Source organism: Miniopterus schreibersii (genome assembly GCF_964146895.1).
Source record: "Miniopterus schreibersii genome assembly, chromosome: 17".
NCBI lineage: Eukaryota > Metazoa > Chordata > Mammalia > Chiroptera > Miniopteridae > Miniopterus > Miniopterus schreibersii.
Window position 1 is genome coordinate 6,869,663 of NC_138117.1, and position 224,986 is coordinate 7,094,648.

At 45.6% G+C, this 224,986-nt stretch overlaps 1 protein-coding gene and 1 pseudogene across 9 annotated transcripts; one reads left to right on the forward strand and one right to left on the reverse strand.

Moving 5' to 3' along the window:
- Positions 1-1,321: 1,321 nt before the first annotated feature.
- Positions 1,322-205,357, reverse strand: NCALD (neurocalcin delta). 8 transcript variants are annotated; one of them, XM_081116999.1, is made up of 7 exons: positions 205,279-205,357; positions 105,411-105,459; positions 97,179-97,264; positions 46,793-46,939; positions 16,490-16,886; positions 6,602-6,707; positions 1,322-3,906 (listed from the first exon to the last, which is right to left on the reverse strand). In XM_081116999.1, the coding sequence occupies exons 5-7, from the start codon at positions 16,865-16,867 to the stop codon at positions 3,809-3,811; spliced, it is 582 nt and encodes a 193-aa protein (XP_080973125.1). In that variant the 5' UTR covers positions 16,868-16,886; positions 46,793-46,939; positions 97,179-97,264; positions 105,411-105,459; positions 205,279-205,357; the 3' UTR covers positions 1,322-3,808. The 8 variants fall into 8 exon arrangements, with proteins under 8 accessions (XP_080973125.1, XP_080973127.1, XP_080973128.1 ...); XM_081117001.1 differs by lacking the exon at positions 46,793-46,939 and having other exon boundaries at positions 205,279-205,310; XM_081117002.1 differs by lacking the exons at positions 46,793-46,939; positions 97,179-97,264; positions 205,279-205,357 and adding an exon at positions 150,145-150,224.
- A 15,073-nt stretch (positions 205,358-220,430) lies between these two features.
- LOC308547166 (large ribosomal subunit protein eL34 pseudogene) lies at positions 220,431-220,792 on the forward strand (annotated as a pseudogene). Its single transcript has one exon. The product of its transcript is annotated as a large ribosomal subunit protein eL34 pseudogene (transcript).
- The last annotated feature ends 4,194 nt before the right edge of the window (positions 220,793-224,986 follow it).

A 224,986-nucleotide genomic window follows, 5' to 3' on the forward strand; every position in this document is an offset into this window, starting at 1 on the left:
GGCGCTTCTCTGCTCTCCCACCGCCCACCCCCGCTCCCCGTTTGCCTTCCAGTCCTCGTGGGAAACGTGCCTTGAGGGCGCCTTCTCCGGCCGCACCCAGCGCGTCCCCAGCAGCCTCTGTGCCTGGACCAGGGGCAGAGAAGAGGCGCTCCAGAGAAGTGCTTGCTGAGGCTTCTGGAGAGATCGTGGGGTCAGAAATGGGCCCCGGGGACTCTGCCGTGAACCACGCTCCCCGTCTAAGTAGGGAGTCTGAATCCAGTCCCCCTGGCCTAAGCAGGCCCTTCTCAGGGTGCAGCTGGCCTCCGCACCTGCCCCGAGGCAGCACCTCGGGGTACTGGGACAATGCCCTGGGAATAGGAGCCTCAGGCTTGGAAATTGCTGGAAATTGCCAGGTTGGCCCACAATAAGTGTGGGACTGCAGGTTCCTAATAGCTGGAGGCTCCCAGCCACCTTCTCACCATCACTGCCACGAATGACACGCTGCTATCCATGCTCAGTACTCACGGGTGTCAGGGCCATCGCTGGTTCATAAAGAGAAACAGGGTAAAGCGGGAAAGGACTCCGCCGCAGGCCGGCTCAGCCTCTCCGTGAGGCCTAGTTGGCCCTGAGGCCCTGCTACAGCCGACACTCAGCCCTGCTTCATTTCCCACGTTATCGGCCTGTGCTGGACACGGCCAATGATACCAACACAAAAACCAACACACAGTTGATCCGAAACGGTTTTGAGGGTGTGGGCTCCGTACCGTGTCATCTTTTCTCCTGACTCCCCTCCACACTGAGAGGTGCAGAGAGGGGAGAGGATACTAATTTCCACTGAAGAGGAGGTTGCCTGTTTCTCCTTCCATTGCACCTAATGTTAGAACTAGACTTTGCATCTCCAGCTGTGAGCAAGGAGAGGAGGTGAGAAAGTGAAGGCCATGAGTGGACCAAGGAAGCCCAAGTGTAGACCAAGGATGCTTTTGGATGGGGCTTGGGGCTCAGCAGCCTCTCCCATCCCCCCTTTCACAAACCCTGGTTCCTTGTGTCTCTCGAGGGCAGAAACCATACCCAGGAGGAGGCCAGAACTGGCACCCGGACCCTCACACAGGCACAGATTCGGTGGGGCATGGAAACCTCTGTCCTAAACAATACTAAACACTCAGCATGCTTGACTGGCTTGACTGCCAAGCTAGAGCGACACAAAGTCAACCAATTTAGGGTCCACGCCGTATGATGGGATCTGTAAGGACGAATATTATTAAGTCCACCTGTGGGACCGCACCCTCGGCACCCCTCCCCCACCCTAACCAAGGATATGAACAGTCAACCACTCTGTATCTCATCAGTTTAGAAGCCACTTTATTCCAGTCCCTTGAACATCACAGGCTGGCTTGATTGCAGACAGAGCAGAATCCATTTCCAGAGGTCCCTCAACACAGCAGTGACAATGTACAGCCCAGCAAGGATTGACATCAACCTTTAGGCATCCAGCTTTCTGTGTTCTGCGGAGTCCCTTGGCCCCAAACGAATGCATTGCCTTAGACATACACAGGCCTTCCCGGGAAGGGGGCGAAGCAAAACAGCCCTCCAGGAATCACAGACAGGGTCGAGGGCAGGCCGGGATGCGGGCTATTTCCGAGCATCCCAGCGTGTCGGCGTCCATTTGTTTGGCTCTTGTTTTCTTTCCGAAACAGCTGGAGACCCTCTTCCCTGCTCCTCACTCCAGCTCTAGGTTCTGGGGAAAAAGTGAGTCTGGCTCAACAAGATATCACGACCAAGGGCAGAGCCCAGGTGGCTTTCCCAAACATTAACTCACTCCGCCCTCTAAGGAGAAGTAACAGGAGGAACTCGGTCTTCAGTCAAATTCGGAGAAGGCGAGGTGTGCCTCCTGAACACTCTCGGTAGAGGTGCTCAGGTCCCCACCCACACTGTCCTCCATGAATTAGGTTCATTCTCTATTTTTCAAAACTAGATTTGACCACTTGGGCCATGGAGGAACTTGGCAAGTCTCAGTATAAAACCACTATGAGAAACTGACACTCAGAGGAGATTAAAATTATTTTACTGAGTCCAGGTCTCAAAATTTCATCCTGCAAAATTGGTTCATTTTGGTCAACCATACAAATTTGGATTTTTGCTACCTGTTAAAATGGATTCAAGTAATACATGAGAATCCTGAGGTTAGAATGGGCTCAGCATGATCTTCCTGGTGGTTATGACGTCTACCTTTCTGTGGTCCTCGGTCTACAGGAAGTCACGTGGCAGCAGACAGACCCACTGGGGACCCCTCTGCCTTTTCTTGGGGCAGGTCCTGCCCATCTACACCCTTGAGTGTTTGGGTTTCCTGCTGCCTACTGCTTACTGAAATATGACTCCCCTATGACCAGCAATTTTTACTCTTTCAACTCAAATTACTGTGTACGAGGTCACCAGACCAAACAGCAACTCAAATTTGTGCTGACACTTCTGGAAAAAGAAATCTGCATTCAAAGAACACAGGGACAGAAAAACCTTTGGATTCTCCATAGTGGGCCTTGGAAATCACAGACGCACGTGCCCATGCCTTCTCCACGATGAATCAGATGACTGGCCCACCCCTGACTGTCCGTGGGGCCAGCTGGGGCGTGGAAAGTCACCCTCCCAGAGACGGCTCCCTAACCAGATTTGCGTGGATTAAACCGTTGGGAGGTCCCGAGAATTTATACTATTATTTTTCCAAGTCTACAGAATTTTGACCTGCTCAGACAACACCACACCTCCAATGTGATGCTACCAATGAGCTGCTGGGCTGGTGGGCAATCGGTGACCTCACACCCCTCATAGGATTAACCTTCTGGTGCCCCCATAGATGTTTCCCACCTCAACCTGCCCTGCTTCTGTTCTCCAGGCACTGCTCCTCTGGGAAAACATTCAGAATTAAGTTTGGGCTAGTCATGAGTACTTTGTACTTTTCTGGAATATATAAAATATACCTGTTGATTGGTGCATTTGTGCAAAGACAGATATGACTTTAAAACAAGACACAGACATTCATTATAGTTGGCTTACTCCACAATAAGCTACCAGAAACAGTCCTCTGTAATAAGATTGGATTAGTGCTCACTAAACATGCATTTCATTTATACAAGGCAAAAACACTTAATTTGGTCTGCAATACCCAATATTTTATATACAGCATTCTTTTTTTTTTTTTTTTTTTTTTCTTTTAAATCACAAGAGGCAACAAGATGGGTCTGGTCTTGGAATATAAGTTACCATTTGTGATTAATTTCCAAAGAAACTCATATTAGCTCAACTAGTGTAAACCTGTGAAAAAATAGCCGAGCCGTCTTTTTCTCTCCACTATTAATTTATCCTGAAATGTTCACAGCTTAGAGACGACAGCCTGCTGGGAGGGGGCGGGAGGGCCCGCGGGGGGCATGCCCCAGCCCCTTCCATAGCCCGGCCCCGGGACCTTCCTCATGTTGGGGATCCCAACGTCTGGTGCCATCACCCTGTGGGCATGTGTGACAACAGATCCAGGGGGGAGCTTTGAACAGAGACATCGGAATCAAGAGAAAATAACAACGATGACACATCGTCGGAACAACAAACACCACAAAGTCCGCGGCGACGGCACTGTCCATGCTGCACGAGGCGCTGGGGCTCCGGGCGCTCCCCCGAAGCGTCCAGGACAAAAGAAGCCGGAGGCGCACAGGAAGGTGCGTCTGACCGCACGGGGACGGCGTCACCGTCAGTGTTGTTTGGCAAAAAAAAAAAAAAAAAAAAAAAAAAATTGGAAAAGAAACATCGAGGGGAACACAAGCAGCTCTGCACTCGCGGGCGCAGCTCAGAACTGGCCGGCGCTGCTGGGGTCGCACTGCAGGAGGCGCACTATGGACGGGTCGCTCTTGGCCCCTCGGATGAACTCTTCCAGCGAGAGTTTGCCTGGAAAGCAAGGGGAAGGGGCGCGGGTGAGTGGCGGCAGGGGCGGCTGGGGAGCCGACGCTCGTCCCACCGCACCCTGGGGGCGGCGCTGGCTCCCCTCGCCCCTGCGGCCCAACACCTGCCGCGAGGCCCACCCTCTCCTCCAGCGCCAGGCTGGGCACGCGTCCCCCCGAGGGCAGGGCCCCCTGCGTGCTGCCCTGGGCGGGGGGGGGGGCCCTGACGCGCCCGCTGTCCTCCTGGCCTCTCCAGCTGCAGGGCTCACGCAGCATGTGTGGGAGGAACGGTCCCAAGTCTTCATGAGACTGAGCTGGGCGCTCCGGGCACCAAGGCCATGCCCCCCATGTCACTGGGAGCCGCTGGGCTCCTTCAGGTCCCTCGGGTGGGCAGAGGGGCCGCGCTGATACCTGAGGGAGGCCCCTTTTGGACAGCGCACCTCCGTCCGAGGTGGGGAAAATAAAGGGGGGTGCAAGGCAGAGGGGTGCCCGGGGACCCTCCCGTCGTCCAGGCGCTTTCCTCCCACCCCGCTGGCTGGAGAACAACTCGGCCACCGGGATCTCGCTCCTACCCCGGTGGCTTCCAGAAGGCCCCTCTGTCAGGCTGTGGGGGGGAGGCAAAGCTTCTCCCCCATTCCTGGCGCTTCCAGAAGGGCTCCTCCCGGGAGGAGCTGCTGCGCCTTCTGCCCAGCTCTGCCCTCCTCCTTCTCTTGGCAGGACTTGCCCCCGCTGCCCTCCACGGACTGGTGTCAGGCTGCCTGCTCCCTGCTGCCGTGGGCTTGGTCCTTCCATGAAGCTCGGCCCTCTCACCTTTATTATTGCTCTTTATTTCTCACCTAATTCCAATTCCAGGCAGGAGGGGTGCCGTCCACTGGAGCCCGCAACCTCCAGCCCAGCAAAATACGCCTTCCCCTGAGCCACAGCCCCTCCCCCAGGTCCCAGTTCTTGGTCAGCCACAGCCACCTAATCCACATGAAGGGGAAAGGCGGGGATTTATCTGTCTATTTACTTTCCAAGTGTAGAGCAGGCCCCCTCTAAGCTTTGTGTCCTGGACGTGTTTGGGAGCTATGCCCGGGCTCGCGCAGTGGTTGAAACAGGGGCAGCCTCCTCGGGTGTGAAGGCTGGTGGGAGAGAAAGAAGGTGGGAGTGGTCCCTTGAGGTGGGAGTGGATCCCCCAAGGAAGAGGTGGCAGAGCCAGCCCTGCCTTCCAGGTACACACGCAGGTCTCTGTCACTACCTGGTGCCTCGGAGGTGTCGCAGGCTAACCTGCCTGTAGGCCCAGGGGTTAGATGCAAAGAGCTCCTACCAAGAAGAATCTAACGGCAGGAGACTCTGGCTGAGGCCTCTGCCCCAGGCAGGGCTGGACTCGGCCTTGGGTCCAGAAGCAAAGCTCTGAGCTGTAGTAAGTGTCCTGGTGCTCTGTGACCCACAGTGAGCCCCCAGGGCAGCCAGTGCCCACCTGCAATCAACACGCAGAGGGGACTTCATCCTGCTATCTGGGTCTTCTGCCCTCCTCGAGCCCCACTCTAAAGAGGTGGCTGGGCCTGGGGCAGGACACAAGCCCACCTGTGCTCCCTGGGGCCCGAGCAAACGTGCAGTTTAACATCAGCAAGTTCATTAACTATTAAAATAATCCCGTGGTGGTTTAGATTTTGCAAAAACAATCAAGCTGTTTGCTGTGAATCAGGTGCCTGGGGGACAATAAGATGTCCCTGGATGTCATGGCGTTTTTTGTGGAGGGAACAAAGCAAGCAGATTGGCCTGCGTCCCGCAAACCCCGATTCTCAGGCACCGGTGCCCCAGCAGGTGTGGGGTTAGGAAGAGAGGCTGGCTCCTCCGCACAGCCTTCTGTCGGTCTGTCCATCAGCTCACCACTGACGAGAATTGCAGGGGACATCCAGCAGAGCAGGGGAGCCGGTGGTAACAGCAAGAGCTACAGGTGACTCCAGCTCATTCTGGCCCAGGCTCGGGACTTAGCCCTTTAAACCCAGGCATTACCTCTAGGTAGGGTCACCAGATTTGGCAAATAAAATACAGGATGCCCAGTTAACTTTGGATTTCAAATAAACAACACTTTTTCCCCCATGTAAAAATGTTCCAAATATTGTATAGGGCCTACTTGTATGAAAAAAATCATGTGTTGTTTATCCAAAATTCAAAGTTGGTTGGGCCTCCTGTATCTATCCTGCAACCCAACACCTAAAATCTTCTCTTGTGGAGTTTGATAATCCAACCTACCTTTTCACTTTGGTTTGCTTTTGCGTCCCCTTGTTGGGTTTGAATTGTGAGGGACACCCTCGGGGTGGAACCTGCTGGCCACCTCCCTTCCTTCTCACCCGAACCCACCCGCTGGCTGTGGGAACCCACTTGGCTCCAGGAAACCCAACACAGAGCATGCATAGGGGAGCCCACTAAGCCCCTGGCCAGCTGAAGTGAAAGCTCCTGGGGTACAGGTAGAATGACACCAAGCCCCTCCCTGCAGGGACCCAGCCTGCTACGGCCTGGGTCTGTCCCCACCCTGGTCCTCCTCTGTCCTGCATGGCCAGGGAGCAGGCAGGATGAGCCACTTTCACAAAGAAAGGGCCATGAGCCAGATCCTGTGGCCCATATCTTGTCCTCCAGCGGCATTTCCCTGCCTGAAGGCCTCCAGCCCCTCCAGCAGCCCCAACTCCGAGCAGAGCAAAGCAGCCTCGGCCTCCTACCATCTCTGTTGGTGTCCATTTGGCGGAAGATCTTCTCGGTTCTTTTCTCTGGGGTTGACTCATCCTCAGGCATTTTCATCACGGAGGAAACCATCTTATAGATGGCCTGGGGACAGAGACAGCACAGTGGGAAGGCAGAAACGTAAGTTGGGATTGACACACGGCAGCCCTGTCATCAAACCTCCCGAACACGTGGGGGAAGGGAAGGGAAGTCCTCCTGTCACCCCGGAGCCAGCCCTGTGCCCGCTGACCTGCTGTGGAAAACAGATGCACAGTCCCTGAGGGGAGAAGCCAGGCCACAGAGCTCGCTCCAGCCCTGAGAACCTTTGGGAGTGACACCTGGCGGGAAGACCCACGGACCCTGTGCGTCACACTTCCACGTGCATACAAATGCCCTGGGACTTGTGAAAATGCAGATCTGACTGAGGAGGGTGGGCTGGGAGATGGGGGCCCGAGGCTCTGCATTTCTAACAATCTCCCATGTGATGCGGATGCTGCTGTTCTGAGGACCCCACTTCTAGGAGAAGACTGCAGATGGCATTTCTCAGGCCAGAGGGACAGGCTGGTGTCTGCCCTGGTCTCCAGCGAGGTCCTTCAGGATGACAAACACCTGACAGTCTGCAAGTGTGTGCTCTGCTGTTCTCCCAGGCAGACGTCACCCGTCCATCCAACGCTCTTCCCCTTGTATGGGCAATCGTCTGGTCTCGCATTCCTTCTCAGCAAGCTCCCAAATATCCCCCAAATGGAAACAATCTAACAATCTGCCGTCCAAGTTTTGGATTAAATAATTATGCAGCCTCCGGCTTGAGATAAACTGGGTGCATCTGAAACCTGATGAGCAAAAGAGGGTTCTACGGAAAGAGTTTTGTAAGCGGGACTGAGACTATCCCCCTCAACACTTGTGCACCTCCCACCCCTGCCAGGGAGCTCGCGCAGGGCCTCAGCTCTCAGACGCTGCCCTGAGGAGTGATGGCTGAGCAAAGAGGTGAAGGGAACGCGGAGCTTAAAGAGGTAAGGACAGGGGGAAACATATGTAGACAGACACCCGAGGTAGGAGGAACGGTAAGAAGGCCGAGAGAGCGTGCAGGGGAGTGTGGCCAAGGTGTGGCTCCAGTGTGGGTGAGACAGACCATGTTCAGGTATTTGTATTTCTCTAATGAACAACAAAAAGATGGAACTGCTAATAAATTTGAAATTTCTATCTACACCTACCTCCCAAATCCACCTCTATTCCCTTATTTGCAGGCAATGGCATTGAGAGAACTAAAAATGATTATTCCTAATTTAACAATGATTTATTGAGTATCTACTATGTGCTAGGTGATGGGGATTCAATGATCAACAAGGCTAATAGGCTCTTTCTTATTTTACATCTCACCAGTCCCCTGGCACGGGGCTTGGGAGCCACCAAATTGAAGACCAGGAGCGCTCCTATTTTAGGAGCACCACAGAGGTGGGCAGAGTGGTTCTAGTAGTGTCTTAATAACCGTTACGAAAGTCCTCACCTACACTGTGTCTGGGCCCCATGGTGGTGAGTAAAACCCACCGGCCTGAAGCCGTCCTTGTAACTCTAAGCCTCTAAGAGTTGGGGCTCATAAAATGATGATAAGGGGATTCTGATGGGAAGTCAGCTGTGTAACAATCTAGAGATGATTCCCTAAGACTCGTGGTTGAACAAATGAGTGAAAGACCAAGGAAACAGCTGAACTTGTGTTAGAGAACGAGGCTCTTACACTCAACAGAAAGTCTCTGAGAGTTGGAGTCTTTCCTGACGAGGCGAAAGGAGTGGGGTTGAGACAGAGAAATGAGGACAGGTTAATGCAAAACAAAACAAAACAAAACAAAACAACAAAGAAAGTCAGATGTCCTTACTTGAATATATGTTGCAAATGGGGCTCTGGCAAGGAGCGCGAGGCTGATGTCCGAGGACACCGCGGGGCTGAGAGGGAAGCGAGTGCTTCCTTGGGGGGCTCACACTCACAGATGACTCTCATGTGCATCAACCCACAGACAGGAACTACACAAAACCAGCTCTACGATGACATGGGTCCTGGAGCAGTGAGCAAAGAGCTGAGGTGACGAGTCCCAGGGGTCCCCAGAGTGAGTAAGTGGATGACAGCCTGGCAGAATCACAGTTAAGGAACAGGGCGTCCCTTTACTCCCTTCCCACGGCATCAACAACCCAGAGCTGATTGCATTAGAACTTCCAAATCTAGGACTCCACAGCACGGGGAGGGAAAAGACAACTCCAGACAGCAATCTGAAACAAATCATGCCTTTTATTAGCTCCAATTCCACCCCTACCCCCAACCCCCAAACTTAATGGGATTAAACCAGAGGAGGCCAGGCTATTTCCCTGCTTTATTTTTAGCAACATCAATGAGAGGCCCAGCAGGGACATCCTGTTTTTAATTAAACTTCAAGGACCCTATTCTTGTCTCTGGGTAAATGCAGAGCTATGGGGGGCCCAGGAGCCCAGCTCTGGCTCTGCCCTTCGGAGGCCCTGTGGCCAGGGGTCTTACCCGTTCCTCATGGCCTGTATTTGTCTTTCTTTTCCCCTCTTGGAATGTTGGAAAGGAAGGACTCACATCCTAACCCATAAATTTTGTTGGGGGTGTGGGGGGTAGGCACAATTCCAGGAGTTAAAGCTCAACCCTCTCTCTGAAGGAAACCAGACTGATTCTTCTCATCAGAAGATGTAGGGTCTTCTAACAGGAAGGACATCCAAGGCCCCACGACAACCATCCCAGGGCAGGAGAAGCTAAGCAGCACAGGGCTGTTTAGATTGCGGGTGAAACACAGCACCCTGCCTGCTGCGAAGGCTGCTCCATACTGGAAAAGGAGGGTGGAGGGGAGCCGCGAGGATCTTCCTTGGAAACACTTATAAAATCGGGTGAATACCTATGTACCTGGGAAGCTGTAAGCACTTTCTTATTTAGAGCTAGAAGACCGTGTTAAATAAGTAACTTGCCTAACGTTCTGCCGAGGGCTTTAGGCACGTTCACAGGTGGAAATACGGTAAGGGGGAAATACAGGCCTGACCCCTTTTCAACCGAAGCAGCTTCATTCTTAATTAGGAGTCCTTAAGAGAAAATTTAGATACACACACCTGAAGATGGAAGCAGCGACCAGAGGATGCACCTGCAAGCCAAAAATCGCCAAGGATTGCCAGCCACCACCAGAAGCGAGGAAAGAGGCATGGAGCACGCACCCCTCAGGAGTCTCCAGAAGGAACCCACACCTTGATTTTGGACTGTGACGGAATAAATGTCTGTTGTTCTAAACCCCCCAGCTTACTGTATTTGTTACAACCACCTTAGGAAACGAATACAACGTGGACAGCACCCCTGACTATGCCTAGCCTGTAACGTGCACTGAGAAGAGGGGACCTCCCGGGGGAATGGGAGGAGTACAGTGCTGTGGTTGGAACTCCGCTTGGGAATATCCGTGTTTAGGGAGCAGGAGAGGGAATGGGGGTCCACAGAGGAGACTGGGAGGGGACACTCATGTTGCCAGGTGGCATACTCGATGCTAAGAGTTAAACTCTTAAACTGCAGCGTGGCTTGTCGTGATAAGATCGATCCCCTAAGAAGAGAGGGAAAAGCCAAACCCAGTGCATTAAGCAAGCTCTGGGTTGGTTCTGAGAGAAAGCCACTGCTAGTGTAAGCAATTGCTCCCCAGAGCTTCCTTCAGGAAAGAAGTCTAAGTTGCATTCCAGAGTGACATCTGTGGTCCACATTCATAACTGAGAATTAGGCAAGAGTGTGGAGCTGAATTCCCAGGGGTCACATCACGATGGACTCGAGGCTCTCTCCACTCCAATTTCCCCCCTCCCAGAATCAGAAGAGCACAGTGTTTCAGGTCTCCAAGGATTATATGAAAAGTGACATAGTGTCTATGACGACAACTTAGAAAAATCACTGGGAGAAAAAACTCACATGCCACGCAGGAAGCGGTTCTAAAGAGCATGCACAGAAGCCTCCCTGGCCTTTACTTCGGTTCTTTGCGGCGCAGATATTCGCAAGCCGGTCGCCTGAAATGGTCCCAGGCGGTGCTCTGGCGACCAGGCGGGATTCATCTGCGAGTCTGTTGGATGCTCCTGCAGGGCAAACCTCTGCACGGCCACCACCATCGCCTGGCTTCCCCCTCATCTGGCTGCTGTACAGATGTGATGCCTCATTCATCACAGGAGTGCATAAGAAAAAATATTTCCCCCACAGTGCTAAAATAAATAAAACTGAAATCTTCCGTGATGGGTCGCCAGTGGACACCCAACTCTTTCCTTCAGGTTTCATTCATACAAAAGGTGTGAAAAGGTAAACACAAGGTCCACCCCATCTCCATCAGAAGTGGCAGTTAGCCCAGAATTACAATTAGGAGGGAAAGTCTGATTCTGAAACAACAGCTATTTGAACACAAAGTACTTTTAAAGCAACCGTCAACATCCAAATCATGAATATGCTAATTAGAAATGATTCCCACCTGGTCTTTAAAGTAAATTTCCTGGGAACTGCTATGGGTTAGACTCTATACTATGTCAGACTGTATAGTCCTTTCGGAGAGTCTCTGACTTGAACTTGAGAACAAATCCAGACAGGCCTCCCCCAGACAGGCCACCCCCAAACAGCCCCGATGAATGACATGCACCTGTGGGCTCAAGTCCACAGGACGGATTTGGGGAACTCCTGATGCCAACCACCTTCTCTCCCAGAAAGGTGATTTCTTCCATCTGAGTCCTGTGAACATCAGAGCAGCCCGCAAGTGTTAGCTTCTTCCCAGACGGGCCGGGTTTAGCGGGAACGATGACAGGTAAAGAAGGCTGGGAACCCCTGACGTCACCTGTACAAGAATCTCTGTGAGTTCCACCAACTGGACGCTTAGTTGGGTTACCTCCCGTTTCATTGTGAACATACGTTTTATGACGAGGTAAGTTTAACTTAAAACTTAAGGAAGATTCTACCTATTGCCTTGTTCTTTGAATGAGAAATGACCTCTTTTTATTTTGCAGGAAAACACCCTGTCGCAGCTCTGGAAGCTTCTATAGAATACTAGCAGCCAACATTTATTGAGTGAAACCCCACGATGGGTACTATTCTAGGTGCGCTACTTGTAATAACTGTTTAACCCTTACAATGACCCGTGGCGCAGGTGCTGTAACTAGTTCCAGTTCGCAAATTACGAAAACAGTGCACGGGAAGGTCAAGTAACTTGCCCAAGAAAGAGAAGGAGAAGGGAGACTGAAACGGAGGGAGGGAAGGTGAGTCAGCTCCCACACCCCAGTTCGTCCCGTGGCTCCCACTTTTTCCTTTTGGACACAGGGGATCACCCCTAACCAATGGCAGCCCTGTCACGAAAACCTTCTTCCAGGGGCCTCCGCGCTTTCTGAGAACAGAAGGGGGGACAGTTGAACTCTGCGTCCTTCCTGCATCCCCTCCCTGGGGTGCTGTGGTCCCACTGATGGATCCCTAAGTTCAGTGTCCCCTCACCCCCAAGGTCCCAGAGAGCACCTGAGCCTTCATGGCCCTACTGGCAGTGGCACCCATGTGCTCCTTGGCCCTTCCTCAGACACGGCCTGCGCTGGGATGGGTGTGGGTACCCGGACCTGCCTGCCCCCCCGGGCTGAAGGTCGGGGAGCTGCTAGGGCAGAAGGAGCTCCCCTTCCTTGCAGGGGTGGGCTGACCCCCGCCCTCACCCGTGGGGGAGGATCTGCCGAAACCTGGGGACGGGTGGGAGCTGTTATCTGGCTTAAGGCTCCTGAGAGGAGGTTTTGCTGCAATAATAAAATATTGAGCCTAAGTCATGTTCCTAAATTTGTCACTTGAAAAAACAAACAAACACATGAATGTAAAAATGTTCGTTTAAGACTAAAAATAAATCTGCATATGGTTTTGCTTGTTCATCAGATGTCCATAAAGCACAAAATTTTTTTTTAAAAGGAACATAACTGCATTTTGGCCTATGCGGTAGACTGAACAATGGTCTCCCAAAATGTGTACATCCTAATCCCTGGGACCTATGAATATTCAGGACTCGCAGAGGAAAAGGGATTTTGCAGATGTGATTAAGTTAAGGATCTTGAGATGTGGAGATTATTCTGGATTATCCCAATGTAATACAAGCATCTCTATGAGTGGGAGCGAGAAACCGAATGAGCTACCCACAGGAACAGCAGCATCAGGACTCAGTCAACCTGCTGTTGCTAGACAAGGAATATTCCAGAAACTAGGAGAAACAAGGAAACAGACTCTCCTAAAACCTCCAGAAGGAACACAACCTGTGGTGCCTTGATTTTTAGCCCATTGAATTGATTTCAGACCCCTGACCCTGAGAACTGTAAGATAATAACTTTGTGTTATTTTAAGTTTCTAAGTTTATGGTAATTTGTTATAGCAGCAAGTGGGAACTGATACAGTGTGTTTCAGCATTACAGGGTCTACACAGAGTCCTTCCTACCAACGCCAGCAAGTACAAAGGATGTCAGCTTGTTGCCATAAACAGTATTCTGTAGACACCAAAGCTAAACTCCAGGAAGCAACTTCAAGAAGGAAAAACTAGAAAACATATGGAGTGTGGGCTTCCAAAGGGTGAGGGCAGGGGGTGGGAATAGAAAACGAAGTTCCAGAATATCCTACAGTAAATTCCAATTCACCCAGAATCACTGAAAACTGGGGATTAGCATAAGAATGAAACAGAATCCATGAATCGTGAGTTTGCAAAGCAGCAGAAGAGAATCGCATAGCCCTTAATAGGAAAATGGCTCTAAATTTAATTTAATCTCATTGGCAATTTGGAAGTCACATCACGACGCTGCAATATTTTCTCTCTACCGTCATGAATATTAATCATCAGGGTGCAGTGCTGTAGAAGACAATCCAGGAAATCTGAGCTTTCCGTTTGCAGGCTTCTTAAAAACTCTGAGTATGTCAGTGTTTACTGAGGTGTCTGTGCCCTTCCAGTTATGAGCTGGACACTTCCTGTGGGCCTGCGAGTGGACCGAGGTACTTTACAGAGGAGGGGACGCCTTGTCAGGCCGAATCTCCTTCGATTCTATGATCTCTCTGTACATTGCGAGGGGCACGTGGAGGAAATCGGAAAGGGTTCACTCGGCAAGTGCTCACTGGCACGTGCTCTGCGCAGTTCCCACTCTCCCCTGCAAGCAGGATTCCCCAGCCTGGGGATGGGGAGACTCTATTTCCCGCCCTACACTATTGATTCCCTTGCCGGCCACTTAGTAGGTGCTTCGCTCCAGGTGCGGAATGGATGCCCGAATGCTGTGCTTTCTATAAGCCCACATGGTCTGGAAGGTCCTCCCTGCCTGGGGGCCAACATCTTCATCAATCCTGGCCACCAAACCACCGTGTGAAAATGCTAAACGGAAGATGACACAGTGGCGGTGTCTCTTCTTAGATCCCCATCAGGAAGCCGTTCTCTCCAGAAGAATGCCCTTGTCCCCCTCACCCGGGGCACGAGGCTCTCCAGGACAAAAAGAAGGGGCGAAAATAGAGCGATTAGAATGACTCGCCTTTTAAATTTAAATTTTTGTTTAATTAGCAAAGATTACGAAAAATCTGGAAAGCGCAAGGATATGGGGCACCTTCCCTCACTCGGGGAGGACATTTGGAAAAACAATTTGGCAGAGCGATCAAAAGCCGCAGAAATAAATGCTCATTCCCTTCAGCCCAGTAATTGCACTGCTGGGAATTTATTCTAAGGGGATAATCCTAAATATAGAAGTTTCATGCGCAAGAATGATTTGTTACTTTATTTTTAAAAGTTACAGTATTATATGTAATAATGCAAACTGGAAACAACCTAAATATCCAACAATAAGGGAAAATCAAGTATATTGTATAGTAGGTGACTATTATGCCACCTTTAAAATATCTTTATGAAAAGTATTTTATAAAATGAGAAATGTTTGTGTTATTATGTTAAATGAAGTGGCAAGATACAAAATTTGATGTACATTATGAAACTGACATTTTTAAATGCACGGAAACAGGACGCGGGGGATACATTAGAAAATTACTAGCAGTGATTCTCTGTGTGGGTAGAGTGGGATTCTGGAGAATTTTCTCTTTTTCTTTTGTATTTTCCTATACTGTCCATATTTTTACAGTGGACGTTATATTTTTCATACATTTATCCTTGGAGGAGGGGAGAAATCCTTTGTTTTTGTTTAAGATCCCTGTGTCTGAGGGGTCAGTTTAACACAACTTACTCAGACAGTTGCTGCTCGGGGTGAAGGAAAAGCCACTGAGGCCCAAGCAGAAGGCAACCAGTGGCGGATCTTGGGGAGTTTCCTAATAAGGGAGGTCACGTGGACTCCTGCTCCCGCATCCCTGCACTATGGGCAGTTGTCACTCTAACTGCCTGTGTGGCCCAGGAGCAGACCCCGGCCTCGGCCACAAGGCTCAATAACAAGTCAGCGTCCCGGACCTCTTCCCGGCCCCGCCCGTAGTTTCTGCGAGCAGGTCTCCTCGGTTCCTCAAAAGCCAGGGCCACACCCCCACCCTCACCCCCACCCTCACCCTCACCCGCACCCTCACCCTCACCCTCACCCTCACCCCCACCCCCACCCCCACCCTCACCCTCACCCTCACCCTCACCCGCACCCTCACCCCCACCCCCACCCTCACCCCCACCCCCACCCGCACCCTCACCAGCAGCTGTACCGTTTCTGTCTCCTCCTGTCAGTCCAGCCCCTGCCCTCCCAGAGCCTTTCTCCCCTCCTCCACCACCCCAGGGCCTGCATTGCTACCTCTGAACCCAAATGTCCTGGCATGAGTGTTGGCCTCTGGGAAGCCAAATGCCCACTCTCTTGGACCTGCTCTCTGCGGCCAGATGCTTCCCTATTGTGCCCACTCGTCTGCCAAGATAAGATGGTGAGCAGCTGCCAGCCTCCCTGGTGCCACCCGCCCACCGGGTCCTTCTGACGGCCTGCAGCTGAGGCTCTCCTGGTCCTCTCCGTGCCCCGGTCTCCTTAGGTTTGTCTCTGGGCCCCACTCACTGCTGACCAAGCCGTCACTGCCACGCCCATGGCTTCTATGTGCCTTTTCCACCTCCCCTCTGGGGTGCCACAAGAAAATGTGGCCAACACCAGGGTCCCTTCTCCTGCCCTGTTCAGGAAATTTACTCTGGGTGAATGACCTGGGGAAATAAAACGGAGTGCCTCCTGCCTCCCACTGACACGATGGAGGCCTCCACTCTACGTCTGTATCTCTGACGAGGCAGAACCTAGACCAGAGGTTCCTCCCTTTCCTCCAGAGTCCAGTGAATGAACGGTGGTGATGCTGCTGAGCTTTTCTAATGGCTGGTACTGTGCTAAGCATTGAACATGGAGAGTCAGATCGAATCTTAACCCCACAGCATGGGCGGGCACTGCTGGCAGGTCCCTCTTACAGATGAGGACCCTGAAGCTCACTTAGGTGAACTAGGCCAAAGTCACAGAGGTGGTGACTGAAAGAGGCCAAATTCGAACGCAGGCCACAGATTGATCATTCAATGACCACTGCAGGAGATACAGCCTCATAGGCAGGTCATCGCAACGAGAAAGGACAGAGGTGCCATGGCGAGCGTGACCAACTGAAGGCTGCATGCCCATCTGTAAGGAAGCAGCCACCGCAAAGCCCCAGGTGACTTACGACAGGCAAGAACGGGGGCCCAGAGTGGTCAGACCTCCTGAGATTTCTAGAGACGCCAACCAATCCGCATTTGTATGCGCAGCCTCCCTGTTGAGTAAGGTGACCTCAACACGCTGAAAAGCACTGGGAGGCCGAGTCAGCGCCCAGGTGGGTGGGCCGCGGGCGTGTAACCCTCGCATTGAGCCCCACCGTGCACCGTCCAGTGCTCCCCTGTGACCCACGCTCCCCTCTCGGGGCCACGTACCTGCACGATCTCCAGCATTTCCGCCTTGCTGATATAGCCGTTTCCGTCCAGGTCGTACATGCTGAAGGCCCACTTCAGCTTCTGCTCCAGCTTGCCCCTCGATGTCACACTCAGGGCGATGATGAACTCCCTAAAGTCTATTGTCCCATCTCCATTGGCATCGAAGGTGCGGAAGACGTGCTCTGCGAACTTGGACGCGTCCCCGTAAGGGAAGAAGTTCCCGTAAATTCTCTTGAACTCCTCCATCGACAGGTGCCCACTGGGGCAGTCCCTCAGGAAGCCCTTGTACCACTCCTGGATCTCGTGCTCCGTGAAGTCCGTGCTCTCCAGCAGGTCCTGCATGACCTCCGGGCGCAGCTTGCTGTTCTGTTTGCCCATCCTGGCAGCAAGAGGTCAGCTGTAGGTAGAAAAGAACATGAATAACTTTTAGGCTTGGCCTTCAGAGGCCCATCTTATAATCTGTGATAGTTCCTTTGGGAAACAGAAATAAGCTCTATTTTAGTCTAATAACATTGTCTAGGTTTTCCAACACTGCAGCCAGCCAAACAAAACGACAGAAAGACAAGCAGGCAGACGATGCGGAGCATAAATATCACGGGCCAGAAACTGCTATTTCCTTGACACAGAGCCAACCTGAAAACAAGGGCTGTGTGAGAGGCAGAGAGAGAGGAGAGAGGATGAGAGGGGGTGAGTGTCACGCTGAGTGAAGTCAGTCAGTCAGAGAAAGACAAAAACCCCACGATTTCATTTATATGCGGAATCGAACAAAATAAACAAACAAAACTGAGAGACTCATAGACCCAGAGAGCAGACTGGTGGTTGCCAGAGGGGAGGGGGTCGGGGGACTGGGTGAAAAAGGTGAAGGGACTGAGAAGTACAGATCAGTGGTTACCAAATAGTGACACGGATGAAAAGTACAGCACAGGAGATACAGTCGACAATATTGCGGTAACTATGTATGGCGCCAGGCAGGTGGTGGAAACATCAGGGGAGACGCTTTGTAAGTATATAATTGTCTGACCATTATCCTGTACAACTGAAACCAATACAAAATAATATTGAAAGTAATCTGTAATTGAAAAATGAAAATGAAAAAAAAAAAACACATAAAAAAATCTACCTGGTAGTTAAGACTTGGTCTTGGGATCCCTTCTCCCACCCCGGTTTTTATTGAGACATAATTGTATCAGTTTCAGGTGTAAAACATAATGACCCAATCTATATGTATATACTGTGAAATGATCATCACCATAGGTTTAGTTAATATCCATCACCACACAGGTACGAATTTCTTTTTTCTTGTGATAGAAACGTTTAAGATCTACAAGAGTATTGTTAACTATAGTCACCGCGCTGTACATTACATTCCCAGAATTTATTCATCTTATAACTGAAGGTGCACCTTGTGACCACCTTCCCCCGCCTCCCACCCTTGGGGTCTCTCAGACTGAGTTGCCTGTATACCCCCCCCCCCCCCCCCCCCCCCGTCCGCTGCTCCCTCCACAGACAGATTCCTGGAGGGCAGCGTGTGCGTCGCACACTGCTCAGTCTTCTTGTATAACACCCACAGTTCAGGAAACGACAAGCAATCCTTACTGACAGCCGAGGGGACTGATCTGTCCACGGAGCTCCGCACTCAGGCAGCCCCGGGCCCACTCCGGCCCCCGGGCCTGCCTCTCCGAGGGGCGAGGGGAACACAGCCCCCTCTAGGGCAGGACCGACGGGACGGCCGCAAGAAGGAGCTTCCGGCAGAGGGCCCTCTGCACGGGCGTCAGGCAAACATCGGATTACGCAAGAGCAAGATTCAGCTGCGGCCCCAAAGGCAGCAGCAACACGATTTCTAAATCGAACCTTCCAATAACTTTCACCCCCTCCTGTGCTCTTTTTTTTTTTTTTTTTTCCTGAAGGAATAAAAGCAAAGTCAGAGAGGCTGGTTTTTATTAGAATTTTCAAACTGTCATTTAGTTGCTAAGCTGGCAATTTGCCCGAGGCAAGAATTCAGAAACATGAGGTAATGCATGATACGTGGGCTTACAGAGCCGTGAAACACTGGCTGGAATCTAGAGGCCGTTCGGAGCTCTCCTTTTGGGGACTTCTTTGGGATATGGTTCTTCGGCGTGGAGTTCAATCAAATCACCACTATTGTGCTTTTCATTACGCCGTGGTTCTGTGCACGTCCCCGCGGGCCGGGCCTCGGGGAGAAAGTCCGTTCCAGTAGTTAAATCCACTCCTTCAAGAACGATTTACTTCCCTAAATATACAAAATGCTGTTTCTTCAGAACCAGACGTAAGCTCCTGTCCCAGTGTTTGAAAAGCACTTCTCATTTATGAGCTGGTTTTGCACGAGGTACCAATGGCCTCGACGTTTTGGCTAAGTCTCCCACGGAGACTGATCTGTGTGCAGCTATTTTTCGGTAAACAGTCCTTAAGCCACATTAACAAATTCGTTAGCACAGAAAGGACATAACACAAACCAGGGAGAGGAGCAGCAGTGAGTTCCTTGGGAAGCGGGTATTTGCGATTTTAGTCTAGAACTTGTCCCCGTCGATAACTACACATACTTGGCGACCCACGATGTCTGGGCGCGAAAACCATCTGGACTTGGTTAGGCTGTGCAACAAGAACCCCAGGGGACGTGGGACAGTTTCATTCCTCGGGGGAGGAGAGGGAAGACAGGGGCACGCCTGACCATACCTTTTTCTTTCAAAAGACAGGACCTTCTGCCTGTTTGAGCTGAGGAGGGGAAAATAACGCCAGGGAAATGCCACATTCATTCGCGGTCAAGAAAAAAATAGCCTGGAGACCAAAGTCACACCTCTGGTAAAATCTTTTTCATGACTCCAGTCGTTAGATCACGTATTTTGGGCCAATACAACATAATGGGGGGAATCTCAGGCCGCTGAACAAATACGCTTGGGTCCCAATAAGCCTGGCTCTGTTGTTGCCTAGCTCGTGGGTAACTCACGTAACTTCTTGGTGCACCTGTTTTCTCTTCTTTAACGTGGATTCGGCAGTGTGGCTCCATATCTCATTGCTGTGATGTGAGAATGAGATGAGACAGTCGTACATGTAAAGCTCCGGCATTCGCCCAGGGCCAGACTCCACGGAAAATGAAAAACACGTCTTATTCTCGACGGTCCTTCATCTAGCATTACACTACACCCTTCCAGCCATCCTGAGTGAGAGCGGGAAGGCTTTCTACAGTTTATAAGCAAATGAACACGCAGAGAGGCTAAGGGACTTGTCCCAGGTCACACAGCTTGTGAATGAGAGAGCCAAGCGGCAAGCTCGAGTTGTACCTGGCTGTGCACCGGTTTGGGCTGCTCTGCCCAACTAGCTCCGTGAATAAAGGACACACGGACACTGAGACAACAGTCCCATAAAAAGTCAGAAAGAAGTAGTGGGGGGAGAGAGACAACTCCCGACCGGGACTCATTTATTCCACACGTAGTGCCAAGTGCCCCCTAGGAGTGAGACATAGTTCCAGGCATTGGGGGTTCAGCAGGAAACCAACAGGCAAAAAAAAAAAATCCCTGCTCCCGTGGAGCTCACAGTGTGGTGCAGGAGACATACAAGAAATAAGTAAGTGAAATGTTAGATGGACCTGTGCCATGGATAAAAGGAAGAAAGAAGGGGGTCAGGAAATACCAGGGTGGGGGCGGGTGCTGAATTTTAGGTAAGAAGCCAGGGAAAGCCCCACTAGGAAAGTAACATCTGAAAAAGACCAGAGGAAGTGAAGGCAGAAGCCATGGAGATATCTGGGAAAGGACTGTTCCAGGCAGAAAACAACATCAAATGAGAAGGGTCGAGAAGAGGAACGTGCTGAGCAGGCTGAAGGACGGGCGGACTGGGGGGCGGGAGATGGGATCAGGAGAGTAATCGGAGCCGGCGGATGTGGGACCTGGGGCGACCCGGGAGACGCTGGCTTTCGGTCCGAGTGAGACGAAGCCCCTGCGCGGCTTTAGCAGAGAGGCGACGGGCGTGATTTATATTCTACCAGGACCGCTCTGGTAGAAGGGTGAGGGCAGAGGTGGGGAGACCCGTTAGGCGGCCACTGCAGTGACCCGGGCAAGAGATGAGGGCTGCTGGCAGGGCAGGGGACAGTTGGTTGGATTCGGGACCTGGCTTTTAGCAGTCAGCAGGACTGGTCAGATGTAGGGCGTGGAAAAGAGAGGAGCCCAGCGCAGCCCCAAGGCGCTGGCCTAGCAACTCTCAGGATGGCCGGAGCCCGGCGGAAGCGGGCCGAGGGCGGAGAAGCGGGTGGGCCTGTGGCAGGCAGGGCACCGGCCAGAGCTCCGCTGGGCCCTGGCAGCGCTGGGACGCCTCCTGCACATCCCACGGGAGGCGCGGAGCAGGTGCTGGACGTGTACGTCTGGAATTCGAGGAAGAGGTCCAGGGAGGCGCGATCAATTGGGGGGTCGTGAGTGTGTCGATGTATCGACAGCCGAAGCCTGGAGGACAGCACCCAGGAAGTGATCGTGCCTCGGGAGGAAGGGGGCGAGGGCCGCGCCTCGGCCGCTGACGTTCACACCAGTGAAGGGGAGCGAGAGGGACAGGCGGCCACGGGGGGCCGGCACCGATGGCCTCTTCAGCGCTGCGCCCTTCCTGCCCCGCTCAAGGTGGCACAGCAGAGGGCTCAGTCCAATGGGGCAATGAGAAGGGGGGCTCTTGGTTTCCTCTCTGAGCCTGGGGCTCTCCTCACCACAACCTGCCCCATCTCCGTACAGGACACCGTCTGCTACCCAATTACTCACCCAAACCCGGGACTCATCTGTGCATATACACATATATAATATACAGCATGTATCGCCTATATCACATCTATTAATTTTTGCTGACCCTGTACTGCCTTCCAGTAAGTGCAATGCACAGCTAGTCTATTAGCATCAGCATCCTGCTATTCAGTAATTCGCTCTGACAAGGGTAATGTGGGATTTCCCAGCTTATTTTGGGTCACATCCAGCCTCCCCAAAAATAAATCTGGGGTTAATATTGACCACAGATGAAAAAGGAAAATATATAAGAGAAGACATCAAACCACCAACAAAGAACCATGACCAAGAATCCAAAATATGAAGTTAACTTTCTATTTAAAAAGAAGAAAAAAGGGCATCGTTCCTAAAAATGATGCCACGGGAAAAGGAACTGGCGGCCGGTGAACAGTCCTTGTTACGCGTGTGCGCCCTTCTTTGTTTTTTTCGTGTTTGTGGAGAGAAAGATCGGCAGCATTTCATTTCTGCAATCCCTCGGAAGGTTCTAAACACTCCGGGAGTTAACTCCTCAGAGCCCAGAGTTAGATTTTCCAGGGAAAAGTCCACAACTTACCCTGGGCTGAGGTCCCCTAACGTGGAATTTACGAGATGAGAGCAGCTAACGTCAAGTTCAGCTACAACAAAGGACACAGAGCCCACCGGGGTTTCCGAAAGAGATCAGGGCAATTAAAAATGTCTGCCTGTTTGGGACGGGTAACCTTGTCCTCTAATTTCTAACCAGTGCAACATCTAAATTATAAAAACATAACGAGAAAAAGGTTTCTAGAATATAGGGAGGACATGATCAGAGGTATAGATGAAGGGCAGCAAGCGCTCATTTACAGCGATTTGGACATCAGGTATTTTAGGCACCTGGGTTTTACAGGTGGCTAAAATCCGGCAGCTTCATTTCTAGGTCATTTGTCTTTGATTCTCACTGAAAAAAAAAAAAAAGACTAAATGATGTCTGAAGAGCACATTGCTTCAGAAATTTCTCTTCAGTGGGACTTGCCACTCAAGTGGAAATTTGAAAGGAGACCATATATCTAAACGGACATATTTATGTACAATGGGCAAATTAGGAAATAAAACACAGTGGTGCATAAAAAGGGAAAACGTAAAATATTAAAGAGGAACAACTGAAGTTATGGAACAATCCCTAACTTCGTTTTATCTTGCCCGAAGCCTCTGGTAAGATCAACTGCTGTAAGGAAACCAGACCTATTTCCTACAACCTCCACTGGAGCACAGAGTGGCTTTGCCCGGGTTGCCGGACGCTCGGCAAGAAGCGTCTGCTTGCAGGGAGGCCTCCGCCCCTACGAGCATGGGCACGGGGCCTGCGTCTCCCGGTGGAGGGGCACACCTGTGACTCTGGGTCACACACCCGGCTCTCACTCCCCTGCAGAGAGGTGACAGAGTTTGAGATGAGAACTGAACTGGTACAAAATACTTAGTGAGCAGGAAGCTCAGAAGAAACTAGTTGGCTCTTCCTTCCGCCTCCCGCATGCTGAGATCAAGCCCAGAAATGCATCTGCTCCTCTCAGGTGAGCGGGGCTCACCTGAAATACCGGGGCTCTTGGCCACAGAGCCTGCCTCTCAGAGTGCAGGGGGCCTGGCCGTGGGCTCTTTTCCAGAGCAACCACATCACTGCCAACAAAACATACTTCTGTTGAGAATCGGAATAGAACATTATCTAACAACAACCCTTTGCCTCTCCCCTGAAAACAGGAATATCATTTTTGGTTTTGCTGCTTATCAAAGCATTATACCATTACATAAATAATAAAGGGATGTGGAATTGAGAACATGAACACCCTTGCTCTGATCCAACACCACTCCATAGAAGATAACCGCTGTTGCCGGTGTCCTTTGCATATGTCCTCTTAGACACTGAAATGCATAGATATGAAATCTGTTCACTCTTAACAATAAATGGGATCATACTATACTCCCCTGTAATCTTCATTTTATTTAAAAGTATATTGTGGATATTCTTCCATGTTATACATACGGATGTATCTCATCCTTTTAAATTGCAGAATTTTCAATGATTCAGCACAGCATTGAGCACTGACCTAGTGCCCAGCGTTGCATTAGGCCGGTGGCTGGCAACGAGAGGCTTACAGCATTCCGCTGCATGAACTTTATTGAACAAATCTCCCTTGATGGACACTGAGGTTGCTTCCACATTTCTTTTACTCCCTTGGCACTCACTTTAGTCCTGGCTCCCAGATTCTTCGGGGAGTACTTATTGCAAAGAGATTCTTGATATGGTCTCCAGCCCTTTGTTATAAATTCTCCAACAAGCCATTTCCTCTAGAGCCTTTACACCCTAGCTATGCATGCTTAGCTTGCACACCAGCTAAGATTAGAATTGAACTGGAATTGAAATTGGGTTTGGGATTCCACCCAGCCCCTCTGGCCCGCCTGCGTTACTGTTACAGGCATACGCAGGCAAGTTTGCCATGTGCTACCTCTAGCACCTAGCAGGGCACGCCCACCTTGTTGTTTAAAGAGTACACTATTGTCTCCACATAAATGCCTCCTCTCTCTTCTCAGCCTAAAGAGATATTTTACCCAAAGAGCACCCTAAGTTCTCTATTACCTGACCCTCCTCTCCCTGCTACTTCAAGTCTAGCTGATGGCTGACTCCCCCACCACTTCCTCCTATAGTGCCAGCAACTGGAGGTGAATTTAGACATGCTTACAGGATCCCTAATTAACAGCCAGATCTGCAGAAACTACAGAGCTGTCCCAAAGAAAGAAATCATTGGAGTGCCTGAAGTCAAGGGCTTCAGAGGAGGTGCACATGTCCCCTCGCTATCAGACCACCGCATCAGAGGTGCGTGTCTGGGCCTTGGGGACAGAGGCCAGGTCAGTGCCGGCTGCAAGGAGGGAAAGAGTGGGGAGCTCTGGGTCCTTCAACAGTCTCCCAGGGCTGCTGCAGGCTAAGACCCTACCTAAGTTGGCTGAGTCTTGTGAAATCCAATTGCAATAAATATCTGTCTAGCTAAAGGTACTAAATATCCTCTTGTTTAAGAGACAGGAATGATCACTTTGGGTTTTGATAAAACCATGAAGCAGAACAGTGAGCTGTCACAGACCAAGAAGGGCAAATAGATCAGCTGTGGGCATCCAGGCCTCATCCCCTAACTAGCAGCCAGAGGGACATGAGCAGCCCAAGTCCCCATTTTTAGACATCCTCTAGGGGCCACAAATGCTTAGTTAATTGATACATGCAGAGCCTAAGAATAGTTCATCATTTTTTAAATTTATTCAGCAAACATGTGTTTAACATCTACTGTTTCCTGCCTTGGAATGAATATTCTTATAAAAATAGCATCCGACATGGGCTAGGGAAAGAAGGGAATCTGGGATTCTGGTTGCAGCTCCGAGCATTTTCACTATTTTATTCTCATAACATCACTGTAGAGTCGGTAGAGGGATATGATATCTTTGTTTTATTCCAAGGATGAGGCGCTTAGAGAAGCCGACTGTCATGACAAAGCCATGCCACTTGTGGCCCCAGGGGAGCAGGATCAGAATCACTTTCCCCACTGCCACACCCTCCGTATCTTCAGCTCAGTCACCTGCGGTGTCTGGGTGGCTGCATCTGTGGGAATGTACTGACCGACCACTCCCGACCCTGGCCAACCCGGCGGAAACATTCATGTTTGTTCAGCAGCCGTGGGTACAAGGAAGAAGTTCATTAACTAACAAGAAGAGACTATAAAGAAACTGCTTTTACGCTCACCCGAAAAGTGGGCTTTGTGAGGATCAACGAGATAATGCAACAGGGGCTGCAGGAGTGAGCACTCAACCGAATCTTCATCTTCATTCCCTCCACTTCGGCTTCCCGGGCCTTCTTTCCCAAACCCGCCGGGCATGCTCCCTTCTTAGGGCCTTGCACAGGCTGTTCCCTTGGCCTTGAATGTCTCTGTTCACTCCTATCTTCATGGCTCAAACCCCCCTGCCCCACCCCCCATATCCTCATGGCTCAAACCCCCCCTGCCCCACACCCCATATCCTCATGGCTCAAACCCTCCCTGCCCCACACCCCATATCCTCATGGCTCAAACCCTCCCTGCCCCACACCCCATATCCTCAGGGCTCACTCCTCAGCTCCTTCAAGTCTATTCCAATGTCACCGTCGAGGTGGCGGCCCTCCTCACTACCCCTTTCTCTACTTTGCCTCAACACTTATAACTTCTAATATACCAGCAACTTTATTTTCCTTATTGTCCATCTTCCCCTCACTAAAACAGGCTTCTCCATCTTCCCCTCACTAAAACAGGCTTCTCGAGGTCCCGGGGTTTGGCCTGTTTTGCTCATTGCGCTAACCTCAGTGCCTAGAATAAGGCCTTACCCATGACAGCTGCTCAGTAAAACTGTGTTGACTGAATGAATGAACGATTACATCTTGTTTGGTCTCAGTTCTAATTTACCCTATTTGCCCTTTGCTCCTAATCTCACCACACAGATGATAAAAGTTTTAACTAAGACAGAGGCCCCTGCATTTGGAATCACGTGCAGCTTCTCTTTCAACCCACTCATTCTTGCTACTAATATTTAGAGCGCTGCAGAGTCTGCAGGGCCCTGCACCAGCTGCCCAGGCCACAGCGGAGCAAGCGCGGCCTCTCCCTGCGCGAGTTGACGGGGGCCACGTCAGCAGATCCTCGACGTGCGAGAAAAGGGGCAGCATTAACTACTCCTCTAGAAAGAAATTCAGGGTGACGCTGTCCGGGTGTTCCCAAGGTCACATGGCTGACAAGTTCCAAAGGCGGAGGCAAGAACAAGCCTTCAGGGTCCGTCCACTCAGCGCAACGCCTTAGGGTAGGAGACAGAGCCCAGCTGGGGAGGGTGCGGCGGGAGCCCGGCCTGTGAGAAAAGACGCCCTGTCCAGCTGCCCACGCTGTCGCTAGTTCCATTTCTCGGTAAGAGAAAAGAAAATGGAAGTTAATCCGAAGAAAGGGAAGGTGAAACTATATCCACAAAATGCAAAACAAATCCAAAGGATCCCCACCACCTCTGAAAAGGAGGGGGTGCAGCTCTGTGGACAGGCTTCGTGTCCAACTAGGCAGGTGGCCTCTTTTACTAGACCGTGCGCCTGGGGGGGGTCTTCTCACCTATCATCCTGCACCCCCCTTCCCAGCAGTAACCACCTAACATTTTCCCTACTGCCCCCAATTCTAACAGCAGCGGTCCACTCCTATTGAGCTACCTTAGTTTCTCCAGACCTTGCATTACAACAAGCACTGTGAAAAAAAAAAATACTTCAGGATCAGCGTAAAAAAAAAGAATAGAAGTTCCCCAAATATCCTAAATTTGTTCAAAAATGCTTGTAGCGTTTTCCTGGCATGTCACTGCCTGGGTGAGGGTCAGCCTGGGCAGTGCCAGGTAGAGCCTGTGCCCTGTGACTGTGGCGAGGTCAAGCAGAGGAGGCGTCCTGTGTTCTGTCCCTGTGCACACACACGCGGGAACCCACCTCAGGGGACCCACCTCCTGAACCATAAAATGCACCAAGTTCCTTAGAAGAAATGTACAGACAATTAGATTCCGACTTTTCCCAAACAACAGGACTTCTGGCCTTTGTTATTTAATCTCGCAGAACCAAAGGGCTCATTAGCACACATAGCTTAGTCTTCTGGTGTCAGCAAAGACAGCCACAGTGTGGAGCTGCAGGGATGAGAAGAGGAGAGGGCGTTTCAGGCCATGCACTGGTCATGCAAACTAGTGAACGCCTTCAGTGTATGCAACAGGCATACAGTGTGTGCTCAGAAGCACCAGTGCAAGCATACCACAAATGGCTAGAACTGACAACCGAAATCTTTCTCACCGACGACAGCCCCGGAGACTCAAATACGCGCACTCCTACATTAAACCAGACTTTATGGGTGGGGTTGGGACAAAATGATCCCAGTAAAAAAATAATGACAATCTAAAATGTATCCAAATAATTTTATTGAAGGAGAAAGCCATGAAGGAGGAGTATTGTTTTACATGTAACTATTCTATTTGAAGATAAATTTGGCAGCACCCTTTCCCGTCATTAATGAATTGTGATGTGCGACAGTGTGTAAATAATACAGGGCACCATCCCAATCTTCTGAGCAAGTCATTTGTTTTCTTAAGAGCAGCATTTTCCATTATTAGAAAATTACGCAAAAATGGAATTTGATTATATTCACACAGAAAGTGATAATACGCCCTGCCGGTGTGGCTCGGTTGGTTGGGCGTCATCCTGTGCGCTGAAAGGTTGCTGGTTCGATTCCTCAGGTCCTCCCCAAGAGCTCCAGCCCGGCCCCCTCCTCCATCCAGCCTTCTCCACGCCGTCTTCACCCCACCGGGGCTCCCCTGTTGGAGGCGGTGTAGCACAGCAGCGGGGAGCTCAGTCTATTGGGACAGATCTGGATTGGAACCCGAGCTCTGCCTTGCCAACTGAATAGCCTCAACAAGACCTCTTCCCAAAACAAAACAAAACAAAACAAAACAAAAACACAACTTCTTGAAACTAGAGCATTTTAGAGATCGCCATTTCCAAAGGAAATCCTGGCTTTACGTTGTGCGGTTTTCATACTCAAAGAAACAGCTCCGAAGTAGTGGAGAGTCTCCATATCTGGCAAGACAGGTGCAGCTTGCAGAACTTTTTGAAAAGTTTCTCCCTATCAAGTTTTAAAAATCTCAGGGTTGGGGTTCCAGGCTGGGTGGGGATCCTGTTTCACTACTGGCTTACCTACCCGTCTTCACTGTCAAGGTTAAGCTTCGTCAGAAAATCACCTGTGAGAATTTCTACTAACCATGTGTTCCCCCGCAGCAGCAGGGCACGACCTGGCCTTGTATACCTCTTGGCACACGCAGAAGATGTCACTATCTGCGCAGCACCCTGGGTAGGCAGATGAGGGTGCTGGAGGCTCTAGGAGGCCTTGAGGGGTCCTGTCACCCGAAAGGCCAAGGGATCGATACCACTCCATTCACAACTCACCAATAGGCCCCACACCTGGGCTGAGAAATCCTGACTCAATGACCAAAATAAAATATAGCAACTGTAGGAAAGAGAAAATCTCACACTCTGTTACGAACACTCACCACCAATTCATAACGCAATCGCTTTGCTTTTGATTACGTCCACTCCACCATTTCTGCTGGCGGCCCCCACGGCATGACATGCACATGGATCCGACTTGCGGCGCTCACTCGTCCTGCTCTAGCCAACACAGTTTCAATTATGTAGAAATAAGCGTTGAGACTCAGTCACTGAAATTCAGGGCAAGAAACTCAGTCCACAGAATATTTGCTTTTCATCTCACAGCCTCACTGATACTGGGTCAAATTTTCTTTCGACAGACACATCCGACGTCCTGCACCAGGGATCCAGCCCAGCCGTCGTCTTAACACTGGACTGGCTGGAGTTCATCAGAACCTTTTCTCAATGGGACTCGGTTACAACAGTACTTTTGGGAGAAAAGGTTTTTTTCTGGTGCCTGTCACACATTTGCCCACTTTCTGTTTTGCAAAGAAAGAGGTGTTTAATCGTGAACAATTTCTTTCCCACGGAGGAATGCCACAACGGCCACCCTAAGACAGCTGCAGAACAGTAGCTGGAGTGGACTGAATGGCAAAGGGATGGCACAGGGCAGTTAGCCAGTAGGTGCTGTGTCCACAAATCTGTTCTCTCCTTGCTATTTGGCGTTATCACAAGCACCTGCTATGTGGTGTCTCTAACTCATCAGGGCCTCTCGTCCCCAAGCCCAATGATCACCCCCACTACATTATTGGTCTCATGCCAGCAGTCTGCTAAATGTTTTCCGTACATTATCTCACTTAATCTCTGCAACAACCCTCTGAGGGAAGTACAACTCACCCATTTCACAGATGAGGCCACTGAGGTTTAGGGAGATTACATAATGTCTCCAAGATCAGACAGACAGTAAATGGAGGAGCCAGATTTGAATCCAGCGGCACCAGACTCCAAGTATCCGTTATCAAAATGCAGTTCGGTAGCATGTTTAAAGGCGGGTGGCTGAAAATGGAGACCCCACTTGTTGTTACGTCACAGTTTGGCAAAGCGCTGTCACATTCATCATTTTATTTAATTTTCCACAGTAACTCTGCAGACTAGTCACCCCCACTTTACAGTAAGGAAGTTAAGGTTCAGAGAGGGAAAGCCATGGAGCAAAAAATTCAGAGAAACTTCAGGTCTCCACTATAAAGATGAAATTCGGAAGCATAGTCATGCAATAGGCTACACAGTGATAAGAAATGAACATGGACTTCGAGGTCAAAGATTTGAACTGGAGTTTCTGTTCTGTCAATTACTGGTTAAGTGACCCTGAGCAAGTCATTTCACCCACTGGGCCTCAGTTTTGCATGCGTAAAATGGGCATGAAATGACAATCATACCTTAAAAGGTATGGATCTCGGCTTCTGCCAGGCTAGGAGGCAGGCTGCCTCTCCTGGGAGGTGTCTGCAGTTGGCCCTGGGAGGTATGAATTGTAAAGAGGTTTCCACTTAATGACATCCTTCCACACAGCGGGCTCTCATGTTCAGCAGGAAAGTCAGACTTTTTTAGGGTGATAACATCTGGGTTTCTTTTTTTCCCATCAGAAATAGATCCAAATGCAGAAATGACCAGAGTGTCATTAACTGTTTTCATGCTCTATTGAAAACCACACGTAGCCAAAACAATGCGAGTGTCCTTCAACAGACCAATAGATAAGCAAAACGGTGTATACACATACAATGGAATATTATTCAATCTTAAAAAGAAATGAAATTCTGACACATGCTACAATGCAAATGAACCTTGAAGGCATTATGCTAAGTGAAATAAGCCAGACATAAAAGCACAAATAATGGCATGATTCCACTTACATCAGGTACCTAGAATAGGCAAATTCACAGACAGAAAGTGGAACAGAGGTTACCGGGGCTGGGGAAAGGGGGTGAGCGAAGGGTGAGTGTTATTTGGTAGAGTTTCCGTTTGGGGTGATGACTAATGCAAGTTACACAACCTGGTGAATGTACTTGATGCTGCTGAGCTGTGCACCTAAAACCAGTCAATGGTATATATGTTGTGATGTATATTTTATCATAATTTCAAAAAAAGAAAAAAGAGAGAAAGGACCACCCAGCAGCCCTGGGATGACGACTCCATGAACAAGGAGGGTCCCCGAATTCCCCCTGGCTTCCTGGCTTCCACATGTCACTGGGGCAGAGCTTTTCTGAGTGACCGAGAAAAGATCAAAGCCAAAGGAAACAATGCTCTTCCCAAGAGCTGGCAAAGAGCACTTATTAAAGCAGCCCACTGCCAAAATGATGGACTCCTCGATTGTTCCCGTTCAGTCGGGGACAGCAGGCCCCGCGGCCGGGAGGGGCAGGGAGTGCCCTGCTCCCAAAGGCTGCTGGGCCCTTGGACCAGATGGCAACCACACAAGCCTGTTGTTGTCTCCAGCGAATGACTTATGGCCACGGATGTTATTTATTTCCAAGTTCAAACTATAATTCTTCAGACATTTCTGAAAAAAAAATGATTCCCCTCAAACAATGGCATTTTTTGGCTACTGCAATAAAACTTAATTCCTTCATTTCTGCTCATGAAATATAAAAAAAAAATTTTTTTTATTTTATTGTGCCATTATAAACAGATTTTCTCTGAACTGTTTTCTACAATATGTTAATTTCCTGGGTCTTCTAAGTAATCCTGGCTAAAAATGCAATAAATGGTTTTTTAAAAGTATAGATGTAATTCTTTTACCGATGAAAAAAAGTAGTAACTGCCAGCTGCAATTCAACAGAGCTGAACGGAAAGAGCATAATTTACGTCTACTTCTTTATTCCTAATAACAACTGTAAAAATAACTAAAAATTCCAGGGGTTGTAGTCATGGAGACACCGCTACCTTTAAAGTGTAAAATACAATTTGTCGAGGAGTGTCTGGCAAGACAGAATGAAAACTAACAAACAAACTTAATCAAAATCTTTACAGTCTCAGCTTCCGCTTTCAATGTGGATTATTTCATAACAACCAGTGCCTGGAGGTAGCCACGCACACGAAGGCCGATTTCCAAACGTGGGAAACTTAAACAGAAGCGCGGGAGGCCCCGCGGCACTTGACCCCCGGGGGGCCGGAGCGGGCCCAGTGCTGCCGGCGGGCGGGGAAGGGCCCGCCAAGGAACAGCGGGGATGAGAGGCGCCCACCCTGCGGGGAGCAACCCAGCGCACCCACAGCAATGCGAGCTGCAAACGCGAGCCACGGAGGTCATTTTAAAGAGTCTAGTCAGCACATTAAAAATTAAAAGGAGCCTGGCTGGTTTGGCCCAGTGGTTAGAGCATCGGCCCATGGACTAAAGGGTCCGGGTTTGATTCTGGCCCTGGGGGGGGATGCATGTGGGAGGCAACCAATCGTGTCTCTCTCACATCAATGTTTCTCTCTCTCTGTTCCTTCTACTCTCTCTGAAAAGCAATGGAAGAAACATCCTCCAGTGAGGATTAAACAAAAATTAGAAACAGGTGAAATGAATTTTAATAATATATTATATTTAACCAAAATGTCTCCAAACATTATCATTTCAACATATAATCAATTTTAAAATTATTAATGAAACATTTTTTATTTTTTGGGGTTCTAAATCTTTGAAAGACCAAGTGCCTTTTTTCACTTAACAACACATCTCAGTTTGGAACAGCCCCGCTTCAGGTGTTCAGTAGCCACACGGAGCCAAGGCTACCCTGTTGGACCAAGAAGGCAGCAGGAGGCATAGAAAATATGCAAATCCCTCAACAGCAAGACTGTCCCTTATCAGGGCTATAAAAGAGCCATAATAAAACAGCTGGGGCATCTTCAAAGAGGTGGTTGCATCTGAGCTGAGTCTTGAGAGTCTTTAAGTTAGGACATGGTAAACTCAGGCTTGTATTATATAAAAAGCTGACTGGAGGCTGAAGGGAAGATCCGACGGCTGGGACAGTGATAAAAGGAATCAAGAGTCCAGGCAAGTGATGTTGGGAACCTGCGCAAAGGCCGGGGTGAATTTAAGAGCTATTTTGGAGGTGGAATTAGGAGATGTAGTGACTGACTAGAGAGAAAGTAGAAGACACTGTGCATGGGTACCCTGCAACCATTTCTCTTTCTTTTCCCATTAACAGAAAACCGATTTTGTTCAAGTGTCTGCATCTTCTGCAACGCCTTGTGTGGGGGAAGGTGAAACAATTCCCAGCCCCAGGAGGGTGGATCTTGATGAACATGAACCAATTATAGTAGCTGCATCTTATCAACGACTTGCTTAGGAAGAGAAATGGAATCCAATTTTGGCCACGGAGACCTACAGGTCTCAAGGGTGGGGATGGGATTCTGAGAAGGGCTTTCTTAGATCTTAAGGAAAGACACAAGGAAGAGACCGTCTCTGCGTTGGTGCGTGCGGGGTGCCGAGGATGTGCTGTCTAGAACGACTGCAGCCAATGTCATCCCGAGGTGAGTCAACCAACGTCTGAGAATGGCAGTGGAAAGACGGACTCTGGATGACATCATTAAACCACAGGAACAGCCAACCCTGGAAACATTTCACCTCTGGACTTCTTGTTTTGTGAGAGAATGCATGTGTGGAGTATTTAAGACACATGGGGTTATCTCTTATTTGCAGGTTCTCTTATTTCCATCCTAACAGGAAAAGGGAAGTCTAGACAGTGCCCGGCCACGGACAGCAGCCCTGTCTTTCCTTTGTTCCACACGCTCTATAGTGTGTGAAGCTCTTTTGCCTCCTGGCCTCCTGGAATCCTCCTGACAGCCGGGGAGGTGTTCAGGCAGACCCTGTTGTCTGCTTGTGTCTGCACAGTGTCCCTCCCCCTTCTTTGCATTCCCAGCAACTAGTACAGTACCTAGAATAACAATAATCACAACCATTTCTTAAGCTTTTCCTATGTGTCAGAAACGGTTCAATGTTTTATATACGAAATCTCTTTATTTCCTCATTTACAATAGCTTCCAACAGCTCCATGAGTTGGGTTTTATTATCACCAGTTAACAGATGAGGAAACTGAAGCTCAGAGAGGTTAAATAAATTCAAGGTCTCAGAGTTAGTGACGGAGCTGCAACTTGACCCAGGTATGTCTCTCTGTGAAGGTTATGTCCTTTACCACCATGATGCAATGGCACAGAGCAAGTCCATATGTTTACTGGATGAATGCATGGATCAATTAAACCAGTAAATGGGCGCTCAGAGATGAAGTACCTTGCATAAGGTCTCCCAGCTGGAGACAGATTCATGGCTTGACACAGGTCTTCTAACCCCAAGGCCACTGGCTTTCCTATCATATCTTATGACACTTCCAGCTTCATTGAGGTATAACTGACAACCCGTGACTGATATTTACCTGGCACTTGGTCAGATACCACCTTGAACGTTTCCTGGCAATTTCTTTGTGTATGAGTCTTTTCTGTACAACCAGATTGTCCATTCTTTGAGGTGGCACATGTTTTTGGAGTTCCCAAGCAATCAGAACAATGGATTCTTTACAGTTAAGAGCTCAATTTTTAAATATAGTGTCTTCAAAATACAAGGCTATCAAGGTTCGAATGGCCATAACTTCTGGTTTGCCTGCCATGGTCCTGGTTTTTGCCTGTTGCTCTGGCTTTATGATCAATAGAGTAATATTAATACTCTCAAAAGTATTCCTGTTTGAACAGTAAATTATATGGTCACCTTAATCATGAGCTCAGCTGGGCTGTTCGGCTATGCCTTGTCAACCAGCACTGCTACTTTTGGATAAGGTTGGATCCAATAGCCATGAAGATTCATACTCAACACCAAGAGCTTTTGTGCACAGAGCCTACCACACCTCACCACCTCCTGTCCACCATTCATCCCATATTCTCCTTTCTCTCAAAGTCTCTTCTCTGAATCCCGAGTTTCCCTTCCAGCAGCCTCTTTCCAGCCTGCCTCTCACATCCTAAGGCTTTCCAGCAGAAATGGGGTGATAGGTTTTGAAAAGCCAGGGAAACGCATTGTAACACTGCTGTTGCTGTGTAGCTGCCATTCTTGGCTGCAATCCTTTTAGACTAAAGACAACAACACCCCTTTGTACACAGCCAAATAGGAGAAAGCAAACCTTTCGTGGCTAACCATTCACCTTTTGGCCCCTATGTCCTATACGATATGTGTATGTCTTGGGAATGTGGGCCATGTGGAAAAGCAGAGTATTCTTTTACCAACAAAAACATTTAGTGCTGGAGGAGAGTCCCAACAGGTTAATACCATATGAGCTCAGCTTGAACTACTTTGGGTTCTGGAATTATGGCTGATGTGAAGAAAATAAGCAGTAAGATAATGCCTAAACACACTCACATACAGAGCTATCTTAGCTTAGGGGACCTACCAGAAACTACATTTTTGTCCCTCCACCCTTTTCGTATTAAGACAAATGGCAAAAATCCAATCAGAAGCAGCCTCATGTATGATTACACATGCAGGGCTAGTGGGCCCACTGTCTACAGGGAGAAATGTTTCAAGACCCTTTATTCTGATGATCTAACAGAGAAGCTGGTCCATTGTCTGGGTGAAGGACCTTGGGGAAAAAGATTCCACAGGAGGCAGATGCTTAAGAGGCCTTGACTCAGCACAGTTGGGTCTGACCTATGCCCTGAGAAGTGGATGTATAGGTGAACCCCCTTGGTTGGGACATTCCCTTGGCCTGGGTGGTCAGTAGGACCAGCTAGGATTCCCTGCAGTGATGGACAAGCAACGACTGTCAGACCGCAGAGGGCCAGTGTTCAACATCACCACTGTGTGACAGTGAGAAGCAAGTACAGGTGGACCAATGGCACCTCAGCAATCTAGGCAAGGCATGTGGAAGCCAAGGGCCATTTTCTAACTGAATAAGCCCTGGAGATTGCTAAACAGTGAAGGGGAGGGATCAGATCAAAGGAGATACATTGGCTTTCCTGCTAATAGGGTATATGGGAGCTGTGGATATTTAACTAAAAAATAGGAAGGATGCAACGTCGCTTGTACCCCGGTGTGTGGAATAATAGCTCTCACTAGTTACAAATGCATCTGATAAAAGAATCTGGCTGGGTGAGATTATCCTGGTAAGAATCTTGCTCAGACACACACTGTACATTGTGTGTTTTCTTTCATGATTGTTGAGTTCATCCTCTTAGCATCTCTACTATGCAACAGGTAAGTTACTGACTCCTAGTCACCCCTGGCAATAAGTTATGCCACAGTACCCATGCCATCTTTCCAACAAGGGTGCGCCTGATACCTCCTGGAAGGAGTAACACGGTCAAAGACAGAGGGGCTCCTTCCTCCGTCTCATGTATCTCTGTCTTTTTAAAAAGATTTTATGACTCCTTCATGCACCTCTTTCCAGTAAGCAAAACCCATCTCCCACTGTCATCCCTCTTCCTCTCATTTCTCTTGGGTTCCAGGCCAGTATCTACACATCACCACTCACCCCGACTGTTGGCCTAAGATGGCCTTGGGATCCCGTCCTCAACCTCTCATTCAACAGCCTCACATTTTCCATTATTTAACATCATCTCTCATAACATTTCCACTTTGACAGGAAAACAACTTTCCAAAGTCAACGGATATTTCTCTTTCAAAAAGAGAGTTGGTTGAGCATCAGGGCACCAGGCGAGCCGCGAGAACACTGTCCGAAATGTCTCACCCGTCACTCCGTCTTCACGACCCCCCTGAAGCTGGTACAGAGCCCGGCCGCTCTCAGAAGGCCGTGGGCCAGCGGCCCGGAGGGGACCAGCCTTCGCTACCCCTGTGACTTCTTTCCCAAAGCACAGGAGGGAGGGGGGAGGCAAAAAGAGAAGCGGCCGCCTCTCTTTCCCAGCCCTGACCGAGTATTTTGAATTCCAGTGGTGCAAAAGATCTCATCTTCCCATGAAATTACTTTTCACTTGCCTTTCTCCAGCAGCCTGCTTCCAGAGAGCACTCATTTTCTGACTCGTCTCCCATCCAGACAGCTCCATTTTCTTGCTAGGCCACCTGCTTGCTTGCAAATGCCAATAACGCCCCACTGTTGTCAAAGTCAAGTCTGATCTCTCAGTCTGATGTTACAAATTGCTTCTCGATCTGTCTTTTCTAACGCTCTTCACCCTCTCTCCACTCACTCCTGCCCCAACCACATCGAGGGGCAGGCTCTTCTTAAACAGCCATGAGCTCTCGCCTCTTCACAGGTCCCCCTCCTGCTGAGGTCTCGGTCTCCAGTACCCTCCTGTGCTGCCCAGACTTCTACCAAATAAAGCCTGAATCAGTTGCTTACTCATCAGTTGCAAACGATCACTCAATGAGCATGTTCTAGGTGTCAAACCCTGTCTTGAGCACTTTATATTCCAGTATTTCTTTTAATCCCAATTAATAATGGCAGATCCAGATTTAACCCCATACATCTGCCATCGAAGACCAGGTGCTCTTGACCCCATCCCCCTGCCCTGTGTCTCTAGCATATATCTTTCCTACAGTGCTCACCGCATTACAAGAGAGTTGCTGTTGACAGATGGGAGTTCCCTGGAGGGGTTACAAACACCTCGACAGCAAGGCTGGTTCTTATATAGCTGATTATCTCTAGCGCTAGCACACAGGGCGTGCAGAACACTTTTTTTGTGTGTAATTGAATTTCAATCTATGCATCCGCTAATAAGAAAAAACTCAAACCCAACTAAATCAGAGAGTTGAGCCACGCGTAGATCTCATGGCTCTTTTATGTAGAGAAAATAAATCCAGAGGCTCAGATGGATAATAAAGCAGCTGTCTCTCCACTTCCAACTCCAACTTACTTCATAAATTACTATTTTTAACTCACCTGTAGGAACCTGGCATTGTACTATTCACGGCAACCATCTGCAACTCCACTGCCAAGCACACAAGCAGATGCCTCCTGCATTTTCAATAACAGTATTGCTTAATCCGAAATTCGTTTGGAAGACAAAGAAGCATTCATAAAACGAAACAGTGGTGAGTGTCCATAATAAGGAAGTCTTACAGCAAAGCGTCCCACTGACTTATACAATGCTTCCATGCCGATGGCTGGAAGAAACCTTTACAAAGATTCTCTCTCCGAAGCCTAGGCAACGTGCCAGGAAGGTTGTCAGTGTCTGCAAAGACAAGGAAACTGAGGGAGAAGGGAAGAGGGGAAGGGACTGCCTTTAATTCCCTGGTACACTGGGGAAATTGCAAGCAGTAAAATAAAGACAATATGCTTTTTTTTTTTTTTTCTTTTTCTGGAAGGAGCTCGCATCTGAATTCCAGGTAGGTCTTGAGAAGGTCCCAGGGAACAGCCTACTCTCAAGGCCAGGACAGGAGAGCAACGTTCCTTTCCTACTCGTATTTCAATTCAGCTACACAACAAAAGAGGTCTGGAGTAAGGCGCAGGGAGCCATAAAGCTAGACATTAGTCCCCAAATAAGATGAGAAAAAGCCATCGAAGTTTCAGGTTATCCGACTGAATTTTCAGGAGCTATTGCCACTATTGTTTCCTTCCCTTGTGTGGAGAAAATGGGAGAATGTACAACCACCCCCAAAGCTCGGCTTGGGCAGCAAGGTCTGATGCTCAGAGCGTGTCATCAGTAGGGCACATCGGAGGAGACGCCAACCTGGCCCCTGATTAAGCACAAATACTTATTGTTCCTTAGTAAGTCCATAAAAGGCAACCAGTCCTGTATTCTGACGCTGCGTTCCCAAGGCTGTACCAGACCCCAAAAGATTAGTGAAGATGGAGGTCAGTAAACAAGCTGACCCAAGGTCATGGGTCCTGTCCTATTAGCCTGGTTCTGACATGATCTCCAAGAGCTACCGACTGATAAGACACAGAGGAAGCCTGGTTAGAGAAAGGGCATCCCCTTCCTCGCAGTAAAACACCTTACATACCCACAATTTGTCATGCCAAGAACACAGAGCCTGGGCTTGGCTGGCCTGGCTAGCAACGGACTTTATTTTTACAACACGTATCGCTGCCCCTTTACCTCCAGGCCAGTGGGCTCTGAGCAGCTGGAAACCAGAGCCGGCTGGAGGCCCAGCTGAGCTGCCAGCTCCTGGGAGCCGTCCACACTAGGAGAAAGGACTGGCCCCAGGCCAGACTGCTAAACAGTCACCCGAAAACAACCCAGGCTGATATCTGGATTGGGGTAGCCAGGTTCCCGGAGAGCGTCTGCCTGTCTTAATCAGATTCAGCAAACTCCTGGCTAATTCAGATAAACGAGGAAAGGCCGGCGCGCGTGGGTGAAGTTCCAAACCAGAAAGCAGAGGCCTTCCTTCAAGGCTCCAGGGCAAGCCGGCTTTACCTTCCCCGACGCTTCAGGCTGAGGCGGGGCTGGGCCCTCTGCTATCGAATCCGTATCTCATCTGGCATTAGCAGCGGTCCTGTAAATTCAGCAGCTCATGACGCTGGGTTCTGCAAGGGCTCGCTCTCGGGAGTATGACAAACAGCCCTTCTACTCCTGTTGACCATATTTATTGACCCAGCTTGGCCTCTCTTCAAAGGCATCGAGGAGATAAACCCAGGGCAGCTGAGGTCAGAGGATCGTAACTCGCCAGGTAGCAGAGTGCCAGCGGGTGAGGGTTTTCTTTACAGATCCAAGCCAGGGCTCTGTCCCCTTGTCGTGGGAGCTGCGAAGAGTTTGAACAGATGTTCGGATTCAGGGGAGGGCCGCTTCGCTGCTGCTCTGTTTACTTCCTCCAGCGCGATCCATGTTCATTTCCTCATGGGCTGCAGAAAACAATTCGAGCAGCCTAACTGCTGCCTGGGGGCAGGGAGGCCGCCCGGGTCCGCGGGGGATGGTGAATTCGGAAAGGAATGCAGTGTGTATGCCACCCAGGCACCCGAACCCCGGGCTTTATTGGGCTTTATTTTCCAGAATTGGGTCTGCAAATTTGCCGGAGCGGTAGCTTGGTCTCGGGGGCATCAATGAAGCTGCTGATCCGCTGGAGCAGAACCATCCCCCCCCCCAGTCTACCTTCTGCACCTGTTTTGCCGTAGGCGGCCTCTCTCGGTTAGCACGAAGGGGTGTGTAAGTGTACGGAGAACCCATCTGCGACCACGTGTCCTTTGACATTTATTTTCCTGAAGTATTTACCCTGGGATTGAACAGTGTTTGTTTGGGGCATTAGGAATAAAAACCCTCCACAAAATCTCTTGGGTGAAAGTACATTAATCAGATCAATCATCCAATCAACAAATATTTATTGAACACTCAGTGTGCAAGGTGTTGAGAAGGTGAGGTGCAGCCCTGTCCTTTTAAGACCTTTTCAGCTGGAACAACAGAAACCTTCGTAGATGTGGCCGAGCAGGGACTTTTATTTGCCTCCCAGTCAATCACTCCTTCCTTCTAGTTACAGAACTGCCCGAGCTGGGCACGTGGCTGCCCTGCGCACTAGGCTTCTTGTCTGCAGTATGGTCATGTGACTGCGTTCTGTCCAATGGGATATGAGTAAAAGTGAGCCAGGCAACTTCCAGATCACATCCTTCAAAGGAAGCCACCTGTTCACCTTCCTCCCCCTTCCCGGGGCCCAGGACAACCTGTGGGAGAGTGAGCCAAACCCTGCCTCCGTGAGAACAGCACGGCAGAGGATGTTTAGAAGGTAAACAGGATTTTCTGACAGGTTGGATGTGAGATGTGAGAGGAAGAGACCAGTTGAGGATGGCTCCAAGGTCTTTGGCTTGGGCCAAACTGGAAGAATCTGTTGCCAACCCATGACAAGGGAAGGTGTAGATAGAGTAACTTTCATCCAAAAGATCAGGAGTCCAATTTTTGGAAGGAGTTGGGCCCCAGAGGACCTCAGGGGACAATTTCCTCTCCCTTGATTTCTTATCAGCTGGGGAGAGGGAGAGAAAGATACCTTCTATTTTGTTTAAGGCACTGTTATTTAATCTCTGCAAAAGCAGCTGAATTAATATCCCCACTAATATATTTCCTATTAGACCAGGAGTTTCTGGAAGCCTCTTTATTACTCCCACCCCATCACCAAGCCCACATAGAGAAAGTGCTCACCTCATATTTGTGGATGATTATACAAAGATATAGTTAATAAAAAATCCCTTTTGCTCTTATAAAATAATTTAATGACATCGTAAGTGTTATAAGAAGATAAAAGGATTAACTTATATGGAAAGCTCCAAAGTGATATCTGGCTTGGCTTCTAACCAAGCTTAAGAGCTTAAGAAAAGGCAAGGGGAACATAACATTAATACATCAGTTTCTGAAAGTTGAAAATATTTCAAGACCAGGGGATTTTTATCAGATGACTGAAACACACAGAGATAAGATTAAGAGAATAAACCTTTGCTATGGTCATCTACAACTGTGTAAATTAGCACTGGTCTGCACACACTGCTATGTGGGTAAGGTCTATTTTTAATTTTTTAAAAAAAGATGGAAAATATTTTCCCAACAACAGTACTGCAGCATGTCCCTAACATCAGCGCTTCTTGCCTGTGACTGTTAAGCACTGCTTTAGAATAGCTTCACTCTTACTAATGTGTTACCCTGGCCAACTGCTTAATGGCTGTAACCCTGTTTTCTCATCTCTACAACAGCAATGCATCCAACAAAAATTTATGGCTCGTATACTACATAGCAGTAGCATTCTAAGCATTCTACCCAAGGCAGACAGAAAAATGCCAATCAGGATAAATAAGGAAATTATGTGGAATATAAAAGGTAAGAAGTACTTATGGATAAAACGAAAACAAAGGAGGACAGGAGTACTGGTAGCAGCAATTTTAAATATGTGAGCACAATAGGTCTCCATGAGCAACGCTGTGGCCCAAGTTAGGGCAGTAGCAATGCAAGTGGCAAGCGGTGGTTCAATTCTGGGGATGTTTTGATGGTAAACAGGATTTTCTGACAGGTCGTATGTGAAATGTGAGACGAAGGGACCAGTAAAGGATGACTCCAAGGTCTTTGGCTTGAGCCAAACTGGAAGAATCCATTGCCAACCAATGATATGGGAAGGTGTAGGTAGAGTAACTTTTGTCCCAAAGATCAAGAGTCCAATTTTTGGACATGCTGTATGTGATGGTTAATTTTATATGTCAATTTGACTGGCCCACAGGGTGCCCAGCTATCTGGTCAAAGATTATTCTGAGTATTCTGTGCTTTGGGGCAAAATTAACATCTGACTAGGTAGAAGAGGTAAAGCAGATTGCCCTCCCTGAAGTGTGTGGGCCTCATATAATCAGTTGAAGGCCTGAATACAAGCAGGCTGACACTCCCTGAGTGAAAGAGAATTCTTCCTGCTTCGCTGCCTTCAAACTGGAACATTGGCTTTTTTCTTGCCTTTAGACTCAAACTGAAACATGGGCTCTTCTTGACCATCAGCTCTCCTGGTCCTCAGGCCTTTGGGTTCAGACTGGAACCCAAGTTGGGCCTCCAGTGTACTGATTTGCCTAGCAGATTTGGGACTTGCCAGTATCCATAATCTTTATAATAAATATATGCATACATATATACATACATATATCCTACTGGCTCTGTTTCTCTGGTGAGCCCTGACTAACTCATGGTGCTTGAGATGCCTACTAGATATTCAAGTGGACAGTCCAGTGGACAGTTGGATATGAGTCTGGAATTTGGGACTTAGTTTAGGGCTAGTAACATATATTTGGGAATCCCTGGCAAAGATGGTATTTTCAGCCAAAAGACTGGGCAGGATCATTGTGGGAATAAATATTGACAGAAAGGAAGAACTGTCACTGAGTCCTGGGTCCCTTCAATGTCTAAAGATCAGGGACTTTAGCCACAAAGACCGAGAAGGAGCAGCCATTGGGACAGGAGGATACCAAGGAAGTGTGTTGTCCTGAAGCCAAAGGGAAATAACATCAAGGGGGAGGAGTAATCCCGCCTATCAGATGCTGCCGATTAGTTGCTGCCATTGATAAATGTCATTGCATTCAGCAATGCAGTGGCCACTGGTGACCGTGACAAAGAAAAGTAGCATTGGAAAGGTGAGGCCAAAGCCCACTGGAGTGGGTTTAGGAGCTAAGGCGAGGAGGGAAGATGGAGACCGTGAGTATGGGCTCTCTTTGGAAGAGCTTCGTTAAAAAGGAGTGCAAGAAGAAAGGACCCCAGTTGGCAGAGAAAGGGGGGTTCGAAGAAAGATGTTTTAAAATGGGAGAGAGCTAACAGCAGGTTACTAATACCATCAGCTGCCCTTTACGGAGCTCCTCACTGCACTTCTAGGTGCTCACACGTGGCAACCCATTCAATCCTCTAAATGGTTTTGCCGTGTAGGTATTAACACCTCTGCCTTTCATGCAAGGGAACAGATGTTAAGAGAAAGTGGGGAACTTTACAAAACCAAATCCGTAAGTGGCTGTGCCAGGACTGAAACCCAAGTTGAAAGCAGGGACTCTTGACGACATTGCACTCGTTGCCTCTATAACAGAGCCGGCTACTCATAGAACCTGCCTCCCGCAGGGAGATCAGACCTGCGATGGCACCGGGCAAATGTTAACTGTCAGGCCTCTCATCACAGCGTGCAGGACGCTCTGATCTTGCAGGGCAGTGTGCAAAGAGATTGGGATCCTTCTGGGTCCCAGCCTTCAGGAAGGAGGTGTCTAAAACGACATCCCTACAATCGCTTCTATACACAGCACTCCATGCAAACAGCACTTACATCACGTCCAGGAAGAACAACCAAGAGTGTGCGGCCTATTTTCAGACTGGGCAGCTCAGTGGGGAGCAGGCCCGCCCTTTCTCACCTACCACACTGGTGGGGATCCAAGGAGTTCCAGAAACACTCGCTGCTCCTGCAGCTGCTGCGTGAGCCTGAGGGGGCGCTGTTCTGGAGGTGGGCTGCGGTGGGAAGAGGCTCACTGCAGTCCTTGGCAATGAGAGCTCCTGGGGTCTCCAGCTATCATCAAACCCCAACTGGTACAGAAATCCAATATGCCAAGATGAAATCAGGCTGCAGTATTACAGATGCCTTTTTAAAAATACATGATTTTTTTTCTCAGTGAAAAGTAAGTTGCTCCTGGAGTCCTTGTTTTGGCTCAGAATACAATTTCCTTCTAAAGCTGGATGGAAATTCCCTGCACCGAAGAGACCAGGGATGTATAGGTCGGGGAGGGGTGGGAACGAGGCGAGAAAGCTTCTTCCAAACCCAACCTTACTATGTGAGATGATGATCCTGACATCTCAACTCAGGAGACAGCAAAGGAGATGCCTCCCTCAGGTAGGACAGGGCGCCCGGGGAACAGCCATTTCAATTAGCGCCAGACTGGCTGGAAATGAGGATTACGACGTCATTTTCAACGAGAGCCCGAGGATAATTTGCTTAGCATATGGACTTACTACAGGAGACTTGACGTCTTCCCTCTGCAATGCAGCATTCACCTCACTCAGGTTCAGTTCTTACAGAGCACATATCAAAGGCCCTTTCCATTCTCACCTAAGGATCACCACGGAAAGGCCCTGCACAAGCCTCCTTCACAGTGGACACTGATCATGCACCCAGAAAATGCTAGTTACGGTCCCTCCAGCCTCCCACCCCCAACACACCTTATTCTCAGTCATTCTTAACTTTTAGGGAAAGCTGCTTTTTGCACAAAATAGCCCATATTGAGTGCATGCACAAAGGCGTTCTTTAAATTTTTTCAGAGGTCTGTCCGTCACCTCTGGGTTATGACTTAGGAGAAACACTAGAAGACTGGTCATCAGGAAAAAAATAAACAGTAAGTTCCATTTTAAATTGGAAACAATTGGACTTCATTTATAAGCTGAATTTTTTTTTCTTCATTAAAGAAATAATACATGCTCACTGAAAATAAATTCAACCAATACAAAATGACATAAAGGGTAATGTGAAAAATATCTTACACTCTCATTCCTCCAAGATCATAATGAACAACTTGCTGTATATCCTTCCAGCTTTTTCTTTGCGTGTAACATGTATGTGTGAGAGATCCCTAACATGAACTGCTTGAAGTTGTGTGTGAAGTTTTGTATGCACATATGCACATGCATTTTAAAGGAAAAGGAACCATAACTTTCATCAGTTTTCAAAAAAGTTTAAAATAAATATTACTATATATGTAACAACATAAAGTATAACATATATATAACTACATATACATTCCTATTTAGTTTGCAAAAATCTAATCATAATCTACATATAATTCTGAAATTCATTTTCATCCATTTATGGGCATTTTTCTATTTTAGAAGTAATTTTTGTTGCTCCTGGTATTTTTTATTATCACTTAGTTTTTCCCCCTTTAAGTGCCAGAATCTGGGGCTTGGAGACAGAGAGGTCTGGATTGGACTCTGGGCTGGACCCCTTACAAGTTCTGTAAGTTTGGCAAGTTACTCAGATTTCTGAAGTCTCGGTTTTGTCATCTGTAAAACCAATTAGAATTATAATAGAATCATTGCAAGGCATAAATAGTAAAATGTATTTTAGGCAGTTGGCACATGCAACGACTGGCATAGAGTGAATATTCAATAAACACTAGTGCTTTTGTAGGTAGAATTCACTTGGTCCAAAATCCTATATATACCATCTGGAGAAGGCTTTTAAAATCAGGATTTAGGATGACAACCAAGTGGATTATTAAGAATAAAGCTGAAACCACAGTCTGGGATAAAATAGTACTATCCGTTACTTAAGAGTAAGTCAGCAAGCAAATGATGATTTATACAGCTGTAAATGTTACACAGAATCAGGTGTCAGTCCTAACCAGCATGGAAGACAACTGCCATGGAGTGAGCTGATCAGGGCTCTCCCCTCTCTAGGATATGGAGAAGGCCACATCCTACACCATTCCAGGCTGGGGCTGGCCTTCCCATTCTGGGTTTTATTACTCAGGTCTCAGATTCTGCGTGCACAAATGCTGCAAGTTCAATGGAAGGGCAGAATTCCATTTTGTTTGCACGGCGCTGGTGCTCTGCCTCATTTATGAACACAGAGATGGCTTTGGTCTTCAGCGAGGCCTGCAGCTCTCTCCACTCCCAGTACCTCTGCCCTGCGGTGTCCACTCTACTTCTGGCCTGCCGGGCAGCCCAGGGCAAGGGCAGGCCTGGTGGAAGGCCCTGCCGTGACCACTACTTATCGGGCAGCAACTAAATTCCAGGCATGTGCTAAGCACTTTGCATGTTTTCTTTTCTAATCTCACAGCAATTCTGGAAGCTGTCATCTCTGTTTTGCAGATACAGAACTTGAGGCTTAATGAAAACAAGGAAGCTGGGTAACATCACAGACTTAGCAAGGGACAGAGTGGGAATCTGAATCTCTCTATTCCAGACCCAGGAGCCCACGGATGCTACCTCTAAGCTTTTGCCTCTGTGTGGTGGCCGCATGTGACACTTGCAAGGCTGGTGGAGAAGGAGAACACGTCAGTTTGGTGTCCACTGGAGGCTTCCCTTGGACGGAGCAGGTCTGAAGCACAACAGGCCTCCCCCTCGGAGGGGGTCTTTCTGCAGGGTGGCCCTTTCAAACTCAGTCCGCACCTGCGATCGGAGCTGGAATGAACTCCTTCAGCTTTGCAGGAAGACCAGTGAGAAAACCGATCAGAGAGGGTAAGTGAAGTTATCTGCCGCTGGCAGAATCACGGGCTGCAAAGATGCCCACATCCAAATCCCCGAAGCCTGTGAACATGTCACCTTGTGCAGCAAATGAGACTGCAGCTGTAACTAAGAATCTTGAGAGGGAAGGTTCTCCTGGACTGCCCAGGTGGGCCCGATGTTGTCACAAGGGCCCTGATAAGAGGGAGGCAGGAGCGTGAGAGTCAGAGGAGAAGATGTGGCAACAGAAGCAGAGGTCGGGGGATGCCGGTGCCTCTAGAAGCTGGAAAAGGCAAGGAAAACAGGTCCCTCCCCAGCGTCTCCAGAAAGGAACCCTGCCCCGCTGACCCATTTTAGGCTCTGAGAACTGGCAGAGAATAAATCTGTTGTTTCGGGCACTAAATTTGTGGTGACTTGTTACAGCAGCCATAGGAAACCAAAACAATGTCCATATCCCAAGTATCTTATAACAACACTGTTCATATTCAACTCAAAGTCCTATACTCAATTTATTTAAATCTTAAGACAAATGTCTCTTGGTATTTCCTATAGTCCATTAGTGATGTTCTGATGGGCCCACTTCTCCCTCTTCATAAAGAAAATGAATTAAAAGATATCTGTTAACTTTTAAGTGAACATTGCACCGAATACTCCAGATATTTCCAAAACCTAAGAGAGGCCGGCATTTCCCCTCCCCCTGGGAGCTGAGTAGGCGCACGATCCTCCAACTGACACACGTTCACGCGCCGACCCACAGCTTTACAGTCTGAGCCAGGCAGGCCTGACGGGAGGTGAATGCAAACTCTCATTTTTGCTGAGATACTTGTGAACATTTTCAACACCCACTACAACAGCAACTTTCATCAGCTCAGCTGTAGGAAAGTTAAAAACTCTTCCTAGTTTTGATTCTAATAGATGACTTGGAGAGAAGCGTGTGTCAGTTTACATACATAAATTTAGAAGCACTGTGAAATCTCAAACAAAATTAGCCACCAGGGAGGGGGGCAAAGCTCAGGTAACTTCATTAACCCGGGCGGAGCCACTTACATGCGCAGGACTCGGGATAACGCTGGCCAGCGGACTGAAGGGGGCGCAGCGGAGCAGTGGCGGAAGACCCAGCAGCCCGGGAACAGAGTTCCAGCAACAGGAGCGAAGACCGTTGGCAGATCCACGAGGCTTTTGTTGTTCTTGTCGCTGAGAATGAAGAAGAGTCCTGTGGTTGGAAGGTTCCTAACATTATCACTGTTAATTGAATAATCCAGGAAACAGAGCCCAGACATGCATCCTTTGTGGCCCATACACTTCAGAGAGAAAGCTTTGGTTTTCGGGAAACCTGCTCTGTGTCCCTGTGCCCTCCAGCTGGACACTGCAATCACCCATGTTTCTGTGCAGAGGCTGGACAGCTTCGGAATCGCCAAAGAGCACCAGCTGGTTCTCTTGTATGAATCGTTTCTCCAACCAGCTGAACACGCCTGGCATTCCCGACTAACCCTCTTAAACAAAACCTCATCTAGAGCTGGCATTATAATCATTAGCCAAAAGTATTGTAATTATTATTTTTTTATTTTCCCCGTTACCTACAATCTCTTTGTAAACAGGCTGCTTCTTACTCTGATAGTAACAATTTACATAGAAAAAATGATTTAAGATGCCAGATTTCCTATGCAAACGCCTTGCTGCCTTCCTGCAAAGAAGCAGGCTGGCAAATAGGTGCTACTTCTTTACCAGGAAAAAGTAAAGCGAGAGGAAGTGACTGGTCTGTGTGTGCCAGCTGTCATCTGGGACAGCAGGGACTCTCGACCCACTTGGCAAACAGCAGGAACTTCCAAGTCTCTTTTTCTCCCCCAGGGCACAGGGCAGAGTTAGCCACAGTCCAGCTCTCCCTAAAGGCCTGATTTCCAATAATTTTATTATCAACACAGTGATCTGTTTAATCTAACACTAAATGTGGCTTAATCCTTATGGTTGAACACTGTTCATATAAATGTTTAAAAAAATAGATAAAATCTTTTGACTATGTTATAATTCAAGGTTAAGAAAATACGGTCACTATACATTTATACATTATCAAGTGTAAGTAATAAGGTTTAAATTGAATCCCCCAAAACGATGACAGCCTGCCTGCTATTAAAACACTCTAGGTACTTCTTACCTGAGCCTAGAGACGAACTCGTTTCCTAAGCCCAGGCCTAGCTGTGTAAATGGAAACCCCTTTTCTAAGTTTCGTCTTTGTATCCCATGGAGACTGGTGAAAGATGACAAACGTGCTTACTCGGAGAAGGAAAGAGCTTAGTAGTCATGGACCCAGCTTGGATGCCATGGCTCTGATGGCCACGTGCTCTTGGGCCAGATTCAGCTTCTTTGGGCTTCGGTTTTCTCACCCAGTAATGAGGAATTAATACTAATTAACCTTAAAGGTGGGTAATGAGAAATGACTATTCCAGATGGCCATGGGGTATTTCTTGGGCAAAGTTAGAATGCTTCCATGATGAGCAAGGGGGTTTGAGTGGTTTGACTCTTAAACACTGCCAAGAGAGCCCCAATAATGATCCCTAAAGCGCCGGAGTGGAATGCAACGAAACAGCCAACAGGCTCGCTAATTACCATTAATAATGGTACTCTTCCCTCCTGCTCCTATCTGCCCTCTGGATAGCAACTTGGGAAAATGAACGGAAAAGAACACAGCACCTGGAAGATTCTTGGGCACACTCCTGCCACGCCAATGTTATCTTATTAGCAAACCATTTCCTGGAAACAGGTGTGCCCTGACTTAAAAAAAAAAAGGGGGACCCACAGTGAGAGAAATAACCAAACAAAGTGTTCTTTCATTTTACAAGCTTCCTTGAAATAGCAGCTTCCCTTGTGCATAGTTCATTAACTTATTACCCTTGGGAAAAAAAAGAAAAGCATCCAGATAGAGATGTAACTCTGAAATGATCATGTTAAGCAGCGGGGAAATGTGGTTTAATTTACAAAATCTTCACAGTAACTCGTGACATTTGAAGTGAGGTTTGCGCCCATGAAGCTAGAAAGAACTCTAAGAGAAAGAGACATATTTCGGTTGTAAGAACAATTTTCAGGCCCTGCCATCACCATCTCATGTCACAAGTGATGGAGACCATGGGCAGTGAGTCAGGGTGGAGGACTCATGGCCATGGATATGAGGTCTACCCGTGGCCTGTGGGCTCTGCCAGCCAGGCTCTCCCCTCCTTCATCTCCCACGGGGCGGGCCCCGAGGTCAGCCTCCTCTGAATAAGAACCGTTTAAAATCAACTCCCAACATATCCGTTATACCCTGAGTGCCAGCCAGGCCTTCTAAGGAAGGTGGAGGTAATAAGGCATGCCCCTGCCCCCTATCCTTGCCAACTGATGGTGACCAGCTATCCAAATCTAACAGCCCAGATCTTTTGGAAAATGTCCATAAATAGGAGTAGGGACTCATTTTAAAAAACAACTAGTTGTCAGGAGCAAGCCAGCTTTCAATTCACCAGCAGACTTCCTTCTGACAACTAGTTGCTTTTTATTAAGTTACCAAAAATAAGAGGCGAGGCACTCGTTCAGAGGTCTGAGTGATGGGACCACATCTGCCTGGTGAGCAAATCAGGGACAACTGGGGGAACCTTACCAGTCCTTGGACACAAAAGAAATCTTTTCGTAGGTGCTTAACTCCAGGGCTCGCTATGAACACTGAAAGAATACACGAAATAACAAACAAACCCATCAGCCTTCTAAAGGGGAGGCGGGAAGACCACCAGGAGGGGGTGGCGTCTGAGGAAGTGAGCAGAAAGTCAGGGCTACTGGTTTCTCAGCAGCAGAAGAGCAGAGATGCCTCCTTGAGCGAGGGCACAAGGACAACATTTCCGAGGATTCCGCGTGCTGGGTTTGACCAACATATGGAGCCGCGAGCCAGCTGGACAGATGCCATTTTGGCAGCTCCGTCAAGAGGAAAAAGACTTTGCTGAATGAGCTGAATCTTACCTGCCCGAGAGGAATTCCCTAGCTTTACTATAAACTGGGGGGGGGGGGGGGGGGCGGTTTAGAAGCATTGGAAATGGGACAAAAGAGAGTGTCAAGGAGACTGCAGGATCTAACAAGAGAAAACGAGGCAGCAGACTCGACAGAACAGACGTGAGAGAGGGAGACGAGAAAGAGGGCTACGCAGTGGCCAAGGGAAAGTGGCACAAGTGCTGCCATCCGCGATGGACTGTCCTGCAGAGAGGGCCCCAGCCCGCAGGAGGCAACGAGGAAGGTTCACTAAGCGTGTGGCCCAAGTCTCCCGGGGCCAGCGACAGCGTTAATAGGTAAGACGCTGTTCCAGCTTTACAAACAGACGTGCACGTAAAGCCTGTCTGCAATCTGAATGTTTGAGCTGAAGGTCAGGCAAACAAAAGTCAAATGGCCACAGCGTCCTTTGGGCTCCAGATACACCGCCCAAGGATCAGACGAGGGAGGGGACAACAGAGCCAACTCTAAGGCTGCGGACGCAGGAGCCAGTTAATGGGTACTTGCGGACGGAGCGATGTCACCTCGCGCTGCACCCGATTTATGGGAAGACGTGGGAAGGCGTAGGATGGGATTGCTTGTGGGATGCTATTTTTTATTTTATCGCCAAAGATGTTGTAAATACGGTCGTCACAATTTCGGTTGTGGTTTTCGATGTATGAATCACATGAAAGTCTGTGGGAGTCAGCTGAGCAGACAGCCAAATATTATAACACTCTTCCTGACATTTACTCTAATGGGTAAGGTTTAAAGTCATAAAAGTAAAGACGATATATAGAGTCCTCCTGTAAAAAAATTCATCTTTCATACACTGCCTTTAGTTTTCCTGCAGTCACTGGGACAGGGTTCAGAAAATATGGACAATCCCACCATTGGGACAAGCAACAGCTGGGATATCTTTCAGGCTAGAGATTTCTTTCCTGCAAATCAAATCTAGAACTTTAACGTTCGCTGAGCATACTATGTTTTATATTAGTGTAAACTCAATTTTAAAAGGATGCCGTGTCTCTAATTAAACGCATTTATAGAAAGATATCCAAAAAAAACTAAAGCTCAGCGCAGATAAAAAGAACACACTGTCTTTAGTTTGGAGATCGTGGCTCCACTGAATTTAAATATTTATCATATAATTTTTATATCTGGATCTTAATGAGCAGCAACTTTTATGGCATCACTTCTGGAAACAATAAAAAATGACATATTTTGGAATGCTAGTTCTAGTTGGATATCCATCACAGGGCGCCATTTAAATAACAGTTGCTTTCATAAAAAAATAATGGCACATTCCTTTCTGAACTTAAACTTTCAAACACCTGCCATCAAAGAAGCAAACAGGAGAGCCTGGAGTCAGAGAGTTTAGACTCTTTCCAATTTCTTCATCAAAGCCCCCAAAGCAGGTGTTCTTTTCGAGTCCAAAGAGTAAGAAATGTTTGAGAAAATCCTTTTTTGTAATTTCCCAGGGAACACATGAGGAAAAATCGCTAAGCTCTCATTTCAAACGGTAGGGATTTGGATTGAGTTTAAACAACAGCTTATGCAAAAAGTCATAGCTCCAGTTCTCTCACGCTGAGAAATGACGGCTTTGGACACTAGAAACTCGGGTTAGAAAGACAAAGCTACGTGACATCAGCCAACCAATGGCAAAGTTACCTGATTGGCTGGAGAGAAAAATGAAGCATTATCTTAGTCCCACTAAACAATATTAATACCACCTGTATTGCTCTTAAATATCCAGTAAGTCAAGTAAGAGTCTGAGCCTCCTGAGCGCCCCCTACTGGGGATCGAGCCCGCAACCCGGGCATGTGCCCTGACCAGGGATCAAACCGTGACCTCCTGGCTCATAGGTCGACACTCAACCACTGAGCCACACCAGCCGGGCTTCCCCCTTGATTTTGAATGTTTTTTTTCTGGGGACCTCTGGCAGATAGACCTGCAAGCTCTATCATGACTAACTGGAATGAACATTACGGTTTATCAATCACGCATGTGCTTTTACACTAAACTTGGAAGTTACATAAGCTCTTTAGTGCACGTTTCCAATGTTGTGCACAAGGTACCTTCTAGAGTATTCCTTCAGCTATGATCTCATATAACATCCTGCATTCTTCATCTAAGCACTACGTGCTTATTTTCTCTGAGTGGATAAAGGTCCCTTTGTCAATAGCTATAGTCTTACTTCGGTGGTCCATGGTTTTAACTTGCATAACTTGCATTAACACTCTGAGTTTTTCCTCTTAACCCCTCTCTAACCAGGTAAGAGTTCCTCAGTCCAAGTCCCATATCCTTATGGGTTTCAAGGAGGAAAATAGAAAAAAGTTATAGTTTGGTAGCTATACGGGTATATCATCCCTTTCACACAGAAATCAGAAGATTGTGGGAAATTCACACTCGCAGAGAATAAAATCAGAATGTGGTGGGACTGAGTGCGGAAATGGTGATGTGGAGTTTGTTTAATGCCATCTATGACCTTTTGGCATCGCTAGCTCACGTTTCATTAAACTCAGGGATAGATGGAATTCAAGGGGATTCAGGAAGTTGGATGGAAAAAATATATCTGTAGTTTCACTCACCTCAAACTGGAATATTTTATTTCTTTTCATTAAAATGGAGGTCACAAACCACAGTACCTGTGATTCTGTTGCTGAGAAAAATTGCAGATATTCTCATATATACATTATAATCATTACAGACATCTTGAAATACCTTCTACCCTCATCACTACTTCAAATTATGGTACTATTTAATAAAGCACATGTCACAATTTTTAAAAAATTGGTTAATATATTTCAAAAAACGTGGTTTCCTTTGTAATCTTGCATATCTTATCTTATGCATTTAAAAAACAGCGTTCTGAGAAGAGTCTAGTGGCTTCACCAGGCTGCCAAAGAGGCCATGGCACCCAAAAGGTTAAAAATCCCTGAAACTACACAAACACTTAATAACGGGACAGGCAGGTTTCTAGAGCAAATCATGCTTTGCTAGTATCTTTTGAAGCTGAAACAAACTTGACCTTGAAGTCAGCACAGTCTCATTGTTGTAAATGGATGATTCTGATGAGAGTCATTTCCCCGCCTATTCTGCCATAAGAAAAGACCTGTAGATTCTAAAGCACCTCTGCTATGGTAGCCTAGGTTGTTTTCTTCTAACGGTAAACTTTGTCACTGACATTTTGCCATCAACACTGAATTATTCTCAGATTTCATACCACTGAAATCCAGTCTATTTTATAAGAGCATTGAATACAATCATTTTATAACCTTACTTTAAAACATCACAGAGCATCCAGAAAGCTACTTGGAAAAGTATAATGCTAATTCTTTATTTTGAGTAAAAAAAAAAAAGTAAACATCAAAGTACCCCACCAAAGACAGTGCTTTTTAAATAACAGTACTCCTGGTCCTATCCATGCTCATTTGAAATGTTGTAAATCAATTAGCATATTTCTATGGGTATTAAGAATATGACCTCTGAGTTATAATTATGAGATAAATTAAATGATGAGAAGATGTCTCAGTAGATGTGCCTTGAGTATAAGCACATTAGACTTTTTGGAAAATCCTCCATGGAGACTCTGATAAAAAATAGACATATCTAATGCCAGCAAATTAAATGAATATTCACTCATTGAAAGCTACTGAGAAATTATTGATGCACCCGCAATTATTCACTTATCACTGAAGCTAAATATTGTTCAAAATGCTCATTTCCAGAGTAAAATAAATGCAATCGGAATTCAGAAACTAATAAAGAACATCAAAAATAAGAACAATATATTCTTGCATTAAATTGAGATATAGGTGACATACCATAAAATATATTTTTTCATATACATAGTTAAACTATTATTTTCTATTCATCAAAACAGTAGGTATATTACAGGTGCTGCTCTTAAATATGCCTTTTTCTCCCTGTCAAATTTGTGTGATTTAGAAACCTGTTATACATCTAGGCTTTGATTAACTTCAATACCAGAGGTTTTCTATGAATTATAAGCCACACAACGATCCAACTCGTCTACAATGATAGAAAATTCAAAATTACTAAACTTGGGAAGAAAATGAACTACGATAAGGAGAATAAACCCATCTGCATTTTATCACATTATAGGAGTAAAGAAATAAATGGCCTTCCTAATCAGTTATCCAATTACTCACTCAAGACCTGGAGCAAATTTTTAGTGACTCTTTATACCTGTGTTCAAATTAAAGTAGACCTGCCCATGATAATTCAGTTTTAGGACTGCTGTTTCCTCTAAAGGGATTATTTCCATTTTTAAATATAAAAACAGCTTATGTGGCTCCTTCGTGACCCTCCAACGGTACTCTCTTCACAGCTGAATTTTCAAGAGGAAGATGCTGGACCCGTGCACTCTGCTCCAACAGCCGAAAATCGGCCGCGCGCACAGAGGCGCGGGGCTCCCGCCGGCTTCCCCGCGCGGCCCAGATATTTCCGCTGGACGGGGAGCTGCTGACAGTCTCCCCTGGCGCTTCCAGAACACCCTACTCCCCAGGAAAGCCCCGGCTTCTGCTTCAGAGCGAACGCTGCAGACGAGACAGAAACCCAGCTCCGAGCCGGAGGAGCAGCCAGGTTAGCAACGTCTCGCAACGGGGCTCGGGCTGCGACCCGAAGCCGCGCAGAGGGCGGCTCCGGGGCTCCGGGGGAGGCTCGGCTCCCGCCGCACGATCCCTGCCTCTCAGGACTGTCAAGTTGGCCAGTGCCGAGCAAGAAAGGCGACTGGGCTGTAACCTCCTTCCAGAGCGTGAATCCGCGCGGACCCGGATTCCAGACCCTGCACGCGGTTTGCAGCCAGAAGCGCTTCCCGGTGCCCCCGGGGCAGCAGGAGCTGCTCGTGCAAAGTTGTGGGAGGTGAGAGCGCAGGGAGCCCCGCAGTGATCTACAAAACGCCTGTCTGTGCGCGAAGGAAACGAATTACCTCTCGGGGCGGCAGCGCGGGATTTAACAGCCCATGCTCGCAGCCCCTGGCGGCGGCGGCGGGAGCAGCGGCGGGAGCCCGGCGGCAGCAGCCCGGCAGCGGCGGCGGGAGCCCGGCGGCAGCAGCAGCCCCGGCAGCGGCGGGAACCAGCATCCACCAGGTTCTCACAGGCCTCTGACTGTGTGGACTCAGCCGCAGACTCTGCCTCCGGCTGACGTCAAAGCCCCTGTCACATGGCCAGAGGAAAGCCAAGAGAGCATTGGTTGTCGTGGCAACCACAGAACAGCTCTGAAATGATTTCAATAGGTCATCTGTCACTGTGATGTGTGTGCGTGTGAGTGTGTGCGCGCACACTCGCGCACACTCACACACGCACCCTGCACCCATCACGGACAGCTCCCGCAGCCCCCACGTGGTGACTCAAGGGTGCCTCCAACTTTCCTCCTTGTTAAGACTCGGGCGCCTGCTCTGGGTCGTTATTTGCGGGGAACTGCGTGCCACGCTGACGTGCCCCTTGGTCTCCCTGTTACCAGCATGGAGCCTGTGTCTCTATAGAACAGAAGGAAAGAAACTGAAAAATTCTGGGGGTAGTTTTCTGGGCTAATTAAATCTATTTGGAAGCAAAGGGATAAAAGCAGAAGCTCAAGGAGAGTTGGAAAAAAAAAAATTTTTAACACTATATGAGGACCCGATCGCTGTACTGAGCCATGCTGGTGATAGAGAGAGAAACAAGAAATGGGGGGTGCTGGCCCAGAGTCAGACGAGAAAATCTGATCATCCTGACACCACCTAGGACAGGAAATGGGGTGAGACGGCTTCACAATTCCTGCATGTAAAGCGTCTATGCAAGAATGAAGGCCAAAGAGTTTCAAACCAGTGCTACTTTAAAACAACCTTGACAGCATGTTCATAACTTTTTTGGACCTTTGCTTTGGGGTCACCACACAGGTTCCAAATCCTCTCCTCCTAAATGCTCTCATCCATACCCCTTTGGGGCTCAGCCCTGGACGTTTTCTAACTCCAGCTTCACTTCCTTTAGGACCAGCTAGCTTACTTCTAGCACCACGCGCATGCTTATTTCTCCGTATAACAGAAAGCCAGTTAAACAAAATGGAATAAAATCCCCAGGAAGGTGCTCTGAAAAATATATACAAAAAAACACATACTCCCTCAAAGGGCACAGGGGAGCCAAGGCAGGGTTGAGGAGGTCCCTCTGAAAACCCTAAGCCCCTTCCCATGCTAGCATTACCAGGATTCCTATCCTGGAAGCTTTTTAAAGAAACGAGTCTCTCTGGGTGTTGCAAAATATAAATGGAAACTAAGCCAGCTGGGCAGATTACATTTTTGTCCCTCTAAAAGAATACAATTTCTTCCAGTCAGAAATTGCTTCTTGAACAATAGACTAATGTCCAAACTGTTTGGCCGCAGAATCTTCCCGGTGCACCTTCCTCTCATTTTACTTCTGTCCCAGCTCCACTGGGGAGGAAAACGTAGTTTCATTGGAAAAGTTATTTTCCTGATGTTATCAGCTGTAGCAGCCCTAAAGCAAAACCTAACTGTGATGTTTCCCCTTTAATTTCAGATGAAGGACAACAGGGAGTTGACCTGTTTGCACAGGGACAATTGGCTCATTGAATTCAACGTCTATCTAAATGGGTCAGGATGTCTCACTGGGGGGCAGATTTCAGTAACGGTCGCAATTCACAAACTTGCAATTTGTTCCAATTAGAGTTCTGATTTTTTTGTTCCCCGATGCAATCCTAGGAAGGAGGGGGATGGGATAGAGCGGAGAGAACATCTCCTTCTAGGCTTTCAGGGCCCCACGTCCCTGAGCCGCCTGCTCCATCACCTCTGACTGCAACCCCCTGGCTGCCTGGACGCGGCCTCTCCCCGCTGACGGCCCCCGAGTGAAACTGCAGTACCGCCCTCCGCCAGTAGGGGATGTCCTTGAAACCAGAAGCTCTCACTTTGAAAAATTCCTGAAATTCATGGCTTTAATTAGTTTAACATTTAGCAAAAACTAACACTTTTAAGTTTTTCCTATTATTGTTAAGATTAAATAACCAGCGGACTGACCTTCCATACGCAAAGTGGACGCAAGCTTCCAACCTGCCATCGCGTACTTTCCTTTGCAAACTACAGAGGATTAGAGATTCTTCTAACAGCTGAGGAAGCTACCGGTCTCCTGTAGGGTTGAAATCGTCATGGGGGTCTCTTCGGAGCTCAGGTTCCTATCGGTTTGGCTCATTAATCCCAACATAGCTTGAAAATATCACAGGAAATACACACTAGGGCCTTTTCCAATTACAGCCCACAACATTGAAGGAATATGTGTCACTTTGCTTTTTAAATGACAACTCACTTTTTTAGGTGAAAATGATTCACTGAATTTAAAAATACCCATTCAAAAATACTGTCTGCACCACAGCTTTGACTTGCTGTCTGAATGTCAAGGCTGCGTATTATTAGTCTGACCACTTTGCCGGAAATAACTGGTAAATGCCACTAGACCAGTCTGACTCGGGTTCACACACCTGAACTAACAGGTGGTTTGGGTCATAAGCAGATGACTATAATCAGCCTTTTATTTGATGTTTCTACGTAGAAATGTTTCTGTGTCCCTGACCTAACATAGGGGGAAGGCTGTGGACATATTTTTTGGAGGCACCGGGTTCAGATCTCATCTGGGCAAGTTACTTGTCCTCTGAGTTTCCGTGCCTGCGGGCCAGGGTTGTTGTGAGGATTATAAAGTTAATGTATTCTGAAATTCTCACAGCCTGCCACAGGTAGGTGGCTCAATGTGGATGTCATTTCTTGCTTATCTGTCTGATTCTGATAAGTCTTAAAACAACTTCAGGGAAAGAATGGAGTCTCACTCATCTCCACAACTCTACAGTTAGGACACGGCCTGGAACATAATAAGTGCTCCATAAATGTTGAGTGACTCGAATATTGGGAAATAAACGCTGAGCAACAGAAAGAAATGGTTCTTGTGTCTTCCTAGTAACAGAGAAGAGAAAGCCTTCCCTCAGCCCCCATCCCCCCAAAAATGCAAAGGAAGAAAAAAGGAAAACCAAAAAAATTTCGATCTATCACAAAATTTTCTAGCAATGGGTGAGTCCGAGTCAATTTACCAAGGAAATCAAACTTATCTCTACTAAATCATCAATAGTTATTATGAGTGTACGTAAGTTATATGCTGATGTATTTTATGGCTATTGCTGTTGACGTTGGGTTCTTTCACGTTAATTGAGCACTTACTATATGTGGAGCATTGTTCTAAATACCACAGACATATGAAATCTTTGACTGTAATACCCTATGCGGCAGGTACCAATCTTTTTCACATTTCACAACGGGAGAAACTTAAGCATAGAAAGATTTAGTAACTTGCCTACCTTGTGCCTGGCAGAGCAGGACCTACACCCCGGAAACCTGGTTCCATATATTTTTGGAAGTAACTTACATTTTATATATGTTTAGAAAGACTTGAATTATTTCTTATGTTTATTTTATACTTGAGGGTTGTTTTTAATTTCTTATGAGGAGGAGAAAGCCAACTTATCTTTTCTGCATCTGGGAACTGTAATTATCTTTATCTAGCTTAGGCCTAAGGAGTGATACGGCAAGAAAAATCTAATCAGGACGAATTGAATCAGGGAAACGGGCAAAGTAAAGTAGTGAAAATATCCTGAATAAAACTGTGCCCAAATTATTATAGTCTTAACTGAAGCAAATATTTAGATTGCACAGGCTTGGGTAACTTCTGTTTCCCACTATGATAGAGTTTCATATGTTCAAATCAATACTCTCACTGAGATAATAATAGCTGGATTTTTTTTTTTTTTAATGGTTGGAAGGCTTGAAAGAGTAGCAAAGGCAGAAAAATCTTTAAGTGCCAAGATCTCAGATAAAAGGAAAATATATTGATGTTAGCCCAACATTCCTCACATTACCTCTGCTTTTCTCCTCAAATTATTGGATAATTCTTAAGTGGTGTGGGGCTTGTGGCATTCTCAGAGACTGGAGAGACAAAAAATGGAGTAAAAATATTCAAAGCTTCCAGGAATGTAGGGATAAAAATTCTTTTTTTTCCAAAGGAATCACAGAGCAGAAGTGACCCCAGCATCCCGAACAGTTTTTCCCTTGGAGCATCTGCCAGTTCCTAAGGGGTGTTCTGTAAGAGAATTAGAAGTAAAGCATAAAAATACATCAAAGACGATAAAAACATAAAGAGAGAGTTTAGGAGTCTGAAAAAAGCAATATAAGGGCTCCCTGTGGTGATGGAAATGCTCTGTGTCTTGACTGTGTCACTGTAAGTATCCTGGTTGTAATATTGAATTACAGTTTTGCAAAATGTTACCTTTAGGGGAAAGTGTAATATGCGTTTTCTCTGTGTTGTTTCCTCAACGGCATGTGAATCTCTATAATCTCAAAATAAAAGTTTAGTTAAAAATTTTTGAATGAAGGTGACATGAGACATTTTCAGTCAAAAAATGAGGGATTTGTTCCAACAGAATTCTACCAAATTTCTAAAGCACTGTTTAGGCAGAAGAAAATGATCCGAGATGAAAGGGATTCAGAAAGGGCAAATATATAGATAAATCTAAATGAATATCGATTTTATAAAATGATAATGTCTTGTGGGGTTTAAAATATGGGTAGACCCAAAATATAGGGCAACATTAGCACAAAACATAAGAGAAAATGGATAGAATTCAAGTGTCCTAAGGTTCTTGTATCCTTGTAAAAGTACTAATTAATAACAGTCTCTCCTAAGGTGAGGGCACACAATGTAATCCTTGCAGTATCCACCAAGACAATAGGGAAATAATGTGTAGCCAATAAACTAATAGAGAAGGAAATAATTTTTTAAATTATGTGATTCCCAAAAGAAGCAAGAAAGGAGGAAAAGGGGGGGGAAGGGTAGGGTAAATGTGAAGGAATAGTAAGATGCGAGATTTCATTTCAAACGTCAATAATTACCATAACATAGGGACTGACTAAATAGCCCAATTAAAAGGTAAACATTAGATTGTATTAATATGCAAGGTATAGCTCTTCACTGCATTCAAGAGACACACTTGGAAACTGGGGGCACAGAAAGGCTAAAAGTAAACAGATGGGAAGCGATATGCAAACTACCTGGCGAGAGCTGGTATAACGCTATTACTACCAAGAAGTAGCATTTGATGGCAAGATAAGAAAAGATGCTACTAGAGATACAGAGGAGGGCTTCTCGATCACCTTTCTAAATATGCATGCACCTAGCAAAATATCATCAAGATAAAAAGAAAACTTCACAAGAGTGGCATTGATTTAACATATGTCTCTCTGTAACTTAGAGAACAAATAGCAAAAAAAGAAGTAGAGATACAGAATATTTCAATGACAAAATTACCCAACCTGATGTAATTACCATATGAAAAATGATGATGTAAACAACTGCAAAAGACATATTTTTTCTTAAATGTATTTAACAATACTGATTACCTGCTGGGCCGTAGGAGTGTCTCAACACATTATAAATAATTAAAATCACAAGCATGCTCTTTGTACAGTGTAGAACAACGCTAGAAATCAATATTAAAAAGACAAACAGAAAAATCCCTAAATGGAAACTAAGCAATACAAGCTAAATAACCCAGGCATTAAAAAGATTTCCATTGCAATTTAGAAATATTTTAACTGAACGACAAAAATATAATGTGTCAAAACGTGCATGCACCTAAAGCACTATTTAATGAACATGCACACGCGTGTTAAACACACGCACACCGAGGTTCCCCTTTGACATGGCACTTTGAGGAGCTCCATGGACCGGTTCCCCAGTGAAACAAGCATAACTGATGAAAAACATTTTTAAAATATCATATAAAGTCTCTGAAACTTGTCCTTAGGGCATACGGCCCAATGAAGAAACATTTCTTTAAAAAAAAAACAAACATACTAAAACTTGGGAAGAACATTGAGAGTCTGTGGCACCTGAATCTGACCCACTGCGCCCCAGCCCTCAGCTCAGCTCACAGGAGCTTCATTCCTGAAAGGCCTGGCCGGTAAGGCTGGGCCCTCGGCCGAGGGCTCGGGAGCCACGGGGAAGGCAAGCCCTGGCCTCTCCACTCTGCTGGTAAATCCCCGGGGAGTACAGCCACCAGGAGAAAGGGAGAGAAAGTTCTATCTCACTTAAGGCACGATTGTTCTACGTCAAATCTATTCCCCAAAAGTTTCCGCCGTCACAGAAAAATTGGGAACTTCGTACAAGTGAGACGTCACATGTTAAATAAGCTAATAGACTGTCACGAAATCCCCAGGAGTCCCTGCAGCAGGAGGCGCACTGCCTTCCAAAGCACCGCGGGGGAGGCAGAGAAAGCAGCCCCTCACCTCCCTGAGCCATTAAATTAGCAGCCTCTACCTGATATTTGGAAAATGCCCATTCAAAGACCTTTCAAAGTCTTTCTGGACACTGAGGAGTGTCCAGAAAAAGGAGGGAAGAGACAACGAAATCACCCAAGGAATCAAGGCGGCCTCTCCTTTCACCCTGCCCGCCCTTTCACAGGCTGACGGGACATACACCCTTTTCTCTAAGACAGGATTTCCCACACGAATCTAAGGCTGTCGCTTTGTAGGAAAATGGCCCATGAATCATCTCTTTATAGTTGATCTCCCCTACAAAAGGAACGCGGCAAAATGTCCCTTTTCCAACAGCAACATCCAGTATAATTAGAGCAAATATTGTAATAGGATCTTTGTTTTTGCTGTTTTGTAAAAGACTGTTGCAGAGCCATCGCTGTCTCTGCTGTGACCCTGCCACTGCTGCGTGTGTATAACCCTAACCTCCGCCCATCCTCCGGGGTCCTATCCCTTCCTACCGCCAAGGGAAAAAGACAGGCCTGAGGAGTCTGGGTGCTTTCCTTGTCCCCGTATCAGAAGGGCAACTCCTACAAACAAGCAGGGAGGGTGAACCCCGAAATTCATCTCCAGCTCAAAGTCATGCGCCTTGTTGAGTTTCTGTGCGAAATGCTGGCATCAAGGATTCTTGCTGTGTTATAATGTAAAGAATATAAACTTTGGAGTTGGGTACACTCGGATTTAAATGTGGGCTCCCCAAATGTGACTTTTCATCTCTGTGACTTTGGACAATTGATTTTTCACCTCTCTGAGCCTGGATTTTATTACCTTGCAGGGTGATTTTAAGGAGTGCTGCTCAATTTAGTAGTGCATCTGGTGCAGTGAAAGAGACAGAACTAACTAGGCTTCGTCATTAGGGAGAGTAATTCAGAAATGTGACAGTTAGGGTCCAGCTTACCCTAAAGTATGCTTCCTAAAAAATGAATTTATTTGAATGTGATTTTCTGTTTTCATTGAATTCCTTAGCAAGTAAATTATAATTGCTCTTTTTATCAGGAGAACTATAAATTTATATTTTCATTGCCTACATTTCCATTTAATACCAGTCAAAAGCACAGCACAGAATTATATTTACCCTATTAAATTATTTCTTTTATAAAACAGGGAAATAGAACATTAGTTCATTAATTTGCTGATATTAACTTCTCTTCTAAAAAAACCCATCCCTAAAAAAGCACATACCACATGCTCTAAGAACTGCAAATGCCCAGTTATTTTTAATGCAAAACCTTTTCCATAGTAACCCTTCACAGATTTCTATGAAACATATTTTCTAACCCTGTCCAAGGTGTACATCCTGCTTCAGTAAAATCAAATGTATATAAATCCTAATGTAGAAAAAAAAAATTAATTAGGACCTTTAAGGTACAACTACCTCCTGTGGTGAATACAAAATACAATTTAAATTACAAAAAATAAATGATTTCTTACAGCTTTTCAGAAAGACAATTGACGGAAGGAGGTGGCCACAGTCCTGACTACTGTTCTGATAGACTGCTGATTTCAGTTGCTGTTTGGGTGATGCTACAGGTAGACTAGTGCTCTCCTTCCCCACCACCCCCTCCTCCTGAGATGGTATTTTGCATGTCAAAGGTGAATTAAGGTCACCAATCAGCTGATTTTAAAATTCGGAGCTTATGCTGATGAACCCAAAGTAATCGTAAGGGTTCTTAAAAGTGGGAGAGGGAGGCAGAAAGATGGAAGCAGGTCGTCTTCCAGGCAAGGTGGCAGTGTGGGCAGATGTGATCCTCGCCTCCTCCCTCAACCACATCAAAATTACAACTAAACTACAGAGGACCCATCATTGAGAGCCTCCTGAAATCTAGCTGAACAGAACTCCTATAACTAAGGATATAAAGAAGAAGCCACATCGAGACTGGTAGGAGGGGTGGAAACAATGAACAGCCTGGTCCCACACCCACATGTGGCAGCTAAAAATCGGGAGGGATATCTCGGCTCGAAAGGCACCAGGGACCTACGGCAGGACTCAATCATGTGGCATCAGGGCAAGAGCTGGAGTGGCAGGTTTCTGCCAGACAAAACAGCTGGCAGAGGGCATTGTTCCTTTTCTGAGACCCCCGTGTCCTGGACAGAGCTAGCAGGCAGCCCCATGTCAGAGTCTCCACCAACCTGGCTCAAACTGTTCCCCCAGCCCTGCTGATTCCCCGACACCCCACATAATTTACAGGCCCACCCAACCTGTTTCCGGTGGCTTTTCCATATGAATGGCCTGTCCTGGCGCATGCTTCAGACTTTCCTAAAATCTCTCAAAGCAGCATCTGGCCCCAGTTGATGGCATTTTTGTCACAGCAGCCTGAATGGACTAAGATGGAAGTGGACCCTCTCCTAGAGCTTGCAGAAGGGAACACAGCCCTGACTACACTTTGAGTATAGCCTAGGGAGACCCATTCAGATTTCTGACCTCCAGAAATGTTAGATGATAAATTTGTGTTGTTTTAAGTCATTGAGATTGGGATAATTTGTTATAGCAGCAACTGGAAACTAACACAGGTTGTGTTACTGTTTTTGTCTTCTTAGCAAAACTTTACAGAGGAAATACAGATGAATTCAGCCTCAAGGAGCTGGCAGGACAGAGTAGGAAAGAAACCAAGTATCCCTGGAGATGCACAGCAAAGTGTGACAGAGCCTCAGGGAAGGGTGGTATCCCTCCCAGCTGGAAGCAAGCCCACTATTGAAAGACTACTGCAGTGTCTACAGTAGGCCTCCCAGAACGCAAAGTGCTGCCCTGGTTGACCTCTGGTAGCTCTACCAAGTTCTCTGATTCTGGAATTTCTATTTACAAAAAGATTTCAATTGCAATAACAATATTCTCAAGAATGGCCTGATTACGGCTCAGGCCAGAGAACATGCTAAACAGCAAGCAAGAAAGAAACCAAGGGACCATGCCGCTCTCTTGCTATCATCTGCAATTAAGATCTGACCCAGCACTGCAGGAAAGGGCGTCTTCTCAGACTGGCTGGAACAGGATGGTTCATACCCAAAGCTATGCTGGAGGTACGTCCTATCAAACCTGCCTTCAAGCTATTTTAATTTCCTGTAATCGTATCTGTGGAAAGCCACAATATTTTTTATATTGGTATCTCAACCAAAGAACCAAAATGTAATTTCTCTCTGAAGGGGCTCTGTGACCGCTCAGCATCGTATCAATCATTTCTCTTTTTGCCCAGCCAGCTCGAGTGGGCTTCCCATCACTTGAAAGCAAATGAGCTCTAAGACAAACACAATCGGCGTATCTTGGTGCTTCACTAAATTAGTGTCATTGATTCCTCAGAACTGGGAAAGACCTTGGAGGTTACCTAGCTCAGTTCGTTAGTCCATCCATCCATCCATCCATCCATCCATCCATCCATCCATCCACTCATTTACTCACTTAAAAATCTTCAGTGAGTACCTACTGTGTACTCACTTAGGTCAGACACTTAGGAACACTTAGGACTTGGCCTCATGGAGTTTGTAGTTATTGAAAAATTACAACATTAAGTAAATAGTGAGTGATATAGAAGGAGCGCTGCCCGGTGTCAGCCCGGGAGGGCCTAACTCAGTCTGAGATCTCAGGGGAAAGCTCCCTGGAGACAGGACCCCTGCGTGAAGGAGGAGGAGCAGTGAGCCAGCTGGGGAGGTGGGAAATGAGCGGAGCGGAGAAAACAGTGGGTTTAAAACCTCAGGGAGGAGAAGCAGCAGGGATTGTGAGAGAGGGGCCAGGGCGGCAGAATCCTAAGAATAAGTGGCACTGGATGCACGAGGCCGTCGTCGGCAGCCTGCGGAGGGTTTTGTAAACCAGTGTAACAAGGCAGGCGAGCCACCTGCTCAAGCGCGTACAGCTAGCAGGTGGCAGGTTGGACCCTACTCACCTGAGCTCTAACATAAAGACCAATTCATATTTTTAAAGTGATGTTCCTTTAAAAGTTCTTTTCTGATTCCAAAGGTAACACAAGCTGATTACAGAGCAAACACATCTCCTTTGGCACAAAGCCCACGATGCAAATGGCCCCAGGTGTGCATGACATGCAGCGTCACGTGACCACCCTCGGCAAATCCATTCTCCCAGGCGCTAGGCATCCTTAGAATGACGGTGATTATAGGATTGGTCCGGCTGAGCCATAGAAAAGTCTCAGGATTAGGGTTCATGGAAAATCTGTCCGTTACACAAAGGACCCCGTGCCCTTCCCCGGGTGTCAGCTGCTTGCTGTTTTTACTGCATAAAACTGCAGACCTGAAGGTCATCTAGGGATTATACTCGGAAAAGTATCTCTGAAAAATTCTATTTGCCCATCCCCTGTTCTCTTTATGGCTTGGTCTTCAGAAAGTTTCGAACCATTTTAAAATCAGAAGATGGTGTTTTCATCACTCAACCACAGAAGCCATTTAGGATGTCGCTGCCTCTCTCCCCACTGCGGGCAGATCCAACCCCTCGTCACACCCAGCCTGGGCCCGCGTGCTAAGGAGGCGAGGGCCGGAGTGGGAGCCTGTTCTCCCTCCTGGGCAGGGGCCCTGCAGGCCCAATGGAGCCCACATTTCCCTCCCAGTTAGTCCGTGGCAAGCAGACAAGTCCTGGGACTCCTGGAGCCGATAAAGCACCTGATTAAAATGCCATCCTCTCCACAGTTAATTGGCAGACCATTTTTTTAAGAGTTCATGCCTTAGAATTTGTTCTTTCCGGATTGTCATTTTATTTTCCCGCCACCCACATGAAAAGAAAGTCTCTTTTGCCTGTCCTTGCGGTTCCCAAGACAAATAATAATCACGGTTTCAGCCTCTTTCCTTGGGTTTCTGACAGCATAAATAATGCAGGTGCACAGAAATAAAATACAGCTCCAAAAAAAAAGTAAAGAGACTGAAGTGATAGAAAGATGCATTTGACTGTCCAGCTGCCAGGAGGGCACTGCGACAGCGAGGGTTTCGGAACAATAGGCCCACAGAGAGGCGGCTGAGAGCGTCCCATTCAGCCGCAGGCCGCCTGAAAGCCGCATTGTTCCCGGCAGGTCGGCTGGAAGACCCCTCCCGTGAATGCAGCTTTCGGGGGAGGCGCTAAGCCATCCGTTTTTAAGACACCCCGACACCAGAAATTGCAAGCATGATTTGGTTCCCAGGGGGTGACAGTAGAGCCTCACAGGTGTGAGATAATGAGGCCCCGAGAGCAGCAGCTTCTCCGGGGACAGCTGGGCGGGCTGCAGGGCCCGGGGAGGGGTCTCACAGGAGGACTTTGCCCTGGGAGCCTTCAGGAGTATACTCTCCAAAATGCCAACCGATGAGACATTAGGGAGTGAAATGCTCAAAAATCAAATATTCACCATTCCCTTATCCTATGCAAAACCTCTCCCCCATTTTTTTTTGACTCAGGCTCTCTTCTACACTTTAATTTGAAAGAAAAAAATAAATATAGTTACAGCAATCATGTTTGGTATGATTCCTTTTTGGCTTGTTTTGCACAGGACACTGGGCTGCTGCTTCGGGTGAAGTCGCTCATAGCCCCACATGGTAAATAACATTACTGCAGACAGGAGAGAGCTGGGTTTTAGCAGCGCGACCATCACTTGTCTGAGACGCCTGATTTAATTTGTGACGTTAGATGGTTCGTGCGAGAGCTGGCATCAAATCAGCAGCTAAAGATTTTAGAAGGGAGAAAAAATTTTCCCTTTCCTCGCCACTCGACGTGGGCTAATGACTACCTTCTACAAGCCTTCAAGGCCTCCACGTTTACCCTTTTCAGTTGCTACGGAAATTCCTGCGTGGCCCTGATTGCCGAGGGTTCAGAATCTAGCAACATACAAACATCTTTATACGTTTACTTTTTTTCTTTAAGTTGTTTACTTGGGGAAAAGGCTAATGAGAGTGAGTCATAAGTATGAAGATTGTTGTGCCTGCTGACACTTCTCTTCAGACCTTTAAATAAACTACTTTTTTTATTGCCGCTAGCAAGAATCGAATGTACTATTTCTCCGTGGGCATGTCAGCACTGCGTCAGATATATATGTATATACACATATTTATAATACTAGCAACCATATGTATTATTTATTGATTTTTCTTAGTTTAATAAGTGCCAAACAACAACCTGTCATCACTTGGATTTTTATTTCTTAACCTGCTGGAGAGGTTGAACATTTCTTCATAGGTTTGCTTTCCATTTGTATTTCATATGTATTTCATATGTTTGTTTGCCATTTGTATTTCATATGTATTTCATATGTTTGCTTGCCATTTGCATTTCCTAAATCGTATTTAGGACCTCTGCTCCTTTATTCACCGAGGCCCAGATCTCAATTCTAGAGATCACTTAGCTTTAACACTGTAAAGCCAGGGACTCTGACTCTTCTGTTCAGTTTGTATTCACAGCGTTGAGCAGCACCTGGCCCATGGCAAGTGCTCAGAATGTATTTGTTCAATGAATGAATGAATGGATGGATAGGTGACTGAATAATCATTAATTTTTTAGGGTAAAAACTCCCCCAAAGAGAGACAGACGTATGATCTGAATTTAGAGAACTAACTCAGGTGTGGTTTCTTCAACTTGGACTAGGGTTTAAGAATGTGAGAAATAAAGGAAAACCAGTGATTATCAGTTCAGAGTTTTCTGAAGATCGATATCCAGTTTCTAGTTTTTGCCAGAGCAATACGTGCCCCAGTCAAGAAGGAATCTCTGCTGAAGAGCGGGAACAGGCTCGAAAGGCGTTCTGGCTAAGTCGCGATGCGTGAAAAGGCTAATCTCAAATTAGCTTTTCCGGGTTAAACCAAAGCTATAAATGTTGGGATATGCTGACATTTGACCCTTGACCCTCAACCTCTCCCAAACAATACACTTGACAATATGCAGCCAGTGTTTGCACTACCCACATTGGCACCAGCCTTCTAGCGCTTTTACTGCAGGAAATGGCAAATTGCCAGCAGCTGGGAAAGCAACAGGGGAGCAAGACCAAATGGGGACATTTTTACCATCAAGTAATATAAAAGACCCACGGTAAGGAAATCTGCATGTGCAATTCCAAAGAATAGCTTTGCAGAGGAAGTGAACACCAAGACCACCGTGTGTGCAAGTACGTGCACGCACACACACACACATACACACACCCGTGATGTGATTTATCCACTACTACAGACTGAATGTTTGTGTCCCCTTGAAATTCATACTGTGTTGAAATTCTAGCCTCCCATGTGATGGTAGGAGGAGGCGGGGCCGGTGGGAGTGAGCAGATCATAGGACAGAACCTTCGTGAACAGGGTTTGGGGCCCTAATAAAGGCGGCCCCAGAGAGCTCCCTCGCCTCCCACCGTGTGAGGGCACAGAAAGAAGATGCCACTGTGAACCAGGAGGTGGGCCCTCGCCTGACACTGAATATGCCAGCACCTTGACCCTGGACTTCCCGGCCTGCAGGCTGTGAGAAGCAAACGCAGGCTGTTTCTAAGTCACCCCGTGTGGCACTGTTACGGCAGCCCAGGCAAACTAAGACACCTACACTTGCGCTTGAAACTCAGATTGTTTCAAATTCAACCAGTTGCTTCCCTCCCCAGAGAGCTTCCAGATACTGAACATATAAAAAGGTAAACTTGTATATATGTATATGATTTCTCACTTAAAAAAAAAAAATCTTTTTAAACCACTTAACGCATTGTTTATTGAGTCCTGATCAAATTGATTTTTATGTTTGTGAATTTCAGTAAAAATGATATAACGTAAACTAATACCTATTAAGCATTTAGCATATTCTAGCTACAGTGCCAAGAAATTTATATACATTAACCAACGTATTCTTACAATGGCCCTTGAGGGGTAAGTATTATCTTCATTTTCTGGACTAGATTACAGAAAAATTAATAACCTTCCCAAGGTCACACAGCCAGTAAAGAATAAAGACAGAATTTGAGCCGAGTTGCCTCTGAGGGTCATGGCTCCTGTGCTCTGGTCCTGGGTGGCCCATGAAGGAGGCGGGCCTTCCAACACCGGCAGCTCACCAGCCACACATCCCTCGAGCGCCTCCTAAGTGCTAGCCCTCTGCCAGGCCCTGTGTGGGGGCCAGGGGTGAACAGGGCCGCCACTGCCGCCCCCCAGGTGCTTACAGTCTGTTGGGAGGAAATGACAGAGAAGCAACTTAATACGATGAAAGACACACTGAGAAGCTTCAAGCAAAGAGCTCTGGAAGTTCAAGGTGGGCGCCCCTACGCAGTGGAGTGCGCATCGCTGCTTTGAGCTCACAGCAGCATCACAGTGGGGAAAAACACCTTGGCAACCTATTCATGAATCCTGTTCTCCCCATATCCAGGTATCTCTTGGGCCGCAAGTAAAAAATTGCAATTTCCCCCCTAGAGCATAAAGCCACCACGTGCTGGCTGGAAAATGCTAAGCAGAGTTCTTGTCCCTGCTCTATAAATGAAGAGCTAGGAGGCCTTTTTGGAGACACTGCTTTCTCGGGAAATAAAAGTCGTCCCTGCCTGATAAAGTTGCTGTGAGCATTAAGTGAGAACTATTTGTGTATCGCCTAGCATCCGTGTAAAAGCACAACCCCACGTCAGCTGACTTCCTCCAAAGCTTTCTAAAGAAACAAAGTACAAGAGAGAAACCAGAGAATAACACGTGTTGCTTGATGTTTTCTCAGTCACAGTTCATCCTTAAATATCAAATAAATGGAACCTACTTAAAATTTAAAATATTTTGGAAAATGAAGAGACACCCACGTGAACATTGATTCATTCATGAAGCTGGAAAGGGGGTGTGACATGTGACACATGGCATTGTTCCACGTCAGGTTCCTCTAGAGCACCTTTCACCCGTTTGAAGGAGAGACATGAGCTGGTCATCTGTCTGTCTGCTCTCAATTCCACTCCTTCCCTTCCATGCTTAGCTCTGTTTTGCAGGGAGCTGGACCCTGCAAGCTGCCTCCCCCAGCATCCTGCCAACTGGCTTCCAATGAGATGCAAGCGGTGGGAGACACTGGCAGAGAAGCCACTGCTCTTCCTCTCTCTGCTGCCAGCTGCGCAGTGACAATCGGCTCTGGCGGCGGTGGCAGCAGGCGGTTCTGGGCTCCAGGGGCCTCTGCAGCAGCATCAGGAGGTTGAGAGCAGATGCAGACCCCAACAGTTTGGGGGGCACAGCCTCGCACGGCGTCCCCTCTGCCCCGTGGTCCTCCCAGTGGCAGCAGCTTTACAGCCTGATCTCTGAGCTATCCCACTCCCCCTGTTTATTTCTTCAGTCCTTACTTTTAGAAATAGTCCCGTTTTTACCCTCTTTTGTTTCACATACTTAACACGTTTTCTGTTTTCCTGATTAAACCCTCACTGATATAATTCATCAAGAGAGAAAAAAAGAAAGAATGAGCAGTCCCTTTCTGATGACCAGAATCATACTCAACCAGAACAAAGCCCATAAAATGCAGCCTAATTGCTTTTACAAGCCTTTTAGGATATAAAACTGTCCTTTGATATTTTGCACTTAGGTAGAGTTCAAAAGTTTTCTGATGGCAAATGGAAGCTCCTCATAGAATGCCAGGATTGTTTTGGCAAGTAGTCACAGTTTTAGGAAATTAAAAATATAGTCAGCATGTAGAATGTGAATCCTCCCTCCTTCTGTGGTTAGCAAAACCATGAAATTTTCCACTTAATCAAAAAGAAAAGGCAAAGAAAGATCTTAGCACTGGCTAAAAAACCAGGTCCTGGAGCCTCTGTTGAAAAGGCTGCAATTCTAAGAGGCACACACACGAAAGACACGGATGCTTCAATGCTTTTCCTTCAGGTCTAAGCTTCCATCTATAAGGTCTCCCCATTGGTGAACATCACTCCAACCGACATCCTGCGTTTGGCCTGCCTTGGAATTTCACAGAGCTCTTCAGGACAAAGGTATTAAAACAATAATTTTGGCCACTTCTGACAAGACTTTGAGCACAAAAGGAAAGGTCACCATTCTCCAGGTTTCTTAACGTCAACAGCACAGAGAAAAAAATCATTTCTAGAGAGAGGGAAGGAGACAGGTCTGATGGGTTCTTTTTCCCCCATTTATAATTTATATTTATTTTTCAATTACACTTGGCCTACATTATTATATTAGTTTCAGGTGTACACCCTTGTGATTGGACATTTCATAACCTACTAAGTGATCATCCTGACAAATCTGGTACCCTTCTGACACCACACATAGTTATTAGAATATTACTGACTATATTCCCTATGCTGTGCTTTACATCCCCATGACTACTCTGTAACTGCCCATCTGTACTTTTTAATCCCTTCACCTTTTTCATCCAGTCCCCCAACCTCCCTCCCATCCGGCAACTGTCAAAATGTTCTCTGTATCTGTGAGTCTGTTTCTGTTCTGCTTGTTCATTTATTTTGTTTTTTAGATTCAGTTCTTGATAGATATGTAATTATTGCCATTGTATTGTCCATATCTTTTATCTTTCTTTTTTCATCTTCTTACAGAAGACCCTTTAACATTTCACATAATACTGGTTTGGTGGTGATGAATTCCTTTAGCTTTTTCTCGTCTGTAAAGCTCTTTATATATGTCCTTCAATTCTAAATTCTTTTTCGTGTAGAGTAATCTTAGTTGTAGGTCCTTGGCTTCTCATCACTTTGAATATTTCCTGCTACCTGTGCTGGGCTTAGAGGCGCCCAGCGAGGCCAAGCTTCAAACCAAGGCCGGCTGTAGCTAGTGCAGGGCCTGGGGCCATTTAGCAAAAGGTATGGGGCGAGATGCTGCTTGTTTGAGAGATTTTAGGAAAAATCTAAAGCATGAGCCAAGACAGGTCATTCCTATGGAAAAGCCACTGGAAACCACCTGGGTGGGCCTGAAATTTGGGTGGGGCGGGGTCTCGGGGAATTACCAGGGTGGGGTGAACAGTGTGAGTCAGGTTGATGGAGTCTCAGATATGGCTCTGTGGGGGGAGGGGCTCATCAAAGGAATTGATGGGTTCTTGAAATACTAGAAAATTCAATACTGTTCTTAGAATGTGCTGTTCTTTAACTAGTGTTTAACATCACAATGGAGAAAAGCCCTAGAGAGAAGCTATAATATCCTGAGTGTTTGGAAGATGACAACCCACGGGCTGTGCCAGTGAAGGAATTATATATGGCAGCATCAACTGAGTCAAGCAAAAAAGAAAATTCTGGAGAGATCCCTCAGTTTGCTTTCCAAAGTTCTAGGAAGCAAATTAGACGCAGCAGCTTATTATTGATCTGCATGGGGCAGTTTGCCTTATAAATTTTCATTTCCTTTTGATCAACTGTCAAAGGGAAACAATGTAAATCCTACAATTATCTTGAACAAAATGTCATTTAATTTTCACAAAATTTCTACATCCAGTCAATTGTTTCTTTGTTCTGATTTCAAAGAATAAGGGAAGAAAGAAAAAATACTTTCTGTAAGTAGAGCATGGAACCTATGCTCTGTTCTGTCACCTTGGCCTATTCCCAACCTCTGTGCAGAAGCTGGAATATGTTATTATTACTGGCAGGATTTGTTACTGCTCAGCGCCAACCTCCCTATGTATTGAGCCCTCTCAGTTTCCACTGGCCTTTTGTACCATGGTCCTGATGGGGGCCAAAGCTGTATCCATAAACAAAACATTATTGTTGCTGTTCTCACTGGGTGACAACAGCTTCCAAATGACAAATAATAAGAGCACCATTCAGGCATGCAAATATGCACAGGCCCTGCTTCCCTTAATAACCCACTATAGATCTATCCTCTTACTTTAGATTAAACCCTACAATCTAATTTTTTTGGCTGAACCACTGCTCCTACCACCTCATTAAATGCAGTTCTCTCCTGTGAATTTTGTTAACTCAACAATAAGGCCAATAGAAAAGGGCAGAGAATAGAGTGATTACTATTTGCCTGGCAGCATGGAAGTCTTTTATATTAACTCTTTTACTTAATCCTGACATGAATGCTGTGAGTCAAAAGTACTGTCCCCATCTTATAGGTGATAAAACTGGAGATAAACTGGCTCATGTGGAAAAGGTAGAATGAGATGAACCTGAGATCTGAACCCAGATCTGTTTGACTTGAAAATCTACACGTTTTTTGAGGGTGTCACACTATGACGGTCACCTTTCTGCACAAATGAATAATAAATCACAGGACAATGCGGAAGAATCTGGACGTTCTTATCTGCCAGGGTCATTCTATAGTGGACTTGGTTTCTGAAATGTGAGAGGGAATCTTTTCCATGAGGCAATTATGTAGGCATCCTTTCCTCTCCTCTCCTTTCTTTGTGAAGTATCCCAGAGTGGATTGTGCCCACAACTGAGCCAGTTTGCAGAACTGGATAGTCACATCTTGCCCTGCAGGGGCTCCTCCGGGCCTCAAGGTCACCACTCTCTTCCCCAATGGCAAGCTCAAGACCACCTGCATGCGTGCGTTGTCATCCTTGGAGTGGAAGGCTGGCTCTCCCTAGGAAATCAGCACAGTATGCCAGCGATCACTGTCTGGGGGTTTGTCCTTGAGGGTCTATCCGTCTAGCTCATCCTCACGGAGGGCTTCAGGGAGTGTGAGAAAACCTGTAAGGAGAGAGGGAGGCAGCCTCCCCTGAAAGGTCCTTGAGCAATCTCGCTGGATCTGGGCCACCTCAGATGTGGATAAATGGAGACTAAGACAATCCTGAGGACGTGTGTTTCTACCACCCCTGCAATAGCTCAAGAAAGAGGCTAAGGGTCCATCTGAACCAGACGCAAATCATGCTAGGGCCTCCGAGCTAATCCAGACTCCCCGGTTCCTCTGGAACTAAGTGGCAGTGTATCCTGCGCCAGGGTAAGGCGCCAAGTCATTAATTTCGGTTCTGTCCTCTCCACTCTCCCACCTCTCTTAAAAGACAGGCTCTGAGTTTCCTTGACTTAGAGCATGGGTCTGAAAACCTAGGCATGGGTCTGGAGACTTTTTCTGTACAGGCCAGACAGTACTATCTTAGGCTTTGCAGGTCATACTATCTCTGTTCCAAGTATTTCACTCTACTGTTATGGAAAAACAAACAAAAACAGCCCAGCCTTAGACAATAAATAAACAAATGGTCATGGCTGTGCTCCAATAAAACTTTATTTATAAAACAAACAAATAGGAGGCAGGCTGAATTTGGTAACTGGTCATAGTTTTCTGCGTCCTCACTTAGAGGATTTAGATATCAAGGCTGAAGGATGTTAACTGAAGACTGTCTCCCTTAGGCTTTTGTTTCCAGGAATTAAAGCTCGTTGAAGAGGCTGCCCATTCTAGAGGCCTCTGGCCTAGTGGAAGGCATCCTAGCCTTAGAGGGACGTTCCCCCTAAGATTGCCTTGAGGACCACATGAGAATGGTGTATAAACGGGAAAGCCACACCAGTGTAAGAAGTGATTATTGCTGCTCAAGATCTACCTGTGCCTGGTAGATTATCTTAACCTAAGTCCTTGCCTGCACCACTCCCAAACCTGCCTCCAGTTCCTCGGCAAATCAGAGGTGTCATGATCTGACAGATGAAACCTATCAAAGATATTTGAAACACTAAGGAGATCTGGCCCCCGCCCATTTTTATACCTATATATTTCCCTTTAAAGAGAAACAGGGATGCTTTGGACAGACTTGCTCTCCCCTTAAAGGTTGTTTGCTTTGTGGGCTCACCTTGTCTTTCCCCGGAACCCTGAGAATCCCCCCTGAGGTGCTCCACCTGCACCCTCAGCATCTTCTGCCTAAAGAGTCCCAGCGCGGCCGCTGTGGACCCCCTCGGACCTCATCCAGAATCTTCCAGATCTAGATGGCCAACCGTAAATCACAGGGGGGCTCCGCTCTCATCATTTCAAGCTGACCCCACAGGTCCTGAGTCCTTGCTGGGAAATGCCCATTTCTCGTGACCCCAGAGCGTGGAGATCCTGCATCTGCTGCTATGTTCTCACAAAGCAGCTGTGATTCACACAGCAGTTCTTTTCTTAGCAACAATGGAAACAGTCGCCTTTATGTTTTGCCAGGACAGATAAGTTCTCCTGGGCAAACCCAATCTACCTCTGGGTGTTGCCTAGACCGTGTCCTGCATGTGTCTTTCCACAGGAAACAGAGGAGAGAGTGAGACTAGAGCACATACTGAATGGCTCCTACATGCCAGACTCCTGCAGACTGGTCTGCAGCCAGCCCTCAGGAACAAAGGAAGCAAATCTTCCTTTCTCTGCCTCCTCCAGAGGACAAATCCACCCCTCTGCTCTCCTTTCTCCTTCCCTCCCTCTCTCCAGGCCCACAAACCCCGGGACCTCCTGTCTCAGGCCTCTAAGGCCTGACCTGTGCCCAAGGCAGAGAGTTTAGACCTACCCACGCGACAGGGCATTTAATTTCTCCCTCTGCAATCGGAAATACATGGCATTTTAGTCTTTCCATCTTGGCTTCTAGAATAATTGCTTTCATTGCTTCCCAGCACATAGCAAGGTTGACAATCAGAAATGATTTCTACTCTATAATAACAGCAAAACATTAGAATCTATACATGGGTGACCAGTTCTATTGAATTTATAGCCCTACTTAAAGCAAAAACAAAAGCTAACATAGCCTCAAAGAACAAGGCTGCCTTTAGGCAGTAATTGCATCAAACCCGAAATATGAGAAACAGGTTATGTTTATTATTTTAAACGAACACCTGATTTCAGGGGCCTGCTCAACAACAGACAAGTTCGGGATGAATGAGGACATTTCCTCATATAAACAGTGAAAACTCCAACGTAAATATTGTGGGTTCTGACCTCCAGCTTCTTCGTAAACAACTGTGCTCCCGCCACCCCTGGGAAAGTGTTCACGGCGGGGTCTGGACAGACGTGACTCATCCCTCACGGGCCAGGTCTGATCCGTGCGTCAGCCCGTATCTGTCCCACCTGGGTTAGTCTTTCGTTATGTTTAGACGAGTGCCCACCGTGGAGGCAGCCCTAGAACATCCTCTTATTTAGAGGTCAAGGTCAAGCATGGTCGGAAGCAGACATCACCGTTTCCAGCACCCGCTGAGCCTGCATCTAGAGAGACTAGGAGTCAAGGCAGCTCGCCTGTCCGATGCAGCCCTTCCTGAGCCAGGGCTTTCCTCTGAGCACCTGCCTGGGCCTCAGTTTCCTCCTGTGTCAGGTGAACGAGCCGGACTAGACAAGTGCAGCTCAGATTCTAACGTGTACACAAACCACCCGGACATCCTGTTCAACTGCAGGCTCCACTCAGTAGGTCTGGGGTGGGGCCTGAAGCTCTGCATTTGCAGCAAGCTCCCTGGGTGCCCACGCTGCGTGCGGGTCGGTCCACGGGCACACTCCACGCAGCGAGGAGCTAGATGACTTCCAAAGAGAGATTTAGTGCTGCATTTCTTCCTGTTCAAAATGATGCCAAAAGGTTAGCATCAAATGCTGCAACATGATATAGAAAAGCCGAGTATCTAAAAGCTGAGGACTCTTAACTTGGCTTGTCACACTGTCCAAACTGCTTTGGCCTGACTGTCAAAGCACATAGGGCCCCAAATGTCTACATATTTCTCTACTGTTTTTCCAACAAACAATTAAGATGACTTTTTTTAAAATGCTGTGGGCCCAGGACAATTCAACAATTAACCCCCAGCTCAGACATCCCGAGGCCAAAGTTTACTTCTGAGAACTGCCTTTCAAACTGGAAAAAAAATAGAGAAGGGCTTAAAACTGGCGAATATTCTCCTTTAAAATACAATTTGTCATTCTCAGAGAGTGAGGATAATCGCTCCCCTTCTCCCAACTCCAGCACTGGCTGGAGAGAAACGCCAGCAGCAGAGAAAAGCAGCTGATCTGGGCGAGTCTGGCAGTGGTAAGGCGGACACCCAGCCTCCTCAGTGGGTGGGAGCCTGGCTTCTGCTACTCGTGAGAATTCTTAGAAACTGACCACCCGGGACGGGTGATCACTGTTGTGTAATAACTTCAGGGAAGCAAGTTAAGTCCTTTTTTCCCTCCACAATTGGCCAGAAAGGGACCGAATAATGGGGATCTTCTGGGGGCATTTGTAAATCGAGGAGTGGGAGCAGGGCCCATGTTCAGAACTGGCTGGGGGTGGGGGAAGGGAACATGGAGTAGAGGGTATAAAATGTGTGTGCCTTCTCCACACTCCACCCATCTGATCTGTGAGGAGGTGCCAGGGCCTCCATGCTGCCCCACCTAGATGCCCCAGGAATGTCTGTAAGCTCCGCATGCCCAGCGCCTGAGCCCGTGACAGCCAGGCTTCAAGTTTGGCTGGAAACATCTTTTCCACTAGAGATGGGGCTTTTTCCTCACTGGGTGCACACACCAGGCGTGGCCAGGCCACCTGTCAGGCCTTTGTTTCCCTGATTCCCCAGGCCTCTCCTCATCCTGATTGGAACTCCATGCTGGCCCTGCTTTGGGGACTGACCTGGCCCAGGCCATTTTAACAGACTCCCTGTTGTTCTGGGCTGGTGGGCTAATCTAATAAAGGGATCTAAGCTGATGGGTAGCACATATAATAGCATATCCCTCCTAGGAATAGCTTGCATTTTAACATTTGAATATCGAGGCCGTGACGTTCGCCCAAATGCTGACTCAGGTGATATAACACAATGAACAGGGAGAAGAAACACAATGGGAAGATGGACTGAAGGTACTTTACCCACCACCCATCCTACCTGCAGGACTAGACAGACACCAGCCCAAGTTTTGGCCAAGCTAAGTTGTACCAGGTTTTTGAGACAGTGCTACTTTTCAATGTGGCTGGTTTCACCATGTCCGTCTGTTGCTGCCTGGAGGGACCAGAGGTTGGTGACTTCAGGCTAAGGCTCTGGACGCAGCCTCTGGAGGCCTGAGGCCTGGGCCTGCCTCTGCAACGCACTAACTGTGTGATTTGAACAAGTCACCTCACTTCTCCGTACCCGGTCCCCATCTGTAAAGCCAAGAGGCTGAACTGAGTCAAAAGTTTCCAAAGGTTTGGTTCATGTCACTCTTTTTGAGGGAAACCCTTTCTTTAAAAGAAATTTTATACAGAAGTCCACTTTGCAAAGCAGATCAAGGTAGTATGTTTGGTTAGGTATCACCAGGTCCTGTAGCAAACAACCCTGGAATTTTCCATAGCTTAATAATCCAACACAGTAGTTACTGGTTGGCTTTCTGTCCCATACTCCTTGCATCTTGTAGCTCGGAAATACTCCGGGCGGTGGTTCTCAACCAGGCATCATTTGTCCATACTCTTACCCCAAACCAGGGGACATCTGGCAATTTCTGCATACATTTTTGGTTGCTACAACCAGGGGGAGGTGCTACTGGCACCGAGTGAGTAGAGCTAGGGATGCAGCTAAGCATCCCACAATGCACAGGATAGGCTCTCACAACCAGCAGTTACTCAGCCCTTACATAAAATGGCCTAGACATTGCATGTAGTCAGCTCCCAACTATATCCACGGATTCCCAAGAGTAGATCAAAAATACTGTTTTCCGTCCCTGGTTGGTTGAATCCACAGATGTGAAACCTAGGGATACGAAGGACCAACTGTAAATTTATTGAAAAAAAATCCACGTATAAGTGGACCTGTGCAGTTCAAACTTGTGTCATTCAATGGTCAACTGTATTAATGTCTTTTAAATATTCAAAGACATTAATTCTACACAGTGACTAAGACATTCCATACTCAGAGCTGGTGAAATTTAGTGACTAGAGTGACAGGGCACCATATTTTTATATATTAGTTCTATTTATGTGTCAGACTGCAGTCTCACAGGATCTAAATAGGCATACTTACGTTTATTCCCAAATCAACATTTGTTTTCCCCTTTCTAAGTTTAATCCACACAGATCTTTCTGATTCATCTGGGTCTCTGACACACAGTTGTGGACTGAGGTCTGGCTGCCTAATATAATCAGATCAGCTTCCATCACTCAGAGTGCTGTAGCCTGAAGCCAGCTAGACTTACAGGGAGGCGTTACACATAGAGCCCCATCCATGGCAGACACTGCTTGTTGCCTTCCAAGTTCCACCCCTCTTCCTTCCTTCTAGCACAGGGTTCCTCAAACTCGACACTATTGATATTTGGGCTGGATACTTCTTTGTTGGGGGGACTGTCCTGTGATTTGTAGGATGCTCAGCAGCATCCCTGGCCTCTACCATTAAATACCACTAGCAATTCTCTCCCCCCCAGGTGTGATGACCAAAACTATCTTCAGACATTACCAAATGCTCCTTGAGTTGAGAGCAGGGGGCAAAATCATCCATGGACAATAACCACTTTTCTCACAGAACCCTGCTTATGATCCTGCCCTGTCATCCTGTGAGCATCTCTGAGCTGTAAGGGAGGCAGCTGCCAACCCCAGACAAAGAGGATGAGTCTTGACTAGTCTAGAGCAATTACGTGGTCTCATTCTCCTTGTCGGCTATTGCTTTACACAAGGGCAACACACACACACACACACACACACACCCCTAAACAATCTCTGGCCTTCATCATTTTAGGGCCATGATTATTTTATTTACTGCAGTTTCTCTTCTGTGTTACACTGATCACCTGAAGACAATATTCTAAGGTTCTTGTTTAAATTTCTTAAATGTTAAATTATGAAACATTAAAACATAAAGCACGGAGAAACCCACGTACACAGTCTCGGGGTTTAACAAATGCTGACACTTGCCACGGCAGCTTGCACACCCTTGTAAGACTGCCAGGCCCAGCACCGCTCTCTCCCATCTTTCCAGCCCTCGGGCAGCTCGGCCCTGTTTCTCAGCACCCTGACCTTTTCCTGCAGCTTCCTAAATCTCCAGGCTAAGGCCGCAAGCCCAGGATGGGAGCGCAGATCCTCCCCGGGCTCCTAGTTAATCGCGATTCTCATCATGTGAAGGTCACCACCCCTCCACCGAGGCTCCGATGATACGCCCGAGCCTGGCTTCGCGCTCAGGAGGGAGGGCGGGAGTGAACCGAACTGTCGACACCAGCTTCTCGATCAGAAGGCAACTTCAGATGCTTTCCCCCTCCTGAGGTTCAAGGACAATGGTCTTTTGCACAAATCCCACCCCAGAGAGAAAGAATGAACCAAATCCAGCTGGTGGCGGGATGCCGGGAGCAGGGAGTTCTAATCCTGGCAGCACTGGGCCGCCTGCCGGTCCCCTTTGAAACGGAATACCCCCTGGTCCTCAAGTGCAGTTAGGGCTATAAAGTACTTCCACACGCCTCCCTCCCTCCTGGATGCTGCCACCCGACGGCAACGATATCCTCGCAGACTGTCCTGTCGCCCACTGTGTCCCCAGCAGCCAGCACAGCTCCTGGTATACCGCAGGCCCAACCAGAAGTTTGCTAAAGAAATGAAGGAGAGAGGGGTGCCGGCAGTGACAGGTGGGAATCCGAAGGCAGGGCTGGGTGGGAGCCATGGGAGCAGCTTCTCAAAGGAGCTGGTCTGCAAACTGTTTCTTTCTTTCCTACACTGATTTCTTCTTTAGAATGTCAGGATGAAAAAAAAAGTCTGCTGAACTGAAGAGTGAGCTTAGTAAAGGACTTGATGTAAATATGTTTTTATTGATTTCAGAGAGAGGAAGGGAGAGGGAGAGGGAGAGAGAGAAACATCAGTGATGAGAGTCATTGATCGGCTGCCTCCTGCACGCCCCCTGCTGGGGATCGAGCCCACAACCCGCGCATGTGCCCTGACCGGGAATCGAACCGTGAGCCTCAGCTTGTGGGATGAAAGCTGAATAGACTCCTCTCTTCTCAAGAGACAATTATCTGCATCTGTTTAAACCTCCCCAGGGACCCCGACATCCCATCTAACCTCCTTTCCACCAACCCAGTGTGAAGTTAAGAAAACCAAACCCACTTGAAACACAAGCCCTTCCACATCAGAAGTCATGGGAGAGCCCGGCTGACCTGTGTCACCGCAGGAGACACCGAGAAGCAAAAAGGGACTTTTAGGAACAACTGCTGTTTCTAGGATTATAAGTCAGACTTAATGTCTGCGTGGTCCCAAGAGCCAGCTTGAGCCCCACAAGGTGAGGGATATAAAGTCCATTAAAAAATAAAACCTTTAATTCTACATGCTGTTGAGTGAGAAAGATGAAAGCATTCCCTGGGCGAAAGAGTCTGAATGGTTTGAAATGGGGTAGCCGGCCCTGCTTGGGGCCCCTCGGAGGGTCTGGATATGGAGCGGACAGACACCAGCTACCGGTGACAAGTGTGCGCACTGAGGACAAACAGCTTCTTTAAACAGATCAAATGATTCTCATGGTGACAGGACTGGAGACTCTCTTCTTCCAATATGGTTTCAAACAATTTGGTCACCTCTAACCTAGGACACGGGACAGTGTCTTGGGGGAGAGCTGGGACTCAGGCAGCTCCCACACTTACTTTCCTGCTGCCCGGATACTTTTTGTCCCCGCTCACTGCCTCCCCACGCCCCTCACATCCTGCACTTTGTCAGGCGACCTTCTGATTTCCCTGGTCTCTCCAGCAAGCCTTTTCATATTCTTGATTTGCATTCCTTCTAGCGTAAGACCAGCAATTGCTCAATAGTTTATTTATGCTTAAACGCAGGGCTAGCACAGCTATGACCCTGGAGTAGAACAACATGTTTTGATACAACGTCATCTGGCTTTTGTTTTAATTTCATAAGATATAGGTTAAGGCTGGGCCCATGAATCAATTATTAGGTAATAAGTGATTATAAATTCTTTGAAGGCTTCGTGACATAGGAAGGGAGGTGAGAAAATTAGTGTTCACCTAAAGGAGGTGCCTTGTCCCCAGCAAGTTAGTTGTCAAGGCCGCATGTGTGCTCAGGTCTTCGCTTTATGTCCAGGCACTATTTACTTATTCACTGTAGGGTACTGTGGTAGATGGAAGATACAATCTTTGTCCTCAAGAATTTACAATCACTTATTATCTCATAACTGTAGAGCTGTCATTACCCAAAAAATCCTTAAATTTGCAAAGGGATTTATCCCCAGGCTGCTCTGAAATAGTAAACAAGACGGTTACATTTCCTGACAACACCCAGTAATCATTCACAGGTTTTTATCTACCGCATTTGACACAGAATTAGAAGTTACTGTAAATTAAAATCATACAGAAACAAGGGTGATGTTTTATAGATATTATAATGTAAGTTAATGGGGGAAATGAATCAAATTATAAAAATTTGTTTTAGGTACAGTTGGTCAGAAACACAGTTATTATATAAATTAAAGTATATCTATACCATAATTAAAGTATGTTTATAAGTAATTATACAGTGTACTGTATCTATAAAGCATATCTATATAGTAATTATAAATTAGAGTGTATCTATACAGTAATTAATTATGACATTTCCTGGGACTTAGTGGATTTCCCTTAACCAAATTATCCCTAGAATTTGGGAGCTGGTTTCAAATGAATAGTGTTTTCTTAATTATGACCCAGGAAGCTTTTCTTAGGTTTTGATCTTTCTAAGTCTTGGGCAAAAGTTTGAAAATGTTTAGCATGTGCTTCACTTTACTGTGCTTTTTCTAAAAGTAAACTATTCAAATTACAAGCAAACATTAACTAGTGGTTAATTTCTAATAGCAAACTAAAGAAGGAACACCATTTTGATTAACATTTTTTAAAATGATAAATACCCAAGTACAGCTTTGCACATTTCTCACTAATTTGGTTATGTCACTTAGTATTTAATCTAACACTAATTTTTTCTAACAGGGACAAATAGAAGACTCTTTAAGCATTTTGGGAAGAGTCAACATCTGGTCACATGTCTTGCTCCTGGCTCCTTGAGAGTAAGGCCATGCGACTAAAACAAAACGTTTTCTCGCTTTCTCTGGCAGTTTGCACTTTTAAAGAAGGAATTAATAATCATAGATGTTTATTAAGCAAGTACTCTGCTCCAAACTTTCCCATGTTATTTTATTTCATCTTCACAATGACCTGATGAGGCAGGCGCCCCTGTTCCTCTCACACACAGGGGAGAAAGCGAAGGCCCAGGAAGGGAAGTCGAGTCTGCCAGTCCTCACAGCTGCTCAGCGGTGGTGCTGAGGCCAAATCCCAGCAGGCTGACCCCGGAGCCTCCTCAGAAGCCCACCAAGCTCCCCAGGCCCCACTCACTCCAGAGCCTTCTCACTGCCTCCCAGCAGGGTGGCCTGGGAGAAGGGAGCAGGTATATCGCTTGTGACTGCTTTTTCTCAACTGGGAGGTTTTCTTTGAACAGCTGGATTTATTTACTCAATCTGGATAGTGGTCTGTGACTGCAGAAGGAGGTTTCTTTCCATTTGTCAGCGTGGCCTCTGCCAAAGACTAGCTTTCAATTTTTAAAAAGATTGGATCTCTTTCCCTCACTTTTTGGAATGTCTTTAAAATCATGTTTCTCACTTAAAAAAACACACACAAGAAAACCAGGCTTCCTCTATCATCTGCTTTTCTCACCAGCCAGGAGGATCTGGGCTAGCATTCCTGCAGCAGTTATTCTTAGAGTCATAAAGGACTGCAAATTCAGGGATGATGCCTTGGGAGGACAGGTCCTCATTCCTCCATGGAAAACTCAGCTCCTTATCAATCCGCATATATTAATATGTCAGGTAGCCAGCAAGGGCTCTGAAAAGCACACAAGCATACTGAGAAGACAGAGGGGATGCCAGTGGAGGGCAGAGAACTGAAATTTATCGATCGCCGCCTTATAATCAGATTAGATACTTTTGAAAGCTTTTCCACATATGGTATACAATCTCCATTAGCCTCGATCAAGCTTATAAAACACATGAAGCAAGTTTACTTACTGCCATATGGTGGTTCTGGAAACAGTTTCAAGAAGCCTTTTGCTTCAAGGCCCTTGTGAAGGCAACTCTAAGCTCCGGTGCCTTTCTAGAGGCCAACGCAGTGAGTGAAAAGGTACCTACTCATATTCAGGAATATCAGCAACCAAGGAACAAGACTATGACCAAGAAGAGGCCTGGGCGTGCTGGGGTCCTGGGGTGACAGCACTGCCTAGGGTCAGTGGGTTACTTATGAACATTTGCAAGGAAGACTGGACTCTCAAACGCTGGTGAGGGAAGGGAGCACCAAGGCGAGAGGTGCAAGCGAGCTAGACATGTTAACGTGACAAGAAACAGCACCTATATAAAGATTTGACAGGAAAAGCTACATCGTGTGTGACTTGGTAGGACTGTTCTAACTTCCTAGAAGGACAAAGAATACTTGCAATCTCTATCTACCTTGAAGGCAAGGCTCAAAATAGGATCGTTAATGGGTTAGTCATCAAGACAGGTTAGAGAGACGTAAGCCAGTGGCTCCCAGCAGCAGGTGGGACCCAAGAACTCAGAAACGAGAAGCCAAGCTCCCCCCCCGATCAACGACAGACCTGCAGAGGGGTACACCTCAGACTGTGCACGTACAACCTGACTCTACATCCAGGCCTTGGCTTTCCAGAATAGGAGAGATTTCAAACAATGAAAACTCACTTGATCTTCACTTCATTTTAACCAATGAAATCTTATCATTGTTGCCACTCAGATTTATACCCAAGAATCGACCGAAGAAAACAGATTGAACTTCCTTCCCCGCTGTGTTTGTTGGGGGTTGCGGTGCTCCTCTGACTTGTGTGTCTACGTGAGCATTCCTGGGGGGCCGGGGGCATTCCCGGCCTCTCTCCTCCCTTCCTCCCTGATTAGGGAGAAGCAGTGTTTTCTTGAATCGGTGCTTGGGGATAGGGCTTCCATCTAGACGCTTGTTTGGGGCAGCCTCAACTATTAATCCCTAAGCGTATAGGCTCAAAAGATACTGTTTCAATGAAAGACTTATACCAAAGTTCACACGTATATTTTCATTTTTACATGTCAGGTTTGTGCAGTGGCCAAAGGCCAGGTACTCTTAGCACGACAGTATTTAAGAAATCCACCCACTCATGTGTTAGTTACCAAATGATTCAGGAGCGGGCCACAGGGATGATTTCGTGAAATCACGACAAACCAGACAGATGTAGGGGAAAACAACATCTTACTGGGGCTCGATGCCATGCATCTCTTTTGACAAGCTTCAAACCAAATTTCCCTGTATCAGATTTCTTAAATATTTACTTGTGTCTTATGTTCCCAGGAAACAGACATCATACTATGTTATTCTACAGTTCAAAAATTGAGGAAATTAAAAACAGAAAATACGCCAGGCTGTTAGTACGGGCACACTGCTAACCCACCAGGATGAGGAAGGACCAATTAGACACCCTGATATTTTCAACTCAGCCTCCACCCCCCACCCCCAATTCATATACTTAGAGAAAAAGTCCCCATCGGAAACATGATTGGCTCAGTGGGTTAGACCTATAGAACAATGCCTCTCTTCCTAAGGAGACAACAGTGCTAAAGCTGGCTGTTGGGGAGGAAGGCAGAAGAAATACCGACTAAGAAAATATTTTCCCACAGTTTCTACTTTAACTTAGGGGATTTTCTTACATTTCGACTTGGTTGTATATATACTTACCACAAGTCACTTTGTTCACATAAAGTTCACAGGAAACAAACAAACTAGAATCAAAATCACATGAAAGAACCTGTTTTATCTTTTTCCTTCTTTCTCTCTTTCTGGTCCAATGATCTGAGTTGTTGCTGTACTTGATTCATTCCGGGAACCAGCCCAGGACAGCGAGCTGAGCTGTCAGATGCACACGGACGCAGTGGCCCGCGCGGTGCGGTGACCGCTCTCCTGGAGAGGCCATCTCACCGTGGCTGCTGCCGAGATCCACGGACTCCACACGAAGGCTGGTTTTTTAAATTTTTTATGTGTTTTTAAAAATAGTTTATAGATTTTTAGAGAGAGAGGAAGGGGGAGGGGGAGAGAGATAGAAACATCAATGAGAGAGAAACATCATGGATCGGCAGCCTCTGCACCGCCCCCACTGAGGATCGAACCTGCAGTCTGAGTATGTGTCATGAGCAGGAATCGAACCAGTGACCTCTTGGTTCCTGGGTCAGTATCAACCGCTGAGCCACACCGGGTGGACTACACAAAGGTTTGACTTGGTCAAAGTCTTGACATGGTCTTGAAGATTCTGAAAAGTCAAGACATATGCAAAAGTGGTCTCTCTCTCTCTCTCTCCCTCCCTCTCAGGGGGAAGACCTGGAGAAATAAGATTTTGTCCACAGATCTGCCTCTAAAGAGAGACAAAGATAAAATGGAGAAGTAAATAGAGAAAGGGGTAAGGGGGCCTTCAAGGGACAATGCTCTGACCAAACAAAGAAAAAAGAATTAAAACATCTTCATAAGTTATCTAAAGAACATCTGGTAGAAATTGACCTGAAGATGTAATTTCAAACGAGTGTTTTCTCAAACCTGGAAAGAAACCAAAACCTTATAAATATTCTAGTTGAGGTTTTGGAAGAGCAGTAGATGAGACTGCATTTCATGTGCTTTGAGTGCAATTTAATTCTTGGGATTTTCCTAAATTCATCTCAGGAAAGGGTCATCAATAGCATTCTTGGCAAAGCTTGACAAAGAGCTTCTTGTCGTTTGGCTCACTCTGTGCTCTTGGATGTATGGACCATGCCCAGTCTTCTCAGAGCCTCCCAAGTCCTGTCCTCTTTTGGGAAGGATGGAAATCATATCAGCACTCTCTCTGAGCACTATATTGAAACAGAAAGATCTGGAAAAATACAAAACAACATGGAAATTTTTCCTCATTGGCCTTGGTGCAGCTGACTTGGCTCCTAATATTCCCCCATCCCAAGCCCAATGCTGTGGTACTAGGGCTCATCAGCGTCTACAGAAGACCAGCGCCATGCATGCTGGACCCATCTGCAGGCACTTACTCAGGTGTGTGCCAGGGGAGATGTTCCTAAACAGAGATATTTTAATCCTCTGGAATTCAGATTTTTATTTTAAAAAATGTATTCTTTAACTGTGACTGACCCTTGCACATATGTGGGTTTGAATCATTCGGGTCTGCATTATGATAAAGGCGAAAGCCATCCCCTTTCTTTATTAAATGTGCAAAGATGCGAGAGAAAACCTAAACTCTTTTCTGTCTGATAGTATTAAATCCGTCTTTGGTGCCAAAGCCATATGTCATGAAGAAGCTACCTTGTTGAGAGCATGATCCCATTAGCAGGAAGTTTATCAGAGAATCCATCCCTCGGGTGACCCTCGGGTGTATCCAATCAGTTCTCACACCAGGAATGAGAGACCAGAAGTCAAAAAAGAGCAGGAAGCCACCTCTGCGGAGTCTCTTACCTTTCACTGAATGCTGTTTATTTGAGCAGCTGTATTTCCCTCCAGTATTTCCCTTCCACACTCTTGTTTTCCTGCCCCTTTTCTCACACCAGTTAACTGCTCTTTCTTTCCAGCCCTTTCCTCTGCTGCTGACTCCTATTTTTTAAGCCAGCTGTTTCCATCTCCCTTTGGGCCTTTCCCTCAGAGGAAGGCTTAGACATGTCTGTACTTTATTCCAAACCAGAATGAAGTGAACAACCCCCAATGCGTTAGCACAGGATCTCCAATATTTTCATCGAGAGGAATGGCTTTTTATTTCTTCCCAAGCTCCGAGATCCCCGGGTGAGAGGCACAGATGGCAGTGAAATCTGCAGGGCTCTGCCCCTCACCTTTGCAGAGGTGTTTCTCAAAGCAGGGAGAGCACACCACCAATGTTCCTGGAGACAACTTTAGGTTGTGCATAGTTATGGCGGATTTGAGTTGGGTAGTGATTGTAATGTGCATTAGAAAAAATACAGCTGGCACACCAAATCTGCAATTGCACAGCTCTTACTGCTTAAAGTGAAAATATAGAGGGGGAGTGGCTGAAAGAAAGATATTAAGTAAAAAGGAGTACAGCTAGAAGGTGGATATGGTAAAGATCAGGAAGATGGGACATGAGTACTAAAGCTCGGGAAACACCCTTTGATGGAAATGACTGGAACGCAGAAGAATGGGACATGATGTCAGCCCCGGCCACACGCCCTCAGACTTAGGGCAGAGGGCGGGAAAGCAGCTGTCACACAGGCTGAGACTCAGATTTCACACCAGGGACCAAAACACGCAGAAATGCTTCTGAAGGGATGAATCAAAGAAATATCCTGCCGTAACCAAGGATAACACTGCCATTAAATCTACAGTTAGAAGCACCGTGGTATAAACCATTTAGAGGCTAAAAAGCCTCTAGTTTGGGTTTGTCTGATATTTTCTCACGATTAGACTGAGATTAGGGATTTGGGGAAGCATACCACCCAGGGGAATAGCCCTTCTCGTTGCATCATATCAGGGGGTAGATGCTATCAGTATGACTTATCTGTAGTGATATTAGCCTGGACCCCTTGTTTAAGTCAGTGTCTGTGAGGTAGATCAACTAAAAAGTTCCTCTCTCTATTGTTTTTATACTCTACTTGTTACACACATGAGTCCAGCCTACACCCAAAGAAAATTAAGCTTTATTTCCTACATAAAGAATAATTAAAGAATCCGTGACATACGTTAAAACTACATATTTGGGGAGTAATTAGTAATTATTTGGGGAGAGACGCTTTGAGACTATGCAAATATCTCTCTTCTCCTTAAAGGGTGCCCACTAATCTTAGGATTCACCGGTGGATCTCATCTCTCATCTGCAGCAATTGTTGCTCTGATGTTCGAATGATGATATTCTGTTGCCCTATTTCTTTCTCATTCATAGTTTGCAAATCTTATATAAGAAATATTCGCTCTTTCTCTCATCTTATTGTTTATTTATTTGCTCTGTTATTTATTTATATAAGGATGGACTCACTTATATTTATTTCAATCTTTCCGTGATAACCTAATATTATCATTACTTACTTTTGGGGCTCAAATTGTTCCAGCATTGTCTATAGGAAACTTTCGGGTTGACCCTACCGTCCCTCCAACCAATATTCACTGGACACATACCACGCATGTAGCGTGGTTCTAGACACTAGAGAATTAGCAATGAAGAAAAGACGCCATGTCCTTGATGTCTTGGAGGTTTACACTCTAATGGGGAAGAAAACTCTAGAATCTGACATTGCAAACCACCGATGTCTAAATGTCAGCTGAGTGGCGGTGCAGGATGCTAGACGGCACGCCGGGAGCGGTTTCCAGCGGGGAGGCCAGCTGTGGTCCTGTGGCTTCCTGCCCAACAGCCAGGCCCCAGCTGAACAGCTGGACTTTCCTTATGCAATTTTTAAATTCCTCTCCCCTTCCTGAGAAGAAGAGGGAAGGGAGGAGGGGAAGGAGGGGAGAAAGCAAATGAGCCAGAAAGAAAGCGAGGAAGGACTGGGAGGAATGATTCCCCTACCGCATATTTAAACGCCAACCCTTCCTGAGCTGTGCCAGGGTAACTGCTTGCCTATGTTAATAGCTTTATTACTATTACATCGTTACGTTGACAACATAACTGCATAATCATAATGGCAGGCCAGCACCCAGAGTGGCACATGCCAGGAAGGGGCTAGACACCAACTGGATCCCACTGTCTCCTCAATTCCGTGAGACAAGCACTATTGTTTTGCATTTCACAGGTGAAGAGCTGGATGCTCACAGAGCTAGTCATTCGCTCCAAGTCCCACAGTTAGTAAGTAACAGAGCCCAGGCACAGATGTTCGTGGTTTGGACCCCAAAGTCCTGGCCCTTCTCCCTGCTTTCAGGGAGCCCCTTTCCCCCAAAGGAAGCACCAGCTGGCTAGGGCTGCCCAGGCCATGCAGCCTTCAGACAAGATTTCCTTCCACAGCAGTAGACCTTCTTGCTGACCCTATCCCTTTTATTACTTCATTGTGAGTATTTTTTCTCTGCCTCTCCCCCCCCCCCCCCAGTGGTCTGTATCCCCTGGTTACTAGGATAACAGATAGTTGAGTGATATTTGCTGGACTCCCAGTCTCGCTATCTTTCCCAGCACCTCTCAGCCTTTTAATTCTCTCCTCATTATTTAAGCCAGCATGGAGCAATTTTCTAAGACATCCAATTAGCAAGTGCACAGAAAGGACTGGGTCCATAATTAATTAGGGATCTAGGACACAACAAAGCAAAAGCAAAGCCAAGGATGGGAAAGGCACGGGAAACCGACCCTGCAGGAGTAAGATGCGCACAGTCTAGGATCCTTCCTCAAGAGAGACAAAGAATCCAACAGTCCACTCGCTGGTTCAAATCCCCAAAGCTCCTCCACATGTGCTGGGATTGAAGAGACATCAATCGTTGGGTGACGATCGAAAGTGGAACATCGCCCCCTCCGGGATGAATGGCTGCCTTTGTTCTAGCGCTGAACTGATTCTTTCCCCATTGTTTTCATGTGGGGAAGGTTGGCCTCTCTTTCCTTCCTCAATTGTTCCAGCCTCTTTAGAGACAGTCTTTCCTACAAGGTGGCCCCAACCCCTAGGATTTCTTGCTTTTCATTAAAGCAGAAGTCAAGTTAGAACACCAGGATTTAAGAGGCCGATCTAGGGTGACTGTGGAGGCAGAGAAAGGGGAGATGGTAGAATGCCAGGATTCTCAGAGGTACAGCCACTGTTCTTACTTGGAGAAGGTAGGAGGGCTTGGGTGGAAGTCCATCCAGATCAAATTCACCCCCAACACCAGCTTGTCCTCCAACAGCCATGGTGAAGTTTAAATGACAGGGGAGTGCGAGCACTGTTATTAGTGAAAGCGTTACCTTTTCATTAGGGGGAAATAGAAATGATGTTCACCTTTGGTTATTATGGACTCTAGTCACTGCTGAAAGACCAGAGCCAGAAAAAGAAGCAGTCTGAAAGGTATTACAGCAAGTTCCCACATCTCACAGGGGTGACACAGCCACCATCACATACTTGGCAGCAGTGAAAATTAGAAGCCTTATGTAGAACATTAGAGTTCAAGGAACCTTTTCCTACTTTTCCTTACCTGCAGCTGGATTTCCTTTTGGCTCTAGATTGGGCGAAGGCCAGCTTTCAGGGCTGGTCTCCGTACTTAAGGAGCATATCTCCACCCACCCACCCACCACCGGCTAAGCACTCTGCTCATTACCATGGCAATGGATCTAAGCAATGCCAGATGAAAGCGAAGGAAAAGGCAGATACCCACCAGGACATTTCTAAGACACGCTAGTTGGTGCTGCTGCTCAAAAGAGTAAATGCTGTGATGCATGTTGCTAAGCAATGTTGCATTTTCAGTCCTTAATAACTCCATTAGCGACACAGGATGGGACAGGCTACGTTTTGAGAATGATAAGATGATTTGCTTACTTCTGTGAGCCTCAGCAACCAGGGCTTCCACACAAAGCAGAAGCGATTGTCCTTTGTGCCCTGGTGGGGATGCGCATTAGAACTCAGTGGCGACTGTCCTGCCAGGAGGTCTAAGGGCTCTCTGCCGGCCCACTCCCCACAGTGCCCTCGAGGCTTAAAAAACAAATGGATTAATACATAAGCACGCATTCTTCCCATGAAATGTCTCCTCTCCACTCTTGCATTTGTATATGTAGAAGTGCTAGAAAATTGTGAATTTTAAATGCACTTAAAGATTTGGAGTGAAATGAGTCTACAAGTGTTTACCCTTCTGATTCAAAGATAACACTGGTTTGGGGGATCGTGTGTGAGGGTGGCTGCTCTGTAGGCCAGTTCCAAATCCTGCATTGATGACGACGGTCCTTCAGCTTATAGATACTAGAAAGTTGCTCAGATTTAGCTGCCAACTAGTGGCTTCTGCCTCCTTTTCCCAGTATCCCCTGGTTACCCAAAATTCTCAGTTACCCAGAAGTCACAGTATCCAGTATTCCCCACATACTCAGTATTTTCCAGCTACTGCATAAGTCTTAGGCAGAAGTAATTTGCAAAAAATATAACCTTTTCAGCAGGATTCTAACAATGGAACTCTGGAACTTTTCATCTCCTTAGACAAGCAACGCTGCACAAAAGACACTACTGTGTAAAAGTTAGAGCACAGAGTCAGGGCGGAGTCAGACTCCCGAGGGGGAGTCTCAATGACACAATTTCCCATAGAAGTGACTTTGGGCAAATTAATGTCTTCGTGCCCCCATTTCTCACCTGCTATTGCAATGGTTAAATAAGTTGATTTAAATAAGTTGATTTGTGTAAAGCGCTTAAAACAGTGCCTCCTTCTGGTACTTTCTGGCTCTGGGGCAAAGCAACATAAGTATTTGCAAGTCTTCAACGACCAACCCCCCCCCCCAATTAAAATAAGCAAATACCACAGTTTGTAAACAGAAAGAAAGCTGACTCCAGAATGCACCCGTAGGATCTGTATTTACTGCTTTTATATTTCAGAGGAAGCCAATGATCTAATGAAACTAGAAATAGCCAAATTTTGAATTCCTATAACATCAAACTGTTACTAATTACGGTTCTGGTCATCAGCCATATGTTTCCCAGAAATAAAAGATGTTCCATGGAAAAGTAAGTAGCTAATAAGGATAGGAAAAACATATATAGTAAACGGCCTTGTTTTTCTTGGCTGCTAACTTTAATGTAATGAAATATCCAATGAAAAAACATGAACGTTGAACTGCAGCTACTTCTACACGTCGGAAAGACTCTTGAATGATTGAAAGTTAGAGAATTATGTTCAAACAGCATTGTCAAGTAATTTCTTTTGAATCCGCTACATTTTAAATTTTGAAAAATGTTCCTCAGGTCTCAGGTGTTTTTCCCAGTAGAAATTACAGTGGTAGATGTTAAACTAACTCCATGTGATTCTCATTTCAGAAAAGCCATTTTGGACTGCTTAAGCGTGTCAATGTATCCCCTCGAGTCGCATTAAAAAAAAAGCCATTTCAGATTTAAATATAGCTTTTTTGTGTGGGTTGCTTTTTTTTTTTTTTCCTACTAGGGAATACATTCTCTGAGACAATTTCTCAATATTGCTATTTAACAGGCTAAGTGTTTTAGATTTTTAAAAATCTCCCTTTGTTTCACTTAAATCTGATTTAAGTGGATTTTTGCAACTAGCTGGTGAAAGAAAATTAAATTATTGATCAAGTGATCTTCATTTATAAAGGCCATACCAGCACGAGGAAGCTGGAGGTATGTTTTACTTCAGTACATTTTATACTAAAGAGCATGTATTTTTTTAAAAAATCAGTCTGATATTCTCATTCATTCCTACTTTCTGAGGCAGATAAGGCACGCTGATCGTGTAGGTGCTAAAAAGTGATCAAGGTCTGATCCAAGCTACTTTGGAGACAGGTGCTGTTATCTGTAGTGTGATAGCACCACTTATAATAAGTGTGCTTACGATGTGACAGGCAATGACAGGTGCCAGGATTATAGTGATGAAAATAGCAGACCTAGGCCCTGTCCTCATGGAGCTTAGAGTCTAGGGCGGTGCTGCTTCAAGTGTGGCCTGTGGACCAGCACTACCCCCAGAACTATCTCTTATCAGACTGCAAGAGGAAGTACAGGTATTGCAAGTAATCCGTCGGACACTTTTACAGCAGCTGGGCATTGTTACAACAGCCAACGTGCGACCGAGTGGAAGGTGTGGTCAGGTGGACTCACCTCGCCTCACTGAATGATCGTCACTCTTGCATATGAATTTCACATGGTGGGATCTAAGGACTGGTCATGGACAGGAGGACACATATTGGCCATTGATAAACTGGAAATTAAAAAAAAATCTATTCCTTCCAATAGACAGTTTGAGAAGCACTAGTCTAGTGCATTATAGGAAAGACAGTGGGGGGAGAGAGAGAGAGAGGGAAGGGAGGGGGAAAGAGAGCTTAATTCCAACTGAGAAAATCTGAGAAACGTTTCGTGGGAAAAATTATTCTTTTTTTAATGTTAGGTTTCTTGGAATTTCAATATATATTACCAACTGCTTTGAAGAAAGTCCAACAAAGAAAAAAGGCTTATGCTACTGATCAATAGAATGGAAGGGACTTGATTTTCCTTTGTCTCTTCTGTTTTCCAAGAATTGAACGAGTAATCGAAGAAAGATTAAAAAATGAAGATCCGATAAAGAGGGAAAAACAAAGTCAAGATAATCCAAATTTCAGTTCCGCCCCTGCGTTAGTGAGCATGGGCCATATTTCTTTTTTTCCTTTTTTTTAATCGAATGTATTGGGGTGACATTGGTTGATAAAATTATACAGGTTTCAAGGGTACAACTCTCACATCGATGTTCCTCCCCCCCTTCCCTTCCACTCTCTCTAAAAATCAGTGGGGGGAAAAATATCCTCACGCCTTAAGTGAGGATTAAAAATAAATAAATAAGTAAATAAAATAAATGAGTGAGTGAGTGAATGAACGAATGAAATCTCCCACACAGCAGAGTCATTAGACAACTGCAGACGTCCTTTATCTTCACGCTCATGACAGGAGGCAACAGGACTCACTGTGTGTCACTAGCTATCCATATCCACTCCTTCATTCTCTAGGTCTTTCATGATCGGCCCCGGCCACCTTTCCGGCGTCCCTCACGCCAGGCCCCCCTGCTCCCCAGCAACACTGGCCTTGGTTCAGTTCCCAGAAAGCTCCATGCTCTCTTCTGTCTCAGAGCCTCTGCCCAGAACCCCCTCCTCTCCTTCCCCAGCCCCCCAGATTTCTTCAGGAAGGCCTCCCTGATCACCACTTACACTAGGTGTATGCCTGTATTTTATAGTTTCATGGCTTCTCGTGTTTGGTTTGGTTTGGCTTTCACCAGAGGGCTTATTACATTTGTGAAATATATTTGTGTAATTATTTGATTCATGTCTCTCCCCGCCCCGTACCACTCGGCTGTGGGCAGAAGCCATGTCTGTCTCGCTTCCCTTCCCATTAATGTCATCATCACTTGGCGCAGTGCCTGTCAGACAGCAAGCGCTCAACCAATATTTATTGAGTGAATAAGTGAATTGTGTTTCTAGGGGTATAATCCGTTTCCAAGTCTATGAGTCCATGTTCCACTGTATCATTCTTCTTTGGGCTCAAGTTAAGTTCTTAATTGACACTTTTTGGTTAATTGAAATCATCATTTATCTACTGCAAACTACAGTCTCTGAAGCCTATGGCATGAAAAGGACTTGTTAAAACTGCTGAGAAATCACTGCTTTTTATTCTTTTTTCTACATACTAATAAACAAGCAGTTTGCTTTTCCCCCCCACTTAATTTGTTGGCTGTTTGGGCATTAAGAACATAACGGGATGGGAAAGGGCGGCCAGGAAATCAGTTATTTGGCTAGTGAGTATTTGTTTCTATGTCTGTATCTGAAAACATCTGGAGGCATATCCTAATTATCATCTGGATATCTGGAGTCTTGTGCCCTCAGCCTCAGAGATAATTTAGCCCCATTACTGTTCCTGAACGAAAGATACTCTGTTGACAAAATAGGTGTTTTCGATAGAGGAGAATTTATGGAATATTAAAAATAAAGAGCAGTGAACTCCTAGACTAAGAGGATTAGATAGTATTCCTTTAAAGACGGGGAGCAAGAAAGAGGTCTTTAATGCAGAGAACTGTAGGAAAATATAATTCCATATAATATCCCATAACTAAGAAGTTAGTCACATAGGAAACCTTGGAAAAAGTATGAGATTCTTGGGGATCCAGACAAAATGATTCCAGCCTAAGGGAGCTAAAGAGAGACACCTAGACAACAGGAAAGCAGAAATAACTGTAAACTTGAAATTTATTTATATGCTTCACTTTAAAGTAGTTAACACAGATATCTCCCCTACCTCCTGTTATCAGGACCTCTGTCACTAGGCCATTTTTATTCGAGCGTGTGGATCTCTTAAACACAACTCCAGAAATCCCTGGACGCTTGAGGGGAAGCAGAAACGACCGGAGGCCCAGAGCGGACACGCTGCTTCTCTCCCCCTCCAGGTCCGGGGGGAGGTTCTCATGCTGAACCACACTCAAGCTTTATTCCCTTCCGGCATTTTCTTACTATTCTATAGTTTGATGTTAAGAAAGATCCAAGGAACTGATGCCATGGCTACTGCCACATTTAGGGGTGCGATAGCCACATGCAGTTCAACCAGAGAATCACAAGAAGTAACAGCCCCTCGGGCTGCCTGATCCCTTCCAACTAAACTGCACAATTCTATCTTGGCCTCCAGGAGAAATGCACTGGGGTGGAGACTTACTTCTGCATGTCACGAGGAGAGGAAAAAACCACAGAACCTTAGATTTTGCTTAGCACAACTTCAAATATTTCTTTACTGCTCTATAGATCTCACTGAGAGGACTGGACTACCAAATTTGGAATAAAGACTTTGCACTTTCACTTTCTGTGACCTTCAGATGAGCCATGTTGCTCACCTAATAATAAACCAGAGACTTGATGGGGTTAAAGAAGGTGGGATGATCAAATACAGTTATGTTTCATTTTACATCAACTTCTCTCCCTCCCCTGCAATAGCAATAAAATACAAAATAAGAATTGGTTCTTGCCCACATTTATTTTCTTTTTATCCTTTGCTCCTCAGATAAAACTATTTGGCCAAGTAAATATTAGATTAATATTCATGCCTTGTTTACAAACAGCCACACACAAAAAGTATTTCCAGGGCCTAAGCCCTATCACTTTGCTTCCAAATCCTGGCTGGCTCTCATTAGGGGCCACAAGCATATTTTGAAAAATATCCATAAAATTAATATACCAGATTTCCTTTCTGAGAAGCCAATTTCCTAAATATTCAACAAGATGGCTTCTGAGACCCACAACAACACATTAGGAAAGCAATGATGTTCCTGTCTTAATAGGAAATTCACTATTGTGGTTGCTGCTATAATGATTTCACTACAGGAGAATTTCAGAAGAATCCTTTCTGAATTAGAAAACATCCCATCCTCCTGGTGCACAGTATCCTCTTAAAGTTTTCATGCCAAATGAGGAGATTTGGGAAGAAGGGAGGGGCACAGACATATTGCCTTTTTTTCCCAGGAAGCAAGACAGATTTTTACTTCATTTTCAGTTATCCTGCTTTGTTCTGACTTTTAAGTAAATTTCTTACACTTAAATAAAGTTTCTATTTAATCAGAGTCACCAGAGAAGAGAATTTTTAAAAAAATTAGAATGGGTACATATTTTCTTTTCCGTAACATAAATTTACCGAGAGTTAAAAATGGAAATGTATACCCCATGACGAAGCCTTAATGACACATATAAGCTAGCATTTTCCATTTACCAAACGCCAAAACATATAGACACACAACAACCTAACTAGGATGCAATAACTGCATTGTGAATCTTCATTGGCACAATTGAAAACTCAGGCATTCAGAGAGGTTAAGAAAGTAACTCACAATACGCAGCCTCGCAGAGCCTGAGTCCCGGAGCCTCCCACGGTATCACGGCAGAGCTGACCACCAGCAGTTCTGTGGCCCTGCAACTGAGATCACTCATAGTTAATGACTACTTCACTTGAAGAGTTGACAGCTCAGAAAAGCGGTTTATGTGAGGCTCTTTTAATTCTTCTGAAGCTGCCTTTGCCAACAGGAAACAGGAAACATACCTACAAGAACACTGACATATTTCAGCCTATGGGTCTTTGTGGCTCAAAGTACTCAGGGGTGAATCTTGTATTACAGGGGGTGATAGGTACAGTCCTCAGAAGAGCAGGACTCATGTCCTGGCATTTCACGGTCTAAAGTCCTTTGGACAGATGCTATGCAGGTAATTTTTTATTGGGAGAAACAAGCATTCTTAGTAACATTCAGGCCTTATGGCCTTAATCCTGGAAGGACTATAAACTTTAGAATAAATTCATGTATATATACACATATGTATGTATTTTTTATATATATGTATATATATACACACACACATAACAATGTAATATATTAAGTAATATATTATTTTAAATATATACATTATTTAAAGTAATAAATAACATGTAAAATAATATATATAATTTTTTCCTGAAATATATGGAGAAACTATCATTCAGCAATCTTCTGGATGTAAGTAACAGAAAACCCAACTCAAACTCACTTATACAAATAAACAACAAAACCAAAAGACTTTGGTTCATTGAACTGGGGGGAAAGCCAGACGGAGGGCTGGTTTTGGGAAACCGGAGGCTCATCACATCATCTGATCTCTGCAGTTCTCTGGGCACAGGTGTTCTCTGCAGACTGACGGGAGCTTCCAGCTGCCCCCCCTCACGGTACAAACATAATCGCTGCAGCAGCTGAAGACCACGCGTCCATTCCCAAGAGGGCAGGGCGAGCGTGCTGGCTGTCCCAGTTCCGATGGAGGTCGCTCAGATGGCCCATTCCTGAACCAGTCCCCATGCCGTGCTGAGTGGCTTTAAATTAGGCAAGGTTTATCCCTGGAGGCGAGGGTAGATCACTCCACCCACCTCCTGTTACTGCAGCCCTTCAGCTCGCTCAGATCCCAGAGACTTGCATGGATTTTTTTTCTCTCTCTCCTCTGGTATCTGCTTCTTCTGGTTTCTGCTTGTTCGCTTGGCCTCCAAATCATTTTGCCTGTATTATGACATGTGTGCATGAGCGAGTTCTCTAGCCCAGCTCCTTGACCAGGGCCCTTGACCTAACTAAACACCACCTGGACATTTTAAAGGGCGCACTTTCACCAACACTTCCTCCCTCCAAAGCTAACAGAATGCAGACCTTTCTTCTCTCCAAACGGGGGGTGGGGAGATTGATTTTAAAGGTCCACAGTCTCCTCTCTCTAGGAGGTGTTTGTATGAAGCCACCAGCTGCTGGTTACACATGCCCCTTCCACCCCAAGCCCAGCACAGAGGCAGGAAGAGAAACGGGTGGGAGGGCACATTGACACTGAAGAGCTTGATAAATACTAACAGCAAATACTAAAAATAACTAAGCAGGAGTAGTCTGCTTTTAGGAACTTCATTTGTGTCTTTGTGTTGGGGCGAAGAGGAGGGAGAGAGGCTGTGGACAAGGGGCTGGAGAAGTTACTGTTCTCTGGAGGAGGTGACGCCAAGGGCTTCCCCAGGCCACCTGCACCACGCCACCCCTCTCTCGGAAATAACTCTCTTCCTCAGCTTTCTCAGGCTTCTGCAACTTGGCAAATGGCTCCCTCCCTGTGCTGCAAATGAGAAAAAAAGCAGCTAAGAGACTGCAGGCTGCTTTGCTCCTCAACTTCACCCTCTGCCCTGCAGAATAGCCGGGCCACCTTTTGACCTAAGCTCCCAGAGAGCCAGGGTAGCTGGGATCAGTGTGTGTCACCTGCACATCTGTGAGTCCCTGGTATGCTGGGTGTGACATGGCATAGTCATTAACGCCACGTGACACAATCTGCATGGTAGAGACAGGAACTCACAGACTAGGAGCTCCACGTGTTCCCCCAAATGCCATCTGCTGGGCATCCCTGCTGCCCCCCTTCTACGACTAGAGACGCGGACAAATGGCCCTGATCCCTTCACGGCCAGTCTCCTGGTTTAACGAAATGGAGGAGTGCAAATCTGTTCAGTTCTGTTTCTGTTATTTTCTTTTCCCCGGTGAGCAATTTAATTATGTTATAAATCGATACGGATCGTTAGGGCTGGAGGAAGCCACAACATGAGGAACCTGAATGGTTCCCACTAGGATGAATTATATGCGCCTTTTGAGCTCTTGTCAGATCTGCCCTGTGCAGTCAGCAAACCAGGAATATTTGGGGCCCGAGTCTTCTCCTGCTCCTCTAATCCCTCCTCCATAAATGCACTCTCCATACCATGGTCAGACAGCAAAAAAATAAAAAAATAAAAAGCCGTCCTTGCTCTTCCTACTCTGAAAACCTCCAGATCTTCATCCTCTCCCCTCTTCCTTCCTCACTCGGAGGAAGGGAGAGTGTCCTCCAGGCCTCCGATTATGCCCCGATTCCCCCTTCCCCCATCACCACAGCCCAGCCCACCCCTCACCCCATCACTCCCCTTCCACCTTCAGGATGCCACTTCTCTAGGCTCCTTCTCCAACGCCCAGAGACAGGCCTGGTCTCGCTAATCCTGCAAACTGCCTTCCGCTTCGTTACCCTTTGCCATCCCACCCCTCCTCTTCCCTCCACCATACTTCCTAAAAGAAGGGTCTACACCTGATGCTTTCTGTCTCCCTTGACTTTATTTACACCTTAACCCACTGCAACCAGACCTCTATCTGCTTTCTCCAAGGTCCCTAGTGATACCCAGGTTGCCAAGTGCAATGACCTTGACCTTTCTGCTCAGCCCTCCTGAAACCCATTCCGCCCGCGACTCTACGATGGTACAAGATCTGAGCTTTCCTGGGACCTTTCTCTCCAGTCCAGCCTCTTTCACTCTCTCCTCTTCTTCTGATCATCAGAACTACGGGCAATCCCCACAGTCTAGGGTTGCCCGGACCTAGCAAATAAAAACACAGAACGCCCAGGTAAATTTGAATCTCAGATCAACGAGGAGTCATTTTTTAGTATAAGTATGTCCTAAACATTGCATGGGACCTTCTTATTCTCAAACGTGATCCTTTGATGATCTGAAGTTCAACTTTAACTGAGCATCTTGTATCTCATCTGGCAACACTACCACAGTTGCTTCTTCCCCACTCATCTCCTCTCTCTAACTTCCTCCCTTATTGATGTTTTCTACGCCTGCAGCCCAGATCTCTGTAATGAGATGCAAGCAGGCACTTTCAGGAGTCAAATACACTTGAATGTGCAAAGTTGTGCAGCTGGCCAAGAGTTCCTAAATGCTACGTGCCTCTTCCCTGGGGAGATGCCATGGCTCACTAAGATCCCACAGGCTGCAGGCCTTCTTCGTTCTTCAAAACCCAGCAGCTCAAAGACTCCTCTGGCAATCTGAACCATATAAAAATAAAAAGCACCCCAGGTGGAGCGTGAGAGACCAATCCTGTAAACAGCGGGTGGCAGGGTGCAAACAAGAATAGAAAGAAAACATGCAGCCTTTTTAAAACCATTGCTTTGGTGCAGGCCAACACTGGGAACAGGTTCATCTCCAAACGCCATGGAACAACAGAAGCTCGGAGGCGTGTGGGACCACGAGCAGGTGCGTTGGCAATGGTCTGTCCCGGTTGCCAACTCATCCCTTTTGGCATCAGGCCTGATCTTACGGTCTTCTCTTCCAGTGTTATAGGTTGGGGGTTTTTTAATTTGGTTTTGGTTTTGGTTTTTCTTCCATGCACCACAACCAGTATTTTCAAGGCTCTTGCAACTTTCCTAAGTCACATCTTTTTCTTCTGTGATCCCACAACGTTGCTCCAGAGACGCACAAAGCACAACATTTCATCTTTCATTGGACCGACTCATGTTCTCGCATGCAGGGAAAACATGTTCACTGAGTCTTCACGAATCCTTTACACGATTACTTGTGTTGTTAGAAGATGCAGTGCAGCAAGGCTCCGGTATCTTGTATCTTTTCAATCATTCTACCAAGAATTAAGGACTGAGCATGTACTCTCAACAGTGGCCTGGGGATAGCAGGAATGAACTGTCAGATCCTGGTGTTGACTCCACAGTCCGAGGGGAAGAGAGAGACTTGGAAATAGTTATGAGAAGGGGTGAAGTTACATTTACCACCCTGCCCTATGGTGATAACACGCACCCCAGCAGGTTGCTTCCGCGCCAACAACGCCTCTGCAGCCAACTGATCAAGGGCTTCAGTACCTGTGGCTAGGCCAGCAGATCCTGGGCAGCACTCATGCTCTCCGATGAGGTGAGGAGGTCCTCTCCTAGCGAGGTCTCCCGCATCCTGCTCCACCTCCATCATTGCTTTGCTCTGTGTCCCTGGTCTCAGCCTCAGACCTCCACACTGCCTTGCTTGGGTTTATCATCTTTCCCGGCTCTACTTATTTTTAATGGCACCCATGTCATGTATAGTGACTATGTGCCAAGAATGGCCCATACTTCAGCTCACTGAATGACCAAGCGCAAAACAGATGCATAATAGAACCACCAGGAAAAGGAGAGCCAAGTGTGGGAGGAGGGAGATAGACGCAGGGCTCCGAGGACAGTACCAAATAGAGAGAGGGAACGAGTAAGCTGGTGAATGCCCGTCACGCCGACAGAAGGCCCAGGTGACAGCAATCTATTGCTACCACAGCACCTCCAAACAAGGAAATCCAAATTGGGATTTAATCACCATGATACAAAATGATGCTAGGATGGTCCAGAAACAAATTCATACAATAAATAAATCCAGACTTTTAGTAATAGGAGAAAGCACCAGATTTATATATCAAGACACATGGCAAACAGATCTGATGAAACCATTAGGCAAATCTAAACCCCCTCAACAATTTCCGTGGGGAAAGAGATCTGAGGAGTACCGGAGGCCAACAACCTTGGAAAATTCCAAGACTTTCCACTGCGTCCAGTTCTGATAAAGAACTGCTTTATCCCTTGACCTTCCAACCAAAGACAAGTGCTCTTCTGGCTTTCACTTAATACTCCCTTCACAAGCAGGAAAGGTTACTTCTATTTACTCTAACTTATTTTGTGTGTGTTTTTTTCAAAAGATCCCTTTATTTAATTCTTACAAAGAAAACAACTGCAAGGAAGAAAGGAAGGAAACAAGCAAGCGCCGACCTTTATTTGCTAAATGAGTTATTTTATCAATAGCTACAGGTGATTATGTTCTTGCCATTCTGAATAACCACCCTTTGTACCCGTTGGCATAAGAGAAACCAAGGACTACGGCCTAAGGCTCAGTCATGAGTGAGCAGAAGGAAGGAAAACACATGTAGGAAGAGACTTGGAAAAGAGGGGAAGGGTGGGGGAGGATCCACAGAAATCCTTCCTCCGAGTTTCTTAATTGGATCACTGCATGTATTTCCCTTGTCATTTCAACTTGGCTTCCGATGAGCTACGTTTCCACGAGTCTACGTTTTCTTCAAGGTGGCTGCGTATCTGAGACATAAACGGCAGAGGTCTGCGGTTCAGTCTGCTAATAGGCTTGAAGTAACCTCCTTGGAGACTCACATATACAGTGATCGCATATCCGAAACCACAATTAGGCACAGACTCTATCTAACAAATGATGCCTGTGCTCTACTCCCAGATGCACACAGCGACTTGGCTAATGCGGTTCCAAGGCCTGTTAGGATTTCTGGGACATTTTGGTGTTCTAAGAAGCAATCGGGGGGGGGGGGGAGGGGAATTGAATTCATAAAAATCTGGGTGGTGATTACAGTACTGGAGCAAAATGACAATACCAGCATTTCTGTATTTAATATTTTGTAAGAAAAGGATTCGGAATCCATAAAAAGACACCGGTGAAAGTGAGTATTTAATACACTCGAAATATACAAATTTATCAGCACCGTGTAAAATGCAAAAAACACGACCTAAATATTATCCTCCTATTAATAATTATGAGTAGACAGAATTTTAAAACCTAAGTACTAAAAAACGAAACGATCTCAAAATGGAAAAGCTAAGTCATGAAAAGTCATGCCAATGAGACCATTTTACTTCAGCTTTTACAAAGATGTTTCTTAAAGTGCATAAACCTTGTTACTCAATTGAGAACACATTTTTGTGCAAATTCCTTCATTGCTCAAAAAAAAAAAAAAAAACTAAAACACCCCGTGTCGGGAAAGTGGTGATGCATTTACGAGCTATCTCCAAATACTTTTCTCTGACTTTTTCATCTTCAAATACTCAGAACTGTCATTTGATAACTTTGAGGAGGCGTGTTTTTAAACGTTGAGGAGTATTTTAAACATGATTTTGTGTTGGGGAGGGCGAGGGCAGAGGGGCAGGATGAAATCAATGTATTTACCTCGGGCTTTAGTCTGATTAAAAGCAAGAAGCAAGCATTTTCGAATTGTGCTCCTTTCTTTAGTTTGCTCACACGTGGTGGAGATCCCAATGCCCAGCTGCCTGTATCTGTTTCAAAACTCTCCTGTTATAGTGGACACACCCTAAGGGGATCCCCGGTCAGTCACACCCTCTATGAGGCCCTCCCCGTGAGACACGCACAACCCCTGACTTGTTTCTAGCAACGTCAAAAGGCTAGTCGCTCCCCTGATTAGGTGACATTCGGTTACACAGGTAAGACTCCGTCTGAGCAGGTCCGAGTGAGAGATTCCTCCTGCTGGTTTGACACTGCCACGTTGGGACAGGGCCTGTGAGAAGCAATGGCCACATGGCGAGAAATGTGAACAATACCTAGGAGATGAGAGTGCCCCAGGAGACAACCAGCAAGAAAGCGGGGAACCGCAGTCCTACAACCTCACCTTAATTCTGCCAACAGTCACATATGCTTGGAAGAAAAGATCCCAAACTTCAAGGAGGAACACAGCCTGGCCAAAATTTTGTTTACATCTCTGTGAGACCCTAAGTGGAGGGTCCAGGTAGGCTTCACCCAGATCCCCGATCCACAGAAACTGGGGGATAATCCCAATACTAATTTATCTATTTTGTGGCTCCAACTGTTCCAGCTTTGGCACTGAGAGCACTTTCTCTCCTTTGACTCACATTGTGTCACACGACTATGAGGTATGCTTTTTTGTTTTTCCTTTTAGCACTTCCTTACTTTCTGGCACTAAAAAATGTTCCAGGCTCATTTTGCATATTTCTTGCCACAGTCTTAAATCAGCCATTTCTCGAAGAGCTCTAGTTCCTTTTATTAGGAAATAATCATTGGAAGCCAAAACTCGGATGGTAGGTATGGTGTCATTGTTTCTAGGCCAAACCCGTTTTTCAATCTCTTAATATGGGATCTTGGAGCCCCCCTGTATGTTTAATTTTCATTTATTCAACAAACATTTTTACAGACATTATTATGTGCCAGGCATTTAACATTTTGAAAATATTAACTCATCTAATCCTTGTAATAACCTCATAAGATAGGTAGTATTATTAGCCCCATTTATGGACAGAAAAACAGAGGCACTGAGAGGTTTGGACAAGTGCTCCAAATCCTGTAGCTAGTAAGTGGAAGGGCCAGGAATTGATCCCAAGCATCTCCAGATTTGGGGCACTAACCATTGTACAACATTGCCTCACAGTGGTGAGGACCTCGCAGAGCATAAAACTGGTGCCCTTTAAGATACTTCTTGGGCTGTGGCCCAATTTAAAATAAAGGAAGAGGCACATGTTGTAATGTGCTTCCTGAGAGGACTCTGGAAGCTGCCCGGGACGAACCTGGTATATACACACGATGACAGATGATAACTAGAATTAGTGGGGTGATCACACTATAAAGTATAAACATGTCACACACCTGAAACTAATATAACCAATATAAGAATGTATACTAACTATACTTACATAAAAAATAAACTAACAAAATTAAAAATAGAAACCATTCCACTCAGTGGTTGCAAATATACTTTATTACATTATAGGTAATATTCAAGGGTAATGGGCAGTTCCTTATTTATTTCATTTCTACCCATTTTCCTTTCCACAAAAATTAAAGAGGGGCTCTCATATCTTTTCCTATCTATGAAACTCGCATTCTTTATGCTACTATTCACTGATAAAATATTTGAATGAAATTCTCTCTCGTGAAAACCACTGAACAAAACTGCAATTTCCATTTACAGCCAATTGAAAGAAAAATTAAAATGTACACTTACTTTTGACTGTCACGAGTGGGTCGTTCCAACAGACCGAAGTTGAGATGATCTAAAAGAAAACAGGCAAAACAACCCTGCTGAATGCAAATAAATATATGAATGGACTATTTGTAAAGTCATTATCCCCACCTACTTTAGTGGCAGAGCGCCACTTCCTATGATTTGGGTTTAGTTGTCAACACCTTTGGGAAAGGAACTACAGGTGGGGTGGAGGTGGGACTCTGTAGAAAGGACTCACCTAGAAAGAGAAGGAAGACTTTTTTTAAACTCATAAAACTCATCGATTATAGTTATTGACTTCTTGTTGGTATTTATAAACTTCTTGGAAGAGGGCACAGTCCCAAGGGAAGGGACAGTCAAGAATGGGGGCCTTCGTTTGTCAGTTCAGAGCAAGCACCAAATGAGCTGCCTTCAAGATCTACCAAAGCTTGGGGACTTTCCAAAAAGAATTAGCAGACACAGTGTCTTAATGCAACAATAAGAAATCCCAGTGACATGGGTCAGTGAATGGGAATAGAGAACTGGTTTGATTCATCGGTCAGAAGAAAGGAGGTACCAAAGAGGCTGGCCTGTGAGGAGCCTCACCTGCCCAGCACGTCTGATGAGAGGGCTTCCAGGAAGGGGCCCTGATCACTCAATTGCACGCCAATGGGCGCGGAGAGGGGAATGGGCTCTCAGCTTTTGTTTCTGGCATTTATAACCTGTCTCTGAGAAAAGTGCATTTTGGTACCTCTGGGAGCACCCATCTAGACAATCTCATCAGTTTATCTCAGACAGTTAAAAAACTATCAGCAAGGTCAGAGCCCTCTTGGAAAACCTGTTGAAAAAAACCATCTCAACTCATATCATTGAATTCTTAAATATCACAGCATTGTTTTTATCAGGGACATGATACCAAGAAATGGGCAACTGTTTGGGTTTTATCCTTCCTTTTTTATTATCAAAAGTCAACTCTAGCAATTCAAGAAGAAAAGGTATTCCAACTGACGTGTTAGAAAAAAATGTGATATTCTACCGATTTCTGTGTATTCGATGATGTACCAATCACTGCAAAATGCATCTCAGTCCATACACCAAGGATCAGAGTCGTCTAAGCATTTAGCAGAGAACTGAATACAGTTAAAGCAGAACTAGGAGCTTTACCAAAAGTTAACATATTTGCCTCTTTGAACATAGATTAGAGGCAATATATTTCCGTGATAAGAACCTCAGCAAGCTATTTAACTTCTGGATGGTCCACAAATGAGAGTTATGGCCTCTAAGTCGGTTGGGTGAGACCAGGAGATGAGAACATCACATGAGAGGCATTAAAGCTCTGTCTGTTCTCTAGGCCATTGGACACGGTTCATGAATCCGCTCATAGAGGTACATGGAAACACAACCTATCTTACCCATTTTTTCTCAGAGATTGATAACAAAGTGGTGGAGGTGGGGTGGGAGGGGCATGGACATGTGGGAATGCAGGTGTAAATAATCGGCAGTGTATATTCTGTTGTTTATACAGGGGTGGGAAGAAGTAGGTTTACAGCTGTGATAAGCAAAACAAAGTTTATTCTTGTATTACTATTTATTTATTAATTGTGTTATTTATTTGTACAACTGTCAACCTACTTTGGCCCACCCCATATAATAGCTGCTTGCACTGAAACATATACACGAAAGAAATTTTGTAGATTTTGTATGTATCTTGATAAGTTAAATAATCATTTCCAGGCGAAAGGGATAGGGTAGGAAGAACTCAGGAGTGAGCATGAGGATTCTGGGTCTCATTCGAGCTCAGCCATTAGGCAGCAGTGGGCTAATTGGAGGAGTCACCATTGCTAAGTCTCTACTCCGAAGGGGTGGCTACTCACTCTAAAATCCCTTTCCAACCCCCATTTCAAGCTGATCTTTACTTTTCCTTGACAATCTCTATCAGGAAGTTTATGATTTTTGAACAAATAAATAAAGACAGCTGGCCAAATGTGCTTTTACAGAAGCCTAAAGTGAATCCTTTTTTAATGGTGACAGTGCTTAAAATAGTTACTATAAATTATTTTGACTTGCATATATAAATTTTAAGGTTTATGGTATGAAAGTCTAAAAAATGTTGGACAAAAACTGCTTTGAAAAGTTTTCAATGTTATATGAAGATACTGTATTTAACCACTATTTGTAATTATCCTATCAGTCAGCCACACCATCCCTTCATGCTAATGATGAATGAAATGGTTTCTGGTCTCCGTGCTGGTATCTTTACCCAAAACTTGGCATTTTTCACTGAGCGGTATATTCCGACAAGTACTCATAATTAGAACTCTACAGCTCTTTACATTTTATTCTAATTTGATTTAATAAGTCTGGCGATTTGAATTTCAGAACCCAACCCTAACTTTCCTCAGGAAGTGGAAAAGGCTGAATATTTATCCATCTGGGGGAAAAATGTACCATGCTCCAAAACACAATTAAACTGGAAACAGATGACATCCATCCTCTCAGGGGCGTTCAGCATAAGCTAAATATACTCACAACCCAGCTGACCGTTTATAAACACGGCTCCCACGCAGCCGTGGCCCTGCTCTGAGGGCAGCCCATTCACTGATCCACAGTGAAAGTCATGAATGAAGCCGGGGTGGGGGCCACGGCGGCCAGCACGCAAGCAACACTGCTCTAATTCACACAAACACTGAATAAAAACAATGAAAAGCATTCCGTTGTTCTGTTTTCTACTTTTAGACACAGTACTGGAATGAGGATTGATCCACTTCTCTACACGTTAGTAAAAATGGGCAGAAAGTAAGGAGGGAACAGGTTCAGTGGGATTCCAGGTTCTCTTAGGGCACCGTTGCTATTGCCCCTGTTACTCAGAGCACACCCTCACTTGGCCAGGTGCTGGCCTGCGCTTCCTTCCGATGCAATGATTCATTCTATTGCCACGATTTTTGTGACTCAAGTTGAGAGGAATAGGTATTTTTCTCACTTCTTCCTCAGAGCTGGTCTTAAATGCAGAAAGCATGCTATGAAAAAATAAAAACAATAATAACACATAGAAACCAACCTGATTCCAGAGAAGAGAAATTGGCTAAGTAGGAGTTAAACAAATGTCTTATTTAGCCAATTGGTCAGTCAACAACATTAACAAGGCAGAGCCCACATGGAATTCCCCCCTCTGTCCAGGCCACCTGCGATGTCCCGCTTGGGAGGGTGGCTGCCTGGGCTCAGAAGTAGACAAATACACTCATCCAATAGCCATACAATAAGGGATGTATTCATTCATTCATTCATTCATTCATTCATTCAACAAACATTTATTCAGCATCCACCATGAGGCAGGGGAAGACTAGAAATGAATGACATGATTCACCTTTAAGGTGCTCACTCCTGGTGGAGGAAAGGAAGCCAACTAGTCATTTACTTTCAAATAAACAAATGAAGTAATCAGATGTGAACAGTTTACTCAGGGATGTAATATACAGCACAGGGAACAGAATCAATAATATTGTAATAACTATGTATGGGGACAGATGGCTACTAGACTTACTGTGGCGATCACTTTGTAAGGCATATAAATGTTAAAACCCTATGTTGTACACCTGAAACTAATATAATATTGTATTTCAACTATAATTAAACATACATTTTTAAAGAATGTGAATAGAAAGCTAGACACAAGTACACGTGAATGCCTAATCTGAGCAATATGCTCACTCCTCACTCTTTCCTTGTCACTGTCTATGGTTTTCTTCATGAGTGCTTGGTTGTTAGAACTACTGCCAGTGGATGTCATATATTTATTTGTTTATGTTTGGTTGCCTGTCTCCCCCAGTAGAAAGTAAGTGCTTAAAGACCTGGGGTTTCTTTGGTTCACTAAAGCAAACCAGCCCCTAGAACAGAACATCACACCTGGAAGCTGCTCAATAAATATTTATTGACTAAATGAATGTACGAGTCAATAAACATTATAGAAGTAATTCAGAAAATAGAACGATTATCTGGAAAGATGGGAGGAAATGATGTTGGGTTATTACAAAAGGCAATTAAGTTTTGATAAAGTGGTTGAAAAGTCAGTGGAGAGTAATTTGCTTGGCAGGTCCTCAGGCATATCTAGCATTAGGTCTGTCGAGCACAGGTAGTTTTGTCTGCTTAGCGTCCCGTCATCGTGGAACTGGCTCCATGTGGCTTTGGTGGGGCAGCCAATCCCAGACCTCTGCTCCCCTGACCACAGGGGAGGGCCCAGACCCAAGCTGGGCCAGCTGGATCTCCTCCTGGGCATCTGGCCCCGAGCCACTGTGCTATCAGCAGTGACGTCCCCTCAGCAGGATGGTTCACACGGTCTTGCTCCTGAGACCCCCAACTATCCTGGTTCCCATCTTCCCCAAGTTCTGTCTGGTCGGCTCTTCCCTCAGTCCTTTAAGCTATTAATATCCTTCCAATAAACATTTTTTTCTGGCTCCAGTAGTCTCAGTTTGTTTCTGTTGATTACATCCAAAGCTCTCTATGACCACAGGGGCTGATTAAAAGATGGTGTGGTTTGGAAGTACTCACAATAAAAAATTTTTATTGAACATTAGCGATGCGCAGGTACTGAGCTAAACTCTTTATAGGAGTTATCCGGTTTAATCATCAGGACGGTCTCCATGAGCGCCTGTCCGCATCAAGGCCCACAGACGGTAAACATGCCCAAAGCTCCCACTCTACCAGCGGCAGGGCCATCGTTTGGCTCCAGAGACCAAAGTCTTAATAGCTTCTCCCCACTGTCCTCCTGGGAGCCACACGTGTGTGATAAATAACTGGCATCGTGACCAGGTCCGTGGGGTTGGGGTGAGGGATGGGGTTGGGGTGGGGTCTCTAGGGAGGGTTAAGGTAGCAGCACTAGTTTCCCCGGTCACGATCCGGGGCTGCTCCCCCACATACTGAATTGTGTTTGGGGATTTTTCCCTCCGTCATGCAAGGAAATTAGAACTGTCAGTTTCCGACGGAGAAACGCTAAAACCGACGGCCGAACAGGTGGTTCCAAAGCCTCTCTTCGGGTAGGAGACGCTGGCCCTGCTCTCCCCTCCACAACCTCGTTCATTCTCCGGATTGCTGGTTCGCCACCATCCCCACCAAGGGCCAGACCCAGCCAGTTTATTTACCCCCCAGCGCTGGTCCTCACCCTGCCCTCCTCTGCCCACCCCCAGCTCTTCCTCCCACCTCATTTTACCTTTTTCACCAATTTGTTCATTGCCAGTTATTCTGAAAATAGGCGGGGGGGGGGGTGCCAGTGACTTCGCCTTCTCAACTAGAACCTCCTTATCAGCGTCATAGAATCAGGAGGGGAAGGCCGTGTCCCCAACACTACCGATTCCAGCGCTGCTGAGCCTGGGGCCAGCCTGGACCGTTCCACCGACTTTACGGGTCTAGGGGTCAGCCAGCCGTGGCGGATGAAGTCCCAAAGATCTCTATCCCAAGGACCAGTGAAGAGGCAACAAGGCCGATTGCTGCCAAACAGCGGCTTGGGCTTTACATAAGAAGCTGGCTGATGACCTGGAGCAGCTCACTGGTCTTTGGTCTGGGTGGGAAATCGAGACTCCTCCAGTGGAGGAGGCCGGGCCTCTGCTCCAAGGCTGGCCGGGCCCGCCGGCAGCCCGCAAGCCCCGCTGAGCCGAGGAGGGCGCGTGTGAAATCAGAGACTAGCAGGGAGTTAGCGGGAAGTGCGCGCAGCAGCAGAAGGAAACCGGGCTGGGGCGCCGGGGAAACACGGACCGGACCATGTCCTGAGCTGTGAAACAGTCAGACATTACTTAGCAAGGAATATGAACATCTGTGACTTAATCTAGTCACAGATGCCTCGAGTGACAATTAATAACCTTCTCTTCATATTTCTTTCCTTTTTTTGGCAGTCCTTTCACTTTCATTTTAGTACAACACCTACTCTCATTCATGGGGACCAGGCCTGTCCCAGTCGCCGTGCGAGCACGTTACATACAGCATCTCTTACTTTATATTACAGTCCTAAACAGGAGAAACTGCTGTTCTTATCTTACATATAAGGAAACAGAGGCTTGGGGAGGGGACAGCTGATTGATGGGGTGGGACCCCACACACGTTTCATGCACAGCTCACGTCTGTCCCATTAGAGGCACTGGCTGGTTGTAAAGCGCTTGGCATCTTTCTCTTGATGGACAGATGGCCATCGTAGGGTCCCCACTGCACACTACGTATTACTTGAGGAGAGATTTTTCCGTAACCCTTGCCTTCGGCACCCGGGATCACATCCCATCTGCCCCTGGAGCCCTGGCTCCATGGTGTCTTCCTGGGATAGCCGTCAAAACAGCGGAGTCCACGCCTTCCCCCACCAGCACCAGTGTTGAGTGTGGGTGTGGGCGGGGGGTGAGTGTGTCCCTCTGCAGCCAGAACATCAAATGCCTTGGTCATCACTTCAAATATTTACAGTAAAAAGGGGGAGTGCAGGGGAGGGGAGGAGGTATACGGACTCCTCTAGGGCTGGCAGTGCCCTGTGAGCGGTGCCCCAGGGGCCTATAGTCTGCAGGCACAGCCAGGAAGTAGAGGAAAGGCCCCGGGATGGTCCTCGGCCAGTGGAGAGTGGGAGCCGACTACAAAATGCCCTGCCACCCTCCAGACACAACTCTCAAGTAAACATGTGCCCCACTGCTTCTTCAGATCCCTGCCTCAAAATCTGCGCCTGGAGAGAAACCAAACAGAGACATCTTCCAACGACCCTTTTACTTCCACTGGCAGACCTGCTTCCGTGTGCATGTGTTTTATGAGGCTGTCAAGCTCATATGAGGACTGTCTTCTCATTTTTTAACTAACCAGTTACTTCCCTTAACCACGGCTCCCTTTAAAGAAAGGGATGCATGAGAAGCAGCAAGCCATAAATAACTCGCTCTTCCCTTGCTCGGAGTCCTGACGCCCAGTCGCAAAGCCCCATTAACAGGAGAGCTCCTCAGGGCTACTGACACTAACACCCCCTTGCTCTGTTAAGGCAGGGGGCAGACACTGAGCATCCTGCAGTAAAACAAAGCTTAAATGCTGCTAATCTAAAAAGTTAATTAGTCAGAGAATATTATTTTGCTGTCAGATATTTAGACATAAATCATAGGCAATTCATATAAATGACTCTAAAGTTTATCACTTTCAAACAAAAAACTATCTAGAATTTTTTTCTTTGGCACTATTCGTTTTCTGTTACCTAGAAACAGCATCGATAGCAACAGTTTTTCCCCCACTACACACACACACACACACACACACACACACACACACACACACACACACACACACAAACCTTGACCCTCACACCCGTTAAAACTCAAAGATTCCAGATTTCCTTCAACTACAAATCTTGTGTCTCCACCCTAAGCCAGGAGAACTGCTGTAGGCTGGCTAAATGGTCCTTCAAATGTGGCCAAGCCGTAATCCCCAGAACCTGTCAATGTCACCTTCTATGGCAAGAGAGATATTGCCACTATAATTAAATTAAGGATCTGGAGATGGAGAGATGAACCTGGATTATCCTGATGGGCCCAATGTAATCACAGGCGTCCTTAAAAGAGGGAGGCAGGAGGGTTGGAGTTAGGGAGAAGCGGTGGAAGCAGAGGTTGGAGTGACGAGCCAGGAGCCAAGGAATGCAGGCAGCCTCTAGAACCTGAAAATGGCAAGCAAATGGATTCTACCCTCAGAGCCTCCAGAAGGGAGCAGCCCTGCTGACACTGTGACTTTGTTTGGCTCCCTGGAACTGATTTTAGATGCCTGATCTCCAGGACTATAAGAGAGAGAGTGAAATATGAGGGTGACAGGTAGGATTCCCCCGGGTAGCACTCTCTAGTTAGGGTCACAGCCATGATTTTCAGTAAAACCGCTCAGCATGGCTGCATGGTTTTCTCCACCACAGCCAGTCTCTCTTAGGTTTAATTAGGGTTGGGGTTTGTCAGGTGAAACAATGCGAAGGTTTCAAAGGAATATGCAAAGTCAGAATTATTAGACTCGACAATGGAGGGCAGTGAGGCAATGATGGGCATGAAGAGGAGCCGTAAGTTGGTAAAGTCAACAGATCAGAGGTCCTCGTGAGCAAAAATGTGACAGTGGGGCTCTAAGCGGGGTGATTAAGAAATAGAGAGGGTAATGGTCAGAAAGAATGCTAGAGACAGAACTTTGGAAGGTATGTTGTTCTCAGTAAGGACAAAGTCCAGAGTAGGGGTTCTTAACCTTGCCTATATGTCAGAATTGCTTGGGGACCAAAAACAAACACAGGAAAAACCAAAACGATTACGTGGTTCTTGCATCCTGCCCGGGATACTGAATTTATTAATCTAAATTTAGGCATATTAATTTTCCCCCTCTTCATTCATTTAGTCTTATTGACTCAGATTTTAGCTTATTGAGATAAATTTTGTTTTGACATATTAGCTACATCTTCCCACATTTATGATTAACAGGTATCTTCCTATAATTATTAAACTGTTAAATGAATGTAACCAAGGCGAGTTCTGTGACATTTTAGTTAGAACTCTAATGTGAGTTCTGTGATATCCTGGGTCCTCTCTCCAAGGATCCAGTACTCTCTGAGTCACACCTTTGTGACTGGCCAAGAATATTTTCGTTTTTATTCATCCCACAAATATTTCATGATCGCCTACTGTGGGCTAGGTCCTATATCCATTCATGGGGTTGTAAATGTGATCAAGACTGGCATGGTCCCTGCCCTCATGGAGCTTACTTTCTTTGAGGGAACAAATAAACAAATGAATCATAAAAAGAACTAGATATGTGGTAAGTGTGATAAAGGAAAACATACAAACGTTGATAGCAAATGTTGGGAAAGATAACTGGAAATATGGTCTCTAAGCCATACATTGGCCCCAAATTCTCAGTTCTCCAGAAGGCCGTTAGGAAAGACTTAAAAAAGTTTCTGAAATCCACAGACCCAAGTCTAACGCATCTTCCTGTTCTAACCATGACATGGCATTATTATTTATGAATCCCTACTGCTCCTCTGCAGCTCTTCCTAAAATGCCCATAAATCTTCAGCTTAATAATCCATCCTAGAGTTTATTGAACTCAATGAGCAGTTGTTTCAAGAATCCATTATTTCCCAGTTTGGACATCAGAATAACTGGCCCATCAGACTTCAAGCAGTAATGATAAATTTGTACTATTTATAGCCATATAGTCATTTATTATATGTATAATATAGTTATGTATGTATAATCATTTATTATATATTTTTGTATATAAATACAAGATTATTATTTTGCATCATGTGTATATATAAATAATACAAATAAACACAATGTATAAATATGTATGTATTTGAAGGCCCATATTAAATACTTTGTTTGATGCTGCAATTAGCCTTTATAATACGCTTCTAAGGCATATATGCTTATCTCCCCTTAGGAGTGGGGAGCCGAAGCCCAAAGGGGCTGAACTCCTCCTTGGTTACACTGTGCTTCAGTGAAGTCATGAGGCTGGAACCCAGATGGATGACTCAGAGCCAGAGCCCCTAACAATCATGTTCTGCAGCACCTGGTAACAGCCCTGCTGTAGCTTGCAGGTTACACACATTCTGATAATGTGAAGAAAAGATTAAAATTGTAGCATCGGATGGGCAGGCAAACAGCATGATCCAATTCAGTCTCGCCATTTCTAATCAAATCTTAGTAATGGTGAACTAATGGTAAAAATGTGCAAGTGACAATAAAAACATACACGTGATTGTATCCCTGAAAATGTCTTCAAAGTGACAGCGGCCCATGGCGCAGCCTCCGGCCTGAAGCTGAGCACAGGCCTGTGGCCCTGCAGATCCCTGGTAATGACTGTGATCACCAGGGTCTGTCTGGCCCTGCCACAGGGATGAGTCACCCCCTTGAATTCACTCCTGGAAGGCAACTAATTAACTCTTGCCTTGTCCTTATTTATGTCATTATTAAAACCCTTGTTAAACTGATATCTAGCGGTGCTGGGTCTGGTGAGGACTCCCCCAGAGAGGGAGAAGCACATTTTCCCCGTTAGAGAGGCGAGCTTTACCTCTGTTCCTCGATGCCAGCAGAAACTTCTCCCACTGTGCCCGAGCGCCAGGGCACTGACTGGCTGTCCCTAAATGTTCAGCGAATTAACGAAGAAATAGGAAACGGGAGTGAGGCAAGAGTGCGAATTGGTGTAAGTGAAGGAAGGTCTTTCCCGCAGTTTGGGTGACGGTGGACAGCACTTTACCTCGATTGAATGTTCCATTTGTCAGTGTTAGAGACTCAGAGGTCCAGCTTAATTGAAAGGAAAGCGCATTTTAATTAATGAGCTGGCTGAAGCGCAGACTAGCTTTAACGAGGCGCCTCCGTAAATCACACAGAAAGTAATTGCATAGGGACCGGTGGCAGGAATCACTAAATGGGCTGTCTCCTCAACCCTCAGTGATTTAGATAATGATTGTTTTTAATTAATTCTTTCTCTTTATTTGCAAATAAGAGTTTCTAAAAGCTTTAAGCAGCTTAACTTTTCTCCTAATCATCATCCTGGCTGACAGAAAAATTTGCTTAGCAAATCCTTTCTTCGTAGTATAAAAATAAATAATTAACTTCTGCTCAGCCCTGTCTAAACAGTTACGAGTTCCGATTTAATTAATGAGGTTTGTAATAATTAAATTGAGTGTGCTTACCGACACATAACATTAAAAAACCTGGCAGAGATAAACTGACATTGTGGGAGCCCATCATTTGCAGGTACTTTCTATTTGACAGTGTCATTTGATTCTCACGGGTCCATGAGACAGCTACTATTAACCCAATTTTACTGATACTCAAACTGAGATTCAGAGAAGTAAAAGGTGTTAAGATCAGACAGCTAGTAAGTGGCAGCGGCCAATGTGATCCTAGGAGCATCTTGCTTTAAAGCCCATGTTGTAGGAAGAGTGAAAAAATCTGCTTCTCTGGGGGGTGGCTCAGCACATAGAGGAGCTTTGAGGAGAGTGGCAGTCAGCACACACTTATTGCCATTTTTCATCACTTAATGTTCTTTTCAAGGTTGCAGCTATGCTATTTGAACACTTATCTGCATCTCGAGCCCAGCAGATTTTGTTCCGTTTGCAATTTTGGGAGGAGGCGTACAGAAGAATCCTGGACTTGAATCTCATGTTGAAATGAATCTCAACTACTTTCAGAAAACAAATTATCAAGGCAGATATCCAGGGAACAGTGGCTGCCTTGGGTAGCAATAGGAAGAATGCGTTAGATATCAAGAGGAACTTCTAGACAATAAGACAAGATAAGGCAGGATGGTTCATTTTAAATGGCCCAACATTTCCCCATCACATGTTGACACGGTTAAAATACAAACTGTTCTGTATTCTTATGAGAGATGTCTATCAGGTGCAGTCACAAGAATGGACAAGGGAGAACTTCAGGAAAACAAGTTTCTTATACTCTCAGGTCCCAGAAACAGCAGGCGTGCCACATGGGGCCATGCAGGCCACGTGGTAAAGCCCAAGCCTGTCTAAGGTCAGGTGGCAGCAAGCAGGAGCAAGGGAAAGGTCTGGGCCAGAGCCCTTAGTGGGGTTTTCGTGGGAAAGGCGAGGCCAGGCAGAGTAAACAGCTTTCAGATTGGCTAAAGAATTCCTGCAGGCTGGGCTTTGGTCTACAGGGATGGTCTCTAGTTGCCTGGTATGGGCCCTGGGATGATTTCAGATGGGGCGGGCATTGGAGGCTGGAGGCAGTGCTGGCTTGATGTGAATATGCCAGAAAGAGCAGGCGCGCCTCTGGATTGGCTTGTTTTCATATCAAGGCATGCGCCCCCTGAGCCCTCTGCTATCTCTAAGAATTGGCTAGCCCAGGGAGCTGCAGTCTCTCCCCAGCCAGAAAGCTTTTACGATGTGAAAACATCATAATATATAGAAAATAAAAAATATAAACCATGCACAAATATACTAAAAAGCACTAGACATTTGAATCTGGGTAGAGCCCCAGCATCTGCTGAGCCTTCAGTGTGACAGCCTTTTCTCCCACGTAGCCTGTGCAAACAGCAGTAGGCACAGCTGGTTTGGGGAAACTCGAGGCAAACACAGCAAGTACAATGAACACAGCCCTTAAGCCAACAGACAATCCAAACCCAAAACAAGATAAGCTCTAGGTTTGGACAAAAGCTATTATAAAGCATCACAACATATTGGTTTAGTGGCACGGAACCTAATTGCTCAGCTGCTGAATGGAAAACACACAACAAAGCTGAATTGTCTTTAAGTTAAAGGCACATCACATGTGACAGCCAAATCTGCCACCGAGAACACATTTGTACAGATCCAGAGGCTTCTGAGCAGAACCCACCACCAAGACTGCGAAATATTTTAAGGTAACATTAAGGACGTTTTTTAAAAAGAGGGGAAATCCCAAGTTTTCACCAACAAACAAGGCCAATACATTTCAGATTTCAATCTTGTCTGAAATAAAGATAAAGGAGAAGTTCCATTTGATATGTTTCTCTCCGTAGTCTAGGTTATAATACATTTTAAACCTCAAAAGTAATCTGTGCTCTCTTTTATCAGAAATATATCATTCATTCATTCACTACATAAACTAAGGTTATGATTATTCTGATATAACATGAACCTATGAACCAGAATGCAAATATCTGTGCATCTTTCCAACTAATATGCCAGACAAGAGCTCACACTGGGCACTTTTGGGGTGCATTGTCGTGTGTGTACACACCTGCAAAGATGTTAACGAGGGAGCAGGCATGACAGGTGGACTAAAGCACCATCTCAGCCTTAGCTATAGAGTTTCTGAAGTAAATCATTATATGACATCAATTCTTGTACAGTCATTACTGTGTCGCTGGCACAGGCCAAATAGTTTCAAGTTAGAAAAAGATATATTTCTTTTTGTATAAGGAAAACCAAAAATAGGAAGTGATGAGTTGGCATTTACTTTCTTTTTCTTTTATCTCCCAAACATCTCAGCTTGTATGTTTGAAGAGGGGATTCAGCCAGCCTTCACCCAAGTGGGTCATCTTCGGGTATCGGCTGCCTTCGCAGCAAACCTCTCGTGGTGGTAGAATTCCAGTTTGAGTCAAGGCTATAGAACCTACATTTGAAACCAAGCAAATGTTTTTACAAAAAGGGGAACGAAAAGGAGAGGCCCTAAGTCTCACTTAACACCCTCATTTCAAACGCGGTGTACAGCTTACGGAAAGAATGGGGAAAGCCCTGTGCCTGGCCCCAGGACGCACGCTCTGGCTCACACGGTGACCTTACGAGCCCAAGGGGGGGGCAGGAGCGCCCAGGGCAGAGGTCTTCACCCACCTGCTGCCCGCCTCTTGCTGGACAGAACATTTCACTGACCAGTCATCAACGACAATCTCGAGACAAAAAAAAAACCTGGCTAAGCTATGGCAGCGTTTCCCTTTAACCAGTCTCAAACACTTATGTGACACCTAATGTTGAGAAATGGTCTGGGAGGGTCGCCCCGCTGGTTCTGCTCTTGAAGGGGCTCAGAAGAGACCACAGCGGGGAGAAATGAGCACTCAAAGAGAAGTGCCCTTGCCCTGGCCAGGTGGCTCAGTGGGTTGGAGTGCTGTCCTGTTCAGCAAAAAGGTTGTGGGTTCGATTCTTGGTTGGGGTGCGTACAAGAGGCAACCAATCCATCTCTCTCTCTCTCTCTCTCTCTCTCATAGAGAAAACAGCATCCTAGCCACCAATCAGGGCTACCACCCTGGAAGTTTACCAACAATCAGTAGCTGTCATTTTGTGTAAATTCAACTTTCAACATAATCCAAATGCCAGAAAACACTCATTTCCTATTTGCAAGAGGTTTTGCAGAGCTGATTATGACTAAAGAGCGCCGTGCCCTGTTCCTTTTATCAGGAGCCTCACTGACAGAGTCATTTGCTTTTTTTTTATGAAGACAAATTAATATGGTTATTCTGATTTGGAAGCAGAACAACATCAGCTCATAAACCAGACTCTGAGCACAACATCTGGAGCACGGCAGCTGCCCCAGCGAACCCCGGACAGGGGAGGAAGCTGAAGGCCCATCACACAAGGGGGAGACACCAGTGCCGGGCCCGCTGGGAGTCCCCCTGCCAGAGGCAACCTGTCCTGTGTCAGCTGGCTCTCACGGTGAACCCGAGCTAGTCCCTTCCAGCAGCCTAACGCTGACGTCGTCATCTCGGGGGTGGGAGCGGGGGTGACTGTGCTGGACATGCAAGGTGATTTCTAGTTAAAGGGTTTCCCCTGAGGAGTCTGCTATGTGCCCTTTCTGAGAGATCATCCATCACAGGCCGCTAGCTTTGTAGCTAATTGGACCAGAAACAGGTAAGTGACCCAAAGACAGTTTTTACAGGCTTCCCTGTGAGTACCCTGGTCCAATACTACAGGGTGGCACCACCAGATTGTCCCTGGAAGAGTTTAAATGCAGGACATATAAAGAACAGTGGACAGTAGAGTTGCAGAGAAGCAGAGAGACAGGTCCAGGCAAAGTCAGGAGACAGCAGGCGCCACGATCGATGGGGTGGAGGTGGGCACAGTGGAGCTGACCACAGCAGTCTCTCTCTAGTTAAAGAGAGTCATTTACTAACAATAATGGCACACGATGGCTTTTCCCTCCCCCATGTCCGGCCCCCGCCTTCTGTGCCCCAGGAGGCTGACTCCACAGATTGTATCACCTGCGAGCCCTTCCTCTCTGGCTTCCCTTTCGGCTGTGCCAACTGGAGACTCCGCAGGGGATCAAAGGTCGAGAAGAGAGAGCGGGGGCATTTCTTCCCCTTTCCCTCCCTGCCTTGCATCGTGCTGCCGATACTGACGGTGTCCCTTCCCACGTGTGCCCCCGCGACGGCCCTTTCCACATCTCCACTTCTCACCAAGCTCCAGCTTCTTCCCCTGCAGGCCCACGAGTGTAACAGCTTCTCACTCTTGCTGCTCTGTGGATGCTTCCGAAGCCCCTTGGGTTCCCTGCTCCTGGCTATGTCTGCATAAACAATCCCTTCAATAAATGATCTCAGGTCCCAGCCAGAGAGACAAATAAGCAATCGCAATTAATTATAGTGTTACATAGGATACTTATAAGGCCTTTAATGAAGACTAGAAAAGTCAAGGATAGCTTCCCAGAGAAAGTTCTCAGTTTAAGTTAATACCTGGATGGTGACTGGGAACTGGGGAGAAAGGTGTAGTAGGGGAGGGATTAAGATAGTTGAAATAGCTTCATGTGCAAAGGCACTGAGGTGGGGCCTGGCTCCACTGCTAAATGGCATGACCTTAAGCAACTTAAGTTCTCCCATCTGAGTTTCCCTCATTTTAAAATAGTGATTATATCATCTACAGAACCCACTTCCTAGAGTCGTTCTGAGGATCAGATGACTTAACATGTACAAAGTTCTTAGAACAGAGCCTGGCACTTACCAGTGCCCACTGGGTGTAAATTACGTTAATCATACCTTACGGTGAACAGCTCGCAGAGTTCATTCAGCTCCCAGGGCAAACGTGCTCCAAGTAATGGAAGGTTTATAGGAATGGATTACCTTCCTACCTACCCACCTTGTATAAACTACTTACGTTCATAACTACCCCCAAATAACACTTCTATTTGACTAGAACTGTTATTTAGCAAAGATAATTTATTGCTTTCTTTCATTTTTCCCAACAACTCTGTGAGTAAGGAGACTTCTGTTTTCTGATCCAAGAGATCAAGAAAATCACTCCAGGGATACAGAATGTACGAAGCAGAAGCAGGATTTTAACCTCAGTTCATGGTTCACTAATCATTACTGGTTCATCTCCTTTCTGCACCTGCTTGGAGATCATTTGTAGGCCCCTGTCCAGATAACACTCCAAATGTTTCCATTCAGTTTGGAGATGGCTTTCACCTGCTGTAGCTATATGTACCCAGTGCTGTTAGAGGGGCTGTGGGTCGAATAACACTGTGTTCTAACAACCAGCCAGACTGAGACGTGAGTCACCACCCTGTCAGGCACTTCATCAGAGTTTCTCCACTTAGTTGTCTCCGGGCAACAAGGGGCTCTGAGCATCACATAATTAAAGCCAGAGTAGCTAAAGAGGGAAAGAAGGCTGATCATTAAGGTGTCAAGAAAGAGCCAGGTGGGAATGATGATGAATTGAAACACGCGTTTAGCCTTACTCTCTCCCCAAACCCCACGAAAATGACAGTACAAGGATTTTATTACAGACATAAATACACAAGGACAGAGAAAATGTGAAAAGAGACCACAGCAATGAAATTTTGGAAGCTGGAAAGCAGATGGGCAAATGGTAACTGACTCAACAAATGTGAATCCTGAGGCGTTAGGAGGAAAGGCAAGAAGCAATTAGATTTACATTACATAACCCCAAAGGGGCTCAGGAATTGGCAGAACCAGGTATCTCTAGAAGTAGAAGTTGATGGTTGGGGCTAAAAGCAAGAGGATTAATTGAAAGTCTTCTTAAGAGACTGTCAGATCCCAGAAAACTGGATAATGGTAGCAGGTGGAACACACCATCTTCTCAATTCTTTGCCGTGTGGCTTTGTAGTTGCTACCACTAGACACAGAATCTATATCCCCGCCTCACTGATACTCTGCTGGGACGATGGAGTGTGGGCAGAAGTAACCGTGAGCAGGTTCTGAGCCTAGGCCTTAAAAGACATCATGTGTTTCCACTTGTCCTTGCTGCAATTCTGACACGGCCAGGAGCCTGCTGGTCCAAGAATGAGAGAGACATGGAACAGATCTGACCTAGGACCACAGCCTGAGGCCAAGCCCAACCAAGCCCCAGTAACCTGAGTCGCATGAGCTAGAAACAAGTGCTTGTTGCTGTATGTAACATGCCACGGTCATTGTGCAGTTGTTTGTTCTACGGCATAGTTGGCTGAGATGTCAATAGGTTATACTACTGGGCTGCTGCTATAATGAAACTAAGATACGCAGTACGGGCTTTGTGAACAGGTCACAGGTGGTGACACATATATTTTTATTTATTGCAATATGTGTATTTTGAGAGGCTAGAAAATGATGAGGAAAATATAACAGGACCTGAAAAGATGCTGGGTGCCCCATGTTAAGTAATGGCAAACCAGCTGGTACAATTGCTAACTACCTGGAAGATAGAAAAATACACCTTGAGCAAGGAGGTTTCTAGGCAGCATGTTCCCAGAGGTGACAGGAGTGTCTTCAGCAATCTTAGGCCAAAGCACATAAGTGGTAAATATGCAATAATTTAGAGGGGAGTCTATGCTCTGTGGATGTGTAGGAGGTGGCACATGCATGGAGGGAGGCTGGACTCAGGACATGAAACTGAGCAAAGACCCCGAACTCCCCACTCCTTGGGCCGGGGCTTCAGTGATGTTTTCCATCTTGATTTGGAGGCATCTGGGGTTTAAGAGGCTCCTGTGTGGGCTGGTGGGCATGACCAAAGCTGCTGGAACTGGTGCCTCTAGAACACTTTATTCATATCATATTTTAACATTCCTCCCAGGGCCTGGTGCACAGCAAGTGTTTCTTGAACAAATAAATTAATGATCTTAACAAGTCATTTAACCCCCAACTTCAGTTTCCTTGGTTTCTTCCACTGTGAAGTATCCACAATGGATATCTGTTCTAATTCTCCAGCTATAGGAAGGCCTGGGAACTCCTGGGATCTGTTTGTTCAGCCTTGGACAGTCCCTCGGGCGTCTGGGAGGAACCGAGCGGTCAGCTCCCTCCACGCTGAGCCCTGGTCCTAACGTCAGGGCACCGCAGCCTCGCCGGACCCAGCAAGAGAGAGAATTGAGTTTACGTGCTGTTGAAAGACCTCTGTTCCATTCACTCTACCAAGGACTTTTTAAAAAAGCCTTTCAGCAAAAATGAGTGAGTTCCCCAGCGGGCAGTGTCAGATCTGAGCACTTCTTAGCGTCCCTGGAAGATGCTGGGGAGGAAGCAGCTGGGAACGGCCGCTGCGTGCATCGGGAGAAAGCTCCAGGCAGCTGCCCCTCGTCTCGTCTTCTCTCCCGAGGCAGCCGAGCTCTGGGTGCCGTCCATGCAAACAACACAAATGCAAGTTACACAGGCCTCCGGAGCTGTCAAGTGAAACCACTGGCGGCTCACAGCTTCCTCTGCGCCCCTCACTAGGCCGGCGGAGCGCCAGCCGGCTGGCACACTGCCTGGTCCGCCAAGTGCAGCGGCTCCCGGATCCAGCATCGCCCCGTCCCTGTGACCTCATCTGCCACAGGTCTCAGCAGGACCACGCTTCGTGTGACCCGCTGGTTTCCCGGGCCAGGCACCAGGCAAGGCTACGCAGGCCATGCCTGTCAGACACCCTTTAGCCCCCATTCCAGGAGAAATGATGACCCCCTGAGCCCTCCTTCCCCTGCCCATCTCTGATCACAGTGCAGAGCACGCTTATCATCAGCGGGCTCTCCACGGGGCCTCTTCATCAGCTCCCGAAGCACATGGAGGCGTGGTGGCACTGAGAGGTTTCCTGGGGCTAATTTGCTCCAGGGCTTAGGGAGCAGAGATCACCACCTCGTCTAGACGAGAGACTAGCTCTCCACGCAGGCTGCCTACCTGCCAGCCGTCAGGAGCAAGACCTTTCCTCTTAGACACCACACCTCCTCTCTCCTCACTGCCCTTCTGTCTTTCTTCTCTCCTTCACCCCCACAGGTTGAGGCGTTTGGGTGGCCACACATCCCCTGTCAGGGACCCTCTGTGCTGGCCCAGGACACCCATCTCTTCCTATGCAGAGGGATGAGCCAAAGCAATACACAGACGTGGCAAATCATAACTCCACGCTTGACATAACAGATTCTTAAAACAGTTAAAGAAGATACTGGGACAATTGACAAAATTTATATTTGGATAGTGGATTTGATAATAGTCCTATACAAATGTTAAATTTCCTAGTTGTTGGTTTTTAAAAATATATCTTCATTGACTTCAGAGAGAGGAAGGGAGAGAGAGAGAGTTGAAACATCAATGATGAGAGAGTCATCGGTCGGCGGCCTCCCGCACACCCCCAACCAGGGATCAAGCCGGACATGTGCCTCGACCAGAGTCAAACCTCGATCTCCTGGATCCTAGGTCAATGCTCAACCACTGAGCCACGCCCGGCCGGGCTTAAATTTCCTAGTTTTGAGCGTTTTGTAATATAGTTATGAAGAGAATGTACTTGATCTTAGAAAATACCCACTCAAGTATTTAACGGTAATGGGGTATGATGTCTCCAACTTACTGTCAAATAGTTCAGAGAAAAATACACACAAACACCCCCCTACACACACACACACACACACACACACACACACGCACACACACACACAGAGGAGGGACTGATACAGCAAATAAGCCATGAGCCCAAATGTAAACATATAGAATCTAGGTAAAGGAATTAGAATTATTTGTACTATACCTGAAATGTTTTCAATAACTTTAGAATTACATTACAATTTAAAGGTGCCCCCAAATCCCCACAACTGATATACAGAATAAATCATAGCTATCAATAGAGAATCGGCTACCCCCCAAAGAGGCTCCTTCTGACTGCTGAGCCTGAATCATGGTTTTCCTACCTTTTGCACCCAAAACACAGGAAAATCTTGGGCTGGTTGCATGTTTAGCAAGGAAAGGTAACATGTTTTAGCGTGTGAGTCAAACGACTATGTTTAAATGAACCAACTCAAACCAGTTTCTCAAAGAATTTATCCAAACACAGCTGGTAGAAAGGGATACCTCAATCAGAGTGGAGCTGTCCAAGGCACAGAAATCGTTAACCCCCAATTGTCCTTAAGCTATAACCGCTGCAGCAAATATACACCAAAGGCAAGTTCTTTGAAATTTTATAGCAATACCAGTATGTGTATGTGTACACTGGACATATATGTTGTGGGGAGGGAAATATATATACATATGGAGAGAGAGAGAAGAGCATCTACTGTGGATTGTAAGACAGTGCTCACTTGGGTGACAGTCAAGAAGCAGTACTGACAATAAGTTAAACTCGAGTCCTGTACTTAATTTCACAGGGCTGAGCAAGGAAAATGACCGGAAGAGGAATATACCTTATAAAGCTGAAAATCCTTTTGCCTAACCTACACCATCAGGCCCAGCAGGAAGGATATAGTCATGGAACAATCACACTTCACTTTCATTCTCCAAGTACATTGGGCAGCTTAATAAAATACAGAAATACCAATTGGGGAAAAGTTAAATTCCGAACAAGCCATATTTAATGAAAATGTATGCCTTCCCCTGCCCCGCCCCCCAAAGGCATGAATGAAAACAGGAAACCTTTCCCTTAATGGCCTCAGATGTAAACACTATGATAGTTAACTCACTGGGATTTATGAAAGTCATTTTGGTTCTTGCATGACTGAAAGAGATCTGGTTCTGGTATATTCTAAATTCTAGTTAAACAAAGAAGAAAGTTTTAAAATGAACAATGCAATCAAATATAGACACTCTATTTAGACACAGTAATGTTAGCATCACAAGTGAGTTAAAAAGAGAAAAGGGAAAATTATTATTAAACAGACGGGTGGTGAAAAGAAAAGTTGTGGGGGTTTTGTAATGCACAAAGCCTTAATCTCCAGCCAAGCAGAGATGCAGATAAACAAGAAGTTGCCCTCCACAGCCAAAGAGCATAATACACAGGAAATCAAAGAAAACCAGTCTAAAATACTGACTGCAGTTAGTATGAACTTAGCATCCTGATGCCAAATGAAATATTAACGCAAGTTCCCTATTTATAGGGCTTTGTATCGTGGTGGTTGTATAATGAATCAGGGTGTATCTTGGCAAACCCACTGGCAGCCTGGGGGATATTTATTTTCTTACCAAAAATAGTTGGAGTCTCCTAAATTGTGGAATGGACATAAAGTGATCAGAGCACTTGAGGAATTTTTACTCAACCATAGAGTCAGAAAGATCAGTCAGGAGCTCAAAGCTAGGGCCCTGACGCCTTGTCCGGCTACACAAGAACCTGCAGGAACACAGTGATGGCAATCAAAACATTAGGCAGCACTTTGCCTATGGCATGCGAGACACATTATACAGGTCTCCTAAAAGCAGCTGAAAAATTGGGGGGTGGGGGGGGTGTCTAGAGCTGAGACCTTACTGGGCTATTGAAATGGAGCCCCCAGGCTAAAATGTAGTAGGTAGGGCACTCCACAGCAGAGGTCCCGAATCTGGTAAATTCCTTTACTATCACCCGAAAGACGTATATTTCTCACCAGAAACACTTTTCCCCTTCTGTCACAGGACCCCAGCATTGCCCAAACTAGGTTACCTCTGTGTCAGGATCTCTCCAAACTCCAGCGGTTAAGACCCCACCTGGGGCAACTTTTACATCTCTGGGCCTCAGTCTCTTCACCTATAAAATGAAAGCGTTGAACCCAATGATCTCCAAGGTCCTTCCCAGTTCTAAAAATGGAATTACAATGAGCAAATTCTGGATTCCAACCCAGAAAAATTAACTTTCGGCCTCCCACAAGTCTTGGCTGTGGGCGCTTGCCATCAAGATGAGTTTATCTGGCCAAATCTCACAATTAGGACTAGTTAGCCAAAGATGGACCGGCGGCCTCCCCAGCGGCTCTCAGGAAGGCTATAACCCTGTCACGGTTATCTCAGAGTGCTTGTGGAAATTTACTTTTAGAGCATAACTGGTCATAAAAACTGGAGCTCAGTGATGACACCACTAAACATAAGGAGCAGCCCAGTGCACGGAGGGACCTTCTTGGAGCTCCCTCAAGGAAGCTGTGTTATTAAAAGACTGAGGTGGATAAACTACATAGATGTTTTACCAGCTTAAGGAATAATAAGAATAACGGCTAATCTTTCTTGACTGTTTACCATGTCCCGGGACCTATTCTAGAATCTCTGCATGACTAGCTCACTAAAATCTCATCTCGAGCCTATAAAATGGATTATGATTGCCCGTGTGCTCAAACAGGTGAGGAAAATGGGCAGAAGATAAATCATTCACCCAAGGACAGTCAGACCGAGAATTCAAGGCAGGCAATCCAGCTTCAGAGCCAGCACGCTTCAAAAAGCCTTAGCTTCTCACCTGTAAACCCTGCAGTGTGGGTTAGAGCATCTCTGAGGTCTCTTCCAGGATTTAAGTTCAATGGTTTTGCATTTCTCATGGTCAAAGTTTCCAGTCTTGCTTAATGGTAGTTCTTAGTTGGTAAAAACTGAACTGTTGCCTTAACAGCATCTCAAAAAGGCTAACTGTGGTACTAAGTATCCCAGTTTCCATATACTAACTATACTTGTAGCTCAGATTTACAAAGGGGTTTCCAGGCAACTTTACAGAGTTCTTGCATTTTCCACTGCGCCTCAACTCTTCCCCCTTTCCTAATTTCCAGACACGAAACAGAGGCTGGCTTTAGCTTAACAGTCATCTGGCTTGGGCCATAGTGAAATATTTATCAAAACAAACCTAGAAAATTTTCAGAAACAGCAGTAAAGGTTGGCTTTTCACTCAGATATTCTTAGTGGAATTTCTGGACCCTGGATAAAATTCTACTATCCTAGATACATCAGTTCATCTCCAAAGAGAGAGAGTCCCTAGAAACATAATTAAGATTGAGAACCAAACTGGGGCTCATTCATTTTATTTCCAAGAAAAAATTCAGAAGCCTACATTATCCATACAAAAGCCCAAGACACTCTCCTCAGTGACACTTGAGAAATAATTCCTGGGCAACGGGTTAAAAACAAAGCAATGTGTCTCACAGACAAAGCTGTGTCCCAGCAGAACCTGCCAGACTCAAGTTGGCAGCCTGCATTCATCTTTTTACCTTGACAGTCCGTGAGAACATATGATCTACCAACAAAATAAATAAACACAAAAGAAGAAAGGTAAACATCTCTTTCCATTCAGCTTGCTCTCCTTCCTTGGTCTCGTTGCTCCAACCAGGCCAATTTGGCTGCTGGTCTGTTTGGTAACTAGCTTCAAACATGTCACTTTCAGTGCTTCCTACAGTCTGCTCCCCTGGTTGGTGCCTGGAAAATCTCCTTCCAGTTAATTAACTTATTCAGTCAGGTTCCCCAGCAGGCCAGACATGAAAAGGATGGCTCCCTGCTATCAGTGCAGAATGTCACCAGGAGAAAGGACCCTTCTGATCGAACACTTCTGTTGTATAATAACAGCCTCACCCTCACCCTCTTCTCCTGTAACAGACTATAAAAATTAAGAACTGAAACTTTGCTACTCAAGGTCCCCAGTTCAACAGCTAGAAACATGAGATCTCAGACACTTTCCCAAATCCTGAATCAGAATGCGCATCCCTGGTAACTGACATGCACACTAAAGTCTGAGAAGCATTAAGTTAGAATAATGCCTTTGAGATATTTATTTCACATGAAGTAAAATTATTCCCAATAAGTCCCTATTCATTTGACGAGAACAAATTATTAGGCTTGTTTGTCATAGAGCAACAAATGATCACTGACCCCATGGAGTCTTTGTGTGAGATTAATTTGGTCTTAGAATTTATTTTTTTCTGTTTATTTAGCAGGATTTCCTATGAGGCAGGAGCAGGTTAAGAAAACCAGATATACTCGGCAATACCAATGGTGTGCTAGCCAACTGGCTTTCTGGAGGGGAAAATCCCTGATTTGCGCTGTTTGTCAATTTCCATGGTATAAATACCCCTTCGTGATCAATTTCAAGCTACCAATGATTTTAAAATTGTCATGCAAAATTCCAGAGGCTTTAATAATCAGCTTTTACAAGTTGTTATAAACTACTTCAACACATCACTGAAAGACCCTCAGAAACAAAACCTCTTCCCAAGTCATATCCACTCCTCGCTCAGATCTACACAAAACTAAATAGCATCAGCCCAGCCAGCGTGGCTCAGTGGTTGAGCATCGACTTATGATCCAGGAGACTGACGTTCAACTCCCAGTTAGGGCACATGCCCAGGTTGTGGGCTTGATCCCCAGTGGGGGGCATATAGGAGGCAGCTGATCAATGACTCTCTCATCATTGATGTTTCTATCTCTCTCTCTCCCTCTCCCTTCCTCTCTCTGAAATCAATAAAGACATATTAAAAACAACAACAACTAAATAGCATCAGCTAGACTTCATAAACATTCTTTCTATTACGTCCTGGCTCGCTCCAGAACCTAAGAAGATTCCCTAGTAATTCCTGAGCACATGGATCTAACCTTCTTTCCCTGTTTTATAAAACTCCCTCTCATCCCCCATACCCCATGTATCTCATTTCATTTTCTAGATCCCTTAATATGCACTGTATTCCTTACTTCTGTTTCCTGCAGCCCATCAATTCTTAAAGCCATGATTGAGGAAGAATGTTACTCCAGTTGTTGCTGGCATTCCCAGCACTGGAGCTGCTTGTTGACACAGCTCTTGCAGTTTACACGCACACACACGTGCACGCACACACACAGCCATTTGCAGGCCAGACCCCTCCACCAGGGCAGTGTAACCAGAGGAGTCCTATCATCAGAACCTCCCCTCCGACACCTCTGGAGTAGCATGGAATCCAAATCACGAAACAGGTGGACAAGTGAGAGCTTCAGAAAGGAATAGAAGATGGAGCATTGCCCTTTCAGAGGCCTTATGTCAATCTGCCCCTCACTCTGCCCAGGAACCTTTCAGTTCTATCTGATAATAAATTTTGGAGAACTCAGGACATACCTCTATTCCATCCAGGAGCTCCAATTTTCTCCAAGCCCTAAACTCTCAGGTTATATTCTCAGAACAGTGGGTAGGTGTTTGCTTTATATCTACGTAACTAAAGGGAACTACCCAAGTGGGTCTTCACAGAATAAAGATGTTTTCTTCCTAGGAGAGGAAATCACAAAGCCTGGAGACAGAAATGGCCAACAACTTTAAAAGATAGTCTGTCTTGCTTAAAATAAAAAGAATAGTAGATTTAGGTTCCAATTCATCAGGCCCCCTGTAGCTTACAGCAATTTTTCTGGATCCAACAAGATCAATACATAATTGTGGTGTCCAATATATTTTTCCATGTAGTTTAACCATCTAGGATTAAGTATGGTAAATGGAGGTCATCTCTTCAAGGTCAGTGGTTGAGATCAAGGCACTGCCTAGAACGCTTCGCTGATGTAGCTCAGTGTTTTTATCTGTAGGTCATAATGCTGGCTGCCTAACAGGAGGTTGTGCAGACGCCATGATATAATACACGTCCTGTGTGTGGGACACACGCTCTAACGCATTCACGATAATCTCACACAAGTGTTTCGTTTCCTTCCCCACTCTCTAACTCACCCCTGAACTCTCCACACCCTTTTTATGTAAAACAAACAATAAACAAAAATAAAAACCAACATGCTAGTCCAAATGGCATGTGCTTATGTGCTTTCTACATTGTATTCTCCAAACTCTAGCAGTGATTTTTCCCCCTCAAATAAAATCTCAGCAAAACCCCCAAATGTAAACAGAGAGAAGGGGTGAACATGACCCAGAGGCAACTTGCCTGAAGCTCCACTGCCTGGCAGAAAATACCTGTGAGCAAAACGCAACCAGAGCATCTCTGTGGACCCAGGTTGCTTTGAAATACAGTCCTGGGTGGGTGGAGATCGGATTCTACTGTGGGCACAGGAGGAAAAGCAGGTTGGAGCTTCCACTGGCACCATCATCATTTCAACCACCTTGAGATCTGGCGACACGGGCATCCTGTGCATGTGAGAAAAGCACCCGGGGCGAAGCCGAATGCACCACCTGTCTCCATCCGATCCGGTGCCATACAGAAGCATTTGGTCCTTGCTGTTCGCAGCACCACGCTGAAGATATTTTTAATTTAAAAAAAATAATAAGGTGCTATCCCGATGATGTCTCCATTTTCATCTAAACCAAGCTCTGCAGCCGTTCTCGCATCCTGAGGAGCCTCCACCTGCCTGAGCGGGCGGATAGGCCCAGAAGGGACAGAGAAGCCTGGGCGCTGTCTCATTCAAGGCCGCGCTCTCTCCCTGCAGAATCTCAATCGAACCCCCCCACTTAGTCATCCTGATGATGACACTATGTTACCCAACATAACTTTTACCTTTTCAAAGCCCTTCAACACTTATTTCATCTGACTACAAGACGTAGGCTGGGGGAAGCTATAAATTACATTAATTATCATCTCTTCTAACACAGACATAAGTAGAACCGGGTCTCCTGACTCCTAGGTGGGCCCACCAGCCACGAGAGCACAGGATGGCTTCCGCCTGGTGAAACACTGGGGCTTCAGGACAAACCTCAGAAGGGCTTTTTAATTTCTTCCAATATAAAGCTTCATCCTCGATAACTGCCCCCACATACTGTTGATGTTTCATACACTTTGTGATACAGCTAGAAGTTACCAAGTTTTTCACATAGTAGATGGAATCACATGAAATTGCTGTTATTTGCCTGGTTTTGACTTATAAAAACAACAATTTCCTATGATTTGACCTAATAGTGTCTAACTTCCAACCTTCAGTAGAATAAATAGGTCCCAGCTCTTAGATTTATTGCAGGTCTGGGAAATGTAAAAAGCAGGGAAAAATCTAATTACATGTGTGTGTTTATAGGTAATAAATGGCTTAGCCACTTAGGCGCAATTCCCAAGCGCTCTCGGAAGAGTAACAGTAAGTAAATAAATAAGAAGAGAAAAAGAAGCTATAAACATTAAGCACCGTGTCTAACTTGACTCTCATTAGCTTTATCTTTCCAGTCAAGGGCTGACCTCTGTAGGTAATTTAGCTGACAAAAACCAGTTCCAAGCTCAGATCCCTACTTATTTCAGCCTGGACTCTGCAGGTACTTAGAATGCAAATAGTAACAACCTCCTACATGCCCTTTATTTCTTACTCTTTACAAGGACATTGTGGAGGCTTATTTACTTGAGGTGCTCCTGCTGATTTCTACCTTTCCTTCCAACCTCTTTTCAGCCCTGTGGGTACTATAATTGCATTAAGGACTGCCCTGCAATAGTGTTGTCATAACAAAATCTTCCCACACAAATTTCCCACCACTGCTACTGCCGGCTCCGTCCTGGAGGGCAGACGACGATTGTTCAAAGAGACTAAGCATTTTGCTGAGTTTTTGTAGCCCCAACCTACAAAGCTTTACCTGCCCCCAAATAATTTTACCAGCTGTGTGCGGGAACTGTATTCTAGCAGTGCGTTACTCTACTTAACTTGTTAAGTTTCAAGGCTCAAACTTGACATGTGGTGTAACAAAAACTAGGCTGTACGTAAAAAGACTGCCCCTTGCAGAAGGCTGTGGGGAGCGTGCTGAGCTGGTCATAACAGCTCAAATCATTATGAGACAGAGCGAGGTCAGCAGTAGAAAGAAGCAATGAAACGAAAGCTAAGGATGGGTTCTGCAGGCCTTGACCATCTTAGCTTTCTGGGGACTAAGCTATTTTCCCAGATAGTCTAAGTGCCACAGAAGACCCTGTTAGCGTCAAGAAGTGGCAAAAATCAGCAACTCAGTCGGCATAGCCTTTGTGTTACATCAGGGCCTGAGGGCCCCATGAGCTCACACTTGGGTCCAGGTGGCACCGCCCTGGTCAAAAGCTTGGCAGCTGTGAGGAGCAGCAGTAGGCTGAGGCCAGGGCAGGGGGAAGCCTAGCAATTCCACGTCAGCCCTGGCGTCTCGAAAAGCCACCACCCAGTGGCCCGGACAGCAAAAGTGCAGTACTTCCAGCTCCCAGGCCATGGCCTTGCTTCCTCACCAAAGGGAAAATAGCACGACCCCCACCACGGCCACCCCACCGCTCCTTCCCCACCAAGAACCTCGGCTCAGCCAGCCAAACCCACTCCCAGGAAAAGGGACAGTAGATCACTAGATGCTGCATCACTTACACTGCGTTTTCTGGTTAAGGTGGCATTTTATAGAAGGGGGAACAGGGTGTAAATATTTTTAGTTCCCACAGGGGAACTATGTCACAGCTGTGGGTAAACCAGGAGCCTGCAATTATTCTGTGGCCACTGGTGAGCTGCTGAAGGTTTTCAAAAGAAAATTGATCAGATCCATCTTTTACGAGACAAAGATGTATTGGTGGAGGAAGCGTCTTGAGATGCATAGAGAAAAACCACCAGGATGGCAGAGCATCTGGAAACGATGGAAACGATGGAAACTGAGGAACAGATGAAAGAAGTGGGAGGAAAAAAAAGACTTGGTGGAATAAAACAGCCCTCTTCAAATACCTCCTGGGCTCACACAGGGACGAGAGATTCAAATTTCCCTACAAGGAAAGAAGTCGGATGCAAGTTAAAGGGGTGCCATGGGGGAAAAATATAGATTTCACCTGGAGACCAAACAAAAGAACTTTCTAATGACTAACGCTGAGCAAAAATAGAGCAGGTTACTTGTGAAGGCTGTGACTCACCGGTGGTATCCAAGTACTATCCAGATTACGTGACCATAAAGATCCCTGTCCATTTTAAGCTCCATGATTTCTTGATTTCCTCCTGCAATGCCCATGGCCCTTCGCAGTCTATTCAATTCCTTACCCATTTCATTCTGAAAAACCCAACGCAAGTCCCATCTCCAAGCCTCTCCAGGCCTTTCCATCATCTCCCTTTTTTAAATAAAGCACTTAATTACCTGTACCATCACTCTCAGAGGTAAGCGTGCACAGCTCCATTGCGCTAATAGTTCTGTCACACTGTTTCAATCGAAAGGTTATTTATTTCTTGTATATCAATTACTTTTCATGGGTTTTTATCTCTGCAATCAGACAATAGCTTCTTGAAGGCAATAACTTCATCTTTTTTTTAATATATCTTTATTGATTTCAGAGAGAGGAAGGCAGAGGGAGAGAGAGAGAAACATGAATGATGAGAGAGTCATTGATCGGCTGCCTCCTGCACGCCCCCTGCTGGGGATCGAGACCACAACCCGGGCATGTGCCCTGACCAGGAATCGAACCGCGATCTCCTGGATCCTAGGTCGATGCTCAACCACTGAGCCACACGGGCCAGGCTCAGCTTCTATTTCCTAAGACTAGCCCTGTGCATTGTACATAGCAAATGCCAAACGCGTTGGTCTATTACCAAGACTCCTAAGTGCCTACCCTATAAAACGGTAGATTTCAGTATGTATTTCTTATGCGCACACATACAAGAAACCTCCCGGGCTCTTTCAGATGTCTGATCCTGATTATTTCATTTCCTGATTACACTCAGTTATATTTTAGTTTTATTGAGCTAAATATCTCTTCCAATTAAAATACTATTCTTCCACAGCATATTTTTAGAGCAGGGGGAAAAAAAGATTGAAACTCTTTATTAAAAACATTTTTAACCTTTCTTTCCATCACAAACTAAAAGGAACAGTTCAGCAGCAGAGAATGTCAGCCAGAAAGCCAACCACTTATGAAAGGATTAATTTTTCTCATGGTTGAATTAAACAAGTGCAATTAACACTACTGATTTACTCTCCCACACAGAGGCTGCCTTTGTGAATATTTTAATCCAAGGCCAATGACAAATTAAGGTAACTTTCAAACTGAATGACCATATGGAACTTTTCAGCCCCTTTGGGTCTTTCCATGGTTACACTGGCAGAACACAATCCCTTCAGGGACCATAACCTGTTTATGTAAACATTTATTTTTCTAAACACAGCTTTTGATGGATACGTATGCCCAGGACACATCCTTATTTTTTTGGAGAAGCCAACTTCCATTGGCAACTGTAAAGGGCCCCGTAGACACCAGCTCCCTCCTTCTATCTGGGACTGCTTCCTCGCTAAAAGGCAGCCTGGGGACCCCATGGGGTTCGCAGAGTACAGGCGATCTCATTTGCAAAGGAGAGATAAACCATGGGGTAGACAGTTCTAACCCTGAAAATATGCAGATTCTACCAGATAAGGATCCTTCCCTTGTTCCCCCTTTTGAGCACCTTATCACAAGCTCTCCTACCTCTGAGGTGCGTCCCTCTGCCCCAGGCACCTCGAGGTGCTGCAGTCTGACAGATGGGCACGTTTCCCATCAGCCCCGACCCTGGCTCCCAGGCGCATGTCCAGGTTTGATTTCTGGGTACAGGATCTCCTTTCCTTCAGGAAAGGTTAGTTGCAACCCCCTCTGCTATCTAACCTCAGAACTCTGTCGCCACACTGTGGCTTCAGGAAATCCAGAATTGCGAAGTCTCAAATTCCCGTTGTCACAAGATAAGGAAATTTGGGTTGGGGGGATGGGAGGATTTTATGCAATATGAGTTTTCAGCCTTATTCTATTAGAGAGAAATTTATGTTAAATTCGTTATGCAACTAGTCCCACCCAATGAGCCTGTCTTTGTGAAAAAACAAAACAAAAAACTAACAAACTAAAACCAAAACCGTGGAGTTGTGTTTGTCTTCTGTGACAGCTATTTTCCATTGGCCCCTTCAAATCCAGCCTGCTCTGTACCCCAGAACACTGCATTTTAAGCAGCAATGGGTTCTTGACCTCTGTCTGGGCTTTGGTTAGGCTCTGCCAATGGAAGACCTCGTCAGGTGATGAGAGGGAAGGAGAAGCCAGGCTGTAGTGTTTACTCTCCCGGACCTCGTCCTGGTAGGTGGAGGTCTCCCTCTGCCCAAAGCACAGACCCCATCCAGCAGCCTCTCCTGCATCCAAGTCTGGCTCCTCTCTTTGCCCCTTCAGGTCCGGGGATAATTTTCCTTAATGATGCCTACACTTTTGCAAGTAGGCTGCTCCTTAAACTCTCCTGAATGTGCCTTCTGTTTCCTGCCTGGACTCTGCAACGTTATTTTAATCTAGAATTCTCTAGAAATGCCTCCACCTGAGGTTTCTAAAAATGATGAACAGTGAAGGAACCAGGTGAGAGGAAAGAACCCACCTCGTTATGCAATGTTTATAAAACTGAGTCATTCCTAATTCCTTGGACAGTTTTCTCTGCTTCTAATTCTCTAACCTTTCTAAAGGTGTTAATGCAAAAAATAAAAATAAAAAAAACTCTGCTTAATTAAAATATTATATAAAACAATTCCAGGCTCTGCATCCAATAGAGGAAGCTCCTGCTTCCAAGACCAATGGTATAGACATAGCCTTTTCCCAGGGTGTAGTTTCATGATATCGTTTTAATAAATATCAGTATAACAATATATACCATTATGACATCACAGTATTATTTATAGAAAAAAATGGCCTAAGCCTTGAAGAATATGAATAAGGGAAAAACTTTCTCTATAGGGTGGTTGACTAATAAATGTTAAGGCTTTTACATGAAAGGAATTTGGAATTTACTGCAGAAATCATTCAGCTATTTCTAAATGACTCAAAAACAACTCTCGGAAACCTGGGAAATCAGCAATCACTGAAGCATGCTCTTCCCATCAGTGGGAAGGGTTTAAAGGACTCTCCAAATAACATCCTCTCTCCCTCATACTTGGAATTAAAGACAAGCCAGAAGCTATGAAGTGTGACTGCAGCCATGCAGAACCCATCGGAAGAAAACAGAACAGTAACATCCTCTTGATTAAGTTTCCTTAAGAGCAAGGTTAAAGGAGTGCTGAGAAACCAGCACTTGACTTTGAATCACAGAGAAGGTATTATATGATGAACTCAGTGACTCTGAGACAAGTCTACCCAGGGCATTTCCACCAGAATCTCAGACCATGTCTTTGCAGCTCAGCTTCTCATCTCTGCCCGGAGCCCAGGCGTCCCACACGATTTGGGGGCCAAAATACCTCATCCAGATACCAGCCCTCTGAGTAACCTGTGACAGCAGACACCAGAGTCAGGGACATTGATTTTATGGATCTATGTAGCTGAAGGGCTTATCCAGAGATTATCTACTTTATTAGAGTATAAAATATCTCTAAAGAAGGTCCATCCCACGCTCCCCTTAATCCAACATTCTGCCCCTTGCTGAGAACGGTCTTTTCAACACCAACTTCAAAGATGAAGGACACCCTCTAAAAGCATGTGTCCATTTCTGACCTATGTGGATCATTTCATCAGCTATCCTGCCCTTAAAAATAGTCAAGGAGACTAATGGGACAAGAGGAAGAAAGAGTCTAGTGGGGCAGTGATGATGTTAACTCTTTTTTTTTTTTTTAAATCTATCCTCATTGATCTCGGATAGAGGAAGGGAGAGGGAGAGAGAGAGATGATGTTAAGTCCTGCCTCTCCATGCAGCCAGAAGTTCCAGACTGGTGGCTTGGGAGGTTGGATCCATCTGCTTGGGGGGGGGGGGGGGAGAGACAAGTTCTCCCCTTTATGTCACCATCCCCCACAGCAGTTTCACTCATCTACATGTGACCCTGTCCTGGAATGACATCCTAGGTTCACTCCTATGAACATTTAAAGATACAATTAGAGAGGGAAAGAGGAACTGGGAGGGGAAGGGAAAATCCTGTGGATGCTGTGAGGGTTTTAAAACATGTTGGCAGATTTTGTGACATTTCTCCCACCTAGAGGTGGAGTTGAATTTCCCTCCTCTTGAATACAGGAGGACTTATAAGTTATTCACATCTACACGAGGTGGAAGCTATCCTGGTGACTTACAAATTTAGGTCAAAAGAGCAGCACAGCTTCTGCCTGGCTTGTCTCAGACTGAGGACTCACAAGACAAATGAATGATTGTCATGTTAACCCTCTAGGTTGTGGGGTGATTCGTTAGGCAGCAATGGATACCCAGACTCAGAAACTTTTACCAACATGGACCCTGTTAAGGGTGTCCTAATCCAGTGACAGGGCAGAGGAATGAGGCAGATTCCATAGCTTTCATATTTTTTTAAATGATGAGAACCTAAATATAAGCCCGTCTCCCCTCCCCCCCCAAAACCCTGTGACCTTTCACAGTTCGACATTTTACTCACTTTTAAGGGCTAGAGAACTTGGAAGAGGAAAGGGGATGACTGTTGATGATGGGACTGGAGAGCCCGACATGCCAATCCCTATCCCTTCACTTTCAGATCCCTTAAATATTTCCTTTTTCTGCCCAAGTTGCTTATTTTTGCTGGCAAGATTATTTACAGTCAACCCTTCTACCTAGAAGGACACCAGATCAAATCCCCCCAAAATTCAATAACATTCAAGTGGTGAGAGTTGAAGCACTGAAGACTTGGGGCTGCAAACTATGCCACACATCCTCCCACACCAAGTCCCCAAAATGCACCCATCAGCATCTCACTGTCCTGTTCAGGAATGAATGCTCACTCCCTCTGATTTACTGTACTAAATCCAATTTTCTTTGTCTACCTTTCACTGTACCATGGCTCCATCTTACATATTGAACTGTATTTCCCAGCCTGCCCTGGAAATTCCCTCCTCTGAGCTTTGATTCATGCCAAGCTATAGCTCTTCATCTCTTTATCAGTCAACCATCTTTCAAAGCCATATTCAAGCCTGATCTCAATTTTTTGAAAAGTTCACTAACCACTGCAGCTGACAGCAATCCTGCTCTCCATCTGAGCTTTGACAGCACTCAGTCTGCAGTGCTCATCTGCCATTGATGCCCATCTGCCCATTCTCCACCACTCATCAGAGGTCCTTCAAGTGCAAGCCCGTATCTACTTCATCGTGACACTCCTCCCCAGCACTCCAAACTCTCGTAGAGCCCCACTCAGTATCTTGAATATTTTATGTGCTAAATTACTGCTTATTGGATTAGCTAAATAAACTAATATGGCAAATAGCTTACAAAGTTTATTCTAGTAATATTTTTAGTTTAAGCACTGCCTAATCTTAAGAAGTGAATCTTTAATTGGGCAGTTTTGAGCCCAAGCCAGACAGCTGGAACTAGTAAGTATTGGGATGAGTGGGAGACACTCCAAACGGGGGTAGCTGCCTACGCTTTATTGAACATTCCCAGGGACCCCTTGAATTCTACCATCATAGAATGGACAGGATCTTAAAGATTATCTAACATAGAAATTCATCTTGTGTCTATTATGTATGAAGAAAAGTATAGAAATTATTTAGGGTAAACCTTCATGTTGTAGATGAAGACAGTAAAACTCAGAGCCCAAAGCAGCTGGTTATCAGCAGAAATGACCCTGACCTCAGGTCTCCTGACTCCTTTCCCAGCATTCTTTCCACAACGACAACGGCAAGACTAGAGGACTGTTGCCATTTCTCAACAAGCACTCCTCTCTGAAGAGCAGGCTACGGGCAGTGTTTCAAACGGAACTTGAATCATGTTTTTAAAGTTCATTTATACCGTGAAGAGTGAGCTAAATTGCTAGACATCTTCTTCTCAGGCAAAACAAACAAACAACCATCCTTTGTTTTCCGCAGACGAGGAAAGATGTGTTCATGCCTCTAGCTTGCTAGCAATTCTTCCCAAGGAGAGGGGGACTCTTATCTGAGCATCACATCGTCACCTCGGGCCAGGCCAAGTAACTGGCCTACCTGAGAGGGCGGCTTCGAAGATGAAAGCGCGAGCGTGAAGAACAGACCCCGAACATGGGCAAGATGCAAGCACTCACTCGAGAAATTGATAAAAAGCATTTAAATTAGCAACCCTTTTCTTGAAGGGGCTCGGCGACCGCTCCCTGCCAGCCTACCAGCAAACGCTCTTCCTCTGGAGCTGCGCCCGGGTCCTAGGATGGCTGCTGTCCCACTGCCCCAGCTCGGCCAGCACCTGCAGCTGCCCACCCGGCTGACCTGGGCCTCGCCCCTCCCGCTCTCCTTACTCTGGGACAGGAAGACCAAGAAAAAGCACTTGCACTCATGCTTCTGGTTCCGAAGCCTGTAAATTTAACATCCTCTGACAATTGGATTCAGAGGGCCAATAAAGCCTTTTAAACACATTTCTTTAAATACCAGTCCCAGCATGTTTGGAACAATCGGGAAAGTACCAGGAACAGTGCTTTTGTTGAGGGCCTGTGTGCTTATCTGTAGAATTAGACCTGGTTTTTTATTATAGGAACTTGCAGAAGATGAGAGAAATATAACACCTCCACCCCATTCATTCATTCACTCATTCATTCGCTCATTCATTCGTTCACTCATTCATTCATTCCACAAGTGAGCACCAACTAGCTGCCAAACACCATCCTGGGTACAGGTTACAACAGTCCCAACTTGCAAAAGATGCATAAAACAGGTGATTCTCATAAAATGTGATGAGTGCCTTGCCAGAGAAAGTGTGAGGAGACCGGAGGAGGCACAACTAGCCCAGCTTTGAGGAGGTCAGATAAGACAACAAAGCACTCTCCGTTAATTCAATCTTATTGTAGAAAGAAACAAAGTAATAGGCCCAATTCACACTCTGTTTCTAAGCCATAGTTTCTCAGCCTGCCCCGGCACTGGTCAAGTGACACGCTCCTAAACACAGCTTCCAGCTATCATTTTAATAATAGACACCACAAAAGCAATTTGCAGAACAAACTCCCCTCAGCAAATAGCAAATGAACTGACAGTCTCTGAATGACCACTGCGGTCCAGGCCCTCATACCAACAACTGCTAATCTTACCATTTTGATTTTCTCTAGTCTAAATGAAAATATTCTCTGTCTCCATCTCAGTTTGGTTTTAATTTAGCTCTCTGAATGACAGTAGTAGGAAGTGGTTTATTTTGGTTTAAGTAGAAAGGAAGACATATTTTGTTACTTCTTAGGGGTGTCAGAGGGCACACTGAATCATCTTCTTGTCCCTGGCATCGTATAGACAACGTGCTATTTTTATAGAAAGATTCATCTTCTCCAATTCTGATGGTGTCCTGAGTAGCCTCTGTGTGACAAGTCAGACAAACCACACTCTGACACAGCCGTGTCCCTGGTAGTCTTTGGTGGGCTTTAACCCATCTTGGTATGCCAAGGACTTGGCACAGCACCTGGGACTGAGCAAGCATTCGATAAATATGTCTTTTTTTCATTTGAAAGAGAGAGAGAGATCAATTTGTTGTTCCACTTATTTATTCATTCATTGTTTGCTTCTAGTATGTGCCCTGACTGGAGATCAAACCCACAACCTTGGGATAAATTGTGTCCTAAACGAAAGAATCAAGTAATGAACTCTTGCTTTTGTAACTTATGAGTTCTAAAGATAATTCTAAAAAGAGAGTTTCAAAAATATTAGGGGCCACATCAAGCAGCCTCCAGGGGACTAGGTATATAATTTTCTAAGATACATACTTTAAAAAACCATCCACAACTGAAAATATGTAATCATGAATGCTGATTAAAAGCCAGTCTCAGTGCTGTGCACTTATACACTTCGAGGATAATTCCCTATATTTCTATAGGAACTGATTAGTCGACGATGTCAAGTGAACGGGGGGGGGGGGGGGGGCATGGTCTGTGTTCCCACAGCAACTAGCAGAGGGCCTTGCCCATAGCAATTGCTCACAGAAATTCATTCATTAACCACTGACTGGGAGATGACTGTACATAATAACCGGCTGAGAGGTCCTGAGCAGAGGCCGATTCTGATGAAAAGTACGGTCTAAGAAACTTACTTTCTGGGAGCAAGGAAATGCCATGAGCTGGCAGGCTTGCAGAAGGTTATCTCAATAACCAGGCCCTTAGGAAGGCCCTCGCCCACGGAGGTAACAATGGAATAGATGACTCTACCTTGCCAGGCTAGAAGAGACCACCATGGTGATTAATGAACTTGAGGGAGCATGGAAGGCACCAGAGTTAAAGATGCATCGATGGTCACCACCTCAGGGATTTGGAAAATGACCTTGACACAGATAGGAATAGCTTCAAAGGATAGAGACGATCTTTATATCAGTGCTAACGCCTGTCATCGTGGGGTTTGGTTAGATTAAAGCAAGCTGGCAGGGCATTGCATCGCCCACTACCTACCTGCTCTAACACCTGGCACCAGACAGACCAATAAGGGCAAATAGGTCTCTGCATTCACTCAGAGTGACTAATTATCGCAGATTATTGACTCTCGCTACTCAAAGAGATGACATTCTCTTCATAAGGCATGACTGACAGATTGTTTTCCTTTAGCTTTGCTCAAAATTGCAATTAAATTCATTTACGCTAAGAGAGTCAAAGATCCTTGAACTTTAAACCAATTGACCACAGGAATGAATACTCTATGACCAATTTTTGACCTTTTTACTTAACATTTTTCATGATATAAAGAGATCAGCCAAAACAGCTGAAGACCAAGCCAGGCGGGACATTTTTCTAAGCTGGGGATAAAGGAAACACAGTCAAGATTAATAACAGTGCAAACTAACGAACAGACGCAAATAAATAAGTCATATTTTTAAAGAGCATGATGAAGGTAGCTTTGCCCAAGAATCCATCACAAATATGGAAAGGAAAGTGAGTTTAAATAGGACAAAAATATCCCAGCAAAAATGAGACTGATAAGCTTCCACTGCATCATATTTAAAGATTGGATGGAAAGCATTTCAGAAGGAGAGTCCACCAGGACAAGGAAAATCTAATGAATTTCCCCCCCAAGAATGCAGTCCTCTGGCCACCGCCGACTTGTCACTTACGAAGACTCCTAGCTAAAGAAAATGTTTTCAAGGGCCCTCCACTGAAATTGCTATAACCAGTCTATTTTCAGCTGTACTTCTCTGAGCCTCCCAGCGAAAATTCTTAAATGATCCTGGGGTCAGGATTGGCTAAAGCTGTGAGAGCCTTTAAGACTGTTTTGTTGTTTTGCTTTTATTTTCAAATGATCTGCAACTGGGGGTATGGACTAGCATGGATGATTTCCCAGAAATGAGCCTTCCTACCACTTGGTTATCTGGGTCTATTTTCATTAAATAATTCATGCACAAATAATCAATGGACAACTGGAAATGGTTATTTAGTAATTACATTTAGCTCCGACAGAAACAGCCCATTAAGAAAATAAGAGCATACATGTTATGATGGCCATTTTTTTAACTCTGAAAATGCCAGTTGGGGCAACCAATAAACACAAGCTCTGCTGGTCCCCCTCCCTCAGGGCCCATGGAGGTCAGATTCAGGCTTTGCTTTATGCTGAAGGGCAACACCTTTCTCTCCATACAGTGAGGATAAGAAAACTGGAGACAATGGGCTCTTTATGCACTAAAATTTCAGACAGGCTAGGGAAGTAGTAAGTTTTTAAAACAATAAAACCAGCCCTATAAAAATAGATAAAATAGATTTTCCCATTAATTTAATGCATCTGTTTTGCATTTCCTCCAGACTTAATATCACAAGTAATTATTTGGGGAGCTTAAGAGCAATGGTTATCCACCATCAACACCACTCCCAACCACACTCCATCGCTCCCACCCCCATGTCATCTGTACTCCCCGGCCCTGTAGCCTCCCGTTGGGTGTGACTCGTGGGGGGCCTCAGCCAAAGATGGGAGGGTGGGAGGAGAGCAATGGGGTGCTATTTTCCCCACTCTCTCCCTGTTTCACTGCAGTGTCTGAAAACAGCCACGTCCCTTCACAGTTCTGGCTTCTGTGGAGTGGCCCTTCCTCTATGATTATGACCCTCACTGGACTCCACCAATTGCCATTCTTGTGCCTTGGCCTGGGGACCACAATGGCTTCCCTTTGCTGCTAGTCCTGGGTACTGGACCACCCCTGGTTGGTTCCTGTAACCACAGGTGCGGCAATAGTCCCCGCATTAAACTCTCTTCATTCAAACCCTCAGAGGTTGATTCTGTTTCCTGCTAAGATCCCAATGCAACCACTTTGCAAAATAAATACAGACGTGCTTGTTTCCTGGCTGAGGTCGGTGAGCAAACACAAAAGACCAACATCTACGAGACGCATGAACAGAACAAACCCCACCAAGCTTTCTGCCTTGGCAAACAGCATCTTTAATGTCAAACTTAATATCAAAAATAGCAAAACACAGCTAATATTCCTCCTTTCTAACATCGACTGTTCTGAAAGGAGGAAGAAAAAAATCTCACTCATTTCTTCCTCACCATCCAAAAAAACAAAAAAAACCACCACCACCATTGGATAAACCCCAGGAAAGCCCAGGTCTAAAGACTAGCAATTCTTCATAATCACATGGATGCTTGAGAAAGAGGAGCTTTTTTCCACTCTCGGTCTTTTGCAATTACAAAAAGAAAAGGCATAGTTTCTGATTCTTTCTCTTTGGCACCCAGAATTGAATTCACTGTATTGCAGGTAAGAATAAAGATATCTATCGCCTTTTAAAAACTAGAGTCAAGTAACAAAACAAACAAAACGGCACTGTTTTATCCAAGTCATACAAGGAGGTGTATGACACAAATAAAACCCGTCACCTCTCTAAGACTGTGTCTCAGATGGTATTTTGTTTCTTCAGTCCGGGTATCTATTTATTTAGCTGGGGGCTACAGCTCTTTTACATCATTTACCCACCGAAGGGATATCTGTTGAATTTGCAACCAGCTGACAAACTGTACAGTTCCCAAGGCTAATGTAACATTTTTACTGGATCCCCCCTTTTTCTTACTAAGCTACGGATCCCTAACGACAGAGTAGCTATGCGTTAACAAGCAGAGCACACACTTTAACCCAGGCACAACTAACTCGTCCGGCCCTCTCTCCTGCATTTTGCCTGAACACGGAGCTGGCTATTCTCACCACAACCCCCCTCTAAATCCACTCTCCAGAGCCACTCTCCTCTCCTCTCCCTCCGGGTGCCCAGAAACCCTCTCAACCTGTTCCCTGCCCTCGGGCTTCTCGCTGAGGTCCACCAGGAGGAGGCGCCAGCAGGAGACGGAGGGAAAGGAGGCCCCAGTCTGCCTCCCTCCAGGCCCTCTGCACGTCGAGAGTCTTGAAGTTCTGGCGATGGCTGGATCTCCAACTGCAAGTCCCCGACTACTACTCCCCCTGGCCGCCTGGCTCCTGCCCACCTTGCCCTGTCGCAGACAGTAAAAGCTTTTCTCTGCCGAAAGTTCCCGGTGGCCTTAATATCCCTTATCTGTTCCTTCCACCCTGCCTACACGTCTGCAAAGAGCACTTTTTCTAAATTCTCTCTCGACTCCTCTAGAGTGCGCCTTCTGTTTCCTGCTGGGTCCCTGACTGATGGGAGCATGGAGGGGGTGACAGACACAAGGTACCACTCAGGCGAGGGGCAGTCCCCTTAGCCCCCAACAGGTGTGCCCAGGGTCTGTCCCTGCCTGTGGAAGGGCGATGGGTGTAGAATCCTAGTGTCTGAGAACCACCCGGGGAGATCCAAGGAAAGATTAAGAAACGGTCCAAGGAGACTAGGAGTCATGATGACAAAATGTAAAGTGATGTCCTGGACTGAACAGGAAATGGACATCAGTGCAAAACTGGTGAAATTCCAACAAAACCTGTAGCTTACTATTACGCATTGATACTAATTTATTAATTTTGACAAATATATTCTGGTTATATAAGAAGTTAACATAAAGGAAAGCTAGGTGAAGGAAATATTGGAACTTTCTATACTATCTTTGCAACTTTTCTATAAATATAAAATTATTGCAAAATAAAATGTTTATCTAAAAAAAAGCAGACTCCCAGACCCTGCATAAGACCCCCCCTGAATCAGAACTTCATCCATGGATACTCAGGCAGGTGGGTTGAGAACCAAACCTTAAACAGCCCCTAAAGGACTTGGAAACTCTCTGTTCTGGTTGAGATAAGAATGGAAACAATTGTTTACTGATGCGAAAGTACAGCATAATCACTTGACTATTTAAAGGAACGAGCCGATTGAAGCTTTGTCCAAGTTCACCTTCTATTCCAGTTAATTAGAATGATTCATCCCTCGACCAGACCAGTGGCTGTATTTAGTTTCTTGCATAACAACACTTGAAGAGGTACGAATAATTATAGAACCAAACAAAGAAGTGACAGTAGAGTTCTCCCGCTTCCTCCTCTCTCTGAACCCAAGGATTTTTGCAGTGTGTGTCTTTTTCTTTCCCCTAACTTTGCGTTTCCAAGAGGGCAGGGCCAACCAGACTTTTGAACAGTGATCTCCTTCATCCGTGGTGGGGTATCCTGTCTCTGTGTCGAATTTAAGCTCCCAGAAGGCAGCAGCTCTATTTCCCATCCCTTCTGTATTTTTCTACAGCTCAGTTGTGTTGTTCACCCATGCCTTTGATGGATGACAACCTCCACTCCTCACTATGCCCAAATCTTTGCCTATTTGTTTTAGATATAACTCTTACATTCAACATTTTCTATGCCGTTGGAATGTGTAAGAAGGGGGTAGGTAGATGTGTTGGCATTAGTATTGCTTGTTTATTAACAAAAATGTTAATGGAGCACCTACTATGTGCCAGGCAGTATTCTAAGCACTGGGGCCATAATAATGAATAAAATAATCTCCACCTTCAGGGAGCTTAAAGTCAAATTGGGAGATAGACGATTAAGCAGCTAATTACCAAACAATCTATAGATTGCCCCTTGCCATCCTCACACTGCCCATCCTAACAGGGCAACTCAAGTGTGAATTAGGAACAAGAAAAGTAGGCTCTAATTCCAGGCCCGCCTCCTGCTAGGCACTGACTTTAAAGGAGGCATAGCCGTTCTGACCCTCAATCCCCTCATTCAGAAAAAATGGGAATTAAAAAACAATAAAACCCGCCTCTCTGCCTCAAGGCAGTTGTTACAACAATGGATGCAAAAGTGCTTTGAACACTGCAAAGTGTTACACAGGTGGGGGCAAAAGTAGATTTACAGTTGTGCTTAAGCAAAACAGAGTCTATCTTGCATTGTTAGTTATTAATTATTGTATTATTTTCCATAGGAACAACTGCAAACCTACTTTTCCCACGCCCTGTACATATGCCAAGCAACAGAAATTAATGACTTAAATAGTCCCTGCCTACTGACTCTAACACTAAAAATTAGTGGTTCAGTGGCGTTGCCATTAGCAGAAATTTCAGACAATAAGGCTTTATAGAAAGCAACCCTTCCCAAGGTCTCAGCTCTGTTGCTTTGGAGCCAGCGATCGGTGAGAGTTAGATTAACATCAGGGAGCCGCTGAGGAGAAGTTCCCTATGAAGAAGGCAGCCCACCGTCTTATTCACGGCAGCCCCCTTTTTGCTTCTCTCCTTAAATACAGACGAGCTCAGTTACCTCCACTCTTCTGTGAAATTCAGAGCGATCTCTTAACTACAGCGTTCACATTTCTATTTCACTCAAAAAGAAGCTTCCTGATCAGAGATGAAAGGAAAGCTGCTCTCAGTCAGGGCTGCCGCATATAAGCCTGTGAGCAGTTTTCGGCACATGTCTTAAAAAGATAATGCTCGAGAGAAGTTCTGAAAATCACAGTTGCTGCTTCAGAGATAAATGTCGTGTCTATTCTCAGCTTCTAAAGCAGAAAATGTTCTATCGGAGAGGTTTACCGTCTTTCTGTCTGGAGAAGTCGATGAGCTTCTAAGGACTTCTTTTGGATGCCATGGTAACCACATGATTCCGGTCAAGTCTGTTGTGTCTGGGGCACAGCTTAAGAACTTTAAGATGTCACCTAAGAAAGCATTCACTAGAGACAATGCTGGTATGTTCGAACTGAGCATACGACACGTTCGCTCCAGGAGCACATACGCCTATAGGCCTCTGCTACGTCCCAGCACCAGGCTGACTAACCAAGAGAATGGAAGACACCATTGCAAAGACCTCACCGGGGCTGTGGGGCCCAGGCAGCAGCAAGCTAGTTACAAAATACTCAAGAATATATAGAAATGATATCGTAAAGTTTTAGCTTTTATTCCAAAGTTAAAATTTGTATTCTCTAGTTTTTGCTGTGACTTCAATCGTGGAAGCTTTCTATGAAGATTTTTTTTTTTTTAGCTAAATAGAAACATGAGAAAAAGCTGAATGTTGAGCAGAGGAACAGTAGTAGGATCCGAAAGAAGTTTACGTGGCTCATGAGGGCCTTTAAATGCACTTAGCCTGAGAAATGATGAAGAGGGAAGGAGGACCCTTGGTCTATGGAAAGGAGCAGTATTTGGGGCTTTACTGGTAAAGGCAAAACCACATCCAGACTGTGGGACTCTCTGAAGTCTCCCCAGACTGTCTCCCTTCACCTGAAAGTAATGAACAAATATCAGATGGTGGAGACTCCCCTTTCACCACAGGGTGTGTTTGTGCACGTGTGCGCACGTGTGTATGTGTGCGCCCACGCTTACACCACCACCAGGTTGTATCAGGATTCGCTCTGGAGTTCATCAATACATGAACCAATGAACGCCGCAATTATTTCTATATTCATGAAAGAAATCTGATCACTGACCCCAAATGATCTTCACAAAGCCCACAGATGAGCTGAATTTCTTCAGGAAATATTTAGGAAGCACATGCTATGAGCATCTGAACCAGAAGCTGAAAGAGACACAAAGGAAATGTCGTGCCTGGTCCTTTTTACCGTTTGGTTGAGGAAACAAGAAAGACCTGCAGGAAGTCAGGCAGCATTTCTTCCCGCATCTCTCACCTTTACCCACTCTCCGCTTCGCCACTGACCTCGGGGAGCTCTCCCGCCCTTGGCCTCCACCTACTCACCATGGCCAGTGAGCATTTTCTCCAACTTCGTGATTCACACTCACACACACACACCCCTTGGCCTCCCTTCCTTGAGCACACAATCTGAGACACATATGGCCTCTCCATAAAACCCTCAATATCTTTGTCGTCCTGCCTTTCCAACCCTAGATAATTCTGTATTCTGTGTTCTCTGCTCCAACACTAAACACACCTGGAGAGAAACCACATAAGCCCGTAGGTACCTTTGGGGAGACCCGAAGAAAGGGCCACTGGAGAATGCTGATTTCCCAATTCCAATGTAAGCGCCTCAAGGGCAGGGACTTTGCTCTGTTAAGCCTGAGGGCACCCCAGCAGGCTCAATAAATCCCTTTAGCAATGCATTAATACCGAAAACAAGGAATTAGAAAAGAAGGGTCCATATTCATTTGACAAATAAACTGATGCTTGAAACATTCACACACAGCTGTTCTAAATAAAGCATTCAATAAAGTAGCCTTCGAAAGAAGTGCCCCTTAAAAATAGCTGGTGAAAGTTATTCTGTGGCCTTCAGAGTTGTCAAGCTCTTCAAAGTTATTTTATAATTCAGAGTAGTTTATAACTTAAGATCGTTCTTCCTGTTAATTCCAGCAGTGTAGTAAGATCTCACCACTCCTAAAACATCACCAAGTAGGAGCCATCCTCGGGTCACGGCTGTATTTCTCCCGAGGGAAAATGAAAGAGTCTCTCCATGTCAGCCAGGAAGGCAAATATCAAAGGAATCCCGAGACATCTCATTTCAGAGAGAAGAGAGCATCCTGTCAGGGCAATGCCGCCGGGAGGGGTAAAGCTTCAGGGGGCAGGGGGACACTGCTGCCCGACCAGAGTCCCGGGAGCTGGCGCCCCCCGGGGATGCAGCATGCTCTTCCTCCCGCCAGTGCGCACCTGTCTCCGCCCTGAGCGGGGCCCACAGCTCAGGCTGCGGTGCTCATACCAGTGTCGCAGGGACAAACCCAAGTGCGTCTGATTCTCCTACAAATGTAATAACGTCTGACAAGAGGCCGATTGGGCAGCACACGATGTCATTTCCTCTAATTAAGGAACACTCGAGAAAAACCAAAATAGCCACAAAGCACTGTCAGCAAAGCAATCAGCAGCGACAATCGGCTGTCAACCCCCAGTCCTGAGCTGAGCCTGTGTAGAGAGCAGGGCTAGTTGTCACCGGTTTCCAAATCACTGTGACAGCAGGAGTCAAGGATGAGGGCTGAGAAGGGAAGCCAGAGCCTACTGCAGACCAACGGCACCAAACCCCCTCGGGCTGAGGGGGGCTGCAGCTGTTTGTTTCTGTGCAGAAATGTAGGGGGACCCTGCGGAGGATCCTGCGGCGAGCTTCCGACGCAGCTGGGAGTCTGCCTGCGGCCCACGCTGCTTATTCCCTGGAGTCGCCCTCCTCTCCACCTGGAACAATTCTGCCCGCTCTTTAAACCCATAAGCAGCTCACCTCTGCCGAACTGAGGGCTTCACGGCTGCAACACGCGAGTGTGTGTGTCCCCCCCCCGTCTCAGCTCCCAGATCAGATGACCTCAAGGTCACTGTGCCCAACGGCAGGAGTCGGGAAATATGCAAAGAAACAGACATAACACCATTGTCACGATATGTAATAATATATAATAAGACTGGATGCGTGTGTGCATATGTGTGTGTGTGACACACATGTGTATATAACAATTAGTGGGAGGAACATTTTTCTCTCCTTCCCAGCATCCCTTCCCGGCACATAAAACAAAACTGTTTATCTTCCTTCAACTATTAGAAGGTGACTTCTGCCCTTCCCTTCATGAGTTGTGTAGACTAGGTAAGGGAAAGTGCACGGAGGCAGGTCTGGGAACCCTCCCTTTTCCCTATTTCTGGCCTCAGTAGCATGTATTTTTCCTTTCCATGAAAGAAGATTTCAGCAATGAATATAACAGAAGGCCCGATTATAGCGGATCCTGCCCATAGTTGGAGCTCATCCTCTGATTCAGAATCACTGGGAATAAAGCTGGTAGTTAGCTCCCTGTCTACCTGATGTCTGCATTTGGCTCTCCATCCAGAGCAAACCGAGCCCTGATCTTTTGCAGCAGCAAGATACTCAACTCAAAGACACATTTCCCAGCCTCCTTTGCAGCCAATAGCGACCATAAGATTAAGGCAGAATTCACTGGCCCCAGGCCAACACTTTACCTGGACTGACTCAGGTGGGAGACATGACCTTGTGTCCTTCTCTGTCTACCTGCTCGGAACACAAGCATGAAGGTCCCAAGTTGAACAAGACATATTAAAACATTTTAATGATATCGCCAGAACTCTGATTTTATATCTTTCACAAAGTGGGGGGTGAGATTCAAAACACCTGGGCACAAATGCAAAACGAAAGACAGAAAGAAAGCAGGTTCTGTAATCCAGCAATCATGACTGGCATTTTTTATGGTATCAAAGGAAAGCGGCAAATTTAAGAATTGGGATATATGTAAAATTAACTTTTATTGAAAGTTGAGAAAAAATAGAAAAAAACTAGAGTTCTGGTAGCACAGTCCCATCATTGCATCAACAAGATACACAAAGTTGGTAAGATTCATAAGCAGAAAGTGTCCTGGCAAGAACCTTGACAGAGGAAGGGGCACTCTTAGGACCCTTTGGACCAGGTTTTGAAGCATCAATAGGAGCTTCAATGAGGAGCCTGCTGCTTGAGCTGAAAATGAGGTGGAGAGGAAGACAAAACTGCCCCTAGGAGGCAGTCCTCAAAGATCTAAGAGATTCCATTATAAGAGGAAGCAACAGAAAAATTACTGCTATGAGAAAGAGTTAAAGTTTTTGAGTCCTAGGAACACAAAAATCAAAGAAGAATTTAAAAATAAGAAGCTTTATGCACATCAAAGATAATTGTTCAATTAAATTCAATAATTTAACTAAAATGCATTTCAATACCTCAATTTTGTGCACTATATCCTAGTTTATTCTTAAAGTAGGGTTACCTTCATAATATTTTGACTTCAAAGGATTTTAATCTCATTATTAAAAGCACAGTTGGCTAAAAAAGAAAGAACGAAAAAAGAAAAAAAAACAATGATTATGTAAAACACAGCTTCTCAAAGGTTCCAGTGCAAAAGAATTCCTTGGGGGGAGCCTGGAATAATGCAGTTTCTGATTCATCTGGTCCGAGCGTAGGGCCTGGAGTCTGCATTTCTAACACGCTCTCAGGTGAAGCTGTTGCCGATGGTCCCCTGGTCACCCTTGGAGGAGCAAAGATGTCGAGGTTAAACAGATCCAAGGTAAAAGCTCCTTGGATGACTGCTCCCGAGATGCCTGGGGAATCATAAGGATCTGGAACCAAAATGCAGCCCTCCTTGCCCCGTGGGCATCAGGAGCTCTTCGGGATCTTTTATTTTACACCCCTTTTCTGAGAAGCTGCCAACCTCCAGAGAGCCTGTTACGCTGCCCCTTCCCTGCCTCCTTTTCACTGGTCTCCCTTTCTCAGCTCCTGCTCACGAAGGCAGTTTCGGCCAGGAGAGGTGATCTCTCTCCCTCACCCTAGACCCCAGAGTCTAGCTACTCTATGGAGCTATTTCTGCCACCGCAGGCAGGTATTTCCCGGGAAGGAAAAAAACCAGGAATGCCAAGCGTAGCCAACGTAAGAGAAGAAGACTTAAACCCGCTCCGCGTTCCCATGAAGCTTTGGATTGTGCTTTTATTGCCTTCTCTTGATTGATTCAGCTCTCATCTATTTCTGACCAGCATTTTTGTTTACAACCAAAATTTTCCTTTAATACCAGTGTGTCCTGAAAGGCTGCAACATGGTTCTGCGGTGAAAGATGACATGAGTGGAGTCATATTAAAACGGAGCCAGAGTGGCCATTTCAGAGGAACTGCCCTGCACATCTTGTTTTCTTTATCTTCTAAATGGGACCAGGGCACCAACATCCCAAAAGTCTGTAAGAATGAGAATTATCCTGGCTGTAAGGACTGATAAATTGAATTTTGCCAGTGACCGAACTGCTAACCAATCGAGGTACAAAGCTAGCCTTTTGCTTAAGGACCAAATCTCAAGGCAATGTGGAAAGGACAAACCTAACCTTCCTTCATCTAGCACCAAGGGCCTCTTTCCAGATACGGCCCACCTCACCCCCGCCCCCATAAAGCCCTAGTCCTGAAGGGGTGAGGGGGGAACGCTATCCGGGCTTCTGCCTGAATTTGAACCCCCTGATTTGCAATTCCTTTGATTCCAAATGTTTTCTGTTCAATTATTGCCTTCTTTTTAGGTTAACAACATCCACTTAAAATATAAAAAGCCAGAGAATATCACGTCGAATCCTAACAATGAGAAGGCCGCATAACCAACACAATCATAACTTGTATTGAGCCCATCAGAAAGCTAAGGTTACAAGACAGCTGGTGAACTGATTTACAGAATCACATGGTCCTCCAAGGAGAAGCAGTGAACTAGTACTGGCCCAGGAACATCTGGATATCTGGCCATCCTATTTAGCCCCCAAGAGTGGGGGTATTAGACAAATACACAAATTACAGCAGCAATAATCGTTAACCGTATAACAAAACAATACAAAGCGACTGCCATAAACAAACTGCTTGGGGGTTCAAAGGAGGGATAAATGGAGGAGGGGGGATTTCAAATTGGTCTTAAAATAACAACAGGATTTCTGCAGGGAGATATGGAAGGGAAGGTCCCTCCAAATAGAAGGAATTGTGAGAGCAAAAGCCGTGGGATAAGCCAGGGAAATGGAAGCAATCGTCTACTATGGTGACCTGAAGGGATGCCATAAGGAAAGACAGAGGACCATGGAGGGGAAACGGGGTCCACAGTGAGAGGCGCGCACTCAGTCCTACCGGCAGCAGAGTCACTGGGGGCTTGGGGAAGGGCGGTAACAAGGCTGCGGAGGGCTTTGACGATCAGGCTAAAGACGCAGGCCAGGGAATCAGACGGAACTTTTACAGAAGGCCTACAATACGCATAGAAGATTAAACTGGAAGTGTAACCGTATTAGCCGGCCTGCAGACACGAATGATGTACACCAAGAGAAAGCTCACAGGCATGGGTGTGACAAGCGTCTCAGACCTGTCTCTGTCCACTCTACCGGAGGGTCCTGTTTTACATGCTGGGTCAAGTATTACTTCTTCTGCCAATTTTTCATCATAAACATTTTTACAGGAGCTGTATGGCTAGAAAGTGACTGTCACAGAAACAGAGACGAGAGAGTTAAATGTTCAGAATTGTCCAAGCTCAAGAAGATAAAAACAGAAAACACAGCGTTTGAGATCAAGGAAAAGCAGGCGAGGGATGGGATAGGTTTCCTCTGAGGATGAGAAATCACATTTTGAAGGCGCAGCTCATGTTAATTCAAGTCCTTCTACCCCATACAAAAAATCCTGAGGCAATGTCCCATTTAGTAAGATTAATTGTATGTTCCCCAAAAGTTAATTTACAGACTTTTAATGGATCACACAGAGAATTTCAGGAGAAAATTTTAAAAGAAAATATTTCAACTGTTTTCAATTTTATCCCACATATTCGACTAGACAAGAGCACATGCCTTCTAGAAGAATGTCATTCTAGAGAAAACTATTTGTATCAGATCTTTCTGGAAATGGTGGGCGACACTGGCGAAGCAATCTCATTCTCAAGAGGAGGAGGCCCTGACCGGAAGCCAGTGCTCTGGTATCTAAATACAAAGCCAGGGATATTTGTAAACACAAAGCACACAGACCCTTTGTGTAGAGGGTGTGCCCTACTCTTCAAAACATAGGCCCTGATCAGTTAAGGCCATAAATGAATGGGAGAAAAGCTGATCTAAAAAAGTCGCTCTTGAGTTGTCAGTCCATGAACTTTTACATCTACAAAGGACATCCAGGAAAAATAAACAGGAGCCAACTTGAAGAGGTTTCCACTGGGCTTAGAGCTTTCAAAAAGGTAATTGCAATTCAATGGAGCCCCTCAAATATGCTTAAATCCAGAAGGCCAAGCCCCTATTTACACCTTTGGAGGCTGAAAGGGAATCGGCAAGTAAAGGAGAGGAACCCAATATTTATCTTGTCTCTGCCATAAGAACTGAACCACTGGGTGACCAAAAAGTAAAGGAGGGGAGGCAATTTTTTATGCAAGTATTCCACCTGATAAATGAACAAAACCAATAGTGTAGCGAAGGCCTGGGGAGGTGGGGGGCGTGGAAGAGGGCTATGGGGGGAAAAGGGGGAAATCTGTAATACATTCAACAATAAAGATAAATTTTAAAAATAAAATAATGATCCACAACCACAAATATATATATATATATATATCACCATTTTACCAACCCCAATAAATAAATGAATCTAAGCATTGAACACCAACAATTGTTAACATTACAGAAAGAGGGACAGACAAGTATGTGCTTCCTGATGGAAGAACACTCCTATACTGTTGCCAAAGGAATTATATCTGAGTCTGATCACACCTCTGAATCCAGCTACCACATTGCGGGAAATACAGAAGACAGGGGAATGCAGTACAATGTATCATGAGTATGCAATCAGCAAAACTGATGAAGTTCTATGTATGAGTGAATATCCCTCTGTTATTGGTCTGGTAAAATCTCCTATTAACTTTACCATCAGATATAGACTCACCAAGGCAAGTCTGGCTACCACCAGGACTTAGTGCTCAACCTCCCAACAGCAGGAGCCAACAATGAGCTCCAGGGTACCAGCTAGCTATCTGATGGGGGTTGATTAAATTGGTTCCCTTCCGTCATGGAGGGGACAAAGGTTTGTCCTCACTGGAATACATTCTGGATATGGATTTGCCTTCTGCAAGCACCACCATCCACATACTTAGACAATGCCTTTTATCATCATAGTACTCATCACAACATTTCTTCTGACCAAGGCAATAATTTCTCAACAAAAGAAGTGCAGCAACTGGCTTTATGATCATGAAATTCTCTGGTGTTGCCACAGACTCCATCATCCAGAAGCAGCTGGCCTGACAGAATGGTGGAATCACCTACGGAAGAGTCACCAACTGGGATATAACACCTTAAAAGTTTCTGGCACTATGGTTTAAGACGCAGTATATACTTTGAATCAACAATCCATATAGGGTGCTATTTCTTCCATAACTAGACTACATGGGACTGGAAACTGAGGGTTAAATTTGGAGGGTCTGCTGTTATTATCACACCTAACAATCTAATCACAAAAATCTTATATGTAGATACTATATCTATATTTATATCTATTGCTACAGCTAAATAGCTGGATATAGAAGAGATATAGAGACAGAGATAGAGAAGAGACAGAGACAGAGGTAGAGGTAGAGATAGAGATCAATTATGGCCTTGTAATCAGTTATAGAAATGAGGACTGTAGCAACTATGTGTATCTTCTTTGTGTTTTATGTACAGGTTTGTATATAGAAATTATTTTCCCCTTTTTCTTTCCCCTATTTGTCATATAAGAACTGTTTCTTGATAGCTAACTTTACAATTTAGTCTTTTGGGTTATAAAATATTTAAGATTATGATTAACCTGTAAAAGAAATTAATATCATCCAAATACGGCTGCATTGACTGGTGGAACTTTGCTGTTGTCATTTTCTGTGACTGAGTTTTGTGAGGCTTTTTTTGCTTAATCCCTTCACCTTTTTCACCGAACCCTCCAACCTCCCTCCCCTCTGATATCTCGGCCCACAATCAAGCCACCAAAACACAAAAATCAGAAACTATGTGTGCCATAAGAAATCAAAACCAGTGTGTCAGGTTAGCACAATGTTCTATTATTTCAATATTTTTTAAACATGAGACTTCTGGGAGGTATTTTTTCTCTGGGGTTTTCATTCCAAACAATGAGGAGTTATGTCAAAAAAAAGAAATTTCAACAAAAATTTCAGTAATGTAAGTTGTCAAGTGGGCAGAAGAATGAACATTTCTGAACTGCAACTTGTCAGATAATTATATCCACCAGAACTTTTCTACCTAGAAAGAAACTGAATTTAATGTTTTGGGGGGTTTTATCAGCAGCAAGGTAAACAGGAAGAATCTCTCAGAAGCACTTTATGAAGTTATATAAAGAACTACTTTTTAAGTATTTCATGGTTGGCAGCTTAAGATAATTTTTTTTAAGGAAAAGGTTTCTTAGTTCTTCTGACTTGTTGATAACATATACCACAGATCTCAGTAATTACAGCAGATAAATCCTAGTGAAGCAGTTGAGAAGATTACAGCCTAAGAATATCAAAAAAGAAAAACACTCCTACGGGGTAATGCCCTTTTTTATCTAATGCATTTGGGCCTAAAAAATTACAGACCTCTATTCACAGGCTCCCTCCTGACTGCCTAAGTAGCAGGCCCACCTGCCATGACAACCTTTTGACAGCAACTTTGAAGAGATTACTTGCCTCTCATACAGCGCTTAGCTGTCTGTAAGTGTTCTCACTTGCATTACCTTGGAAGGTAAGGAAGACTTGAAGTGATTAAATCCATACATAATCCAGGAACTTTATTTTACTTAAAGGCCCTCACCTGCTAACTGGTTCCAAAATAGACAAAGCAAAGCCTCACCAAATGTATTGCCACATTTGAAACTGAACAGGTGTGGGCAAATGTTTCCTGTAAAAGGCCAGATAGTTAGTATTTCAGGCTTTGAGGGCCATAAGTTTCTGTCGCAACTACTCAGCTCTGCAGCTGTAGCATGAAAGCAGCCATAGACAAGACGTAAAGGTATTAGCATGGCTGCATTCCAATCAAACTTTATTTATGGACACTGAAATTTGAATTTCATATAATTTGCACATGTTAGAAATATTACCCTTTTGGCTTTTCAACCATTTAAAAAATGTAAAAACTATTCTCCTGCTCGAGAGCCATACAAAAACAATCATTAGGCCATATTTAGTCACAACATGATCAGGAGTCAGACTCTTCTATTATAATGATCTGTGGAATCCTATAAGGAGACAAGCTTCTAACTTACAAATACAAAGAACAATGTGCCCGGGAAATTTTTGGTATATATGTTTTAAAAGTCATATGTGTTATAAACTCATTTCATATGTGCTATGAAATGCAAACACGATGAAAAAATCTTTAAATCTTTAAAATCTAATGTCATACATCCTCTCAAAAATTGGGAAAATTTTAAAATATTAAATATTTAAATACTAATATTAAATATAAATATAACATTTTAAATATAACATTCTAAGTACTTAAAATTGGCATATTTAAAATTATTGGCTCTATTCTTAACTGGTTATTAAAAGTGGCATCTTAATAGTACTTGAAGTCCTGGCCAGAGCAATTAGGTAAGAAAAAGAAATTAAAGGTATCCAAATTATAAAAACCTTCTTGCATTCCTATGTACTAACAACGAAATATCAGAAAGAGAAATGAAGAAAACAATTCCATTTGTAATTGGAACAAAAAGAATAAAATACCTAGAAGTAAAATTAACTAAAGAGATGAAGGACCTATACACTGAAAACTAAAAGACATTATTGAAAGAATTTGAAGACATAAAGAAACTGAAAGACATTCTATGTTCATGGATGGGAAGAATTAACATTGTTTAAATGGCCATTTTACCTAAAGCAACACACATACTTAATACAGTCCCTATCAAAATCCCAATGGCATTTTCTCACAAAAATAGGCCAAAAAACCCTCAAAGTTTATGGAACCACAAAAGACCTAGAATAGCCAAAGCAATCTTGAGTAAAATGAACAAAGCTGGAAGTATCACACTCCCTGACTCCAAACTATACTACAAAGCTACAGTAACCAAAACAATATAGTATTGGCAGAAAAACACACAGACCAAGGTAACAGAATTGAGAGCCCAGAGATAAACCCACACATATATGGGCAATTAATTTTCTACAAAGCCCCCAAAAACATACAATGGAGAAAACTGGGAAGCCACATGCAAAAGAATAAAACTAGACCACTGACACCATAATCAAAAAATAACTCAAAGTGGCTTAAAGATTTGAACAGAAGACCTGAAACAATATACAGAAGAAAACATAGGCACTAAACTTAGGGACCTTGGCTCAGAGGGGTTTTTGTGGACTTGACCCCAAAGGCAAGGGAAGTAAAAGCAAGAATAAATAAATGAGACTACAGTAAACTAAAAAGTTTCTACACAGCGAAAGAAACCATCAACAAAACAAAAAGCCAACCAATCAAATGGGAAAAGATATTTGCAAACAATACCTCTAATTAGTGGCTAATATCCAAAATACATAAAGAAATCACAACTCAACAACAACAAAAAACACAAACAATCCAATTTTTTTTTTTTTTTAATGGGCAGAGGACCTGCACAGATTCTTTTCCAAGGGTGAGGAGCCTGGAGGAGGAAGCGGCTGGAAGAAGTCTGCGTTGTCCCCCTGCAGACCATGTTCAGGAGCCTAATTCGCCCCTAAAAGCAGTGGGACAGTGGCAAGGGGTGCAACTGCAAGGGTGACAAGGCCATACTTGTGGTTTGAAGCAGTCACTCCAGCTGCAGTGCAGGGGACAGCTCAGAAGAAGGCTGGAGTGGGGATGGCAGATCATTAGGAGACAGTTTCAAGAGCCGCTGAGAAGTGACAGAGGCCTGTTCACGTCGGACACCCAGCGCCTTGCACAGTGCTTGCTTGGAGTCGGCTTCGCAGTCTCAGAGGGACCTAGGAATCTCCCACCCTCAAAAGGGAAGGAACAGCATGGTTCGAGACACAATGTTATCTGCCCGTGTTATCTTAAAACAAAAAACACTGATGGGTGGAAAAGCCTCATTAGGCTTCTTGGTACAACATGTCAGGCCTGGTATATCAATTTCTCCTTCCAAAATGTATTATGTATAAGTCATCCCTCCTTGTTACACTTAAAATAAGAACACTGACATGAGGCATAGCCTGGGCAATGTTGAAGCCACTGAGTGGAGAATGTAATGCCTGCATTGAGTCAAGACCTGTGAGAGCCTTGTTTTGTTTTGTTTTGTTTGTTTGTTTTTTAAGAAACTGGTGCTGGGCAACTCTAGAGTTTATAGAACTTTGTGACTACTTTACAAATTTTATCCAAACCACAGCGAAATGAAAAAAGAAGAGTAAGTTGAGAAGCTTTAGTTTTATGTTTTTTCCCATTAAAATGTAATACCACACAATCATATATACATGAAAAATTCATTTATAAATTCCTACTCCATGTAAACCATCTTTAGTGAGTCTTGAGCCATAACAGGTTCCTTATCTGCTGTGCAGGGCAAAGGGCATGAGTTTAGAAATATAAAGGAGGTTGGATTAAGCAAACCTACTTTGCGTAGAAAAAGGGAAAGATTGAGGGATGGAAAGATCTGGAATGGAAGGGAGGGATGGTGAAACGGATGAGAAGAGATCCAGTCACTGAGAAGTTAAAATCCAAGACTTAGGTGAAATCTCTAATAGGGATGTTTCTGGGTGGAACGAAACCTATTGGGTATGTAATATAACTTCCAACCCCACCCCCAACTCCAGGATGAAATCTTTAATCAAATCTGTATGCATTCTGTGGAGGGAATGCAAAGAAGTGCTAAGTCTAGCTTCACGGGTGGCATGAGGCCGGACAGGGCCTGCCCAGGACAGCAGCAGCATGGGTTGTCCTTGGCTGAATGACGCAAGGGATCATCTGATTGAGAGCTGGTGGGCCGGCATGCTCAGCCCTCTCCTCTCCGCAGACCTGCTAGTCCGCAGACAGCGCGCTCTCCAGTCTTCCTCCCTCCCTGCTGGGGCGGATGCACCTCACTCCAGCACTGCCTCCGGCTGCACACCCACTTAACCGCACCATTAGGGCTCATGAAAGCTAGACTGAAGAGCGGGGCTTCAGATGTGAGGTTAAGTGGGTGTGCAAATGTAGATTTTTTTGAAAATTGTTTTTTCATCTGTCTGGCTCCTGTGTCTCTTTCTTAATTAGTTCTAAGCTTAAGCAGGAAAGAAGAGAGTTATTTATAGAATCCCTCAACTTCTGACCTCAACATCTGCGAGGAGACTGAAGACGGTTTACAAGAATGCACAGTTACGTATTTAATAGAAGCTATCTCTATATAAATGACTATATTTTATGGTTTTCCTGTGAAAAACATGTACTTCTAAAGTTTTCAAACTCCAGCCACTACTAAAAATTAACTGTTACATTTCACATTGCCACCTGTGTTAATAAGGTAGGACTTAAACTCAAGCCAGGATGCCTCCCACCCACGCTTTCTTACTAAGTCCCCACAAGCTTCTCTATACCCTGATCTCCACACACTGATCTAGTATTCTTCCCAGTTTAGGTTCAAATTTCTTCCTCTGGCTCCACGCCCTCTACATTTATTTCTCAGATCCATCTGACATTCACTGTCTGACTGTCCTCTCTTATCCCATCCCAGCGGTGAGGGACTCAGGGAAGAGTACTTCTGAATGATGGTGACCTACTTACGTTCAGGTAGTGCTGGATGAAACATTTGGTGAAGACTGGATCAGAAAAGGCAGTGTAAAGTCCATTACTGTTCATGATAAGTAGTCGGTAAATTGTCTGATGACCATTTGAAAATGCATTCTAGAACAAAGGAAGATGATTTCCCAGCTAAGGGGCTTAAAGGTTAGGGACTTTGAAACAGCCAGCAAGGTCTACTTTCATGCTATGCCATCTTTAACTGGGAAAGCAGCTAAAAGAAGGGCTCTGGTCAAACAATGCTGTTAGAAAGGAAAGTGAGTAAGATTTGCTGTTATTTCACTGCAAGGAAGACCGTGTCCATCCTGGTGTACCTCTCAGGTACTGGGAATATAAAGTGTTTTATTAGAGCAGTGCAATGCTAGATTTTAGTGAAGAGAAAGCCTCTTGTACCAAAACACCTGTGATTCACAGTGTTACCCAATAAATCTCTGGATCACTGAGTGAGAAAGATAAATTAAGTAAGAAAAACTAGAAAACGAAGAAATAGAATTCTCTGCCCACCTACACCTGTCTCTGCGGCCAACATCCATTTTACCCCTGCAAGAGAGAGGAATTGCATTCCTAAAGTAGTCAACTGAATTAACTCAGCCACTACAATTTTTAAAACTTGGGCCTCTGTTTTAAAGCCATATATACATCTCCGTTTCCCAACAGCACTTTCTCCCTCACTCCCATCCCTGGTGCAGCTACCTGGGCTTTCTTATTATTTCCAGAACAGTCTCCATACTCTCAACATTCATGCTGTCCCTGTGGTAGGCAGAATAATGGCCCCTGAAGACTCTCTAATCCTCAGAGCATGTGACTATGTTACTTCACATGACAAAGGGGCTTTGCAGATGTAACAGGTTAAAGACCTCGAGGTGGGTAGATGATCCTAGACTTCGCAGGTAGGACCGATCTAGTCACACGAGTCCAGACAACCAGGTAGGTGCCCATGAGAAGGGCCCTACTCACCACTGCTGGCTTTGAAGATGGAGGGAGGAGGCACGACCCAAGGAATGCAGGCAGCCTTTTCGCTGGGAAAGGTCACAGAAACACACTGCCCCCTGAGCCTCCAGAGAGAAAGGAACTCTGCCCAGTGAGACCCGTGTCAGACTTCTGATCTACTGATGAATAAGTAAACTCATATTGTTTAAGCTACCGAGTTTGTGGTCCTTTGTCACAGTAAACACAATCACATATGTATTTTTACACCTAGAACTTTCTTCCCTATCTTGACTCCCTGGTAAATGCTTTGTTCCTTTAGGTCTCTGCTCAGATTTTACCTTCCCCATGAAGACTCCCCAAGGGCCACCCTCCTGTCAGCTTCTGTGGGTCGGTCCACTCTCTTTGTTCCCAAATCTCTTTATATTTATGGCAATTTAACATATTGTGATTATGGTTATCTGCCCACACACTACCCATCCTTGACATCAGAGACCTGGCCTTTTCATCAAAGCACAGGGTCTAGCACATAACAGTACTCCATGGTATGAGAGAGAGACACAGACACACACATACACACACACACATACAGAGAGAGAGAGAGAGAAAGAGAGAGAGAGAGAAAGACAGGTAGACAGATTAAAAACCTGAAGTCACAGGCTTGAGCTCTAAAAGAAGTCAGGGAAAACATAAATCAGGCTATAAAAATGTAAAACTATTAGTAAAATAGCAAAATGTGATCTAAGCACCACTTTTCTAAGTTTGGCACATGCTATGAATCATTGCTTTGCTGGTGTAACACTTGTGGGGTGTGGGGTGAGGGGGTATGAGTGAGTATTTAGTGATCTCTTTAAAATTACCACCCCACCCCACTGCAGTCCTGGGTGACGGATTTGGGGTTCTTGGTGCCCTTTAGCTCTCTTTAGGGCTGTAGTTCAACTTAGATCCCCTGGAGGGCTTGTTAGAACAACTTGTCAGACACTCTCAGAGTATCTCATTCAGTGGCTCTGGAGTAGGGCCATGCAGTGGCATTTCTAACAAGTTCCCAGCAATATGGAAGATGCGGGTCCGAGAACACACCCAGGCCTCTGGTTCTGACTACTTCTGGCTTCTCTGGACAGTGGGTCTAAGGAGCCCTCACTTCGGTCCAGGCACTGCTGACATCAATTGGCCCAGGCCCCAGGTAAATTATGATTTCCTTCCTCCCCCTCCCCAAGCACACAGCAGTCTTTTTATGAAACCAGACCCTCAATTCAGCTTCAGTTTCCTCAGCCCTGAATACTTTCTAACTGACACTGTGACACCTCTCCCTGGACTGAACTCCGGAGCCTGATCATTGAAACAGAGCATCCGGACCCTGGGAGCAGCGGGCCGCCAGAGAGCTGGGAGATCCCACAGCTTCGCAAGCAGATCCCACAAGATCACATTACAGTTGGGCACCTGTGTGCTGAGTACGTTGGGTTTAACTCAGTCATAAAGAAACCCATTAACTTCTTTACTTAGAGATAAAACATTGTTTCTACATAGGTGACACTTTTCCAAAATCTCCCTAGAAATCGCCCTCAGTCCTGCATGGACTGGGAGTATTATTCACATCTGGAATCAAAGCAACACCACCTGCCTTTCCACACTTCTCCACTTAGACGGTGCTCCTTCAGAATCAGGATGGTCCAGACGCCGCCCCCCTCAGCACACCCACACCCTTTCAATCCACTCCCTCCTCACGTCCCCAGAAAAGAAACTCAGTGAGATAAAGCAGAGGTTCTGAGAAAGAGCAAGCAACATCATCCCCAAAATTATAGGGGGCCACGTCTATCCAGAGGGTAACTATCTGCAGAGGGACGGGGGGGAAGCCAGACTCTGAGAACTACAGGCTTCCCCTACCAATGCATCCCACAGTGGTCGGATAAACATATCTTAGGGCCTGATGGACACTCCAGCACTTCATGACTGTGTCAGTAGGGTTACCTCACCAGCCCTAGATCGCTGCCATTCGAAACCCAGAAAAATAGGAACTGGACATCAAAGCAAAAAATTCCAAATTTCACTGTATTCCAAAGTGCAGTGAGTTACTTCTCAAACTGCCTGCTACTTGCTATTCGTTATCAGCACTAACCTGGACAAGAATCCTTTGAGTTAAACCTGAAATGGGCCTTGGAAAATTGAATATTTACAGCTGTGTTCCAGCCCTGCTCTCCATGAAACAAGAAATGTGAATTTTTGCCACTGATTCCCCATGGTCCTAAATTCATAAAACTGAACTTTTCAGGCATTTGAATAATATTTTTAAATGTATTCAACATTACATTGAAATTCCTTTCCCAGGATGCTGTTTTCATTCCAGACCGGCCGCCACAGACCTCCAGAGTAGGCAGGATTCTCAGACATGCATAAATATAAGCGCACAGCCGTCTGCTCTGGTGAAATTTCACGTGCACAGGGAGATTATTTTTAGTTATGGAATCCAGTCAAAACTTTGGGTAAAGCAAAATCAAGCAAGAGCAAAATTGGTAGACAAAGTGATGATGTTATTATTTTTTTCCTCTATTTTTATAGTCTTTTCTAGAAATTTCTAGATATGAGCCAAGAGAAGTGAATGACTCAGTGAAGGCAGTTTTGACGATAGTGATGGCAACATCAGTAGTCAAGTTATTCCTCAACATTTTGTTCAATATAAAATCCATATGTGGACAAGATCACATCTATCCAGATAACTATCACTTCCAAATATGTCAGAGCAAAGGCAGTTTGCCCTTTCGGTAAAGGAAAAAAATAAAGCATTCATCAGATACATAAACAGTCAAGCAAAAATGATTGAACATCCAATATAATATATACTCCCTAAGGGCTAAGACTTGGTCTGTCTTGTTGATTGCTCTAGCCTCAACACCTACAATAATAACTAACACATAGTAAGTGCTCAATAAAATCCATTATTTACACTCCCCGGTGTATGGCTAACTAATCAATGTGCTAGACCCTATCAGTCAGCTATGGCCACAATAATGCTATGTGGCAAACAACCACGGAAACTTAGCATCATACAAGAAGCTTCTTTTTCTTGTTCACACATCTGTTGGTTGGCTAGAGTTCAGTTAATCTAGGCTGGGCTCAGCTGGGTTCAGGACAGCTCTCCGTGTCTGTCAACCTCTTCGGACCAGCAGCACCTGAGCCATGATCAGGAGAAAAGGGGAGGCATACAAGAGGCCAAGCCAAACCACAAGCTCTTTTCAAGCCTCTGCTTTGTGTCTGTGACTATCCCACTGGCAAAAGCCAAGTCCCACGGCCGCATCCGCATCCCTGGGGACGGGGGAATGTACTCCTGCGGAGTCGGGTGGGCGGGGAGGGAGTGTCTCCCACAGACCAGCGTTTCTAAAACTTGCATAAGGTAGTTTCCTTTTAAAGAAAAAAAAAAATTCCTCCAGGACCTCTGGGGTTGGCCAAAGTTATTTTATTATAATTCACTTAAATATATAGATATGCAAAATGACTTATAGGCATCTTGTGCTGGTAGTGTCACATCACTATAAAAACAAATGTACAAATTAAACTCAGGCAAAACTGCAAAGCCAATAAAACCAAACATCATTAGTGCCACGGGAAGGATTATCAGTTCGGCTGTGGTGCTGAGCACTGCGGCCTGGTTGCTCCTGCCTTCCCCGGGCCCCCGCCTTCCCCGCGCCCCCGCCTTCCCCGCGCCCCCGCCTTCCCCGGGCCCCCGCCTTCGCCGCGCCCCTGCCATCCCCGCGCCCCTGCCTTCGCCATGCCCATGCCGCTCTGAGCTCTCCAACGACCGCAGTTCTCAAACGTGTTTCTGCCTCCAGCGCTCTTCAGTATCATTTAGACGGCACTTGATGCAAACGCGTTATTTTATATCAAGCCTGCTCCTATATTTTGCTCATTCGACCATGACAGTTAATGAATCTCCACCAAGTAGAAGTTTTGTGTGTCAGAAAACCCAAATGCACCAAAACGAATAAAGAGGGATCTGTGCTGTGGCATTACGGATTTCCTGACGATCCGGAACAGAGGCACAATGGGACATATTTTTAAGATCATTATTTAAATGAAACTTCAAAATTTTGCAGTTCTCATCAAGAATCTCCCAGAGAAACGCAGGCCTCGGCTTGAGAAGGCTGAGCTAGCCCACCCTCCGCAGTGTGTGGCTTCCCGGCCATCGTGGACCGGGAGGTGGCTCCGCGGGCAGCCCCGCGCTCTGGGACCCACAACTCCATCTGCTGCCTCCTTGCTGCTCATTCACAGTGACTAACACGTCCACTACATCCCCGAGCAATGCTCTGAAAGCTCAAAAGTTTAGACTATCTAAAACTAAACAGACCAGAAGGGTTAGGGAGAAAGAGACCTGAGAAACACAGCATTTCATTGTCAGGGGTGGGCATCTGCCAGTGTCTCCCTGCCAGTACCCGCTGGGCCCCGCCTCAGCTGCTCGAGGCTCAGCGGGCCTTCTGGCAAGGGGACAGGAGGAATGCCCCAGCAGACTCGGTCTTCCAGGAATTTGAATCTCCAGGGAAAGAATGTCAGGATGGAAAACAACAGTTGCAATTCATCCTGATGTTAGTCCTGAAAAGACAGTCCCTGAGTTCCCCAATATTTAGAACCCCAGAGCTGTCCAGTTTCCTTTCTGGGACCAGGTTACATGCAATCCATGCTTTTCCTTCACTTCTGGGAGCTGCCCATGGCCTTCCAGTGGATTCATTTTTGGTCTAAGTAGCCAGAGTTGGTTTCTGTACCCCGACTGATAAATATTCCAACATGAATTTCTAAACATAAACAACCTCAAACAAGGCAATGATTACACAAACGCATGCAACTGTGTTTGCCTTTAGATTCCCAAAACAGAAGTGATCTCATCCCCAAATGCTGTTTCTGCTGTATAGTCAGCTGCTGTGGCCCGGAGTTAACCCTTCGTCTTCCATCCTCTGGCCCCAGAGCTCTAGGAAGTCCCTCCAAGAGGCCAGAGCACTGACAAAGGTCACTCCACCACACTGCCAGGGGTCTGGGGCAAGGGTCCCTGGATGCTCAGCAAGACAGGTTTACGCTTCTCTAACCCATCCCCAGAACCCTCAAACAGGTGTGACTGGGACGGTGAGGGCTGAGGGAGAGCCAAGAGATGGCTCCTCACACCTCCATGACACAACCAGGTTCAAGCCGTCCAAGTACCAAGGATGCCTGCTGGATCACTTTATGTTCTTTCAGTCTTTGATGAACACCACTCCCCCCCTTCCTGGCACATTTGTCCAGCCCTTCCTACTTCTACAACTGATACAAGTCAAAAACAAACAGCATTTCACAGACAGAGAGCACCTTGGGGACACGGCCTAAATCTTACTAATCTCTAAAACCTCAGGGTCAAGCTCAGTACTTAACCTGCAGTGTCTGCTCCACGAACATGCTCACCGTCCTGGATGATTGAATCAATTACTCGATCAATCCAAGGATATACACAGGCACTCCCAGAACATCATCACCATCACCAACACCGTCACCATCATCATCGTCATAGCAGCAAATGCTGATGCGGCGCCTACTCTGTGCCAGGCACTGTTGTAAGAATCTTCACACATTAACACTCAGTCCTCATAACAGCCCCATTTTACAAATGAGGAAACTGCATGGAGTTGTTAACTGGCCCAAGGTCACCCAGGTAGCAGGTGGCAGAGTGGGGATGCAAACCCAGGCAGCCTGGTCCCAGAGTCCCTGCTCAGAGCCATTGCATGGCATTGTCTCTCACATGACAAGAATGTGCCAGGCCAAGTCCACCGCGATGCCCGGAGAGTAGAGATCCTGCCTTCATTCCTGGAGCTCCTGGTAGAGCAGGGGCAGAGACTGGCTTAAGAGGGACACGCACGGGGTGGAGAAAAGGGGGACATTTGTAATACTTTCCACAATAAAGATAAATTAAAACATTAAAAAAAGGACATGCACGATTCACTCCTATCCCTTCTAGCACCTGCTCCAAAGGGACTCGAGAAACAGTGGAGGCAAAAACAGCCACAGGTGTATTCTATCCTGAATTCCTCAGGCACCCACCCAATCTTCTCCCCATTAATTACAGCCATCAACCACGTCCCCGGGGAGACACTTAATGAAACGTAACACCCATTAAGCCAAAGCCGCAGTTACCCTTGGAACGACTTATTTTTGGACGACATGAGAATATTTATTATTTTCAATTTTATGTCTAAAAATAGACAAAAGGAAGAAGATGCATGCACTCCCCTGTGCAGTGATGATGACAATGATGAATTCTGAGAACAGGCGTTTCACCAGTTGTGGCTGAGAATGGGAATTAAAACCGAAAGAGCGACGTCACTCGCCGTCGCTAAGAGTGTAGCTAACCAATTAAAGGCGAAGCTAAATCAAAAGCACTCGGTACAAATTAATAGATGCACTTAAGACATTCATCCTAGAATATTTCCATTTAGCAAAGCTGGCCCTTAAGAGCAAAATAAAAGGAAAAGATCAAGGGTTTGGGGAATTTCAGCGTTTCCTAGAAATAAAATATCAAAATTTAAAGCAATTCCGAGTATCTTATTTCTTTATCCCTTGCTTGAAGTACCAGAAAGAGCCTTATTCATTGTTCATGAAATGCAATCCAACGGCTTTTGAGTTTTATCTCCCAGATGTCCCATCCCCGTAAATGGCCAGACACCTGCCCAGATGCTCAAAGGCAGGTACAGTGTGGGGGGCCTGGGGGGGATATCTGAGCCTTAGCCACCTACCCACTGTCGGCTCCACAGCACTGGGAAAATGAAAAGCTCAAAAGCAGAAGGGGCTGCAGGGCTGGAGGGAGGGTGGAGAAGAGAAGAGAGAAACAGTTGGAGAGAAGCTCTGCAGACCCGAAATAGAAATGCTGAGCGGCGGCAACAGATTTCAGTCTGCTAATCTGAAAAGTCACATTACTTTGTCCTGATGGGAATCAGTGAGGCATTTCTTTCATATCCGCCCCTGTCTTCCCACTGCCCCGTAGGCAGGCCCCACCTCCTGATGAAGCCCATCTGCAGGCTGCCTGTCACCTCGGGGCAGGGGGGGCAGGGACAGGGCTAGTGGGCAGGGTGGGGACGTGAACAGCTCCAGGGACCACTTGAGCCCCCGGCCCAGCTACTGGCAGGTCCCCAGGGAATGCTGGCTTCAGACCCTTGGGAGGTTATCCCTCCATTTTCAAATGCAAAAATAGAAAGTTGAGGCCTCTAGTGTCATCAGATGGGAAACCAAGGGCAAAGGCATTGAGCCTTTTGGAACTCAGCTTTTTGGCCCTATCACCTGCCTCCTCCCTCCCCGACCTTGTCCCCAATTTTAAACTCCCCCTGGGCTATAGGAGTTATCTATGGGAGCACCAAAATTACCAATATCACCATAGTCCTCCCTCACAAATAAAAATTCAGAACATTCCCACCCACCACATTTGTAAGTACATAGGTTTGGGGTTTTTTAATAATTTTATAACTACACACAATTTTATAACTACACATGACTCTCACTTACTCATGGGAAGACACATAAGTCTTTAGAAAACCCACCAGCATTCTTCTGAACTACTAGTTTCTCCTTCCTGGACCCAACACGCAGGTGCTAACAAATAGTAAAATGAGTCACTTTTCTTCACACTCCCTTTCCCCTGACGAGGCCAATAAATACTGAAATAATCAAAATGCAGGCAGCCTAGGAAAGCCCGAAAAGAAACATCATGGATCACGTGTTCCAGAACTGTCACAAGGACATTAAACCAGAAAGAATTCTTGTCCCAAGAAGGCCAGCTCCCTCCTCACTGACCTTCCCTAAAATGTAGTTTATACATCGGGTGCTGGTTTCCTAGGACCTCACCCATCTGCTATGAAGATCAGCTTAAGCTCTTTGCCCAAGGTGAGAGCTTTGGTGAGTAATTCCAGAATCTTTACTGAGGCCCTGCTCTGGGAGTGGCATGGTGCTGGGCCTGGAGGACTCATCCTTCCTAGCACTTACTACAATAAATATTATTAGATGTGTAATAATTCACTTATTGTTTGTTTTCCCTTGTAGATAGTAAGTTTAAAAGGGAAGAGACTGTGCCTGTCTAGCTCCCTGTTGACACATAGTAGGGACTTGACAGGTAATGGAAGAGTGAATGGATACACAACCTCATTCTCACCCACACTCTGCGTGACCCTCTCCTGTCTTACCCTCAGGTCCTGGCTCAGCCTCATGCTTATGATGCAGCAGTCCACCCTCAGCACCCTATTAGTAATCAACTTAAACAGACCCTTCATGAGTCCTTACTAAGCTAACCCAGAATCACTCACCACCCCACATAATCCCAGATCACAGGTCTGCTCGCTCACTGAGATACCATCCCCTGAAAGGCAATTTACATGTAATCCAAGTGCACAAAGTCAGTGCTAACTCCTAATTCACAATAGTACCTGATAACGACATGGCGTTGTATATACATGTCAATGCATTACCCATACCTTTTAGTTTATTATCTATAAAGACACTTCACAAAGGGAGTAAGCGGCTTGTTCAAGATCGCAAAGTTAGTGATGGAGCTGGAACCGGAGTCCAGTGTCCTAGACTCCCTGACCAGGCAGGGCTCCCTACAACTGGTTGGGTCAGCGTTGTGCTGAGGCCCAGGGAAAAGTTTACTCTAGAAACACACTACAGAGTGGAGGGCCACGGTCACACCCATCGCCATAACTGAAGTTTTAGAGGTACCTAGAAAAGAAGCCTTAGGGATAAACAATAGGGTAAAAGGGAATGCCTTCCCCGCATTGCCATCTACACTTCTCCCTGTCCTTCAACACGAAGTTCAAATGCAACTTTCTCCTCTGAAGGCTCCCAAGACTAACTGTGTTTTCTCCTTCAACAAATAAACATCATCTGGGCACCAGGCCCTGCACTAGGACCTGAGGAAACAAAGACAGTAAGACTCCTGGCCCTCCCAGAGCCCGTGGTCTCCCCCAGTGCTTATCTAATTCTGCTCCTGCACAAATCTTATTGCATATAAATATTTGTTTATCTGCTTCACTAACCTGAGAGGGCTTCAAGGGTAGGGACTTCTTCATCTCTGTCCCCCAAAATGCCTCCCTCCCATTCCAAGTGAGAGGGAGCATCCCAAAGGAAAGGAGTGGGGGAAGAATGGTAACAGTCAAAGGTACATCGTATGGCTTCACATCCAACCACAGGGCTCAGGATGTGGGCCGCTAGCTTTCTCCATGGTAGGTGTGACTAGGTGCACAGGGATTTTAAGCCAGAGTTTGTCCTAAATGCCCACCCTTTGGTAAGTTCCCTGAGGACAGGAGCCATATCTGATCTGATTGCTGGAACCACAGTGTCTGTCTCTTACTCGGACAGCACAGCGTCCCATGTACTTTGCACAGTTCCATGGGATTCCAACCCACTCATTAGGAAAAAGTCACTAGCACAATATGCATCCAGGTGACAGGAGACTGCAGCAGGGAGCACACAAGGCTGCAAAAAAGAGCTGTCGAACTCAGCAAGATCAGCTGCTTTGCACAAGATTATTTAACATTTGCAACTCATTGGTCACTCATTTTGTCCCCTGCTAGTACTGGCTAGCAGAACAAACAAGAGCAGTCACCAAACTTAAGCCCATTCAGTAAGTTAGCTTCTTTCTTTAACATTCGGAAAATGTCATTCTTTGATTTGGGCTGGGAAACAGAATGTCCAATTCATGAAAGAAACGTCAACCAAAGAGTAGGAGAAAATCAGAGAGCAGTCCCTGTGGCCCTGAGTCAAAGCTGCCTTAAATACTTTACCAATCTACTGTTGAAACAACTAACAGCATCTCTGCAGCTTGCAAAGAAACAAAGAAACCATGGAATCACCTCCTCGGGAACAAACTCATCAGCAGTGGAAGAAACGTTCTCTTCCAGCCACATGGACAATGGAATCTTTGAAGGAGAAATGACTAGTGCAACTAAGACGCAAAAATGGGTAGCCAAGTCCCTTCGGTGCCTTCCTCCTGCCCTGGGCATCATCTCAGCCCCATGAACCTTCAGAACAGGCAAGAGCAGCTGCCTCCCGGGAAACGACCACTCACATGAGCCTCATCCTCACTCCTTGATACAGTCTCACTCACAAAATCCTAGTGCATGCTAGAAACCTAAAAATAGCATTGCCCATTGGAATTTAAAGGCTCGAAACTGAAAATTTCCCAGGCTTCACTCCAGTGATATTGGAAATGCAGATTTGTTTTCTATACCAACAGAAGCTTGGGGAATTGGGACTAACGGCAGTGAGGCCCCGGGATCCATCTGCTCCGTGCTATCCTGGGGAGAAGCAGTCATTGCTATTTTGGAAGTCTCAAAATACTTAGCAAGAGTCTTATGAAAAAAAACACAATGAATGCTAACGTAACCTCAGAGAAGCATCCGGGGACTGGGAACCACGAACCAGGCAGAATGGCCTGGAGAGTCTTCAAGACACCTGTAGCAACCCTTGTAAATCAACATGGACCAACTCATAAAAATGGGTTTTAACCAGCATCTTTTTTCCTAGTAATGGTTCACTGGTCATACAGAATAGTAAATTACAGCTTTAGCATCATTATTTTCCCAGTCATCATTTACACAGTAGCCAAAATTCTCCTAATATCTCCTACGGTTAAAGCACCATGGCAGGGCATTGAAGGATCTTGCCTCAAGTAGCTTAGAATCTGGTGAGGACGAAACACATGTACAGAAATTGTGCAACAAGGCCAGAAAAGAAAACATTAGAAGAATTTAAACTTCATTATCAGATGACATAATTATGTACCTAGAAAACCCAAAGGAACTTATCTACAAACAATTCAAACAAGCATATGAATTAAGGAGGAACACAAGACACGAAGTTAGTACACAAAAACCAGCTGTATTTCTATGAACAGAATTACTGCCCTTATAAGAGATCCAGAGAGCTAGCCTGCCCCTCCCACAGGCTAGGAAACAACGAGAAGGCTCCATCTGCAGGAAGCGGGCCCTCGTCAGACACTGACCCTACTGGCGCCAGGATCTTGGACATCCATCTTCCAGAATCGTGTGGACCACAAGATGTTTGCTCTTCACAAGCCATCCAGTTTATTGCATTTTTGCTATAGCAGCCCAAACATACTAAGACACACATTAAATAATGAGAACCTAAACTGAGGTAGATACAAGAGGAACAGAAGATATGAAGAACATTATAGAGCCAGAAGGTACCTGGTTTGCCAATTCATAAAAGACAGAAACCAGAGCTCAGGAGAGAGGTCAGGGCTGAAGAGAGAGGTAAGGAGTCATTCTCAGAGGGAGACATGTGCAATTGGTTAATAAATGTGTGTTGGTTAGAGGGATAGGCACATGAAGGATGGACAGACAGAGGGAAGGAGATTGAATCAAATTGTCAAAAGAAATATATCAAAGGTTTAATCACATAAAATTGCTGGTATGTGATCATTTTCAACCATCTAAAAATTGTAGTTTCGTATGGCTCAATCTAATATATCAAATAAAATAAAGGTCAAGGGCAGCTCCTTCTAAAATTTTAACCTTCTAAAAACTGTAGTTTCATATGGCTCAGCCTAATATATAAAAATAAAACTGGGGTCCTGGAGTTGTCCTTTATTTAGAGAGGGGAAGAAGAAAAGCCAGAGAAAGAGCAGATGTGAAAATATTAAATAGTAATAATAATTAATAATAATAATGATAGGTTTTATGCATTTGGGGAAAGGTATTGCCTTAATTAAAAATTATCTAATTAGAAACTCTTGCCTAAGGGCATGAACTGACAATTTACAGAAGATACACAAAGCCAAACACATATAAGAAATGTCCAGCATCACAATAACCAGAGAAATAAGCATTAAAACCAGAGGATATCATTTCAAAGGTTTTTAAAAAATAATAGTACATGTTTCTGACAAGGGTTTAGAAAAACATTCTCACACATTTCTTTCAAAAGTATAAATTCATACAGATTTGCTAGAGAGCAACTTATTTGTATGTATAAAAGTCTTTAAATTTTTCCTACCTTGTGACTCAGTAATTTCACTTCCAGGAACTCATCCCAGGAATTAATTATGTGCATAGTAAAAAAAAAACATGCACGGAGATACATGTAGAAAGATGTTTACCACAATCTTACTTACAATATAAAACATTTTAAAGTAATCTAACTGTTCAATAACAGGGAACTTTAAAATATTATAGTTATTTAAAAAGCCACTCTTGTATAAGGATATTTAATAATATAGAAGAAAGCTCACCATATATTTAGTCTTTAACATTTTGAAGTTTCCCCCTTTTTCCTGTTAATGAAATAGAAATTATATATATACATATATGTATGTGTGTGTGTGTATATATTTTTTTATTTTTTTTAAGGAAATGAAGACACAAGGGAAATGGCAAAGTTGCCCAAATATTACGAAGCACATCCAGCAAAGTGCCCCAGCGGTGACACAGGGCTCCTGGATCTTCTGCCTCCAGCTATTCATGCCTTGTCAAGTAATAGGAAAGACCTGATGGCAAATACAGCCATTTCACTGCACCTCTCAAGCCTTTTTAATAAAAATAGGCCCCTGGTGCCACCCACCTTCTTTTAAAAAAAAAATCCGCCCAGGAACTATAATTCATCTCTCTCCCAATGACTTCGCACAAAAGGCGAAGGGCACAGTGCCGGGGGGGGGGGGGGCAGCGGTGTCTGCTATTTTGACTTTTCACTTAAGAGCTCCATTATTCAGAACAACCTGAGCGAGTGCCTCTATTTAAGTGACCCCCAACTGACCTTTATCGCCTAATACTAGGCTCATCTTGACAACTTCCTATAAGCACTCATTTCAGACTGGCCTGCAGAAGTATCAGGGACAATACACCACGTCACACCACATTGTCTCCAACAGCACGAAGGTAGGGGGAGGCCAGCCAATGCTTCACCAGGGATTTGGGGGTTGGCTCCAGAGCCTCTTACTGTTCTGTTCCTGGCAGAGCTGGTTGTGGGACTCCAGGGAGCCTCAGCCCAACTGGACTGAAGTATTCTTGACAGAGGCTGGGTAAGGCGGGGAGTTTAGCACGTGCTCGCGCTAATCAAAGGGAAAGCCTTAGGAGTTTCATTTTGTTTGGAAGGAAGGCTGCAAATAAAAGCATGGGCTCTGGGGAGCCTCTGGTGGTCACCGAAACTCTCTGACCACTCGGCATGGTAGGCATGAAGGGCTTGGGGCTCTCTCACAAACAGCAATTGCAAGGAGACCCCAGGACTGGCGTGTGTCATACCTAATCAGTGGTTCTCAAATGATACTCTACCAGTGGGCTCCGGGGGGCTCCGGCTGGTCTGTCTCCAGCCCACTCACTGGGCATGAAAGCAAACCTTCTAGGAGCATGCAAGGGCCTAAGAGTTTGAGACAGGAACAAGTCTGATACTAGAGAAGTTTTGGACAGGGTTTTTTGGTTTTGTTTTGACTTGATTTCCACCCCAAAGTTTGAATCTCAGCCCACCTGTATCATCATTACTTGTGGGACTTGTTAAATATTCATACTCATGGGCCCCTCTCCTAATCTTTTGTATCCAAATCTCTGGGGGGCAGAGCCCTGGTATCTGTATTTCATGCATGCTCCCCAAGTATGAGAACCACTCCCTTAAAACAGAAGCAATAAAGGGGCTCTTTTATGACCCATTCTCTTGGTGGTTTGTCCTGTATCGTCAAGAAAAGAAGAACAAAACATTCATGCTTTTAATAAGGTTAAAAAATGTACCAGTTACCACAATGTCAGTAAATCACATGAATATAATATGACCATCATACACCTGGGTCTGCTTAGAATTCAAATGCATTAGCACATTTTTTTTGAGGTTAAATATCTCTAATGAGTCATTTGGTTTCCCTACTCTCAACAAAGCCCCTTTTATATAGAAAATTGTTTTTAACATTGTTGCTATCACTCTGATAAAAACAGGTTTATCCTGTGGCACAGACAGTCCCAGGGCTTAAAAATGTTTTAGACCATTAATGCCTACGATTGACTTAACGTTCAGAAGTTTTCAAAACTGAGAAGGTTTCCACACATGAACACTCTCCTCATCCAAATCAGACTCCTTTTCGGTTAATTCGCCCATTGGTTCACTCAGTCAGCCTGCTAAAGTATACTGTGTTCATACCTTAAACCAGACACCATGCTTATATTTAAAGATGACTCTCCTTTTATCATAAAAAGAGAAAAAGATACAACACTGTTCTAAACTGAATGTTTGTGTCTCCCCCCCAAAATTCATATGTTGAAGCGCTAAACGCAGGGTGTTCTCATCTGGAGGTGGAGCCTTTGGGAGGTAATTAAAGTTTGGATGAGGTCATGAGGGTGGAGTGCCTATGATGGGATTACTGCCCTTATAAGAAAAAGACGACAAAAAAAAAGAAAAAGACAGCAGAGAAATCTCTCTCCACCTGCATGCGCCACCTGAGCAAGAAGGAGGCCCTCTGCAAACCAGGAAGTGAGCCCTCAACAGACTCCAAATCTCCTGGCATTGGTGCTGGTGGAAATGATGCCTTTTCGTGGAGTCACAAGGAAAGCATTCCAGGGACCCATGTATGGAAGATAAGGCTCAATGCTAAGGTCTATTGTGGTTGAAATGGATGTCTGAGCCCAGGTCCCCAATGTCTCATCTCTGTCGGTCCCACTATGAAAGAATTTCAACTTTATCTTCATCAAGCCCAGTACAAAGGCCAAGGTCCAGAAATTCTGTGCCATTGGTTCAGTTCATATGAAAGCTTAGTCCAGTCCACATCAAAGCTCAGTCCAGTCCAGCCTGTCCCTGTCTGGCTAGCGTAGCTTCTGTTCCCGGTCGGCACTGCTGTACCCAGGCTCGTGTTTGGAGCCTGCATGGTCTGCTGCAGGCCCCAGGAGGCTGCTAGTGCTGCGTGTCTGCTATGGAAAGAGAATGGACCAACAACGAGGAAAAGCACGTGTTACAGGGAGAGAGAGAAAGAGAGAGAGAGGAAGAAAGAAAGAGAGAGGGGACCTCTTTGTTAAGCTTGGGTTACATCATCCCAGGCTTGGGAAGGACCAGGTGCCCTTTCAAACTAACCAATCAACTTCCAAATTTTTCACAGGCTCATGTTGAATCCTCCCCTTAACCAATTCATTTTCTAGATCATCCAGGGTTCTGTGTCCCTTATCCAATCCAATCCAATCCCAGGCCAGACTGACAGGCCTCTCTGGTTGCCACCCTGGTTCCTACTGCACATGCCTCATAGTAGAAGCGCCTCCCCCTGTGCCATCTTGACTTCTACCAGGCCTGTGCCCAGCAGAGGAATTTCTCCTGCTGTTTTCACTCCTACCCTGATAATGATTCTTCCTACCCAATTCAGGGGAACTAGGTCCTGAGGGCAGAGGATGCCCGGGGGAGTGTGTGAAGCTGTTACTTCCTAGTGAAACAAGCAGGCTTACCGTCCGATTCAGCTCCCTGGCTTAATAATATCTAATTCCCGTTGCTCCCTTCTTTTATTAATATCTAGATACCTACACTAACAGCACCTCGATTGGACTTCCAGAACTGTGAAAAATAAATGTCTGCTGTTAAGTCACCTGGTCGATGGCATGTTGTTACATTCCTTTGCCTTGCTTGTATCAATCACACAAGGAAAGGAGCAGAGTGGAGTGTTGTAGTTAAACTGCCTTCTTAAATTTGGCTTCATAACCCAACACTCCCCACCCCCTCCTTGAGGATACTCACTAACGCTGCCACAGCCAAGTTAACTGCTTGTTTTGTTTTCTACTTCTAAGAGCGCAAAAAGGCATAAAAAGGTGTCAGGATTCGTCCTTCTCTGGGTGTCTATTATTTTCAAATATAATAGCCCTTTAGATGGGCAGTTATTTGAGAAGTAAAGCTCTCTTTGGAGATGTGATTGACACATGAGCTCTCTGTCCCTGCCAGAACTGATACAAATTAAAAGGCCTCTTCAAATTGCAGCTTCTCCCCAAATTCCTAACTAAAATAGAAGTAGAACAGCCACCTCCCCCAGCTCCCATTCCAAATGGTCTCAATACGCAACCTCCATAAATGTCCCACAAAGAAAACTGATCTCTATGTGTTGTTCAATATTTAAAATTAACATTCCCTTAGTCACTTTTAAGATTATTATTTTTCTTTATGTTGGGGGCATAGGTAAAGAAATCGCCAGCTTTAAAAAAAAATGAGAGGAGTCTTCAAGGTAACAAATGATTGAAGAGAAGCCTATTCAGTTCAAAATACCCTTCCTGGCAATAAGAAACCGGGTGCTCCCTCTCAGAAGGGTGCATTGGTAATGGGGCTGCAAACTGATGTTAGCATTTGGCATGGCTTCAAATCCTGACTGAGGCCGGCCCTAGGTCCTACCGTGGCTCTGATTCAGACCATTCCCCAGTCCATGGGTAAATAGTGCAACAGAGAGCTCAGAACGAAAACAAGAATTGCTACTGAGATATGAGCACCTCCTTTCCCTACTTCTAAAAGGGCAAAAGAAAAGTCAACATATTTCACTGCTTATGGTTATCAAGAATGATTTTTTTCTTTTGGTGTATAAGGAACAAAAAATAACAGTGGGAGGCAACACTCATAAAAGAGAAATACAACCTGAGTTTCTCCCCATCAAAAGGTTCATACATTCTGACTCAACCCTAAAATGGCAGCTGACCCCATAATTGTGACTCTGAAATTGTCTAATTAAATCCCCAAGGCCAAGCCAAAAAGATAGTTTTCTTCAATCGAAATAATCCATGATGTATGTTGTTTCAAAAAGTCAAATCACGCTATAAGGCTAAAAAGAAAAAAGAGCAGCCTGTTTCCTGGCCCTCTCTCTACCTCCCATTCTCATTCCCACAAGTGACAACTCTTAGCTATTTTCTATAATCATAACCTCTGTCTTATTTCCTTTTTCCATTTGGACTTTAGCTACTACTTCCTGCTAGCAAATATTAGAATTTAGCTGTTACGTTACTTCCTCCCACTTCCCTACCCCACTGTCACCTCTATATGGTAATACCACTCTTTTGATTAAAGCAATATGTTATTTACATTGTTATGACTGTGAACCCCAACTCTCTTGGTTCAAATCCTGCCTCAACAGGTACCATCTATGCGACTTTGTGCATCATTTTTTACATCTGTAAAGTAACAACAGTGTTCACACCTACTCCGTGAGGTTGCCGTGAGGGTTAAATAAATGACTATATGCACACACAAGAGTCCAGGCACAGAACGAAAGCTCTGTAGCTAGATGCACAGTCAGAAGAGATTTCCTTTCTTGCTCTTTTCCTTTGTTTTTGCCTCATTTTCCATTTACTTAATTTTCTACACAGCTTTCACTCATGTGTCCTGAAAACTCACACGAAACTCAAACTTCCCTCACTGCAGATATCACATTGGTCTGCTTTCCTTAGCGACATCCTTCTCCGAGTGCTCCACCCTCCTGCCACAATCTGCCCAAGCTCTCCGGGTCGGATGTACACGGCAGATAAAGTGCACTTCTCTTTACTGCGCGGGCCTTGCCCTGGGCCTGCGCCCCATGTCTTCCTCTCTCTTGATTTATAGTCCTTTCTGATAGAGCACATCCCCTAGCATGTTCCCAAGATAAGGTCCCGAGGAGGTAATTTCCTTCGGTCATGTAACTTGAAAACGCCTTTAGTCTGCTTTAACACTTGCCTGAAGTTCTGCAGAATGTAGATTATAAAGGTTTCTTTTTGGTATATGTGCTGCCGAAGCGAGCACTAAAGGTTTCTTTTTGAAATGGTGAAAGCTTTGTGGAATTAGATAGTGGTGATTCTTACACAACTTTCTGAATAGATGAAAAGTGCCTGGTGATGTACACTTTTAAGTGGGTGAATTTATGGTAAATGAACTATATCTATCTTGACTTTTAAAATGTGGGCAAAAAAAAATAGGTAGGTAGAAGGAAAGAAGGGATAGGGGAGAGGGGGAGGGAGGGAGGGAGGGAGGGGGGAGGAAGGGAGGGAGGGAGAGAGGGAAGGAAGGAAAGAAGGAAGGAAGGGAGGGAGGGAGGGAGGGAGGGAGGGAGGAAGTAAGTTTCTAAGTGGAAATAATTTCCCCCCCAAATGTTGAGGGCAACACTTCATTATCTTCTATCTTCTAGTGTTTCTGTTGGAAAGTCTAGTGCCCCTATGAAACTGATTTCTTTTTCTCTCTGGTAGCTCATTACACTTTTCTTTATTCTTGGTAGAAGATTTCATGATGATATGCATCTCTTGTACTGGGAACTCAGCAAGCCTTTAATCTGGAAACTTATACCTTTGGGGGAATTTTTCTTGTATATTTTCTCTTCTGAGTTCCCTCCTTCCACGCTCCTTAACATTTCTACTAGTTGGATGTCAACCTCTTGGACTTGCCTCCACTGCTGTTTTTTCTCTCCTATTTTCCCATCTCTTGGTCTTTCTGTTCTACTTTCTAAGAGTTCCTCAACTTTACTTTCCAGACTTCATTTTTATTTCTACTGCCATATTTTTAATCTCCAATAACTTATTTTGTTTTCTCAATATCCTTGTTAATAGTACACTGTTCTAGCTTAAGGAGTGTAATAACATCTCTTATCTCTTTAGAGATATTACAATCAAGTTTTTTTAATGCTTTCTTCTTTTGCCTTCATTCTGTATTTTTCTTCTAAATTCCTCCTTTTTTCCCTTCATTTTTAGCTCCACTTTTCATGAAGAGACTCCTCAACTATCTGGTGAGACTTGGTTCCCTGTTCATATTCAAGACAGTCTCAAAAAGCATGGATGTTCTGGGAGAGTGGGTGAAACTCACTGGGTGATCAGCAGGGACCTGCCATGTGGTCGGTGGATTTTCAGCTGCCAGTATCTTTCTCCGTGTTAGCCAGCTTCCCGACAGACTGTCCCATCTCCTGCAGGGCATGTGTATGCACATGTTTGCACAGGTTGAGGAGGCAGCGAGTCTCACCTCAGATTTTCCCCCAACTCAGAGTTTCTAAACCTCAGCACTACTGACACTTCGGGCCAGATAAATTTTTGTTGTGGGGGCTGTCCTGTACATTGTAGAACATTCAGCAGAATCTCTGGCATCTACCCAGTAGATGCCAGCAGCAAACTGCTGCCAAGTTGTGACAAAAAAACATCTCCAAGCATTGCCAAATATCTGTTGGCTTGGCCTGCAGTCTGGGAAATCCCCAGTTTACCCTCTATAGACAATAAACCATGCAAAGGAGAGGAAGCGTTCTTGCCCAGCATCACGAGTCGAGGGAGGGGATCCTCTTTAAACTAATCCTACCATCAATCCCACGTTGAGATGTAGCTACTATCACCAGTATCTGAGCCTTTCTGGGGTTTTGCGACAAAAATCAGCTGGGTTATCATCTACCCATCTGCTTTCCATATCTAAAAATCTTGTTGGCATCTCTTTGACGCAGTCATCTCTTCCCTGCTTACTCTCTTTGTCCTTGTGGGTTAAGCTGCTCAAGCCTTTTTCTGACACTTCCTGGCACTTACAGCATGGGGGAGAGTCAGGAAGAAATATTGTTTTTGGGGACCACGTTTAACTTGAAACCTCTCAATTCTTTAATTCTCAAATTCTGGTAAGTGAAGAAAGCTAATAAAACTCATAAAGGCAAGGGAAAAGTCACCTAAGCATCTCTTATTTGCATGTACAAGGGCATACAGGTCTTTGGGGTACATTTTATCAAAGTCCCAGAGTTCAGAATTAGAAAAAAATATGAAATCGCTAATACTGCACTAAGGCCAAACCAGGACCAAAGCTCACCCCAACCCAGATCTGGTGAAGCCTGGGTTATTTTGAGATGAAACAAACCTCTCGAATGGAACCCCGTTACTACCATTAAATCTAATGTAACTGCTTTCTCTTCCATATATAAAAATGAAATTCTGTGCCTCAGAAAGACACATCTGGATCTCCGTCAGCCCTCACAAGTCAGGCGGCTCTAAGACCTACATTTGTACTCCTGACTGCACATACTTCTCCCCACACCCACAATTGTCCCCATCCTGGACAGCCGTCTCTTGCTTGGATTCCCATCTGGCCTACCTGCCACTATTCAATCCAGTCCAATCCATCCTCTAATAGAGAAATCTTTTCAAAGAGCAAATATGACCATTTTGCCCCCTAAACCCCACCCCCACTTTAAAACTCAACTGCTGCTCGCTGCTCTTTGGGAGGGCCAAAATCCTCAACCTGACTGGCACCTCCCCAAGCGGCTAGTCCCTGCGCCCCTCTGTAGTCTCATTTCTAAATGCTTCCTCTTGCTCCCAGAGCTACAGCCACACTAGCCTTTTCCCATGCTCCTCCCACCACTGGCTTGCTCTGTAGTATCCCCTCTTTCTGGAATGCCTGGTATTTCTGGAATGCTACTTGCCCACACATCGCCTCCAACTAAGTACTTCCCACTCATCCATCAAATTTCAACTCATCTGTGCAGTCAGGAACTTTCCCTAACTCTATGACCAAGAGAATTTCTTTACTGTACCTAAGACACATCATTCCTTGTCATCACCATTTGAATTCTTCATACTTTTATGTGCTTCTTTAATTCATGTATCTCTCTGCTCCACCACAGGACTGTAATTAGGAGAGAAGGGACTGAGCCTGTCTTACTCATGGCTCTATCCTCAGAGTTTCGCACCCTGCCAGACAGAAGACACAAACAACTTACTACTTGTATAAAGGAACAACTTCCCTAAATTCCCATGAGTTAAAGAACTACCCTAGGTGCTCTAGAAAGAACTACTCTTTAGTTCTTCAAGAGTGACTCTTTTCAGTGTGACTGACGATTTTGGTTGGATAATAGGAAATGCATTCCCATCATGAAAGGGGTGGTTAAACGAGTTCAGGGAGTTGAGAGAGATTTCTGGCTGCCAACATATCCATTATCTCCTATCTATATTACCAGTTGGCAAAGTGTCCGATTAAAAATATTTGCATTTCCCAAACCTTCTTTACAGATCATTTATATTGTGAGATTTAAAAAGCAAACAAAAACAAAACAGAGGTTGGGATTTGAATGAGGATCCTTAAGAGGGTAGAGTCTTTTCTACCTGGAGCATGGATGTGATGGCTCCCGGATTATAAGGCTATCTTTTTTATTTCTTCCAGTTTTATTGAGATATAACTGACACATAACACTGTGTAAGTTTAAGGTGTACATTATGGTGACTTGGTGTGACTATATATTGCAAACAATTACCACAATAAGGTTATTTAACACATCCATCACCTCATATAGTTCCCATTTGTGTATATGTGGTAAGAACTTTTTAAGATTTATTCCCTTAGCAACTTTCAAATATACAATACAGTATTGTTAACTATCCCCACCATGATGCATATTACATCTCCAGAACTTATATTCATGTTACACCTGAAACTATATACTCTTTGACCACATTTACCCATCCCACATACCTTCCCTTCACCCACTTGTCCCCTTTTAGTCCCTGGCAACCACAAATCTACTATTCGTTTCTATGAGTTCAGATTTTTTAGATTCTGCATATAAGTGAGAAAATACAATATTTTTCTTTCTCTGTTTAATTTATTTCGCTTAGCATATTGCCCTCAAGGTCCCCTTCATGATGGAAAAAAAAAAAAAAATAGGCATTTGCTATAGCAGTTCCAAAATGATCGATCACACCTATAAAAAGTCATTCTTAAAATACAAAACTTGGGTAATGCTCAGATTGGCTAATAATCTCAACATTGGCCATACAGTTATTACTTTTAAATTCTATGAAAATCACAAAGAAATTTGCAAATCCACTTACATGAAGTCAGCTCTGTTTAAAAGGGAAGTGAGAGATAACATTAAATGAACACTTGGTCTGTGTCAGGCACCCTGCCAGATGCTTTATGTAAATCATCCTATGTGAACCTCACAGCAGCTCCGTATGACAGATATTGTGCTCATTTCATATAAAAGGAAACTTCAGATCAGAAAAGGTAAGTGGCTTGCATAGCGCTTCTCAAATAAGTAGTGGGGCTATGATTTAAATACATCGGTCTCCCCATCCTGTACTATTTCCACTGCCTTGTTCTGCTCTATGACATTGTGATTTATAAGAAGAAATATAGATTCGTTCTTTGTCCTGTTCCTGGCACAGCGCTCCTAAAACCCTTGGAAACTCCTAAGTGATAAAAGCAATAAAGCGACCTTTTCATTCAGCACTCCGTTTTTAAAAATCATACTCTTCCTAACTTAATGCAAACTAAAAATTCAGAAATAAAATCTAAACCATTTTTGCATTTCCCGTTATCAATACCTACAGGAAAAAGTCCTCGTTAGCATACACAGCACACCGAGGCACCATGAGCGAGCTTCACTGGGATCAACACAACCGAACACACCGCACATCTCTTTCTCAAACAGGAGCTTTTCACAACTAAATTCAAGATCGAATAAATCACAAAATGTGACTTCCCAATATTTTCATTAATGAGATATTAACTTTTGAAAATCCCATGGTAACTAGGTTTTGCAGTTTTAAAGAACTAAGTCTTTTTCATGAGATGTCTTGAAGAAGGTTCTTCAGTGATTCCCAAAGAAGTTCATTAAGCTGAAGCCCGGCCCTGGGGTGCTTCCCCTTCGGGAGACCAGTGAAAGGAAGCAAAGCTTTCTCACAAGGGCACAGCTAGGAAACTGTCAAGGAACTTGTCCAAAAATACAAATGCTTAGGGGACTCGCACACCAAAAGGTGGAAGCAGCCTACACGTCCACTGGCAAATGACTGGATAAACAAAATACAATGGGCTATTATTCAGCCTTAAAACGGAAGAAAATTGAGACACATGCTACAATATGGATGAAGCTTGAAGGTTTTCTGCTAAGTCAAATAAGCCAGGCATCAAAGGACAAATATTGTCTGACTCCACTTATATGAGGTACCTACGGTAAATTCATAGACGGAAAGCAGAATGGGGACTGCAAGGGGCTGGGGGGGGAGTGGGCATGAGAAGCTATCTAACGAGTGGCTTCAACTGGGGAAGATGCAAGCGTTTTGGAGATGGATGGCGGTGGTGGTGGCACAATACCACTGAAATATGCACTTAAAGATGGTCAAAATGGTAAATTTTGTTATGTATGTTTTACCACCGAAAAAAGGAAAATGCAAATACTTAGAGGGGCCGGCCGGCAGGTCTGTGGGCGAGGGAAGCAGGTGGCGTGACAGAAGGAAGAACAGATTCCAGCGAAGGAGTCGCACGTGTCCCCCCCAAAGAGAGCGGGCGCTGCTCAGCTCACCGACGGCTGCCGCGTGCGAGCTGGGCCCAGGTTTACGGTATTATGATTTCATGGGTTTTCAAGAGAGGCCTGAAGTCCACATTTTTATGAGATATCTCCTGTTTTCTTTTTTAGGTTGATAAATGTTTAAAGTCTCAAAAACACTGTAGGTCAAACAGATCATGTCTGCAGGCCCTTAGCCTGCACCTTTCATCCAGACGGTGACTAACAGCATTCTCCTTCTGTGCGAAGGCCACCGAGCCCAGGGGGACACGCCGGGTCCTGAGCAGCAGCGGCTGTGCAGAGGGGTGGCCTTGGGCCCAGGTGGCCAGGCTCCGAGTTCACAGAGGAAGACAGAGTGTGTCACAGCCGTAACCTCGTTCTAGGGCGCCACAAACAAGGGGCAGTGCGGTGCTTTTGTGTGTGTTTTGCTTGGCTTCTGTGTATCTAAAATGAGAACTTCTAGAATTCATGCACATCTAAGAATAGGTTGTCCATTTACTGGCCAGCTAAAGAGATTCCCACATGGGGCTCGGACAAGAAATGGATGCTCCACTGAAGAAAGGGCAGAGGAAAGATGGGAGCGGCACGCATCCAAATCACGGGGACAACTTGGCAGGATGAACGCCCCTCACCCCTGAAAGTGGGGCCGAGGGAGCCTGAGTTGTAGAACAAAATCAGTGTTTTAATTTTCTTTCTATCTCATGCAGTTGGGGGACAGGGTGATAATTTCAAAATACTGAAACATCTCAGAATAAACTAACATGAGTCATTAGACAAATGCAACTCTGGAACAGAACTAATAGCCCTTAAAATGCCTCCTCTGCTCTTCAAAATAACCAGTTTTGTTATGTGTGTTTGCCCTATTATTCCTATTCTGTAGGTTTAGCAAACGCCTTGCATAAGAAAACAGTTTGAATTGATTACTAGGCAATAACAGCCAATCCAGTTTAACAAGTGTTTATAAGCACCTTTTATATGCTCAGTGTTGTGACGGGCACAGTGGATAATACATAAGAACTGTGTCCATCTATTTTCCCAACCATTAATAACACTCCACCCAAACAACCTAGCTTACTTTTCAAACGGGGGCAACAAGGAAAGCAAACATGAAACCACTGGAGGGCAAGTGAGGGCAGAATCTACCCTGCAGCTTCCCCTGGATTCCACTTGGTGGAAACATTTTGTGCCATAATATCCTCAACCCTTGTGGGGAATCATCTTATTAGATCATAAGTGTTAGGGTCAGAAGAGATGACACCAAGAGGGCATTCAGCCATCTTCTGATTTCAGTAAGTGAAGATTTTATCTTGATTGCACAGATAAAGCATCTGAGGCTCAGTTAAGGGACTTGTCCAAAGGCACATAGCAAGTAGGAGAAGGGACCAGAACCCAGCCCCTTGCTTCCAGGGCACGATCCCACCTGCCTCAGTCCACTGCCCATCACATCACCAGCAGCGAGTACCCTTCATTTGTTTAAGAAGCATTTAATGACCCTCTTCCTTCCGTATGCCAGGCTCTGCCCAGTCCCACCAGATGTTTGAGGCTCAGCTTGTCATGTTGTGAAAGTTTAAAGGCAAGGGCAAAGGGAGGGGAGAGAGAGGGGGAGCGAGTTCTGTTTTCAGCTGGGCTTCACAATGCCTACGCCTCTGAGGGGTTACCACAGGTCCCAGGCCTGGTCTTCAGCTCTGCACATTCAGGAATTTGATTTTATCAGTTCCATCGGGGTGATGTGACTCCAGGAGACTGACTCATGCCAACCAAATGCTCAAGACACTAACTGATAAACCAGAAGGCCAGTGGACCCATGTACAATGAGGGACATGTTCGTAGGCAGGCCAGGATATGCTTCTATTCTGCTTTGAAGTGCATTTTGGGAAGCCTCTTGCAAGAGGAGACTCCTTAAAAAATACAAACTCAGAGAAACAGAGCCTTGGCGAACTGGGCCCCAAACAAACCACACAGCTGTTCACACATTGCATGCTGTGTCTCCCCCACTGTTCACACGTGTCCTCAACAAGATTGCCACCTCTCCTCTCCTCTCCCCAAAGACACCCTATCAGTGTCTCTGTCAGTTAAAATAGTATTAGTAACTAAGTGATATTAATCACTTATTGAATGCTTACTATGGGCTAAGCATAGCTCTAATAGTTTCACATGCATTAATCCATTTCATCTCCCCAACATTGTGAGCTGGGTACTGTCATTATTTTTATTTAACAAATAAAGGCTCAGAAGGGTTGACTTGCTCATAGTCACACAGCTAGCAAGCCACCACCAGGATTCAAACTTAGAAAGTCAGACTCCAGAGCCCATGCTCCTAATCACTGGACTACCCTGCCTACAAGGCACTTCAACTGCCCCGAGGCCCATTTCCTGTGACAGCGCCTCTGGGGCAGCATTTCATGATCCCCTGATGAGATGTGTTCTTGCCCTCCCCCAGGCCTCGCTGCTCCTCTAGCTCCTGCTACGTATCTAACTACCATCCCAAGCCTTTGCCATTACAGTTACAGGAACTAATTAGTTCGATTTTTTTCTAAGCCCCTTTGAATTAGGTTTCTATCATGTGCAACCTGAAGAGTCTTGACAGGTTCTTTTGAGATTTCATAAAGATAGAAAAAGTTTTAAAGTTCTTAACTGTAAAAGTACGAAAGTATGAAACGAGCTTGCACCAGAGCTCCTGCTGTGAGCAACTTGCCATTGCAGCACCTGCTTCCTTGCCCACAGTCCCTTGCTTGGGAAAACGGTGCTGGAGGAGCCTGTGCACAAAGCAGCCACCAACGGACTTGGGATGAGCAGCCAACCCAAAGGCAGCTGGTTATTTTGCTGGCCAGGCTCCAATGGCTCTGTGGCCTGGCTCGACAAGCTGGAGTGATAGGAAACTCTCACTTATGAGTCTGAACCAAGAGATACTGAGATCTCAGACCGAAGCCTTTGGGCCGGCCACTGAGGGGCCATGTGTAAAATGAAGCGACAGAAGAAGACAGGGAGGGAAAAGAGAGGCCACTGAGCAGAGGCCACATGACCAATTGATTAAATTATCAACTAATATATATATGTATATTACACAGTAGGTACAGAACTGCCAACAAGTGGGTATCAGTACAGTTAAAATCCTCTTTGACAGGCAGCCTGAGCCGTGGGTGGTGCATGACAGTGTTGATCTGGTGGCCCATGAAAGCGGACACGCTGTTCCCGCCCTCACCCTGTACAGTGCCCCTTTCCTCTTGGGTCCCTCACTGACACCTCAGACTGGAGAATTCCACGTACCGGGGCTGACACGCCAGCTTCCAAGGCCTCTCCTCTCTGTCTCCAACCCTGGAAGCTTGGCCACTCTGCAGCGGCTCTCTACGGCCCTGGCTACGACTGCAGCCCCTCGTTCCCGTGCGGCGGGGGCAGTGCGGGTGCCCGCAAAAGGCGCAGCTGCCGTCGAGTCCGAGAGCGTCCACAGGCCAGCCTGGCTTTCAGCATGAAGGACGCACTAAGCCAAATCCAGAGCCTCCCTCACCACTCAACCACTGCCCTGTGATCACGGGCTTCCTGCTCGAGCAGGCCCACCCCGTCCGAGGTGGGGGAAAACTCACCCAGAGGCTGCGGCTTTTATTCTTTAACTGTTTTGTCCCTTCTGTGAAAATTGCACATTCAATTGTACAGACTTTGCCCATTTCTGAGTATTATTTAATTATTCTGAACTGCTGATCTATGCTTCCTGCCTTTAAAAGAAACACACACACACACAAACTGCTTTTGCTAAAGAAAAATGACATAAATCACCTTTCAAAGATCTTTTTGTTTTAAAAAAGTCTATTTCCACAGCAAAAAAAAAAAATGTTCACAGATCTATACTTCAAATGTGTTCCCCCAAATGTATTAAGACTTCCTCAGGACTCCTGTATGCCCCGTCTTAATACATTTGGGGGAACACGTTTGAAGCACCTATCTGTGTTAATTTGCTTGTGCGTTCTTAGCTAAAAGGCAATAACCAAAGAGCGAAATCTAAATTCCCAAGGTCTCTGTCCCCTGACTTGCATGCTGATCATGTTCTAAGTTTTTTCCTAACCTGGAATCTTTAGAATCTAGAATGTATTGTCCCTGAACAACAGTGTTCTAAGCACCGACGTGTATCACCCTAAAAGAGCCGCCCTAACCCCGGAGCACTTGAGGAATCAGTCTTCTCCTGTGGATCCCGCGCAGCCCAGATACAACGTGTGACCTTCCTTTATGGAAACACATTCCGAGTTCCAAATAAGACATAGCGTCTCAGTGCTTCTGACCCTACAGGACTGTCACCGGCGCCAAGACATCAGTGTGGCCAAAGCCTGCCCTCCTTTCCCTCTCCCCACCCACACCGACCAGCAAAGAGAACCGAGAGTGGCAAGGGTAGGGGCAGGAGGGGTCCTTCCTGTCCCACCTTCTGGTCCCCACTTGGCCACCAGCAGAGAAGGCAAAAAGCAGGAACTTGAGGCCAGCGGGCGGAATCCAGGGCCGCGGAGTGTAGGACGGGGGAGGGAAGGAGAATTCTCTGAGGCTTCGGCTGGCCGGTCCCGCGGCTCAGCCAGGGACTGCCTGTGCTCTTAGCTTTCCTTTCCACTGCTGGTTGCTAAGAGCTATACATAATGCAGAAGTAAACAGTTACACAGCGCAGTTTGGGATACACAAAAACACACATTAATCAGCCAAGAAGAAAAAAAAACCTCTCCAAGTTTCTAAGTTTATTTTTAGATCCTGGCTGACCAAATGAGTAACCTAAATGTCCCAAGGAAGAGACGCTGGGGCCGAAAAGTATGTTTAGAAACAGGAGACGTTGATGCTACAGATCGGCAGGCTCATCTTAGCTTATAAAATATACAGCAGTCAGGTCCTCGGGTATTTTAAGTACCTCACAGAAGTGCCTTGAACAGGGTACGGCATCCTGTGCACTCGACCCACTGGACTTGCTCCATACAAAGCATCGTCCCCTCTCCCTGGGGTTTCAAGACCATGGAGTGAGCGCAACAGAAAACACCGGTCACCTTTCGTGAAGGACTCGCTGTAGCAAAAGCGGCTAGAGCACTGCTAAGGGAGTAAGGGTAACTCCACTGAGGACAGGGGCTCCCCCCGCCTTTCCCACGGCATCTGGCGCCAGCCTCGGACAGGGCAGGCACCACAAATGTTTGTTGAAAAATAATAATAATCATGGTCCCGAAAGAGCCCCGGTTTCTAGGCCCGACACTCAGTGTGACCTTCCTGAGATGCCCGACACGGCGACCAAGCCAGCCAGCCGGGCTTGACGTTTCAGAGACGCATCACTATAAAAGGGACCCGCAAGCAGGACCAGAACAACGGACGGAATAATGGAAAATAATTAACTATCGGGCTGCAAAGCAGGAATAACCCTGAGCGAACCACTGAGGTTTGCTTGGCTTCTTCACCTGTAAAATGGGGTTACACTTTTTTACCCAGCACCTCGTGGCAACGCAGTGACGGCGGACGGGAAATCGTTAGTGGGCGCCCTCCTCCCACTGCACCCCTGCCCCAGACCACACCTGCAGCAGCATCGTGACGGTCAAGTTTCAGGGAGAAGATCGAGGTCCCGGGGGACTGGGTTTTTCCTAGTGTGACCTAATTCCAGGTAAATGTGAAATCTCCCGTCCTTAGGAAAAATAATCTTCCTTCCGTCCTTTCTGATTATAGTATCACTAGTTGATAGTTGAAGGAAAATGCATAAATAAGAGGGGTCACTTGCTTTATGGAAAGTTTTTTTTTAAGTGCCTTTCAGTAAAGGGTGATGGGACAGTTGATTAGTAAGTTAAAGAAGAAAAAGAGCCCTGACAGCTGTGGCCCGGAGGTTACAGTGTTGGCCCACACACCTGAGGGTTGCAAGTTCGATTCCCAGTCAAAAGGCAACCAATCGACGTGTCTCACATCAATCTCTCGCTCTTTCTCTCTCTCCCCCTTCCCTTCCTTCCTTCCACTCTCTCTCTAAAAAAAATAAATCAATGGGAAAAAATATCCTCAGGTGAAAATTAACAAAACAAAAAAGAACAAAAACAATCAGTTTAGATCCTCATTTCCTCCTTACACCAAAATAAATTATAGTTGGATTAAATAATAATTTTTTTTTAAGTTAAGAATATTTTCAGTTGGATTAAATAATAATATGGGTTTTTTTTAAGTTAAGAATTTTTTCAAAGCCATTAGAAAACAGGGCTGAGTGTTTATCAAACCCTGTGAAAGATCAGAGCAGGGTGTCCTATAAGCAGAAGAAATTCTAGCGGAACTTTTGCTCACTTGACAATCTAAAACTATGTCGATGGGCAAGCAATACACTGGGGAAATAATTGTAGCAAATGTGGCCAAAGACATTTCATTATATGTTATTAAGGATCTTATGCCCATGATCTATATTTTAAGTAAAAAACAAAGCAAGTTGGCAGTACAAATGAACCCCTTTGTGTCTTTAGACAGATGTGTATTTGTACACACAACAAGGGGAAAGGTGGGGAGACACGCCCTGGGCCTTCAACACTGGCCACCTGGAAGGCCTGGGAGTAGAGACAGGCCAGGAAAGGTTTTCCTCTGTGTATCTTTCTCCTGAAATGTAACTTGAAAAAATAAAATGAAAATCTTAATTTTAACTGATGAGAAGAACATGTGACAGGAAATTAGGAAAAGATGAAATGCAATTAGTATATGCCGTGAAGAAGAAATGCTCAGCCTCACTAGTAATCAAAGAAATATAAATGAAAATGAAGTATTTGCGGTTACCAAATTGCTGCAAAGTGATGCCATCCAAGGCAAGGGAAAAGAAGATGCGACGGGCACAGTCACAGAACATAAGCTGCTTTAATCCATTTAGAAAACAAGTGGAGCCCAGCCGGTATGGCTCAGTGGTTGAGCATCGACCTATGATCCAGGAGATCAAGGTTCGATTCCCGGTCAGGGCACATGCCTGGCTTGCGCGGCATTGATGTTTCTATCTTTCTCTCTCCCTCTCCCTTTCTCTCCCTGAAATCAATAAAGACATATTGAAAAAAAAAAAAAAAAAAAGCAAATGGAATGAGTGAAGTTTCTTTAAATGTTCAAAACATCAATCTATTAAGCACACTAGAAATATATCCTAGGATATAATCTTATATATAGCAAAAGAATTATTTATAGTTTTGACCAAATGACCAGTAATGGAATAGCTAAGTACATGGAGGTATATCCATTCAATGGACTATTATATGCCCAGTTAAGCATTGTCTACAAAGAATATAAAATAAAATGTAATTCTTCTTGTAAGAGTACAGCACCTCGATGTATTCAGCAACCTGGAAGCGCTCCAAATGCCACTGCTTAGAATTTTTATGGAGGCTTCATGATGGAGTCGTGATTGATTAAAGCCTTGGCCACCGGGGACTGAATTCAAGCTCTAGTCCCTCTCTCCTCCCTGGAGGTTGGGGGCTGGGGTACCTAAAAGTTCCAACCCTCTAATCACACAGTTGGTTCCTCTGGCAACCAAGCTCCATCACATGTCACCTCATCAGGGTAAATTCAGAAAGAGTTGAAAGGGGCTTATTATGAATAAGAAAAGATGTTCCTCTTATCCCCTATCACTCAGAAATTCCAGGGGTTTTAGGTGCTCTGTGGAGACAAGACCAAATACATATTTCTTATGATATCACAATATCACAGTTTAGGGCATATGGTTAAATGAAAAAATTTTTAAATTATATATAAATGTGACTGTGTAAATAAGAAAAAAAAATCTCTCTATAAAAATAATGAAAAATGGCCCTGGCCAGTGTGGCTCGGTGGTTAGAGCATCATCTTGTGCACAGAAGGGTCGAGGTTTGAGTCCTGGTCAGGGCACATGGCCAGGTTGCAGGTTCGATCCCCGGTCAGGGCCATTTTTCATTATTTTACGGGAGGCAACTGATTGATGTTCTCTCTCCCGAGAATCAATGAAAAAAACATATCTTTGGGTGAGAATTAAAAAAAGAAAAAAAATTAAAAATAGTGAAAACTGTTGACTCCGGTTGTCTTCGAATGTTTGAACTATGGGTGACTTTTTCCTACTTTCCTATATTGTGTAGCTTTTATTTCATAACGCCTTACTTTTATAACGGTGGGGGTGAGTATGTGAAGGGAACAGTGCCCAAGAAAGACCTGGGAACACATTCTTTAAATAACTGGACTAGGAAAATACAAGGCACAGTCTTCCGCTGCTTTCCCAGGCAACCGCAGAGGCCAGAACTGACTCTGCTTCCCACTGTTCTCTTCAGCCTCGCAGGGAAATGGCCACAATTTCTTCCAAAGTGTGAGCTGGGGACTCAACATCACGACTTCCCACTGCCCAATCCTCCCCTTCCAACAGCTCGCAGAGCAAAAGCCCATCCAAGAGCTCTCCCTGTACATGTCCTACCAGGGATGTTAGATCACATGTCTAACGAGGCCAGTATGTGCGCGCCCATGTGAGCGTCCACCTGCCCGACTGCTTCTTGCCCCTTGCTCTGTCCTCAAGGGCAGGGGGACAAACTCCAGGGCAAAGGTGCAGCGATCTGCCTCACTTGTCAAATGATAGATCTAAATGGTAAGTGATAAACCTACTTATCAAAACAGAACAACAACACGAAAGAGTGAGAACTGAAGGAACGCTGGCCGGGGCGGCATCCCAATATTACACAATTTTAAATAACAACAGAGTCAAGTTCACCTCTCCTCTCAAACTTGCCACGGAATCCAACTTAATCATCTCAGATACTATCTGCAGTATTTCAGGCCCTATCCCTAACACTGAATTAGGCTAAATATTTCCCCTTCCAGTGCATTCAATGGTCAGATAAATGTTCAAGATCCCTTACATAACACTACAGAGATATGTATCACGTATGTCTTTACATAAATCTTTACAAAAATCTTCACATAAAAATAAAGAAAGAAAATATCCCAAATATTAACAATTACTGCCTTTGAATTATGGGTGATAACACTATAATTATGTGCCTAAAAGTGTGGGGGTCAACTAGAGATTTTTCATTTCAATTCTACTATGAATACACCTAAGGGTGTTCACTATTGAAAGAAATTCTCTGAAATGTTTATAAAATAAAATTTAAAGAAAATAATGATCCTCCTAATTTATCTCTTTAGTAAATTCGAGTATTTGCATATCTTGTATGGAATTATTTTCTGAAGGGTGATGCACTTATACCTTGGATATTAAAGAGCAGCCGCAGCAGCAACATGCAGGACGCTGTACCTCAGGCTGACATGTTCTCACCCTTCACTACAGCCCATGAGTCATTGCTCAGTCGTCATTTTAAGATACAAGCTCCAGGAGGCTGCACAGCAAAGAAGTGGCATTCTTTTTTCTTATACCAAAAACAACCTTTGCCTAAGTTTGGCTTGGACAAGCTGTAAGTAAAACAACTGCTATCAACTAACCAAACAAGTAGACTCTCAATACAGATGCAGTAATTCTGAATGATGTAGGTACTGACTTATTATGTGGATTTTCAAAAAGTTAACCAGTCCCCAAATTAGAACTAGAGGAAGGAAGTTATACATGGCCTTCCAACAATAGAAACAGAAAAAAATCAACCAATTAAATGGTCTGGGTTGAGAAGAGGAAAGGTATAGAAGGGCTTAAAAATAGTTTCCATTTCATCTTTGCTTTAATAGCAGATTTGCACACATTCTCTTGGAAATGTCACCTAGGTAACCAGAAATACAGACAGAGTTGGTCATAAAAATATATGCACATAAATCTGTTTTTGCCACCTTCTGAACACAAATGGTCACTATTGCAAGGACAATAGTCAGGATTCTGCCCAGGGGAACAGGCAGGTACAGAAGGGAGTTTGGCAGGTAGGTTGCTAGAGTAATAGAAGATGGTAAGGTAGCAAAGCCGGGCTTTGTCTGTATAAGAAGCCCTGACTCGTTGCCTCAAGTTCAGGTCCACAATCTATTAGAAAAGTTAAGCATATTTTTTCTATGTTCTTTAAATCTCATGTTTTTATCTCATACACCAAAGGCAGACTGATACAAAAGAGGGTAGGCTGGCAAACTCTTAAACATAACTGGAAAACTGTTTTAGGTCTCACTTAGTGTGACTATATGTTCCTGTTCACCTAGGAGAGTCCCTGATTGTGACTCTTGATTTGGTGTAATTATTAAAAAATACTCCTCTCTCACTCCCAAAAGCGTCCCCCTGTGAACAACAAATTATATGGTCACCTTATATTTAGCCAAGACATATTTCTTGACCACTTAACAATGTTCTAACTACTAGGTTGCGAACTTAGATTAGTACCCTCAAAAATTATAAGACAGAATCCCCGATCTTCAGAACAGTACAATCTAGTTGAGAACATAGAAATAACACCCAAAACAACAGTGAAACAATGAAAAAATGATAATCATCAGTGTAGCCTAGGTCTGTAAGGGCCTGAGTTCAGATCAGAGACAAAGTAGATTGTGTCTCCCCTCAACTGGGACGCTCCATAGAACTCATGGTAAAAGCGACTATGCTCTTTGAGCACTTACTCTCTACCAGGCACCAGGCTAAGCATGATCCCACTTCGTGCTCAAAACAACCCTAGATGTGGAGAACCATCATGATCCTCATTTTACAGATGAGATGACCTTCCCAAAGTTATACCAGAGAATCCAAATGCCTGACTCCCAGGCACATGTTCCCACCACTGCGACGTGGACACACTGCTCCCAGGTTGCCCGGCCTCACCGAAAGGTGCTATCTGATCCTACTGAGGAGTCCTATTGAAGAGGACATTGGGAAGACAGCGGTAATGGGCTTAGGGAAGCAATGAAGGCTCATGCGGGACAAAGGCAGCAGAAGTCGTCACCCAGAGAGGGTGGCAGGAGCTGTGACTTTTGCACACAGATGAAGCCATTCTGCCCCATGCCACCCAGCAGGGGGAAACGGGAAAATAAACACCTACCTCCCCTCCTCCCACTCTCCCAACAGTGCGCTGCACCCACCTGTGGTGGAATTATGCCAGAAATCAGAAGACAAAGATGGCCATTGACGCCAATGACAGAGATCAACCTCCCAGGGCACTGAGCCAGGTAGACAAGGGAAGAGAAAGGACACGGAGGAGCCAACAAGAGATGTCCAGCCTGCTGGCTGTGTCCTTGCCCCTACAGAAGACACTGCTCCAACTGAGGCAGAGCCACCTGTCCCGGTCACTCCCTGGAGGTCAGGAAGACAGGTAAGAAGGTGCAAGGCCGGCGCCAGTTCACGGGCAAGTCACATGTGCAGTCACACAAGGCCCGGTGCTCGGGAGGTCACCACATGTGGTCTCTACTCTCCTGAACCATCTAGAAATTCTTAATTTTTTAACATGGGCTCCACATTTTCATTTGGCACTAGGCCTCACAAATTATGCAGCGGTCTTGTGCAAGGCAAACCATTTTCTTCCGCTGGTGCGACTACATTCTGTAAGTATCACAGTATTCCAGGGACAGCCTTCAAAGCCGACAGATTCAGTTAATATTAACCAGACAGACAATTATGCAGCAGAATATATAACCTAATAAAATGGAGGGACATTTTCCCTTTTTTTTTTCCTTTCCTCTTTCCTTTGAAGTCAAACTGCAAAGTGGCTGAGAAACCCAAATTCGCTGCTCCCTGGAAAGAAATGCACCTTAATTACAACGGCCTCTTCATTCACAGAGGGAATAGATTTTGGCTCTTACCCAGTCAACGTGATCAGTGCAGACAAACAAACAGAATAATTTATACCCCGGGGTGGGTTTTCTTGGTGTACTCATTTGATGGGTTATAATCATCAAATTAGCCAGGTAATTGCCAAAACTACCCCTGGCCTTGCCTCCTGTGCCCCATATACATAGGCCCTGAACTGGGACTCAGTATTGAAAACACATGCATAAGAGGCTCCCTGATGGGCCAGCAACACATATGAACCATATTTCTAGGCCAATGCTCCCCTGAAAGCCTAGAAACTTGAGCCTACACTGCTTCTGCTTTTTTTCCCCGAGAGTCTCCAACATCTAGCTTTCCTCTGAGTAATTCCAGTCTTAGTAGAAGCTGGGAGAGTCCCAGGTGAGAAGTCAGAACGGGGCCAGCAGCTGCCCTTCCTCCCATTTATTTTCTCCAAGGCCATTGGACAAAGCAAAGCACAGAAAGCCTCCAGCCTAGGCAGGGATCACACTGGTTTTTGACTCACCCCTTCATGTCAGAAATCAGGAGTGGTGGACTATAAGTATTTTGTTTGCTTTGTTGTTTAAAGTTAGAATAAAATGTCAGTAAATCAAATCAAAAGCATTTACAAAATCTCTACTGTATCAAGGAACCTAGAATCCAGGTGGCAAATCAAGTCCAGGGGCTTCACGACAGGATCAGAGGCGCAAGGGCTGCAGGGTACAATTTTCAGCCCTGTGGTAGGGTGAATGGTGCCCCCCAAAAGATATGTCTGCATCCTAAACCCCGGAACAGATGAATGTGACCTTATTTGGAAAAAGGGTCTTTGCAGATGTAATTAAGGATCGTGAGATAAGATCAACCCAGATTATTCAGGTGGACCCTAAAGCCAGTGCCTAGTGTACTATTAAGATATCCACAGAGCAGAGGGGGCCACGTGACCACGAAGAGATAGGAGTGATGTAGCCTTGAGCCCAGAAATGCCAACAGCCACCAGAAGCTGGAAGAGGCAGGCAAAGACTTCTCCCCCAGAGCCTCTGGAGGAAGCTTAGCCCTGCTGATACCTTGCTTTCAGACTTCCGGCCTCCAGATCGGTGAGAAAATTAATTTCTGTTATTTTAAGCCACCAGTTTGTTGTCATTTGTTACAGCAGCCACAGGAAACGAATGCAAGCCCTCAGCCACATCTCTCACCCATGGCCTCAGCTGCACAACCTCCTAGAGTGGAAAATATGAGGCCGTCCAAAGCAGCCCAATCCGCTTTCACCGTGGGCCTTGTTCTGGCCCCAGAATAGTTCTTTTCCCCGATGCAGGGCTTCATGTATTTGGAGACCATCATAATCTGGCCCCCCAAGAGCTTTTTCTAGCTAGAGAGCCCCTCGGCCATGCCTCAAGGGAGGTAGGCTCCGTCCCCCACACGGGACACTGCTTTCTTTTTTAAAAAATATTTTTTTTTTATTGATTTCAGAGACAGGAAGGGAGAGGGAGAGAGAGAGAGAGAGAGACAGAAACATCAATGATGGGAGAGAGTCATTGATCGGCTGCCTCCTGCACATCCCCTGCTGGGGATGGAGCCCGAAACCCGGGCATGTGCCCTGGCCGGGAATCGAACCTCGATCTCCTGGATCCTAGGTTGATGCTCAACAGCTGAGCCATGCCGGCCAGGCCTGGACACTGCTTTCTCCATTCCCTCCAGCAGGACAGGACAGGGGGAACTGCCATCTTTCTTGTCCTGAACACTCTTCTTCCAACGCAGCCCAAGGTCTCACTAATGTTTAAGCCACCAGGTTACACTGGCAACTCCTTTGGAACTTTCAACTTCAAGCAAAACAAAACAAACCTATATCTTTTTCCCATGTGTTTCAAGATCATATTGTCACCCCCATTAATTACATAGAAAACATTTTTATCTAAACATAACCAAACAGCTATGAAACATCCCTATGAAATTCGTGTTACTTAGAAAAAAAAGGAAATTCTGAGCAATCACTTATACATTTGACAGCTGAGCTAAGTTTGTACAAATCAGAGTATTCCCAAAGAATCAAAAACACACAGGTTTGGGGAAAAGCTAACATTTCAGATCTACTAAACATACAGAAAAAACATGTTCAAATCCCAGCTCCACAACTTGCTAGCTACTCGCCTTGGTAGGTCATATGGATGCTTCGGCTCCCACAGGTGTGAAACGAAGGCCAGCACGGTGCCCCTGGTGCCGGGTTCCCTGCTGGCCCCTCGGGGCCCACCCTCCTTCCTCCCGCACTCCGCTGCGGGACCCAGAGGCTGCCTCCTTTGCAGCAGGTATAGTCCCTCCATCAACAGGCCGCCTCGCCCTCTGGCTCCTGGTTGGTTTGGCCGAGTGGGAGGCGGCAGCAGATCACAGGTGGAGCAGAGCGGGGTTGGAGGCTCATTCGCCCGGGGCTCCCTGCCAGCGCTCGGCCTGGCAGCAGCCGTGCTCCTCCGCCAAAGCGCCACTCCAGAAACTGCCCTGTCCCGTCACCTGGGGCAGCAGAGGCTGCGTGTATCGCTGGCCACTCCTGGGGACTCCCCTTAACCTTGCCCACATCTTTGTGAAGAGTGCCTTCATTAAACCTTCCTCAGTTATACCCCTGGAGTGTGTCATCTGGCTCCTTAGGGAACCCTGACTGATAAACCCTTCAAAGAGTTTACCAGAATTGACTGAATGAATACTTCGTATTTAGAACACTGCCTCGTTTAGAGAAATCGCATAAACCCGTTTGCAATCATTATTGTTATTATTAGCAACAGCTGGCAACTTGTCTGAAGAATCCTTGACCTTGAGACAGCTCAGTGCCATGTTTACCTTTCCTCCCCAAGTCCAATGCCATTTAGTGTGGTGATAAAGAATATCCTCGGGTGTATGGAGGTGAAGACGACTACTGGGTCTTTCACCTGGATAATTAAAGCAACCCCTCCCTCTCTTCTGCCTTCCTCCTCTCCCCTTTCTCTCTAAGGTCAGGATCTTTCTGATCATGCCATTGCCACATTCAACAAACATGCAATAGCTACTCACGCTCTCTGAATGAAATTCAAACTCTACCACTGTCCCTCACAATTCAATCCCAACAGAATGTATTAAGCATTTCACACCCACTAGGATGGCTACTGTTTAAAAAACTGAAAACAACCAGTGTTGCCTGGCCCGGCGTGGCTCAGCGGTTGAGCGTAGGCCTAGGATCCAGGAGATCGGGGTTCAATTCCCAGTCAGGGCACATGCCCAGGTTGCGGGCTCCATCCCCAGTCAGGGGGCGTGCAGGAGGCAGCCAATCAGTGACTCTCATCATTGATGTTTCTCTCTCTCTCTCCCTCTCCCTTCCTTTCTCTGAAATCAATAAAGATATATTTTTTAAAAAAAGAAAGAAGGAACCAGTGTTGGCAAGGATGTGGAAAATTTTGAATCCATCTCTTTTGCAGGTGGGTATGGAAGATGGTACAGCTGCAGAACAAAAAGTATGGCAGTTCCTCAAAAAATTAAACATAAATTACCCTATGCTATCCCAATTCTACTTCTGGATACAGGCCCAAAAGAACTGAAAGCGGAGACTCGAACGGACACTTGTGCATCCGTGTTCACAGCAGTATTCTTCACAGTGGCCAAAAGGCGGAAGCAACTCATGTGCCCATCGACAGACGAATGGGTAAAAAAAATAGGGTATACATACAATGGAATATTATTACTTTACAAAGGAAGGAAATCTGACACATGCTGCGATATGAACGAACCTCGAAGACATCGTGCTAAGTGGAAAAAGCCAGTCACAAAAGGACAAGCCTGGTACGATTTCACTTACGTGATGTACCGAGAGTAAGCACACTCGCAGCGACAGAAGCAGAGTGAATGGCGGCTGCCAGGGCCGGGAGGCAGAGGAGAGGGACAGTTTTTGTATAATGGGCGTGGAGTTTCAGCCTGGGAAGATGAAGACATTCTGGAGAGGGTGGCGACAGCTGAACAACAGTGTGAATGCACTTACTGTACTTAATGCCGCAGTTAAACGTATGATTTAAAGTGGAAGTTTTTATGTTATGTATATTTAACCACAATGAAAACAAGTAGTGTATTCAAGAAATATTTATTGCTTAACTATCGCACAAAGCACTGTACTGGGGATACATCGGTAAACAAACCAGAAGGTCACTGTCCCGGCTGAGAGGGCTCTGCTCGTGCACTTCCCCCCACATTGCCCTCATTCCAGTCAGCCTGTCCCTTAATCATGTCCTGCACTTTCACATTGGACTATAAATTCCCTAAAGATAGGGGCTAGACCTCATTCACCCCACATCCCAAGAGCCTAACACGATATTGAGCATGTAGAAACTGCTTAAAAATATTGATTGAATAAGTGAGTAAAAATCCAGCCAAAGAAGTCTGTATCTCCTTTTTTTCTCGTATCTTCTAGCCAGTCAGTACTTAACATTTCTTGAAGTTAGTCTGTTATATTTTTAGAAATAAAAGAATAGAGCTTCATGCAAAGCTCACTTTAAATTGTTCTGATCACAGATAATTCTACTAAGTACATAAATTGTGGGTTACAAATCAGAACTCCACTGTTTGCTGGCCATGTGTCCTGGGGCAAGCTAATGAGTGCCCCTAAGCCTGTTCCCCTCATCTATGAAGTGGGGGTGCTAACAGTACTGTGGTGGAGGTCTGTTGCTTTGCAATCCAAACTCCATTAGCCCATCTCCTGGTGACAGCTCAGGGATGAAACCTGGAACCAAGCCCGAGCCTTAGTAACGTGTGGAACCCCAGCCACAGTAACAGGCCTGGGACCCAATCAAAGCCAGTGAGCCACAGCCAGTCACTGTGAGCAATACTAGCATAGAGGCTCCCTCTTTCTGGCTGGATTCAAAGCCCAGACTAAGTAAGGTCTGGAGCTCTTACAGCCATCCTATAATAAATCGGGGCGGGGGGGGGGGGGAGGACTAAAAATGGTGACAACTCCAGAAAGCAAACCATGAAATGTGGGAGAGAAATCAAGTCCAGGTAACGATGCCTGAGCCCTAGATTCAGCCATACCTGAAGTATCTTCCTCTGGACTAAAGAGTTATCAGTCAAAATAATGTTTCTGTTTTTACTTAGAATAGATTGACAGTTGCAACAGAACTGAGTCCTAATTAAAATAAATACCTCCTGAAAAAATATTACGAAGATTAAATGAGATCCTCATGTACATACATATTGCACACTTGATAAAGGGAAGCGACTAATGTTAACTGGGGTGACAGTTTATTGTTGTGGTAGAAATTTCCTGGCTCCTTCTAGGGATCACTTTGAATTCGTGCGCTCTGTCCTGGAGTTCTGCCTTTATTTATACTCTCTGTCATGGTGATGGAAATAGAGATGGTGAGAAAAAAGCTTGTCTGCTACCACTTCCTAACCCCACACCCTGATCACAGCGCTCATTCCTACTGATCCTGGGCCCAGCCATGGGTTCACAGTCAACCCACCTCTCCAGGCAGCCACTACCAGTCGCTCAAAGATGACATGCAAAACGAAACCAAGTGTCTCAGCTCCAGGAGAGCAGTTGGCAAATTTTTCTAGAAAGAACTAGGTAGGATTTTCTAAGCATGCTCTCTCTCACATGTCTCCATGTTTTGATTTGTTTATAGCCCTTTAAAAATGCAAAAAGCATTTTTGCTCTCTCAGCTGTACAAAACCCGCTGCTCTGGAGCCTTGGCCCAGACTCGAGGCTTCCCCAGAGCATCAGGCACCAGCCTGTCACCCTCTGCTGGGCCCCTGGGAGCCCAGGAATGGAGCACTTGGAAATGCTGCCTCGGTCAGAGGTGCCCCTGCAGAATACAATGAATTGCCCCAAAACACAGAGCAACTTTGATAATGGGAGAGTTCCTGTTGTCATCACACCAATCCCAGGGCAAGCCGAAATGCACACTCTGGGGGAAACTCCAACCCAAGGAAGAGCACAACGCCCGTGGAGGTGCTGACCTTCACCTCCGCCTCCAGACCAAACCGGCTGAACCGACTCACCTCACAGAGCTGGACCTCCACCCCCCGCCACCAAACCTGAGACATCTGACCTTTTTATGAGGGAAGTAAGGGAAGAGTTCCAACCACTAGATCTCCCCATTGTTAGTCTGACCCCTTCCACTTAAAAAAAAATACCCCTGAAACGGTTCCAGGTTAGTATGTCACATTTCTTTCGACCAACCTTTAACTCCTTAACATTGCCCAACGTTTTTAGTGTGCAGTAGTGTATGTAAAGACTGGCTTGGTCTTCTCTGTCACTCTCCATGTTTGTTTCTGCTTTTTAGGGAAAGGAGTGAAATCTGCCTGACTGATGTTCATTTATCCACTCAACCAGCATTTACCAACATGCACAATCCCTCTCTCAAGGCACTTCGGCAGGAAAGACTGTTATGTGGATGACGGTGCAGTGATGTGAAAGGCCTGTGCAGGGTAAGGTGCCCGCATGAAGCCAGGGCAGCTCAGTCAGCTTGGGGAGGGGACACCAGGAGTTCACTGGAGGGCGGTGTCCCTGCAGCCGAGTAGGGAAGGATGCACGGGAGTTGACCAAACAAGGCAGGGCGGCGGGATGACGGATGCTGAGACTCGGTAGCTTGGACAGAGGCTACCCGGAGAGGCTTGGTGATGAGGCCAGTGAGGAAACAGGGCGGGGTCATGAAATGCCAGGGAGTCCGCGCTCTGTCCTGAGAGCCACAGAAAACCTCTGAAGGAAGTTAAGAATGACAGGCTTAGATTTTTATTTCCAAAACTAGCGTTCCAGTTGCAACTTGGAGAACAGGCTGGAACAAGAGTGTCCTGATTTGGAGCAAGGAGCCCAGTGTGAAAGCAGCTGAAGCAATCCAGGCAAGAAGTTATGAGGTCATCAACTAAACTGGTGACAACAACAAGAATACTAAGCGCTCGCATTTGTGCAGCATTTGGGAACGGCAACGCGCTGTGTGAAGTCCTTTCTGTGCGTTAACTCATTGAATCTTTGCAACAAGCCTGAGATAAGTTTGGTTCTATTATCAACCTCATGCCACGGATCGGGAAACAGGGAGGTAAAGTACGGAGCCCAAGGCCTGGGAGCTATGGCGTCCCAACCAGAACTCAAATCCAGCAGTCTGGCTGCAGGCCCCTCCTCACAACCCGCTCCCCCAGCACACTCCTGAGGGGAGACGCCAGGGCTGGGCCCTGAGTGGCAGAAATGAGGGCGCCTCCAGGGCAATTTCTGGGGATCTGTAGTGGGTGCCTGAACATTTGGGTTTCAGCTTCCTGGAGAAAGCCCCTCCCCAAGTCTGCACTTAGCTCCCAGGGGGTCCCCCACACACCCTACTCCCACCTTCGAGCCACCCCCCTTCTCCTCTGCAATGCTTGCACCCTGCACTTGACCCTAAAACACAGGCATCTTCCAGCTGGGGTGCAAAACACAAGCACTGCCCTTTAGGTCTGAGGAACCCCAACAGAGGAGCCTGCTCTTGGCAATAGTCTGTTCTTTTCAAATCAGACAGACCCGGGAAAACTTGTGCGGCTTCCCTCTCAGCGCGCAAGGCCTCGGCAGCCCTGCTCCGGTGTCACACTCGCTTCTCTGTGGACGGCGTGGACACCGCCGAGGCCGGCGTGTGCCCTCGGTGGCCCGGCCCGCAGCCTGGGGAGCGCCCCGGCGGGCCCGGGCGGGAGGGCTGCGCGCATCTGCAGCGGCCGCGCATTTCCTGCGGACAGCGAGACCTCCCGCCCCGCCCGGGCGCTACAACCCACTCTGCACATCCTGCTTCTCTGAAGCTAAAAATACATCGGTATGCACTGAAAAATACTCAGGCGCTTCTCCCCAGCACGCCCCTTCCCGAGTCCCCGCGGGCAAGGGACGCCGATCTTTCGGGTGCCGAGTCCGAAACCCAGAGCGCGTCCCCCTCGGGCTCCCAAGCCCCCTCCCCACCTCCGCCCCTCGCGCACGCCCCCCGCGGCCTCTCGGGGCCCGCTCCGCAGGCCCGCACCCCGCCCGGGAGGGATGCTCCGCGCGAGCCCCGGCCGCCCGGCGCGCGGACGCCCCCTTCCGACCCGGCGCGCCCCCGCCCGCGCGCCCGCCCCGCGCCTCGCGCGTCCCTCCGCGAAGTTGCTCTCTCCCTTTCCGCCCTCCGCCTCCAGGGTCTTTGCTTTTGTTCGCTTCTCCCTCGGAGGCGTGGAAGGGCGGACTGAATCCGGGCAGGGCTGTGGGGGCGCGTCCTCGGGACGGCGCGCTCTCCGCGCCCACCCTGCGCCCCAAGCGCGCCGGCCCCCCGCAGCCGCAGCCGCTCCCGGCGCCGCCCCCCGCCCCTCCGCACCCCGCACCCCCGGCCCCGGCCCCGGCCCCGACCCCGCTCTGGCTCGGGGAAGCGGAGGACCCGCGCTGCGACTCACCGCCTCGGCGGCTCCGGCGTGTGTGGCCGCGGGCGAGGCGGCGCAGAGGCGGTGGCGGCGCCTTCCCCCGCCCGCCTCCCCTGGACAGCGCCGCGCCCGCCGCGCCCCCTCCCCGCCGCGCCCCCTCCCGCCGCGGGGCAGCCGGGCTGCGGTGCGCGCTCTGCGGGGGCAGCGGGGCCCCGCCTACCCCGTCCCAGCCCGCCACCCGGGTTCCTGGGCGGGCGCACCGGCACTTTCCAGGGGTTGCCACCTGTTGGCCTGTTGGGGTCGCGCGGAGGGCAGGTTCACCCCGGGGCTGCAGCCCCCGCTGGGTGCGGGGAAGTTTGGGGGCCTTGGAGGGGCGCACACGTGGGAGGGGCCCGCTCCGGCCTAACCCGTGGGCTCCCCCCAAAGCCCCGGTGAGCGTGCAGGGGGCGCTTAACAGAAACTTGGGAGGAGGGCATCTGGGGGGGCCGGTTTCCACTCCAAAATGTCACCGATCTTCCCTCTGTCCTGGAGATGGTGTGACGCAAATGTCTTGTCAACTCATTCAGCCAACATGGGTGAGTGGCTGCCAGCACATGTTGTCGTCTTGCCGTGTTGGCCACTCATGACCCGTCAAAAAGCCACTGTAACTTCTTGTGTTTGTCAAACCCAGCGACATTTCTAGAACCCGCAGCAGGTGTCAACAGCAACTTAGATTCACTGACTTAAAAATTTGCCCGTCAGCCAATGGATGTTTTTCTCTCTCCCTCTCTCTCCCTTCCTCTCTCTATAAAAATCAATAAAAAGATTTTTGCTGGATAAATGTAACAAAAAGGCACCATGTAAAGCGGTAAAGTCACCAGGACCTGTCCATGTTTGTTGTAAGGATTATAAAATCTTTTAATATGGCTAGAAATAGAAATGACAGTTACAGCTGCCAACTCTGATTTGAAAATCAAGTAAAAGGTTCACCTGACCCAAGCCATCCTCTCCTTCTGCCTTTAATTTCCACATCACTTACCCCCTCAGGCCATATTTGAAAAACACAGTTGCCCGAGAGGCCAGCACACCACTATTGGATACTGAAACTTTTCTTGTATGGATCCCATCCATGCACACTGGAATCACTTGGAGAACCCGCTTTGTTTTGTTTTTTAATGCTAGGCCTGGGCCTCGCCCCCAGAGATTCTGATTTAACTAACCAGGGGTGCAGCCTTTTCTGGGGATATTTTCCTTAGGCCCCAGGAAATTATGATGTACAGCCAGAGTCGTAAACCTGGGTTTAGTCCATCACCAAACAGAGCCTAAGGCAATGGGATACAGGAGGGAGTTTTGAGGCTGGGAAAGGTCTGAGCAGGTGTTGCCAACTCAAATGGACCTAAGGGATTAAGAGGCCTTAATAAAGAAGTGACTTGGGCCCGGTGTGCAGGGCAAGCTGGGGAGGGCATCATGCCCGAAAGAGGGCGGGCTCCTTTTTCTACACAGGAAATGCGGGTCCAGTGTGGCCAGCAAGTTGGGTGTTTCTTATGTTTTCATTTGGTTTTGGTTTTGGTTTTTCTTTTTCAGAGAAGCCAGGAATCCACATTTAATGTGAACTCTTCTCATTTTAAAATATTGGTCATAGAGCCGATCAATGACTCTCTCATCATGGATGTTTCTATCCCTCTTTCCGTCTCCCTTCCTCTCTCTCTGGCCAGAGAATGGCAGGGCAGACCACGAGTTGCTTTGCAAGTCAGGATAAAGAACATAACATCTATTTTAATTTGGAATTTATTCTAAGCGCACAACGTCATAAAAGGCTCTTTATAAATTCGTATACAATAAAATTTACTTTTTAAAGGGACAGCTCTGCATTTTGATAAATGCATATTTGTGTAGCCATCGCCACCATCAAGATCTGAAACAGTGCCATCATCTCAACAATGTTGCTGCCCCTTGTAGTGAAACCCTCCCTTTAACCCTAACCCTGGCAACCACGGATGTGCTCTTTGCCTCCGTAGTTTTGTCTTTTCAAGAATGTCATGTCAATGGATTCATACAGTACGTGGCCTTTCAAGTCTGGCATCTTTCACTTAGAATAATGCAAGTACAATTCGTCTGTGTTGTTGAGCACGCCATTGGTTTATCACTTTTCATTGTATGAATGTGCCACAGGGTGTTTATCCGTTCACCAGTTGAAGGAAATTTAGGTTATTTCCGTTTGGAGGCAATTATGAATAGAGCTACTGTAAATATTGGCCTACAGGATTTTGTGTGAATAGAGTTATCATTTCACTTGGGTAAACATATAGGACTGGGATCGCTGGATCCCACGGTAAGTGTGTGTTTACTTATATGAGAACTGCCATTATGTTGTACACCTGAAACTAATATAATTTTATGTGTCAATTATACCTCAAAATAATAATAATAAATAGAAACTGCCAAACTGCTTTGAAATTGCATTCCCGACAGCAACATATGAACATTCCAGTTGTTCTGCATCCATTTCAGGACTTGATATTGCTGGGGTTTTGTTGTTTTGCTTTTAGTCCCATTAAATAGTGGGTAATGGTTTTAATTTGCATTTCCCTAATAAGTAATGATGCTGAGCATCTTTTTGTGTGCTTAGTTGCCACCTATTTAATTCCATCGAAATGCCATCTCAAAATGTCTTCGATTTATTAATTGGTTCATTTGCTTGCTTATTAATGAGTTTAAGTGTCTTTTGTGTATGCTAAATACAAATCCTTTGTCACTCATGCCACTTGCAACTACTTTTCCTCCAATATGTGCCATATCTTTTTATTCTCTTACCATGGTCCTTAACAAAGCAAAGTTTAAATTTGGATGTGGCACACATTCTCTAACTGTTCTTTCCTCTCCCCTCCCAAATTGTCTTGGCTATTCTAGTTCCTTTGCCTTTACACATATATTTTAGAATATTTTGTCAATATCCATAACATTTCTGTTAATATTATGATTGTGATTACACTGAATCATATAGACCGATTTGAGGATAGTTAGCAGCTTAACAATGTTCAGTTTTATAATCCATGAAATATTTATAATCCATAAATATCGCTATTTAAGTCTTTTTTTATTTCTTCATCAGTGTTTCATAGTTTTGAACATAAAGATCCTACAAATTTTTATTAGTTTTATAACTATGTATTTCTTTTCTTGTTCTAGTAAACATTCTAGTAAACATGTACATTTCAATCTCTAATTGCTTACAACTTGCACATGGAAATATAATTGACTTTTGGGTATTGATCTTGTATCCTGTAGCCTTGATAAACTCACTTAGTTCTAGGAAATTTTTTTGTAGATTTCTTTGGATTTTCTTTGAAGACAATCATGGCATTGGTGAACAGGGAGAGTTATATTTCTTTTTTGGCCTTTTATTTCTTTTTCTTGTCTTTTTGCCCTTGACAGAACTTCCAGTTCTATGTTGAATGGAAATGGCATGAGCGGACCTCCTTGCCTTGTTCCCAGTCTTAGAGGGAAAGTATTCAGTCTGATGAGGAGGGTATTTGGGTTGTCTCCCTTCGAGGAAGCAAGGGGTATATCCTCCATGTATTTTAAAATCTCTGTTCTTTAAAAGCATCCCACACACTGCATAGGTGAGTCCAATGTCCAGACAGATTTGGAGGCCACAAGTCTGCAAGATCTCTTTGCTCCCTTATGGCTCTTAAATTCTGTGAGACAAGCTCTTTTATTCAACAAATATTTACTCAGTGTTTTCTATATGCCAGGCACAGTTTTAGGCCCTCTATACACAGAAATTAAAGTTCAGTACGTGCCCTCACTAATCTTGATGTCTAAGGAGGGAGAGTCACTCGTAAGCCTTTGTTGCGGTACAGTGTAAATGCCTAGCGGAGGTATGTACTTGCTTTCCTCACTCGGCATTTCCTAGATCCTTGAAGAAGGAATTCAGTTTGCCTGCTGGATTCTAACTGAAGCCCCTGTGCCTTAGATCCTCACCACCACCTAGAGCCAATCTTTTCTGGATTTTGCCCAACAGAGGAGTCTTTCTCTTGGTTACGGAGCCTCAGAATTTGTGGACTCCCTTTGAGATAATTTGAGCCTGTCTTGTTAATTAGGACTTTTAAATTTCTCCTCAGATCTCTTTTTTCCTCTTTACCTTACAAGCTCTATAAAAGGGTCTTATTTCTTTTAAATGTCTCTTCTTTCGTTTCCAATCAGCAGTGATCATATCTTTACGCCCTTCATCTAGATCATGTTTTTCCCTCCTACGTGTACATCTAATAATATATCTTCATCTAGTTATAGCTCAGGCCCACTAGCTAAGGATAAACAGACATACCCCACGAAAATCACAACATCACTGGGGAGGGTGAGATTTTTACTAAAATGAATTTTCCGCTGCTGCCCACACAGAACTACTTCATCTCCCAAGTTCGTATGTGAAGACATAGACCAGTGACTTCTGACAGTGGTAGCTCAATGATCAGTTATTTTCTAAATGTTTTTGTCAACTAATACATTTAACAATAATAATTTTGCTTAATCTGATAGGTTTTTATAGAAGACAAATGGTAGGGCATCCCAAAGTTTGAAGAAAATATTATGGGAGAAAATCATGCAATTGAGAAAACTTTGTCAATTAACTTTTGGGGTTTTTTTGTGTGTTTCTTTAATCCCGACCTAAGGATATTTTTTTCATTGCTTTTCAGAGAGAGAGAGAAAAAAACAACATTGACGTGAGAGAGACACATCTATTGGTTGCCTCCCACACCCGCCGCGACTGGGCCTAGCCCGCAACCAAGGTACGTGCCCTTGGCCAGAATCGAACCCGGGACCCTTCACTCCACAGGCCGACGTGCTAACCACTCAGTCACACCGGGCAGGGCCTTTTTGCTTTTCTTATGTTCAGGAAAAGACTCATCTTTCACTATTAATAGTAACACACCTCAACCCAGGCGTTTACTTCTTGGGAGTGTCTTCTGTGCCTGGCATGAGGACGCTTCCTAGTTCCCATGCTCAGGAAGCTCTGTTTAATAGAGGAAAGAGACACATAAACAGATGGTGACATTGCAATGTGGGCTGTGCCATGGCCAGAGGCAGGCCTCTGTGAATGTTCAGAGAGGGGTCTCTAATCCAGACCCAAGGTGAGCGAGCATATTCAAGTTCTAAAATAAAAGCAGCTGACACCCCTAGGTGCTCGCTCTGTGCTGGGCACTGTTTTAAGCACCTGGCACAAATTTAGCACATTTAATCTTCACCAAAAGCCCATGAGAGAAGTACTACTATTATCCCATTACCAAGTGAGGTTTTTCATAAGATTAATGACTTGTTCAAGGCCACACAGCCCTGGAGATGCTGGGTGGGAATCCAGAATAAGGTTATTATGCATAAAAATGGCCCCTCAGAGATGTCCCATCCTAAGCCCAAGACCTATGACTGTTACCCGACAGGGCAAAGAAGAATTAAAGTTGCAGATCGAATTAAGATCGCTCATCCACTGGCTTTAAATAAGGAGATTATTTTAGATGACCCAGGTGGGCCGGTGCAATCCCAGGGATGCTTACAAGCAGAAGGCGAGGCAGCAGAAGACAAGAGGAGGTATTAGCCACAGAAAACAGAGAGACAGGCAGTGCCGGGGGCTTGGGGTGACGAAAGGGGTCAGAGCTCAAGGCCTTGACTCCAGAATCCTCTTCCTGAGCTTCTGTTTGTTATGTTTTTATTGATCTCACAGAGAGACGAAGGAGAGGGAGAGAGAAAAACATCAATGAGGAAGAAACATGGATCGGCTGCCTCCTGCACGCCCCCAACTGGGATCGAACCCACAACCTGGGCACTTGCCCTGGCCCGGCATCTAACAGGCGTGTGCCCGGTGCACAGGGCTGCGCCCACCCAGGAAAACAGACGCCAGTGTTTTGCGTGTGTAGCTTGGAATACCTGGCCCCGGCCCCTTCCTTCTTCTGACCTCCGCAGCAGCAGCCCCAGCCCTCGTGGGCCTCCGAGGCCCTCCTTGCGCGGTCCCCCTGTCCCTTTGGCATCTTTAATGCGTCTGGAAACCACAAGGATTCACTACCTACTGATGTCCGCCTAGAACATTGCCAAACATGGCAAAGGGAAGGCTAAGTACAGGGCCGTGATCAGAGGGAGCAATATTTTCACCGAACACCTGCCCTGACCCCCACCAACGGGGCTGTGACCCCCGCACCCGTCGCACCGGGTCCAGCAGCCCTGGCGTAGGGCGGAGTACAGCCTAAGGACGCAGCAGCCTGAGGGAAGGAAGGAAACAGCTTCTCTCCCTGCATGTTCAGGGGGCTGCCTTGCCTGCAGCCCCCCAAGTGTGGGTGAGGAGGCCGCAGGGGACCATGTTCGCTGACCCGCGGTCTCCGCAGAGCTGCCGGGACCCTGAGAGCGAGCGGGAAGGGGGTCTCCTCTGCCTGCCTCATGGGCCCCAGCTGCTGACCGTTTTATCGGCTTCACGGTTCATCCCGCAGCCTTCAACCCATTCTCCAGGCCTCTTGGCAGGCAGCGCCCACGGTGAAGTGCAGTTAACTAGGGACATCCTTCTAACAGGCAGCCAGCGGTGACCCGCACCGACCTTGAGGTCACAGCGATGTGCCGGAGTCTTGAGAGATGATTGTTACATAGTCAGGAATTCTGTGATCCCCTGAAAGTATTTACACAACAGAAATGGGTAAATGCTACAAATCAGAATTTCTGGCCACCGCAGCTGGTTTATTGGGCCACACGGGGTCACACTGCATTGTGCATTTTGAGACATTGTGTCTTTTTTCTGGCTTTTGAAAGCCAGCCCCACAGATAAGGCTGCCACTCAGCTTGCGGGCCATGAGAACAGGAAAGAAAGGACAGTCAACAACCGAAAAAAAATTCAGCTTCCGAGCTCAAGCACCGGCTCTTCAGCACTCGCTTAAATCCCCAAGGCAGCGAGAGTTCCGTTACCAAATACCCACAGCACGGGGGAGATAAAAAGCTACTGGGTTACTCTGTAGGGCAGACGCCCCTGCTGGGTGCAGACGAAAGAGGGTGTTTGGTTAAAATCAGAATTAGCTGGGCCTCTGTTCCTTGTTAGATTAACAATTACTGAGCACCTCCTACGTGCAAACCCCTGTGCCGGTCCTGTTGGGGACGCTCAGATGAACCTGGGACCCTCTCCTAGAACACCTGGCAACTCTAAGGGGCTTCCAAGAAGGACCCCGGGCGGCTGAGCTCTCGCTCGCAGTTGCGCCAAGCTTGTTTGCCTTCATCCCTGCTGCCCCGCCTCTAGCGTCTCTGCCTCCTGGCACCCCGGTGCCTTGGCTTCCGTCCCCTGGCTGGCAGGCTTTGGACTGCTTACCCCAAGCCCGGGCGTGCTCTCCCCGCAGCCCTCCCTCGCTGCTCCCCTCCCAGCCCAGCCCCTCCGACAGGCTTCCTCGCACCATCACGCCGCCCCGTGCCCACAGGCACACAGAGGTCCGGGGCCCCTTAGCACCGTCCAGCTTCTGTCTTTCCTGGCAGTTATCATAATACGTACTCAGGTCATTTATTTGTTTGCTTTCTCATTGTCTGTGCTGCCACCACCCCCTGCCACTAGAAACGCTCTCTGAAGGGCAGGGACCTTGCCTGTACCATTCACGGTCGTATTCCTATTACCTACCCCTAGGCCTGTGCAGTCAACAACAAATGTTTAATAAAGTGATACAAATATAAATTAAGGTTTATGATTATGTTGGAAGACATGTTTAAAGAAAAGGGAATGGAGAAAATATACTTAAATATCTAGGTAGAAAAAATTGCCTTCTGGGACCTGGGACAGTGTGCTAAGTTTAAAGAGTGAATCGAAATAAATGGAGTAGCTTCAAAATATTCTGAACTGCATCCAAAAAGAGGATTATTAAAATTCAAAGTGCACTTATCAACTCTGACATTTATGTTGCATTCTGCCTCTGACATCCTGCTAGTGATTTTTTTCCAAATCAAAGGCGAATCAATGATTCTTACCCTGTGACTCAAATACCAATGTCTTCACAGATTACATCTTATTATTTCCATTTAAAAAACACCCCTACACAAACCCTCATCTGCCGTGGCCTGATCAAGAAAGTGTCATTTCGTTCTTGACTGGTGTTAAGAACTTTTACATCCAAAAAGATTTAGAAGACTGCTATTGATTCATGCTTACCTGGTATTAGAGGTTGAATCCCTGAAAATTCCAGGGCAATAAAATTATATGATGGCAAATCTCACCCATCTAGGAGCCCATTCGTTTCAAGAAATTCTAATAAAGTAATTTGGAGTTCAGTTACAGTGGGATTTGGTCAATATTTTTCACATCTTGGTGAAAAGTTATGGAAGGAAAACTGGTGATCTGACAGAAAGATGCAAATTTAGGATTAAAGACCGTGGTATTTCCAGGATTCTCTTGTCCCATCAAGCTACACAATCCCTACTGCTGGCGCTGCTGTTCGTATTAGAATGCCCCGTCACCCAGGGGCAGCTGCTTTAATAGAACGGCGGGCGGCCCGCTGAAGACTCAGTTATAGCCCCAGTTGGGAGACGCCGCTGTGAATGAAGGAGGCAAGAGGCAGTTATGCTCTAAGTTAACAACCAAGTGAGGCAATGTTTCCTCACCAAGCAGAATACAGGTCTACAGGAAACAAGAGTCTACAGGAGGGAGAAAGGAACTGGAATTTATCTGCCCGGCTCACTTCCATCTCCCATTCCTATTACTTAAAGTTTAAAAACTCACGTACCTTCTGATATAACAATTGTGTTACTCACAGATGTACCTCTCCATGTAGACAAACAAAAATTCCCAAGGAATTTTATTACAATATTTTTATAGCTAGAGCCTGGAAACATTCTTAACATCCATCAATTTAAGACTGGTTAAATAAGTTGTGGTATATCTATATAACAGCACACAAAGCAGTCCTTTCAGAGAATGAGGCAGTGCCAGAAACAGAACAGCAGTTCCTCAGAAATGAAACACTTCTGGATTTATACCCAGGAGATTAGAAGCAGGGCCTCAAATCAGTGCTTTTACAGTCAGTCGCAGCAGCATGGTTCAGGCGCCAAAAAGTGGAAGCGGCCCTGTGCCTGGCCAGAAGGGTGAGTAAACAAACTGCGAGGTATACAGACGGTGGAGTATTATTCAGCCTTTAAAAAGGTGGAAATAATCATACAAACTGCAACCCCGATGAACCGTGAAACAGGCTAAGTGCAATAAGCCGGCCGCCAGAGGACAAATCCTATGTGATCCCACTTACACAGGGGCCCGGAGTCATCAGACTTAGAGACGCGAAGCAGAACGGCGACTGCAGGGGCCGTGGGGAGCGGGCTTGGGGAGTTCAATGGGCGCGGAGGCTTCGTTTGGGAAGATGGAAAAGTCTGGAGGGGGTCATGGAGCAGCTGCACAACAACAGGAGTGTACTTCATGCCACCGAAGTATACGCTTCTAAATGGTTCAAATGGTAAATTTTGTGTTATGTATATTTTGCCACAAAAAATACTATCCCAAATTGAGATCGCTTGATGATATGACAGAAATAAATAAAAGCTTAGTCTCAGAAACAGAAAAAAAGTCATTTCTGTGTGTACCAGCATGAAACAATGAGGGCAGGACAGTGGAATATAACTACGATCAGTTGTCCCTCAAAGTGACTTTGATGCCACTGTCTACCTAGTAAACTACCAGAAAATAGGCAATAAGGTTAACAGTCCCCTGTGGATTTGGCGTCAGGGAAACGTACTGTTGATAATGCTGGAAAACGGTGTCAGTCCTTCCGGAGAGCAGCCTGCCATGGGTAACAAGATGTCCACATCTTTTTTCCAAGCAATTCATCTTCAGGGATATTGACCTAAGGTAATGACCCCAAAAAGATAATTTTTAAAACGATTGGACTAAACAAACCTTCATAGTCACATTATTTATAATAAGAAACTGGAAACAACTCAAGTGTCTAAAAATAGAGATATGGACGAGCAAACTGTGCGTATTTACATGATGGACTGCTCTATAATCATTAAAAAGACAAGTTTATGAATTGTGTTGACTCAAAGTTATGTGAGCTTGAAATATTATTAATAAGAGAGCAAAGTAAAAATGGTAAGTGCAGAGCTATTTCAACTTCATAAAAACAAATACTGTCTATATATTTTTAATAAAATAAAGGAAATGTGCGTGTAACAATTTAATGTTTAGTATGCTTTTAAATTATTGTGCTTAATGCCCTAGTTTGAAAGGGTGAAGTGGATACTTTTGGGAATTTACTAAAAAAGAGTTAAGGGAAGTTAGGACACGTTTATTAATTAAGAAACACTGACAGGGGCCTACACTATACTCAGCCCTGAAGACAAGGAAAAGTAAGATATGGTCCCTGGGCTTAATAAACTTCCAAGAAACAACAGATTATAGTTTAGATTATTTTTTTTTTGTCCAATTCTGTAGAAAAGACCAAAGGAGTTCTTTCTAAGTTGTGGTTTTAGAAGCTCTGAGTTTTACAAACACTTGCTAAAGTTCTGTGAGCATTGGGCAAATAGAGTCAGGCTTTAGATAACTTTGTGAAATTGTAGATTTTTAACTAATACTTTATTTTAAAATGCTGATTTTCAACTATTGTTTTTGTTTTAAAATATTCTTTTAAAACACTTGAACACCGGTGGGGGAGAGAAAGTTAAAAAGCACATCACCTAAAATCAATCCTACTCTTGAGAAATAATCATTGTTAAGCAGTTTCATTTAGGCAGGGTTCAACCAGAGAACCAGACCAGCAGGAGACACGTGTTCATAGATTTATTGAAAGGAATTGGTTTACACAATTGTGCTAACAAGTTCAAAATCAATAGGACAGGCACTCAGGAAGGCAGGGCGGGACTCAGGACATGGTCTAGAGCAGCTGCACGCAGGTGGAACATCTTCAGGAAACCTAAGCTCTGCCACTGAACTGAATCAGACCCATGCAGATTACCAAAGACTATCTCCCTTAGTAAAGCCAAGTGATCGTGGATTTTAATCATATCTAAAACAACAACGCCAAGGTCAGTGTTTGATTAAATAACTGAAAAGTTTAGCCTAGTCAAGCTAACATGGCAAAAAGACCATTACAGTCCACCCCTTGTCAACTTGGCACCACCATCTCCTTAAATCATACTTAGTCTCCAAATAAAAACAATAACAGGTCCTACTTCCTCCCAGTGGGCTCCAAGTCACCCCATGTGTGGAGGGAAATGGCCTGAGGTGGAATATACATGGGCTCACAGGGAGGGCAATAGCTTGGCTGGTTGATCAGGGACCTGGAAAGAGAAAGATTGAAATACCAGGGTCAGTAAGACCTCAGGAAAAGACATATGGACTAGCAGTAGTGGGCAAAAATATCAATGTATCAGATGCTGCACAGTGGGAGAGGTACTAAAAGACCCAGTAGACAGAATGATTGGCCCGCTGTCACCAGCCATTTCATGCTGGCATATTGGGCTCACATATGACAGCCACAGTGGCAGGGGTGGAGTTACACCCAACACTGCTGGATGTCCAACATGCCAGCAACGGAGCTCAGCACCCGGATATGACACTTTCTCATGGAGACTGACTCTTTTTACCCCAAAGAAGGCAGCAATTTATGTTGAGTGAGATCAAAGCATATTTTGGACAAGAGTTTGCCTTTCCTTTCTCTGGGGCCATGGCCCAGAATCACAAACCACAGATTTAGAGTGTTTGACCCGCCAACAGGGAAGGCCACCAAACGTTGCCTCAGAATGAGAGACGCGGACGCCAGGAAAGAAGGTGGAGCGACGAGATGTGACCGTGGCATTCGTTGGTCCTATTACAGTGCACGCCACTAGAAGTCGCCAGCCTGAGAGCCGCAGAATGGTCTCTTAAAGTCACCCGAGGGGCCAGTTCAGAGATGATAAACCAAAAGGGCTGGGTGCAGGGGTCAATGACCACTGCACGGAGCTATGTCCCAGTTGGTAGAATACATGGGTTCAGGAGACCAAGGGATTTCACTTGTCAAAACACAAGATAAACGAGAATCCTGTGAAAGCTGCTCCACGGTGGGGCAAACTTACTATCTATAAGAAGCAAGTCAATCTGAACAAGGTGGGTTGTGATGGATCCACCCGATCTTCTCTTTGGAGCCAATGCGCTCATTCCCCCAGCTGCTAATATCAGCCACTGACAACTCAGCTGTGCCCCTCGCTGAACACTGTCTGCAGCCAGGGGGCTTTGCCTCGCCTGAGGCTCTGCCCCTCCCCAGGGGACAGTCCACAGCCATGACTGGTTGATGCAGGGTTACAAAGGCCGGGCCTCTTCGCTTCCACGTGGGACAACTATGAAGGGCTTTCCGACCTCCGGGGCTCCTCAAAGAATGAGCTGAAGCCTCAGTTGCTACCACGTTGTTTCATAGCTTCTCACTTTAACCAATCACTTCCTCGCATCCTTACAAGTAAATGTCCCAATACCACTCCCCCAAAACATCCTTCTGAATACAACTCTCTGTCTCAGCATCTGTTTCCAAGGAAACACAATACAAGATCTAAAGCCTCCATTTATTCTAACAAAGTAAACACAATGGAACAGAAAGTAAGGAATTACTTTAATTTTAGGTTAGTACTAGGTGCAATTAGACTTTCATTCTGAACTTAGACAACTTTGTTGTTTTTTAAAGGCAAATATTGCACATAGTGACTGGAATTCTCACAGCCACCTACACCAGCCCCTCCTTGGCGTGTTAAGCACCCGCAAGTGTTGCTCAAGCCACCCGGTGTATGGTATTTTGCTCCGGCAGCCTGTGTACTAACGCAGCGAGCCCGGGAACTGGTCTGAAAGCTATCAGGAATATCTCACATGGAAAAGGGGGCTTAGTTCTAGCCAAACAGAGAGAAGAGAAGGTTGAGTATTTTGTAATCCACATGGGTTCTATTATATAGATGCAAAGTCTACTGTTTATCACCACTAGAAATTTTGCTTTGTTTGCAGTGGCAAATGCGAGTGGACAGGAGTGTCACTCACTATAAGCTGAGTTATATACACTGTGGTAACAAGTGGCTCAGGTACCTCTGATTACAACAAAGACTTGCTCCATCTTTACTCTGCTTGTCCAGCGAGGCTCAGCTGCTGCTCTGATCCCCCTCGTCTCACTGTGGGGCGCAGGCTAACGGAGAAGTCGCGCTGTGGCGCTGTGAGCCACACATGCTGGCCCCTACAGCTTCTGCTCAGAAGTGGCCCACATTATATTGGCCAAAGCAAGTCACATGGCCACTTCTGAGTTCAACAGGGCAGAGATGTATAATCTTCCCATAAACAGAGACACCATAAAGAGGAGCACCAAAATTATGGGGAAGCGGTGATAGAGCCTACCCACAGGGAGGTGGTTTCTCTGGCTCCTTAGAAAGTGGCTTATTGCCCTGGTCGGTGTGGCCCAGTTGGATGGAGTGTTGTTTGTCAACCAAAAGCTCACAGGTTCAATACCTGATCCGGGCACATCCCCGGATTGCAGGTTCGACCCCCGTTGGGGCACATATGGGAGGCAACTGATGGATGTGTCTCTCTCACACTGATGTTTCTCTCCTGCTCTCTCTCTCTCTCTCCCTTCTTCCTTCTCTTTAAGAAGAAAAAAAAAGTGGTATATATACTCAGAAATTCAACCACAGTGGGCCTGTAACTATAATGTTCTGTGCATTTTTATATTCATGGAACTTAAAGATTAACAACACCAGACATTAACTCTAAAGACATTAAATATTTTGGATGTGTGGTAGACACGCTATGATCTTTCTCATCAAAGAATATTCTTTTATTGCTTTAGCATGTGATAAACATATTGTTATTTCTAATCAACAGAAAATTAGAATCTTGAAATCTGAAATGTAAGGGGACAAGTTAGATAGATATACATACTTTTCCCGTAATCCTGTAACATCTCTGTAATTCATAAATACGTGAAAGGGGGGAGGAAAAGAGAGAAAGGGAAGGGGAGGGAGGGAACTAGAAATTCAGCACCATGTCTAACACTGGGAGGTCCTAATATGACTTGTTAGTTCTATAAAGAACCACCATGGACAGTTCCCCTGGTGGGCCTCTGCTGCAGAGTAAGTGACCATATATTTCTTTTCTTTTTTAAAATTTATCCTTATTGTTGAAAGTATCACAAATGCCCCCCCCCCATTGACCTCCCCCACTGTTGAGAGCTATGGAGTTCTGGGGTAAATAAATAGGTTTTATTATTTTTCTAAGAGGACCATTTGAGTCATTAAAAGTCACCCACAGGATCTAATAACCCAAAAATCGTTGGGATAAAAACAGGGTATCTCCCTATGTTAATTGTCTAACTCTATGGTGTACACTTGAAACTAATACAAAATAATATTGAATGCAAACTGTAATTGAAAAATATTTTTTTTTAAAAACAGGGTATCTCCAAGTCATAAGCATTTTGGCAGGGTTACAAACAGCTCTGTATCTTGAGGTGTCCGAGAAATGCCTGAAAGGTGATACTGACAAGGCAGAGGAAAATAGAAAGATCTTTGTCAGTGATCCTGTCTTGGCTGTGTTTCTGGAATCAAGATGTGAGATTCAGCCTATGAGCAGCTCAAAAACGAATCCAAGCTTGTGGAGTTACATGACACGCTCTAGCAAAGTCAGTGGTCTTTGGAGTCAAGCACACCTGAGTCTGAATCCTGGCTCTGCCGTTTGCCAGCCTGCGACCTTGAAAAATATAACCTCTCTAAGCCTTGGGTTCCTCCACTATAAATGGGGTTAATATTAGCACTATGCATATGGTTGGGGTGAAGATTCAATGGGTAACATTCCTGGAACATGGCAAGCCCTTAATAAGGAATGGCTATTAACACCAGTCAGCAGCCTCGGCAGCTTCATCTTCTTCCGCTTCATCATCATGATGAGCCAATCTATGGAAGAAACCAGGGACCCACAGGATAGCTCACTCATGAAACATTCCACAGGCTGGGAGGTAGTGCTTGTTCTCACAAACAGATTCATATTACACATTCTAGACTTCTGATAAATTATATTAATTAATTGATTAATATAAACAGCTTCTCTTTGGCTTGTCTGAATTGCCAGTATCACTGCTCTTGCACTTTGGGGCCATTATGGTTTTGATTCATATCAAAACCATCATGATAAATTATATTAATTAAATGATTAATGACTGAATGCTTTATTTAAAAGGGTTCAGATCCGGGAACGGTGACTTCAGGCATTCACGATGGCCCAGCGTTTGACATACCGTAGGAGGCTGTCCTACAGTACAGCCTCTAACAAAACTAGGCTGTCCCAAACCCCCAGGAATAGAATCGTTTACCTTTATACCAAGAAGGTTGGGAAAGCACCAAAATCTGCATGTGGCGTGTGCGCAGGCCGACTTCGTGGAGTTCATGCTGAGACCGAAAGTTCTCATGAGGTTGTCTAAAACGAAAAAACATGTCAGCAGGGCCTGTGGTGGGTGGATCCATGTGTGCTAAATGGGTCCGTGACGGAATCAAGTGTGCTTTCCTTATTGAGGAGCAGAAAATTGTTGTGAAAGCATTGAAGGCACAAGCACAGAGTCAGAAAGCTAAATTTTAAAAAATGAAGCTTTTTTGAGTAATAAAAGCAATTTTAAAATTTTTAAAAAAGGGGGTTCAGAAAATTTTCGGTACTACAATACTAACTGTTTTTCCCATTAAATTTGACATCAACCACAGCACCACAAAAATGAGTGTCTTCATCACTGAAACACTCCCATTCTCACTAAGGAATCCCTGAGATCTGTGACTTCATAAACTGGAATGATTTAGCCTCATTCAAAAGGAGAAAGCATCTGCTCTCTCATAACAATGTTGTAGAAAAATTACCCCAGAAATCAGTCGTTTTGAATTTCCTCCTTGGATGAATTTTCAAAACTTCATGACTTTGTAGGGTTTCCACAAGGGCAAGGACAAATTTAAATCCATCAAAAATGATTGGCCTCTAAGCTTAATTGCTGTCAAGCTATTTTATTTGCATAATGGCCCCAAAGTGCAAGAGCAGTGATACTGGCCATTCAGACATGCCAAAGAGAAGCTGTAAAGTGCTTTGTTTCACTGGAAAGGTGTGTGTGCAGAGGGGAAAACATAGCATGCAGTCGACCCTTGAACAACGCTAGGGTTAGAGGCACCAACTTCCTGAGCAGTCCAAAATCCAGGTATAACTACAACAGGCCCTCTTTGTACACAGATTCCCAACCACAGCATTGCCCCTTGAACAATGTGGGTTTGAACAATGTGGGTCAATTGAAAAATATCTGTGTCTAAGTGGACCCATGCAGTTCAAACCCATGTTGTTCAAGGATCAACTATATATAGGGTTCAGCATTACCTACAGTTTCAGGCATCCACCGGGGTTCTTGGAATATATGCCCCATGGGTAAGGAGGGGAAACTGTACTGCGGGCTCTCAACCCAGAATTTTATACCCAGTAAAAATGTCTTTCAAAAACAGAAGTAAAATAAAGACTTCTTTCAGATAAAATCTGTCTGAACACCAAAGATTCAAAAGTAAACTAGAAACAATCTTGGCCCTCGAAGGGACCAGGGAACCTAAGCAGGAAGATATACTCAGGCCTTGTTCTCAGCACTTTACGTACGTTATCCCATTTCCCCCTCCCAGCAGCCCTGCCAGGCAGCTGCCTTTCTCCTCCGTGGCAGATGAAGAAAGGAGGCCCAGAGGTTAAACAGTAACCTCAGTGTCACATAGTAAGTGTAGGGCTGGGATCCCAAGCCAGACGTTCAGCTCAAACACCCTCTTCTTCCCACTACACTGCGCTACTTCCAAAGAAAGCAAGGAAGAGGCACCACTGTCCCCATAACCACCCAGCCTTCCATCACAGTGGAAGTCTAAAATTTAAAGGAAGCACCTGGCCAGCATGGCTCAGCGGTTGAGCATTGACCTAGGATCCAGGAGATCGCGATTTGATTCCCGGTTGGGGCATGTGCCTGGGTTTCTGGCTTGATCCCCAGTCGGGGGTGTGCAGGAGGCAGCCGATGAGTGACTCTCATCATTGATGTTTCTCTCTCTCTCCCTCTCCCTTCCTCTCTCTGAAATCAATAAAAACATATTTAGAAATAATAAAATAAAATTTAAAGGAGCAATAAGTGTCCCAGATTTTTTTAAAAGACTGACAGAGATTCCTGGTAGAGGGTTTCTGGCATCAATTCTCCATGAGAGACAGGCACTCACGCACTGGGGGTGTCCAACCCAGACCCCGCTCGACACGTGGCTGTGCTGGTCGTAAGGTCAAACTTCCTCCTTCACCGTAACCTGGTACGTATCTACAGAACAGGACAAGTAACCCCACCCTAGGCGCACGGGACTAGTCCTAGAATTTTTTAAAAATAATCTAAGGCATTTGTTTAATCATGTACAAAATTTCTATCAGTCATTGAAAGCAGAATTTGGCTCTAAAACGCTGGTTCCGAACAGGCAGAGGAGAAAGTTTATAAAGGGAAACAGTAAGATATAATAAATTAAGTGTCTGTTTGGTGGCAGCAGGAACAGTCTTCTTAACAATGCTCTGTCGCAGCGATATTTTTTCCTGCCAAAGATGATAGGATCAGTGGGCCGAGAGCGTAGAACTAAAGCATAAACAGAGCTTTGTCTTGTATTTTGGTCTTATTTTAACCACTATACAAGGGGAGACAGAACTGGTGTTTCACAAGCCAAGAATTAGAACAGGGGACTTAGCTTTTGTCAGGAACAGAATTTAAAACTCGTGAAGGTTTATTTTAAGCTCAGTTATATTTGAATCGACTGACAAAGATAGTTTATAAACCATTATTACTTCTTATACTGGTCGTGTTTTTTGAATTCTCATAATTAACTAAATCCTACTTCATGGTTCTTGAGGGGAAGAAACACATGGCAAGTTTACATATCAGACAGGGGAAAATAGGTTCTTGTAATAAAATAACTTGACATCAAGAGTTCTTGCCATGCTCCTTTATACTGAATGGCAAAAACTTCACCACCTCGAACAGGCCAAGCTTATTTAAGACCCTTTCTCCATCTGATTAAAGAGTAAATATTGAGCCCCTGAAAGTCCGTGTGTGGCCTAGGACTCTGCATGGCTATAGAGCTCCCAGGCAATGTGCACAGTGCTGGTCCTAGGACCACATTCAGAATAGCAAAGATATAGTCAGTTAGAGGCCAAAGCCAGTTGACAGCAGAGCCTGTGCAGTCAAGACAGTAAGGGGGCCAGAAAGAGCTAGGAAACCAGTGCAGACATTAACCACGTGGCCAAGGCAGGTCTGCTAGGGCAGAGCATCCCTACAAGTGTACCCAGTGATGCTGACCCTTCATCTTCAAGCAGCTGGAGCCCCGAGCTGTTCACCCCCATCCCTTGCAGCCTCCACTGAGGCTCAAAATCGTGCCAGTTTGTCACAGTGGGAAACAAAAACATCATTTTCTTGGCGCACCAGGATGGGGAAAAGGTTGCCTTGGAGGTCTGGAGGCTGAAGATCTGGCTTTGATATGCAGGTACCTAAGAAAAAGTCTTTGGAGGCCCTGCAAAGGGCAAAACATGGAAGAAAACGTGAGCCAAAATGAGCTCGGCATGGGCGAGCCCAGAGGCCAGAAGAGGCGAGGCCCGGTGGCTGCCTAGGAACGCACTGTGGCATTGGACGGGGGTAGGCAGGAGTCTTCAAGATCAATGTGAAATTCCAGCAATGAACATGGGCCAGGACCAGAAGGGTGGGATTCAGGAAACGTGGGCTGGGGTCAGATTTGAGATTAGCCACTCAGGGCGAGAAGGGTTTGCCGGCATCTTGAAGGAATTGGAACTGAGGCAAGAACACGCCTGTGATGTATTTTATCTTCAGCATTGACATGCGTGCGAATGCTCTTTTTTAGCAGACTGTATCATTCCCCAGAGTTATGTTTATGTTCTCAGCTAATTGCTTTTGTTGTTTCCAAAAATGGGAGCGTTAAAGAATGTCTGCAGATATTGTAAACCAGTCCTGGGTAGTGAACCCTGGGCAAACCCAAGTGACTACCTGGTCTTCATCTTGATGTCTTATGGGAGGAGTCTCCTTAACTAGGTTAGCCACATACCTAGGGCTCACTAGGGATCTCTGGGCGTGGTTGCCAGAAACAAAAGAACTACGCAGTTAAGTTCTTCTTCCAGACTTTCCCCTTCCTCTGTTTAGAGCTTTCAGAGAGTCAGCTTGGGATCCTCGGAGACTCCAGCTCCACAGGAGGCAGGCGCCTTCTGGTCCAGTCTGTGATTAAGTGATCCGTTCCATCAGTTCAGTAATTGTACCAGAGCTAAATGACCAGGTGTTAAATACATCAAGTTAAAAAACACCCCGTGAATGAGAGACACTTACCCCAAGGCATTTGGCTATGAGATGAGAGTGAATTCTTTAAATTACATTTTAAATATTTTATTTAACATTTTGAGAAATGTCAGTCAGACTCTCCCTGCTAGCGACAGAACCATCCCCTAGAAGTGTCTCTTCTCTGGGGGTCCAAGCTTCAGCATGCACAGGCCTCCAAAGACGCCCTCTGTGCTCACAACCCCACGGCCAACCTCCTTGGGGGGAACTGAGTTCACAGAGCAAAATTGCCAGCTCTTCTTAATTGCCAGAGGATGGATGGGCGGGAGGGCGATCTCTATAGCTACTAGAGTCCTGACCACACCACAGGACAACGGGCTGCAAACCTAGAGTCAAAGTCTTCGTGGTCCTGCCCTGAAGGGCTCGAATAAACTTGTGTGTATTAAGAAAACAGGCAATTAAAATATATG

What these genes read in the sequence shown, in the direction of transcription:
- NCALD (XM_081116999.1), bottom strand. Translation starts at nt 16,867, where the DNA reads ATGGGCAAACAGAACAGCAAGCTGCGCCCGGAGGTCATGCAGGACCTG. An exon ending in AAATGCTGGAGATCGTGCAG is followed by an intron (nt 6,708 to 16,489) that starts GTACGTGGCCCC and finishes CTCTGTCCCCAG; the next exon opens with GCCATCTATAAGATGGTTTC. An exon ending in AATGGACACCAACAGAGATG is followed by an intron (nt 3,907 to 6,601) that starts GTAGGAGGCCGA and finishes CTTGCTTTCCAG; the next exon opens with GCAAACTCTCGCTGGAAGAG.